This window comes from Vulpes vulpes, chromosome 12 (assembly GCF_048418805.1).
Source record: "Vulpes vulpes isolate BD-2025 chromosome 12, VulVul3, whole genome shotgun sequence".
Classification (NCBI taxonomy): Eukaryota; Metazoa; Chordata; class Mammalia; order Carnivora; family Canidae; genus Vulpes; species Vulpes vulpes.
In genome coordinates, this window is record NC_132791.1 from 169,130,209 (window position 1) to 169,359,360 (window position 229,152).

The following is a 229,152-nucleotide window of genomic DNA, read 5'->3' on the forward strand; positions in this document are numbered from 1 at the left end:
ACTTCAGGGGTCTGCAGCCTTTGCTCTCATCTCTCAGATCCATGGACAGCTGTGCCCTATAGAAGCCCAGTCCAGCCTCCTGGAGGATGAGAGGCCACATGGAGGCAAAGCCGGGCACCTGCGCTGACAGCCAGCACCAACTGCCTGGCTTTCGTATGAGTGACCTTGGACTTTCAGCCCTACTCAAGCTGTCAGCCACTTGTAGCTGCAGGAGTAAGCCCAGCAAGAGCACAGAAGCACCATCAGATTGCCACCCTACAGAACGTGAGAATAATACACTGTCACTGTTTGAAGCCCCTACAGTTTGGGGCACTCTGTTATGCAGCCAACACTAACAGATCATGTCCTGGAATGACAAACATTGTCAAGGAGATTATTCTGAAGGTCAAACATTTCCCCTCCAAAATAGCCACTTGTCCAGTAAAAAAAAAAAAAAAAAAAAAACCCAGGGAATATTCTGTATTTCTGACATAGTCCAAATTGTGCCCCCCCACCCTCAAATTCACATGTTGAAGTCCTAGCCCCTAGTACCTGAGATTGACATTGTATTTGGAGATAGGTCTTTAAAAAGGTAATTAAGGAGGGGCGTCTGGCTGGCTCAGTTGGTGGAGCGTCCATCTCTTGATCTCAGGGTTCCAGGTTCAAGCCCTGCATTGGGTGTAGAGATTACACAAAAATTATGATTTTTTAAAAAAAGGTAATTAAAGTAAAATGAGGTCATTCCCATGACTGGCCTCAGATAAATTTCTGTTGTCTAAGCCCCCAGTCGGCCATACTTTGTTATGGCAACAAACCAATACAAGTTGCTATGCAGCTCAGGCCGAGGTCCTGCCTCCCTGCTGACCTTTGAGTTGGAAATTTGCGTTGCCCTTGGCTCGGTCGCTGCTGGGTCATCACTGGACAGGAAACCGTTACCTTTCTCCAAGGGCCCAACTGCCTTCAGCCCTGAGCCCCAATCAAATGCTCAGGTGCCCCACTCCATACTTGTGGAATAAAATTTTTTAATACGGCCCACGGAGCCTGTTGGCAGTCCTCATGCTTACTGCAAGGCATGTGCTGCTATCTCCTCTCTCACGTAAAGGAACTGAGGCCTAGAGGGGCTGCCCAACCTGCCCATGTGTGCACAGCTGAGGCTGTGAACCCCAGAACCTCCAGGCCAGTCTCCAGCACTGCTAAATAATGACCCCCAAAGATGTCCCCTCCTACTCTGGGCCCCCATGAATGTTATGTCACATGAATGAATATATGTTATGTATACATGTTATCCCCTTGCCCCTTGTGATGAAAAGCCACAAACGGGGAGCGCATAAAGGCAGTAAAGCAACAGAAACATGTGCTCCCCCAGTTCTGGAGGCCAGAAGTCCAAAATCAAGGAGTCAATGTCCCTTGCTCTCAGCTCCCGCTGGTCGTGGGCAACCACTGGCTTTCCAAGTCTCCTCTGCCTCCATTTCTGCCTCCGTCTTCACGTGGCCGTGTTTCCTGTGCATCCTGGTCACCTTCCCCTTCCCTTCCCAAGACGCCGGTGCCTGGATCGGGGCATGTCCTAATCCAGTCTGACCTCATACGTGTGCAGAACCTACTTTCCAATAAGGTCACATTTGGAGGGTCCAAGTAGACAGGAATGTTGTGGGGAGGGGGATACTGCTCTACCCACCATGCAGGGTGAAAGGGATTTTGCAGATGTGATTAAGGATCTTGAAGCGAGGACGCTATCCTGCATTCCCTCAAGGGTCCAATGTGATCACAGAGGTCCTTATAAGAGGGAAGCAGGGGAGTCAGAGGTCAGAGAAGCTGATGGGGTGACAGGAGCAGAGGTGGGAATGACATGCGCTGAAGGTGGAGAAGGGGCCACGGGCCAAGGGACATGGGTGCCTCTGGAAGCCCCGGAAGGCCAGGAAGCAGATTCTCCCCAGGAGTCCCCAGAAGGAACCAGCCCTGGACACACCTAGACTTGAGACCTGTGAGACCCATTTTGGACTTTAGACCTGCAGAACTTGAGATGGTAAATTTATGTTGTTTTTGGCCTCTAAGGTTGGGGTCACTCGTCACAGCAGCCATGGGACACTGGCACAGACCCATGATCGGCTGTATCTGTAAAGGGCCTCGGGTGGCTGCTGAGCTGGGCCAGGGGCTCCTGTGCCACCCCTCGAGGGGAAACCACCATGAATCAGCAGAGCGCAGCAAAGCCGCTTCCCAGGCGAGCGCTGCGGCAGGCAAGGCTGCTGGGCTTGCAGACCACACAGCGCTCGGCATAGCCCTGAGTCATCGGGCTCCAACAGGCGCCTCCTTACAGCCTCTTTACCAGAAATGCCCTGGGTTTGCCCTGATTATTTTTCTAGTGATCAGAGTTAACACTTTCCAGATGCAAACTGGACAGTGACCAGTCTTAGATTGTGCGTGGCCTGGGAGGTGCGCACAAGCCACTCCCGGGGGCTCGTTAGCCCTTATGGCTGCACGGCACCCCCACGGCCCTTGAGCGCCTGCACTGTCCGGGGGCAGTAGCCAGCTTGCCACCCGCGGGGATCCTGGACGCGCCTGCAGAAGCCCTGACCTGGCTGGACTGGCAAGAGGCCGAGGCCGTGGGCAGAGAGCCCAGCACACCCTCGGTGTCTCCCCGAGCTGCCATCCTCCACATGTTTCCCACCTCCCCAGGATGGGGCAGATGCTCAGAAGCAAAGGGTGAGGAAGGTAGTGCGGGGAGCAGTACTTAAACTGGAAATTTAGCACATCTCAGTTTCTCATTTGATCTCCTCTTGGTTCATTTGAAAGGCTCTGGTCACAGGTCCACGGATGTGCCATCTGGAGCCTCTCACTGCTGTGTCTCCCTCAGCTTTCCCCTTCCTGAGATGCCCTTCCTGGGACAGGGTTTGGGGTCCTTGTGCTTTTGATGGGGGACCGCCCACCCCCAACCCTCCAGACCCATTTACAAGACATAGGAGGCAAGATTAGTTTCCTGGGGCTGCCATAACGAATGACCACAAACTGAGGGTGCTTAAGACAACTGGAATTTACTCTCTCCCAGTTCTGGAGGCCAGAAGTCCAAAATCCAAGTGTCAGAAGGGCCATGCACTCTCCAAAGGACCTAGGGGAAAATCCTTCCTGCCTTCTCCAGCTTCTGGTGGCTCCAGATGTCCCCTGTGGCGACATCACCCCAACCGCTGCTCCCTGTCCTCACGTAGCCTTCTCTTCCTACAACAACGTTCAACATTGCCACCCAGGTGATCCAGGACGAACTCAGCTTGGGAGCTGCTGCTTGCTCACATCTGCAGACTCTTCCCAAACATGGTCCCATTTGCAGGTTCTGGGAATTAGCACTTGGATATATCTTATCAGTGGCCCCACTCAATCCACTATAGCAAGCCTGGGCTCACCTCTGGCTGGTCACCGTTAACCAGGCCACACCAGCAGCTGCAGCTTGCTTGCAACACCCATCCCCTTGCCTCGTTGGAGCTGGGCCACGGCGCACAGAGGTCTCCCCTCCACATCACACTTCGAGGTGGCTCTTACCTCCACTGCCTCCATCTCTTAATCATCTTCCCTCTCCCTAGCTGGAACCTGGAGGGAAGGATTTCCCACCTTGTGCCACAAGGATGCCTCTTTCATGAAGCCCTGGATTTTATCTTCCCTCTTGGTAATTAGCTTGTCAGTCAAGTTCAACAGGCCTGACTCCTGATGCCTAAGTGGGAAGGGAGCCAAAGGGACTTAGGAAACTCTTTTGTCTTCTACCCACTTTAGCTTTCAGGGCTACCATCTCGATAAGGACATAAAAGCAAGAGCCACACTCCTCCTCTCTTGCTGAGCTCCTGCTAAGCAAGCCCAGTCGTCTCTCCCCACCCCCAAGGCAGACGGGAGCCTCAGCTGGGAGGGGAAAGGGCCATGTACCCTGAGATACAAGAGGAAGGCACAATCCATGTGTTCTGAAGACCTGATCCCCTTCTTCTGACCCCCCTTCTCACCAGCAGGAGGCCTCAGACGTGAGTTTTAAATCACCCCTACAAGAGAGGTCAACCCCCACGAGAGGTCACCTCTACAGTACAGCGCACACCGCCTAAGGAGTTCTGACAAACCTCTCCACCCACGTAACTACAACACAACACTGGATGTATCCACTGCCTCGTGGCCCTCCCGAGTCGACCTCCCCCAACCTCCCACCCGCCCTGGCTCTGCCAGGTGTAGAATGTCAAATAAATGGAATCATATGGCATGTTAAGAGCTGCTCTTGACCTTTCCCTTCCCCTACAAGAGAGCACATTCAAGCCTCCAGCTCAGCAAGCTTGTCCAATGAGGAAAGACTTTAACGTAAGTAAAGATTCATTGATTTGTATGTTAAAAAAAAAACACACAAAACTATTTCACTAGGTTGTTTATAAGATTCAGATGTGAATGAGGTGTATGAAGTACCTGACATTTAAAAGCTCATAAATGAGTCATTATTGTGCCCACTCTCTGCCCACTTTGCAGCCAGAAGCCTCATGGGCAAACCCACGCCTGACTGAGACACCTCCAGCGCTTACAGATCCCAATTGGCTCCATTACTGGCAGCTTTCTGGGGTCATCCCCCTTTCCTGCACCCGACCCCGTGCCCCACCTGCAGATGCTTACACCCAACTTTCTCCTGCCCTCTGAACCCACAGGGGCCTTTTGTGTCCCTGGGCCTTTGCATGTGCTCTACCCCTCTCCCTGAGGAATGCCATCCCCACCTGGGAAGACCCAGCATAAACACGACCTGCCCTGTGAAGGTATGTGGCTGGGGTGGCAGCTGCTGACAACTGTGTTCCTCAGCATGGAGAGCTTCCTCCCTTTCCCCATTTATCATGCAAATTACTTTACAGAGGTGTATAAGGTAAACTGAGTTACCGGGCCCAATTCTTTACCCTGCTAGAAGACTGTTCTATGGCCCCATCGCCTTGGAGCTTACCACGGCCTTCTGGAGTGCAGAGAGCACTCCTCACCTCTTGACTTTGAGTTTGGCTGTGTGACTTGTTTTGACCAATGGGTTTCTCCCATGGCCACAAGGGGACAGTGCCAGGTGACCCTTGGAGAACCAAGCACAGAACAAAGATGTATGGAGTAGAATTGGATCAAATCTACAGCTTGGAGGCAAGCCCAGCTGAGTCCGGCCTAGACCAGGTGACTCCACTGCCCTTGCTCTCCGTTGACCTGCAGATATGGGAGCAGGACAGAGGCACAGAGTTACAGGTGCCTCATTACACAGCATCACTGTGCAATAGCTACCTGTTCTCTCACCTCTTTTTATGACAAGCACGTGTAGGACAGAGACTGTGTTTCACTCCCTCTGCCTACCCAGCACAGCACAGGGCTCACAGTTGAAGATGGCAGCTGTTTTAGAAGGCTTTGTGAAGTTACGTATGGCTCATTTCAGCCACTGGGAAGGAAAGACAGAACTAGGAGATCTAAGCAAGATGGAACCCTCCCTGGGAAAGCTAGGGGCTAAGACCATGGGTTCTGATCAGTGGACAACCCAGGCTTAAATCCCAGTAGCTTCCCTAAAGGCTTGGATCTCATCAAGTAGAGCTGATAACAGTGTGAACCCAGGACTGTTGTTGGGAGATGGAGATGAATTAGTGCAGGTAAAACTCTGGATATAGTGCCTAGTACATCACCAGCCCCCCAAATGCTCCCTAAAATTGATATGGCAGAGACATGCAAACTAACCCAAGAACTGCACTTAATGATAGTAAGAACTGGAAAATACTAGTTAAGAGAAATATCCTTTGGCCAGGGCAGTTTTGGAACATGGACTATGCAGCTTCCTGCCTTAGCACGAGGGAAGGAAGGAGAACGGCAAGGAAGGGGAACAGTGGTGAGCATGGTATTCATGATGGCTGGGCTTTGGGCCCATTATCTAGTCTCTCCCAAATTTCCAGAACTCTCCACTTTGCTCCTTTGATGATTCCAACCACAGATACCACAACTGTGAGCTTAAGGAATAAAATGCTTCTGGTGTTAGATGTATTCTGTGTCCTCATGTAACCAGAGGCAGCAAATCCAAATGTGCATCCTTACTGTTGACCTTTTCCTTAGCCAATGGTCTTGAAATTGGTCTCATTATTGTAGGGAAAACCTCTACTTTCTATATGCCCCTAATGAACTTTCAACTTTTTAAATTTTTGTAAGCAAATAATAAAGGTAAATTGGAATCAGATAAGCCATGCAATTGATCTAAAAGAAGGCAGGAAAGATGAGGCAAAAGTAACAAAGAAGAGATGAAACAAATTGAAAACAAGGAGCAAGATGGCAGGTTTCACTTCAACTTTGCTAAAGTTTATATTAAATGTAAGTGGTCTAAACAATTGAAGTGCAGAGGTTATCAGATTGTACAAAAAGGCAGGGCACAACATATGTTGCCTGTAAGAAACCAACTTTAGATACAAAGCTACAAACAGGTGAAAGGGATAGAAAGATGTAAACCCACCGAAATAAACTGGCTGAAAGAAAGCAGAGTGGTGGTATTAGTATCGAAGCAGACCTCGGAACAAGGAGTATTTCCAGGGATGAAGAGAAACTCATTACAATGATTAATAAGGCCAATTCATTAAAAATAAAATCCCTGTTCTATAATAGAGCTTAAAATACAAAAGCAGAAACTTATAGAACTGAAAGGAACAGACAAATCAAATCACAGTTGGAAACAGAAATTTCCAAATTATCATTTATTATATTTTATGAAATACAAAACACTTAGGTCTAAATCCCACAAAAGATGATCAGATCTATATACTAGGGCAGCCTGGGTGGCTCAGCAGTTTAGCACCGCCTTCAGCCCAGGGCCTGATCCTGGAGACCCGGGATCGAGTCCCATGTCGGGCTCCCTGTGTGGAGCCTGCTTCTCCCTCTGCCTGTGTCTCTGCCTCGCTCTCTGTGTGTCTCTCATGAATAAATAAATAAAATCTTAAAAAAAAAAAAAAGACCTATATACCAAAACCTGAGCTAAGAGAAATTAATGACCTAAATAAATGGAGAAATACACTATGCTCGCTCAGAATTTGAGGAACTTGAATTGATCTATACATTATATGCAATTCCAATCAAAATCCCAGCAAGTTGTTTTTTGGTAGAAATTAATGAGCAAAAAAAAAATTTTTTTTAAAGAAAAAAGAAATTAATGAGCACATCCTAAAGTACATATGGAAATACAATGAACATAAAGTAGTCAAAACAACTTTGAGAAAAGCCCAAAGTTAGATTTACACTGCTGCTCTAGACTCTGATATATATAGGACAGAAAGCAAGGCTGTGTGGTACTGGCATCAAGAGAGATAAAGAGGTCAACAGAACAGAACAGAGAGTCTAGAAACAGACCCACACATAAATGGTCAAGTTTTTGCAAAGGTGAAAGACACATTTGATAGGGGAAGAAGAGTATTTTTAACAAAAGGTGCTGGAAAAACTGCCACATGCAGAAAATTAACCTTGATCAACACCTCATACCACATGCAAAAGTTAACTCTATCCAATCTTAGGCCTAAATGTAAAACCTAAAACAATTAAACTTCTAGGAGAAGAAAACACAGGAGAAAGTCTTTGTGATCTTGTGGTTAGGCAAGGATGTCTTAGATACAGTATCAAAAACACAATAAATAAAAGAACAGATTGATAAACTGGATTTTTTTAGAAGATTTTATTTATTCATTCATGAAAGACACAGAGAGGGGCAGAGACACAGGCAGAGGGAGAAAGCAGGCTCCATGCGGGGAGACTGATGTGGGACTCGATCCCAGGACCCCAGGATTACACCTCGAGCCGAAGGCAGATGCTCAACCACTGAGCCACCCAAGCATCTCGATAAACTGGATTGTTTAAATCAAGTACTGTAATACTGCCTTGCTGGGCTAACAGTGTGCAGACTACAAGAGCCCAAAGTCAGGGGGAGGGATAAATGGAAATACACTATTGCCAGGGTCCTGCATCTTTCTGGAGTAATTCAATAGTAACCTTAACTAGGTTGCAAAAAAGTTAAAGATGCACACCAGGATCCCTAGAACAACCAGAAAAAATGATGGCTCTTTCCATGGCCCCAGGGGAAAAGTTTATGAAATACACTAGGCAAAAATACAGGACAGCAGCGTCATACCAAGGGTATAATCCTAAATATATAAATTCTTAATGTAGGGGTGCTCTGGGTGGCTCAGTTGGTTAAGCAGCCAACTCTTGATTTTGGCTCAGGTCATGATCTCAGGGGTTCTGAGATCAAGCCCCACCTCGGTCTCCTTGCTTAGTGGGGAGACTGCTTGAGGATTCTCTCTCCTTCTCTTTCTGCCCCTCCCCCTGCTCACACACTCTAATAAATCTGAAAGGAAAGGAAAGGAAAGGAAAGGAAAGGAAAGGAAAGGAAAGGAAAGGAAAGGAAAGGAAAGGAAAGGAAAGAAAAGAAAAGAAAAGAAAGAAGAAAGAAAGAAAGAAAGAAAGAAAGAAAGAAAGAAAGAAAGAAAGAAAGAAAGAAAGAAATCCTAAATATATAAAAGGAATAGGGGTGCCTGGGTGGCTCAGTGGTTGAGCGTCTGCCTTCGGTTCAGGGCGTGATCCTGGGGTCCTGGATCGAATCCCCCATAGGTCTCCTTGCATGGAGCCTGCTTCTCCCTCTGCTTATGTCTCTCATGAATAAATAAATCTTTTTTAAAAAAAAAGGAATATAAGAAGGCCAAAAAAAAATATGCACTCAGGGGTGCCTAGGGAATTCGGTCAGTTGGGCATCCAACTCTTGGTTTCAGATTGGGTCATGATTTGGGGGTCCTGAGACTGGCTCCGTGCTCAGTGGGAGTATGCTTGAGGGTTCACCCTCTCCTTCTGCCCCTCCTTCTCCCCCCCTCATGTGCTCTCACTGTGTCTAAAAAATAAATCTTAAAAAAAAAATCACTCATGTGGATGATGAGATTATGGGGTAGTTCTTTTTTTTTCATTCCATGCCTAGCAAAAATGTTCACAGTGAGCACGTGTTACTTCAGAGGGAAACATGCAAAACCAGAAAATGAAAGAAAAGTGAGTGGGAGGGAAGAGGAGGAAAAAAAAAAAGCACAAGAAGGAAAAGAGGAAGAGAGAGGGAACAAAGAAAAACACATGGTGGGGAATCTCACGGGGTGGACAGAGGAGGGAATGGTTAGCGGGGCACTTGCAAGCCAGGAGGCACCCCCCCAACACCCCGTCAGGACGTTGTTAAACATAGGGTGATGGCTGCCAGGTGACTTGCCAGGACAAGGCAGCCTGTGAGCCTGGAGCAGACGAAACCTACTCGCTCAACAGCCCGACCTATAGCTGCAGAGTCCCTGCTCGTTGTGAACCGAGGGCAGACGGAAGCACGCTAACTACGAACAGCAATCAAGTCTACCTCCTGCAGCCGTGCAAGTGTGTGAGCAGCAGATGAAGCACCTCTGGTGCACACCCACAGCCTCAGCAAGGTCTCGGGGTAGCCCCCCTATTTCCCCAGACCTGTTCCAGAGATTCATCAATAATGACGGAGTCGGGGAAATTTCTGGCTCCAACTCCTTAGAATCGGACCTCTCTGAGTCAGTGCTGCTGACCAAGACTGGACGGGTCAGCGGAAGGGAAGGTTAAGAAGTTCCCATGAATGACGTGAGCTTGCTCCATCTGTAGAAAGAGCCAACACTGGTGGGGAAATGGCAGCTTTCTACACAGAAAGAGGTCTCTAGCTTCCCAGAAACCTTCATCAAAACAGAAAGCCATAAATGTACAAACTTTCCGAAGTTAACTGTTCTTTATGACATTTCCCACCAGTAAACTGAAGTCATCTGAGAGAGCACTGGCTACTTGGCTTCCACCCGAGGTCTCTGTGGAGCACCTGCTGATAGGGAGGCTGATGGGTCGATTATTCAGGAGAGGAGGGGAGATCAGTCACATATTGAAATTCTGCAACTCATCAGCAGAAGGTAAGCTATACCTGGAAGGCTTCAGAACTTTATTTTTTAATTTATCCTGGCTACAAGGCACCATAAAAAAAGGGAGTGTGTTTGAATCTTTACCAGAACACTTCCTTGCTGTGGGTCCTCGAGAAAATCACTTCCCTCCTCTGGGCTGTAAATGAGGATAGTAACCCTGACTCACCTCCAGGGATGCTGGGCAGATAAATGAGAGAATTATGAAGTGTTTAGTAACTGCTAAGTGCATAAGGGTCAGTGTGCAAGTACGTGTTTAATGAGTGATAGCGCTTACTATTAATATTAAAAATAGAGATTCCCGGCTGTGCGTGCTTGACCAAAGTGCATTTGCTCCCTGGATGACTCAGACTCTGTTAGCAAGCAGAAGGAAGGAAATAATAAAGATGAAAGGCAAAAATCAATGACACTGAAAGCAGAAAAATAGAAGAAAGCAATGAAACCAGAAACTGGTACTTCAAAAAGACCAGTAAAATTTGACAGACTTCTAGCACAACTGACCATAAAATAAAATTAAAAATAAAGAAAAGAGAGAGAAAGAGAAGAGGGAAAGAAACAGGACCAACATCCAGAATAAAAAGGAGCTATCACTAGACCACACAGACACTAAAAGGCTAATGAAATAATAGTTTCAGCACCTCTGTGCTTAAGCACCTCTTAAACTCAACAACACAGACGAATGGGAAAGATTCCTGACAAACCACAGATTACCAGAACTCTTCCAAGGTGAAACAGACCATTGGAGAGTCCCTACATCTATTAAAGAAATTGAACTCATAGTTAAAAACCTTCCATGGGTGCCTGGAGGCTCAGTCGGTTAGGCATCTGACTCTTGATCTCAGCTCAAGGTCTCAAACTCAGGGTCATGAGTTCATGCCATCCCGAGTTGAAAAATAAAAAATTAAAATTAAAAAACATTCCAAACAAGAAATCCTTAGGCCCAGATGGTTTTACTGGTGAATCCTACGAAATGTTTCAAGAAGAAACAACACAGTGTCTCCCTGAAAATAAAAGAGGAAGGACTCTTTATCAACTCATTTTCTGAGAGCAGTACTATTCTGATACCCAAGCCATACGAAGACATACAAGAAATGCAAAGTGGCCAGTGTGCATCAGGAACACAGACACAAAAATCTTCAACAGATAGTAGGAAATTGAATCCAGCAATATATAAAAAATACAACACACCATGACCAAATGATGTTTATCCCAGGATTGCATGGCTGGTGAAGTATTTAAATTTTATTTTTAAAAAAGTATTTATCAATCAGCATCCTCCATCATATTAATAAACTAAAGAAGAAATCACTATCAAAATTGGTGCAGAAAAAAATGTGACATCCTTTCATGATAAAAAAAAAAAAACAAACCTCAACATCCTTTCATGATAAAAATGCTCAGAAACCTGAGAGAGAAGGGAACTTCGTCAATCTGACAATGGACATTTTAAAAATTCCTTGCCTAGCCTTATAACTGATGAGGAAAGGTCAAATGACCTCCCTTAAGATTGGAAACAAAGCAAGTACATATATCCTTGCCATATTACTATGCTACATTTTACTGGAAGGTCTAACCAGAGAGAGATTGCAAGAAATAGAAATCACTGGCATACAGATTAGAAAAGAAGAAACATAACTATCCCAATTTGCATACATCATCGTCTATATAGGGACTTTTATGGAACCTATGAAAGAACGATAGAAATAATGAGTTTAGCAAGGTCACAGGATATGAGGTCAACAAACAAAATTCAATTATATTTCTATATCCTAGCAATAGGCAATAACAGAAATCCTGAAAATAATACCATTTTCAATTATTCCTCAAAATGAAACACTTAAGTATAAATCTAACTAAACTTGTATATTACTTGTAGGTCTCATCAAAGCGCCAATGAAAGAAAAAAAAAAAAAAGGCCTAAGTAAAATGAGAGGGATACTGTGTTTTATGGATTAAGAAGACTCAATGTGGGGCAGCCCCGGTGGCGCAGTGGTTTAGCACCGCCTGCAGCCCGGGGCGTGATCCTGGAGACCCTGGATTGAGTCCCAGGTCGGGCTCCCTGCATGGAGCCTGTTCTCCCTCGGCCTGTGTCTCTGCGCCTCTCTCTCTCTGTCTCTATGAATAAATAAATAAAATCTTAAAAAAAAAAAAAAAAAAAGAAGACTCAATGTAATTAAGTTGAACATTCTCCCCAAGTTGATTTCTAGGTCTTGATACATTTCCAAACAAAATTCCAGCACACTGGGGATCCCATGGGTGGCTCAGCAGCTTAGTGACTGCCTTCAGTCCAGGGCCTGATCCTGGAGACCCGGGATCCAGTCCCACATCAGGCTCCCTGCATGGAACCGGCTTCTCCCTCTACCTGTGTCTCTGCCTCTCTCTCTCTCTCTCTCTCTCTTTCTGTGTATCTTTCATGAATAAATAAAATCTTAAAAAAAAAAAAAAATTCCAGCACACTATTTGTAGACAGAAGCAAGCTAAAAGTAAAATCAACGTAGAAAGCAAAGAAAGACAGAAAATAATTTTGAGAAAGAAGAAGACTGAACTCACCCCGCCCAGTCTGCCCTTCCTCTGGGCTCCCCCACCCACAGGTCTTGTTCTGTAACCCAAGCACTCACACTACATCCCTCCTATTCCCTGGGCCCAGCTTCCTATCACTGACTGTGAACTCATCAAAATGGTCAAAATTCAGAGTTGGTTCAAATCCTCACCTCCTTTCACTTCTGATCTCCCCGTAACTACAAATCAAACCTGGCACTGAATTGGTGCCTCAACTGATGGTCTGAAGAGTGAATAAATACACTTGAAACTGATTCAAGATCTGATTCTGATAATGGTTAATGGTGGCCGTGGGGCAAGTATTTAGGGTGGGGGGAGAGGAGGGGAAGAAAACAGGTTTGTGATGGTGGAGAGACTGGTCAGAGCAGCACGACCCCCAGACCTCATCTGCACCAGTACAAATTCTCAGTACAGATGACTCCTTAGCCATTTACGGTACTAAGAATAGACTGGCGAAGCCCCTATAGTTATTAAGTATCAATTAGGATTCAGGCTGGAACCATCCAGGGTTTGGAAAATTTTTCAGATTATTTTCCAAGTGTTTGATGAAACCTCAAAGATATTTTTCCCAGGCATACTTTCCCTAGAAGTTGGAAACCCCTAAGTATTTAAAGGAGAATTTAATCCTTAGGTTTAGTCTTTGTTTGTGCTGAGCTCATCCCAATGGAACGGCACACGATGCCCAAAAGGCTCGCACACCCCATATTTGAAACGTGCAATTAGACACTTGCGCTTCAGACACACGCAGTGAATCCCATGGTCCTTCACAAACCAGTACATGAATTCCAAGAGGGTGTAGACTTGGCAGATGTGTTCCCGAATTACTGGAATCAAAATAAGCCCCTTGGGTTGCAACAAAACCAAACTGCAGGTCTTGGGGAACCAGGACCCTTGGTCTTCAGGAAGTGGAGGACAGGAGGGGCTCCAGCCATCCTGGGCTGGCAACTCAAGCTTGGAGACACAGGAGCACAAAGTATTTTTAAACTTAGAAAGTAAAAAAGACCCATTGTAGAAAACTCCGAATACATATACAGATAGATTTTTAAAAGCAACCTACAAAGACAACCACTGGTGATGCTTTTAGATGAGGGTATTTGCTTTCAGGGTTTTGCCCCAGGCTTTGGGAATTGGCTCTCAAGGTGGCAAATGTGTCACTGAAAGGTGTGGCGGAGCTGTAAGGGCAGGAGCTGTAAGGGCAGTAAGGAGATGTAAGCTGTAAGTGGTGGCCCCTCCGGGAAAGCTGCAGGCACAGGACGCGGGTGGGGCTGCCCTCCTGGTGGGCAGCGGGATGGAGAGGGGACCAGCCTTGTCACTCAGGCGAACTTCATCCACAAGAAGTGGACATCATCTGCCCGTTCCACAGAGGCTGTGACATCAGAGTAGGAGGAAACCAGACAAGAGAGGACTTACGCCACGGTGGGCACAATGTGAGGCTCTGCAAAGCAGCACTAGCTAAGCTTCACTTTCCTTGTTTTCAAACAGGACTAATCCTGCCCCACCGCCCCCTCGGATTAGGAAGATGTGCGTGAAGACTCGGTGTTACCTGTTTAGCCTAGCATCGGATTACGTAGCATGCCTTCAATAAATGGCCAACAGGAAGAAAAGGGTTTTATATTGTTCTGAACTATGAGAGTTTATCGTTTTGAGAATAAGCCAGTGGCAGATACAGCATTATTAAAACTGGCGCACTCTGGTCGATTTCTGTGAGCTTAACTCCTCCTACCATGAATTTCAACACAATGTGACTTGGAGCATATCAAAAGGATTGCACTGGCCCTGCAGTGCATTTAAAATCATGACCAGAGGGGATCCCTGGGTGGCTCAGTGGTTTGGCGCCTGCCTTTGTCCCAGGGTGTGATCCTGGAGTCCCGCTATCAGTCCCACGTTGGGCTCCCAGCATGGAGCCTGCTTCTCCCTCCTCCTGTGTCTCTGCCTCTCTCTCTCTCTCTCTCTCTGTGTGTCTATCATAAATAAAAATAAATAAATAAATCTTTAAAAAAAAAATTGTGACCAGAGCCCCATGACTGGCATCCTCTCTCACAGCTGGTAGGTGTGGAAATCGGTACAAGTGTTTTGGAAAACTGTGTGGCACTGTCCACTAATGCTCAACACTGGCCCACGCCAGTACCCTGCACTTCCCCTCCTGAGTGTGCACCCCAGAGAAACAAGCACACGCGTGTACCAAAGACAAACAGGAGAATCTGCAGAGCTTTATTCAGCCCCTCCATCTACAGCAGATGCAGCAATACACTGAGGTCCGGTCATACAGTGGACTACTACTCAGCAGTGCAAAGGGGCAAGCTACTAGAATAAATGTGGGTTAACTTTTTTTAAAAAAATTTTTTATTTGTTTATGATAGTCACACAGAGAAAGAGAGAGAGAGAGGCAGAGACAAGGCAGAGGGAGAAGCAGGCTCCATGCACCGGGAGCCCGACGTGGGATTCGATCCCGGGTCTCCAGGATCGCGCCCTGGGCCAAAGGCAGGCGCCAAACCGCTGCACCACCCAGGGATCCCAAATGTGGGTTAACTTTAGAGAAGTAACACCAAGTAAAAGCAGACATGAAGAGTGCATGCTACATAATGGCATTTGTATGAAGTCCCAAGCAGACAAAATGGTCTCTGGCAGCAGTCCTCAACCAGGGGTGACTTGGGCCATGCAGGGGGACATACTGGGTTGTCACACCTGGGGGAGGGGGTGTGGAAGCCAGAATGCTAAGCCCCCTGCAATGCATGGAATGGGCCAACCACAGAATGACCACAGTGCCATGAAGTGTCAGAAACCCAGGGGCCCTGGGAAGCTGGGAAACTCTACATAGTCACATGGGTGTGTAAATTCGCAACAAGCCACCAAGCGGCACATTTCTAAGCGATGCGCTTGCTTGCTTGCTCGCTTGCTCGGGTGTTTGTGAGCCCTGCCTCCCTCCCTCTCCAGCGCAGCACAGCCTGGCTGTCGCCCCCACTTAAGTAGGACGGGACATTTCAGTCAATGTATCACTTTTACTCAAGTGAAATTAAAGGGCTGGGTTTTGGGGTATTCCAAGGCAAACACGAACCATATGAACATGCAGACTCACGGTAGCCACTTCGTTCTGTTTCTCAATACTTTCCAAACCACCGCCGTCGCAACAAGTAAAGCACAGAAGCGTCTGGAGTTGACGCTCCCCCCTCCCCCCTCCCCAAGATTTTATTGCTCTGGCACCATTGCCTGAGAGAGCTCATCATTTCCGTGAAAGGAAGGCCTGCCTCTCTCCATTTCTGCTGAAACAGACGCAAACCTGCTCAGGGGTGTCCACGCTTGGGGGGGTGGGTGGTGTTGAAAGACCCAGTGTGGGTCATTTGCTCCATGGGCTGGGGAGGGGTCACTTCAGAAGAGCCAGCTTGCAGCTCCGAGTTCTGAGCCAGGACTTAATCCCATCCAGTCCTGGGCAAAAGGGGGCCAGCGATGTGCCTGCCAGACCCGACAAGGAGGTCCTGCTGTGGCCACTGCTCCAGGAAGAGAGTGCTGAGGCACTGACCCAAAAGGCAGAGGAGCCATTGGTCCCATTTATTCATATTTTTCCCCAATGAATTTTATTTTCCCTTTGATTCATGCTCTACACTTTCACCATTAAGACTAACAGTACCACGCGGAGAAAGGTTTGGTGGTGGGAGAAAAACACTCAGGACTCAAGAGGACACGTGGGTTTCTTTGGGCACCATGGACATAAACCACCCAATGCCCCAATAAGAGAAAACCAACAACCACTTTCTTGTGAACAAGGAACGTGCTTTCAGGCCAAGTAGATGGCCTCCAAATTGCTAAAATGAGTTTCTAAAATGCAAAGCATACTTCAGATACGGAGATTTTCAGAATTCACAGAAGCTACCTCCAGGAGAAATAGTGATGAGGCTCTTCCCTGCAGAGATTAGGGGGTTAGGGTTAACGAAGCTGGTTTTTGTGGCTGGTGGCAACCATTAACAGGCCAGAGCTCTGACCTGCGGGCCATGGTCAACACTGCCTCACAGAGGACCCGGCCACCCCAGGGCCCCCTGGGCCCATGCCCCTCCCAGCCTCCTTGCTCGTATTCCTCTCCTCTCCTGCATCTCCTCCTCCCCTCCCACAGCCTCAGCCTTTCTGTGCCCATAATTGGTCCCAACACAGAGTTAAAGCACATTTTAAAGTGTGTGCTTTGTTTATAGAGTGAAATGCGTGCTTTCTTCTTGTAAGCATAAGTTGAAGATCTTTGTTTATTTGAAAACAAATCTTTGGTTGCCCCACATCTTAGGTTGGACTAGTCTTTGGTTTATTTTTCCTGTGCTCTAGTGACTTGTTTTTTTTAAAGTCCCATTAAAACTTTAAAGAAGACTAGACATAAAAAAAAGAAAAAAAAAAAAAAAAAAAAAACACGAGGCGTGTGTGCAGCCAGCCCTTGCCTCTGCATCTGAACCCAAGGAAGGCAGTGGGAACGATAAACTGTCTTCGGAGCTGTTCAGGATGACTTCCCCGAGGCAGCCTGTGATGCGGTTGCCCACCACCCACTCACACTATTTTTTAGTGGAAATCTAGCCAGCAGCAAACGTCTCTCTATCCTGGTGGGCTCTGACCAGGCAGGAGACACTGCCCAGCTGTCTGAGCTGGAACAGAACAGAAGCACCCAAAACTGACAAGATAGCAGAACTCAAATGAGGGAACGAGGAAAGAGTCAAAGCTGGAGGCAGGTCAAAGGCAGAAGTTCAAAGGTGAGTTGTGAGCCACAAGATCCTGGCCACAAGCCCTGCAGTGACCCTAGGAGGGCCGCCAGTGTCCCGAGCTCACTGAGCCCCAAGTGCCACCCCTGGCCATTTCACAGACCAGATGCTGGGCCACCACCCCAAGATCCCGTAAGTGGTTAGTACAGGGGTAGTTTGGAAAGCAGGCTGGGCAGCTTCGGTAATCATTATTCTTTTTTTTTTAATGCTACAAGCATTGAGAGCTCAGGCACGTGTTCCCTTCCATTTCAAGGCCATATATATCCACTGGCCTCTGCCATTCCTGCTTACTCCCCAGGGCTGAGCTCAGTAAAGCAGGGCATGCCGAAGTGGGGAGCACCCACGCACAGCAGACTCTGGAGCCAGCCCAGCTGGTGCCAACTCCCTGGCTGCATGATATAGATACAAAAAGCACTTGAGGGGTCCCCAGGGGGCCAAAATGTCTGTAAGAGCTCAGAAGCAGGCCTGGTCCCTAACAAGTCTAAGCTACCACGAACATCTTAAAAAGAAACAAAACCAAGCCCCAAGCCATAAGAGAATCAATGCCTGAGAGGGGAGGGGAGGCGGGGTAGCTGCAGAGAGGTGCTGAGGGGGCAGTAAGCAGGAGCACCCCAGGGTGACCACAGAGGACACTCCAGGGATTTGCTAGTCCTGGTACCCAGGGGTCACTATCAGCAGCCCAGGTGGGCGGCTCCATCTGACTGTGCTTCCTGTACTAGGAGGTGTGACCCAGTTGGCAGAGTGGATTTGAAGCCACAGGAAATAGGATATCATCCTAGAAAGCAAATGTCACTCATTTGCCAAGGTAATTTACACCTTTCCAAAATTAGAACACATTTCTTGTCACTGCATCACCTGCTAGGAGGACTCACCTGCTGGCCTCAGATGTAAGGGTGGGTATCTGCTGGGAAGTTAAGCCACCAACTTGTTTACCAGTGCACACAGGAGTATGCCACTTTAAGCTGCATGAGGCAAAATAAGCAGAAAAGCAAGTTCAGCTCTGAAAGTGTCAGAAGCTACTCAGACAGCCATCAAGGACTGATTACCTGTGCAAAGACAGACAAGCAGATCAAATGGTGCGGAGGTCCAGCGCCAGGCTCCATGGATGTAAACGAGGACTGACTGAGGACAGAGTCAATTCTCAGATCAGCAGTGAATCCACATCTTACATGAGAGGCTTTCAATCTTTTTTTTTTTAAAGAGCAGAGGAATAATCACTAAAAATCCCCAAATTCTCAGAAAATATGTAAAGTGGTTTGCTTTCTTTAAAGGACAAGTAAGAAACCCAAGATCAGTTCACCAGACCCAATCCCATAATCCCTGGGTGACCCCGGACCCTGAAAACCTCACAGAAGGCCGACAGCGGAGACTAAGACACCTTCCAGGGATCCCTGGGTGGCGCAGCGGTTTGGCGCCTGCCTTTGGCCCAGGGCGCGATCCTGGAGACCCGGGATGGAATCCCACATCGGGCTCCCGGTGCATGGAGCCTGCTTCTTCCTCCGCCTGTGTCTCTGCCTCTCTCTCTCTCTCTGTGACTATCATAAATAAATAAAAATTAAAAAAAAAAAAAAGACACCTTCCAGATGCATTAAAATGCTAAAACAAAACAAAACAAAACAAAACACACACACACAAAACCCTTGTTAAAAAAAAAAAAAAAAAGACAAAACAAAAAAACAATGTTGAGGCTTCTCTAGTTCCCAAATGTGCCAAGAGCAATGTGGGCATTCCTCAAAGTCTGTCCGGGAACTCTTCAGATGCATACACGTTTATTTAGTGTGTTTCATACAGAATAAATGAAGCTCCCCTAATATTTTACTTGTTAGAAAATAAACAGTAAACTTTTCCAACAAATGACAAACAAGACAAAGGGCAAGCACTTAAACGGGAATCTCAGAGAAAAGTGGAGTTTATAAACAAACAAGAATATCTTTAGTACCCTCTGTCGTTGTAGAGTCCTGGTGTGGAGTCCTGGAGTCCACGAAACAAAGGCACTTCACAAATACCACAGCCGCCAAGACTGAGAACATTTCCTTTAATGCAAACACAGGGATTTAAAAGCTTGCATGCCAGTTGTTTCCAAGGAAAGATCACTTGACAAAATGTTCTTGTGTTCAGCAAATCAGCAAATGATCCCAATTATGATCAGTGTACAGCAAGAGACGCAACCAGGTCTGCGAAGCAGAAGGTGTATGCAACTGGGGGAGAACCATGTGTAACAACCTCTGGAAGTGAGGAAGCCCCCCACTCACCACCTACGACAGGGTGCCCTTCCCATGGGGGCAGAGAGCAGACAAGTACATGAAGGGGATGGAGCGCTTGTGAACTGGTTCATTGTTTACTCCTCAAAATTCAGAACAAACATTACCACAGAGTGAAGCCAGGCTAGAAGGTCAATTTCATTTTCCAAGCAAATAAACTTTTCCCCAAAAGATATAAATAAGATGGGAATGGTCAGTCCAGAAGATGAATAGCAACACTTAACACACACATACACACACACACACACCCTAGGAAGCAAGAGAAAAGGCTTGCTGAAGGAAAGCCACACCTGCTTAGCAATGTACTGGACTGGTTTTTTTTTTTTTTTTTTTCTGGACTGGTTTTAAATGAAAAACACGTCACATGTACAGTTGGCTGTAAACAGGTGATCTTGCTGGTCATCAGCTATTTTTAAAAGTCTCATTTTTTTTAATGTTTTCCAACTCCAATGACAGTCAAGAAACTGGTGAAACGGGCATGGTCTTCACTGAGGACAAAGAGCCAGAACAGTTAACAGAAAAGCCTTGGCTCTTCCATCCATCCCGAGGGACTGGACAGACCATCAGATCGGTGTACCCAAGCTGGCACACCTTACTGATAATGCACATTTGTTTGACAGCGGTGCAGTAGTAAACCCACTGGTTTATTTGCTTAATCCGAAGCATCCCATTTCGATTGCCATCTTAGCTTCCTAACTAGTTGGCTTTGTCAAGTCAAGCAGCCTATGAGAGCAATAAATAGAAACTTCCACTGAGGGAGGGAAAGACAGAAGATGGCACATCTGCCAATCACAAAGTTTTTGCTTGTGTTGCCCATGAATCAGACCATGAGGATGTGACTGAATGTGCTGAGAAATTAAAGCAGAATGCTTCTGTGAGCCACTCGGGCAACCGAACTGTTTGTTACAAATAGGACAATGAGATGAACGCCATGTCTCATTCTGAATGGAACTCACAGTACATGGTGCACTCTCTTGGCTACTGGGCAAACATACCAACCAGATAAGCTTCATGACATCCTTCCCTGTAGGAGAACTTCCAAGTCTTGTTAGTCATCATTGACACACTAAGGAAAAACCTCCCTGTCATTCACTTTCAACAGTCCCCTAGCATTCGTACTGGTTTCAAAGATGCCTATAAAGATGTGTCAGGGTCTACTGAAGGGAAATCATTGAATCTGTATCCCCAACACCAAATTTAACAGTCCAAGTGCTCAGTGTAAATGACCCAACTATGAAACTTACAAAAATACTAAATATTGCAGCATAAAATACGGAGTTCAAACCCTCAAGAGCAGATAATACATAAATAACAATTCACTTGGTACCCTAGGAAATGTTGGATTCACTAGAATGACCTTATTCTCTCTCCAGGGGTCCATTACTCACTCCAGGGACAAAATGAGAACTCTTGATTCCAGGCTGGCAGGCTTCCCCTTGCTACACATATCCTGTCCCTTTGCAAGTTTGCCCTTCTGTCTGCGGCTGGGTGTGCTGATCTGGCTGGGTGTGCTGATCTGAGGAAACACAATAGGGAATCTCCACCTCTGTCACATACACACACGATTGGAGGTAGGTGGTGGAGGGTTCCACACGCCTCCTCTTTCAAGCAAAGCTGCCCTCATCTTCCAAACCAATGACATACACACACAAAGGGTAACAGAGGAGCCCTTCACTGGCAACCAAATGGCTGAAAAGTCCACTGTCCCACAGCAGATAGCAACCTCAAGAGTGGATGCAGTACTGCTATACACTGTACACTGACCAAGACGCCTAAGGCCCCACTGGACTGACTCATCTCTACAACTCGAGAGACTGGAGATCTTTCACAATTTCTCAATACCTCAGTCATTTCCAAGGGATTTTGCCCTAGATGAAATACATACCTTAGGAGCCTAAAGATTACATACCCATGAATGATACCTGAAGGGACATTTTCTCAGCTAAACAGACAGGATGTGTTCTGAGACTTGGAAGCAGGTACCAACAAAAATGTTCTTTCACCTCTTGTTCCCGATTCCTGGGAAAAGGCATTCTCAGGTCAGAGGGCCTTATTCTGGAGAGGGCACTAGTCTGCCTTACAGGGGACAGGCCAGCAACAGAGCCTCTTACCTGCTAGGGGTGAATGACCAGCACAGGTTACAGAGGCTAGATGTATTTCTGGACAGCTAAGCCATTCGCACAGCCAGGAACATGCCCTGGATCCCAGTATCACAACCCAGAACTTCATTAAGTACTCTACAACAGGGCTTTCTTCCATTTTCGCAGGTGAGGGGTTGCTTACCCCAGAGTGAATTTGGACTCCACACACCACGTGTTCCTAAGAACTGTACGTTATTTTAATGAGAACCTAACTATAACTTGGCAAGTCAGCCAAGCAAATCAGAGTAGGATGACCAGTAGATGATAGCACTGTGATTTGAGTGATCTCTCAATGTGTGTGGCACAAGGCTATGATTAAGAACACAAGCTACTAAAAGAGCTTAGTGAAAAGGCTCCAAACAGGTAAACTTGCTTCTCTGGGGATCCCAGTACGTTACCATGAACTGTCTGCATAGGCTGGAGGCAGGGGCACCATGGCAACCCGCACATGGCCTCTCTCCTCTCTGGGAAGGCTTCCTTTCTACAACCCAAGGGTGGCATCCGAGTCGCTGCTAAGGTGCCCCAGCAGCACAATGTTCAGCTACAATCGAAAGCCACTACTCTGGTGATGCTGACCGCACTGGGAACAGAACAGCACAGGGACACTTTACCTCCCCTGTTCTGCTACTGGAAGATTAAAAAACCCCATTTCCCCAAATGACTAGTAATTAATGTTACTATACTAATGTTAGTATAGTATACTATACTAGTATACTATACTATATATAGTATATATAGTTAGTATACTAATGTTACTATACTAATGTTACTATACTAATTTAGTAATGATACTAAACAAGCACACAACCCAAGTCTTGGTTCATGTGGCCGGAGGGCTTGCTGTAATTCTGGAGGTGTCCTGGTGCTTACCGAAACTCCAGTGACTGGAAGAGGCATCTACAGTCAAAGAAACACCACGCACAGCTTTAAACCAACTTTGTGATTTTTATTGATGGGCGACAACTTCTGTACTCCTAGAGATCACTAAACTGTGTACAATTAGAGACGCAGCATTATAGAAGAGTAGACAGCAGAATTAAACAGAGCGACTTAGGGAAATATCAATCTTCATTATTTTGCCCATTTTTCATTACGTGTACACAGAAGCATGAATGCAATTTGAAATCTTTTAATGGCAATAAAGTTTACAATCACCCATCTATGTGGACTAACATCTTAACTCCAAATATCTGATCTGCAATGTGTACGTAAGCAGCTTCTCATCGCACAATTATTAAAATGTATTTTTCCTGTTAGGAACCAGCAACTTATTTTTTGTATTTATGTTTCTTTTGAAGTAAGAACTATTTCTTCTTTGATAACTGGCTCATTTTTATCATTATCAAAAACTAAAGGGTGGGAAGGAAAGTGTGATGGATTAAAAAATTTATTTTTTAAGGAAAGATAAAATTCATTTTCACAAATTTACAAGTGTTGCTGGTGCAGGATTTATTCTACTAAGCAATTAGACTGGGAATCAAATGCAAGTCCCCCTTCTTACTCAGGAATCAGCATTATTTCAGAAACATGGGTTTTGTGTATTTTCTTAAATCAAGCGACAGTCTGTTTGAACCGAATGATTTTGATTTGGAAGGTAGACGTCAATGTGAACTGTTGCGCACAAACCTCGAGGCGTCTGCTTTCCATTCTAGCCCATTTCTGCAAAGGAGAAAGAGTTTCTCTCTAGAGAGCCGCTAAAGAGAGGGAGGAAGTCAGAGGGAGTCAGTGTCTGCAAGCGGGCATTGGGCACACAGCGCACAGGCGGCTACAGCAGGTCCACACGGCGGTAATACAGGAGGTAGGCTGTGCGCTCTGCAGTGGGCTTCACCACTTGGTACTGGTTGATCACCTTGACCGCCTGGTCATCGATGCGCAGCCAGCCGTTGAGGCCAATCTGGAAGACGTCTGTGGTGTAGTGGCCACCCGTCGCACTGCTGCCATGGTGGTAGACCACTGCAAGAGAGGGCCCACAGGCGCCCTGGTGAGAGAACTCACACCAGCAGCTGGGAGCACCCACCTGACAACCTCCCCTCCACTCCGCCAAAGCCATTGTATGTGACACACTTTATTGAGGCAGGTGGGACAGAGATGGCACTACACAAGGGAATGTCATATAATCAAAAATCCTGCACAATTTACAAAAGTCACATGTGTGTATTAATGACATGTTTAAAATGTTTAATGCCTCACAAACAAAAGAGATGCCACTTCATTGGGGCTGTCCTACATGCCAGCCTCTCAGGTGAGGGGCTGCCCACCATTTCATATCCATCGCTGAAGAGAGTACATGGGGACGTAGTGCAAAAGACCCACAAAGCTGCCAGCAACGCACACTGACTAACCTCCAGAAACATCACCCAGAGAGCTAAAAGGCTCATGCCTTTGATCTAGCCAATCCCACTTCTATACTGCTCTTAAAAGATCATGTAAATCTCAGACAAAGATGTCATACTGGTGAAAAAACAGAAAAACCTAAACACTCGCACTAGAAGGAATAATTAGTGGGTCATATCACAGTAAGATGGGCAGAGCAAAAAGAGTAGGGAATGTGGGAATAGGCTTGTGAAAAAAACATGAAAACACAAGAACTCTAGGTTTTCTGTGACTCTCATCACAATGAGTGACCACACTGGCCACAGGAGGGATAAATAGCAGGGCTGTGATGTGGGCAGTGTGTGCAGCAGTCCCACTGACAAGGATCTAGTCATCACCCCTTTTCCTTTTTTTTTTTTTAAGTTTTTCTTTTTTTTTAATTTTTATTCACTTATGATAGTCACACAGAGAGAGAGAGAGAGAGGCAGAGACATAGGCAGAGGGAGAAACAGGCTCCATGCACCGGGAGCCCGACGTGGGATTCGATCCCGGGTCTCCAGGATCGCGCCCTGGGCCAAAGGCAGGCGCCAAACTGCTGCACCACCCAGGGATCCCCCCATCACCCCTTTTCCATTTGAAAAAAGTGCTAATTTTCTATGTTTTAACAAATAATGCCAGAATAATAATAAAAAATGTCACCTGTTATTTACTTAAAAAAAATTCTGGGGCAGCCCGGGTGGCTCATCAGTTTAGCGCCGCCTTCAGCCCAGGGCCTGATCCTGGAAACCCAGGATCGAGTCCCATGTTGGGCTCTCTGCATGGAGCCTGCTTCTCCCTCTGCCTGTGTCTCTGCCTCTCTCCCTCTCTGTCTCTCTCATGAATAAATAAAATCTTTAAGAAACAAATAAATAAAAATTTTAAAAATTCTGTAATTCAATCAAGAAGCCTTAGGCAAAGGCCTAAAACAATCATTGGAAAATCCAGTGAAGTCATCTAAAGACACCAAAGGCTGTGTCTTCCCCTCTGTGAGGAGGAGGGCTGAGAGACGCAGGCAGCAGACAGGAGCTTGGGTGAGGGAAACATCCGGGGGCCGGCAATGTGGCCAGGCAAACTATGGGCCACCACCATAGGCAAAAAAGACAGTTGACTGGAGAGCCACAATACTTGGCTGGTGGGAATGTCACTGGGCTCTGGTGCCTGGGGTAGCCCCTCGGGAGGGGCCAGCCCACTCCAGGCCTGTGGCCACAGCTAGTAGAAAGTTTCAATAAATGTGTGAGGGTCAATAAACGGTAATGTTATTTTAAATTACAAACAGGCTCACCAAAGCCAACACAAAAGAAGCTAGAAAATTCTAAAAGAATAGAAAGCACATGCGATTGTTACAAGCAATGACTACCAAGAGATACAAAACCTCAAAGGCCCAGAAGACTCAGGCTATAAAAGAGGAAGGAGGATGGAGGAAAGGACAGAAGGTGCCAGGGGAAGTGCTGGGCCAAGAGATAAGGGGTGTCAGGGTCCTGTCCTGGGGCTGGGGGTGCCATCGTCCCCCTCAGAGGGCTCCAAGCCAGTGTGCAGCAGCCCAGGAGTCGGGGCAAGCCAGCGCAGTGTGGAAAGCCATGCAGCGGAGCAACAGCACAGACTCGCTCACCATCCCTCACAGGGAGAATGACTGAGGCAGGAAGGGTCACACCTCCAACCACCCAGCACAGAGGCCTCACATTCACACGTCTAACTCAAAGACAGTAATGATGCCAAATGAGGACTGGATCCTGAGAGCCAAAAATTCTGTCCTATTCCAAACATCGAATGTCAAGACAAACACATATTTTCCAAAGATTTACTGAATTATCAAGTCCATGGGGACACCAGTAGAGGAGTCTATTCTCTCGGTTAGGTGGTATTTTATCACTACTTTAATAAGGAAATAATATACAAATTTACTTACCTGCAAATAGCCTATAGGTTCTGTGGCATTTAAAATTCTTATTTTTAACCCCTGGAGAAAGCAGTTCTGAAAAACAAAATACCAACAGCTGCAATCTATAAAAGTACTTAAAGAAAGTCTCAGAATGACAGAGCAAAGAGATGACAATGGTCCCCATTCACATCCACCACCTGGCAGACCAGGAAAACAAACCCCACTGTATCCCCTCACGTGCACAAGCCCTGCCCGTGGTGGTGGGGGGGAACCAGCCTCATGGTACAGCAATGCACATAACCAGCAACCGGTCCGTTCAGAAAGAATATACCGGTCCCAAGGAGCTCATGCTAGAAACCCCTTAAAAGCAGATATTTGGAAAAGAAGAAAGCTGCCCGCTTAGAAATAAAACAGCCCCAGGAAACCGAAGAACGAAATGTTTTACACATAAGACCACAAAACTTGCACTGTGTGACAGTCCGACGATCTCACCAGAGAGGCAATGGCCCATCAGCTGGGCAGGTGGGCAGCCCTGTCCTCGGGGGCCCCCAGTCCCTCTGCAGATGGACCCTTGTCACAGCCATGAGTGGCTGGTCCCTCCCATCCCCCACCCACAACCCACACCAGGGTCTCTGGTTCTCCCTTAACTCATTTCTCTTTCTAGAAAGCATTTAAGGTAGCAGATGATCTAAAAATACATCTAACAAGCAAGAAAAGATATAAACATAAAATCCGTCTAGTCAGTCCAGACAGGTAATCTGGGCGTGAGGGAAGCTGCAAGAGTACAGGGCACAGGCTGCCCTGCTGGGCTCAGCCTGTGCTCCTCATTTCCTGACAGCCAAGGCACAACAGCATGGACGACCCAGTATATGATTCTCAGCTGGCATTCCTTCTCCTTTGGTTCTCAAATGGGTTCAGGAAAATGTGCTACCTTTGAATGAAGCAGTTCAAAGCGTGAAGGTGGATGGGACAATACCCTGGGACAGGAGTCAGAGCTAGCAGCTGAAGACTGGCTATGGAAATGCAGCGCCCCTGTCTGGGATTCTGGTCAGCAGGCTTGGGAAGGAGTGGAATGTGGCCATACTGTGTGGCAGGGATGGAAGACGAGGGGAAGGCAACAGCTTTGTTCCTCTGCAAAACCCAGAGATGACATCCCACAATCTCTTTCCTGTTTCCCAGTTGACTAGAACAAGCCTCTAGCTTGTTCCCAATCAAGCCCAGGACCACACAGCATCTTCTCCACAAATCCTGAAGCTTTCAAGGAAAGTTTTCCTCTTTAAACTGTGCTTTCACCAAGACAACCTGAACTTGAGGCTTTGGTGAAAATCATTGATGCTGCTGAGCCCCCGAGTACCTGACAGATGCTTGTGGCAGAGAGAATGCCACTGATCTGACCCAGTGTCACTGCAATGTGAGGTCGGAGGGACCCCCAGTGGCCTATGGGCAACATTCTCTCACTTCACTGAAAAAGTTCATTTCACCAGGCTGTTCTAGGCAGTTAACACTTAGTAAAAAGAAAATTGTTTTGTACCACTAACCCATAAAACATTTCTAGGAAAATGATGCTCACTTGATGAACAAAAATCTCCTTTTTCTAACTTAGTAGGATTATATGGTTTATTCATTTTTGCCTTTATTTTTCAAGAGCTACTTTGGTGCCGATTTTAATACCAAGGTCTGTTGTAAGTTGAGAAATTTAAAACCAACAAGTCATGACAGAGAACTTCCTTACTCTCGACATTACAGAGAAACGCTAAGAGCCATGCTCACTGATTCCCAGGAGAACTGTCACCATGAATGCTTTCGTTCCCCACGTGTGTTACCTTTACTGATTTCCAAGTCCACAGGATATTCAATATTTTTTATGAGCTTCTGGCATCCACCAGTCTTCTCGTAAACAAACCGTTTCAGGTGCAGCACAAGAACAGGAGGGAGCTTCTCCAGAGTTACTCGTCGGCTTATCTCCACCTGAGGCACAAGGCAGAGCAGGACAGGACACACCTCACTTTACACTTCATGCAGCAGATGCATGCCTGTCACACAAGGCCCCCCTCTGAGGGCTCATGGCCTGAGGTTCCAGGGCAGCACTGCTCAACCCTTACTGGGTTCAGGGAGCTTCTGATAATCTAACATTCTGCTCAAGGGCCTTTTGAGAGCTACTGACATTCCTCTGAGAAAAAAGGATACATCCCTATAAACACAATTGCAGAAGATCCCATGGATCCCTGAGCCTGTGGGTGAACTCCACGTTCAGAACCTTTGTTCTAGGGATCCCTGGGTGGCGCAGCGGTTTGGCGCCTGCCTTTGGCCCAGGGCGCGATCCTGGAGACCCGGGATCGAATCCCACATCGGGCTCCCGGTGCATGGAGCCTGCTTCTCCCTCTGCCTGTGTCTCTGCCTCTCTCTCTCTCTGTGACTATCATAAATAAATAAAAATTTAAAAAAAAAAATACTCTTAAAAAAAAAAAAAAGAACCTTTGTTCTATGACATTCATGAACTGGCACAAAATTTAAAAGCGAACTTAGCAGCAGTATTTTGCATTATGTATGTATTAACGTGCTTTCTTTAGTAAGTCCCATAGCATTAATCAAACTAAGGCCAGAGCTCGAAATGGGTGTTCTTAATTACCAAAAAGCTATCAATTCTAGCCATTAGTTTTTATAAGTTTCAGTTTTATCAACTTATATGCTCCTTACATGTTTTCACAGGTCTAATGAATGCTGCTTTTCATTAAAATACATCCTCACAAACAATTCTTATTCCCCTTGTTTACTATCCTACTGTACTTATTTTTTTTTTAAGATTTTATTTATTTATTCATGACAGACAGACAGAGAGGCTGAGACACAGGCAGAGGGAGAAGCAGGCTCCATGCAGGAAGCCCGACGTGGGACTCGATCTCAGGTCTCCAGGATCACACCCCGGGCTGAAGGTGGCGCTAAACCATTGAGCCATCAGGGCTGCCCATGCTCCTTGTACTTATAAACACTTTGATGCTTCCTGTATTTATATGAAGGATACTTTTGGTAGAAATATTTGTTTCAGTCACAATCCAAAAGAGATAAGAAACCAAGAAAACTTTCAGAAGACCACATACACATCTGGATGGAGGGATCTTAATGGGCACCTGGCTTCCCACCCAGATTCCGATCCCAGGGGTGGGACGACCCAACATGCCTCCAGATTCCTATCCTGTGTCTGCATCCTGGGGTCTCCATAGCCAACAAGAACATGTGAACAATGAAGAAGTGTGGCTACAGCTCAACAGTTAAAAACCGGGATTCTGACAAGTGATCTCCAGCTCCCTCATTTGTGAATCGAGAGTTGGACACACGTGTCTCTAGGATGCTTCTCAGGACTGGCAACCCAAGATTCTGACCTCAAGCTTTCAGGCAATTAATTAAGTGGCTAATCTGAAATTCTTCTGTGTGTTTTCGGTTTCCAGACAAACTGAGACACTTTTCTTCGCCCAAGAAAACCAGACCTTTTCTATACAGCAAGTATTTTATATAATCATATTTTCCCATGCACCTTCATCATTCTCCCACAGCAAAAAAAAACCTTATTGACCTTAAAATACAGGAACATTAAACTCAGTATTCTAGAAAGTAAATTTAAAAGAAATCACATTCCAGAAAACGTGATACTTGCTCTTTCCAGATATTCCCACCCCATACAAGCTGTCCAAAATCTTCCTCTCTCAAACATCTGCTTTTCTGAGTGTTTTCGCTCTTAATCTGGTAACACACCACCCTCATCATGGAGTGTTTCATTTTCTTCAAGGCTCCACCAAAATGCTTCTTCTCTCCTGCATCCTTCCTCCACCTGCTATCCAAAACGAGCCACTTAATCCACATCCTCATCTTCACACTCTCCCCAGCTATCTGATCTGTGCCCTCCCCAGAGTCCACAGCTAACTGCAGCAGGAGCAAGAAAGAAAAACTGGCATGTGAGCTGGCCTTCTCACAGCCTGGAGAAAGGTGGAGAGCTGCCCTGCAAGGTTAAGTGCTTACCAACCCCTATGAGTGGCCACAGGAGAGCGAGCAAGGAGAGTGGCACAGGGGCCAGGACAACGACTCCACCTTCAGAGCCACTGCTGCCACAGAATGAGCCAAGTACACAACTCAGCCACACCAACCAACCTCCCCGAAAACAAATACCCACTTTCTCGCTCATTAAGTTCCACCACCAGACTGCGCTTATTCCCTTAAGCACAGTGCCAAGAATCTGTCTCTCACTCCTACCACTTTTATGTTTTAAACAAAATTGCCCATGGGGAGCAAGTCAGAAAACACGGTGAAGGACTGGGCGTAATTATGTGTGGATCTCCCAAGAGGGAGATCAGTCCATGCAGGAGGCCCCAGATGAACTGAACGTCTCCACCTCCTCCTCTGCTCTGCTCTCCTGGCACGAGCTGCCCAACCAGGGTAGCTCACACCGTAAGGTGCTGGCACTCTCTACTCCTCGTGCCCCTTCAGCTGCCACACCTGCCTATTCACATCAGGCTCCCCAGGGATGCTAGAACTGTTCAAACAAGTGCTACCCATACCTTAGCCTGCATTCGCCCGCACAGTCTTGACAAAGGAGAAGACCCCTTCGACCATGGAGTGGAAAACGGGTGTCAGTTGGCACGTCTGGATCCCAGGAACCAGGAAGCTCTCCAAAAGCAGTGTTCTCCCTCTCTCCTGACTCAGCTGACAAGCACACCCCATGAAGCTATCTGCTTCCCCTCACTCCTGAACACTAAAAGACTCTAAGACTTTTATCTTTTTCAGATCAAATTAAAGACTAACAGGCATGAAAACAGCTTTCTATTTTTCGATGTCCCTGAAAACCCATAATCAAATGCAAAATAGATATATTTGGAATCTCTTTTCTATCCCAACTAATCTCATCAAACTGTGCTCTGACATCAGGGCTGTAAAGAGAAGCTATGTGGCCTCGGTCAGGGGTAGTACTGATGCTATCACATCATGATTAGACTACCAGAAAATTAAATGCAGCTCAGGATAAATAATCCAAGCGATCGTTGTCTTGGGTTACATGATTTAGAGGTAAAGGAGGTTGGCTGGGAGCATCCGCTTCAACCATTTCATTCTAAAAACATGGAAACCCTCTGTCTAAAACAGGCAACAGGCTTAAGAGGCAGACCAACACACTTCTCGCCCCTGCTTCTGTACGCTTCCCACCAGGCCGTGGTGCATCAGCACAAATGCTCACGATCAGCTATGAGTGTACCTCTTGTTTGGTTTTCGTGGTATAACCCTGGACAGATTCTCTTGCCACCAAGCTCTCCAATGCATCCTGGACCGTACGGATCCTGTCAGACTGGATGTCCAGCTGCAAGGTGAAGAATGGCTGCAAAGTGGCCGACTCCTTTGAACTCTGCTGGTAAACCACAGACCTGAGAGGCAGAGACAAAAACAGACAACCGTCAGAGACCACTCCTTCCCACTCTCCCTTAAGATGATCCAGCAGCAGAAGAGGCATTAACACTGAAAATGAGATTGCTCAGAATCATTTTCAGAAGACCAGAGAGAACAGAAAAGCCAAAAATATACTGAACTTAAAAATAATCCTGCCAAATACCACCTCCTAAGTATTTCTAGCAACTATCCACCAGTTGATAGTTTTCCCAGCATAAGCACACTAGAATAAAACAGACTTCATCTTCCAGATTCCTTCACTTCCACTCCACACTTTTAACACACCAGTTAATAAATGCACCTATCCTGCCATGGCCTCAAAATGCTGACACTCCACTTTCTTAGAGTATCAGAGCCTGTTCTAATAAAACAGAGGAAACCCCAAGGTAAACAGAGTATTTTTAACGGCATTTTCCCCCCTACAAAAAATGACTTACAAAAGAAGAGGAGCAGGATGTGTAATAAAAAATAAGTTAACATTCCAGGAAACAAGGCTACCTACCACCCTCAAGAAGAAGGATGCCAATTCAACCTTGTTTTCTTAGCTGGTTTTTCATTTCATTTTTCTTTTTCTAAGTTTTTCTGAGCAAAACTTGTGTGCTCGGCCCATCTTTCATTTAGGCCCAGCAAGGAAACATTCCAGGAGCTCAACAAGGAATTCCATTTCTGCAGTCTGAGTGACCTAGTTTACGAGTGGAATCAATGGACGTGCATCGGTATCCACAGCCTTTATAGAGAAGATGCCGTGAAGAGCAAACTAAAAGCTTTCTGCCTAGGGCTTTGTGTCCACATGCTGCTTTCCTAAAACGTGGTATAAAGACCCATCTTCATGTTCCCTTCCTTTGAGTGTACAAACTTGGGAGCAACGGCCATTCCCCAGGTGCCAAGAATAGCAGTGCCAGCAGCAGTGATTAAAACTGGTAATGGAATCAAGAAGTGTCCTCTTGGCTCCAATAGCCTTTTATTCACCTGGCCTGAGGGGAAAGGTGAAGAAAGGTGCTGGTTTTTCTGGGGGAAGTGAAAACCCAGCCAATGCAATAAGGGTGAATTTTAAAAAGAAAAACCTTCTGGCCGTCTGAATAAGGATATGTGCTTAATGATGGCTACTGCACACAGGAAAGAAGTTTCTTAAATCATAAAAAATAATTCCTATCTTTGCTTTATCATTTCTCAAAAATATCAACAATCAATTTCAAAATAAAAAGCCCACCGAGGCTAGAGACCTGGCAGAGCCATGCAAGCCAAGCTAGAAATTTCTCCCAAGTGGATTCTGGTTTTCCCCCACTGGTTATTCACAAACTAAGTGTGGACTCTTTGGGAATGCTGGCCTCAGGGGCCTTGCAATTTTGATATTCCACCTATGCACAGGTATGGCGCTGCTGTTATACCCATATATATATTCCTTCATCCGCTCTCCTGTCCCTAAGGGGTTGGCTCAAGAATGCTAACATCAGAGGTCTAATGCAGAGCTAAAGGTGTAAGACAGCCTTCTCTCCCTGCTGTCGCCTGACCTAGATCTCTCTTCCCTTCCCAAAACAGCCCAGCCCAAGGAATTGCATCTGGCAAAAACAAGTTACAGAGGCCGCGGTCTGGGGCTGGGTGTTCCCCAGAGCACACCTGACCACAGGGCTGGTGTGGAAAGACTCCAGAATAGAAAGGGGCCCACAGGCTCTAGCTCACAGTGAAGAGCACAGAAATGACTTGTTCAAGGTAGCACGACTGGCTTCTGAATCCTGTCCAACAGAGCAGTGCTGATGGCTTGTGGAGGAGCTAGTGGACGTCCTGAGGTTTATTTACCTACTGAACGGGGCTCAACCTAAGCTGTATCAGAGCAGAGAGGCCGAATTTTCCATGCCTGGAAAAGGGTGTTACTCCTGCACACACAGCACTTGGGATAAGCAAAGGCCGTCTCACCAGAACACCACCTTTGTAGGATACAACGCAAGGCCTTCTGAGAGGAAATCCTGCTCTAATGAGGCCCTCTGGGTGACTGAACATCCTTGGAGACGGCCCCAGGGCTCCTGAGTCCCACATCACAGTGGTCCTGAATAGCGCTAATGCAATAAAATAAAATCCTTCTAGAAGGACATCATGAAGAAGAAATGAGCAGCTGGCTGACAGGAATGAGAGCAGAGAAGAGCTCCAGGAGGCCCCATGTACCCCTTTATTCAAAAGGATCCACTTCCACACTGCCTTACCTTTCTGGCTCACTCGGTTCTGGCCCCTAATATTTTTCTAGCCAGACACAAGACTTTCTTCTCTTAACAAAACATGGATTTCAATTTAACAAGTCCTTTTCTTCCTACCTAGCTATAAGCTGACCTGAGGGGATGGTGCCGATGCAGTGAGGGTGAGATGGGCTGAGGAAGCGGGGTTCACCGTGGCCGCCCAGCCCTGGGGGTGCAGCACCCTGCGCTAAGGGGCCATGCAGGGTGGGCTGGGAGTAGTCAAAGCACTAGGCAGGAGCAACACAGGGAAGCCCAGGGACAAAGTGGGCACAAATGCGTGAAGGCTAGCCATCAGGTCCGAAATTTCTCAGACACGCCTTCCCCCTTCTGCAAAACAGCAAAATCCTGAAAAAGGCAAACACTAAAGTATTCCAGAAAAGCATAAACCTGATGTGTCCACCAAAAATGCCAGTGATTGGGGTCTGAACAAACTCCGCCTGGCGAGTGACTGAAGTCTTATTTCTGGGGCCCACTTGCTCCCATTCGTCCTCACTTCCTTCGCCTGGTTCTTCCTGGTCGTCTTCAGTCACCGAGTGACTTTTGGGTCCATTGGAAATAGTGAGTTCTGAAAAGGAGACAGTCTGCTTAGGCTTGCCATTGGCAACAACAGCAGCAAAAGAAATTTTTAAAGAAAGGTTCTACATAAACAACCTGCAGAGTCAGCTTTTAAAACTGAAGTCAGGATGCATCCTGCATTAAGAACAAATGCAACATGTACGTCCACCGGAGCCCTACTTGCATGAACCACCAAAGACGGTGTGTTTGGGGCAACTGAGAAATCTGAAGGTGGACGGCAAAGGGGGCGGTACTGTGCAACCACAGCCAGTTTTCCTAATTCGAGAAAGGGCTCTGGTCCTGCATGACAGCATCTTCATCCTCAGGAAACGCAGGCCTTGGCATTTAGGGGTGAGCTAAACTATTATCTGCAACTTAATTTGTGTCACTCAGGAAACTGCGCGTGGGAACAGAAAGAAACAGCATGGCAACAAGTGAGCTGCTGCAGAATCCAGTACTGATACAGGTTTCACCAAACTATTCTCTCAGCTTTTCAGGATGTTTGATCATTTTTCTAATTAAAAGCTGAAGGGGAAAAAAAAAGGCAGAGGTTCTGGATATATTTTGATTTATCCAAGTAGAACATTCTCAATGGTCTATAAAATAAGCAATACAAAGATATCCAGAGTCGCCCTAGTGAGGAAGGGACACAAAGAGTCAATGACCTGGGAAAAAGCAACATACTACGTGAGCAGGTGACATCGGTTCAAAAGTAATTCCGAAGGAAAGGTCCTCACACAGTGTGGCAAATAGAGTACAACCTACTTTCATTGTTCGGTGACAGGAGCTTCTTTAGGCTGAGCATTTCCTCATGAAGTCCATTTAGAATGAAGCCTAAGTACTCCTCAGCATCTTCTTGTCGACCCTGAAAAGGCCAGATGCAAGCATGTTAATTGTAGTGATCACCATGCGAGGCCTGCAGGGAATGAATGCTGTACCTGCATATTCAGACTAGGTCTCCCTTAAACTTTCAACAAGATTTAATGTAAAATGTTTCTGGAAATCACATGAGCTCTCCTTTGATCACTGAAATGGGTGGCTTGAGGCGGGAGGAGTATGGGGGAGGGACCCATTACACCTTTATGTAGGAAGGTAGAGTAGGAATTTTTATTTTTTTCTGGATTTTTGAGATTTTCTACAATATATATACATACATTACTTTTATGATAAAAAAGTTAACAGTTGTTCTCTTGTTGACACGAAAAAGAACAGGAACTAAAGGTCGAGGCCCTCACCGCACAACCCCAGGGGTAATGGTCACCCTGGGAGTTGTGAACAGCAGCCCTGTGTGCCTCCTATTTTGGATGATGGGCAACTATTATAGGGGATGGGGGAAGGACCTAAATTATAAGTGAAAAGCTCTACTGATTCATAGATTTAGCTAACAGTTTGATATACACACACATTAGCAAAATCATTTACAGATCAATTATTTGTCTCATAATCAGTTATTTGTCTCATAATCTCGGGATTAGTTCCTATTTCATTCTTTGGAGAATAACCATATGTTCCAAGGATTTTCAAATTCTTCTTGAAGTCTCCAGGTATGTCTGTTTGCTCCACACAGAACTGCAGCTCCACACAGCAGCTGTTTGGTGCCGAGCATGATCTGCATGTGTGGAAAACAGCAGAAACTGGCTCAAGAAGCATGAAGAGTGCTACTGTTCTTGGAAAGGCCTACTTGCTGGGCTGGTCCCTGGTTGGCATCTGGGAACTTGGCTTTGGGGAGGGTTCCCCCCATTCCAAGAAGTGAAAAGGGACTGTGCTGAAATCATGCAGTGTGGTTTATGGTGCACATCTGCTTTCCCTCTGCAAGTCTGGAATTTTGGTTTGCGCCAGGCAGAGGATGCCTGTATGACCAGCCCTTGGTAAATCCCCTGGGCACTGAGTCTTCAATGTGCTTCTGTAGCGGACAGCATCTTCACATGTGCTGTCACATGCTGATGATACTGAGGAATTAATGTGTTCTCTGTGGTGTACTGGGAGAGGAGCTTCAAGGTTCCCAGTGGACGTCTGAGCTCGCTTCGCATCCCTGCACTGTACTAAATCCTAACTGTGAGGATAACAGCTTCTGTGTCCTGTGAGTCCTTCTACTGAATTACCAAACCTGAAGGTGGTGTGGGGGACCCAACACAGCCAATATTCACGTAACTTTGAAAGACACCTCTGTCCATGAACATAACTACTAGGCAGGATCTCAGTGGGGTTCAACCACAGGATGCCCCCTGACCTTCACTCCTTTACCTCTGCCTCCACCTGAGCTGGGTGACCCTTCTCTAGCTTCTAAAGCATCGGTGTACACATCTATTTTAGTACTTCTCTTACTGTCTGTCTTCTTAGATTAGATATCTAATTCCCCTATTGGACAAGTGAGCTTTTTGAGGGCAGAATGCATTCTTAACATTCTCTACATTACTTATTACCTGCGAAATGTAAATTTTGAGCTAAGCACTGACAGCTACAACATGCCCAGTAAAGCATCCCTGGTGGTATCTTACTACACTGCCCTGGCCTTTTACCCTTCTTCAAAACAAGGAGCTTCAATATTACTTTATTTAGCTTCAGCGGGATTGTTTTTATGATTTCTAAATCATCTCTAAGTAATTTCCCTAAGCACCATTCAATTGCTTATACTGACTCATCATAAAGTCTGCAGAAGACCCTCCTTAGCCCTTGGTCCCATGCCTTCAGAGGCAAAATGTATGACCAAAGGTACATAGAAGAAAGCCAAGGAGGGCAGCCTGGGTGGCTCAGCGGTTTAACCTTTCAGCCCAGGTTGTGATCCTGGAGACTCGGGATCGAGTCCCACGTCAGGATCCCTGCATGGAGCCTGCTTCTCCCTCTGCCTGTGTCTCTGTCTCTCTCTCACATGCTCTGTGTCTCTCGTGAATAAATAAATTAAATTAAATTAAAAAAAAAAAAGAAAAGAAAGCCAAGGAACTGCTAAAACATGTGAGCACAATGAAGACCTAGCTTTCCTGAATGCTGACATGACCCAGGCCCCATGACCATGCTCTAAGATGCAGTGCAGTGCACTGGTTAGGGGGCTGTCATGCCAGGCCTTGCACTTATGAGCTGTGTGACCCTGGACAAGGATCTCACTTTTCTTAAAGGTAACAAGGAGACAATCATACCTTAATCACAGGGTTAAGTAAACTAATGGATGGAAAGCACTTTTATAAGAGTACTTGCTGTTGCACAGTAAATGAGGAATGAACTGGCTCTGATTATAATTATCATATTTTTAATATTCATTCAAGCAATTGACTCCATAACAAGCCTAGATCTACTGAACGCCCAGCAAATCCCAGGCCTGAAAGTGCAGGATGAGCGCTGATCAAGCAACAGCGCAGGCAGAAATTGGAGCGAGAGGCGAATTTTCTACTGGCTGCATGAGAGCAGTGCCAAACCTTTTCCGACAGGCTCGACTTGATAACTGTCAGAAGTCTGTAAATATACGTAGGTTCAAAAGCAGCTCCAGGGCGGATATCTCTCACGATTTTATCCCCAAGAGCTGCAATGGAAACAGAACACAGATTTTCATAAAATGAAGTCTTAAAACAAAAAGCAGCAGAATTGGGACTCCCCCTCCACCCCCACACAATCTGAGAATAGTGTAGCACCTTGCATTTTAGAAACATTTTTTTCCAACAAGACTGAATTCATGACATTCAGTCACCTGACCCCCTGCTGTCCATATGTAATGGGCATCAGAAGACCTCATTTTCACTCACCTTGTCTGGGTTTTGGAGGTACTGGCATATTAGTAAACTCATTCATTAGCCGAACACTATAAATACGGGGGGAAAAAAAGTTTAGTACATTCTTTTAAAAAGATCTTTTACTAAAGAGCCTTGATAGCTAAGTAGACTGTTAGTATGAGAAGATGGAGAATTTTAAGTAACCGATGCTATAATACTGAGTTCTTAAATCTTTTCTACATAAGGTTTTGGTATATTGTGAGTAATATACACTGGTAAACACTACATTTATGTAACTAAATTTGAAGAATACAAATAAACAATGCTCCAGTTCCATTTCTGGTTAACCTCCAATAAAAACATGAACAGTACGTTTAAAAAAAAAATAAAATTATAGGACCCATTTGTTTAACTATTTGAATTCAAATTATCAGAGGCAAAAAAAACCCCAGCCCCCTAATACATTTGGAAGCACCTTACTTACAAGCTATCTATCATGGGTGTCGATGTACAAGGCCTTTGCACTTTTGAATACAGAGGAATGAACTTCATCAGGTGATACATCGGAGGGCAAGCAACCAGTGCCTGCAGCGTCTAAGTATTGGCAGTAAGGAAGTGTAAAGGAAATGAAACACACTCCAAATTTCTGAAAGACGCATTAAACCCAATGCATATAAAACTACATAAACCAAAGACACTGAAAGACTGACAGATGTAAACATAGAAAGGAATAAACCTAACAACCACGAGGATAACTGTCTTGTGATTTCGACATAGGGGTTTACTCTGCAATCAGCATTTACATACGGAAACTTGATTGGACCAAGATAAATCAATTAAAGTATTTCCAACTGTAAATGGACATGCTGCCCTACTAGTCAGGGCCATTCTAATGCAAATAAAAGTCACCTGATTCTGTCACTCACCAGTCAACAATTCATCTTTATTTGGGTCAGGAATAACTCTGTTTATAAGGTAGGCAGACTAAATAAGGAAGCAAGTCTTTGGACTCAAACTCCAGGGCAGCTGAATGAAGTCAAAGGCACTGGAGGAAGGGGAAGGTGCAGCCAGCCGGCCTTGGGGACAGCACTTGAGAAGGATACAGCATTAATGTAGCACCAGTTTCCTTTATTGATCAGCCCACGGGGTTGCAATGACACTGGTTTATGTATTAGGGTTACATTCTCCAGTAACTCTGAAAGAGTGAAGAAGAATATTTAAGAAGTTAATGACATCTAGTGAATAACATGGAAGTAAACTCTTATACTGTGGGAGTGTTAAAAAAAAAAACAAAACCCTTTGAGAGAGCACATATTCAAAGAAAAGGCACACTGTTTTGAAGCTGCGTGCTGTCCAACACTGTGTACAATATTTAAGGATTAAAAATGTTTTAATGTTCTGTCCCCCCACCATCCCCCCAAACATCAACATTTACTTATCTTTCCATAGGAATGTAACTGGGGAGCACAAGAACTACTTTAACAAGAAACAGAAAAGGCTGAGATATGTTGGTAACACAGGTGACAGAGACATGAGAGACACAGGCTTCCCCCCTGCACACTGCTGGTGAGGCAGGCCTTGCAAACAGCGCAGGTCATCAGACACCAGCTATGGAGGAAGGAGTTCACAGGCAGGACCCGAGCCCTCAACCAGTGCGTACTCCCAGCACCCACCATGGCACCTAACATATCACAGTGATCTCTGTGCAGTGAGGGACAATACACCTTTCTGGGACAACTGTCTCATACTAACTAAATTGTATTTTTCATTAGAATTCCAATTTGTGGAATGTTTTGTGTGCCAGAATGCCCTTACTCCATTGAGAAATACATTTATCCTCAGATGCATCCTCTGACATCCCTCTTCTCTACAGTCTTCTCTACATTCAGATGTGAATGCGATCTTCATATAATGCTTTAATACTTTAATTAGATGCTTTAAATATTTTTGTTCAGAAGTGCTTTAAAACAAGGCAAAGCTTCCCTGTGTCCCATTATGAGTCTTGTACCAGTGACAGCCACAACTTATGAACATCTTCCACATTCAGCAAGTGCTTTACAACTTATACTTGCTATGTGGCTACACCTAATCCCTACTAATCCAGAAGAACTACCATTAAGGAAACAGAATCTCTGAAATGTTAACTAGCTTGCCTGGGATCACTCAGGAGATATGCAGCACAGCCAGCACCTGAAATCTGTGATCTGTGGCCATTCCACACTGCTTCCCTTTACTTTTAAATTGTGTACCAGAAAAGAAAAAGTAAGTGTATATATAATGCCAGCATCCATTCAAGGCACAACTGAAACAAAAGCAGTTTTTCATTTATAAAATACAGCTGGGGGATCCCTGGGTGGCGCAGCGGTTTGGCGCCTGCCTTTGGCCCGGGGCGCGATCCTGGAGACCCGGGCTCGAATCCCACGTCGGGCTCCCTGCATGGAGCCTGCTTCTCCCTCTGCCTGTGTCTCTGCCTCTCTGCCTCTCTCTGTGTGACTATCATGAATAAATAAAATCTTTAAAAAAAAAAAATAAATAAAATAAAATAAAATACAGCTGGACTGGCAGGTCTCAGACTTCAGCGTTAACTCAAGGAATTACTTTGCAAAATTCTAATATCCACATGCACACACTCCCTGAGAGTAATGCCCTCTGAGAGTAAATGCCCCCTTTCCTCTAAGGAAGCACAGAAAATAATTTTCCCATTTATAAAAAGTAAAGCATTACAGGCTCAAGAAAACCCAATGGGATCTATTCAGTCAGTCTGGGCTTATAAAGCTCTTGTCATCTCTCTCCTACTACGGGGCACAGTAGTCGGCCTCAGGGAGGACCACGTCACTTACAGAAGTGAACTATAAGCTCCATTTGAGAGCCCCCAGTGCAGACAGCACCAGGTATGTGGTGGACACTGTGCTGGGGGCATCATCTGCACTGTTCATAATCATCCTCACAACCCTGTTAAGGAGACACTGTTACCCTCCTCACTTTACAAGAGGTGAGAAAACACAGGTCCAGAGAGTTATGGAACTGGTACAGGTTGTGCACCTGAGCAGACATGTGACCTGGTTTGCTTTTCCTCTCAATAGTTAACAGGCTCCACTCTACAACCCTTTCACTCAAAGGTTTCCGTACTAACATGCCCCGTGAACTTGAGACCTCCTACTTACAATGGAGTGGTACATTTGTCTTTGGGGCATGTTGTCACAACAGTCCATACTCTCCAGTGTGTGCCACAGATTGGTAATTATTCTGAATAAAAAATTCTGTGCATTTTCAAATAAGCACCAATCCCAAAACTCTAGCATGACCCCATGAATCTTTGCCATAGCACTTTTATAGGTACAGACAGCAATATCAAGTTTTCACATAACTGTTAAGACTCAAAATCAACTGCCCTCCTACCACAAGGACATGCTGCCATTCGCTGAGCCCTGCCTGGGCACCAGGTCCTAGAAGCACAGAGGTGGCTAAGAGATGGCCCTGCTGCAGGAGAGCCTATAGAGGGGTGAAGAAGGGTAAACCCAGTGCATGCTAAGCTGAAGGGGGATCAGTGGGGAAGATGCTCTCAGCCAAATGCACAGACTGGAGAAACCCTGAGGCAGCCAGGACCCAATGACAGCAAACCGTAGCTGATACCATAAGGTCCCTGGCTGGGGTGATAGTGTCTTCCACGCAGTGGAGTAGGTTTCTTTTTGTTTTCGTACAATGGTGAGATCACAAGTTCAGTTTGGGAGGCACTGATAAGAGGTACCCAGATTATACACACTCACACACAGAGTCCCACAGCTGGAGGCTGGCAGTGTACATCCTGACAACCCATACACCTCAAGAGGAGTGATGTGTCAGGAGTGGAGCACTAAGCACTAAGTGGCAAGCCACGAAGCAGCTGTAACCATCATCTAGAAGGACAGGGCAGTTTGTGTTCACAGTGGAGGCAGAAGCAGGTTCTCGGGCCCCAAGGAGGGAAGTTGCCACCTGAAGCCTGCCTGAGGCAGGATGGGGTCACTAAGAGGCTCACAGGATTGTGGGAAGGAGAGAGCTAGGGAAGGGCAGACTCACCACAGTTTATGTTGGGGAAAGACAGGAAACAGCAACCTCCATTTCAGATGAAATGGAAGGAGGCAACATCTCTTAAGGTGGGTACAGGGGCAAAGAAAGATGTGGGGGTGGCTTAGTGACAGTAATCCCTGTTCAGTACAGACACTGATGGAAAATGGAAAGAAAATGACCAGGGACTGAAATAAAAGATCGGAAACTTCCGTCTCTTGTTAACTGTCTCAACAGACTCAAAACCATGTTTTTTGACTAACCATAGTTAGTCAAAAGTACTTTGAATCTTGTTAAATTTTTAAAAAAATCACTTATGACAAGGCCAATTCCACTCTCAAGAGGGAAACAGGTGCAAAAATATCCAGAACTGCTCTAAGCTCCACTGGAAAACGCATGTCCTCTTAGGTTTGTACTGAGCTACATGCCCAGAATAATGTGCACACCTGCAGGCTGAGATACTCGAGCCCTACAGAATCAGAGAAGATACCCAATTTAAAGTTGACTATTAGCTGACTTCTTTCCAACGCTGAACTGAGAAGCAGTGTGTATTGGTTGGACAGAAAGCTTTAGTTTCTACATCGACCCTTCCCTTGAAGCAATGCCAGCTTCTGGCCATTGATTTCGGTTCACTTATTTTAAGGAACAGGCAGGAAAAAAGCCATTTCAGATTAGCTTCTACAATCTTAAACTCAAGTCTCTCAGCATCACCCAGTGGTTTGTTCAGTAACTACAAGTAACAGAACATTCCAAATAGCCATCCATCCACAAAATGAACATAGCAAAAATTCACTTAATGTAGAACAAAAGGACACTCGGGACATTTACTAGAGAATGTACTGAACTAGCTTTAAGTCTTTAACATAAAGAGCCTCTGGTACAGGGGTGCCTGGTGGCACAGTCAGTTGAGCAGCCAACTCGATTTTAGCTCAAGTCATGATCTTGGGGTCCCAGGATCGAGCCCCTCTTGACTTTGCACTTGGTGAGGAGTCTGCTTGAGATGCTCTCTCTCCCTCTGCTCCTTCCCCTGCTCTCTCTCTCTCACATAAATAAATCTTAAAAAAAAAAAAAAAAAAAGAAGAAGAGTTTCTGGTACAATATTTATAAGTTTGTAGATTAGTATCTTTATAGACTCAGAACATATGAAGAAACACTGAACAATCTAAATTTTCCTTAATCATTATGCTGCTATTCTAGAAAACCTTTCTCTACACTGGCATAAGCTAAAATAGAGATAGAGTATTGCTCTGTCATTAGGGTCTTGCAAGGAGCCTCAACACTACTCTCAAGGTTAAGACGGACTGGCTGGAATGGAACAACCTTCCCTGAAGGCACCTAGAGCAGGACATGGCATCTCTCTGTGGCAGCAGGCACCATGGACTCCACCCTCTATCAGAGGCATCTCCTCCTTCCAAACAACTCCCTCACACTGCTCACTGCTCTGCCGAGTCCTCTCTGTCCAAGTAACAAACTTCCAGGTCTTCTTTGTCCCAGCTTCATCCTGCCATCCCTATTGGTTCTAGTGGCTCTCCTACTGGCCCCTGGCCCACAACTCCCTCTGCAAAAATCACTGCTCTTTCTGCAGACATCTGTTCCTTTTCTATCTTATTCCTTAGACAACACTCATAACAAGGCCAATCATTACTCACTGACTGAGACAGTGGGTGGCCTACACAAAGAATTTATTAAGAGCACTGGGGATGAATTAAACATCTGGAGACTAAAGTTGTTGGTTATGGTAAATGACCCAGTGGACTCTGACGGTCATTCTATCACATTGTTCAGAGAGCCTCCAGGTGCCCCTGTGAAGGAGACTCAAGGCAGGAGCCCAGGAAGACAAACCAGACAATCAGGGTTCAAAGCCTGGCTCTGCCACTTCATTCATTTTGCAACCTGGAACAGAAGATGTGGCTCCTCCCTTGTAACAGAGCCAACAAGCTGTACCATGCATGGCTGCAGCAAAGACACAAGATAATGCAACAAGTGTACAGAGAACACCGAGCAGGATGGCCAGCTTGTTATAGGTGCTGATAATCCTTATTAGAAAATGAAGAACTGGGACACCTGGTGGCTCAGTTAAGTGTCCAGTTCTCGATTTCAGTTCCGGTCTTAATCTCAGGGTCCTAGGATGAAGCCCCACATCAAACCCCCCGTTGGGCATTGCATCAGCACAGAGTCTGCTTAAGGGTTTCTCTCCCTCCCCCTCTACTCCCCCCCCCCCACTACTGCTTGCTGTCTAAACAAATCTTTCTTTTAGAAGATTTTATTTATTCACGAGACACAGAGAGAGGCAGAGACATAGGTAGAAGGCGAAGTAGGTTCTCTACGGGAAGCCCGATGTGGGACTCGATCCCAGGACCCCAGGCATCCCAATAAATAAATTTTTAAAAAAGAACTGATGCAGATAGGAAGAGAAGGAAAAAAAAAATTATGGAAAACTTTGAGTGAATCAACAACTTTCAGTACTCTAAGAAGTTAAATTACTTAAAATTAAGTATTGAACATTTTGTGAATATATACCGTTCCATTTCAAAAGATACAAAAGCTTGAAAGGGACGCCTGGGTGGCTCAGTGGTTGAGCGTCTACCTTGGCTCAGGTCGTGATTCCGGGGTCCTGGGATTGAGTTCTGCATCAGGCTCCCTATAGGGAGCCTGCTTCTCCCTCTGCCTATGTCTCTGCCCCTCTCTCTCACTCATGAATAAATAAATAAAATCTTAAAAAAAAAAAAAAAGATTAAATATCTTGTCTAGGATTTTCTCTTAAGAAACAAATATCCAAACAATGTAAAGTTTTGGTTTTGTAACATAGTATACATTATAGGCCTTTCCTCCTAAAGAATTTCAATAACCATAAACTGAGCCAGACATCAATACTCGACAAAATCTGTCAGCGTGTTCCTCTTTTCCCACCTAGTGAAACACGCACACACACAGATAATCCTAATCCTTTTCCATAATCACTTGTCACTATTACTGAACCCTGATAAAATGAATGAATCCTTTTTTTTTTTTTTTAATGAATGAATCCTGATACTATAATTCAAGTTGATCATTCTGGACTTGCAGACAAGCCAATATGAAAACTTAATGTTTTGGTAAACTCTTGCCTCCGGTTCCATCTACCATTGTATTCCTATCTTAAAGTTCAATAAGCATTGTAATTACTGAGGTCAAAAGAATTTAAAGTGAGCAGGGTGATGCCAAAGGAGAAAAGACAAGGTACATCCTGAGCTTGAAGTCTGAAGACAGATCTGTGCTGCAGTCATCACTGCTGGTTCTCTATTTTACTTTCTTTTAGGGCAAATATTCAGAAGTTGATTGCAACAACAGACTTCTCCTCCAGAGACCTTCTTTCCAATTCATTACTGTCAGTGTAATTTACCACTCAGACCCACTGAGACAGCAACCTCAGGAGGATGGCCTCCTCAATCCACCCTTCTCATAACAATATAACTGGAAAGGCACGGTAAGCCAGAATGACTCCATATCACATGAAAGGTACAAAACTGATACTGCTGTCTTCACTTTTGAAACAGCTTACGCATTAAGTGGCTGAGTTAAAATTCAACTTTCTTATGAAATCTGCCAGTGTACAAAAAAACCTGAGTTGGTTAACAGTCTTTCTTGTATTTCAAGACATACTCATGTTGCTAACATATATTGCCACAAATCATTCCACTGAAATGATTTACAAACTCAGTGGAACTTTTAAGTCAATATAAGGTAAGAGTATTTTATGCATCAAATTTTGTTTTCCTAAAATTAGGATATAGAGGTTGTATTACCATTTAAAATGTATGAAAATACAAGGTACAGAACTTTCCTTAATTCTTAAGGCCCAAGAACTGGCGTGTAATTGACATTCTGATGCTGCTGACTTGCTCTTCCAGCATCTTCCTCAACTATCCACAACATCCTGAGTTTTTGTTTTCCTTGTTATATTACTTTGAAAGAACTCGTGCTAGCTTGGTTACCTAGTCAAGTGGAGGACAGCAAAGTGACCAAAATGTACCACTGTCCACTGGCTGTAGATCAACATATGCTCTATAGGTGGAAGGTTCTCAATTAGTTCTAGAAGTAGAGACACTAGAAATACTAATAAGAACATATACACACTGAGTCAGATATGGACTGAACTCCCCACCCACAGGCATGGATTCCTACAAACAGGTGCTGTGTCTTTTCAGCTTACGGTATGCTACACTATCACTACCATTGCTACTTTGGACATTCTGAAAAAAAAGGAAATGCAAAAGATTTAAAAAGTCATCTCCCAAGAAAGAGGGAAGTATAAATATGATTTATAAGCTACCAAAAAGTGATCAATCACAAGGTATATATTTCTTTACATTTAAAATAAATATGGATACGGGAATTCATTTTTCTGAGCAGATCCAACTCGTAATAATTTTGTTGCTCTCTCCAGGAACAAATGTTAGGTATGTAACTACAGTGCAAAATCATGTATCAAATAGGTTTTGACTAAAATCCAACCATAATAAATGGTATGAGCAAGTACTTTAATTTCCTCACAGATTTTCTCAGAGCTGTCAAAGACCTGTTTACTTCATCTCTTTCCACTGGAATTTTAATTCATTTTATTTGGGCTTTTAGCTCAGTCCTTCTCCTTGCCCACCATTGATTAATATTCCTTTAAAACAAAATATATTGATGCAACATATTAAAAGAAAAACATAAAATACAAAACAGCTCTATTTGTAATTCAAAAGCATTTGATACAATTTAAGTTTGGGATATGACAAATGTTTCTCAGTAAAAACCCAGGAAAAGTTAAACGTTCACCACAAGGATGCAAACGCTGTATTGTGAAGATCACATGGGCCAAAAGAGCGTGGGCACCAATGACCCCCAGGCTATTTGTGTTCATCACACTTGCTCTTGAATATGGCCACATCTAATCTTTTGCAACCACTTTCAAACATAAGCTACTAAGATTTTCAAATTTCTTTTTCTTACCTCCTGGTCCAGCTGTTCCTACTACAAAGTGGCAAATACTTCCTCTCAGGCTAACAATAACTACTCATTGAAACCCAGACCCCTCCGCACGCCAGGTAGGCTTCTGTGTAGGTGCCCATCTCCTGCATGGCTGTGGAAGGCACACAGTGTGTTGGGATAAGTGCTCTTCCCTTCCAATCCCTTAAATCAGAGTTCACACTTAAGAAGAAACAGCCAAGGGAACGAAATGTTGACAATCTACACCAGGAAGGTGAAAGTAGAACCTGCTAAAGTAATGGATAAAGTTACAAGTTACAAGTAATCATGAGATGGCTTATTTCTGTTCAAAATGCCTTATATGGTGTTCTCATCTTTATTTATAGCTGGTCTGTCCCCCAAATTTGTATTTCACTGGTGGTTATACAAAAATTAGTTGGCATTTATGAAGCACAGACTTAATGATAGGGCAAAGAATCCAGAAATATGGATGTCCAAATTAAATGAACCTGGGCTTCAAAAAAAAAAAATGGATCAACTGTGGATACTGACATTATTCTAAAAATTCAAAAAAGAATAAACGATGTCTAAACTGCCCCCTCTGCCTCTTTCCCCAAAGTTAATAAATGTAATAATAAACATAAAAATTACTCTTCTAGTAGAACCAGTTAGGTCCTAAGGCTAATTCTAGGATAACAAATGTCAATCAACAGATCTTTTAATGGAACTAGAATCTCACACAGTTAAATGTTGTTTAAAACAAGTGGGCCTATGCTTACAAGCATGCTCATTCAAGGGAAGTTTAAGTGAATCTTATTTATAACAAACTGAATACTATTCATCACTTTTATAAATTAAACCTCTATGTAGGAGAATATGACAAAGAGGAAAAATCCCAAGCAGTACTACTTCACCTAAGCTGTGTGTGATCCCAAAAGGCATTTAGCCAGGGCCTCTGGTGCGTGGTTTTACAGGAAGCAACACTCAAAACTGTCAGCAGTTACGTTCCATATTCCTAAGCTTCCATAAAAAGGCTCAAAAGAATGAAGTATTTTTTAAAAACTACACTTTTGCTCAGATAATTAAAACATCTTCTTAACTGGACCAATCAAACTAGGATTAAGGAAATCAACCTGCTGGGAGGACCATCTCAATTCAAAAATACTTGAGACTATGCCTGGTGGTGCTCTCCCCCAATACAATTAACTGAGAGCCCTCCAGAGCAGTTTACCTGCACGTTAACAGATTTCAGCAGGTTAGATTTTAACAAACATACAAGATAGCAGACTAGGCGTCAAACCACATTTAAAGTTACAGGACTAAAAATATTTCAAAACATTTAAAATGAATTTTTTCTTATTTTAAATGAAGACTGAGAAAATTTCCCAGAAATCGGAGGTTTTTTTTCCTTTGTGAAATAATTTTTAGGAACAAAAGTATAACACCTTCATAACTTTGACCTTAGAAGGCAAATTTTTAAAGGCATCCCACAAATGCATTTCTCATATTGAGGTTAAAATATTGGCCCAGGTTGTTGCAGTTTTTCTTCTCCTGTCAAGGGCTGACCTTGGTGTTCTACAACTGAGTAATAAAATCCATTAACTCAATCCAAAATAGACAATAATAAGCAAAAAGCCCGAATGCTTTCTTACATCTAAGAAATACAGAAAAGAAACAGTGCAAAAGGAGTCTAAATCAAGGATTACATAGCAAATGTACACGAAGGTGTTAACACAGGACAAGTACATTCAGTCACCTGCTGGAGCAAAATTACTGGACCAAAAGCACTCTGTCAACAGAGAAGGACTGATGGTAATAGACATGGACTGTTCACCTAACATAAAGGTAGGAACTGCACCCCACCCCACCCCAACCCACACTATACTTAGACATCCTTTTCCTTCTAGACAGATAGCATTTAAGATACAGACATTCTTGAGAAATTCCTATGAACACACAGGTCACCGACTGCTGCTCTGGGTAACAATCTAACACAAGTTTATCAGCCCAGACAGCCTCAGATCTGCGCCCATCTTCACTTCTGACCTGTATCTTTTGAACTATACCTGCAATCTTTATGGCTACAGGATCCTCTGAAACTGGAACAAGCCCTTCTTTGACTTCAATCTGCTTTTCAGAGACCAGGGGAGATGTGGCAGGAGGGGAATACTTAGTTTCCACAGAAGCCACAGGTGAAGAGGAAGAGGGCTTAGAATCGTGAAAAAGGCTGGCCCATGACTTAGGCTGGCTGGTGGGAGCAGTGCCCGCCACAGAGGCCGGGGTGTCGGCAGCAGGGGAAGCGCTCTCGGCCTTAGCTGGGTCCGAGTCCGTGCTCTCCACAGTGTGCAACTCGACTCCGTTGGCAGCTGAGCCCTCACCGGAGGATTCAAGTATTTGTCCGTTAGCAACTCCAAGGTTTTCAGTAGTATGAGTTCCCATGTAAGGCTGAGCCACAGCTGTCCTCAACAGGCTGTCCCTGCCAGCCTCCGTAGAGAGGCAGGACTGTTCCAAGTCAGCCCTGTGGCAGCCCTCAGGCTGCCCTGCAGTCCTGGTATCACCATCGAGGGCTCCAGGGAAAGGCCCACCAGGCACAGCGTCACTGACGAAGTCCGTGGAATCCTGAGGGCTGCTACAAGTCCTGGGCGTCCCCGATGGGGGCACCTCACCCACTAACTCTGCATCCTCTGAGCCTACGATGTTTGGGACTGCCGAATTGGCGTGGCCATTGACCAGGGCTTCCGTGGGAATACTACCCTCACCACCATCTTTCAAGTAACTGTAATATCCTGGGGGACGTTTTTTCTTCTTTTTACGCTCCCTTTGTCCAAGACCACCTGAAACACCATCACTTTCTAAAACTTCAACCTCTGTGCTAGAACTGCCATCCAGGGCAAGGGCAGAGCCTGGGTACTGGCAGTCAACTGAGCTGTAGGTAGCTTCTTTATCTAGGTCATCAGGGGGTTTTTTGGAAGTTGTGCAACTGAGAATAAATTCAGGGGCCTGAGGATTCAATGTGCTTGAAATACTGTAGTTGGGAGTTCTCGGCAAAGTGTCATTGGGTTCAATTACTTCATTAACACCAAATTCAATTCTCTGATATTCTTGTCCTGTTTAGAAAAAAAAAATGATCAGTCAATATGCCATTAGTTACAAACACAGCTACACAAACTATAAAAGTCTCAATAATTATTTTCTTTCTGAAACTAAACCCTTAAAGTCTTCTAATTAACACAGCTAGGACAGTTCATTTCTGTGGCAAATAATTTGCCAAAAATAAACAGTAACTATAAAACCATATTTAATTTTAGAGCTAGAAAACCAGAAGACTGTATTCATTTTTCGCTCTTAGAGTGGCTAAAGGAGACTTTCAAGAGGTCAAAACATAAATGAAATAATAAAAAGCACGTCATATTCTGCCTAAAAACACCCCTCAATGAAATCTGATTTTATTGGCTTACTTTCTGACTGAAACTAGGGTATATGTATTTTGGACAATTTAAAAAGAAAATCATTACTAGTACCTTAGGCATTTAAAGCTATTACTCTATTTATGGCTTCCCTAACTAGTGATTGAGTAATGCAGAAAGTATGCATTACACCAAGAATTCCCCTCTCTATAAAGGTGTTCTTCAGAGGCACTCTCTGGAACCCTCCATCTCCTGATCTTCTCCACTGACAACCCTCCCTAAAGTCTGAAGAGGGCCTGACATAAGTGCATGTCAGTGTGCATTAATGAGTTCACAGTGGGTCAATTCCATGGGTAGTGGAAATACTTTCAAAAATACAAAGACAAGACAATTAGGACTGCAAACTCTGAAAATTCTCTTTGGAATACTTCAGTACTGGATACTGCCAACTGGCTATTGGGAGTACAGACAATCTACACATTCCACCCGTTACAAAATGTACATTTTTTTCCTAGTTCACATTTCTGAAATTTGATTAAGTTATAGAATCAGCTGCATCTTTCAACAGACGTCAAGCATCAGTGTCATCAGATATCTGATGAAACAGTTAAAATTCTGAAGCAAAGGACACATGCCTTTTTATTATCTGTAATGCATAACTGAAGATCTCCCTGAGTCTAGCACAAGAGGCTGACTTCTTTTAATGGCAAATACTTAAGAGGAAAAAAAAATTCATACTACCAAAAGAACTGTGCTCTATTACAAATAACTGAGTATTTTTCACTTTGGAAGTCTTTTAAAAAGCAGCCCCCTAGAGGGGACCATTATGTGCAAGGTAGCTGCGGAAGGGATGCCATCAGTCTCCCAATTCTTCATCTGTTTTGTGATCATACGGGGGGGGGGGGGCCGCAATAGGACACCTTCCCAACCACAAGAAGTTCCTGAAAAAGGAATACTAATGATGGCTATATCTTAAAGCACATTTTCATATAAAATCACCAATATGACTATTTGAATCCTTTGGCCTCTGAGCACTGTTTTTTTTTCTTCTTATTTTGAAGAGTCACCAAAGAGAAATGAATTTCTCTATCATTATACCTAAAAGTAAACTGTCCATTGTGCTTTCAGGCATCACCTATCTCACGATGCTTCGAGGGTGCAATGCTGCTACATGGACTACGTGGACGTACTTGAGGAAATGAATAACACTCCACATGGGGAGGCGACCTTCTGGAGACTACGGTGTGCATTGTGAAACCAAAACAGACATTAGTATGCGTTGTGGCATGCAGCTTGTACAAGATTTTAATTATTTCAATAGACACAGTGCCTCCCACATCTCAATCCTTAATCTTATCGTATCACAGAATATTGTAGAACGTGATAGGACATGGTTCCATTTCAATATGCTACAGTTATTACCAAAATATTTACCCTGTATAGAGTGTGACTGTACCACTGAAAGGCAGAGTATCCTACCCAGAACAGTTCTTCTCCACAACACGTTTCATGGACACACGTGTGCACTGCACTGCACGGCAGAGGAGTCAGCACGAAGCCCAATCTGTGTGGGCTGAAGGAGTGGTGAAAGCCTGCAAACCTGGGCTTTAAACAACACAGTCGATGTACGGGGTAAATGGGGACTCCGTGCTCAGGCCACGCAGACAGTGGGTGGTTGGGGGAAGGAAAACCAGCTCAAATAAAATAACACCATCCTTACACATCATTCTGCCAAGTGTGCTCCTTGCGGTGCCCAGAGTGCTGCATGGGCCCCATAGTTTGCAATGCTCAGGGGCCCCCAAAGACTGTGATGCCCACCATGCCTAAGAACTGCTGCTTCAGTGGCTTCCTCAGCTGATTTCTCCAATTAATAGAGTACCTAGCTATATAGTAAAGTGCTTATTACCACAGAGACTAGTAAGGCAAAGTCCCTGCCTCAGGCAGTGACATTCGCTGGTAGAAAAACACCTTGGACTAAAGCTGACAGTGCAGAGGAAGGGCAAGATAAGGCCTCAACAGCTTTACAGAAAGAATGTTTCTAGATACAGGAAGGAGTGACCAAGCTCAATTAGAAGCTACGGAGAAGTCAGGAGAAGTGGCAGGATAGCTGGGTGGGGGGGTGGGAAGAGTAGAGGCTATTTCCAGCTGTAGGATCAGACTAAAAAAAAGCAGAGGTATAAAAGGCACATGGTGATAAGGAGACCCTGCAAAGAGCTTGCTGTAGCTGCATATGCTGGGAGGTAGAACAAATCATCCTAAATCATTCATCCAGAAACATACTGAAAGTCTACACCATTCCAGATACTACAGTGCATAGTTGCTGAGCACACAGATATGGATGATTATGATCCCTGAGACCCACAGCCTAACTCAGTCTAAAGAAGGAGGCAGATTCATTACTGGACAGCGGGACAGGCATCATAAAACAAATAAATGTCATAAAAGAAATAATGTCAATCTCATGTCACAAGAGAACAGAAAAGACCCCAGAGGAACAGGGGCCGTTAAGCTGTCCTGTCACTAACAGCGTGAGCAGGTGGCAAGATCCCATGTGGTGTTTTTGTCAAATTAAAAGATAGACTTGAGAGAAGAGACAATGGAGAAAAGGAGCCAAGAAGCAGGAACTGAGCAGGGAGGACAGCCTGGAAGCAGGGGTGTGGTGTGAGGGACAAGAGCTGGTGGAGCCTCCTATCTACAGCCTGGGCCCCCCGGGGGCCATGTGCTGATCAGGAAAGGAGTAACACAGAAGGGAAAAGAACGATGAAACACTTGAAAGCACTGAGTAGACATCTGCAGCATGCTTTCTATGTGCATAGTGCGTGGAGACAGAAATCTGACAGATTCAGCAAACAGCCACTCCGGAGGCTGGGCAGGGCATGTCCCCCCAGCTCCACTTCACTTTCATCCTGAGCCGCGACTAGAAGAGCTCTTTCCCTCAGTCTCCCGGATCACAGTTTCTTACAAAACTGCTAAAAATATTAGAAACTAGTGCTCTGATTTTACTGTACATAAAAAATCTAGACAGGCTCTTCAAGGTTTATGTTTAAATTATAACGAAAACCCCATTCACAGGTCTGACCATGCTAAAGAAACACGGAACTAGACCCCTGGCTCTCAGAGCAAAGGCTCCATGTTCACTTCTCCAAGGCCAGCAAGGGCCTTCGGGGAGTCAAACTGTACACTAGTCCACACAGACTGGACCTACACACTGGGAGCCCACAGCAACCGAACCATCTGCTATTACTCCAGCACACAGAATCACCACCTCTCAAGAAGCACTGTCTCCAGTAATTAGCTCTGTATCTGTGACAGAGACCAAAAAAGGAACAGACCAGGAGGTGCAAAGGTCATCTGAATTCCCAAAAGCGTTAAGTGACAAACAGGGATGTAAATGTAACCCACAGAACAGATCTGAGCCATCAGTGAGCCATGCAAAGAGTACATTCTTAGATAATCACCAGATCTGGCCCATCAGCCTCTACAACCAGACGGAAGGCCACCTAAGAACTTTTACAAAAAGCTCTGGCTATAAAGAACATATGTGGGTCACTGAGAATGATCAAGGAAAAACAGAAACAACTATTTCCTTACCTAAACCTTGAACTGCCACTCAGAAGCACAGACTATACTTTACCTCACTAATGAAAATGGTTCAGAGATGAAATATGCTATAGTTTACAACAAACACATCAAGCTGTAAGGGAATGTTTATTTGAAAGTATGAACCTGCAGGAAAACATGATTTCCAAATAGCCTGCCCACCCAGCACAGATGGCCAGAATGCACGTCAGGGAGATAAAAGAGAGAACCAACTTACCATCAGGTAGCTCATCTGTAGCTTGTGTGCCACACAGCACTGCTCCATTGTATGGGGGAAGCTGCAAAGGGAATTGGAAAACAAATTTTAATTCAATGAAATGTTAATACCCAACATGTTTTTTTCATTAAAACTCTTTATCTGTTCAACTTCTCATAATATTTTTTCTTTACCAAATAACATACACTGAGACAGTAAAATTAAATCACCTTCATTTAAGAAAAAAAAAACACCGTAGAAATGGTCTTAAATATTGTCATTAAGATCCAGAAATGAGGCAAAAAATAAATAAAAATGGATTCCAATGGACATGAAAGTCGACTATAATAAAATGCCATGACAAACCCTTCATTTCATAGGATGTTAGAGATTACCCACAGATACCACAGCCACTTGTCTTGGGCCACTAGCAAAGATGACTGCTAGTGACCATGTGGCTTTCATGCTCGCCATCCCTGCATGTCCACACAGCCAGGGCAGGTCGGGCCCAGACCCCCAGGCAGAGTCCAGAGAGCCCACAGAGAAGTCTGGGAACCACGGCTCCCTTTTTAACACAGTGTCTTAAGTAACTCAATTAATGACTGGAAACCACATTTCTTGTTTGGAAGACAGCAAAATGGCAAGTATCTGACCTCTTTGTAAAAAAATTCCAAATATTTCTTCTTTTTAGCCATCTCATAATAATAAAGAATTTGAAATGTTTCAAACGGATACATTCAGGATAAGAAAGTTAGGACGGAAGGACTAAGGTAAGTGGACTTATAGAACAAAAGAACAAGGAATGACACCCTAACACAACACCTCTCCAAGTGCACCCCCCCTTCCCCGGGATGCCCAGGGTTCCTGAATGGGCCCCAGAGAGTCTCCTGCCTGCCCCTGCCTGAGAACTGCTGTGCAAGGGTCCTCCTCAGCAGATTTCTCCAATTAACTCTGAGCACGTGGATTCAGTGATCATGGTAACCAAGCTGTCTCCACCAGGGAGTGAATGAATCTAAGGAAACAAAGGAACTGAATTGAACAGAACGCAGGCAGGGCCTGAGAGCTGCATGTACTTCCACTGGGGGGCGCCCGGTGTTCATACGGCCGACACAAGAGAAGAACCCGTTCGGGGACTACCAAGGATGACACTTGGCCTTGGACCTGCAGCACAAAGAGCAGACACTTGCACGCAGTGCTCCAGCATTTACCGCTGGCACGGATACACGGAGCAAGAAAGGTGCATCTAACAAGCAAGCAGGTTCATGTTCCCCTGCAGTCACAAAAGAAGTTTAGCAAAGTCCCAGATGCAGAATGCCTCCCCTTGTTCTAACAGTGACACAAGGGTGCCCCCTGCTGATGGAAACATATACAATTGTGAGGGACTAAGTGCTTGTTTTTTTTTTAATCATGCTACATTCACACAAAAATATATTAAGTGGTAGACGCCAGACCTGAAAACAGACTCCAGGGTAATACTGAAATTTTCTTTTTAAGATTTTCTTTATTCAGGGGATCCCTGGGTGGCTCAGTGGTTTAGCACCTGCCTTCGGCCCAGGGTGTGATCCTGAAGTCCCAGGACTGAATCCCGCATCGGGCTCCCTGCATGGAGCCTGCTTCTCTCTCTGCCTGTGTCTCTTGCGGATCACTTGCAGCTTGATCGCAGGACCCAGGATCATGACCTGAACTGAAGGCAGACGCTTCACTGACTGAGCCACTCAGGCATCCCTTGACATTTTGCTAATGTTTACAAGACTTATTCTAAGTTACTAAGGCTGGTAAGAGTCCAACTGTGGCAATTGGTGCTGGAATGAGTTCAGATATAGGCCTATATCTTAAACTTGCCCAATTTAATATGTCAGTTAGATTTCATAAAATAAAATGTTTTAAAATCTTTTGGGCACTACCAACTATTTATTCTGCTGTCTTAAAGACCCTCATGAACCTTAAATCTCTCCTCTGAAATCCCACAGATACATCAAACCACTGAGAATAATGGGCACCTGCTGCTGAACTATGCTCTCCTGGGCTTGTCATGGTTCAGTAGCACATTCAAGTGTGTATGTGTTGCCTCAAATGTTGAAATGCTGGAAGTCTGAAGAACAATGAGCATGCTGTTCATTTCTGAATACTAATGATGTGATTATGACTAGGGTTCAAATCATGCTTATTCAATAAATTACATTTTTTCCAGTTAGAGAAACTCATTTTTAAAAAAAATTTTTAAAGATTTTATTTATTTGACAGAGAGAGAGAGACAGAGCGCGCGCGAGCGTGTGCGCAGGGGGAAGGGGAGAGGCAGAGAGAGAAGCAAGCTCCTGGCTGAGCAAGGAGCATGATGATGTAGGGCTCCATCCCAGGACCCTGAGATCATGACACGAGCTGAAGGCAGACACCTAACTGACTGAGCCACCCAGGCGCCCTGAGAAATTCATTTTTAAATCATGATGGCTTATAAATTAGAGCACAGCTTTAGAAAAGACATGTTACCTTTAAATTTATACTAATATTTAGGATCCCATTACAGGAGTCAGTTGTTTGTGTCTTCAGATTCTATTAAGCTGATGGCCAATGAGTGGCAAGCTTTCAAACAGGCAAACTAAAACAGAGTCCAAAACTCAGCTGAAAGGATCAGTGCTTTAGCAGAAAGGTAGAATGTTTTTACATTTTAACACCTTCTGTTTCTCAAATTTTGTTTTATCGGTTCTTGGCCCCAAGTAGACAGCAATGTTTTATCAAGTTCCTAATAGCCAAAGAAGTATATGAAAACCAGGGTGGGGTTTTAGTTCCCTCCAAAGGCACAGCGCAGGAGCAGTGCTGATAGGGGCTGCAGTGGTTCTCAGCACAAGATAAAAGCCCCAGCCAGCAACATCGCAGTGCCAGGAAGAGAACATCACTCCCGCACCCACTAATCCAGCCACACATCACCCCATGAAACAGTCTGTCCCCCATGTGATTATATTATTAGTATATTCCAGACTCCTGAATTATAATTAAAATAGTGAGAAAGATAGCTTGGCCCAGTCATGTTAATTAGCCTGCATTTCCCTTTTGCTGGTTACTGGATTGACTAGATGTGATTTTGACAGACAACATCTGTTAATGCATACTCAAAAGCAGAAACACAGAAGATCCCCAAATAAGCCAGACTTACTAAGATTTCTGGTTATAATTCATTCTGATAAGACAGAGCCATTATTTCTGCAATTAGAAGTTTGACATAATTTTACCACCAACATCCTTATCTGCTAACATTTGTTACCCACTAGGTATTTCACCACATACTAACGATTTCCCAATATTTTTATGAGGTAAGTAGACATTCTCCATTTCCCCATTTAAGAAAGCACAATGATATGGAAGAAACTGTCCAAGACTGGTCAGCCTGCTTACATAGCAAAGGGAGGGTGGAGCCCAGCTTCTTCAGCCCTGAAATATGGTACAGTTTCCACTTTCACATCACGTGAAAACCCAAGTTTTTATTCTGACCCTTACTTGCAAACAAGCCCTCACAAACCCACATAAATGCACATACTTGAAAAAAGCTTTTGTAAAACACATGTCAGGCTTTATTGTTTTTTAAAACCGTAACTGCAAAGAGCACAGACAGTCCTATTCCTGGCAGGTGCCCCAAATCTTAGCATGATTCAAAGACAAAAAATGATTTAAAATTCAAACCATTAACAAAGTATATAGAGTAGAACCTCAGTTAATACTAATGTTTGGGAAATATGGGATCTGGTTATGTTTTGCCTAATTAACTATTATCTTTTTTGTCAGGAAACACTAAACTTAAAGTCTTATTCTATAGAATCTAAAATGCACAGATACATTTTACTGACTTAGGAAATACAATTTAGTTTCACTAAATTGTATCCTTATGTTCCTTAAAATCCTATTACCATCAATGAACACAAAGCAGACAGAGATGGCAGGGAATTGGATTTATTCATGTTCTAAAATAAAACCTGATATAAGCGTTGTCTTCTTTGATTTCTTCCCTTTTCCTAAAATGAAAGAGGAGAAACCAATAAATCTTTCTCTCATCTGTGCAGCTGAAATAACACTTTCAACATGCTGTCATTTAATCCTTCTCTATAGCTCCAGAAAGAGCTTAGAGTTCCAGAAGCCAAGGTGAAGAAGCGGGAAGGACCAGCCAAGGCCACATGCAACACTGGTCTGTGGCTCCAATTCTAAGGAGTCAGCCTCCCCTGCTGCACTTTGCCAAATAAAAGAACTCCATGCAAAAACACTTCACATGTGTGCAAACCTACCATGGATGTTTATTAAGGAATCTAAGTGGCTGGCTAGGTCTCATTAAAGTTAAGTAGTTCTACTTGACTCCTACCTACTCCCCGCCCCCCCCTTTCTCCTCTTCAATGGAATTTCAACAGTTTTTATATTTACAATATGAATATGAACAAATGTTCCCAGTAAGCTTTTATTAAACTAAAACAGACACCATTACTCACATTAAGAATGGACATAAAAGACGACCTGAATGGAGAAATACACCAAAAATGTGTTTAGGAAAACTATCATAAAGATGTTAATTCTTATATAAGTTAACCCACAATTTTAACACAATTCCAACAGAAATTTCAATAGGATTTTTTTTATGGAGCTTGACATGCTGCTCATAAATTCCTAAGGAAGAGTAAGGATGAAGGAGAATCAAATACTTCTAAATAAATATAAGAGGGTGTGTACCCTCCCAGAATATGGATTATACAGTCGCAGCAATTAAAACGAATGGTAATGATACAGAGATAAAAGGAATGACATTGGGACAACTCACTACTGCCATGGGAGAAGACGAATTACAGTCCCACTTCACATGCACAGCAAAGTCCATTTCAACTGTAGTATACGCTACAGTGAAAACAAAACCTTAAAACTTTTAGAAGAAAACCAGTATCTTTATTACCTCAGGGAAGGGAAGTATTTTTTGTTTTTTTAAAGATTTTATTCATAAAGACACAGAGAGAGAGGCAGAGACACAGGCAGAGGGAGAAGCAGGCTCCATACAGGAAGCCTGACGTGGGACTCGATCCCAGGTCTCCAGGATCACACCCCAAGCTGCAGGTGGCGCTAAACTGCTGCGACACGGGGGCTGCCCCGGAAGTATTTCTTAAAGACACTTACAAACCATGAGGAAAAAAACCCAATACATTCGACATTGGAGTTAAAAACCTACTTCCCCTGTATAACAAAACAAAACAAAACAAAACAAAACAAAACAAAACAAAACAGTGCATCATATATGAAGTTTAAAAGCCCTCATGCTAGAAAAGATACCTGTAACATGCAAAGCCAGGGATTCTTAATCCTATAAGCAATAAAAAAAGACAAGCCACTTAACAAAAAACGTGGACAAGGGATATAGGGTTAATTCACAGAAGTGGAAATCTGTGTTGTCAATAGGCACATGAAAATGATGCAGCAGTTTTTGACTGTCATCCGGGAATTATAAATTAAAACAATGAGAATCCATTCATACCCATCAGATTAACAAAAATTTTAAGTATGCCTATACTAAGAATAAGCAAGAATTTTTTCTTTAAATGAGATGGTAAGAATGCTCATGCACTGCTGATGGGGATCCATCCAGACTGCTAAACTACTTCGAAAGCAGATCAGCAGTCTCCAGTAAAAGTACAGCCAATTACTCATTGCAGACTGACCTATTCCATTCCTAGGACCTGTATCCTGGAGAAACCCCACCAAGAAGCATGAGGGGACATGTAAAATATGTTTACTGCAACATTTTTGTAACAATGTAAGAACAGAAGACCTAAATGGTCCTCAAAAGGAAAAAGGTTAGTGAGCTGTGAGAGCTGTTGAATCTATGGTAATTAGCAATTAAAATTAAAAAAAAAAATCCAGCAGATATAAATATAAAGAATATGTTAGTTTAAAATAAACAAACCTCAAAATGATGAATATACAGTTGACCCTTGTACAACATGGGTTTGAACTGTGCAGGTCCACTTTACAGGCAGATTATTTTCTACAAATACAGTACAGTACTATAAATGTATTTTCCTTATTTTCCTAACATTTTCTTTTCTCTAGCTTATTTTATTCTAAGAATAAATACGTAATACTTATAACACAAAATGTGTTAATTATTAATGTTAGCATGAAGGTTTCTGTTCATCAGTAGGCTATGAGTAGTTAAGTTTTGGGGGAATCACAAGGTATACACAGATTTTCAAATCAACTAGGGCTGGTGCTCCTAACCCCTGTGTTGTTCAAGAGTCAACTGCAGTATGACACCACTTACCATTTAAACCACATAAATCAATAAGATATTACTATCTGTTGATACCCATGTATGTAGTAAAAGCTGAAAATCAGAGTAAACAATACCAATTCAGCAGAGCTGTTACTTCTGGCGGAGGGGAGGGGGTACAGGGAGGCTTCAACTGTATCTGTGTTTTGCTATTTGTAAGTATTAATGTTATTAATATCAGTAAAATCTGGCTGGTGGGTTTGGGCATTTCTCCTACTAGTCTCTGTCCTTTTCTGTACATTGGATTTATCAAAAGAGCATAAATTTAAAAATCAAAACTAAAACATAACCATTAATTAGACTTACATATATAGTCAAGAAAATGTTTGGTCTTACCTCAACTGAAGAGCGAGGAGTCACAAAGAACTGATTGAATTCATCAGGGCTAAAATCTCCAAAAATATACTGGAAAAGAGAAAACAGGCCCTGATCACATAAAATATACAACTTACACACTTTCAGAAAAAACGCTACATATTATACAATCCTAAGATTGTATAATCATAGTCCAGGAGCCCCAAGATTCTTTCTTGAGCTCTACAAATCAAGGGCCTGCAAAGCAGAGATTTCCAATTAACAAGAAAATATTTAGCCTTTTCCATAAATTGTCAAAGAACACTCTGAAATCGATAAAGCTCATTTAGAAAGAGGCCAACTGTGTACACCAAACGTGGAAGCAGAGTCCTGCCTGAAAGAGAACTTTCTGGCTCACAGACACTTCCAGGTATACCCCCTTCACCTTTCTGCTGACTCATTTCACTACCTCCACATCAGTGTTCTGGGCCATGAGCTAATGAAGAATAGAAAACTTGGTTCTCAGAGGAAGATAAGGAAATTAAAAAAAAAAAAAAAAAAAAGGAAAATGGTAATGATCCTGATGAATGATCTTTAAGATATATATATGTACCTCTTCATCCTGGAATTTCATTTAAATGTGATGAATAAATTACTGAACAGATGCAAGTCTAGTTGTGAACCCTCACTTCACAGAATTCTGAGTGTAACTTTCTGGAAAAACAACTGGTTCAAATGAATGGAAGCAAGTTTGGTAAGTGCCTAGCAGTTCATATTCTCCCTGGAGCTTTAAAACTAAGTCACTGACAAGAATCAGAATGACTTGATTTCTACAACAAAGAACCAATCACTCACTAAATTATTCATTCATCTAATCAATGATTATTTAGAGCCTACTAACGCCATGCATGATGATCAGTATTGGGGATAAAATGGTAAGCAGAATTGTGGTTCCTCTGCTCTAATGGAGCTGAGTAACCTGCAGGGAAATTTCCAAGCATGTGATTCAAAAATAACTAATAACTACATATTATGTAAATGGATAATGCCATTATCATAAATGTGAGTAAATGACAACTAACTCTCATTGCCTGTTAATAAGATTGCACCAAGGTGCACCTGGGTGGTATAGTCAGTTAAATGGCCAGCTCCTGATTTCAGCTCAGGTCATGATCTCAGGTCCTAAGATCCAGCCCCATACAGAGCTCCAAGTTCAGAGGGAAGTCAGCTTGGGAGTCTCAATTCTCCCTCTCCCTCTGCACCTCCTGCTCCTCTGCACACGCAAGCACACATGCTCTCTTTCTCTCAAATAAATAAATCTTTTTTTTTTTTTAAAAAAAAGAATGCTCTGATATTTAAGATTTTTAAAATTTATTTATTTTAGAAAGACTGTGTGAGTGTCAGCTGGGTGGAGGAGCAGAGAGGGGAAGGAAAGAATCTCAAGCCAACTCCCCAGTGAGCGCAGAGTTGATGGGTGTAGAGCCTGACAGGGGCTCTATCTCACAACCCTCAGGTCATGAGCCAAAGCCAAGAGTCAGACCCTCAACTGACACAGCTGCCCAGGCGCCCAAGTGTACCGATATTTCTCAGGAGAATACTTCTGGAGGGCTCTTTGGCAATAGCTACCAAAACCATAAATACGTATTAAAAACAAGAACATCATCACATAATATTCACACATACTCAAAAAAGATCCACAAAGAAATTGTGCATTGATAGTTATGGTAAAAATAAGCAGAGTCCCAAAACAATTTAGAAATCATCATCTGCAATACTTTCACTGTGAACTCAGACCCCCTTATCATCTCAAACACCAGGGGAAAAAAGCGTGTATTAATTGCAGCCAGGTGTAAAGCAAGCAATGGAAGGGAAAGGTATCTTCCAAGAGAAAAGGAAGTGGCAGAAAGGGTGGAGGTGAAGAAATGACACTGCTGACTGGCATTCCTTTACAGGCCCACTCCAGATAGAGATCTTTAAGTCTAGATATAAAACCTCAAAATTTACTCAGCAGGAAATGAAAAGGCAAGCCATAAACTGGGAAAAGATAGTCCCCAAAATACCAAATGCTGATGAGGATAAGGAATGACTGGAACTTTCTACATGGCTGACACGGACTCAGAATGATACAGCCGCTCTGGAAAAGAGTTTGGAAGTTTCTTACCAAGTTATCCCACACCTACTCACTTACCCCAGGGAAATGAAGACCTCTGTCCACCAAAAAAGAAAAAAATAAAATAAAAAAGTATGCTGATGTTTCCAGCAGCTCTATTCATCATCACTAAAAAAACCCAAATGTCCATCAAGAGGTGAACGTGGTACATCTATAAAATGAAAAGCTATTCAAAACAGCTCTCAAAAGCATCATGCTAAGGGAAAGAAGTCCAACTTAAAAAGCTACATGTGATATGATTACATTTATGTAACATTCTAAGGCAAAAGTATAAGGCCAGAAAACAGATCAGTGGCTGTAAAGGGCTGATTACAAAGAGGCACACAGGAACTTTTGGGGGTAAGGAAATTTTCACAGGAGAGCCTGCTGGAAAAGCAGTAACCATCCTAATTGCCAAGGAAACACACAATCCACTAAAACATTAATGATTTCAGTCTCCATACAGAAGTGGACAACAAAGAATCACAGGACATGTGAGGACAATAATGAAGAGAAAGCAAAGAAATTCTCATCTGTATCCTTACAGAGATTCTGACAGATGAAAGAAATCCAGACAGTCATCACAAAGGAGCAAGTAGAGGGGATCCCTGGGTGGCGCAGTGGTTTGGCGCCTGCCTTTGGCCCAGGGCGCGATCCTGGAGACCGGGGATCGAATCCCACATCAGGCTCCCGGTGCATGGAGCCTGCTTCTCCCTCTGCCTCTCTCTCTCTCTCTCTCTCTCTCTGTGACTATCATAAATAAATAAAAATTTTAAAAAAAATTAAAAAAAAAAAAAAAACAAAGGCGCAAGTAGAGGCACCTGGCTGCCTCAGTCAGAAGAGCATGCTACCTTGACCTCAGGGTTGTGAGTTCAGGTCATGAGCCTGTGTTGGGCACAGAGCCTACTTAATTAAAAAGGGGAGAGGGGTGTGCCATCAGAGAACAATGTCGTGTTCATGCACATCAGAAAGTTATTCAACTTAAATTACTACACATTTAAAAACTCAGCAGAAGGTCGTAATATCAGAATCATCAATAAGACTATAAAGCAATGAAGTAATGGTTTTAAATTTCCAAGAAAAAGGTATTATGTCTCTAGAATTCCAAGGCATTTTGTTTTCATAGAATTCTATTCTACAATTTAAGATTACTCCTCAAATGCAAAAAAAGAAAAAAATTATCTTACATCCACACACCCCTCTGTTGAGGAAGGGGTCTTTAAGAATTCCAAAAAATGAATTCAAGAGATACAAGAGTTGTAAACAAAGAAGCAAGACCCAAGAAACTGCTGATACAGCAGCTGTGAAGTCTGATGCAGAAACCGGATTCCTGGTGCTTAATTTAATATAAATAGCAAAAACATCCATTCTACCTTCTCTTACAAGAAAGAAAGAAGGACTCCTATTTTATTTCAGAATGTGGAGAGGACATATAAAGATGAGAACTGGAAGGCTCGACAGGATTGTTAGGTTATTTTCTTGAGTCAGATTTTCTTCCTGGGTCTGCATCAGGAATCACATTTCTAAGCAGGCATTTTTACTTTGGTTTACATACAATCTAAAGTCTTAAAAAGATATGGGTAGTGCAATAAAAGAGCTAAAATCCCGGACAATTTATTAATGCCATGTCAGTAAAGAGGGAGAGGGAGTGACCAGCAAGTGCCATGTTCCTAGGCCAGGCGGCTGGGAGCAGCCTCATTGCCAGCCATGGCAGTGCTTAGAAAGGTTCCAAGGAAAAATTTTCTCTTCTGTTTCTTTCAATTTAACCATTTTTACTGATTTATTTTACAAGAGGGAGAGAGAATCCCAAGCAGGCTCCATGCCCAGCACAAAGCCCAATTAATGCAGGGCTCGATCTGACCTGAGCCAAAATCAAGTCAGACACTCAACGGACTGAGCCACCACCCACGTACCCCTAATTTCTTTATTTTTAAAGTATTATTTGAGGAGCAGCTGGGTGGCTCAGATGTTTAAGCATGTGCTTTCAGCTGAGGTCATGATCTCAAGGGTCCTAGGACAGAGCCTCAGTTTTGGGCTCCCAGCTCAGCGAGGACTCGGCTTCTCCCTCTCCCCCTGCGCTCCCTCTTGCGTGTGCCCACACACTCTCTCTCTGTCTCAAGTAAATACATAAAATCTTAAAATAATAATAATTATTTGAAAAACTTTCTTATAGATTTTTAAACTTTTTTTTCTTAAGATTTATTTATTTTAGAAAGCGCAGGGGGAGGGCAGAGAGAATCCTCAAGCGGACTCCCCACTGTGAGGAGCCTGTCAGAGAGGCTCAATCCTGGGACCCTGAGATCATGACCTGAGCCAAAACCAAGAGCCAGATGCTCAACCAAAAGAGCTACCCAGATGCCCCTAAATGCATTTTTATTACAACTTCATGCTACTAATTTCTCTACCAGATACATACCTTCGACCTGGTCACAAATCTAAATGGGGAGAAATGAGGAAGAGCTTGCTGTACAGGTGGGGAGAAAATCTCCAAGATACTGTTAAAGGAAGAGAACACTGGGAACAAAAGGGAAGAAAAGCCGGAGCCAAGGGAAAGCCATGTACAAGCAGTGCAGCCGTACCAGACTCCTAATGTGTCTTGTGTCAGAATTCTTAGTTCTGAATTCTTTATTCAAAAAATTACTTGCAAAAAGTCAATATGAACAATTCAGAAATCACCATACAATTAAAGATACACTCATTTTGCAAAGAAATTACAAGTTTGCACCTAAATTTGCGCTTGTGTTCAAGATTTTACTGACAACAGATTAGAACTTGATGAGAACATTTAATCCAAAAAAGCCGTCATAAGCAACTGCTAACTATCAACTATGCAACACTAAAATATCACTTAGCACTCAACAAATGGCTAGCTGGAGCTGTGTGACTCCACTGTGATTTCCTGAACACAGGCTCACATGCGTCAACAAACGCCATCAAAGTACCCGTGAATCACATCCTCCTGTCACAATCAGACCAATTTTCAACCTTTCAAATGCACCAGTCTGAAAGTGAGCAGTTACACCTCCACAATATAAAGAATGGTCGTTTCAGTTCTGTGACTGAGATGACAGAGGGGACTGCTAGGAAGCTGGTGCCAAAAATGGCAGCGCTTGTGCACAGTGCTCACCTCCCCCAAGGAGTCTGGTTAGGATTCGTTTCCTCCAGAGTGAGTATTCCCCATATGCCCACAGCACATAAACGACACAGATCTTTTTCCTCTGTGCCTGTACACATACTGCTTATGCTTAACCAGAAATGCAAATGTAATGAAGGACTGCAGTAGAGGAGGGAGTTCATTCTCAGATCAGCAGAGTTCAAGCCACTGGGGTCTCAGGCAAGGGAAAGTTTCCCAAAAGAGAATCCCCACCCTTCACAGTGCATGCAACAAAAAGGACAAATCTTCCTTTCTAGGTACAGTAACAAATACCTCTTTGGTAACCATTCAAATGTTCACTTGGAACGATATAACAAAATATCCCATAAAAACTCTGAGGCTATGACATCATTTCAGAGTTTAACAAAATCACCTGCATCATTAAAAACTTACCACAAGAAGCATTACCAAGAATAAGTATTTATTATTCACACTGTTCCAGAAAGGCAAATAGGAGAGTTGCTTATAAAAGTTAGCTTATGGGGATCCCTGGGTGGCTCAGCGGTTTGGCGCCTGCCTTTGGCCCAGGGCGTGATCCTGGAGTCCCGGAATCGAATCCCACGTCGGGTTCTGGCATGGAGCCTGCTTCTCCCTCTGCCTGTGCCTCTGCCTCTCTCTCTCTCTCTCATGAATAAATAAATAAATCTTTAAAAAAAAAAAAAAGCTGTTTATGTACAACAGCTTACATAAATCATTGGGAGGAAGAAAGGTAATTTTTAAATGTCCTGTTAAAATCTACAAAAACAAAGGTCAAATATTTATTCGAGAGCAATCCCAGTGCGTGGACAGAGAACACTGTCCTGCATTTTATTGACAAGTTTTTAACTTCATATGCTTGACAAAAGGTCGAAGCCACACAGCGTTGTGATGCTGAAGAGTCTGTCATAGAAATTCATGATGGCCAAATGCCACTACATGTTCAGGTTCTGTATCTTCTCCAAAGGCCTTCCTAATTTTCAGTCACAAATTATTCTACGTGTTTGGCAAAATGAGGAATGTGGTCAGAGAAGGGCAGGATTGTTTTCTTAAAAAAAAAAAAAAAAAATCAGTGTTGTGAAAGGTTGTGGAAAAGTCCTGAATGACAGAAGCTAAAGAGACATGACAAGTAAATGCAGTGCCTGACCCCAGACTGGATCCCATCCTGGAGGGAAATGCTATAAAGATTATTAGGTCAACTGACAAAATTAGAATATGGACAGGTTATAAAAAGTATTGCACCAGTGTAGACTTATGAAAGCAGTAAACTATCTTACTGGTTATGTAAGACAATATTCCTATTCTTAGGAAACACATTCAAGCATATGGGGGTAAAAGATCATGGTGCATAATCTCTCAAATCTGAGGGTAGAGGGAAAAGTGTGTGTCTGCATGTGTGCATGAGTTTGAGAGTATGTGTGTATGTTAAGAGAGAACTCAAGCACATGCCAATGATCGAGCAAAGGGCGTTAAATCTTAACTGGTCAATCTGGGTAAAGGAGTAAATGGGGGGGGGTTCTTCATACTACTTTTAGTTTCACAACTTCTGTAAATCTGAAACTATTTCCGAGTATAAGACATTCTCCTTCCTCTGGAGGGTTTTTTAATTGTTTATTTATTTATTCATGAGAGAGGGAGAGACATAGGCAGAGGGAGAAGCAAGGCTCCCTGTGAGGAGCCTGATGTGGGACTCGATCCTAGGATCCCAGGATCACGACCTGAGCCAAAGGCAGACACTCAACCACTGAGCCACCCAGGCATCCCAAGACTTTACATGTATTAATAATCCTCCAGAGGGGAATGACTGAGTGGCTTGGGATGCCTGGGTGGCCCATTGGTTGAGCATCTGCCTTCGGCTCAGGGCGTGATCCCAGGATCCCAGGATCGAGTCCCACATCAGGCTCTCTGCATGGAGCCTGCTTCTCCCTCTACCTGTGTCTCTGTCTGTGTCTCCCATGAATAAATAAATTGTTTTTAAAAAATGTAAAGTCTTTTTAGGGAAAAAATATTATAGGAGCCTGAGTTAAAAAAGATAAAAATGATTCTGCCTGATTTCACATTATTTATAATTTAGTGGGGAAGAAAATGTCACAGACTGCATGAATTAGTTTTGTCCTATTAGAGCAAAAAAAAAAGATAAAACAGGGCAACTGAGTCTGCGTGGGAGAAGAAACAGTAGGAACAAGTGCATTATTTCTTGCATTTCCAAAGCCCAGTGCAGGGCCCAGCATAGATGCTCAGTTCACGGGTTTGGGGAGGATAAAACATAAGAAGATGCCTGAAGGCCCTCTTTCGGCCCAAATGCATTACAAAAACATTTATTTATTTATTTATTTATTTATTTATTTATTTATTTATTTATTTATTTATTTTTACAAAAACATTTATATTGTCATTTAGAATTTCACTCTTCTAATAGCTATCACAAATACTATAAGGCAAAACTGGAAACTCCCTCTAGGTTTTAAGCAAACCCCACCAGAGTTGCATGAATAATGGAGTCATAAGGAACAAGAAAGCAAAATGGGATGCTCCCTTCCCAGCTGCCATGATGCCCAGAGGAAAGGCATGTGGTCAGAGGGCACGCCCCAAGGGCTTTTTTAGCCTCTCCATTCCCGTCTTACAGAGACAAGCCTGTGAGGTATAGAGGCTCTTGCCCACTACCAGGGACACAGCTGACTTCCCCTTATTTCCAACTAACCCCAGCTCAGGCTTTCAGAACTCCTAGTGTTCACATGTCTGATTATTTTTTTATCCTTTCAGAGACGATATGATAAAAATAGAAGTTCTGCAAGAAAAGGGGGCAAGCCCACAACACAGGATGAACACAAGACACCTTACTGAAGTGCAGCACCAGGATGTGGCTACTCTGGGTCTCATCATTTGGAGACCCAAAGCCATGGCCCTTAGAGGGTCTTGCTCCGTAAACCCTGGGGAAAGGGTTGGGCAAACCTGGAAACACCATGTTCACGCTACAGGAAAAGCAAAGGTGCAATGTCAGGGCAAGGAAGGCCCCACCGCCGCCCCACCTACAGCTGGCTGTGCACAGATCTCCAGAAGCGGCAGCCAGGAGAAACGGGGCACCAGCACTCCAGTGCGGCACTAGGGGGCGCGGGAACACAGCATGTCATTCCTCCAGTCCAACTTTCAAAACCTCATCTCTAAAAGCACAAAGACGTATGTAGGGTGCCACCGAAGCATATTCTCTGCCTTCAAAGGGACTCATGGAAATAGGAGATCGGCCTCAGAGGAAAAATCTCAGATAAAGGCAGCACAGTGAACGTGTGGCTGCACACCCACGGACCCCCTCAGTCTCCCGAGGCCGGCGATGAGGCTGGCAACTGGAGCCCAGCTCCCAGAAGCATCTCCTGCGCCCAGGCATCAGCTGAGCCTCGCAGGGACAGAAGCAGGCACCGCAAACGAGAGGCTAAGAGGCGCAAAGCCTCCTCCTCCCTCATTTCCCAACCCAAGAAAGATGAATTAGGGAGAGATGATGAAACAGGAAGGACTAACAAACTGTTCCGACAGTGAAGTGAGCCTTAAGTTAGTTCATCTTTAACGTGAGGGTGTGCTGAACTAGAAACCTCCAGAGCTCTCCCTGGCTCCAAAAGTAGATCTTGGATCTAAGAAGGACAAAAAAAAAACAAGGGTCTGGAAACATCCTCAGCATTCAAATCCATACTACACATGGATGAAGCCTGAAAACATCATGCTGAGTAAAAGAACGAAGGGCCACAAGTTGTAGCATCCATTCATGTGAAATATCTAGAAGAGGCAAATCTCTAGAGGTGTAAAGTAGATTGTAGTTGTTAGGGGTTCAGGGAAAGGGGAAATGGGAAATCACAGCTATTGGACCTAGGGGTTCTTTTTAGAGTGACGAAATGTTCTAAAATTGACTTGGTGATGGTTGTATAACTCTGTGACCACACTAAAAATCAATGAAATGTACTCTTATCAAATAGGTGAATTCTAAATATGCAAATTTTATCTCAACAAAGTAAAAGAAGAAAAGTGCTTGCATAAAAAGTCTAATTTCTTCACTATACTTTTTTCTTAAGATTTTTTGAGAGAGAGAGAGAAAAAATGGGTGGGGCAAGGGGCAGAGCAAAAGGACTCCCCACTGAGCAGGGAGCCTGACATGAGGCTCAATCCCAGGACGTGGGGATCTCATGACCTGAATTGAAGGCGGATGCTTAACCAACTGAGCCACCCAGGCACCCCTTTACTAAACTTTATTGATCATGCCTGCTACTTGATGGATACTAACTGACATCTACTGAAAGTTCATAGCACACTTTCAACTCTACAAAGTGCTGTAGGTGGTTTGGGGACATGTGGTGGTAACACTGTACAGGCAGTTGATGCACAGCAGGAACTGCGTTGATTTAACCATACGTACTGAGCACCAACTATCCACACTGAGCTGTGCTAGATTATAAGAAAAAACTAAATAAAACAGACACTGGGTTCAGAACACCACGACATTTACAGTTTTGTCACAGCATGAGTGGAGTGCAAGCTGCAGTGAGTTTTACAAAGGGCAAAGCAAAGACGGAGGCAGAGGAAGGCCTGCTCCTCAATGGACTGGGTTGGAGCAGAATTCTGTTTTACTTTCTTGGGGCAGAGAGGTCCTGAGAAGGGGACAGAATGGACAAACTGTGTTACAAAGCCACTCCCAAAGGCATAACCCTCTTCTTACAATTCAACCATCAAAACAGTGCGGTGTACTGTCTAATTTTGTGTATTTTATGTGACTACTAAAGTTCTTTTTTTTTTTTTTTTTTTTTTTTTTGTGACTACTAAAGTTCTATCAGAAGATTGCCTCTCACCTTCCTAAGCAGGATCTGTAACAGACTGGCTGTATATAAAGTGCTGTAATGGAGATTCTCAGCTAAAACCTGTCCCCACCAAATGTATTTCCAAATTAGAAAACATGATTCATCTAATAGAAATCCATTTTTTACCAACTTTCCAGTCCTATGTCTACATTGGAATTAGTTACCTTCCACAAAGGCAGTTAAACTTTAACTTGCTTTGCTCTCAACTAATACTAAACAGCAAGATCAAAGAGTCCTCACTATACACTAATGTGCTATCTAGAACTTTTATCACATGGAAAAGAGATGATAAATTATTAGGGAATAAATTTAGTGTATATAATCTGGGATAGCTCTAGAGGAAGTTCAAGATTCCACCTACTTTAATATTCATTACAATCACCTATGTGCTAATCTAGGAAGGAAGGTTTGGTGAGAGAGAGGGAGGGAAGGAAGGAAAAAAAAAAGATAAGGGAGGGATCCCTGGGTGGCGCAGTGGTTTGGCACCTGCCTTTGGCCCAGGGCGTGATCCTGGAGACCTGGGATCGAATCCCACGTCAGGCTCCCGGTGCATGGAGCCTGCTTCTTCCTCCGCCTGTGTCTCTGCCTCTCTCTCTCTCTCTCTGTGACTATCATAAATAAATAAATTAATTAAAAAAAAAAAAGATAAGGGAAAACACGCAGAACTCCAATAAACAAAATTAACAGTAGCTCTACTTTTGCTGGAGCCAAGGGTGAATAAGAGTACAGGCTGCAGGAGACAGAATATCCCCAGCCAGGGATATTCTGAGAACCACAGGAAGGGCTGAAAGGTATATTACCTATGGAGGTGATTACACAAATGTGTGCATTTGTCAAGATTCATCATATATACTTTAAAAGGGTGAAATTCAGTGCACATATATTATGCCCCCATAAAGGTCTTTTTTAAAAGAACAAAACCAAGTTAAATTCATCTTTGTATCGCCAGCAGTTAATGCAGTACTTGGCATAATAGCAGGTGCTCAAAAAAGCTTTGTTGAACCAAAAGGAAGAGGAAGATAAAGGGAAAACCCTATCACAAATGTAAATTCTAGGGATAAAGAATGAGAGCCTCTCCATCCTCCACATCAGGGAACTTCCCACATGTCAGTGCTAACAAATCATCTTGGCTGCTCTGACTGGTTTTTATTCTCCTGTTTTTAAGATCATCAGAGATGCTCCACCCAGAAGTGCAATTTTCACTTTTAAATATAACCAAGGTGTAACTTTTAATTTAAAAATACATTTTAAAAAAATACAACATTTAAACAACCAAAACAATCTGAATTAAGCTTTAAAGAAAACTTATTAAGAGCATGTATTTTAGGACCCCTGGGTGGCACAGGGGTTGGGCATCTGCCTTTGGCTCAGGGTGTGATCCAGGGATTGAGTCCCGCATCAGGCTCCCTATAGGGACCCTGCTTCTCCTCTGCTTATGTCTCTGTCTCTGCCTCTCTCTCTCTCTCTGTCTCTGATGAATAAATGAATAAATCTTTTTTTTTTAAGGCATATATTTTAACCTAGAGGAAAATCATTCACAATTATTATGTGGCCTCTCCAACTAAAGAAAAATGAACGTTCCCATTTTAAATCCAGAAAGAAAAAAAGGGTAAAACACCAAAACACACCATGGACGTGATCAGAAAGGATTAGGGTAGTATTACACTATCCTTGCCTACCAAATAAATCACTTGTGTCCAGTGTGAACAGGGCACTCTCAGTCTTTACTGTCCCTCTCTCTTTCTGGCTTAAATCCATTCCTCTTAAATTCCTCTCTCTTTCCATGTCCATCAAAGACTTGCATATGACCGAAGACCACAGCTTCAATCTCACAAACACCCAAACAGCAAACATTCATCAAGAGCTAAAGAGAGAACTTGGCACACCCATATAATGAAATACTACTCCGTACCAAAAGGGAGAGAATTCTTTCAGGACGGATGAATCTCAAAATGTTATGCAGAGTGAGAGAAGCCAGAGAGAAGAGTACACCCCGTATAACTGCACCTAAATAAAATTCTAGAAAGGGAGAATAGCCTCGACTGACAGGAAGCAGATCAGTAATGCCTCGGTTCACCCTCAGACAGGGTGAAGACTCCTGGCAGGGGGTACGAGGGAGCTTTCTGGGCAACAGTTTGTGCTGGTAGTTCCCTCAGCAGGTGTTTATCAAAACTTAAAATGAGTACACTTATTGTATTAAACTACACCTCAAAATGATTTTTTAAAATCAATGCACAATCAGCGCACATCTACAACTAAGGAGGATAAGGCAGCTGTACTATAAAAGCAGCTCCTGAAGACCAGGGACCACAGTATTAATCTTTCACTTACATAAGCAGAATTCTTAAACACTCCTTTTGTAAACATCCACACATCAGGATTTTTTTTTAAAGATTTCATGTTCCTTGGTCCAAAGACTCTTACTGGGAGAATATACCATCACCCATGATTTGGTTCAGGACATCTGTATTTTGCTGCCCACTCTTGTAGTTCCTCCATCACTATACCTCAGATTGTTCTGGTCTAGCTTGGCCGTTCTACTGCCTAGATCCCCCAGCCACCTACTCAAACCCCACACCATACACAGACAATTACTGCCAATAACACTGAGTCAAACCTGGAGTGTTTCATTAAACAGAGTGCTACATGGGCAGAAACTTGTAAGTGCATCTGTTCTACAGGATTTTTTTACTTAATGAAATATGCTGGAACTAAACCAACAGAAGCTCGGCTACTGAAGGCCACCTGCCAGAAAGGAAAGTACATCACTAAACCAGAGCTTCAAGTTTAAACACATTTGGGAAAAAGTAGTGTTACTACATAAATGATTTTCTTCTAATTTGCTAGCCATTGCCAATGGTTTCTTAAGCATTTTGTAAGATCTAGGACTGCCTAACGTATCCCCCTGTATCCCATACATCCAGAGGGAGGAAATACAGAATGCTCCCCTTAATGAGTTGTTTTGGTTGTGTTAATGACAACCAAGTTACTTAGAAGAGTTGGTCCAAGCAGTAAAAGCTGCTAAATTATGATCTGCTGAAAATACAAGAACACAATAGGTGCTGACAGCTAAGGCCAGCCGAGTCCACTGCTTGCTTTTTCGGCTTTACTTCCACCTAATGATCTGCTGAAAACAAGATTGCAACTATGCAGAAATGGTTTACTTTACCAACCGAAACAACAGACCGAATTATGTATTTAAGTTCATGATTTATGATTTATCTTTTTTAAAAGATTTATTTATTTGAGAGAGAGAGACAGAGCACATATGAGTGGGAGTGGAAGAAAAAAATCACAGACTCTGCACTGAGCATAGTGCCCAAAGTGGGGCTTGATCTCATGACCCTGGAATCACGACCTGAGCCAAAACCAAGAGCTGGACACTTAACTGAACAAGCCACCCAGCAGCCCCTAAAGATCTTTTATTAGAGAAAACTAAACTTGAGGCTTCAGCAAGTCCCTCTTGTTGTAAATATGTGCAGCTTAAAACTTGAGTATCCTGGAAAAGAGGTATTTCACCCAATGAGCTCACAATACTCTGTTCTCCATACAGAAGCAGAAAACCAACCGTTGGTGGGGCTCATCTAACAGGGAAGCAGAGTCAGTGAGGCAGGTTAATGGTCTATGGCAGTGGCTCTCAGCCCCTGCTACCCCTAGAACCACCCGAGGATCCTCAGGCTATACCTGAAAATTTTCAGGGTTCATGGGGGTAAGGGGATCCCAAGGCTTCAGGCAACATTTTAAATGCTTCCTGTGTAATTCTGATGAGCACTTAGGGTTCAGAATCACTGTGTAGGGGTGTTCCCTTGACCTAAGAAAAAGCTCTACCACTACAGGCAATCGAGAGGTGGGAGAGAAAAGCAAACAGGAGGATAGGTGAGCAGAACTGCTTCGTACTCAGTTCTGCTCCCAAGCCAGGCAGAAGCAACTATGAAATCATTTGAGACTATTATTCACTTTATAAAAGGACCTACTGCTTGATGAACAACATTCAGGGCAGATATTTTTAAAGTGGGAACTCTTGGGGAGCCTCGAGGGCTTAGTAGGTTAAGCGTCTCCCTTCTGCTCAGGTCATGATCCCAGGGTCCTGGGATGGAGGCCTGCACCAGGCTCCCTGCTCAGGAGAGTATGCTTCTCTCTCTCCCTCTGCCCACCTCCCTGCTCGTGCTCTCTCACACAAAACATTTTTAAAAATTAAGTAAGCTTTGCGCAGTGGCAGTATCATAGCCAATGAGGTTTATCCGAGCAATTATTGCTAATTAATAAATTAAATAATAAAATGGGGACACTTTTAGTGCTTATAAAGGTTTACTAACCACAGACAACTTAAAGGTAACAAAACTAAATGTCAATCAGAAGAAAACTATCATGCAACTGGAAATAATTTGGTAAAAAAATTCCACTCTCATGCAACTTCCTAAAGATTTTTATTTATTTATCTGAGAGAGAGAGAGAACATGCGCGCACAGAAGTGCACACACGATAAGGGTAAGGGAGGGGGAAGAATCAAGCAGACTCCTTGTCAAGTGCAGTGCCCTACATGGGGCTTGATCTCAAGAACCCGAGATCAAGACCTGAACTGAAACTAAGAGATGAATGCTCAACCAACTGACCCACCCAGGAGCACCCCCCATGCAACTTTTTAGACATGTCTTTTCCACAAAAACAATTCTTCATAACTGAGCTCATTTCCCATTTGCTCTAAACTAACCGAAATCTAACACTCACCTCCAACACCACTCACCTCCAACACTTTTTCAGAAATAACCTCCCATCCAATTCAGCATCCTTTTATACATCCAGCTAGATCAACCATCAATCTGTTAAAATCAAGAGCTCTCTCACACACACGTTTTCTGTCAGTGGATCCTGCACCCTGCAAGACTGGACTCTGCTTCAAACCCCTTCCTCCTTTCCTTTGGGGTGGCCCATCAATATCCCCCACAAGAAGCTCTCGTGCTCTCTCAGCTTCAACTGTTTTGAAGTCCAAATTCACATCTTCAATGTGAATTGTTCAATCATATTCCAGCTCCATTTTTTCAGGCTGCTAACCCCACAATACTTTCACTCTTATATTCTTGTTTAACCTTAAACTCAAAAGGTCCATTATTTTCTCAAAACCAGCTTCTATGCTTATGCCAAAAAACACACTTCATTGTTCTGCCAACCTCCTAGATGAGAAACTTTGAAGATTATCTTAAATTACGTACGGTTTCCATCCCAAATTTCTGGGACCCATCAACAAAATATCAAATGTTCAGAAAGCTCTGTTTGGCAAAAACATGGCAACTACATAAAGTGAAAGCAGCATTCTAATTGATGGATGCCTACTGACATCCCACACGACTGAGTCGCAGAGAACAGTATCTCAATGAATCAAACGCAAGAGAACTTTTTAAACATACATTATATCTCAATAATATTATAAAAATAGATTCATCTTTTCAATCCTGCTGTTTCTCTCTTTTTTTTTAAGATTTTATCTATTTATTTGACAGAGAGAGCACGACAGTGTACAAGCAGGGGGAGTAGCAGAAGGAGAGGGAGAAGCAGACTCCCCACAGAGCAGGGAGTCCAATGTAGGGCTTGATCCCAGGACCCCAGGACCATGACTTGACCTGAAGGCAGATGCTTTACTGACTGAGCCACCCTCAATCCTGCCGTTTTCTTTTACTATCCACCCTAAGCCCTGATGACCCTCCCTCCGAGCCTGGCTATCTGCAAGAGTAAACGGCAACCTCTAAATACCTAATAAAATACTTGACACATAAGAGGACCCTCAAATGCTGTCAGAATGGCTAACGGTCCTAAAAGAGTTCGTCACCAAACCAAATAGATGTCTCTTGAACGCTAATAGTATAATAAATATCAAAAAGTTGCTTTAAATGTTTAAGCAACATTTCCTGCCTCAAAGAACTTGGCCGGGGGAGAAGTGGGAGGGAAGGAAGAATGCATTCTGAATTACTCTCACGAGGTAGGCACTTCATTAAAGACATCTAATATATAGATGTCATTTCATCATTACATTATTTCTAAAAGGCAGTGACTTCTAACTGTTTTATGGTGGTAGCAGATTCCCTGAGAATCTGATGTAAGCAAATTAGGCCCACAGCCTGAAGAAGGCACACAACCACATCTTGGCGTATGATTCTAAGGACCTCAGAGACCCTCTGACACTCCTAATGTCCTATACTACCCTCCTACTCAAAGGGTGATCCCCAGGCCAGCAACAATGGCACCACTCAAGGGCTTATGCAGCTCTCAAACCCCACCCCAGACCTACTGCAGCTAAATGTGCCATCAAAAAGATCCCCAGCTGATTCTTTCTGTAATTTAGGTTTGAGAAGTATGCTATATTTCATGTAATCCCAGGGAAGTACTGCATCCTGTACACTGCTATTACATGGCTCTGAACAACTGCTTTAAGTCAGGTGACCATTTATCATCCAAACTGGAGGCACAGTTCAAGTAAAACAATCACATTAATTGGGATGCCTGGTGGCTCAGCGGTTGAGCGTCTGCCTTTGGCTCAGGACGTGATCCCAGAGTACTGGGACTGAGTCCCACATCAGGCTTCCTGGATGGAGCCTGATTCTCCCTCTGCCTATGTCTCTACCTCTCTCTGTGTATCTCTTGTGAATAAATAAATAAAATATTTGTTAAAAATCACATTAATTATTCTGGAACAACAGGTGTAAAACCAGGATGTATGGTCAATTTCTAATTGTACAGAATATAGAGATGGAATCTAAACTCTTTAGCCTGGTATAATGGCCATCCTTGCCTAAACAATCTAGCCTCATCTTGTTGTGCATCTAAAACCCCAGTTATTCTCCTGGCCTGATGCCTTCACGCAAGCAGCTTCCTCTTCCCCCACTGCTGTGACTACTGCTTGCCTGTCAAGGGTCAACACAGGCAACACCTCCTCAGGGAAGTATTCCCAACTCCTTATTTCTGTCAAAGCAACATCACATCTCATGGTAATTGCTCATTCACCTCTATGTCTCTGTAAATGAATTGTGATCTCCTTGTGTCTTTCAAGCTCTGGATCCTAACCACTTAAGTGCTTAAGCACAATACTTAGAATCTGGCAAATATATATTGATATTTACCTAAACAGTTATGGTACAATAAAAATTAAAGGAAGACTGAAATACAGTAGAATGCCATTAGACTGTACAGGATGACTTGCCAAGAAAAAAGTCACAGAAGCCCAGGAAGAGGAGGAACTGACAAACCTGGAAAAAGAGAGTGGGAAAGAATGATGCTCCCAGATGGGACTGTAAAGGACTCTGCAGCCATCCTCTGAAAGTTCATTTTCCTCCTCCCCTGTTGGTGAGTGGTTACCCAGCTCAGAAAACTGACACACACCCACTCCCAGCTCTAAAGAGGAGCCCCACCTGGCATGCCACCCACCCCTGCCCCCAGTGCTTGGTTCAAGGGTGGATCGAAAGGGCACCAACCCCAAGACACAAAAACTCTGGAACATACACACACTCTCTTGTTCTGGTTGACATGGTGCAGGCTGGACACTACTGTGAAGCCTGCAACTGCTGTGACCATTGTGTCATTTGGAGGAGAACCAGCCTTAGGAAAATGCTGACACAAGTGAGAAGAAACCAGGTCCTCAAAGACACTGATTCAGCAGACCATCCCTAAAGCCTGGCCTCCTTCTGGGATTTCCAGTTCCATGAGCCACTACTTATCTCTCGTGTATGGTATAAGCCAGTCAGGGCTGGCCTTTCTTTTACGTGTTATCAAAGGCATCCTAAGACACGAATGAAGTGAGCAATGAAGGAGATAAAAGTCTTGTTCCAAGTTCAGTAGCTGCAACCAGGGGATTCACAGAAAGTAAGATCACTCCCACTTGACCCTGATCAAATCAGTATGCAGTTTTAAAATCCAAACATTAGAGGTGCCTGGGTGGCTAAGTTGTGAAGCATCTGCCTTCACCTCAGATCAAGATCCTGGAGCCCTGGGATAGAGCCCTGCCTCGGGCTCTCTGCTCAGCGAGCAATCTGCTTCTCCCTCTTCCTCTGCCACTACCCCCAACTTGGGCGTGTGCACCCACACACTCTCTAATGAATAAATAAAATCTTTTTAAAAATTGAAATTAAAATTAAATGGGAATGTGATTTTGGTCCTTAGGAACAGCCTTCCACAACTCTTCAGAAGAAAAGGCTCCAGCAGAGCATATAAGAGCTCAGGGTTTTGCACTTACCTATCTTTCCAGACTCATCAGACAAGACCTCCCATCAACAGCCCAGGCCACAGCGCTCTCTGCGCACTTCTGCACAGCTGTGCACACTGGGTCTCTTGCACCAACGGCCTTCTCTTTGGCTGGCTGATTTCTCAAACCCTAGAACTCAATCACTTTACCATTTTCCCAACAAACCTGCAGAATTATTTACTCTGGGATCCCTGGGTGGCGCAGCAGTTTGGCGCCTTCCTTTGGCCCAGGGCGCGATCCTGGAGACCCGGGATCGAATCTCACATCGGGCTCCCGGTGCATGGAGCCTGCTTCTCCCTCTGCCTATGTCTCTGCCTGCCTCTCTCTCTCTCTCTCTCTCTCTCTCTCTCTGTGTGTGTGACTATCATAAATAAATAAAAATTTAAAAAAAAAAAGAACTATTTACTCTGGATTTTAACAGTTGATTAGTCTCTCCCATGTTCAACTGTGAACTTGCTCAATAAATGGACTGTCCTACATCTTTCACCAATTTTTTCATCAATACATACTTATTGAGCACTGATCATGCTCTAGGCCCTAGGGGTGTATCAGTGAACAAAACAAAGAAATCCCTGTTCTCATCAAACTTATCCTCATCTCTTACATACAATTAGGCTCTACCTGGGAAGGCTGACAGCTCTTTAGCTCTTGAGAATTGGGGGAATTAAAGGCATTTGCTCTGACCAGGTCAACAAGTGATGGCTGCCATGGCCTATTAACAGGGCATGGGAGAGGAAGGCTGAAAGCACTGTATTGGAGTCAATAACTGTCCTCTGATCTCAGGATTACATTTATTGAGAAACAACCCAGAAAATGAAACCTTATTATCTGACACAAAGGTCAGTTACCTGGATTTAAGAAACTATATACAACAGAGATAAAGAGAACAGAGAACATGAAAAACCTTAAAAGAAGCTTAGAGGTCACCCATGCATTCTTTTTTTGTTTTGTTTTAAAGTAAACTCTATACCCAATATGAGGCTTGAATTCACAGCCCTGAGGTTGAGTCAGAGGCTCCACCAATGAGACAGCCAGGTGCTCCACCAACTCATTCGTTTTCTTTCTTTCTTTCTTTTTTTAAGATTTTATTTACTTGACAGAGAGAGTGTGTGTGTGTGCACACAAGCAGGGGGAGCAACAGAGGCAAAGTCAGGCTCCCTGCTGAGCAAAAAGCCCAATGCAGAGGCACTCGATCCCATGACCCTGGGATCACCTGAGCCAAAGGCAGATGCTCAACCGACTGAGCCACCCAGGGGCCCCTCACCCACTCATTCTTAATGAAGAAATTATAATCAATCTGAATACTTCATGGGCAGCCTATCTTTCTTATTCAGATCTCATTACTACAAGGTATTTCTACAGAGGATGAATCTGTCCCTCAGCGTTCTGCATGCTGTGATCCTAATCTTCATTTCCAGAATGAGAAACACCAAAACAAACCCATATGCGAGTCCTGAACAAACTGAATGACAAGTATTTTCTTTATTGTTTCCTCCAACAGGTCCCTCCCTCAAGTAACTTATTCACTGCACACACTGTGGAAGCAAGATGCTGTGCTGACAATGGAGGTGCTGGAGAAGACCAGACCTCAAGAAAGACTTCCTGGGCCACCAGGTCACCCCCAGGGTCCTTATGCTTACTTCAAAAACACCCACCAGGGCTCTAGTTAGACAACCATGGGTGTGGTGTTCACTCCACCAGGCAGGGCCCTCTCTGGGCACAGCGCCCATGGAGGGCCCAGAAGGCTACAGGCTTCCTTCCATCAATAGCTGACTCTCAGAGGAAAGACAGGGAGGGCATCTACAGAATCAAAGTTCACAGGGGCCCCAAAGCTCACTGCGCACATTACACACAGGGCATTCCTTTCCTTTTTCATAGGAAAGTGAAGGACTAATTAACAAAACTAATTCAGATCTATGTTGCAGCCAAAAGAATCAATATCAAAGAGATAAAATGACAATGTATTTTACTTTCTGTCTACCTTAGAAAGCAAGCCTATTTGTTCAACATGTGCTATGGGATAAGAGGCCAACTCTTTCCGAACTCAGCTGTGGTAATTCTGCGTCCAAGACTAGTCACTGCTAGGATATTGCTACAGTGTCATTGTTATGAAGTACAAGTTATAGTCAGCTAAGCTTTCAGCCATAGCTATACAGAATGCTTCTTGATCCAAACAAAACAACACCTTTATCTTATCTCTTTCTCACTGAACACTAGTCAAGTTAAATTTTAAAATTTAAAATTTGTGTTCCTGGCACTTAACCCATAATGTACAGTTGCTGCACAGGAAAACCAAGTGTTCAATAAGAAGGCCGAACCAAGAGTAATTACTTCAGGGATGTCTGGGTGGCTCAGTCGGTTGAGTATCTGTCTTGATTTTGGCCCAGGTCATGATCTTGGGGTCCTGCAATCAAGTCCTGCTTTGGGCTCCAACATCTGTGTGTAGTCTGCTTGAGATTCTTTCCCTTGCTCTCTCTGTCCCTTCCTCAGCCAGTCTGTCTGTCTCTCTCTAAAATAAGTGAATAAATAAAATCTTTTTTTAAAAAAAGTAATTATTGGGACGCCTGGGTGGCTCAGTGGTCGAGCGTCTGCCTCTGGCTCGGGGCATGGTCCTGAGCCCCACATCAGGCTTCCCTCAAAGAGCTCCCCACCCAGGCCGTCTTCCCCTCCATTGTGGGGCGCCCCTAGCACTAGGGCATGATGGTCGGCATGGGCCAGAAGGACTCCTACGTGGGCGATGAGGCCCAGAGCAAGAGGGGCATCCTAACCCTGAGTATCCCATCGAGCACAGCATCATCACCAACTGGGACGACGACATGGAGAAGATCTGGCACCACACCTTCTACAACGAGCTGCACATGGCCCCCAAGGAGCATCCGGTGCTGCTGACTGAGGCCCCCGTGAACCCTCAGAGCAACTGTGAGAAGATGGCCCAGATCATGTTCAAGACTTTCAACACCCCAGCCATGTACGTGGCCATCCAGACTGTGCTGTCCCTGTATGCCTCTGGCCACACCACTGGCATCATGATGGACTCCAGTGACGGGGTCACCCACACAGTGCCCATCTATGAGGGGTATGCCCTCCCCCATGCCATCTTGCATCTGGACCTGGCTGGCCGGGACCTGACCGACTACCTCATGAAGATCCTCATGGAGTGTGGCTACAGCTTCACCACCACTGCCGAGCGGAAATCATGCGTGACATCAAGGAGAAGCTGTGTTATGTGGCCCTGGACTTTGAGCAGGAGATGGCCACCGCAGCCTCCAGCTCCTCCCTGGAGAAGAGCTATGAGCTGCCCGACAGGCAGGTCATCACTATTGGCAACGAGCGGTTCCGCTGCCCAGAGGCTCTCTTCCAGCCTTCCTTCCTGGGCATGGAATCCTGTGGCATCCATGAAACTACCTTCAACTCCATCATGAAGTGTGACATCGACATCCACAAGGACCTCTATGCCAACACAGTGCTGTCTGGTGGGACCACCATGTACCCCAGCATCGCTGACAGGATGCAGATCACTGCCCTGGCACCCAGCACGACGAAGATCAAGATCATCGCACCCCCTGAGCACAAGTACTCTGTGTGGATTGGGGGCTCCATCCTGGCTCACTGGCCACCTTCCAACAGACGTGGATCAGCAAGCAGGAATACGACGAGTTACTTTAGTTGTGTTACACCCTTTCTTGACAAAACCTAACTTGCGCAGAAACCAAGATGAGATTGGCATGGCTTTTTTTTTTTTAATTTTTGTTTTTGGATTTATTTTTATTTTTATTTGTTTTGTTTTGGCACTTGACTCAGGATTTCAAAACTGGAATGGTGAAGGTGACAGCAGTGGGTTGGAGCGAGCATCCCCAAAGTTCTACAATGTGGCAAGGACATTGATTGTACATTGTTCTTTTTTTTTTTTTTTTTTTAATAGTCATTCCAAATATCTGAGATGTTTTGTTACAGGAAGTCCTTTGCCTTCCCAAAAGCCACTCCATTTCTCCCTGCAGGGAATGGCCTGTGCTCACCTGAGTCCACACAGGGGAGGGTGATAGAATTCCTTTTGTGTAAATGATGTAGTCCAATTTTTTTTTTTAATTTTCGCCTTAATAGTTGTTCTTTTTGCTTTATTTTGAATGGTCTGCCATCAGGGCCCCGTTTTTTGTCCCCCCAATTTATGAAGGCTTTTGGTCTCCCTGGGAGTGGGGCTGAGGCATGGAGGCATCCAGGGCTTACCAGTACACTGACTTGAGGCCAGTTTAATAAAGTGCACACCTTAAAGGGAGAAAAAAAAAAAAAAAAAGGAGCCTGCTTCTCCTTCTGCCTATGTCTCTGCCTCTCTCTCTGGGTCTCTCATGAATAAACAAAATCCTTTTAAAAAATAAATTAAATACATAAATAAATAAATAATTATTTGAACATGTTTGTGAAAACTGGGGTCAAGGATTTCCTAAACTGACAAACCTATGACCAGCAACAAAAAAGGGCAAGAATTTTAAAAAACAAATTGATTTAATACTGTACCTCATTTCTCTGACTACATTCAGGCTTCAGGATGAATTAGAAAGTTCATCCCAGGGGCGCCTGGGTGGCTCAGTGAGTTAAGCGTCTGCCTCCAGCTGAGGTCATGATCCCACGGTTCTGGCATCAAGCTCCCTGTTCAACGGGGAGTCTGTTTCTCCCTCTCTCTCTGCCCCTCCACCCACTTTTGTGCACATTCTCTATATACATAAATAAATAAAATCTGTTTTTAAAAAAAGAAAAAAAAAGTTTCATCCCAGCTCTCTGGGACATCAGATGGTCATGTCACATTCGAATGAGCCATGCTGAAGTCTGGGCCGCTCCCACACTGTCCACCACTAGGTCCTACCTGCAACACAAGAGTAGAGTGGCCACACACAGGGCATCTCTATGGCTCTGGGGAATGTATCTGTACTTAGATATTTTTTGTAATTGTGTCTTATAATGTACAAACCCCAATACAGGCACCGGCATACAGCAAGAGCTGGACAAATGCTGCTGAAATGGAATTAATCAGAAATCTCAGTCTGAACACCCAATGTGACAGATCTTCTAAAGGGCAAAATTTTCAGGCTTCTCATGCTGGTTCTTTTCCCACAACTCATTCCACTCAGTGCTAAAATTAAGTAATAGCACCTCTCACAGCAGGGTACATACATGTATCTTTGTTAATGTTCACATCTAACCTAGACAAGTTAAAAATTTGTATCCAAAATATGATTTAGTTAATCCTCATCATGGTTAAAGTGCTCAACAGGTTAAGTGAAACAAGCTGGAAATAAAGCCATGTGGTGGCTCTGAAACCTGAGGGTAGCTGCAGTATCCAGGGAGAACTGCCTAAAACCCAGATCTAGGGGCCTACCCACAAGAAGCCCTATACCCAGGAGGTCTTGATGGCCATCAAGGTGCAAGATGATTCCCACATGACAAAACTATGATCAAGGGTCACAACCTAAGAAAATACTGTAAAATAAAATGATTCCAAATTTCTAACATCTGTGATAAAAAGGACCAAAGAGAAGCTTTTCAAATTATTAACCTCAGAAGTCACCTCGGGGTTGTGGGACACCATGGGTGACATGTCTTTCTTCTATTTTATTTCCTAGGATTTAACAAAGGAACAAATACTTGTTCTTATAGGTGCCTGCCCCCCCCCCAAAAAAAATAAAGGGACTAGTGTCCCCAAATAGCCTTTTCTAACAAATCTATCCAATTATCACTAAAGACAGTCAAGAGCTACTTGCCTTGCATTAATCCACCTCAGATGTCCCCAAAAGAATCCCCTACTTTTTTTCCCCTCAAAGTTTTGGGGTTTAAGATGCCTGGGGTGCTGAAGTGAACAGAGAATACATTCCCATACCTGGAGGACAGCCAAAAGAGTTATATAGTCCTTTGACAGCCCATGAAGTACCTCAACTAGCCCCCTGGAAACCAGCTCCACCAAGCAATGCTAACACAACCTGGTACTACCACTTTTTAAAACCTGTGGTTTTATTACAAAAAAACTGTGGGCTCCCAAAGACCTCCAGCTGCTTACAAGATTAAAGGCAGTCTTCACCTTGGACTCTCTCAGGGCCCTTCACCTCTTCTGACTCCTGCCCCACCACTTCACCCTACACATCACTCCAGCCACAAACCTCTCCTGGGTCCCCAAATGTGCCTCAGATTTTGAGACTTCTTCCTCTGCACGCTCACTCTCCCATAGGCCTTTGTCCTTGTGCTTCTCTGCCCAAATGTCACCCTTTAAGAAGAGACATCTTCCCAGCTTCCCCTGACACTCAGTTACATTCTCCTGTTCAATCCATCTTACATCTAAACATCTCTTGAATCATGCACTCTCTCCACTGCACTCTCCTCTAAACCAAAATCCAGAAACCCTCCTACGTGATCTTCCAATGGCCACTGTGACCCCATTACTAACAAATCTCTTCTGCACAGGGCGGTCAAAGAGTGAGCACACACTGCAACGTGATTACATACTGCATGATTCCCTCCTTCTATGTTTTTCTCAAGATAAAGACATTATCACCTAAGAAAGCCTACCAGGCTGGACAGACCCAGGTGTGCCTCTCCTCTCCAGCACTAAGCTCTGCATATATAGGCTTTCTTGGAGTTCTCTTAAGTGCTCTGAACTCACTGAAGTCACAGGGCCAGTGCACAGGCCGTCTGCACTGTCTCACACTGTCCATCTCTGCTAAGGCACCACTTCCAGGGAAATACTTTCTTGACTTCCCCAGGCCATGCCAACACACCGTGTCCCCTTCCTTTGGGACGTGCTTCTCAGCTTGGAACGACACATGCATTACTGTGATTATCTGATCAGCAACTCTCCCTCGCCAGACAGTAAGCTCCCTGGTAGGAGGGACAATGCCTGTTTTTGCTTGTCACCCCGTCCTCTGTGCCTGGTACACAGAAGCCACTAAATAACTATTTGCTGAATGAATGAAAGTTCTTGACAATGTTCTTCACACTTGTTACAGGAACTACCCCCCTAAATCAGGATTCACCAATTAGCCTCTCTCCCCTCTACTACTCTGTGAACTTTTTCTAAAGCACAGCAACTCCCTTCAGCTCTATATTCCTAATGCCCAGGCACCAAAAATTTTTGTTTGAACAATCACAAAAGATACAAAGACCTTTATATGTGGTTCTGAATAAAAGTGTCTGATAGCCTACAAATTAATTCCAAATGAAACAGAGTGCTACCCTTGGAAGACCTGATTCTGCATTTTATTAGTCAGAAGTGGTTGAATGTGGTTGTCTCTGGGGAGAGGGACCTGAGGTGGGCAATGGGAGTGTTTTACTTTCTGCCATTGTAGTGCTTTGATTAAAACAAAGGGAAAGAGAAGAAAACCTGATTTTAGTAGAAGATAGGGGAAAACCCAAGTTAACCAATCCCCCCACTATTCACTCATCCTCTCAATTTACTATATAAAAACTAGATGGCATGGCTGCTGTAACTGAGGGTTTGAATTCTTCAAACTAACTTTTTTTTTTTTTTTAAAGTGTTTGGGGCATCTGGGTGGCTGAGTGGGTTAAGCGTCTGCCTTTGGCTCAGGTCATGATCCCAGAGTCCTGCCCACATCAGACTCCCTATGCAGCAGGGAGCCTGCTTCTCCCTCTCCCTCTGTTGTTCCCCCTGTTTGTGCTCTCTGCCAAACAAACAAACAAGTAAATAATCTTTTTTTTTCTTAAGTGGGCATTTTATTACTCAGAAATTTCTAGGGCACTTCCACAATTCTCAGTATATTTTAACCTCCAAAATATGTTTCATTAATCTCAGTATGCTTGAAGAGATGCCTTCAATAATTTTAAAACAAGATTTGCTCCAAAGGTTCAGCTCAGTGACCTGAGCGAGCTGATTAAAACAGATCATACAATGGAACAACAACAACAAAAACACACAGCAGAAAAAAGCATGAAAGACATGTATCAAACTGAGCATTAAGGGCCATAAAGAATATGACTTCTACTTTTTACTTTCAATACTTCTGGGTTGTTCATATGTTTTAGAAAGAGCACATCTGTAGTTTGTGTCTTTTTTTTTTTTTTTAAGATTTTATTTGGGACACCTGGGTGGCTCAGTGATTGAGCGTGTCTTCAACTCAAGGCACCATCCCAGAGTCACAGGACTGAGTCCCACATCGGGCTTCCTACATGAAGCCTTCGTCTCCCTCTGCCTATGCCTGTGACTCTCTGTCTCTTAAATAAATAAATAAATAAAATAAAATAAAATAAAATAAATAAATAAATAAATAAATAAATAAAATCCTAAAAAAAAAAAAAGATTATTTACTCAAGAGAGAAATAGAGGCAGAGAGAGAAGCAGGCTCCCTGCAGAGAGCCTGATGCAGGACTCAACCGGAGCTAAAGGCAGATGCTCAACCACTGAGCCTCCTATAGTTTGTGCTTATTTTTATTTATTTATTTGAGAGATAGAGGAAGAGTGCATGAATGAAGATTAAGGCAGAGTGACAGGGAGAGGCAGACTCCATACTGAGTGCAGAGAACAACAAGCAGCTCAAACCCAGGACCCTGGGATCATGACCTGAGCCAAAATCAAGCCATCAGATGCTTACCTGACTTCACCATCCAAACACCCCTGTAGTTTGTGTTTAAAAAAAAAAAAAAAATCAACAAGGCCATGCCACACACACAATTTAGTAATGAGTAACATATTTTTAACTCTTAGTAAGATTACGATCTTTAAATGTTTCAATGGGGGGTGGGGGGGCACGCGTCTGGGTGGCTCAGTCTTTTGAACATCAGCTCTTGATTTCAACTCAGGTCATGATTTCAGGGTCCTGGTATCAAACCTGGCATTGGGCTCCATGCTAAGCATGAAGTCTGTTTCTTCCACTACCACTCGCCCGACTCGTGTGCATACATCCTCTCTCTTTCTCTCAAATTAATAAAGAACATCTTTAAACATTTCAATTTTTATTTCATGCATTCACTCATTCCGTAAACTTTCATTGAGGAAGTGTTACGGCAAAGTCACCATGTGAAGCACCACGCCTTTACCAGTCTCTTGTAGAAAAGCAGTTTGGCAAAGCAGAAAAAAAACAAAGCATCCGGCCTGCAAGCCCCTGATCACGCACTTAACAGCCATGGGACTTCAAGTCACAAGCTGCCAGGGTGTCACTTCACTCATTCGTAAAATGGTGATGACAATAACATACTGCATAGTAGCCATAAGGATCAAACAAGCTACGGCACTTTATAAACCATGAAGCTTATGCACTGCACAACATTTCTCAAATGTTGTCTATTGCAATATTTAATGTTTTATTATTATGTTCTTCCTTGTCCAACTATGGGATCTACTTAGAAAGCCTAATTTCAGGTCTCAAATAAGTATACCCATCTTGGCAGCCATCTAAAGAGGAATTACTACTTAAACTATCAAGAGACATACTTTACAACACTGGGCAAGATTCTCAAAAAACTCCAGAATAGGGATGCCCGGGTGGCTCAGTCAGTTAAGCAACTGCCTTTGGCTCAGGTCATGAACCGTCTTGGGATCAAACCCCATGTAGCTCCCTGCTCAGCAGGGAGTTTTCTTCTCCCTGCCCCTGCTCTTGTGCTCTCCCACACACACTCGCTCTGGCTCTCTCCCTCTGAAATAAATAAAATCTTTTTTTTTAAAGATTTTATTTATTTATTCATGAGAGACATGGAGACAGAGAGAGAGAGAGAGAGGCAGAGACACAGGCAAAGGGAGAAGCAGGCTCCATGCAGGGAGCCCGACGTGGGACTCGATCTTGGGTCTCCAGGATCACACCCCGGGCTGAAGGCGGCGCTAAACCGCTAAGCCACCGGGGCTGCCCTGAAATAAATAAAATCTTAAAAAAAAAAAAAAACAAAAAAAACTCTAGAATTAATTTTTACCGTCAAATACTCTTCTATTTCCTTTAAAGCTTCAACGTGTCCTATCAAAAGGAAAAAAAAAAAAAAAGACTTTCAGAAAGAACAAGGAGAGTACTTTAATGACATAAAAGTCTCTCAAGAGAAGCGCTGCTTCACTCCTCCAGTTATAAAATGTCTCAAATAAGAAAACCCCCCCAAAAAACACACTAGAAATCCTAACAGTTATTAGAATACCAAATAAATTCACACGTTATATGGTCCTAACTAAACTTAAATGAATATAATAAAACTTAAAATGCACTCCTTATATCCAGGGCAAAAGACGTCATCATGTTTATGTGAGAACAAGTAAACAATGTAGACTGTAACCCATCAGACCAAAAGGTAAATCAAAATTTTCTACACAGTCATCTTAAATGCTCTTGAGCAGTTTCATTTCACAAGGTCTATGGCTTGCAAATGTAACTTATAAAGATATCTAGCTTTATTTGATACATTTTACAAACCAGTATTTTTGACATGTACTCAGATTAATGCAAAACAACTGTTTTTGTGGATAGTGAGGAGAACTAAATAGAGAAAATGGTCTGGAAAGCTGTCACTACCAATTCTAGCACAACCAGCAGGTTTCATCTCAAAAGGACAGCTCCAGAAGGTGCACCATTCAAGGCATTTCACCCTTCCCACCCCAATCTGCAATTTGTCTGCACACAGTACAGAGAGACGAAAAATTTTTCTTTTTTAAAGATTCTGAAAGACAGAGACAGAGACACAGCATGAGTGGGAGAGGGAGAGAGAGAATTTCCAGCAGACTCCACGCGGAAAGAGGAAATGCAGGACACGCTCTCATGATCCTGAGATCATGACCTGAGCTGAAATCAAAAGTCAGACATCTAACCAACTGCACCAAGCACCCCAAAAAACTTTTTCTCAAAAAACAGGGACAAATGCGGAAACAAAATCTGCTACCATCATAGATGATAAGAAAGAAAGGGTGAAAGAAAGAGGGAGGAAACTGCGTGACGGGCACTGAGGAGGGCACTTGATGTTATACTATATGTTGGCAAATCAAACTTAAATAAAAACAAATGAAGAAAGAAAGAAAGAAAGAAAGAAAGAAAGAAAGAAAGAAAGAAAGAAAGAAAGAAAGAAAGAAAAGAAAGAAAAGGAAAGAAAAGAAGCCAAAAAAAAAAAAAAAAGATGGAGGGAGGGGAAAAAGGCAACTAGATGTAAAAACCAAGTACCAAATGTACAAGAGTGGGGTTACCCGGCCTTTCTACTAGGACATACTTTCACCTGTAGCACACCAGTTAAGAGACTCTTGAATCAGACAGGGTAGGTTTAGGTAATGTCCCTCAGGCCGATCCAAAAAAACATAAATTAAGAATCTGAAGAATGACAACCAATAAAACTGCAGACAACCAAAAGTGAGGGGCCAATGGATCACAAGAGTAGTCAGCATGAGAGTGGACACTTGGTGGCAGGCACTGGGTTAACACTATATGCACACTACCATCTAACAATTTTCCAGTAAGACAGAAAAGGAAACTCTGGGAAAATATGCTCTAATCCTCTCTGCACTACATTACTCTCCCCCAGCCTTAACCCATACCTCTATCTTCTCTGCACCTCACCTACTCTATTCCCAGGAGAGGACAACAGGAGAACCGTATGTCAAGACAGAGGGCAGAATGGAGTTACTGGCCAACAGCTTCTGATTTCTAAGGTCTTCTGCTGGAATGGGGTCACGACCGAGGAGCTTCCAAATAGAAAAATCACCAGCTCATGAAAAGTCTACATTTTGAAGATACACATTCAGGTTTATGATAGGCTCTACAATGTCTGATCCTGGAAACAAATATTATGAACATACCCCACGGGCTACCTTTATGTTGCCTATACTAGTTCTTAATCCAGCCTGTAGTGACAGAAATGGTCACATAAAGACCTCTGGGGGAGATCGCTTCAATAAACAGGCAAACTGCAATCCAAGCACATGTAAGTCTTTGGAAATGAACATCTACACTGCTGAAGTAGCATGAAAGTGACAAATGACAGTAATCCAATGGCCCAAGGCCAATAAATTCCATTGCAAACAGATTTATCTGTTTTGTGCCACTGTGATTCTTGCATGGGAGGCAGTAAATAGAAATGTAACAGTCTAATTACAAATCCAAAAGCAAGCTCTTCCTACAATTTCTCATATTGTAGTATATTGTCAGTAAGAAGTGTCCTCAGCTACCACCTTTAATAATCCACTTGAAAAACCAGATCCACTAAGAGCAAATACTCACACGTTTGAAATCAGTAAAAACACAAAAATGAACAAAAATGATCTTTGATGTAACTAATAATTCAAGTAGAGATGATACCATCTTTCACATTTACCTGAATATTACACTGTGAACATGGCACAAAGTAAATGTGCCACTAGGTTTGTCCTTAAATAATAACTAAACCTTGTCATCCTTTCCTCCTTTCAGTTTTCGTACATGAACACTATTGAAATCACACAGGTTCCAAATAAAAGTGCACTGGAATGGATGTCCTAACTTTTGCTCTGGAGATGAATTTGGAGTGAGGCAGGTCCGCTCAGCATTCACTGTCATTTCGGTAAACAGTGGTCCCAACAAGATGGGATCAAGAGCATGAGCAGGGCCCTAGATACACCTCATCTGCACTACCCTCTATAAACACTGTGGTGACCATCAACTCAAAACTTTAAATGGCATATCTAGTCTTAGGACATGTTTCGAATTTTGCTGTCACTATGCAAAGGAAAATCAAGATCTCCAAATATCCTGCATTTCAAATAATCTTATTTACTTCAGCTGCTTCCTATGTGAGACTCCGATAAAAATGTATCTTTTGAGAATTACTAATATAGCTGTCAGTTATAAACAGATATTCAACGACACAGTAACACTTTGCCATATGCTGTAAATTGGATCCAAGAAATTCCATAGTATAAAATGTAGGAGCCCCACTACTGCGAGGTAATGAAGACTGAAGTGAGCCAGCTTCAGAGGACCAGGACAGGAGCAGCCACCTGAGAGCCAAATGGCGGGTAGGAGGCGCTGTTGGGGAAATTTCACTATACAAACAACTTCAATGACTACAAAAATCTCTTCTGGTTTAAGGAAGAACCGTTCAGTTCAAACTAATTATCCCAAATCATTTCATCAGACAACATATATTCATAAATTAGAGATGTACTTACTTCAATTGTCAAAGTTCATCCTTTGTTAAAATGTTGAAAGCTATCAGCATTAGAAATGTTTCCAAGTTCTGCACTGGTTCACTTCAATCCAGGGAACTGAGTTCAATCAATAATATGGAAACTGAATATACTCTATATAAATTCTCAAAATTATAACCGTAACAAATCAATTTTAATATAAAATCCTTACTGTTAATTTGTGGTTGTTACTCCCAATTGTAAACAAGTATACCTGTAACACTGTGCTTTAGCAGGTGGTAAGTGATCACTATTTGTTGAATTAATGAATGAATGACTACTTATGCTGCAGGACCCTTAGGACAGAAGGTAACTGAATGACGCAAATTTCTTAAAATGCTCAGCCTGACTCAAGGAGGACAAAGCCTGTCACATGATTTCATTACTTGTTTTCATTACTATTCTTTTAAAAACAAACTTATGAGAAATCAAACTAATCCTCTGCCACGTTCTCCATGCTAAAACTTAAAAGCAGTTAAATCATTCTTAAAAAACAAACCCAACAAAAGAATACACTCAAAGAGTTGCTAAAATTTATGTTTGGCTGACTTCTGCCACTGAACTTCTAAAGACTTGTGTAGGCAATATCGTAGTATAAAACGTTAAGTACCAGGACAATGAACAAAAACGAAATTACAAATAAATTTACGTATTATCGGTGCTAATTATCATTTCAATCAATTGGCATTGTTACGGGTGCTTATAACAACGCGCTGAATTGGGGGCGCCTGGCGGGCTCAGGCAGTGGAGCCTGCAACTCTTGATCCCAGGGTTGTGAGCTCGAGCCCCACGGTGGGTGCAGACGCTACTTACAAAAATAAAATCTTGGGGGGGGGGGACAATGGACTGAATGAGTTATCCCTAAACATGCTTTCTCCGTTTCCCAAAATCACTATGAATATATTACACGTTAGTCCACAATGAATCTTGTAGCCGTTCTCACTAATTTTAACAAACTATTCACGTTAATACTTAAACGGCAAATACTAAGTCTCTTAAGAAGAGAAACTCGATTATACATGTGTAGAGATCATTCAAACACGAAGCCCCTTTCTGCGTGTGCAAAGAACCATACTAAACACTCACAAAAGTAGATGCACAAGAGCGAACGGAAAGTTAAAGGGGGAAACTTCTACTGCGGAATGCAGTATCAATATCTCACAAAATTCCAGCCTCCTGTAGAATCTCATTTAAAGAAAAGAAAAAAACAAAAAACGGTTTTCGCGTGCTACCATTTCCCGACACATGAATTACATACAGCAGCTATTAAAAGCGACTTCGTTTCCAAAAGAGCGAGGAAAACCAACAGCTTACGGAGGGTTAGTATGTATCCGCCACCAGGTTTCCCGGGAGCTACTTTGTTTCACTTTGCCATGTTTAACACGAAAGCTCTCCAGGAGAGCAAGAAGTGCAGTCATTTCCAGGGATTAGCGGTCAAAAAAAAAAAAAAAAAAAAAAAACCAGGGGTGTAGTGCAAACTAGAAAGATAATAACCGCCTGAGTAATTGTACCGGGGGGTGGGGGTGAGGGTGGGGGTGAGGGCGGGGGCGGGGGCTCAGGTCCGCACGGGCAGCGCTCCCCCCACGGCGTGATTAGAATCGGCCCCTAAACTTTAGCTGCGGCTGTGACTCGGCGCCTCGGTGTCAGCCGGGCTGAAATGGATTCGTGCAAAAGATGTCAGTCCGACGCGAGTCAAAGTACGGTCCCGGGGACTCGATTTCCAGGTCTCTCTGCAGCAGTGACCGAAGGCTGCTGTTCGGCGAGTGGGGCGCACACGCCAGGGCCGCCAGGCAGCCCCCCGCGGCCGCTCGGGCCGAGGAGGCAGCCCCCGGGGGCGCGGGGCGGGGGCGGGGGCCGGGGCGGGGGCCGGGGCCGGGGCCGCCCACGCCTCGGGGTCCCGCCGCGCGCCCGCACGGCCCTGCCGCCCGCCCCCGCCCCCCCCCGCCGCCGCCGCCTCCCTGGGGGCGCCCGGGGACCCCTCCGCGCCCCCGGCTCCCGCGCGGTCCCCCGGGGGTCAACCCCTTGGCGCCCCCCGCGGGCGGCCCGGCGCCCAGCCCCGCCGCTCCCCCCGGCCCGGGCGCCCGGGGCTCCGCGCGGGGCGGCGGCGGCGGCGGCGGCGGCGGGCGGCCGGGGCCTAGTCCGGGGCAGCGTGTCCCGGCGCCCTCCCCCACTCCCACACGCTCGCTCCGGGCAGGGCGCGCCCGCCCGCCCCCGCGCCGCCCGCCGACGCCCGGGGCTGCTCCCGCCCGGGCCGCGGGCCGCCGGCTACCTGCGGGTTGCGGAGGGCCATGGCGGCCCGTTTCAATGAGCCTCGGCGCTCGTCCGACTCCTCACGCTGCTTCCCCCGCCGCCGCCATCTTCTCGCCCGCACATACACACTCGCATCGGCCGCCGCGCCTGCGCACTGGCCGCGCGCCGCGGGGCGCGGGGAGGCCGGGCGCGCCGGGCGCGTGCTGCGCATGCGCGGCCGACAGGTGGGCGTGCGCGGCGGGAGCCGGCCTGGAGGACCGAGCCCGCGCCCCGCGGCGGAGCGGGCGGGGCGCTGGGGGCCTCGGGCCCGGGGCCGCGGGAGGCGGAGGGGCTGGGACGGCGCTGATAACCGCGCAGCGCCCGGCCGGCCGGGGTTCTCACCTGCCGGGAGGCCCCCCGGGTGCTGGGCGAGACGCGAGACGCGGGACGCGGGACCGTCCGGAGCCCGGAGGCGCGACCTGAGCTCGCCCGGGGCCGGAGCCGCAGGGTCTCTCTGCACCCGGGTCTCCCGGGAGAGCGCCGGAGGCCACCGGGGCGCGCTCCCCTGTGGGCGCCGAACACCCTTCCGTCCATTCATTCCTTTAGTCACTCCTCATTCCACAAACATTGCGCGCCCACTCTGCGCCACGCCTATCGCCAGGCGGTGCAGAAAATTCCAATAAAACACGCGTCGAGCGCTCGGCGTGGGGGGCCTGGCAAATAGCAAGCGCTCAGGAAGGGCCACCTATTGCACACCCACCTGCGCATATGCAGGCAGGTCAACTTTGGGGTCGCTGACCCCAGAAACACGGAGCTCCCTCCTTGACCACGCAGGTTGCCTTCTGATTGGGTGCCCTTTCCTGGTGAGTGACTTCAGGCATGTTCCTTCTCTTTCTTCAGCTTTCTTGTCCTCACCTGCGAATGAGACTAATGCGATGTATCAGCTCAAAGGATTGCTGTGGGGATGTTAGATGAGTGTGAACAAATTGGCCAAAAGAGCCAGCCCTCAAAAAAAGGAAGGAAGGAAGGAAGGAAGGAAAAAATGTAGCTACTGTGATTATTAGTCACACCCCTTATCATTGGTTTCACTTGTTCAAAAAACCTACACAGAGAGCCTACTATTGCCAGACCCTGTGCTAAGCAGCAAAGATCAACAGTAAGATCCATTGCTACATTCTGTAAGACAGAGGGCCTGGTCTTTTCAAAAATAGGACACCATGAAAAAAATATCAGGGGGAGGGAGGAAATTGCTCTAAAATAAAAGAGCTAAAAACGTAACCAAATACAATGGCGAATCTTGATGGGATCTTGGTGTGTTTTTGACAATCAGAGAAATCTCCAAGCCATAGGTGAGTTCAGTGAGTTATTGGTCATTGTAATGGTACGCAACGGTCATTGTAATGATAGTGTGCACATGTGAGAGAATGTTCTTATTGTTAGAATGTGTCTGAAGAATTTAGGAATGAATGTCATAATGCCTGTGAAACTTTTTTTTAATGGTTCAACAAAAAAGTGTTTAAAGACAGGCAATTCTACATAGAAAGTAAATGAGGCAAATGTTAACAATTGAATCAAAGTGATACTCTCAACTTTTCTGTATGTTTAAAAACTATATAACAAAAAGCTGGGGAAACAGTATAATATTGTATCCATGCTATGGTTACAACAACAGAAAAATTGTATCTGCATGTGGATGAAGACAAAGGCATATGAAAACCCACTGGTGTTGGGGACGCCTGGGTGGCTCAGTGGTTGAGCACCTGCCTTTGGCCCAGGGAGTGACCCTGGAGACCTGGGATCGAGTCTCACATCAGGCTCCCTGCATGGAGCCTGCTTCTCTCTCTGCCTGTGTCTCTGCCCCTCTCTGTGTTTCTCATGAATAAATAAAATCTTAAAAAGAAAGAAAAGAAAAGAAAACCCACTGGTGTCTTATGGTGGTTGATGTCTAATTTTTATCATAATGGTGCTTGAACAAAAAATTAAAATTAAATAGGACCTAGTTTTTCAAATTTTCAATCACTTACAGAGATATTTATACATGATTTCAATACAAGGAGATAGATGGTAAAGGGAAAAGATCAGTAAGTACTACAGGCCCCACAGTGCTGAGCAGGCCCTGCTATATTTAGGGGCATTTGAAGAACCCAGAGTCAACATGGGCCTGAATTAAAATCTTGACTCCTTCACACATCGGTTATATAATGTCGGCAGGTTACTTAACCTTTCGGTGAATCTTTTGTAAAAAGAGGCATGGCAGGCAGAGTAATGCCAGCCCTCCTCCCATCCCAAAAATATCCATGTCCTAATGCCTGGAATCTATGAATACCTGACCTCATATGACAGGACTTTGCAGAGGGGATTACATTAAAGAACTCAAGATGAAGAGACCATTCTAGATTACCTGGGTGGGCCCATGTAAACACAAGGATCCTTATAAGGGAGAGAGGGAGGAGGTCAGAGAGGCAAACAATCAGACAAGGACATGTGGCAACAGAAGCAGAGGCGGGGGGGGGGCGGGGGAATTGACCTGAAGATGCTGTGCTGCTGACTTTGAAAGTGGAGAGTGGATGGGGCCAGGAGCCAAGGAATGCAGGCAGTCTCTAGAAGCTCAAAAACACAAGGAAACAGATTTCCTCCTACTTCTTCCAGAGGGAACATGCCTTGCCCACACTTTGACTTTAGTAAAACTTCTGACATGCAAAGTTGTAAAATAATCATTTGCAAATCAGTAAATTTGAGGTCATTTGTTACAGCAATAATAGGAAATTAACACAGGACATAATATCCCCTATTTTGCAAGCATGCTGTCAGGAAGAAATAAAGTAACGCTTCAGGACATGGAATATGGTGCCTGGCAAATTTTAACTGCCTTTCCTAACCACAAAGCTGGATTTTCTTCATATACCTCAATCAAAGCAACACATCGCTACAGACTGAATTTAGTGACAGATGTGAGATGTGAGAACCCGGCTGTTTTCCTTTAAGCCAGACATTAGAGAGCTTTATAAAAATCCACCATATGGGGTGTCTGGGTGGTTCAGTCTATTAAGCATCCAACTCTTAATCTCAGCCCTGGTCTTGATCTCAGGGTCACACGTTCAAGCCCTGCATTGGGCTCCATGTTGAGTGTGGAATCTACTTAAGAAAAAAAAAAAATCTACCATAATGCCACTCTTCTCACCGAAATTACTTGCTTTGGAAAATAGTTATTTTTCATTAAAAAAAAATGTTATGGGTCACCTGGGTGGCTCAGGCAGTTAAGCATCTGACTTCGGCTTAGATCATGATCTCGAGGTCCTGGGATTGAGCCCAAGTCAGGCTCCCTGCACAGTGGAGGGTCTGCTTGTCTCTCTGCCTCTCCTATTTCTGCTCTCTCTCTTTCTCAAATAAATAAAAATCTTTTTTTAATGTTATGTTGATGTGCAATGTCTCAAAATCTCTTAAAAATGTTATTTTTATGTTGACATACAATGTGTTTGTGATTAATACATTACTATACTTATTTTTAAATGTCTCAGGGTTCATTCCTAAGTGGTAAATAAGACATAACATACAAAAGAAAGGCTTTCTGAGGTCAGCAATAATTCTGAAGAATGCAAGGAAGTGTGAGAGTGACAGCTCCCAAACACTAGGCAGGCTGCCTCTTTGCTTTGCTCATCTAGCTGGAACTTTCTTTCCTCTTGCTCACTCAGGTCTCTGAAGGCCACCATTTCTGAAAGGAGGTCTCTGGCCACTCTGGTCCTAATAGCCCTCTCTCCACCTTCCCACCTGTTATCCTGCTTTATTTTTCTCCAAAGCACTTACCACTAGCTGCCAGTCTTTGGGATCTTTTCTTTATGTGTGATCGTCTGTTTCTTCCCCTAGGACCCTAAGCTCCAAGAAGCCCAGTGCTTGGTCCCATTCCCTGATGTTTTCCCAGCATCTATAACAGTTCCAGACATTTTCCATCCTCTCAATAAATATTTGTTGAACGAATGAATAAATGGTCTCATTTAATTCTCACAAGCCCCAGTGAGGTGGATGCTGTTGGCTTCCCCGTGTTAGGGCTGGGGAAACTGAAAAGAAGTGACCTGCCTAAACTTGCACCTCTAAGAAGTGGGGCAGAATGAGATGAAAAACATGGGTGTGTCAAATGCAGAATTGGGATGTTATTTGGAAATTGAGTCAAGCCAAGTACCATAAAGAGACATTTGGGGGGCAATGTGAGAATATAAGGAAAGCCTGGAGGATACCATGGAATTACTTATTGATAAATGTGTTAGATGTGCTAGTGGCATCATGGTTATGTTCGAAAATACCCCTTCTGGGACACCTGGGTGGCTCGGTAGTTGAGGGTCTCCCTTCGACTCAGAGTGTGATCCCCACATCCTGGGATCGAGTCCCACATTAGGCTCCCTACAAGGAGCCTGCTTCTCCCTCTGCCTATGTCTCTGCCTCTCTTTCTGTGTCTCTCGTGAATAAATAAATAAAATCTTAAGAAAGAAAGAAAGAAAGAAAGAAAGAAAGAAAGAAAGAAAGAAAGAAAGAAAGAAAGAAAGAAAGAAGAAAGAAAGAAAATACCCCTTCTGATTTCAAGGGATGTATGCTCAAGTATGTAGAGGTGCAATATGCAATGTATGATGCTTTAAAATATTTGAGGAAAACACAGAAAGAAGAAAGGGAAGGATGAGGCAAACATGCCAAACTTTTGGTAGCTGTTGATTGTGAGACGTGGGAGTGTCCGTTCAGGTCCTCTGAGAAGCTAGAATGAAGATGTGCTGGAGGGAACCTCCTGCCCAGGGAATGGGAGGGAGCTGGCCTAGGCGGGAGAACCATCAGACTGGGCTGTGGGGCTGTCCCCTGGGAGCAGAGGGGGACCAACCAGGACTGGGTAGGAGTAGTCTTTGACTACCTCACCATCTTTGAAAGTTTCTGTGGGGCAATCCAGGAGCCCCTAAGCCACATTTCCCATCAGAGGGGTCCCCTGTCTCTCGGGAAAGAACCTGCCTAGTAGGAGCATCCTAGGGCTGCTGTAACAAAGTATCACAGACCAGGGGCTTAAGGCATGAATTTGCCCTCTCACAACTCTGGAGGCCAGAGTCTGAAATCAAGGTGTCAGCAGCCGGTGGGGGCTGCTTCTGGAAACTCTGGGAAGAATCTGCCCCAGGCGTCTCTCCGGCCTCTGCTGTTGGCACGCCTCGGCTTGGGGCTGCATGGTGTCTGCCTCTGCTGTCACGTGGCCTTCTGCTCTGGGACTCTGTCTCTGAGTCCCTTAATAAAACCAACAAGGAGGGGCAGCCCTGGTGGCTCAGCAGTTTAGCGCCACTTTCGGCTCTGGGCCTGATCCTGGAGACCCAGGATCAAGTCCCACATCGGGCTCCTTGCATGGAGCCTGCTTCTCCCTTGTCCTGTGTCTCTGCCTCTGTGTGTGTGTGTCTCTCATGAACTTAAAAAAAAAAATCTAAACAACAACAACAAGGAGGACTTTTCATCCTGAGCCCCATGAAACCTCAGAGTGTGCACTTGTGCCCGATTGCAGCTTACTCAGCAGGACACATTATGTGAAACCTGCTTGGTGCTAAACAGGCCACACTCCGCCACAGGCCCTGGGAGCACACGGGGACCCAGACTGCCACCTCCCACCCCGTGCACTGGCGGTGACATCCTGATCGAGTCCACTCACCTTTTTATTGCTCCTCATTCTCTTGCTCTCCCTCTTGTGTTTGGTGGCAGGACTCCTAAGTTGAAGTGTCTTAGGTATCCATCCAACGCAGCTCCTCGCTCACACCTTGTCCGTATGTCCTCATCCCTGACCTCCCCGCCGGGGTCTGACACAGCTCCAGACAAGGACGCCCCCACAGCCAGGGGAGTGACAGTGAAGACGGGCTGAGAAGCACCGCTGGTCTCGACTGCATCTTCTGGGCTGAGCACAAGCCACGCTGAGACCGCGGCGGAACCGCTGACTTTCTCGAGCTCGGGTCCCGGGTAAGGAGGGAAGGCCGCGTGTCCAGCGGCCTCAGAGGATGGATCCCATGACCAGCCGAGACACGAACACGACTCCAGCTCGTAAAATGAGTCATTAACTGCAGTGCACTCGCATCAGTAATAAGTTGAAGTGGAGACTTTGCAATTTGATGCCTTTCATTTGTCTCGGTCCAGTCCCCCTTACAAGCTTTCCCTTCCTTTTCCCACTCAGCCAAGAATTGCTTATTTTTCATGGACTTTCAGCTAACTTAGGTTTTTCTTATCTGCCAGACAGACAGCTCAGAGAGAAAAAACTACATTCTTCCAATCTCCCGTAGCCTATAAAAATAAGTATCTTTTCTACTCTAAAGGCGAGGTTAATTATTACAGCAAAATCGAGAGATTTGGGGCAGGGGGGAATAATCCATGACCCCAGCACTCTGACACAAAGATATTTTTTCTCTTTTCTTCCTAAATCTGTGGCTAACATGTGTGGAGCGGGATTCTCCAGAGTGGATTTGGAGTCCCCCAGGTCTAAGCTCAGCTCCCAGCTATCTGCTCGGCCAGCCAGCTGCTGGAAGCCTCTATTTCCTTTCTCGCATGGTCAGTGGGATTCAATGAAATCATATAAATTGGCTATAGTAGGGTAAGCTGAGGATCCGAGAGAGGACCACCCAAGCAGCCGATACCAACTGACCCTGTAAGGGTTGTTCTAGGGCGTAAGCAGGTGCGGAGGAGTTCGGGCCAGGAAAAACTAAAGGAGTCTACACAGTACCTGGAAAACGGAGCTGGACTGTCAGAGAGTCTTGGCAGAGGAAATGTCAGAGAAAAACAGGAAGGGGGTGGTATATAATGCCATATGATGACATGTGCTAGGCACTCGGATTAAATTTTTTATGTGCATCAGCTCATCATTTATTCATGTATTTATGCATTTGGCAAGAGTGCATTGAGCGGCTACCATTTGCAAGTATTAATTTAGATGCTAGAGATGGAGGGAAGGTGACAATAATGTATCCATTTACCAACTCTATATACAGGTACATGCAAGTTCTTTTTTTTTTTTTTAAGACTTTATTTATTTATTCATGAAAGACACAGAGAGAGGCAGAGACATAGGCAGAGGGAGAAGCAGGCTCCCTCCAGGGAGACTGATGTGGGACTCGATCCCTGGGATCACACCCTGAGTCGAAGGCAGACACTCAACCGCTGAGCCGCCCAGATGTCCCAATACACCCATGTTCTCATCTCATATGGTCCCTGTAGGCTGTTCCCAGCGTTTCACTGTCACTGAGAACCCTGCCATGAAATGTGGGTTTCTTAACACATTTCCTTCTGATTTTATTTTTGATTATTAATTGAATAAGCAATCACTTGGTGGCTGGTGAATATATTCCAGCTGGGGATCACCCAAGGGTTTCCTGGCAGGTGTGACACCCTATAAAGGAGGCCACTTCCTGACACTGAGCTGATGACACTGAGCAGGAGCTGGATTGTTTTTGCCCTATTGCACACTGATCAGCCAAAGCCACAAGGTTTCCCCATTCTGCCCCAATGATTATGAGTCTGCTCTGGGGAAGTGAGATCCACACACGCCTTGCTTCCCATTAGAACCTCAACACTAGGCATAATCCCTGACACGTGGTGAGTGTTCCACTAATATTTAGTGAATTAATGAACAAATGGAGCCCTAAGAATATTCGAACCATACATAGCTAGAGTCTCCAGATAGGGAGGCAACAGCTTCGAACTTTCAACCCACCCTCACGTTTTCTCCAGAGTAGAGATTCTCTTTCTTCTGATTCATGATCAACTAGGTCTTCTAAACATAACAAGGTGACCCAGCTAGTTAGAAACAGAAAAATTAGCGCCTCACACCTTGCCTGGATGATAGCAATGCCCGACTAATGCAACATCCTCCCGCTCCACCCTGCCACCTCAGTCCACTGTCCACACAGCAGCCATAGAGCCTGTTAAAACTCACACTTAATCCTGTCCCTCCACTGGCCCCCATCACTCTGAGTACAAGTCCATACAGTGACCTACAAGGCCCTCTACGATCTGGTCCTGCCTTCCCCCATCTTCTCCTCCTTTCCCTGAAAACCTCTCTGCTCCAGCACACTGGCCTCCCTTCTGTTCCTCCTACCCCAGGACATTAGCACTTGCTCAGCCATCTGCCTGGAATATCCTCCCCACATGCCCATGGCTACTCCCTCACTCTCTCACAAGGACTTCTCTGGTTGCCCTCAATAAAGTGGAAACCCCCCCCCCAAAAAAACTGCTTATTTTCTTTTTTGTTTCTTTTTTCTCTCTAGGTCATATCACTCACATGGCTATATTTAATAGGTTTTCTTTAATGTATGTCTTGACCCCTAAACTGGAAGCTCCATGAATGCAGAGATACTTATATTTTGTTCATTCCAATATATTTAGAGCCTAGGACAAGCACCTGTCATGTAAGCATTCCGTAAATATGTGCTGATTTAATTAAGTGCTTGATAATGAACCCAAATGGGGTCTCCTGAGAGCTGCAACAAGTCACTTTCTTCATCTGGGGTCTTCTCTAGGGACATATGGAAGATGTCCCCGAAGCTCTAAGATTTTGACTACTCATCTGTTGGTTCCAAGACATTTTTTTTTTCATTTGAAATGTGCTCCAAAGCATGCTGGCCTTTGGTTCCACCACACTCAAAGTCACCCTGGGGATTTCTTCCTGAGCTAACACCCCCAGAGCCATCTGTGTGGAAGATTACAGACGCCTGCCAATTCTTTGACACTCTGCATTGAGAGATGGAGCCTGCTTCCCTCCCCTTGAATTTTTGACCATGTGACTTGATTTGACCAACAGAATATAGTGGAAGTGACACTGTCTTAGTTCTAAGGCTGAGCCTTTCTCTCCAGTACTTGGAGTGTTACCTCCGGTGGTGTAGAAAGCCCAAGTGACATGGAGAGGCTAAGTGGGGGACGATGAGATATTCCTGCCCCCACCCTGAGCTGGGCTTCCAGCCGACAGCCACATCTACTGGCAGCCACGTGTGTGAGCCACCTGGGATGTCCCCCAACCTGGTTGAGACCCCAGATGCCTGCAATCCCAGCTGTTGCCACACATAGAAAAGAATGGCCCAGCTGAGCCCACAACATTGTGAGAGATAATTCGTGGTGGTTGTTTTAAGCCACTGTATTTCAGGTGATCTGTTACACAGTCATAAATAATAAAATGCCCTGCTTTGTTGGGGCTGCTATACCAGAATACCATAATCTGGATGGCTTATAAAAAAATGGAAATGCATTTCTTACAGTGCTGGAGTCTGAGAAGTCCAATATTAAGACACTGACAGATTCAGTATCCCAGGAGGATCTGCTTCCCAGCTCATAGATGGCATCTTTACTCTGGGTCTTCACAGATGGAGCGGGAGGGATCTCTCTTATGGGGGGAGGTCTCTCTGCTAAGGGCACTGCTGCCACTCATCAGGCTCCACTCTCATGATGCAATCACCTCTTGAAGGGCCCAACTCCTAGCACAACCCTGTTGGGGGTTAGGATTTCAACATAGAGGTTTGGGGTAGGGAGTGGGACACAATCAGTCCATAGCATCAAATAATCTTTAAAATGCATACATATTCCTGGGGTGTTGGGGTGGCTCAGTCAGTTGAGTGTCTGACTTTTGGTTTCTGCTGGGGTCATGATCTTAGTTAGGGTCAGGATCTCAGGGTCCTGAGACAGAGCCCCAAGTTGTGCTCCACACCCAGCTCACAATCTGCTTGAGATTCCCTCCCCACTCATGCTTGCACTCTTTCTCAAATAAATAAATACATAAATAAATAAATACATAAATAAATAGAATCTTAAAAACAAAAACAGGTACCTGGGTGGTTCAGGTAGGTTAAACGTCCAACTGGCTCAGGTCATGATCTCAGGGTCATGGGATCGAGCCCCATGTCAGGCTTTGCACTCAGCGGGCAATCAATCTGCTTCTCTCCCTCTCCTTCCACCCTTCCCACTCACACACTCTATCTCTCTCTCTCTCTCTAAATAAAACAAATAAATAAAATCTTAAAAAAAAAACTTCTGAGAATATAAATAAATAAATAAATAAATAAATAAATAAATAAATAACATCCTAAGGAGTTTTGCCTTTTGTTTTTACTTTATTTTTATTTTTAAAACGCTGATGCCAGACTCAATCCTAGATGGATCGAAGTCCCCAGGTATGGGCCTGGGCAGAGGTGTTTTATGAACCCCATCCTACCCCACACTGTGCTAACAGGTAGCCTGAATGGAGAACCACTGCCTGGGCCCTCTGGCCTTGCCATGCTGCCTCACCAGATGGCTGGGCCCTAGATGCAATGTGATCTCTCACGGCTCTATAGCTTAGCAGTGCCCTTCTCTCTGTCTAAAACACCCTTCCCTAATCCCTCCAGGCTAGCAAACTCCTACTGACTCACCACATGCATCCTAGCATCCGCATTGCTGGAAGCCACACAAGCTCTGGATTCAGGTAGATGAGAGTCACAGCCCTGCCACTTATTCACTGCGTGAACTTGGGTAAAGTATTTCACTTTTCCAAACCTCAGTGTCTCCATCCACAAAATGGAGCTAATGCCAGGGGGTATTATGTGGAGCTGTTTGTGTTGAGCATTTGGCACAGTGCTGGGTCCTTAGCATAAGCTCAATCAACACAAGAGAGAAGTAGTGCCAGGGAGGAGTACTTGTCGCTGTGGTGGACATAGTAGTAACATGAGTAATAGTCTGTCACAGCAGAAGGAAGATGCTGGTCTGCCCTGCACCCCATCCCCTTTCCAGAATAATCTTGCTCCTTCCAGTGGGTGGTTTCCACTGACATGGGCCCCCGCTCATCAGAGGATGATTCTCATCAGCTGGGCTCCACGCTCAGTGCATGGAGGCCCTTGGTCCAAACTGGTCAGTCAAACTCCTCCCAGGATGTACCAGAGCCATTGAGAGAGGTGAGCACTCTAATGGGGTCACATGCTCAATGCTAAGGCTTCTAGTGTGGTCGTGTTAGGTACCTGCTTTAGAAGAAGCCAAGCAGGTGTCAGCAGAGGCAAAAGATGTGGAGAGGCAGAGAGATAGACGGAAGGGAGGGAGGGAAAGAGAAGGAGGGGAGGGAGGGAAGAGGCCGAGGCAAAGAGAGGCCTGATGATGTTACCAGAGCCCCCGCGTACGCCGGCCTGAAACTGGAGACAACTCACATTCCCATATCAACTGAGACCCTCCACCCCATATCTTTAAACTTTTGCTACTTTGGATCAGGATCTTGTCACTTGCCACTAAGTGAATGCCCTAAATATGCTGTTACTATTGTGCAAGTATCATTTCTGGAAAGTTAAAGCTGTGACCTCATGCAAATACATGGTGAGCAGGGTCAGAGGTTCATTTAGCCTGTGAGTGAGGGAAGCAGTAGAATGGGACGTGGGTTCAGGGTAGGACACAAGAAAGTGTAGTAGATAAAGTTTATGAAAGGAAGGAAAATGGTAACGGCCAGTGCAAAAGGGTCAGCGCCCCATGAGACAGTAAGATGCAAACAGGTGGGGCTACATATTCTTCCAGATGTAAATCATTCTCATCTCTACGGGACAAAAGTCATTGGTAACCTACTAATGCTCTACAAGTTAACATCTCACCCAAAGAGTCGAGGCCCTAAGAGTAAATAGTAAGTCAAACAGAGTCTAGTGTATTTCCCTAGAGCAATAAACTGCCATCGCTTATATGGACTGAATAGGCCCCTGCTTGTTTTTGTAAATAAACTTTTATTAGAACACAGTCATGCCCACGCATTTGCATAGTATATGTGGCTGCTTTCCCATTGGAACAGCAGAATTGAGTAGTTGCAACAGAGACTCTGGCCCACAACATCTAAAATCATAAAATCACTACCTTTTTTTTTTTTTTAAGATTTTACTTATTTGAGAGAGAGCGAGCGAGCATGCATGCCTGTGCAAGAGCAGGAGCAGGAGCCAGGGGCGGGAGCGGGGGCAGAGGGAAAAACAGATTCTTCCCTCTAAGCAGTGAGCCCGATGCGGGGCTCCATCCCAGAATCCTGAGATCATGGCCTGAGCTGAAGGCACTTAACCGACTGAGCCACCCAGGCACCCCAAGTCTAAAGTCATTACTATCTGATCTTTTCCAGGAAAGTTTCCTGACCCTTGGCCTAGAACTATGGTTGTCAAAGTGTGGTCCCTGAACTACTAGCAACAATAGTGGGGTACTATTAGAAATGTAAATACTCGAGCTTCATCCAGATACAGACCCACTGAGTCAAAAACTCTAGAAGCAGACACTCCAGATTTTTTTTTAAAGATTTTATTTATTTATTCATGAGAGACACAGAGAGAGAGAGGGGCAGAAACACAGGCAGAGGGAGAAGCAGGCTCTCGGCAGGGAGCCCGACATGGGACTCGATCCCGGGACTCCAGGATCACGCCCTGGGCCGAAGGCAGGTGCCAAACCGCTGAGCCACCCAGGGATCCCTGACTCTCCAGATTCTAATACCTTTGAGAATCAGGTGACCTTTGGGTAGAACTAAGGATGTTGCTTTAGTAGTCTGACATGACATCTAAAGGGCATTCAGTGTTCCAAGTTTAGAATAATATTTTTTAAGATTTAGGCTTATTTATTTATGTATTTAAGAGAGAAAGAACAATAGCACAAAGTGGGAGGATCAGAAGGAGAGGGAGAGAGAATCTCAAGCAGACTCTGCTGAGCCCAGAGCCTGAGGCAGGGCTCAATCCCAGGACCCTGAGATCATGACCTGAGCTGATGCCAAGAGTCAGACATTTAACTGACTGTGCCACCCAGGTGCCCCAGGAATAATTTTTCTTTAAATAGCATATGGGGAAAAATGGTGGAAGATAAGATTGGGGAGCTAGGCAGATGGCAGATTGTGCCAAGGTAGGAAGTTAAGCTATTACCCTGCATTGAAGGCTTTTGACATAGGAATAGTGACTAAATTTTCATTTTAGAAACTCAGGCATTAGCATATAAATCAGTGGGGGTAGGGGTGGGAAGGGGGTGAGAGTAGATGAACACAAAAAGGTGAGAGGACTTGTAGCTAGTTAAGAGCCTGTAACTAAATCCCAGGCTGGAGTCACTTTGTGAACTCCTGGATACAGCCATACCTGAAGCTAGGGAAAATTCATAGACTTCCCAATTAAACCATCTTGGATAGGATGCTGGGGAGAAACTGGGGAATAGGGGACAGAATTGGAAGATACTAAGGTAATAGTGTCCAACGACTGGTGTGCAAGGTGAGAGGCACTGGTATCCAAATACCATATTTTTGATTTGTTGGAGTGGGTATATGGGGCAGCCCAGGAAGAGGTGTTTAACTGCATATAGAACCTCTCTAGTTGCTTTCAAAATGGTGAGAGAGAGACATAAGCCAGGGGAATGACAGTGTTCCTCTCAAAGTCACTGTATACACGTCTTGTCTTACTTTTCATTTCCATCAACAAGCTTTGTGAACATTGCAGCAGAAGTTAAGAATACACGGCTACTGGCAACAGCATGGTGGCTGAGAGTGCCTCGCTTCTGAGTTAAATGCTCCTGGGCTTAAATTCTAGCTCTGCCCCCACAACAAGCAATTTGACTTACTCAGGCCCTACTTCTTCATCTATAATCTTGAGGTAACAAGATCAATCTCCAGCAGTGAGGAACACATATTGAGGCATTGAATGCAAACAGCTTTGCACGGTGCCTGGTATGCAGTAAGTGTCTCCTCAGAGGCTGGGTGTTATGATGATCATTCCAGGAATTGCAGATAGACATTTAAAAATATATATTTTATTTATTTATTTGAGAGAGAGAGCAAGCATGAGTGAGGTAAGGGGCAGAGGGAGAAGCAGACTCCCCACCGAGCAGGGAGCCTGATGAGGGACTCGATCCCAGGACCCAGGATTGTGACCTGAGCCAAAGGCAGATGCTTAGCCGACCGAGCCACCCAGGCGCTCCAGACAAACATTTTTTGACTAACCGGCTTCTGACATGGATTGTTCCTTTCCAATTTAAGATGCTTTTTTTTTTTTTCTTAAATGGAAGTTTAAAAAATAATAAAAGCATAATTACCATTTAATGGGTAATTACTATGCTGTGCTTGCTAATAGGATTAAATAAAAGTGATTTGCATATAAGATAATATTGCTCCTGTTAGCGCTGATACATTAGTTATACAATAATTTTGATTTAACTTCATAGGTAGATTCTGGGGATGGTAGCCTCCCAGAAGAGGGAGAGGGGTCCCTGCGACTTGCCGTTGCTGTGCCGTGACCTCAAATTAACAGGAAGAAGAACCAGAGCCGAGAGACTGAGACTCCATCCTACCTTTAAAAATCCAGTGTGAAAATAAAAATAAAAATAAAAATAAAAATAAAAATAAAAATAGTGTGTTCTACTTCTTTCCAATCATAAAGGCAATTCAAGCTCAGTGTGATAAGCAGGGTAAAGCTAAGTAGAAAAATAAACGCTATTGGCTTTTTGGTGTATAACCTCCAAACCTCTTAAAAAATATTTATATTTTTTAACATAATAGTGAGAATTTCATTGAGTTCAAAGGTGTATAGAAAACATCCAAGATAGTGCCTGACACTTAGGACTGTTCGGGAAATAAATGTTAACATTATTATTATTGGATATCTGATTTTGTATCCTGGCTGTTCCCATGCAACTCTTTCCCCATTGTATTAAAAGGGAAAAAAAACCCCATAAACATTAAGTGATTGTACAGTATTATGTCCTGTGCTCATTTCCTGTATACGTATTGCTTTAATCGTTCATGCTTATGAATATTAGTGAATGTCTTCACACTTAAGTTCATCTCTATGTTTCAAGTTATCACATTGTATTAGGGTTTTCCAGAGAAAAGGAGACAATAGGGTGTGTATATACAGAGATAGAATTTCTTTTTTTTCTTTCCATGCCCCGAGACAGACATTTATTTGAAGGAATGGGTTCACATGATTATGGAGGCTGGCAAGTCCCAAATCCGCAGGATGGCTGGCAGGCTGGGAACCCTGGGGATGGGCTGGTGTCACACAATTCAAGCCTGAAGACAATCTCCTGGAGAATTCCTTCTTGCTCTAGGAAGTTCAGTCTTTGTTCTATTAAGGCATTAACTTGATTGGACAAAGACCATGCACACAATGGACAATCTGCTTTACTTACTGCTCACCAATTTAAGTGTTAATCTCATCCAAAAACACACCTGTGGAAACTCTCAGTAGCATTTGACCAAATACGTGGACACCGTGGCTCAGCCAAGTTTACATATAAAAATTAACTGGCACAGATGCGTTAACTAAATCAAGATTCTAGACCTGCAAAATTGAAAGCCAGACCTTAAAACATAGTAACCACACCAAACCCCTGTCCCCCGTGGAGGAGTATGTCTTACAAAGTCAGCTGACCATCTCTTTGATATCTTCGTGGCATCTTTCCAACGTGGGTGACGAAACAATCACTTGATCTTTGACTGTCAGAGTTAATTAATGGGACACAGAAATCTTTCAGTTTCCCATTTCCCAAACGGTGACGTGCTGACACACAGTCCCTGCCATTATTAGTAGAGGGGGCCAGGGGCAACCAAGCTTGGAAAATACTGGTTTGAGCAAAGTTAGATGGGCATCTGATGGGACTTTCAGAGGCTGTGATATACAAATGCAGACCCTGGTGTGAATCTCCAAGAGGTGGGTATCATCTCCAGGATTTCCCAAACTTTTCCTTTCCAGAACTCATTCATTCATTCATTCATTTTAAAAACCCATGAGTAACTTTAGTCACCTTCATATATCTGACCTTTTCATGGAGCATTAGCAAAATTCAAAATTGTGCAAACAGAGCTCCTTTAGGGAGTTGCAGGTCGCACCAGAGAGACACAAATTGCCTCCAACCATCTCCTCTCATGGCCCAAGAAGATTTAAGATGAGGTGCCTTGTCCTGGGGCTATGTGACAAACCTAAGGCTCAAATCCTTGTTCCTGACTCATAGCCCATGCTCTGTGGACATCAAGGAGATGTGATCTAGCCCCATTTTACAAACAGGAGATTCTGAGCAGAGCCTTGGTTGAGGTGCGTTTGTTATGGACACTGGAGTAGAATCCAGACCTCTTGAACCTCGGCCTGAGACAAAAAAGGCCTAGAGCTTAGAAGTTTGGAGCTGCGTATGCGAGTTCTGTATTTTTAGCGCCTTTAGATGGCTGCAGGAGTGAGACCGTGGCCCCCGGGGAGGATGAGTCACTCCTGTGGCGTGCCTGGTCAAATGATTCCGTTGAGCCAGAAGAGGCTGGAGATCATTCAAAGGGTTGGGCCACAGCAGAGCTTCCTGCCCACGTCAGCAGGAAGCCCAAAGACGAGGTCCCCTTCTCTGGGATGCAGCAGGTGTGGGACCCTGCAGAAAGTTTGCTCTAAGATCTTTCCCAGGCTTTGAAGCTGGAAGCTCAGCTACCCCTAGACAGGGTTGTGCTTAACCAGAGAGAAGCCCCATGGTTCGGGTTTTGGCCAGAGCCAACTGGGCACAACTGTCACTGATTTGGCAGGGCGTCACAGCCAAGGAAGGCCTGGGGCAGGAGACAGGAGACAGGAGACAGGCACCTCTAGAGAGCAGTGATCCTCAAAGTAGCACGCATTACACTCACTAGGAGGGCTTGCAAGAACATGTATCGCCAGGCCCCATGCCCGAAGTAGCTGATTCAGCAGATCTGCGGTGGGGCCTGAGAATCTGAATGCTGAGCAAGTGTCCTGGGATGGTGATGGAGATCACAGTCTGAGGACTATGCTCTAGGGTACTTTTGGAGGCTGCCCTGAGGCCCCCCTCCCATGCAGAGTGGCTGTCCCACAGGCCTAGGATGAATGCTGCCTCTATTCTCATCATTTTGTCCCCTATTTTAGAACCCAAGGAGGGAAAAGCTCTCAGCCTGTAGCTATCTTGGAGATAAAACTCAGTCTCAGAAAATGGGCTGAATTATTGCTTTAACATTTTAACCAGCTCTATCAAGATATAATTCACATTCCATACAATTTGCCCCATTAAAGTGTACAATTCAATGATTTTTCATGGTCATAGGTATGCACAGCCATGATCACAATAGATTTTAGGACATTTTCATCATGCAAAGAGGAAGCCAGTACCTGTTAGCTACAGCTCCCTATCCCTGTCATCCCCACCCCAGCCCTAAGCAACCTTAAATCTACCTCCTGGCTCTCTAAATTTGCCTATTCTGGCCCTTGTGTGTAAATGGGACCCTACAGGATGGGGTCCCTTGTGTCTGCCTTCTGTGACTCAGTGGGGTGGTGGCCAGGTTCATCTGTGTTGTGGCCTGGATCAGAGCTTCATTCCTGCATACAGCCGAGTAACATTTCATCGCATGGTTAGAGCCCATTTTGTTTATTGCTGCATCCAGGGCTGGGCTTTCATTTCTGCAGGAAATAATTGATTGGTTTTAAAGTTCATGGAACTGTATACACAGAGTACATCTTACTGTATGTTAGTTTTTACCTTTTTTTTTTTTTAAGTTTTATTTATTTATTCATTCAGAGAGAGCGAGAGAGAGGCAGAGACACAGGCAGAGGGAGAAGCAGGCTCCATGCAGGAAGCCCGATGTGGGACTCGATCCTGGGTCTCCAGGATCACACCCCGGGCTGCAGGCGGCGCTAAACCGCTGCGCCACTGGGGCTGCCCTGTAGGTTAGTTTTTAGAAAACAGAGGCACCTTCCACTGGGTTGGCCTGAGCCACCAGGTGAAACCTCTGAGTGGGAAAGGGCAGGGGTGTGGTAGGCAGGCCCCACAGAGGCCAGCCTCCCATCCAGAGCAGGTGTGGAGTGAGGCCGTGTCCCCAAGAGTCCCTGGCCAAGGCCACGCAGCTGCAGGGAGCAGTAGAACCTCCTCGGTGGGCCTTGGCCACCCTCCTGCCCTGCAGGGCTGTAGGGTACAACTAAGTTGTCCTCATGAGCCACCACGTCCATGTGCCGTTTGTTTCAGGGTGTGAGGTGACAGGGCAGCCGCAGTGCTTCCCTAGGGCAGACTGGGGTGGAGGTAAGGGGGGCAGGTCTGTCAGGGAAGTCTCCCCAGCCAGCACTGCCCACACACAGGCAGACAGCTGGCTCCTCCTCCTCCCCTTCCCCCTGTGGCCCTGCTCTCCACCACATCCAGGCTTTGCTTGGAAAACAGAGGGGTCAGGTCACTTCCCTCCTCTGTCCAAGCCCTCTGGACAGGCCCCAGCTCCCAAACCTCACCTCCTACCTCACTCAGGGCCTTGGTTTCCGTCGCCTGCCATGCACACTCCCCATGCAGAGCTCAAAACATGCAGAGCTCTGCTGACATAGAATTCGTCTCTCCTAAAACTGACCCCTTTAAAGAGTAGAGTTCAATTAGTACATTCGGATCGTGTGTCCCTACCTGACCCGCGTTTGTTGGTCCTTGTTTCCCCACTAGGATGTAAGCCCTTGGGGTTTGAGCACCACCGTGTTCCCGGCCCCTGCAGTGGTGCCTGGCGGGCTCAGGGCAGAAGCCTCGTGAATATGTGTCACCTTCATCAACACAGACTTGCTTATTATCGTTTACAGCCACTGCTTGGGAGTGGTTTCTTACTCAGCTGTAGATAAAGCTCCTTCTCATCAGCCTTTCCTCCTTCCTGTCTCACTCCAGCTTCCTGGGGACCACCTCCCCATATAAATCACCTGCCTTGTCTAAAGCCCTGGGTTTGAGAGAACCCAAGGCAAGACAAGCACTGACCAGCTGGGTAGGTAGGTAGGGTAATTCAACTTAGGGAAGATAATGTAACCCAAGCCTTGGATGCCTCACTCAGAAAATGGGAAGACTGCCAATTCTAACCCAAGATGCTTCTAGAGTTGAAAGAAAGAATCCTGTTGTATTTAGCGTCTGGTAGCCAGGGTCCTGTTTGTGGTAGCTATTGGCTCAGAGGCAAATTCTGGTCCAGGTTCCAGGCACAATGGGCATGCCAGGAACTGCCCATCGTACTCCCAATGCTGATCTGCTAAAGGTATAGGGAAAAGGTGTCCCAACTGTGACTGGGCTTGTCTGCTGGGGTCGCTGTGAAACCCCTACAGGGCACAGTGGGGCCATATGTACTTCTTTGCCCCCATGGGACATGGAGCCAACCTTGTTCTTATAGAAATGTTATGCTGTTTCTCTGATAAATATCATAAACTGCTTGTCATAAGCTAAGTTTCCCCTGGTTTCTGTTTTTCTTCTCTAATCAAATTACCCCAACTGACACAAATTTAAGCAAATAGCTTCATTTCAGGTCACAGGACTTTGTGCTGCAATCAAGGATTTGAATGAAATTCCTGGCAAAATATAGTAATTAGAAGCACAATGAAAGCAGCCTCGAAATGTCCCAGCCTCCCACAGCACTAAGAGGCAGTCTGGTTAATTTCCAAAATTATATTTGGGCTCAACATGCAAAGGGTTCTTTTTCATTCGGGCAGAGAAAACAGGCCTGAAGATCATTACAATAACCACACAAGACTAGGAATGTAATTATAAAATAAACCATACCCTAGCAGGCAAATCATTTTAATGTGTTTTGAGGATTGAATATTCTGTATGGAATTAAAAACAAAGAAAAAAAAATCAACGTGCAGAAAATTAATTAAAAAGAGGTAAGACACAGAAAACCTTCGAGTGTCATAAAATTACAAATACAAAAGCAACAAATTAAAACACATACACACACACAATTACAGGTTTTGGTAACATTAGTAGCCAGAACATACTCAGTGAATTGCATACTCGTCAAATATCTTACTGATTTTGAAAGGGGGGTGGGGACTGGGTGTGATGATTAACTGACCCCAAAGGATCTGAGTCTTCCTTCCGCTGCTAGCAAACCTGTAAAGGTGGCATCAAGTCACTTTGCAAAGTGTTCCTTTGCTCAAAGAAAACTGACCCGGAAGGTTGATTCCCTCAGCCCTGCCCCACCACCACATCTGCACATTCGTTTACCTCTTTTAACTAAGGCAACCAAAAGACAATTTCTTGAGACCCCAACACACCCTCAGAAGCCATAAATTCCATTCCTGTTAAAAAAGAGAGGAATTAACGTCCAAGCTGAGGGCAGGAATTCTGTAAAGTGTGGGATGGTTCACTGTTACAGAGTGTGTGTTGAAATGTCTCTAAAAGGGGTGGATGGCAGTGGATGAAGACCCCGGCAAGCCCTGGGTTGAGCAGTGACCTGTATGAGAAAGGTGACACACGGGTCAGTCCTCAGGGATGGTTTCACCTCTGTACACACCGCTGAGGTAGGAGCTTCGGGAGAAAAGCAGAGTATCTTAAGGGAATGAGAACGTCATCTTGGCAAATCAGTGGCCTCTTGCTCAGTTGGGGGCCTAAGGCGGTCAGAGTCACAGGCCACGCGGGGCCATGCATGACCTTACAAAATTCAAGAGTTGTATCAGAACACAGCCACAGAAGGGAGTGAGATCCAAGACAAAGCCACTGGAGGTGGGCGAGACCCACAGGGTATCTGCTGTCTAGTGCAAGTTCAAGGGGGTAGAGTGGGGAACAGGGGGGTGAAGTGGAAAACCCTGGCAGCAACCTACAAAACTGTTATTAGCAAATGGTATCAAAAAGTATCAAAACATTTCAAAAAACTTTAAAAACTGCCAGGCTTGGCAGACGTACAGGGAGGGATCTCCAAGTGCCTAGGGAGCTGCCCTGCACTCCAGAGGTTTATTCTGGAGGCCAGAACGCGGCCCCCTCTGCTCCCCACTCCACTGAAGACACTCGGAATCCATGGAGATGCCAAGGATGGAGCTGGCCCTCCAGAGGTGGGGGTGGTGGTCTGAGATTCCAGCCAAAAGCTTTGAGACACAGAAAGCCCGTGAGGTACTCCTTAGGCAGGTGCTGGCTAAGCCACATGCCATGGAGAACCAGAAAAGATGAAGGCTGATAACTCTACAAGGGGGTGGGGGTGGAGGTCTTTCACTTCCCACGTTGCTGCAAACCATTGAAAGGTCACCCTGGCTTTGGGGCCAGGTATTGTGAACCGCAGGTTAATACACCTGAGCTCACAGCGTGGGACCTGGGACCTTGGACCTCAGAGCAGGGACTGGGACCCCATTCCCTTTGGCATTTGGGCTTCCACCCCAAACTGAAAACCCCTTAGGGTTAGCTTCTGGAGTTTCTACTAAGTCACCGTGAGGTCACCTTATCGTTAAAGAGCAAGGGGAAGGGGCATTTAGAACATAATTACACACACAAGCCTTTCTGCTCAGATCAAGATCTGAAAGTCCTACCTGGCAGTCTTTCTAAAATGCTAAAATGTTAACACTCAACATCTAAGATGTTAAAAATGCCGATTGAGCCATACGCACAAACAAGTTGCTAAGACAACCTCTGTATATTTAGCAGGAAGACCACTCTAAGTAACAAGGACTCCCCAGCTTTCTAGTCTCCTCCCTTCTGGTATTACATTTATGTCTTAAGCAAACAGGGCTCCAACTTGGGTGACGATCAAACTCCAAGCATACAATGGATGCGAAGCTACAACTCTAGTTCTTTAAAAGTGAGAGAAAAATAAATCCTGAATGAAAGCCCACTCTGCTTATTCTGAAAGATCAAAAGACACGATTTGGGTGTTCTCAAAGTTCTCAAAGGCAGCAAATGGTGCTGTTGCGTCTCAAGATGATGGCCCGTAAGAATCCAATCTTTGTCACTGGGCTTGGAAACCACTACCAGGATTCTTCAGTTCAAATGGCCACCTCCAAGAGTACACCCCCAAGTTCTGCCCATCTGGGTTAAGAAGCATTTCCTTCCATCCTCAGTTGGACAGCACAGCAGAGTGATTGCCATCTTAACAACATGGGCAGCAGATACCCATCATGGGTCCCATCACGGTGCAAATGCTGCTCACCAGTCACAATGTTCCTTTCCATCAACACAGATAAGCTCAAAAACCTTTCTTAGCATGGGGAAACCACCTCCAATTATGTGAAGCTCATCCATGAGAAGAAACTCATCAACCTTACCTTTAAAAGAGCCCTAACGATATTAGATTCCAAGCCACATAAATGACAAACTGCCTTCACAGTGGCAGGAGTGACACCACAAAATATGAGGAGCAGGACATGGTATGGAATCCACAAGGCACAAGAAAATTTGAATAGCGACCAGCACTGCACCCGTATCTGGGGATAGGTCACGCTAGTCAAAAATACAATGGCTGGCTTCAGCTAAAAACTGAAGGCTCTCCTCTTCCCGAGGTCAAAGCCATCCTGCTCCCCAAAGCACACATGGAATCTGTGTGCTTTTCCCCACCTGCCCCCAGACTCTGATTCAACAACCACCTCTTTGTGACTTAGACCACAGGTACCATGTCTTCTAATGGGTCCTCTAATAATAAAATCTTTCCTGGAATAGGAAGAGGGTAAGCTATACCAAAGTTGGCAGAAGTTCTGCAAAATGTGGTTTGTGGAGAGCTGGACAAGGTATGAGACCAAAAAAAAAAAAAAAAAGTTGCAGGCTCAATGAAGTTTGGAAATGCTGGATTGATAGAAGGTAAACTGTTAAGTTACCGCAGGACTTCTCAGAGCCTTTAATACTCTCAAGTATTGTAGAGCTCCAAGAGTATTTTTGGTTTGATTGTTGGCATGCCTTGCAGAACCTCTAGGGACTTCCATGTGCACAAGCAGGCTCAGTCAGCAGAACCCTTGCTCCGCTGACAACAGAGGGCAAGGATTTAGGTACTGAAGCTTTCAACACCCCCTCCACTCAAAATCACTATAATCCCTTAAAGGAAAGAAAAAGAAGTACAGTAAAGAGATAGTTTAAAAAAAAAAAAAAGTAAATAAGTTAACTGGGATTCATAGTCTAACATCAAGGTTAACAAGAGATCTTGAAGTGTTCTCTGCTATGTGATCTTTGTCAAAATGGAGATCACGAACACCTCCCTCGTCCCTGTGTCCACAGCAGCTGGGGCAGGAGTCCCCAGCTGGCCTCTGAGGGCACATGCTACTAGGGGTTCCTACAGAGATCAGCGCACGGTGCTCACACATGGCAAAAGGAGGTGCCAAACACACGTTAATAGCTTATATGTACTGAATTAGCTCACTGAGCCCTGGGAGGCAGTGGCTTTGACCAACTGCTCGATGAGTGAGGAACAGCTAGGACTTGGTGAAGAATTTGCTCAGCAGACGACAAAACGACTTAGCAGCAGATGGCTGAGTTGGGCGGTGGGGGGGGGCGGTACCTGACATCCTCCTTCAGGAGCACATTGTGTGCTCGGCTTGCTCATGGAGGTGCTCTTGAGGGCTTCGTGGAGCCAAGCCAGAGAAAACAATGGCAAATTCTAGGATGACCACTTTTTCTTTCCTGAGAAACAAACATAGATTTTGGGGGCTCAGTATGTCGGTAACATAAGGAAGTGAGTTCGGGGGAAAAAAACAACAACAAAAGGGCACAAATAACAGAAAAATGTAAGAGCTTCATGCCCCCCCCCCCTTTTTTTAAGTTCCTTGATTACCTAGACCCTTTCAGAACTCAGGAAAATAACCAATCAGGAAAATGGGACTACTCAGAAACAACAGTCACTGTTTCAGGAAATCCTGGTGGGAACATCTTCTGGTGAGAAGTTTCAGGTCTTGCCTGACTGTCCAGGGAGTGGGCAACCCACTCACCTTGCCGGGGTCTCTGTGTCCCCAAACATAAACACAAAAGCACATGACGTTGCCCAGGATTGCCAAAGGTGGCTCATGCTGTCATCCTGGGAACTGGTTATAGTTTCCAGGCACCACCCCCTCTGCCCCTGCTCCTGGTAGTTTTAGGACGGATAATTCTGAGGTGGGGCCCAGGAATCTGTATGTTTAAAAGATCAGCCAAGTTGAGGGAGGTGGAGACTGGGGATGGGAACTGTCCCACCAAGCCCCCTCATTTTACTTACAAAACTTTCTGCATATCCTCTGCCCTTGGAGACTCTCAGGGGGACGGCTGCAGGGGCACCCTCAGGGACTCATAATGAGGGAGGAAGCCTCACACAGATACAAGGGGATATTTCCTGCCTGGGCCCGGGTTTAATTATTCAAGCAAGATGATATGTAAAATTATATAGAATATTTAATCAGTTACTGTGATATCATAGAAAGACCAAGAATCATAAAAGTAAAAAAAAAGCTGCTAAGAAGTCCATCATGGTTCCGGGATGCTGCGAAGTCGTGGCTGGTGGAGACGCTCCGGCGGGTGGGGGCAGGGAGCGGAGCCCAGCCAGGCGCAGGTGCAGGCGGGACGGGGTTGTGGGGAAGGGGGGGAGAAGGGCGGTCACTGGCCCCGGTCCTGGTGCCTCTTGCCCTTGCCCTTCTTCTTCTTGTCCTCCAGCCGTGGCCTCAGGGCACACACGCAGGCGGACACACCAGCAATGGCCTTGGGCAGGTCGACGCCCTTGCTCCACTTGTCTTTCTCACGGTCGTACACCTGCACCGTCTTGGAGAAGGCTGTGTTCTCCCAGCTGTAGCCGCCCAGGATGTAGATGCGGCCCTCCCACACGGCCACTCCTGACTCGCTGTTGGCATGCAGCAGCGGTGCCACGCGGGTCCACTGGTTGCACTGCGGGCTGTAGGCCTCGACACCCAGCACGTCGAAGCGCTCCATGGACTCGATGCTGTCGTCGCTGCCGCCGATGGAGTAGATGCTGTCTTCCAGGCTGCACATGCTGTGCCAGCCGCGCGCCGTGGTCATGGGCCGCCGCTCCTCCCACACGTCTGTTCGGTGGTCGTAGCATAGCAGGTTCTTGCGGTAGGGGCCAATCTGGTAGTCGTGGCCTCCCGAGATGTACACGAAGTCTTTGTAGATGGTGCCTGCATGGCCGTAGGTGAACCTGCGGGGAGACGGCGGGACAGAGACAGGGAGCTCAGGGCCGTGCCAGGCTGGCGCCGAGGCTTTGTGCTTCTCCCCTGTGAAAGGGGGACAACCTGCAATCTTGGGGGCTGTGGGCTGTGGGGATCTGATGAGACCACATGCACACTGGTCAGCAGCTGTCGCTGGTAAGAATGGCAGAGTCGGGGTTGGGGTGGGGGGGTGCAGTAAACGTGTATGCAGCTCAGCAGTCACACCGCCGGGGCCCAGCCCCACCTCCGCTCTCCCCCAGTTCGGGAGTGGCAGTGACTGTGGGGCTGATCCTTCCTATAAGAGCTGAAAACAAGGACACTGTGGGATTGAGGCACACACAGGCACCTGATCCAATTATAAAGCAAAGGGAAGGAAACAAAGTACAATGCCAACTCCGTGACATTCTGGAAAAGACTACAGGAATGGTGAAATGTTCAAGGGTGCAGGATGGGGGGAGCTTGTGGTGAGGGTGGGATGAACAGGAGGAGTACAAGGGATTCTTAGGGCCGTGGAACTACTCTGACACTGTAAGGAAGGGTGGATGAGCGTCCCCACACATCTGTCCCGAACCACGGAACATACAGCACGGACAGCGAGCCCTCAGCGTGGGCCTCCGTTAGGGCAACGTGGCCACTTGGGTGCATCAGTTGTAACAAACATAGCGTGGCTACGTCGAGATGTTAACAATGGGGGGAAATACCCTCTGAGAAGGTCTACAGGAACAATTTATACTTTCTGCTCGATTTTCAATTTTCTCTGAAAAGTGCAGTTTGTATAAATACAAAAAAGAAAATTACAAAACCTAAGTGCAGAGCAGGTCACAGGGGAGGTGGGTAGTGGCTGCAGGTGGGGAATGTCTGGGAGGGCAGCCCCAGGGAGCCAGGAGGCACCGCGTAGCGCCTCTGCTCTCAGGTCAGGCTGCAGGCTCATGCACCCACTGGTGATCACAGCATTTCGGGCTATGTTTACTCCAACCTTGTACACCTCAGGCTCGTTGAGAAAGATAAAACCAGGGTTGTTAGGAGTACTTAGGGATGGAAGTCCCACCAGCTGGCCCAGAGAAAGAGCAGCAGATACTCTTACCACTACTGTTAAGGCTCCCTTCTCCATCTGCGAAATGGGAGGATAAAAAACACTACTAAACCCAGGGAGATCAAAGGTCTTGGTCTGCCTATGAAATGGTCAGTATTTACACTGTTAACCTTCCCTGTTCACTGCCATCCGGGTTTGGGAGACAAACTATATGGGCACCTACCTCCACCCCACCAGGTCACCGTGAGCCTCAAGGGACTCGTCACTCCTGGCCCAGGGATGGTGCGTGCCATTTGGGAACCACTATGCCTATTGTCAGAGATGTTACTCCATCCACTTCCTGGAACCTCTACTCGAAGAGGGTAGCAACAGGACCGGAATTCACAATCTAATGCTTATATCACATGCCCTTCTAGCTCCTGGGGACACATGCAAGACAGCTGCCTGCATTCCACCATAAGACTGGTTCATGAAGCGTGCTTGCAGGTTCAACTATCGAGGGACTAGCAAAATAAACAGCGAGCACCTTCTGCTAGATCCAGGATGATGAGCAGTGGTCCCAAGTGCATACCTCAATGCAGGGAGACTGAGGAGCTCCGAGCCCCAGGGCACTCCCCAGGTGCTGGGTGCTGTGGGTGGGAGGGTGCTCCTAAGGAACATATCACACTGACAGCCCTATGCGGCAAGTGTTACCATGTCTGCTATACAGATGAAGTAAGAGAGCAGAGTGAAAATGCTGGCTCGGCTCACAGATCCATCATCTCTTAAACCCAGGCCCACACTCAGAGACATTTCTAGGGAAAGCCTTACTATCTGCTGAATACTCTCTCCCTGAAACTCTGGAAGTAAACAGGCTCAGAAACTGGGGGACATTTGCCTTAGCAGCAGAGCTGACTCTTGTGCCTGGATGGTCTAAAACCAGAGCCCTGACTTGTCACCACCACGCCCTCTGCCCCCACGGTCTACCCTTGGTTATTTAAAAGCCAGGAGATTTTCTTCCCCCTGGAATTGGAGACCAAAATATCTAGAAAATGAGGTGGACAAAGTCATCACATTTGAGGAGTCCATCACAAACCACCCCCAATCACCTTGGCAAGCCGGCCACATAGGACCAGGAGTCGGTCTTGGGGCTGTAAGTCTCCACCGAAGAAAGAGCTCCATTCTCATTCCGGCCACCAACGGCCACCAGCATGTCTTCAATGGAAGCCAGGTAGAAATCCACACGGCGCTGGTTCATGGAGGCCACCTGTGGAGGCGGGACACCTGTACCTTCCCTTCTCAATACTCAGACAACATCAACATCTAGCACTGAGTTCCCAAATGCATCCTCCGGAACACACAGCCCAGGAAGGTCAAGCAGCGGCCAAGTGTGTTTGGGAGAAGGAAGTCAAACTCAGAGAAAGAGGGGCTCTTGAGATGAGACTTCTCAGAGCTTGCAAGACCCTTGAGGTGTTGCAAGTCCCCAAGAAGGGGATCAAGAACATAGTTCCCCTAACTTGTTTGGCCACATGGCTGGCCATGTGGCTGACCTCGTGGACTCGAGTTCCACAGTACAGTTCAGAATTGCCAGTTTAGTGGTTTCCCGGAATAAAAATCCATCTTCCTTTCGCTCCTCTCCACATCAGACCCTATTAACACTATCGTGTGGACAGCAATCAATGGGAAACTAAAAACCAGAAGACCCCCCAGTTTTTAAAAAATAATTCAGGCAGAACACAGAAATGAACACAGTCCCAGAGGAGACCATACCTTTAGCTGCCACGGCCACAAAGCTCCAAAGCTGGGAGCCTCTTTCTAGTGGTGGGACTTACACTTTAGAGGGCGCTTTTTAGTTTTTGAGAATAAAACAGAAAGGTCATCGGAGTCCATTCTGAGTTTTGTGCTCAAAAAAATAAAGCCTGATCAAGTTAAGTAAAAACACTGAGGTGTGAGTATAAAGACAGACCGGTTTTTTAGGGTGGTGGCCTGGGGAGGCTTTTGTGAGGAAAAGAGCCACCTTGTCTATGCCAGGTGTTGGCCAACTACCATGAGCTACAGCCCCTCACTTCAGAATGTCAATACCCCCCCCCCCCCATTTCTAGAGGCAGGAGCCAAAACTTGGAGAGTGAGGAAGCAGTCTGAAATCCCCAGCTCCAACCTAGCCAAGCTCGGGTGTGGACTCGGGTCTGGCGCCAAGACTCATGCTTCCCAGAATTTGCCACACCTGCCAAAGGGCCACAGCTACCACCAGGTGTGAGCCTTTGTGACCTCCGTAAACGAGCTCCAAACCCTTCCAAAAAAGAGAGCTCCAGGGAGACTCTGAGACAGGGGAACAGCGTTTGAACCCTGGGTCAAATCTCTAGGTCGGCACCACCCAGCAGCAGCCATTAGCTCATGTGGCCATTTACACTTGGACATAAATTAGTAAAGATGAAATAATATCGAGAACTCAGTGTTTCAGTGCCACTGGCCACATTTCAAGTGCTTGATCACCACACGTGGCTGGAGGCTAGGATGGCGGACAGCACAGGTGTACAACATTTCTACTGCCGTGGAAAGTTCTATTGCACTCACTCCGGTCAGGGTGCAGGCATGAACCACGTGGCTCATAACTTTATCGTCACACCTTGGGCAGAAGCAAGACAGCGGCCGAGGCCTGAGAGAAGGGGGGCAGTCGGGGCTAGGCTAAGAGACCAAAAGTCCTCAAGAATAAAGAAATAATCTGGCTTTAATCTCACCTTGATCCACTGTTTACAGCGGGGGTCATACCTATAAAGAAGATTGGACGCTGCATCCCCTCCATTGTCCCGTGAGAAGCTGCCACCAGCGATGAAGATGAAGCCCCCCAGCACAGCGACACAGTGGTGGCTCCGCCGGGCTGGCAGGGGCGTCTCCTTGACCCACTGCTCGCTCTTGGCGTCCAGGTAGCAGGTGTCATCGCTAAGCTCCAGACACCGCTCGGAGACTTCGCCACCCACGAACAGCAGGCGCTCCTCGTTGGTGCGCAGCGCCGTGCGCTTGGTCTGCATGACTGGCTGGGCTGCCAGGCTGTTGTGGTAGCGCACGGCCTCCTCGATGAAGCCCTCGCAGTTGGCCTCCCGCGGCAGCAGTGAGCACACGGCCGGTTTGACACGGTGCAGCAGGTCATTCTTGGGGATGAGCGGGAAGTGGATGTTCTCCAGCACCTGGTAGGCATGGGCCTCGCGCTCGGGCTGCTGCGTCAGCCACTGCAGAGCCGCCTGCAGAAGGTCATGCTCACATTCCCGCTGCACCTCACTGCTGCTCAGGTAGACGCAGAGCTTCTGCATGGAGATGTTCTGCAGGAAGTCGGGCGTGAAGGACAGCGTGCCAAAGCGGCTCAGGATGAAACCATCGATGAAGGCGTCGAGCCGCTTGAGGCTGTAGATGGAGGCCAGCTCCTGCAGGTACAGGTAGTTGTCCTCGCTCACCTCCTGCTCCAGGTACTCACAGCAGAAGTCCACCGCCGTCCAGATCTGCAGCAGGTGGGCCGTCTCCAGGATGTAGTCAATGTTGCCGCCGTCCAGCGCCAGCTCCCCGCCGTACAGGAAGTCCACCACGGCCTTGAGCCCGATGTAAGAGGCGCCAATTAGCTCCACCTCCTTCTGGAAGGCCTCACGCATGCCGATGGTGAACATGGAGTTGAAGTAGTCGCTGCACACGGCCAGTAGGTTGCGGTGGGCTGGCACGCGCTGCTCGTCTGCCACCAGGACAATGTCACAGAAAAGCCCGCGGAGGCGCTGCTCATTCAGCCGCTGCAGCACCGTGGTAGAGTGGTCGGCCCAGCGGTACACCTGTGGCAGAGAACATGGCTCAGGGGTTGGCTCACAGAGGGCTGGGGGGGGGGGGGGCAAGGGCTGCTGAAGCATGCCAACCCCCTCCCCCACCCAGCCCTTTGCCCCACAGCAGGGTCCTGGGGTCAATCTCCTGCCCCAGCACCAGCACATAAATACAATACAACCGAAAGAGAACAGAGGATAGCAGGGGATAGTGGTTCAGATGGCAGTGGAGGAAATAAGGGTGTTCCTGTGTGTATTGTAGGCTTCCTTCTTTCTTTTCTCATGCAAATCCTAAAGCAGCGCCTGGCTGGCTCAGATGGAGGAGCCTGAGACTCTTGATCTCAGGGTTGTGGGTTCGAGCCCCAAGGTAGGTGTAGAGATTACTTTAAAAAAAAAAAAAAAAAGCCTTTAAAAAGAAAATCTAACCTACCATCTCCCTTCCTACCTACCCCTACTTTCCTTCTTTATAAATACAATTCCTAAAGACTTACTTTCTCTTCCTCTCATCCTTCCTTCCTCTATTCTTTCTAGAATAGAATTGCTCAAAGTTTTCTTTCTCCTCTCCCTGCTCCCTTTCCTTCTTACTGTGGGTCCTGAGCAAATAGGTTTAAAAACTGCCATCCTTTCAGGACGGTGAAGTTGCTCAGGTGCAGCCTCTACACTCACAGGATCTGGTTTGAATTCCAGCTCTGCTACTCACTAGCTGTGTGACCTTGGGAAAGCCACAAGAAGCCTCTCAGCCCCCTTTCTCTGGCCTCATGAATGAGGATGCGGGCATTTACCACTGAGGAAGGGGGTTAAGGAGACAGAATGTGGCACGGAGCTGGCCCCAGGAGAGCTGGAGTTCCAAGGCCTCACACTGCTCTCTCTGGGTCTCAGAAAGTGCTCAGCCCCCAGCCATGCTACAGAGGATCCCATTTCTACCAATGGGTCCAGGGATGTGGCAGGTCCCAGACACTCTGCAATGCATCTAGACAAAGGTGCTCTGGGGCTCCTACTTTCAGAAACAGGGCCTCCCTAGTCATTGCTGAGATTAAGAGAAAGATATCACGAAATGCGCAGGAACATGATCTTTTTCCCAGGGCAGGGCTTACATGCATGCTGCACTGTGCACTGGATATGCGCTCTCATTCAAGGGTTACAATGACTCTTCAAGGGAAGGTCTGTTACCATGCCCATTTCCCAGATGACAAATACTGAGGTTTGGAGACTAGGAAACTTGCCCAAAGTCCCACAGTGACTGAGTGGCAGGCCTGGAGTTTATTTATTTTTTATTTTTTTAAATGTAATGCTTATATATTTTTTAAAAGATTTTATTTATTCATGAGAGGCAGAGAGAGAGAGAGAGTGAGAAAGGCAGAGACACAGGCAGAGGGAGAAGCAGGCTCCATGCAGGGAGCCCGATGTGGGACTCGATCCCAGGCCTCCAGGATCACTCCCTGGGCCGAAGACAGGCACTAAACCACTGAGCCACCCAGGGATCCCCAGGCCTGGAATTTAAAGCTAGGTCTGATTCCAGAACTGAAACTTTTAATCGCCATACAGCACTGGAATTAACAAATCAATTAATATGAAAAATTAGGGATCCCTGGGTGGCGCAGTGGTTTGGCGCCTGCCTTTGGCCCAGGGCGCGATCCTGGAGACCCGGGATCGAATCCCACATCGGGCTCCTGGTGCATGGAGCCTGCTTCTCCCTCCGCCTGTGTCTCTGCCTCTCTCTCTCTCTCTGTGACTATCATAAATAAATTAAAAAAAAAAAAATTAAAAAAATATTTAAAAAAAAAAATATGAAAAATTAAAAGGGTCAACTCAAGCAATTCAGGCTGGGTGAGACATTTATTGAGGGCTGTACACCTGTCGTGTGTTTTGGAGAATGCAAAGACCTGCCAGACCAAGACACCAGCTCCTCCATCCTTGGAAGACAGATTAGGCTCTGGGTGTTGAGGATCTGCATGCTGCTTGATTTATCTGCCTTGGAAACACCACAAAATTCAGCACAGGGAGACAGAGACTGTCCAAACACAACCACGAGGTTGTTGGCCTACTTGAAGACGTCTGAGGAAAGGGCTGGCTGGGCTCTAAGCCTGCAAGGAGAAGTGGTGCAGGTAGGGGGAGATGGGCTGAGGGCCCAGTAGGTCCCCGGGTTCCTGCAGGTCACTTCTCCACCTGTGCCCTATTGCATGGGTTACATCACCTTCTTTGCTTTCTGCCTCCAACACATTTGTGATTGTGGTATTTATTTCCCTCTGGTCCCCCCTGGTCTGGCCACTTCCAACACCAATCACCTCATCTAGATCACAAGTGCAGGCAACGTTCTCACACTCTGATGAGGACACCAGACAGATAGTGCCCAAAGCTTCCTTCCCTTCCAAGTGCCGAGACCCAGGCTCTTCAGCTCTTATGTTACAGGATGGTTTCTCAGAGGTCCCTGACATGGATCTCTCCATCTATTCTGGTTACTGGCAGCGAGAGCCAGGCTGGCCTGGTTTGGGCTTCTAATTAAGCAGAAATGGTCTGGGCTCCAGTACACTCTGGCTTGGGGCCCCTCACTCTGGCATGTGGACTGAAGGGAGGGAGTATAAGAGCACTACGGCAGCCGGCTACCTTATGATAGCAAAGGTTCAAAGTCCTGAGAAGTGAGGGGCACCTAGTGTGTGATCTGCCCGTCCTGGGCCCCTGGCTGGCTCTAAGCTGGGGGGAATGTGGAACCACCGCACTTAAATGGGTGTACACAGGACCCTCATCTGCAGTGTAAAAAGAGAAACAGACCCCTGGGGGGGGGTGAGGGGTGGGGACAGCCCCAGATGACAGCTGCAGAGGGGACCATCTGCTCCAGCGAGCCAGGGCAGGGAGAAGGGCAGCCACTCTTTCTAAAACTGGGTCTCCATGCTAAGTACGCATGCTTCAGTCTTCACCTGGGTCTCTAATTACAACCCTTTGCTGGTTATTTCAGTGTAGCTGCAAAGGTGAAAACTTAGACAAACATGATTTCTCAAAGGGACATTAGTAACAGTCTCACAGCATTTCCCATAATTTAGAAGCCCCAACCCCAACGTTCTTTGATGGTATTAAACCTATTCATTCATTTATTTCCTACTTTAGTGCCTTCATCAGAGGCGAGGCAAGGTGGGTGAAGGAACACAGGCACTTAGCAGCTAACCTTAGCCAGAATACAGCAGTTATGGCATATTTCATTAAAAAAAAAAAAATTCACCATAAAAATGGATGAAGACATTTCAGAGCAGATAAACAAAGAGTGGCCATTACACGATAGAAGACTCTAGTGCACTGAGAAGGAACTACTTCCCACTACACACAACAACAGGAGTGAACACCAACCATACTAATCGGTGAGAGGAGCCAGGCACATGGGTGTATCCACCTCTGGTCCCATACATTAAGTTCAAGGGCAGGCAAAACTCCAGTCCTGAAGCTGGAGCCTGGGACCAGGGTTCTGGTAATATTCTTTTGTAATCTTGGTACTGGCTATATGGATGTATTTAACAGCTAGGAAATCGAGGATACGCTTACCATTTGGGCTTTTAAAAGGTAAAAAAGTGGAGACATAAATACAATCTAACCAAGGGCTAGGTCCAGACAGAAACAAACTCAGAGTGCGGCTGCTGTAAGGGACAAAGATTTCTAGCGCTATCACACTGAGAAAGCTACACTGTCTCTGCAGCCAGGGTCCAAAACAAAGCCTCTTTGAGACAGCCGCTAGACCTCTCTGGGTTTTCACAGCAGATAAAGCTGGGCTTGGCAAGCGCCTTCTCTGTAACTCAGATGGAAACAGGAGCCCGTTTCTCTGGAGAACCAACCTCTCTTGCAAACTATACCCCAGTTTCCTTTATGCACATCTGTAGAACCTCTGTTCCTCCTCTCCCCTCAAATCTACAGGCTGCTCACAACTCCCCTTATCTACAGTGGTATTCCTTAATCTTTTTTTTTTCAATCTTCTCTTAAAATATTTTTTCCTAAGAGTTCCCATGAAATTTTAACACCACGTATATTCCGTATATCTGTGCATGAACTGTAGGTATAGCCATGCTCTCATCACAAAAAAGGGCTTTCTGTACCCCCAAGACCAGTTTTACCCCCAAGGGGGCAATACTGGCTCCATTGAAAATGCATAAAATTTCATCTCCAAAAGGGCCACTTTTAAGGAAAACAGGCTGTTATTAGTATTTATTTACATTTATAGATGGACAGGTGTAAACAGGGCCTGTCCTGCAAATTGGTTCCCCGGTCCTTATTTCCAGTAGCTTGGGCGACAGGCTGCTCTGAGTCCCCTGAAGAGTCTGCTGAAGGTATAGATTCCCAGGTCCTGCTCTCAGATTTTAATTTAGCAGGTCTGGGGCTGGGCGGAGCATATGCATTTCTAATTAGGAACCTCCCCCTCGCCGGGGTGATCCCGATGTGACCAGTGAGGCACAGTTTGGCAGCCTAGCCCTGGGGAACCCACCCTCACTTGCTCCTAGGGTCCCAGAAAGTCACGACTAGGGGATGACTCTGGGTCCTTAAACAACCAGGTATGCAACACGTTGCTCCCACCATGAGGTCAGCCACTGGCTTGTCAACGGACGTGTCCCCAAGTGGGGACAGAAATCCCGTGGTTTTTTTTCCATCCTATCCACCTCCTCAAGTTGAGGGCAGAGAACAAATGAGCCAAGGTGTTGCCCCTCCCTCTGAGTTGAGGATGTCTTCCATTCCATGCCCGTGTTACCTCTCCGTTCATCAAGGAGGTTAACACTACCGCCAAGAACAGAAAAGCAGTCTGTACGTTAGGAAAACAACTCATCAGAAAAACAGCACACTCCCAGGCAACCTACACAGGTGGCGAGTGACCGACCACTCACTGACCTTGGATGATTCGCTGATCTTGTACGGCCGTGACACTCGCGTCTGTCGGCTTCCCTCCATCATAAGAGAGACCGCAGCCCTAAGACAAGAACAGGATCTCTGAGTGTGTGAATAATAAACCCTAGACCATTCATGAATCACAGCTCTGCTGGCAGACATCAATGACAACCAGCATGCAAACAGTCACGTGAAGGAAAGAGGGAGAAAAGACTGTATACTGTCAAGAACTCTCGTATGTGGATTTTAAAAATCAGCTTAGAATCAGAACACCTAACGCTGTTCATTTGTGAACTAAAACCTGACATCATGTCTTTCAGTCCACCTCCTATAAATATCTGCCTTTTGATGTTTGATCCCAAGGAAGTCTTCTTCTTTGAAGCCTTTGGCTAGATCAAAATTACAACAGTTATTTCCAAGCCCAGACTATGACCCAGGAGTCTGGCTGAGGGATTCACATATGCGATCTCATCTCAGCCCCGCAACTGCTCAGCCAGGCTAAGGTCACATCCCACTGTACAGACGAGGATGCTGGGATCCAGGTCACAGAGCTAGTTAATGGCTGGGAATCAAACCTGAGCCCATCCAGCTTCAAAGAGGCAGATGCTGGCCCTTTACCAGGAAGCTCTGCTGAATGTAGCTCAGTATGTAAAGGTTTCTTACTTTTAAAATATCATGATGAAGGCAAGGAAGTGATGCAGGGATAAACTGCCACGTATAAAATACAGTACCGTTCCAGACACGGCTTTCCTTTAAGTGCGTTCCTATGTCTTCACTGATTTAGTCTCCACAAAACCCCCAGGAGGCCAGCATTGTCTTTCTGCTCAGTTTATAGAGGAGGAAGCAGATAGAGATGTGGTCACTTGCCCAGCGTCACACAATCAGGAAGGAGCAGCAGAGTTGGGACTGCAACCCAGGAAGGCTTCCTTGCTTTCAACTCCTAAACTACCATGCCTGGTCATTAAAAATAAAAATAAAAATAAAAATAAAAATAAAATAATAATAATAATAAAAAAAAAAATAATAATAGGAATGTCTGGGTGGCTCAGTGGTTGAGCCTCTGCCTTTGGCTCAGGTTGTGATCCCGGGGTCCTGGGATCGAGTCCTGCATCAGGCTCCGGGCTCTCAGGGAGCCTGCTTATTCTCTGCCTATGTGTCTGCCTCTTTCTCTGTGTCTCTCATGAGTAAATAAAATCTTAAAAACAAACAAACAAACAAACAAACAAATGCTTATGTTCACCTCCCTAGACCTTGTAATCACATCTATGGGATGGGCTGGTGTATCAGGCAATGTTAAAGTTTCTTCCAGCTTTGAAATGCCAACTAACTCACTAATAATAGCACAGAGCCAGGCTTTAGGGAACCTGGGAGGATGGGAGCACCGAGGAACCACCACACTAGCTAGCTATGGGGGCACCAGTCACATACTGGGTTTCAGGAGGAACTTTCCTCCCCTGCTGAGTTGAGAAGAGTCAATTTGTTACCCACTGAACAAACATCCCAGGCTAATAAAGAGCAGTATCACAAGAAATAAGCACTGTGTCAAAGATACGGGGTGTCACACGGGGGTGGGGGGGTGCCTCCAATGTTCCCACGGGAGTACCCAGCTGGGCGGATGGGGGAAAGGAAAGAACATCACCGAGATTTCTGACAAACTAGCAACTTTGTGACAAAGACCAGCTGGAGCTACCCCTGTTCCTTCTGACTGTCCTGGGGGCTGCTAGGGGGTTCAGGAGGGAAGGGCAGGAGACCCATATTCATGCAGTGCCTGAGACAGGTGCCACCATCCTCCCTGATGCCCAGGCTCAGGTGGTAGACAGGCCTGCCCAAGGTCACACTCCAGAAACAGCATGTCCCCCTCTCTCCACCATCCCTGCAGCCAGTCAGGGCTCAGGTCCGCTCTCAGCGCTGAAAAGCTTTCTTTTCTAGGCCAAGATTTCTTGAGAGAGTTTCCCCCTGGTGGAAGCTCCCTTTTGTCTCAGGGCAAGTGGTCTGTGGCCAAGGTGCACAGGAGCGCTGGGTGTCAGCCGCCTCCTGCGCTTCCTGGGGGCGGACGCAGGGGTCAGGGCCATCTCTGCACGGGCAGGGGCGATCCCCAGCCCTGCGTTAAGGGTCTTTTAGTAAACAGGGGAACAGAGGAGACGTCCGGACGGAGGGTCCCCAGGGAGCCTGTTCCCGGAGCTGCTTCCCGATTTCTACCCTGAACCCAGGGGACCTCAGCGGCCGGGAAAGGGACTCGGACGCCCGCCGCCACTCACCAGCCGCGGGTCTCGCGGCCGCCGCGCCCGCCCGCGCCCGCGCCCGCACCCGCGCCCGCACCCCGGGCCGAACCGCCCGCACAACGGCCGCCGGGCAGGCTCGAGCCGGCAGCGAGGAGGCGGAGGGAGGCGGAGGCGGAGGCGGAGGCGGAGGGAGGCGGAGGCGGGTCGCGGCCGGGCCGGCGTCCGCGGCGGGACGCGGGGACACTCACCTGGGCCGCGCGGGCCGGGCCGCGCAGGCCGCACCTGGCTCACCTGCGGTCCCCCTCCCGCCGCGCGCCCCCAGCACCCAGGGGCGCGGAGGGGGTACGGGTGGCGCGGCCGGGGTCGCCGCTCGCGGGGTTGGGGGCCCCCCGGGCGCCCGCCCAGCCCCCGGCCCCGACCCGACGGCGCGCGGAGGCCCACCTGCAGGGCGCGCTACGGGAGCGGCGCGGGGAGCCCCGGCGGCGGCGGCGGCACCGGGCGGGCGCGGCGGCGGGGCCGGGTCGCCGGAGCCCCGGGACCGGCCGGCTGCGCAGCCATGGCTTCGCCAGGAAGTGCGAGGCCGAGGGCGGAGGCGGCGCGCGCGGCCAATGGCGGCTGCCGCGAGGAGGTGGGCTCAAGGCGGCGCCGAGGCGGGGCCTGCGCTCCCGAGGTGGGGGCCGCGCAGGGGGAGGCGGCGGGGAGTCGGCCGGGAGCCGGCGCGGGGGGAGGGGCGGGGGCGGCGGGAGTGCGCCGGGGGCGGGCCCGGGGAGCGGGGGGAGGGGGGAGGGGAGGGCGCAGGGGGTGGGGGCCCGAGCGGTGCGTGGGGAGGGGGGAGGGGAGGGCGCAGGGGGTGGGGGCCCGGAGCGGTGCGTGCGAGGGAGGGGAGTGCGCGGTGGGAGGGGGCCGGGGAGCCGTGCGTGGGGAGGGGAGTGCGCGGTGGGAGAGGGCCGGGGAGCCGTGCGTGGGGAGGGGAGTGCGCGGTGGGAGGGGGCCGGGAGCGGTGCGTGGGGAGGGGAGTGCGCGGTGGGAGGGGGCCGGGAGCGGTGCGTGGGGAGGGAGGGAGGGGAGTGCGCGGTGGGAGAGGGCCGGGGAGCCGTGCGTGGGGAGGGGAGTGCGCGGTGGGAGGGGGCCGGGAGCCGTGCGTGGGGAGGGGAGTGCGCGGTGGGAGGGGGCCGGGAGCGGTGCGTGGGGAGGGGAGTGCGCGGTGGGAGGGGGCCCGGAGCGGTGCGTGGGGAGGGAGGGAGAGGAGTGCGCGGTGGGAGGGGGCGGCGCGCGCGGCCGGGAGCGGGGAGCGGCGAGCGGCGAGCCGGCGGGAAGCTGGGGATCGGCCCGCGGTGGTGGGGGGCGGCGCGCGGGGGGGGAGAGGCAGCGCGGGAGGGGGCGGTGCGCGGGGTCGGCAGGACTCCCACCCTGGGCCGCAGCCCCCCTCTGTCACCCAGCTGGCTCCCCGGTACGCGGGGCCCCCCAGGCTTGCACCTGGAAACGCCCGCTGGTACTGACCCGAGTGCTGAGAGGGGTCTCGCGGCGGCCTCCAGGCTCCCTCCCGCTCCCAGTCTTAGCCCAGCCGAACGCTGCGCTCACGCTCAGGTGAGGCGTCCGCAGACCCCTCCAGGTAGGGTCACGCCACCCCCCCTCCCGCTCTGCCCACCTCCAGCTTTGCGCTTCTGTACCTCTTACTCTTAGCACCCTCGAATATTACAAACCACTTTCTTATTCATTTGGCTTATTGTCTGTCTCCCCCGCTAGAAACCCTCCAGGACAGAGTTTACAGTCGGTTTAATTCCCGGCTGGGCCCCGGACTGGCACATAGTAGGTGCTCAGTATTGAGTAAATATTTGTGGAACAAATGAATTTAATCCCCTGGCAATCTGTGAATTGTCAGATTTATCTCATGCTACAGCATGGATGAACCTGGGAAGCATTAGGCTAAGTGAAAGTAGTCAGACACAAAAAGGACACATATTGTATGACTTTAGGTATACAAAGTGTCCAAAACAGGCAGGTCCACGGAGACAAAGTAGACTGGTGGTTGCCTAGGTCTGGGGAGTTGGGGGGATACAGGGTGACTCTTAAAGTATAAGGGTTTTCTTCTTGGGTGATAAAAATGGTCTGAAATTAGATGATATTGCTGGTTGCACAACTCAGTACACCAAAAACCACTGGATTTTATATTTTAATAGGGCAAATTTACGGTATGTGAATTATATCTCAATAAAACTGTTACAAAAAACAAAACCAACCAAAAAGGGGGGGAAAAAAACCCTGTCCTTGTTTTTCTATTCCTTGCCTTCTCTGGAAAGGATTCAGAGCATCTTTTGGGGCCGCATAAAGCATGGGTACATACAGCCACTGAAGGTGGGCCAGGAAAGAAAAGAAAAATAGGGATGGGGAGTGTGACCAGGCAAATACTCAGGGCTTGTCTTTGTTCTTTTTGTGCTAGACGCAACAATGACTGGGGCCCCTTCCATCAGATAATTCCCAGCAAGGTATCCTGTGGCCCCTGAGCAGCCTGGGCCAGGGTGCTGTCCCACCCCCATCATGCACCTTTCCCCAGAGGCTACCTGCCCTTGGGTGGGGGTGTGTGGCCCTCACTCGCCTCTGGTGCAAAGTAAGGGTGCAGCAGTGATAGGAGCACTGCAGGAATCATGCCTACAGGAGGGGCAGAATGGACTGGGTAAACTCTCACTTTCTCCTGAGTCTGTTTCCTCACTTGTGAATGGGGTCAAGTGAGAGCAGAGCCAGCCTGCCCTTCCCTCTCTGGTTCAGCCCACTGCACATTCACACCCTGCTTCTTTCTGAAAAGCATTAAATATGGGACTTTTTAAAAAATTGCTTTTGGAGGCGCCTGGGTGGCTCAATTGGTTGAGCATCTGACTTCTACTCAGGTCATGATCTCCTCTGGGTCCTGGGATGAATCCCTAGTCCTGCATTGGGCTCCCTGCTCAGTGGGGAGCCTGCTTCTCCCTCTCCTCTCCCATTCCTGCTCTATGTAGCTGTCTCTGTCTCAATCAAAGAAATAAATACAATCTTTTTAAAAATTACTTTTGGTAATTGGGATTTGTATTAAATGTCACTAGTTTGTTAAGAAACAAAAGTACAGAAAGTATCTTTTTTAATTTAAAGAGAATGAGGGTAAAACTAACCCTGGAACCACCTGGAGGATCCTTTGAGTGCTATGCTCACTGTCTCTTCACCTTTCTCCCCTCTTCTGTGGGGACAAGCACCGGTCACCTTTCAATACTTTATTCAGGCATCATCTTTACTCTAGAGCCTTCCTTGCTCATTTTTGATCCTCCCTTGACCCATCTCCACCCCCCAAAAAGCTAATCCCAAATCTCATTCTATGTCTGTATCTTGACTTGTGAATCTCTGTTATTACTTGAACTCATTCATTCAACAGACTTTTAGGGAACTTCTACTATGTGCCAGACACCATGGTATGTGCTATGGAGAGAAAGAAGACATTTTCAGGAGTTTCAGGGAGGGAGGCAAATAAGTAAATGAGTAATTACCATATGACGGCCAGTCTTGTGTTAGGGTTATATTTGGGGACTGTGAGTGGGAACTACTCTTTTTTTATAGCTGTAAAGATTCCTTCTCTATATATACACATAAATATAGTAGATGGATGGACAGATATAATACAGATAGTGAACAACATTGTACGTATCTCTATGTGTATATGGATATATTTCTGAGAGATTTAGCCATAGCTATTTCATTGTGAGAGCCTATACTTTGGCATTGACATCTGTCCATCAGGTGTTGGATCCTTTATGAATGAGAAGGTACACAACCTGATGGTAGGCCTGGAATAAGGGCCTGGAACAAGCCCTGGAATCCACCTTTGACCTTGGCCTGAAAAGTATGCAGATATGGCTCACCTGACTTCATCCTGTTTTCCCCAACACTTAGTATACCACCTTTTCAGGTTTTTTCCCCCTCTAATATTTCCTCTCAAATCATAAACGTTCATGCTTCACTTGGGAAAGACAGAAAAGTCTGAAAGGAAAAACAAGCCACTCATTTCAGCATCATCCCACAATAATCACTGTTAATATTGTTGCGTCTCCAGATTTTTCTCATTTAATTTCTTTACAATGCTAACAACACCACATACAGCTTGCTGTGTGCTAGGCATTGCTGAGCTCTCTGCACTAATTCATCTCCCTTCCTTGTCTCTTTGAGGGAGGCAGTATTACTTTCTCTGCTTACAGATGGGGAAGCTGAGGCCCAGGGAAGATACATCACTTGCCCAAGGTCACAGAGCTTGTAGGGAGCAGAGCTGGGTTTTGAACCCAGGCAGTCAGGTTCCATGGTCTGGTCCATAGGCCTAAACTAACTTTGCCCTCTGCACCCTCATGCCTCTGTGCAATGGTAAAAATGAATTGGAAGTTGGAGACACAGACACCCACGAAAGGGAAAAAAATTGCCCACCCAAGGAGAACAGCTGTCAGTACTTAAGTGTAAATCGGCCCAGTATGTTCCCCATGTATATATTCCCCACGCTTCTATGCAAATGAAGTCACACGGTACAGGCCCTTCCCTAACTGCCTTTTTCCCTCTTTTGCAAATATCATGAGTTCTCATGCCAGTGAATTTTCTATGATATGCTCCTCCAGTGGCGTCTGATCCCTCCATCCTGATTGTGTGCTTGACCCTCCCTCACTGCTGGGCGTCTGCCTGTTTCTGCTGTTATAAATAATGCCAGGTGAACATTCTTGCACACACACTTTTGTGCACGTCTCTAACAATAAAGCAGAGTTGCTGCACCAACTTATTTGTTAGGCTCTAATCAACCCCTCAAAGGCTTTCCTAGTGGGTGCCCCCTGGCAGTGACTCGGCACGCTGACACTTCTGAGACTTGGGCACCAGATGGAATCTTGGCCAGCTACATCATTTGCAGGGTCTAGGGCAGAATGAAAACATGGGGCTCCCTGTTCAAAAAGGAAAAAAAGCAATTTCCTTTCTTTGCAGTTTCTCTTGATCTGTCCTGGTGCTTTTTATGTGCTGTGTGCCCTGAGCCCTTCTGGGGCATGTGCAGAGCCTCGCTGCCCCTGGGATCATGTAATTTGGTGGGCAGAGCCCAGAGGTTTGGCTCTAAGCCTTCCTGCACCTGTGCCCAGGCCCCTACTGAGTAAAAGTGTTGTAAACCTGTGAACCAAGCCCACTAGCACATGCTCCATTGTCCCACTCAGCCTTGCTTGCATAATCCAAATCCAAAAAATAGTTATTAAGGATTTTAAGACAACCATCTCAGGGCATTAAACCCCCAAGTGGGAGGCCTGAGCATGGAGCTCTGTGAGACTGCTGGCCAGATGGGGCAGGTGGAATTGTCACCGAGGAGGGACATGCAAGACCCATGTTATTTCTATTCTCAATGCTTCATTACAAAAACACGTCACAGCAGAGTGCCCTTGTAAAGAACATGTCATCTGAATACACAAAATGGCAAAAAATGGGGTGGGTGTGGGTGAGTGGGGAGGGGCATAGGTAAGTGAGGCACAAGTGAATGGCAGGTGATGCACAGGCCCTGCACCACACACTCGCAGTGGACTGTGTAATCCTCATGGTAGCCTTCAGGGTCCGTGCTAGTGTTATGCCCACTTTACAGATGAAGAAGCAGAGGCTCTGAAGGAGCTCATGCTCATCTCACACTATGTGGATAGTAAGTGCACGACGTAGGTCGAGGCACCTGTGCCTCCCGTGTGCCAGCGCCTGACGTTAACCAGCACATTAGAAGGTTCGCTGGAAGGGCTGCAAGCTGCTTTCCTTTCGAGCTGCTGAGTTGGCTCTGACCTTCTGGTGCCCAGGAGCTCACAGCGAGTAAGAAGGAGAGGCAGGGAAAGGTGTCCGTGAGGTGCCAGCCAGGCTCCCCAAGAACAGCTGCACTTGGCAGTGGCAGACTGGGGGAGGGGGCGACGCTGGTTGCCACCAGGCCTGCCCCCTGCAGGGGGTTTGCAAGGCTTCTGGCCTCCTGGAGGAGGAGAGAGGCGGGAGGAGGTGGGCCTGTTCCCTAAACAGTCTGTTCTTCTCACCAAGGGTTTGTCCTTGGCCCAGCTTCCCTCCCAAAGGCTGAGTAATCTCAAAAAATCGCAGGCCAGCATAAAAGAGCAGGCCCAGGGGCCGACCTGGATCACATCCTCAAGCAGAATTCTTGGCTAGATCACTCTTGTAAGTTTGTAACTATTTAGACCAGAGAGAGGACCAGAAGCAACAGATGCCTCTGGAGGATCAGGCCAGCCAATGGGTAGAGTGCAGCAGGAGCCTGGGCCCAGCCCATGGGTCGTCACAACCTAATCTCAGATTGCAGAAAAAAAGGCCTCCCTACAATTGGTGCTTGCTGCTTCCTCCTTCCCTCTCATTCCCAGTGCTTTTCTCCCCAGCTCTGCCTGGGTTTGAACCTGGCCTGGCTATTCCCCCTCGCCTTCCCCACCACCCGCCAGCTGTGAACTGGACAGCTACTTAACTTCAGCGTGCCTCAGTTTCCCCATCTACAAATGGGGTGGCACATGTTCCTTTCGCATGGCGAAGCAGAGTTAAACGACTTCATACATGACCACCACTTCCTCTGCTGCCTGCCACATAAAGCTGCATACTTAGAGCTTTTGCTGATGATGCCGGACACTCTGCTGGCCCCTGCTTCCTGTCAAAATAGAAATTGTCGGGAAGTGGACACTTCCTATTAGTCATGTACACTTTAGTGTTCATCAGCTTCGGGCACTTTCTCAAGATCATGCTGTGACTACAGGGGAAGAAAGATACGAGCCCCTGGACAGAGGTAGGGACAAGGCCACAGGGGAAGCAGGTGCCACGGGTAAGATGGACAGGAAGCTCCCCCTGTGTCACGGTTTTACCTAGAGTCAACTGTCGTGGGTCTTGTCGCTGACCACTGAGGCCCCTAACTAAGCTGACTGCCCACAGCCTGACTCCTCGATGGCATGCCAGACTGACCACGTCCTTCTCATTCTGCCAACCATTGAAATGAAATGCTAGGGATTTGGGGTTTGTGAACCTGGTTTGGGTCCAAGGCCAGCAGGTAACCCTGAGTGTGCCGTGTCCTCCTCTGGAATCTTCAGACTTTTCTCATGTGTAAAACTGGACAACACAGGAAAAAAAGCCTTCCCGGAATTGTTGTTGCTGGTAGAGCACAAATGTAGCTGCTTGGAGGTCCACTCATTGGTTACACTCCTGCCCTCCCTGATGGAATTATAGCTGAAACTGTCCCAGTGTATTTCTGCACATCTGTGGAGAACCTGGACCGTGTTCTGAATATGGCATCTGGTATCATTCCAGGGCAGTCGAGCAAGCCCTCAAGCTCTAGAGCATTGTTGTGCAAAAATGGTCACCGACAGCCACATGTGGCCATTTCGATTTCAATTAGCTATGATTACATAAAATTAAAAATTCCGTTTCTTAGTTGCTTGAGCCTCATTTGAAGTACCTCGCAGCCACACACCCTCGTGGCTGTTGTTTCAGACTGCAGAGGTTATAGGACATTTCCATCATCGCAGAAAGTTCTACAAGAGACGCACACTGTCCTAGCCACATGACTAACTAGGTTATACTTACTAGCTGCATGACTTTGAGCAAGTTACTTACCACTCTGGCCTCAGTCTTCTCATCTGCAAAGAGAGTTAATCCACTTAACAGCAAATGCTTAATTGAGTGCCTGCCTGGTATTCTTCGAGAGGCTGGGGATATAGCACTAAACAACACAGATAAATAAAATTATGGCCCTCATGGAACTTTTTTTTTTTTTTTTTTTTTTTGAGAGAGAGAAAGAGGAAGAGAGTGGGGGAGAGGCAGAGGGAGAGAGACTCTCAAGCAGGCTCCATGCCCAGCAGCAAAGCCTGATGTAGATGTGGCACTCAATCCCATGACCCCAAGATCATGACCTGAGCAGAAACCAAGAGTCAGACGCCCAACCAACTGAGCCTCCCAGGTGCCCCTTGCAACTGACCGTCTAAAAGAAGAGCAAAACAACACTTAGCTCCTGGAGTTCGTTTGAGAGTCAGCAGGAAAAACACTTTCCCTGGTTCCTGGCACATTCTAAGCACTTAATAGATGGAAGTTGCTCCTATTACTAGTAATCTGCTCAGCTCCCTTCTCCCACAGCCCTGCTAACGGGGATGGTAAATACATAGCAGTCACACCTCCACCTCCTATCCTATACCCATGGCAGACATTGCTAATTGATCGCAGCACACTTTCCACTGAGCCCAGACTTTCCTACGGGATTCCTAGGAATAGCACATCAGGGAGTACTCTCAGACACATTCTCTCCGAACTAACATCACCCTGTTCAAAAATCGTCTCTGCATTTTTCTACAGGCCTTTTGGCCTCCCACAATCCTGGGACCCCTTATGTCCTGTGGAAGCTTAGACTCCAGGCCCAGGCCTGCCCCTACTTAGGAGAAAGAGCAGGTGCCCGGTTGTTACCTTGTCAGCTGAGCAGCTGGTCCTCTGACCTCCTGCCAGTAATGGGCCTCTTGCTTCACTGCCTCCCCGAATGGGGTCTGGCCTTGTTCTCACAGGGCTCCTGGGGTCTCGAATCCTGTTCCTCTTTATTGTTCAAGAAAAGTGGATTGTTTCTAGGCAAGGCAAATAAGTCCTGGCCAAAAAAGGTCTGAGTGAAACCCAGTCCGCATCTGAAGTGGGAGAGACAGACATGTGAGTGAGCAACTGCAATGTGGATAAGATAAGGGGAGGGTGGAGGTGGCCCTGTGCTGTGGGACCCAGGGGAGGAAGGAATGCTGGGTTCCTTCATGGCAGGGATGCACATCCTGGACTGCAGCCTCCAGCCAGACCCTCTGAACAGCATGTCCTTGTCCCTCCGTCCTCCCCTGCATGTACTGACCTGGATGGTCCTGCCTGCGTCAGCAGGGCTGTTCTCTCTCTGGATCTTATGCCGTTTTGGTTTTGTTGATCCATTCAATCATTCGTTCAGCATAGCATGTAGTAATGATACCTGGCGTAAGCCTTGGAGTTCAACTCTTGTGTCTACCATTTGCCAGCTGTGTGACCTTGGGCAAATTACCAAGACTCTCTGTGCCTTGCTTTTCTCCTCTGTGAAATGGGGTTGACAACAGAGCCTAGGATTTAGTGGGTTATTGCATGCAGAGGGCTGAGCATGATGCCTGGGGTGCTGTAGTAAGTGTGTGACACTGGTTCACAGCTACTGTCACTCACACGTACATCATCAAAGGATCCCCGGAGATTTTTCTTTTTCACTCTGTTGGCATGGTAAATTTCAGGAACTAAAAAAAAAGTTTTTTTTCAAATACTAAGTACAAATACAAAAACTTTCCTGGCCCCCTGAGATAAAACTTACCTGCTCAGGACGCATAGCAATTGGGGATTGACACATAGCAAACTGAGGTATTTGCAAGGATAAGTGGGGGCTCAGTAGGCAGGTGATGGAGGAGAGGGGACCCCAGGCAGGGGAAACAGCTGGTACAAAGGCTGGGGGTGAGGAGGGAGCGGGTGAGTCCAGGAAGAACCCAACCTGGTTTGAACAATGGGCTTCTAATGGAGAACACAGTAACCCGTGAGCATTGAGCTGAGTGTCTGGCACCAGGTGACTGAGACAGCTTTATTTTAAATTCTACACATGCACCATAAACTTTGAGAAGGCAAACTCATGTATCCTATTTTTTGGGTCACACTCAGTATATATTTGTTATCTGTGTCAAGTTTTAGCAATGTTGAGGCTCCTTTTCCTTTTAGCCGAGATCCACAATAGAAGATGCTTCCCCGGGGCAGCCCGGGTGGCTCAGCGGTTTGCTGTTGCCTTTGGCCCAAGGTGTGATCCTGGAGACTCGGGATCGAATCCCACGTCGGGCTCCCTGCATGGAGCCTGCTTCTCTCTCTGCCTGTGCCTCTGCCTCTCTCTCTCTGTCTCTCATGAATAAATAAATAAAATCTTTAAAAAAAACAAAAACAAGAAGATGCTTCCCCATCCTGCCCGTTGTGAGTATCTGAGGGCTCCCACCCTAGAATGCCTGGAGCCCTTCAACTTCTCTCCTTGAGGGCAGCCTGCAGCCCCTGGCTGATTGGTATCAGTGTACAGTGGTGTGGCCCTCTTGCTTCCAGGTGGAAGGGACAAGTCTGTGGTTCTATTCAAGCTCCAGAGCTCTTTCTGGGATTGAGCCGAGATCACCCTTTGCTGGGCTTTCTTCTGCCCTGTCTTACTTCCTCTGTTCCCTATAGATTTCTCCTGGGAGCTCTCCCTTCATACACCACTACAGAGAATCCAGATCTCAAGATCTGCTTGTTAGATGCCTGACCAGATGCACAAGTGAATGAGGGAGTGGGGCTGTAGGTGACAACTGTTGTTTTGTCCTTCCTGGAGAGTGACAGACCTGCCCCTACCAATCCTTTCCCCCTCAGTCTGGGTTTCCTCAGATGCAGACCTTGAGGCTAGGATTCAAGTTCAAATCGGTAATTTGGAAAGAGCAGAAATAATGATTGGGCAGAGGAAGCAAGGCAGCACAGGGAAGGGGTCCTGATGGCACAAATGAAGCCAGCCGCTTCCCAGGGTGGCCGGAGCTTCATACAAAGGGAACTCTCCGAAATAGGGGAGAACACACCCTTTAGAGCTTTCCCACCCCAGGGGTGGGGCAGACTGGGTGCTTACACAACATTCCTGGCGTGTATTGGCTGACAGCTGCTTGCAGGGCTAATCAGCACGCACTTCCAGCCTGCTGAGCCGCGGACAGAACACCTCCTGTCAATCTAAGGCAAAACCCTCAGACCCAAGGCTGCAGAGACCAGCAGCTGGAGAAGTGAGGCCTGAGGAATATGGGTGGGACCCCAACAGCAAGGGCTGCACCTTCCTTTAGAAAGCTATTCCTCCCCAAAGTCCTTTCCAGAAGCTTCTACTGAAATTGCCAGTCTGAGAAACCCACCCACCTGCATAGGCAGCTAACCCATATTTAGCCAATCATGTAGCTGATGGCTTGGCTCCAGTGATTGGCTGAAAGGGTGGGTGTGTCTTCCCAGCAGGGCCAATCAGATTCGTTCCCTGGCATTTTTATACTGTTGTGAGGAGCGAGAAGTCCTCTCTTTGTTGCTAACTGAGGGAGGATGTAAACTCAAAGTTCTCTGCGTGAGGTGGTTACACTGTGCCAGTATATTCCCCATCTTTTTTCTTCCCAAACTATTGGCTTAAGTCAATGTGATTTCTGTTTCTCTCACTTGTAATAACTGAGTCCTAACTAATATGGAGTCTATCCTGATTTTAATCCCTCAGATTCAAGAGCAGCATCAATAAAGACATATTTGTTGATGGAGAATCTTGGATTATGAAGTCTGTGCACTCAAGGCCACGCCATTCCCATGTGGTTGGTTCCCGGAAGGCTGAGCTCAACTGGAAAGCTTGGTGTTTTTCTCTTCCAAGTTACATAATACATGTGATTCCAGGAAGCAAGAATGCAGGATGGGGTGTGGAACAGGGAATCAGAGGGATAATACCCTCATGTTGTCCAACGCTGGGGTGACTGCGTGGTTGATCCTGTGGGACCTCTGGGGAGCCCATGTAATGCATCTCAGAACTATTCACCCAGGAGACAAAAGGGGGACACATTTTTGCATGGGTTCCTGCACCCCACTGGTCAAGGGTAGCCCAGGGGGGTTAACCCCTTTGCCAACTTCTGGGTGGTGCATGTGTGAGTTCCCCAAGGGCTCTGCAGTATTGTACACCATGGTGTCTGAGAAGTCTGGGGCTGAACGCAAGCAGCCATGGCCTGTGCAGAACTGCCAGTGACATGATAAAAAGTAGGGAGAGAGGATGTGAAGAGTGTGTACCTCCCCAAGTGACCTTTCCTCATCTAGTACATTAAGGGCCAGAGTCGACCCTTGCTGGGATTTTCTTGAATGAGGGAACGAGAGCAGTAGAGTCATGTCTGTTTGCCACACCTCTCAGCTGCCTTGTTGACCTTCAATCTCATGCAAAGTCCTTCTGCTCACCTCCTGGGCATCAAGAGATTTGGTGGGCCTGGTCTGTGTGTCGATTCCCTGTCCCCTGCCCACCTTTGGCAGGCTGGCACCAATACTGCCCTGGCTGCTATGTCCTCCTCCTACCCCTGCCACTTCCTCTTGCATTAATCCTGGAAATTTCTTTCTTTTAATAACTTTTTAAAAAACTTTTAAGAATATTTTGTTTATTCATTTGAGATAGAAAGCATGAGTGGGGTGGGGGGCAGGAGACTGAGGGAGAAGCAGGCTTTCACCTGAGCAGGGAGCCTGACTCAGGGCTTGATCCCAGGACCATGGGATCATGACCTGAGCCAAAGGCAGACGTTTCACTGACTGAGCCACCCAGGTGCCCCACATTTATGTCAGAGATTTCTTAACCTTGTAAAGGAAAAAAGAATTCTAACCTCATCAATTATACCACCCCTTGGCAAGCAGGGTGGGCTGATTATTCCCCATTTGCTCACCCCCCAGGTCCATTCTGCAGGCTCTCTAGATCCCAGAAGTTTGACATCAGCAGCCATCACCTGGGCTCCCTCCCCTAGGACTTCTTGCAGGCTTCAGCCAATGTGAGACACCAGGAGATTGGAGGGTGGGAGTCTAGAGGTTGAGACATTTCTTCTCCTCCACATTCTGTGCTCTGGGGGGGACAGTTATCAGTGGCTGCTCCCTTCCATGACCACAGCTCATGCCAGGCCATCCTATTGAAAATTTATTCTGACACTAGTTAAAGATGCAAGGTAAGCTTGTTTAAAGACTCTGGCCATAGGAGAGGTGCTTGGGCGACTCAGTCAAGCGTCTGATTCTTGCTTTTGGTTCAGGTCATGATCTCGGGGTGGTGAGACTCAGCCCTGTGTGAGAGCCTGTTTAGGATTCTCTCTCTCCCTCTGCCCCTCCCCTGCCACTCTCTCTCTCTAAAATAATAATAATAATAATTTAAAATACAAATCACAACTTTACCCAATGTCTAAAAAAAAAAAAAAAAAGACTGGGTGCCTGAGTGGTTCAGTTGACCATCTGACTGTGGCTCAGGTCATGCTCAGCGGGAAGTCTGCTTCTCTCTCTACCCTTCTCCCCTGCTTGTGCTCTCTCTCTCACTCGTGCACTCTCTCTTTCTCTGTCTCAAATAAAATCTTTATTAAAAAAAAAAAATAAAAGACTATGGCAATAGCAAAGAGACCGTGAGCTCACCTCCAAATATAGCAGAGACAGCTGGGTGTGTAGACCTGGATGGGGACAGGGCACTGGATGGAAACTTATCAGAGGAGACTTCAGGGTGGGAGGTTCTGGCTGCAGAACTCAAGGTGTGGGATGAACTTGATCAGACACCAAGGATCATGGGATTCTCCCCAAACTGACTTAGCAGGTCTCTTTGCTAAAACTGGGCTTGCCAAAGACAGGATGGGAGCCAAGGTCAAGGCCACATCAAGAAGAGGGCTCCAAGAAGTGTGACTACCATTGGGTCAAGGAGGAGCATTAGCAATGCCTACTCCTGCCTGCATCCCCATCTCCAGGCTGGGGTTAGGGGGCAGGTGACAGCTCCATTCTTGTTAGCTCTGGGTGCCTCAAGAGCCTTGTTGGTTCTAACATAGTTCCCCCTGATTGAAATTCTCTTCAGAATTCCACCTGATGTGCCTTCTGCTTGGTGTCATCACTCTGGCTCCCTACCCTGGGCAAATTTCCTTTCTGTCCATTTATCTGTCATTTGCCCAAGTGGCTTGCAGAGTTGTCCGTTTGCTGCCTCATACCATCAACACCCCTGGTCTAAGGGGAAGATGATCTGAACCCACAGCATTACATAGCAGGAAGCCCATGGGGATCTGGGTTCGAGGCCTGGCCTGGCACTTTGTACTGGCCGTGGGTGTGACCAAGGACAAATGGCAGCTGACCCTGCCAATCAGCCTGTGGTAAGCACTGGGTCTGGTATCATCAACTCACAGAAGGAATATGTTTTGAATGAAAAGAAATGAATGGATGACCAAAAAAAAAAAAAAAAAAAGCTAATGCATAAAAAGCACCCCCTCGTTTCTTATGTCTAATCAAATTTTAATTTTTAATCATTTATCTTATTTTAAGATACTCTCCCAACCAGCGTCCACACACCTGACTCACTAGGTGAGCAGATGTGCCCTGTTTTGGGTGTGGAACATGTTAGCACCCACTGCCCTGCACCTATGCCCTCTGTCCCCCACAGCTGGCCTACATGCTTATCTAGGGCCTGGTGTCTTTGTGCCTAGACTTGCTCCTGACGGTTGTGTTTATTATTGTCATTAATTGATTGAATTACGTGTCACATGCACTGTGTGAATATGAGGGGAACCAGAGGGAATGGATGATGTCTCTATGAAATCTGGGACGGCCCGGACTCTGAGGCTGGGTTGGTAGTGAACTAGCTGTGGAACCCCAGATGCCCAGGTTGGAGGGACTGTGAGCCCCAGGAAGAAGGAATGATTCTCGAACAGGTTGCCCGGAATGCATCCTTAGTTTCTCCAGCCACAGCAGAGAACAGGAAACCTAAAACTGTAGTGGATGGATGGTGATGTGGTCTGTGCAGGGAGAAGGGGAAAGCCACACAGGTCTGGGGACCAGCCCGTGGCCCAGGAAAGGATGTCCGCTCACACATCTGGAGGTGCATGAAATCCACGCGGAAGGGATGCCTTGAAGGGCACTCCTGTTAGCTTCCAACTGGCTGATTGACCAGAGTCCTTATTTATAGGAGCAGGAAGTCGCTTTGTCTTCCTGAAGTTCTCTATCTTCTCTTTTTCCTATTCTCTTTTGTTTCTTTTAAAGATTTTAAAAATTTATTCATGAGAGACACAGAAAGAGGCAGAGAGAGAAGCAGGTTCCATGCAGGGAGCCTGATGCAGGACTCGATCCTGGGACCCTGGGCTCCTGACCTGAGCCAAAGGCAGATGCCCAATTGCTGAGCCCCCCGGGCGTCCCTCCTTTTTCTCTTTCCTCTGCTATTTTGTCTGCCTTTTTCTCTGTTTACTAAGTGTCCACACAGGGAACTGGTTTTTAAATGTATTTAATTTTAATCCTATTTAATATTTAACTTTTGACATATTATACCTGTTGAATACAATGGGATATTTGCTGCTAATTAACTTACACAATATTTCTTTACTCGCCACAGGCTGCTGTGACAGGCTGCTTCATGCCAAAGGGAGGCTCACTTGAGCTGCATGAGGCAGACAATTGTGGCTTTTTATTTGCATATTGTCCACATTAATTTCTTCCTCCCTGTGGGCCCCCTCAGTGTAATGGTTTCCCTCTCCAGCCCGAAATAAATGGTTCAGAAAACAGCTTATATGATCCTGAAAGTAATCAAAGTTCCAGAGAAAATTATTGCTTGAAAAACCTCTGTGGTAGATATGTTTGCTTATTTTTAGTAAAACCAAAACCCAAGATTTTCATATACTGCGTTGCCTTAAAGTCAGGCAGCTCTATCTACAAACATGCTTCTGCCTCTGAGGGATTTATGCCCTGTTTCTGGGAGAGAAGACAGAAAATGCAAAAATTTAGCCGATGATATAAGATCCTCTGCGTTACTGAAACTTCTTTGATGTGGCAAAAGTAGAAACTAGTCTGAATAGCAACAGTCACCAGATCAAGAATGAACTCTCGTGATTATTTTGCTGTGACGGGGAACTCACTACCTCACAGAGGAGCCCATTCCATTTGCATTGGAAAGAACTTCTTTATGCTGACTTCAAATCTGTCTTCCTATAACTGATTTTGATCTGCTTTCAGGAGGTTCGATCATCTGCTGAATGGAGAGGTGGATCTCATGTCGTCCACAGGGCTGTTCTCCTGCAGGATAAACTGCATCTGTGGCTCCTCATCCCCTCCATCCTAAGCATTGAGCACTGCCCTGTGGCAGCCTGGGTCCTCCTTTAAGCCCAAATCAGAACACGATTCTCCAAGTGTGGTCTGACAGCTCACAGAAAAGCGTATCTTCCCTGGGTCTGGGCACTGGCGCTGCTGCAGAACCAGTGTCTGCCCCTCCCTCTTGCCCTGCTCTGCTCTGCACCACTCTGGGTGGGGGGGAGGGGGGAGGAGGGCCTCCCTGACAGCCTGCATTACACAGGCTCCCTGGTCAGTGGCTTCCCACTGGGTCTGGCCATGGGTGGGAGGCAGTAGAGACTGGAGGGTAGGAGGGAAGAAAAGGCTGGGGTATTTCTACTCCTCTCTGGAGCAAATCTCCAGTAGCTACACCTCCTCCATGCTCCAGCTTTCCCTGGGTGACCCCAGCCCCAGAACCCTGGTATCTTTCTGCCCCTCTCTATCCCTCCAGCTCATGGCTGGATGCCAGTCTCTGTGCTGTGCTTGATCTCTGGGGTGCTTAAACCTGCCTGACTTCTCAGCTACCCCTGGTGTACCAATACCTTGCATTCAATTCTTCATGCTTATATACTTGATATTTATATGGAAAGAGAGAATGTATATGCGCTTGAGCCTTGAGCAATGAGGGCTGCTGAACCCACGCACAGTTGAAAATCTGCAGGTACCTTTTGACTCCCCCAAATCTTAACTAATAGCCAACTGTTGGCTGGATAATACTTACTAATGATATAAACAGTCCATTAGCACATATTTTGTATGATACACTGTATTCCTGCAATAGAATAAGCTAGAGAAAAGAAAATGTTATTAAGAAAATCACAAGGAGGGCAGCCCCGGTGGCTCAGCGGTTTAGTGCCGCCTTCAGCCCAGGGCCTGATCCTGGAGACCCAGGATCGAGTCCCACGTCGGGCTTCCTGCATGGAGCCTGCTTCTCCCTCTGCCTGTGTCTCTGCCTCTCTCTCTCTGTCTCTGTCTCTCTCTCTCTCTCTCTGTGTCTCTCATGAATAAATAAATAAAAATCTTTAAATAAAAAAAAGAAAGAAATCACAAGGAGGAACGCCTGGGGGTGTAAGTTGGTTAAGCGTCTGCCTTTGGCTCAGGTCATGATCCTGGGGCCCTGGGATGGAGCCCTGCACCAGGCTGGGGAGTCTGCTTTTTCCTCTCCCTCTGCCCCTCCCCCCTGCTCATGCTCTCTCTCTCTCTCTCAAATAAATAAAATCTCAAAGAAAGAAAATCATAAGGAAGAGAAAATACATTTCTAGTACTGCACTGTAAAAAAAAACCCCACACGGCCTCACACAGTTTAAACCCACGTTGTTGAAGGGTCAGCTGTATGTATATATATAGTTTATGTTTCCCTGTGGACTCCAGTGCGGTGTCCTGCTTCTAGTAATGCAGTTTAAGATTACAAACAGATGTAGGGGCTGGCACTTAAAATACCAGCTGCTCTTATATCTTATTACATGTATTGTCCACTTGTGATGCTCAGGCAATTCCTCTGTGGGAGGTGCCCATTTTGTGCAAGAGGAAACTGAGGCTGAGGAGGGATTTGGTAGAGCCCAGATTTGGGTGAACGGCTGCCCTAACCCTTGACCATTAGACCCCTGGCCTACTCCCCGGCAGCTAAGACCCCAGGTCACGTTGCCTTTCCAGCATTTTCCTGCTGGGCTTCTGGGACCTGAGTGGAGTTCTCTCTGAGCGACTCCTAGTTCCTGAAAAAGACCATTCAGGAGCTTCGTTTTTTACACCCAGTCACTGGCTCAGCATCTTTATTTTTTTCAAACGTTCCTGGGAACCTCTTTTCAGAGATTTGACAATGGATGAGCTCAGCACTGATTCCATAAATATCATTTTCTATAAATACACATTCTGTGAAGGCACCTGCTTCAGAATGACAAGCACCTTGCTGAGAACAGCAAGTTTCAGGGTTATGTTTTATTCCTGGCTCTAATTACAGCTGAGGTGGGGTTTCTTTCTTTCTTTTCCTTTATATTTGTAGCCCCAAGGAAAACGTGGAAACCAGGATGCTGACCCTACAAAGTCTGCAAGGTTTTTGCAGTGAAAGAAATAAAACCCATGCAAAAGCGATGGTCTTAAAAAGCCCTCACAGATTTTTCTAGTTGTCCCAGGACACATGCAGCTGAGCTACCCTGGGGTCAATGTCAAGGTCCCCAAACCCTGCTTCTTGATGGGGAGGCTCAGATCCCTAAGGTCAGACTGCCTGGGTTCAACTGGTATCTCTGCAATATTGTAGCTGTGCAACTGTGGGGATGAATTCAGTTCCCTCGTTCATGTTGCGGGGTTAGTGACAGTGTCGCTCTGGCTGACATGAGAATTAGCTGAGAAAATCATTATATGGGCACCTGGGTGGCTCAGTGGTAGAGCGTCTGCCTTCGACTTAGGGCATGATCCTGGCGTCCTGGAATCAAGTCCTGCATCAGGCTCCCCGCAGGGAGCCTGCTTCTCCCTCTGCCTGTGTCTCTCTCTCTCTGTCTCTCTGTGTCTCTCATGAAATAAATAAATAAAATCTTAAAAAAAAAAGAAACCTCATTAAACATTTTTTAAATGTATAATTCAGTGATTTTTTTGAATAGTCACAGATTGTGCAACCAAGAAGTGAATGTCCATGAACTGGTTGGCAGATACCCGAAATGTGGTCTTTCCATACAGTGAAATAGTATTCGGCCATAAAAAGGAATGAGGTACAGATTCATTCTACAACACGGAGGAGCCTTGAAAATATCACACAAAAAAAAAAAAAAAAAAAAAGAAAATATCACACGAGATGAAAGAAGCCAGCCAGGATCTGTAGGAAACATCCAGAAGAGGCAAATCCATTAGACACAGGAGTTAGATTCGTGACTGCTAGGGGCTGCGGAAGGTGACAGAGGTTGGAGAGAGTGACTGCTGGTGAAAATTCTGGAACATTGGCTGTTAGGACCAATATGCTGTGATCATTCACATGCTAGTTTTTATGTAGACGTAAGTTTTCATTTCCCTTGGGTGTATTCCCAGGAGTGGAACTGCTGGGTCATGTGCCAACTCTATGTTTAACATTTTAAGGAAGTGCCAAATTGTTTCTCCAGGTAGATACAGTATTTCACATTCCCACCAGCAGGGTATGACGGTTCCAGTGTCTCCATAGCCTCAGCAGCACTTGTGACCGCTATTTTACTGAATGTGGAGTGGTATCTCCTTGCGGTTTTGATTTGCATTTCCACAATGATTAATCTTATTGAACATCTTTTTATGTGTTATTGGTCATTTGTATATCTTCTTTAGAAAGATGTGTATTCAGGGGATCCTTGGGTGGCTCAGTGGTTTAGCGCCTGCCTTCAGCCCAGGGTGTGATCCTGGAGTCCAGGGATCGAATCCCACATCAGGCTCCCTGCATGGAGCCTGCTTCTCCCTCTGCCTGTGCCTCTGCCTCTCTCTCTCTGTGAGTCTCTCATGAATAAATCAATAAAATCTTTGGGAAAAAAATCATTAAAAAAAAAGAAAGATGTGTATTCAAATGCTTTGCCTATTTTTAAATTGGGCTAAGGGCGCCTGGGTGGCTCAGTAAGTTAAGTGTCCGACTCTTGATTTTAGTTCAGATCATAATCTCAGGGTCATGAGATCAAGCCCTGTGTCTAGCCCCACGCGGAGCTCCCTGCTGAGCCCAGGCTTAGGCTCCGTGCTGAGCAGGGAGCCTGCTTGGGATTCTCTCTCTCCTTCTCCCTCTGACTTCTCCCTGATGGGGTGGAGGCTTTCCCCCCAAAAATAAAAAAATGAATTGGGTTACCTGCTTTTTTTTTTTTTTTTTAATTGTAAAAGTTCTTTATATATCCTGGATACTAGATCCTTATCTGATATATGATTTGCAAGTACTTTGTCCCACTCTGTGCATTGTCTTCTCACTTTTTTAAAAAAGCATTTTATTTATTTATTTGAGATCGAGACCCAACATGAGCGGGAGGATGGGAGGGTGCAGAGGGAGAGGGAGAAGCAGACTCCCCACTGAGCAGGGAGCCTGATGCGGGGCTCCCATCCCAGGGCTGCAGGATCATGACCTGAGGCAAAGATGCTTAACTCACTGAGCTGCCCCTGTCTTTTCACTTTCTTGATGGTGCCTCTGAATCACAAAGTTTTTTAATTTGGCAAATCCAATTTGTCTAATTTTTTCTTTTGTTGCTTCAGCTTTTTGCATCAAAGCTAAGAAATAATTGCTTAATCCAAGGTCATGAGGATTTATTTCTATGTTTATTTCCAAGAGCAGTTCTTAGAAGATCCATTTTAAGTCATTTTTTTTTCTTAAAGATTTTATTTATTCATAAGAGACACAGAGAAAGAGGCAGAGACATAGGCAGAGAAGAAGCAGGCCCCCTACAGGGGGCCTGATAGGAGACTTAATCCCAGGACCCTGGGATCATGACCTGAGCCAAAGGCAGACATTCAACCACTGAGCCACCACTTAGGTGGTGCCCCTTGAGTCAATTTTTGTATATGGGGTGAGGTAGGGGTCTGACTTCATTCTTTCGCATCTGCTCTTCAGTCATTCCAGCACCAGTTGTTCAAAGGGCCATTCTCTCCCCATGGAAGCTGTTGGCAGTTGAAAATCAATTGACCATAAATGTAAGAGTTTATTTCTGGACTCAGTGGTATTCTCTTGATCTGTATCTTTATCTTTCTGCAAGTATCCCCTTCCTTGACCCTTCTCTCTCCTTCATCCTACATCCATCCACTCAACGACAGTAAACTCTGAGTCTGCCTGGGATTGGCACTGTGCTTGGACCCAACCCTACAATGATGTCCCTGCCCTCACAGACCCGACATTCTTCTAGGAGCAGATATATAGTATGCAGGTAGAGAGAGAGATGAAAAAGATGATTTTGGATAGTGATTAGTGCCATGGAAACCAAAAGGGGGTTACATGATAGAGAGTGACTGGGGGACATTACAGAGGGGGCTCTTTATATCGGGGTGCTGGGGAAAGCTTCTCTGAGGGTAACCCTGGAGGTCTGAAGCCGAGGTCGGCTCTGCAGGGCTTGGGTGGGCTGTGCCAGGCAGAGGGACAGAATTCACCTGAAGCTGAAACTGATGCACATAGAAGGCTAAACAGAAACATTCAGAAAGAGATAACACCTTGATCATGACACACCTGAAGCCCCCTTGGCTGTGGGTTTCTCAGTCTCTGAGCCATTACCTGCCCTCCACCTTGGAAGCCTATCTGAACAGAATTTTCTGTTGTTAACAAACAACAACAGTGTTCACGCTGCTTGCTCTGCTCCTAGACTATAAGTCCCGTGAGGGCCACGGGAGTCTTGTCTAGCTTGAATTTGCACAAAGGTAGCTCTTGTACGTAACATCTTTATTGCCAAAGTTTAAGAATCAAGAGCTTTCTTTTTTTTAAATTTTTTAAAAATTTATTTATGATAGTCACAATGAGAGAGAGAGAGAGAGAGAGAGAGAGAGGCAGAGGGGGAAGCAGTCTCCGTGCACCGGGAGCCCGATGTGGGATTCAATCCTGGGTCTCCAGGATCACGCCCTGGGCCAAAGGCAGGCGCCAAACCGCTGCGCCACCCAGGGATCCTGAATCAAGAGCTTTCACAAAGAGGTCCAGATGTTTTTCTTTTCTTTTAAAAATACTTACTTATTTATTTGAGAGTGACAGCAACCATGAGCAGGGGTAGGGGCAGAGGCAGAGGGAGAGACAGTGTCTCAAGCCGACTCTGTGCTGACCATGGAGCCCCACACAGGGCTCCAACCCACAACCCTGAGATCACAACTCCGGGCAAAAATCAAGAGTCCAACACCCAACCCACTGTGCCACCTAGGCACCCTGTTTTGCTTTTCTGAGACAACCAGAGGGCTTGGCACTGCCGAGCTAGGATTCCTGCCTGGCAATGAGGGCAGAGCTGAGGACCAGTCTGTTCTGAAGATGAAACTCACAGCCCGGGGGTGGGGGGTGGGGGGTGCCGTATGGATGGGATCACCTCCAGAAAAATTTTTCCGTATTTATTGCGTCTTATCTCACATAAATTACGTGTCTGCCCTCTACAGGCAAGTGAGTTTGTGATTCCCCTTGGACACATAATAGGCCCAGTGCCAGGAATAAATGAATGAATGGATACCATTTCCTCAATTCTTGACACAGTTCATTACACAAAGTGTCAAATGTTTTTATTGATTGCTAAGGAAACTTGAATTAGATTGCTTTATGTATTGTGTGGATTTCGATTTAAACCAATATTGACACTGCATTTAGTTCCGGTGTCTTTTTCTGCCTTAGCTGGGCAAGTTGACCTCAGGGTGCTCAGAATCACCCTTCCCTTGAAAACCAGCCCTTTACATTTTCTGTCCAGTAGGGGGCGAGAGCAGCAACGAATAGAAAGAACAGCCGCTAGAGGCGAAATCCAGGCAAGGTGCTCCCTCCAGTGATGCTGAGCTGTGGAGTCGTATTCAGGATGGGAGCCACTTTCCTGGGGCGTTGGGGGGTGGTGGTGGTGGTTTACTCAATATGTTCTGAATAGATAATGCATTCACATGGTTCAGGAACAGGATGGAATAAATAGGATGGCATTTGGTGAAATCTCCCTTCTATCCCCTTCCTTGTGCCTGGTTTCCAGCCTCACCTCCATCACAGGTGTGGCTGTTACTTTTGTGTGCATTTCCAAAGGTTTTTATGCATGTATAAACAAAGAGAAATATCTATTCACACCCCCAATTTTACCCAAAAGGTAGCAACATCAAAAGGTATGCTGAACATTTTGTTCTGTGCGTTGCTTTGCGTGCTCATGATGTATTTGATAGAATGTTCCACATTAGTCCACAGAAAAGCCACCCCCAGCCTCCCCTCCCCCATCTCTCTTTCACAGGTACCTTGATTCTCCTTGGCAGGCCTGTGTCATCATCTATTTCTCTAGTCCTCCTATTGATGGGCACTCAGGTTGCTCCTAATCTCCTGCTACTGGAAATAAAGCTCAGTGAATAACCTTGAAAAGAATTACACACATGTGAGCCTGAGTATAGCAGTGGTTGCAGCCCCAGCTGGCAGCAGAACCACCTAGGGGGACCTTTAAATATTCCAACCCCCAGGCCACACCTCAGCTCAATTACATCAGAATCTCTGAGTGTGAGGCCAGGGCATCGAGGTAAATCCAGTGTTCAGCCAGCCTGGGCACCACTGACCTCCAGGGGAACTTGACAGGTCAAGAGCACAGAGACTCATAAATTCGCTGGATATCACCAGTTGCCCACTTGCACTCTCCCACCGGCATGAGAGACCCTGGTCTTCCTAATCTCACTGTAAAGTAGGCTTGTCAAACTTTGATCTTTGCCGACCTACTAATTTAATTTGAAGGTATCTCAGTCCTGCCTTATTTTGGGCTGAGAGTGAACATATGTTTAAGAGCCATTTGGTCTGTCCGGTGGTGGCCCTTACCCATTTTGTTTTTGTTTTTGTTTCAGATTGGCTTCTTTATATATAGGCAACATGAATTCTTTGTGATTTGGGTTACAAATACTTTGTACTGCTTAGTGTTTTGTTTTTATACTTTGCATGAGATCCTTTTTAAATTTTTTCTTAAAGAAGACTTCTTACATGTTGGAATGTATCCATTTCTTGTTCTAACTCCTGGACTTTGAGTCATGGCTAAAGGACCTTTCCCACTCCAGACTTGTGAAAAGAGCTTCCCATGTTTTTCTTCCATAACTTCTGTGGTTTCCTTTATTCCCATTTAAATCTTTGATGCTTTTTTTTTTTTTTTTGATGCTTTTGGATTTATCCTGATTAATGGGTGTGAGGTACGAATCCACTCTTGCTTTTCATTCCAATGGCCAGTTGTATCATTACCTTTATCAAGGGGTAAGATAAGAGCTGCTTTGGGCTGCTTCAAACCAGAATTTTTGTGTTTTTATTTATAGCAACACCTGCTCCTATTTTTCTCAGAATGTGATCGAATCCACCTACCCATTTATGCACCCACTGGTTGATTGATTCTTTGTTTGCCACTGCGAATTTTATTATTAATTGAACACGTTCCTGACTTTTTGGATTTCTGTTTAGGATTTATCTTAATTACTTAATAACCAACAATGATCTTTTACTGAATATCCAATATATTTTTTCTATGTATGTTTCAGTTAAACCATAGATAAACCCATGATGATAGTACTAGTTTTATCACATTTGAGGAAAGTAGTGTCAGAGTATTCGAGGCTTGCTCAAGGGCTCACAGTTAGGAACTGGTGGGGCTGGGTGTAGTTCCGGTCTAGCCTTTTTACCTGCCTTAACACTGTAAGTGGTCTTTGTGGAATGGCAGGATAAAGAATGAAGAAGTGAGTCAGTGAGGGAGGAAGACAGTGAGTCAGCCCTTGCACTCAGAGGAACCCAAAGGGGGAGATAAGACGTGAATGCAAATAACCAGAATACAAAGTAAACAGTGATCCCACCAGCCTTTTGGAAGCCATCCACTTTGTATCCCCTCCTATTTGAAATGCTTAATTCTTTCCAATTCCTCCCCACCTAGAAACCAGAGTCAAACGCTGGGGTGGGGGCAGTCTCCTTTGGTTGACTGCATGAAGTCACCCACTTGGAGGTCCCCCCTCTTTTGTTGGAGGCATAGAGCTCTGCAGTTCCACAGATTGGGCTGTGGGGGGAGGGAGGAGGAGGAATAAGGAGGATGGAGAGGCAAGGAGGGAGGAGGGGGAAAAGAAGAGGGGGAGAGGAGGAGGGGGAGGGAAGGAGAGGAAGGAAGAGGAAAAGAAGAGGGGGAGAGGAGGAGGAAGGGGGAGACAAGAAGGGGGAGGGAAGAGGGGGAGGGAGGAGGAATAAGGAGGAGGGAGAGGCAAGGAGGGAAGAGGGGGAAAAGAAGACGGGGAGAGGAGGAGGGGGAGGGAAGGAGAGGAAGGGAGGAAGAGGAAAAGAGGAAGGGGAGAGGAGGAGGGGGAGGGAGACAATGAAAGGAAGGAAGGAGGGGGAGGGAAGAGGAGGGAGGGAGGAGGGGGAAGGGAGGAGGAATAAGGAGAAAGGAGAGGCAAGGAGTGGGAGAGAAGTGGAGGGGGAAGAAGGGAGGAAGGGGGAGAAAGGGAGGAGGGGAGGAGGGGGAAGGGATGCTCAAGAACTGAGCTTGAGGAGGAAGGGACAGGAAGGAAGGAGATGCGGTTGGTGTTGGAGATGATGGGGAGAGGAAAAAAGGAAGAGTGAAGGGTAAGAGAGGAAGGGAGGGAGGTAAGGGAAGAGGAGGCAGAGGGGTTAGGGAAGTGGGAGGAGCAAGGAGGGGGAGGGAAGGGGAGGTGGAGGGAGGGATAAAGAGGGGGAGACGCAAGGAAGGGGAGGAGGGAGAGGGAGTAGAGAAGGGTGAGGGAAAGGAGAAAGAGGGCTTGGGGAGGAGGAAATGGGGGGAGGGGAGCCCGAGCAGGGGGCCCGGGAGGGAGGAGGGGAGGGAGGAGCCGAAAGCCCCGCCTCCAGCCCCCGCCGCGAAGTTGCGCAACCTCCTCGGGCTGGGATTGGTCGTCGGCGAGCCGGGACGCCCCGCCCCCGCGGCCCGGCGGCCAATGGGCAGAGGGGGGCGTGGCGGAGCCGCCTGGGTCCGGGCGCGCGGTCGGTGCGCCCTCGGAGCAGCCGCCGCGCCCGCCGCCGCCGCCGCCGCCCGCTCCCCGCTCCCCGCTCCCGGCTCCCCGCTCCCGGCTCCCGCTCCCCGCTCCCCGCGCCGCCCTCCGCGTCCCCGCCGCGCTCCGATCCCTGCGGCCGGCCCGGGGCGCGCTCGGTCGCTCGGGGCAGGGTGTCCCCGCTGCGGGCCTGCGGCGATGGCCACCAAGATCGACAAGGAGGCTTGCCGGGAGGCGTACAACCTGGTGCGCGACGACGGCTCGGCCGTCATCTGGTGAGAGCTGCCCCCGGTGCCGCCCGCCCCGCCGCCGTCCTCGGACGGCCCGGCCCTAACCCGGGACCGCGCGGCGAGCCCGAGCATCCTCTGGGCTGTCCTGCGGGGGCTCGGCCCCGTGCCGCCACCTTCCCTGATCTGTGTGTGTTCTCCTCCCAATCCAAAGGGTGACTTTTAAGTATGACGGCTCCACCATCGTCCCCGGGGACCAGGGAGCGGACTATCAGGACTTCATCCAACAGTGCACAGGTAGGGAAACGCGCCTTGTGCGGGGGATTCCTGATCTTTTGGGAAATCGTCTACGCAAGGGGCGGGCGGGGGTGGTGAGGAGCTGCAGAGGCCAGACTGGGAGGAGCCTGGACACCCCCGGTGCCTCTGGCGCTGGAGGGGCCAGACTTGAGGTTTTGAAGGGCTCACAAAGTGTGGCCCTCTCTGGACATCCAGAGCCACCAGAGGTGACCACTTGACTCCGGTGCTCCACGCTGCGCTCTCCAGAAGAGACAGCTCCTCTGCTCACCCCCGCCCCCCCCGCTCCGCCCCGCGGGTCACTGGGGTTTTTTTTTCCCCAAGGGTCAACTCAGTGTAGTTCCAACTTAGTGTTCAGCGTCCCCCCCCCCCCACCCCCTTTCATCTGCCAGTGAGCCGAAATAAAAACAATGCTGGTGCTTATTGCAGGAGAAAGAAACTGTCAGCTGTATCCTCCCTTCTCCCAAGATCATTGTCAGTGTGCTGGTTATATGTGTGTTGTTGGGTTTTTTTTTGTTTTTTTGTTTTTTTGATTTGTAGAACATAGAGCCAGGTGATAGACAACACTCCCTCTGATGCCACTTATGTGAAACTGTAGAAAAGGCAAAGCTGATCTGTGGTGTGAAAAGTCAGAATGGTGATCCCATTTCGGAGTAGATAGCCGCTGGCTGGGAGGGGCCGCAGAAGGCGGAGGGGTGCGGGAAACGTCTCGTGTTTCCATCTGGGAGGTGGGTACATACACGTGTCCATATGTAAGAAATCATCAAGCAAGATATTTAGGATTTGTAAACTAACTGCACTTCCCCGGGGTGTGTGGAGCCATCGAAAGAAAAGAACACATGGCGTATGTAACCACAGACCCCTTAGTACAGGCAAAAGGCTCAGCCTCCGTGGTAATAGGACCCTTCAGAGCCAAGACTGGAGAATGAACTCTCTCCAGGTCCCTAGTTTTAAAACAGATGTGCAGACAAAGGCAGCAGAGCCTTGAGGATAGGGCAGGGACCCTGCCTGAGTCAGCAAGGTGGGTTTGAATCACCGAGTGGCCACTTCCTAGCTGTGTAGTTTGGGGCAAGTTACCTAACCTCTCAGGGTCTTGGTTTCCTTACCTGTAATCTTGGAAGGCTTTTGGAGGACGACGGGTGACTCAGTGCATGGAGAACGCTCAGGACAGTACCAATGCGAAACTACATGGTCGGTCATTTGTGAAATAACTAAAAAGGTACGAAATTGTGCCACGGCTTATGTGACTGCTCCTTTCCCTGTTTCCTTAACCAAGTGATTTTTATGCATTTAGACTAATTGAAAGAATATTTATGAAGTGTCTACTGTGGGCTGGGTGGTACGAAGGTTTGGTTTTGTTTTTTAATGTTCTCCCAATTAAAATGTGTCCCTGACAGCTGCCTCTCAATAGGCAGTCACTCATTGCTTTTGTAAAGGGTTGGCTTAAAATATCAGATGTGTAAAGTACGATAAGAACTCACACGTAAGTGTGGAGAGTCGATGGCTTGGATTTGAACTCAGGCCCCTGACTCAGGAGCCCTGCATCTCGGCCATCCCTACCCTTCCTCCGCTTGTGGCGAATGCTTCTGCAAGTAGAGTAAATGCAGACTCTTGGCTTTTCCCCTAGATGGTGCACATCTAGGAGTTTCAGCAGTATTTTTTGCCTTGTCGGATCTGAGGCTTTGTCTCACAGGCCAGCTTCCCTCCTTGCTGAACTCAAGGACAGAAAACTAGCAGTTTCTTTCCTCCTCCTGACCATCCATCACACACCCCCTCCCCCTACCAGACTGGGTTTTGCTTCTAAAGCTATTGTTCTCACTACCAAGTAGAAGAAGGTGACCCAGGGATGAAAGAGCATCCTGTCAATAGAATAGATTCTGAACAGATGCTCTTGGCCATTGGGCGAAGCTGGAAGGGCTTGGTGCGGTCAGAGAAGACTTCCTTCCTCCCTTGGGCTTTGCAGGGGGTGGGGAGGGGGGTGTTCCTCTGACCCTCCCCCCAACAGGCAGGGATGGGAGTGCCTGGCAGGGGAACTAAAAATGCTTTCCCTGCTGTGTGTTGATCTTATGAATGGGCTGTGGGATCTGAAGGCTCCGTCTGTTTTGGCTGGAAATCTGCCTGCCTTCCCCGGCCATCTGTTGGACAAATGTATAGACGAGTTATGGCTGCTGGGTCTGTTCTTGTTCCTCTTGGAAAAACTCCTTGTTCCTTCCCCCAGCTATGTCCTCATAACCCAGTGACAAAGGACTCAGCATGCGACTAGCAGCTTGATACACATAAGTCTCTGAGCTTGACGTGCCTTGTCTCCATCACTGAGATCGTTCCCCTTCCACAGATGAGTGCACCGAGGCCCAGAGAAGTTAAGTGAGGTGCCTGCAACCACACAGCTAGGACGCAGCAGAGCTGGGGCTTGGATCCAGGCAGGGCGGCTCAAAGGCCCGTATCCTCAGCCTCCTCTCTCTCGGAAAGTGGGCTTAGATTATTAATTTTTTAAGTTTTATTTACTTAAGTAATCTCGATACCCCATGGGGGGCTCAAACTCACGATCCCGAGATCAAGAGTTGCTCGCTCTTCCGACCCAGCCAGCCAGGCGCCCCGGAAGTGGTTTACGTTCTCATGCCCACGCCATGAGGCTTCTGCAGTGGTGCAGCAGGTTCTGGTCAGGCCACAGGAAGTTGCCTGCAGGTTACAGAAGACATGCTCGCCCACTTAGGGAGGGCTCATTCCCAGGCAGGTGTCCTGACCAGCCTGTGGGGCCCATGCCATGAGGACAGGCTCCCACTGTGGCCCAGACCTCCTGTTTCCAAACATCTAATAAGGTGTGCGGGGGACTGGAAGCCAGAACCAGCACCTGGTCTCTCCCTCCCTTGGCACTGGGGGCGGGAAGTTGCTTCTGGGCTTTCTCTCTTCCCTGACAGCCCCTCTTCTGGCCTTCTCTCTGACACACCCTGGTTTCCCACGCCTGTGCGCTGCCTAAGCTTCTCCCGCTCGTCTCTCTCCTCGCCCCCGGGCCTGGCCTCTCCTTGTCCACTGCAGCTGCTTTCTGGAAGGTCACTCATCTTCCTGTTTCTCCTGGCAGGATTTGGAGCTCTCTGTGCTCTGCGCTGGCTCTTCTGGCGCTGGATGCACCTGGCCCCCTCCTTCTGCACTCCCTGCTCCATCACCACCTCCACACTTGGCTTCTTGCCCCACACCTCAGTCCGTGGGAGATGGTCAGAGAGCTTGCAGGTGCAGAGGGAGAAACAACCTCATGCAGATTAGCTTGAGCAAAATGGCAGTCTGTAGCTTCCATGGTTAGAAAGCCCAGGGGAAGTACTAGCTGCAGGTGAGGCTGCCCAAAGCTCTGCCTTCGTCCTTTATTGCTCTTCTTGGGGACATGGGCATGTTCTCCCCAAGTGATGATGCGGATGGCCATCAGCCAGCCCAGCTTCCCCCTCCCTGGTGGGGAGAGGGAGACCCTTTGCCAATGACTTCAGCAGAAGTTTCCAGACTGACACTTTTTGCTTGCCCTGGCTGGGTTCATGTGCCCGTCCTGGACCAGGGAGTGGGACTCTGGTTGGCTAGGCCTGAATCAGTGCCCACCCCTGGGAGTGCGGGAGGGACAGCCCCACCCAAACCAGGAGACAAAGTTGGGGACAGTGGCTTCTTAAGGGAAGAGCAGCAGTGCGCATGTCGGGAGGCAGGCATGCTACTTCCAGAAGAGGCGCAAACCTGTAACACAGGTCCGTTGCCCTTTACTTCCTGCCCCTTCCTGCAGCAATCTCTTAGCCCTTGGTCTTTCTTGTCTTATATCCACTCTAGTTCCATCCTGGAGTAACTCTGCCTAAGGCCATCTCTAACTGAGTCACTCCACTGTTCCTTAACCTTCTCTGGCTCCCCTCTGCCCATGGAATTTGTCACAGGCTGTCCGCTTGGCATTCCAGGCAGTTTGTCCCCACCTGCACACTTCCTGGCCACACCTTTCTCCATGCACCTGCAGGCTGATACCTTTGGGCCTTTGGTTTTGGAAGTTCCCTTCAGGTAGAGTTCCTCCTCCCTATCTCTGCCCCCAACCAGCCCGGTGAAATAACAGCCCGGCTGTTATTTCAACAGCCCAGAGTTAGAAAAGCTCTTGAGTCACATCCCAACTATGTCTCTTGGGTGCTTTGTGACCTTGGGCAAGAACATCCCTTTCTCTATGCCTCAGTTTTCTAATCTGTAAAATGGGGATCCTGGCAGTGCCTACCTCTGACAGTGACTGGGAGTGTTAGCTGAAATACCACATTTAAAATGAGAGCATAGGTCCCTGATGCACAGGGCTGTGGTTACTGTTACTTTTCATTATTTTTGCTCCTTTTTTTTTTTTTTAAGATTTTTATTTATTTATTCATGAGAGACACAGAGAGAGGCAGAGACACAGGCAGAGGGAGAAGCAGGCTCCATGCAGGGAGCCGGACATGGGACTCGATCTCGGGTCTCCAGGATCACACCCTGAGCTGAAGGCGGTGCTAAACTGCTGAGCCAACCAGGCATCCCTATTTTTTCTCTTGTAGCTCTTAGGATGATATTGTGCTTTCTGTTCTAAGCTCTCCCTGCACACCCTGGCCCAGTGCTCAGTAGGCAGACAGCTCCTGATTAGCCCCAGGAGGTGCCCAACCCCAGGTTGGCAAGCAGTAGGTGTTCAGCTCCATGTGGGTGTGCGTTAGACCTTTGGCCTGGACCTGCATGCAGTAGGTGCTCAGTACATAAACACATACTCAACAAGAGGTGGTCAACACAGTGGTTAAAGGTTTAGGCTGTGTTGGATGGCCTGGGTTCCAAGTCTAGTCAGTCGTGTGACCTGGAGCAGGTGAATGAGCACCTGCTCATCCTTTGCTATAACATGGTCATTTGGAGGGTTAAGGAAGCAATTCCACGGTGCCGAGGATATAGTAAGTGCTCCTTAAGTGTTAGTTACAGTGGTTGTCATCTCACTGGTGGAATTTAATTGATGTGGAAGTAGAGTGTGTGGGCTGAGAGCACCAGAAAGGTGGTAGGGTAAAAAAAAATGATGGGGAGGAAACGGGTATGGAGCTGTGCCAGGGGGCCACTGGTGCCCCCAGCAGAGCCTTCAGGAGTCAGGAGGAGCCGTTTGCCAGGCCGACTGGACCCCTGATCGCTCGGATTGCAGCAGAAAGAGCTTACAAGTCATGTATATGTGACTGGCAGTGGCTCGCACTGTCTCTGAAATCGCGTTGGTTTTTGCACTTTACAAATAATACGTGTTCCTAGTAGAATATTAAGACGAAATGAAAAGAGAATAGAAACTGGATATAGTTCAGATAAAGTTTTTCCTCTAAGAAATTGGTTCACTAATTCATTTGCTCAGTTTTTTCATTCATCCACCCTTCCTCCCTTGCTTCCTCCTTCTTTCCTTCCCTCCTCTCCTTCCTCTTGTCATATATATGTACGTGCTCCTCTGCAAGGTACCATTCTAGGCACTGAGGATAAATAGAGAAGCAGAGAAAGCCCCTGTCCTCAGGGAGCTGATGTTTTATTGTCATTGCCCTGCCTCTCAAATGGCTACATAGTGTTCTCTCATACAAATGTAACATTGTTTAGCCAATTTTTTGTTGATGGACCCCAAAGCTCTCTGTTGCAAGAAGTTCTGTTTTGGAAAGAATCCAAGCACCTGGGAATGAATCCAGTTTTCTGTTGGTGTATATTTTAGAGCCAATCGGAGCATCCGTGGTAGAGCCAGGGTGTCTTGCCTTGACTCAGAGCCTTGATGCACTGTGTGACCTTGGGCAAGTCTCCCAGATTTTGTTTCCTCCTCTGTAAGATGGGGGTAATGATTGCACGTAATGCACAGCATTGTTGTGAGGATAAGTTGACATGATACGTATAAAGCTTGTAGGGCAGCTCCTGGTATAAAGTCATTGATCAAAACTATGGTTATTGTTAACATATCACCTTCTTTTTTTTTTTTTAAGATTTTATTTATTCATGAGAATACACACACACAGAGAGAGAGAGAGAGAGAGAGAGAGGAAGAGAGAGAGAGAGAGAGAGAGAGAGGCAGAGACACAGGCAGAAGCAGGCTCCATGCAGGGAGCCCAACGTGGGACTCGATCCTGGGTCTCGAGGATCACGCCCTGGGCTGAAGGTGGCGCTAAACCGCTGAGCCACCCGGGCTGCCCAACATATCACCTTCTTGAGAGGGTGTTGATGTTGCACTTCAGTGGCTATGTTGAAATAGACTTGGTGTGTGAAGTGGTTACCAAAAATGTGCGTTCATGGAGGGCAGTGTCAGCACGAAGCTTGGTTGGCATGGATGCCCTGTGATGTTGACTAGATGGTGCTCTGGGTGCAGATGATATTCTCATGATGCTTTCTTGAGCCTGGGGTCTTCAGCTCAAAACATCGCTCACAGAGAAAAGTGGGCTTTGATATTTTTGTCTGTCTAGCATCCTATCTTTGGCGTGGGGGTGGGGGGCCTTTCTTATTTTGTTATAATTCTGCTCAGCCAGTGTAGTTCCAGTAAAGCTGACTTGACTCCACACTGCCCTAGAAGGCATACAACCGAGACCTGGCCAGTCAGAGTGAGCCATGCCCTCTGTTGACTGATTGGTTCTGGGTTGGGCCCTTGTGACTCAAGTCAAGCCAATCAGCTCTAGCCTGGATACTTTGGACAGAGTTGCTGGGAGAACCCTTCCCTAGGATTAAGACCTGTAAGTGTAAGGAAGGGCTGCAGCTTACAGGATGCATGTACCACGTGGAGAGAGAATCTGTGTGAGAACTCAGGGACAGAGCTAGAGATGGGGAGTGGGGCCCGGAGGGTGTGGCTTAAACTTGGGTCTACCCATTCCTGGAGCTCTGTCCTGAGGCCATTTGCTTTCAGAACCAGTTAAAATTTCCTTTAAAAAAAAAAAAAAGAAATTAAAAAAAATTATTTAAATTCAATTTGCCAGCATAGAGTAAAATTTCTTTTTCTCAAGCCAGTTTGAGTAGGTTCTTTATCATTTTCATCTAAAGGAGCTGCAGCCTGTAGCTCCCCAGGGGAGATGAGATGCTGGAAGAATTTAAGGGAGAAGAATCCAGGTTGAGCAAGGAATTCAAAAGCTCTCATAGGAGAATTGGATGGGGAATCTGGAGATGTGTCTTAGGGGACCTGAGTGTTGTCTTTGGTGTTTGAGGGGCTGCTTTGTAAAAAGCGTGCATGCCTTCCATGTTTCTACACCCACCCCGACCCCATGTGGTAGAATAAGAGCAAACGGTAGAAATTTCAGGAATTGGTTTTGGGTTCACTTGAGAAAGAACTGTCCTCAAGTTAGAATTAGGAGGTATGTCAGGAGAAGTCAAGTTAGAATGGGAGGTATGTCAGGAGAAGCTGCCCGGCCACTTGACATAGATGTTAAAGAAAGGGGCCATCTTTGACCTTCCACTCTCCTCCTCTCTCACAGCTCCCTTCTCTGGTCTGTTCTACTCTCAGGGGAGAGAAAAAGAATGCAGTGTTTACTATTAAAGAAAATATGATTTGGGGCGCCTGGGTGGCCCAGTCAGTTAAGCATCTGACTCTCTATTTCGGCTCAGGTCATGATCTCAGGACCCTGAGATTAAGTCTTGCATTGGGCTCCACTCTCAGCAGGGAGTCTGCTTGAGGATTCTCTCTCCCTCACCTGCTGTCCCTCCCTATCCCCCGTTCATGCACTCTCTCTCAAATAAATAAATCTTAAAAAAAAAAAAAAAAAAAAAGGAAAGGAAAGATGATTTACTCTGACCCTTGCTCAAGAATAGTAAGGCAGACTTTATTTAGGGAGACTGTGTGAGGGTCCACTACAGTGGAGGTGTGCCATAGGGGAGAGGGATCTGAATACCTAGGAGAAGAAGTATGAATTTATAGACCAGGAGCCAGGGAGCAAGATGGTGGTCAGTGGATGAGGAGTCACCGAGAGGAAATGTCCAGACTGAGGGGAGATTTCTAGCTGAACTGACCTAACAGAATTCTTGTTGCAGGTGGGCCTGGTGATCACACATCACCTGGGGGGCGATGGAAGATAAGGAACCTGATTCGATATAAAGGTTGATCAGATAGGGAGGATGGGGTATCTGGTTGAACCAATTTAGTGGGATTCTTGTTGAAACTGGATAATGCCCAGATAAATGCAGAAGTCCAAAAGTTTAGACCTTGTTGGAAAAACTCAGAAGACCACATGAAAATTGGTCAAGGACAGACTCTTGGCTTGCCAAAAGAAGAGGGATGAGGATGCAAATAGAGAAATCCACGTGTCCATGGCCTCTGCACGTGTAGCTGTACAACACACATACAATTGGCGGTTGATTTATCATGTTGTTCTGTCCTTGGATTTTTTTTCACCCTAGTGGTGAAAAACACATATAGATTTTGGGAATTTGAGAGAGAAGGTCAGGAGAGATACTGTCTAAGGAGTCTAAGGAAATATGAGGTCAAAGGAAGCTTGAAATCTGTGACAGTGTTTTGAACGTTGTCAAGTGCTAAGCAGTTTGTCAGTCCATGCTTTCAACATACCTTGATTGAGCACCTTCTCCATCCCAGGGACAATGCTGAGTTACAATTTTTAAGTAGCACCCTAAGGCTCTGGAGCCATTACCTTCATAGTTTTCTGCAACATTCAGTGTCCCATTGCCTTCTTTTCCCACACATCTGTTGCTGGGAGGTCTCAAGCTGCATTGCATTGCTTTGCTTCTTTGTGTCATAAGATGCATGCGCTTTGTGAGAGCTCATTTGGATTGCCTCCTGGGTGATATTGGTACTTGCTTCTGAGTTTGTGGTCTTTCCCTTCCATGGGGAAGGCTGCTACTTGTCCATCTTCCTGGTAAGAGTGTGTCCCTGGTTCAGAAAGAGTGTTCAGTTACGTGAATTAAATTGAGTTTTTGCTTCTTGAATATCCTTGGGAGTTAATGCAAACTCTTTGAAAGTATTGCATGTGGATTGAATCCAGTGTTCCCTCCCCTAGCCCCAACTCCTATCATTCCTTCACCTTGTTACATTCTGGTGCCCCCACCCCACCCCCCACACACACCTAAAGCATGAAACTCTACGTGTGGGTCTTTGGTAATTTTGTTTACCAAAATTAGTGGTCATTTCTTTGCCTTTTTTCCACTTTACATCCCTCCAGCATTTGTTGATAAGCACAAGTCATTGAAAACACACTTTTCCTTCCCTCTGCTTCCCCTGCAAACTCACATACTTCTCCTTTTACGCCCCTCGACTCTCTCATTCTCACTTCCTGCTGCCACTTCTCCTTTCTGTTCCTGCTGCATAAGTGTGGGTGTTTCCCATGGCTCTGCCCTTGATAGTGGATTTTCCTTCTCCAGGAAATTTGTTGAGCACCTGCTATGTGCCGAGTATTGAATGAGCTTGTGGCCCAGGCCAGAGGCAGCTTTCTAAATCTCACATCAGTTGGTATCAGCTCTTCTCCCTTTAGAACATTTGGTGGGTTTTGCCCATAAGGTCCAAATGCCTAGAGATGACACAGAGTGCCCCATGAGCCCTCTGCCTTATGTCCCCGATACACAGGGTTCTGACCTCATGGATGCTCAGATGCCCATGTAGGTACTTTGCATGTATTAGCACATCTAGTGTTTTTTTTTTTTTTTTTTTTATCCATGAGGATAAAATGTGTAAGGAGTTTAAGTAGTAGTTATTCTATTTTACTGATGAGGAATCTGACTATTTCCTTGGAGAGTCAAAGTGGCTTGCTTGAGATGGTATAGTAAGTGGATAAACTGGACTTTGAATCCAGATCTGTGTCCAAGGTGCCCAGCTTCCCCTCTGTACTCTGCTGCCCTGCCCTCCTCTTTCCTTATGGCTTGGGGACCATCTTCCCTGTCTCTGCACTGTCCTCCTCCACTTTGCCCTCCTGGAGGACTTCTATACATCCATCAAGGCCCAGTGTAAAGGTCCCCTCCATTCAGATGCCCTCCTTGCCTTTGTGATACTCACCACATCATACTGTGGTCCTGTGTATCTGTTTCTTCAGCTCCAGGGCAAGGCCCTGGAGAGAGGAACTCTGGCTCTGGTGGTAGCATCCTTGGTGGTGAACCCCCACCCATCATGGTTAACCAGCCCCAATCTCTTTTCCCCCAGGGTGTGTCACTCCCTTATGTGGGCCCAAGTTATGGGCTCCAGTGCTTAACAACTCCTCAAGTCATGCCTGTTGTCTGACTCTCCTGCTGGAGTCTGAGCTCCTCTGATAGAACCCTTGTCTGTTCGATGCTGTGTGGTACCCTCAGCACCTGGCACAGCACCTGGCATCCTCCCCCAGATGCTTGTCCAGTAGATGAATGAATGACAGTCCCTGAGACATTTGAGAGCTGAGCTTTCCCCTGGAAGGCATGCTGTCCCCCTGCCGACAGAGTAGCCTGGTGGCCTGAATGGACGTCTGCGGGTACCAAGGCCCCCTGGCCCCTGCCTCTGCCCCCACTAGCCTCTGGTCAGGATTTCCTGCCCCAGGGCCGCTGTAGGACTGCATTCCTCACCCACCTAATTTTGTGTCTAATTTTTGTGTGAAGATGCAGCTTGGAGGTAATTTTTCTGCCTTCCTGGAAGTGGTAAATCTGGGGTGACCTCTGATGAGCAAGCCCATAATTCAAATGTCTCTATCCTTCCCAGGGTGCAATTCTGACTTTACTACTTTTGTCTGAAAGGATGTGTCTGGGAGGTCATCTGATCTGACCTGGAAATAGTTTTCATTCCTTTTTTGGCTATAGTTCTACTCTGACTATAGACTGGAATGTATTGTTCACAGTTTGCAAGTAAAGGAAGGTGCCACCTCAGGCAGGCCAGCAGGGTCCCCTCTGGGTCATGCTGGGCTTTTGGGGAGGGACGAGAAGAGCCAGGCTCTGAGCAACCCCTGTGTGAGCCCCCTTGTCCAACAGAGGAGGGTCTGTGTTCACTCCCGTGAGTCACGCAGCCCTGAACGGGAAGCCACTTGCTCTGTTGTCGATTTTGCAGAACCTACTGCCATGTGTCTGAGTCTGAGAAAGTAGCTTACTCTTCTTTGGTGACTTGCCAGTATCTATCCAACAAATGTAAATCGAAGACCTACTAAGTGACAGCCTCTCCGGGTGCTGGTGATCTAAGCCACCGAGCTTGCATTGTTTTGGGGGTGCAGGGACAGACAATAGACAAGCTGGAAAATTAGATAACTCAGGGACAAGTGCCATAAAGAAAATAAAATGAAACAATGGCCTGGACATAGACTGCAGGGGGGCCACCATCGCCCAGGGTGGCCATAGGAGGCCTAAAGAAGAAGTGACACTGAGATAAGACCTGTCCAAGAAGGAGGTGGACACTCGGGTACCTGGGTGAAGAGTGGGCTCAGCAAAAGGTAAGGCCCTCCATTCATACATCTGGTAACAGCCTCATGTCCAGAATATATAAAGAGCTCTTATAACACAATAATAACAAGACAACTCAATTAAAAAATGGGAAAGTGAATTTGAACAGACTTTCTCCCAAGAAGATGTACAGATGGCTAATGAACAAATGAAAAGATGTTCAGTGGGGTGCCTGGGTGGCTCAGTTGGTTAAGCATCTGCCTTTGGCTTGGGTCATGATCCTGGGGTTGTGGGATCGAGTTTTGCCTCAGGCTCCCTGCCCAGTGGGGATTCTGCTTCTCTCTCTCCCTCTTTTCCTCCCCCTGCTTGTACTCTCTTTCACACACACACACTGTCTCTCTCAAATACATAAATAAAACCTTAAAAAAAAAAAAAGATACTCAACATCATTATCAGGGAGATGCAAATCAAACAGTTAAGAGATATCACTTCACACACGGGAGGAGGCTATGTTGAGGATGTAGAGAATTGGAATCCTCATGCATTGCTGATGGGGAAGGAAAATGTTGGCACCACTGTGGAGGACAGTTTGGCAGTTCCTAAAAAGTTTAAGCCTAGCAAGTTCACTCTGTAATGTTTACCCAAGAGAAATGAAAACATGTGTCTGCACGAAAACCTGTATATGAACGTTCACAGCAGCATTATTCACAATAGACAAAAAAGTGGAAACCACCCAAATGACCATCATCCAAATGATGGAGGACAGGCTTCACGGGTCTGGACCATCACTGGATAGAGGACAGACTAAATGTGTCTCTCCATATGCTGGGATATTATTCAGCCACAAAAGGAATGCAGTACTGATCCATGCTATGGCCTGGATGATCCATGAAGACATAGGCCAGGTGAAAGAAGCTGGACACCAAAGGCACATATTGTATGACTCCATGTATTCATAGTTCCAGAACAAGTCTGTGGAGATAGAAAGCAGAATGGTTTCCAGGGTGGGGACAGGGGAGGAAGAGTGACCACTAGTAGGTATCAGGTCTCCTTTTGGGGATGATGAAACGTTTTGGAATTAGACCTTGTGATGATATTAAAAACCAATTTATTGTACACCTAACAAGGTGCGTACCTTTTTATGGTCTGTAGACGATGTCTCAGTTTTTATAATGCATGGAGGAAAGCGGGTGGGTGGGGCAACAGAAATCCGTCAGAAATGGGTACTTGGGAAACGTGGGGGTTCTGTGTTGAATATTCATACGGGTTAATAAGTAAGTGAATGAATAAAAGCAAAACGAGTCAGTTGCAACTGCACTGGAAGACTTGAAGACTGCAGCATACAGCCGGGGGCTGAAAACCATGTGTGGGGGATCCCTGGGTGGCTCAGCGGTTTGGCGCCTGCCTTTGGCCCAGGTCGTGATCCTGGAGTCCTGGGATTGAGTCCCACGTCGGGCTCCCTGCGTGGAGCCTGCTTCTCCCTTTGCCTGTGTCTCTGCCCCTCTCTCTCTCTCTGTTGATTATCATAAAAAAAAAAAAATTAAACACTTACTTTACACACAGTAATAGTAAGCTGGTTATATGCTCCTCTAGCCTGTGGCAAGTCAGAAATAGAGAGAAGGGCTGGTAAAGGAAGGCATTCGGACTTGCCCCCCAGGAACTATTGGAGTTCTGTCAGAATCTGTCCCCTAAGTTGTTAGCATGAGCCCCTTTGTCCTTATCCTATTAGCTGGGTGAACTCTAAGTCATCCTTCAAGACCCAGATCAAACATCACCTCCTCTGTGAAGCCTCCTTGATCACCACTCCCAGGAGGAATGAATTTCCTTCTCTCTTTGATGTTCCCATTTGCCCTGCGATAACTTGTTGCTCTGGTGCTAACTACAGTGTAATAGCTCAAGCGTAATTGCACTTGGTTTTTAAAACATTTTTTTTAAAGATTTATTTATTTATTCATGAGAGACACAGACTGAGAGAGAGGCAGAGACACAGGCAGAGAGAGAAGCAGGCTCCATGCAGGGAGCCCAACGTGGAACTCGATCCCGGATCCCAGGATCACGACCTGAGCCGAAGGCAGGTGCTCAACCGCTGAGCCACTGAGGTGTCCCTACTCTTCATTTTTGTTTGCCAGGCTAGATTGTGTACCTTTTGAGGGTAGGGATTGTGTCTTATCCAGCAGAGCCCCCACGGCACAGACTGTTACTAAGTGTTTGTCAAATGACAGTCTGATGGCAGTGGAAGACGCCACAACACGAACGCAGGGCCGCACATGACAGGGGAGTTTTGGGCTTGGAAAGTTAGACGCTTCAGCGTCCCCAGGGTGTCCCACTATGGGTGCCTGAGTCCTGGACTCTACCTGGGGGACTGGCTGTGGCCTCTGTTCTCTAAGCAGAAGGTAGAGGCAGGTGTAATATGCTGACTTCCATTTAAGGAAGTAAAAGTCACCATCAAAAAAAAAAAAAAAAAAAAAGAGTTCTGGTGCTTTGTCACTGGGGGAGAGCCTTCAGCTACCCGGATAATTTGGGTATCCAGATCAGTCCAGTCCCTGAGGGTCCTCCTGAACTAATCATCTTGCTTTTCCTCTGGCTATCCTGTACTCCATTTTCTCGTGTTCTCTGTCAAAGTAGGAAGCTGGGTCATTCGCATTTAATGAAAGTGCAGCGAGTAAGGAATCGCTGGAGAAGTCCACCGCGTGGAGGGACCGGGCCACACACATCCACCTGCACGCGTACTGTGGCCTCAGAAGCGGGAGGAACTGGCTCCTGGCAGCCGCAGGTCTCCGTCCCTTCCCCGGGGTGCCCAACGAGCCCCCTCTGTCCTCGGAGTCCCAGGGAGAACCCTTTCCACTTCCCAGGCCCTGGTCTGCAGCTGCCTGGCTCCCCCCACCATGAGCAGCCCACTGGAAGGGAGGGCTGCTGTGGCTCCGGTCCACTGTCTAGTTGTCCCCTTGCTCTGGGGCAGCAGGATGTCAGAATTCTTTCTCATTTCCTGTCATATCCGCTCCAGGGAGCTCACTTGGTAGAAGCTGACAGCTCAGCTTTTTGGTGTGTGTGGGTTGTTTTCTTCCTTACTGAACCTTGTTTGCATAACTTCTTAGGGAGTCTATATAAGGTAAGGTCAGCTTTAGAGCAAGCTGCAATCATGTCGTGCTCTGGGGCAATTTCCTCCCTGATTCTCCTTCTCCTTTCTTTTTTCTTGCTCTGAAGTTCACTACTGGGGGGAAGTTATGAAATGATATGCCCTCTCTGGCTCTGTGTTGGCCAGCAGATATGTAGTGGTGCCTACTATGGGCCTGGTGCTGTGGGATATAACAATGACCAAATGGATGTGAAAGTAGCTAAATAGACCAATAGGACATGCAGCAGAATGGGTACTTGGGTGGTTAACTAGGTGCTGGGACCCTCATTTTTGCTTCTTTATACTTCTGATTATTCTTCACTTTGTGTTTTGGTGTGAAATGAGAAAAAAAAATTGTTCGAAGCATTTATAAAGAATTGAGTCTTCTCTGGATTTTGTCCTTTTCCGGCCAGGGCTGGCTTCAAGGAGAGTTGGATGGGAAGACTAGGGTCCCTTTTGGGAGAAGATGGGGCCCTTGGTCAGTGTGGACCTTGTGTTGAGGTCATTCTGGTGAGAATGTTGGGTAGGGTGGTCAGAATCTGCCCCTCGGTGTTTACCTGAGCCGAGGGGGATTTCAAGTTGGCTGGGAGGGCCGGGAGAGTCCTTGGGAACTTGGTGGAGATTCTGTGCCATTCGCAGTTTTTGGGAAAATACGGAGTGACTCATTCTGGTGGCCGTGGGGATCCCAGTGAGGTCTGACTTCTTTCCTTCCTCTGTGTCCATGCTCTGTGTGGTCCTCTCCTCTCTTCATGTTTCCCCCACACCCGCCTTGTCCTAAGTGCTTAGCATCAACTCCTGATCCTCCTGTCATTCCCTGTCTTGCTTCTGAATCCCTCCTGCCAGGCCAGCCCTTCACAGAGCTCAGGAGGAGGTGGTGAGGGGTACAGGTGGTCAATGGGAGAGAAAGGAGGGAAACGCAGGGTGGAGTACAGGGTGAGAGGAGAGCCCAAGGCAGGGAGGGGTTATGAAGGGAACAGTGCAAAGTGACCACAGTGACTTTCTGGGTGCTTCCTTTGCACTGGGCCACGCCCACAGACTTGGCAATGGCAGCTCATGTTGTGTATTAACTTGCTTAGTAAATGAAGGCAAAGACCTTGAAGAGAGAAATAGGACATGGAACTGGGTAGACCGGAACTGGGTAGACCTTGCCTGGTGCTCAGTCCTGAGCTGGCCGGGCTGTAGGGCTGTGGGGGCTATTGCACACCACAAGGCCTCACAGACTGCCTAGAGGGTCAAGGTCTTTTGAGAGTGGGGTGGATTCATGCCGTGTGAGGGCCATCTTTTAATGACTAAGACTCTTGCTGGGTGGGAAGGGGCAGGTGTTTACAGGCCCAACTTGGGGACGAGGCCTGATGTGTGTGGTTGGCCTGGACTCTGAGCTCATGCAATGGGGAATGGCACTGACAGTCCTCACGGGTGGGGCTCTGGCCTTGCTTTGTTTCAGGTTGACGTCTCCTCTGAGATGGGGGCCTATGTGATCTCATCCTGCATTTGGGAATCCTTTTCAGTAATGCATCATGTCTGATGGCTGATCTGGAGGTGACAGAAAGGACCCCTTCTACCCAGGGCCATGGCTCAGTGGCTCTGTCCTCTTCCTTGGGCCTTGGGATTTGAGTGGAGGGAGAGTCTTGGGGGGACAGTCCTGATGGTCTTTGGTGCTGAGATTCTCAGGGGTCATGTCTGGATGCCTCTGAGTCTGTAAATTCTTATGTTTGAGAAGCCAGGCCATACAGGAAACTCCTTTTCATGATCACTTCCTCAAAATAAAAGAAGCATGGGTGGGAAGGAAGGGGGTGGGCTGAACTTGTGGCACTTCAGCTTTTCTGCCTTGGAGACCTTCATCTTACCCCTCTCCTGCTGAGGCGAGTGCGAGTTCTCCTCCTTCACCCTCCGCCTCCCTGGTGGTTCTCAAGCTTTAGAGGCACCCGAATCCCCCAGGGGTGAGGCTTCCCAGAGCTTGTGAATCAGCAGGTCTGGGGTGGATCCCAAGCAGCCACATTCCCGTGGTTTCCTGGGGGATGCTGATGCTGCTGGTCCCAGGCTCTGCTCTGGGAACGGCTCTCAACTCACCCAGTGCTCCAGTGGGCAGGGAAAGTTTTGTCTGGCTGCCTTACCCCTTTAGCTCTCTGAGCGTCGGTTCCTTTGGCTGTGAAATGGGCCTAGGAGCAGCACCAACCTCATAGAGAGCTTGGGATGCAGAAATGTGCCAATACGTGTATGCACATAGAGCAGTGCCCAGCATATCATAGATGCTCAGTAAACGGCTTCAGTTATCCTTAGCACCCTTGCTTGTCTAATCTGCATGCCCCAGTGCTTAGCACTGCACTTGGCACACAGTAGGTCCTCGAGCAATGCTCTGGAAGCAGTGGCGGGAAGACTGTGTGTCTGGGAACGGCCCTGCTTTGAAATGCCGAGGAGTGAATGTTAAGTGTGGTCAGTGCAGAAAGCCAGCCAAGAGGGAGACGCAGGGAGGCCAGGGAGGCTGTGGTTGGGTATGCCAGGTGGGTGGCACTGGGGTCCCCAGGGCAGTTTTATTGGAGAGGTGGGGACAGAAAGAGCAGTCTCCCCGGGAGCCAAGCCCCACCACATGCCTGTTTTCTGTCATCCTCACAGCCACCTCAGGGCTGTGTAGATGGGGACACTGGGGTGTAGAGCCATGAGTGCACCTGGTCCAGGCCACAGAGCTGGCATGAAGCTGGAAGGCTTCTAGCGGATTCCAGACCTTAGACTGTTAACTTGGATGCTGTGGAGCAGAAGGTTGAAGATGTACGGCTGAGGGAGCAGCCGGTGTGGCCACCTGTGCAGAGGCCTCTATAGGAGACAGAGCGCTCAGGGGTCTGTCTGCTATGGGGAGTCTGGGCCCGGCTTCCCCCACCGGGTTTCCCCAGAGCCTCACCCTCAGTTCCCAAGCCTCAGGCTGCAAACATGTGCCATTGGCCCTTGGGACCAAGTGGCACCATGGGGATGATGGCAATGTCAAGTACCCACGTCCTCCTGGCCAGTTTCCATTGTAGTGCACGCATACACACACACACACCCCACGTGTGCAAGTGCACACACAGGCACACGTGCACACACAAGCACGCACATATGTGCAAGCACACACATGCGTGCACACACACGTTATACACGTACAGTGAGGCTCCGCTCTGCCTTTCTATGGGCACACCCACATTTTCCTGTGTGTGAAGCGAGTTCCCACAGAAGAGGGAGGGATGTGGTGCTGCGGCCACACGGGTGTGTTTTGTCAGCCCCCGTTTGTCCAGAAGAGGGAAGGTGGCCCAACTCATCACTTCGAGCTCCAGCTCCGCCCTGCACCAACCGGTGTGAGGCCACCATGGGCTAAGAGCCCCCTCCGCGGCGAGTGGCGGGGAGAAGCTCCAGGTCCGCGTGGGCAGCTACGAAATGTCGCTCCCGCAGCCCGGCTTTCCCCGGCAGACTCAGCTGACTTCTTGGTGGCCTGCCAAATCGGGAGCCACAAACATTTGTAAGCATAACGTGACTCTTAGATTTTCAAAAACGTCAGCAATCTAGTTGGCCAAACCGTTGCCCAGATAAGCGCCCAGCTGCCACCCAGGAAAACAGTCCCTCCTGCCATGATAATGTAAATGACATTGGCCTGCGGCTCTGGAAGGTCCCTAAGGGCCAGGTTCCCCATGTCCTGGGGGTGTGTGTGTGTGTGTGACTCACTTATTGTGTGTCAAGGTCCTTGGGCTGGGTCTTGGGCTGGTACTTGGGACACATGGTGTACACCCTTCCCGCGTGGAGGCTCAGGCCAGTGATGGGGTGCTCAGGAGCCAGCTGCCATCCCATCCCGGGGACCCAAGCATCCAGCCACCGCGGTGAGGAGGGGGAGGGAATGGAGTGGTTCCCATGGAAACAGGCTGCTGTGCTTTTGCTTGTGTCGCCTTGGTACGAACAAGTCGGGAGATACCCGATGTGCGGCCCTGCCTCCCCCTCACATCAAGGCAGCAATTTAATTAAACACCCTGCCGTGGCTCTCAGTTTCCGCCGTGCTGGCTTCTCGCATGCAGCCGCGAGGCCGGGCTCCCCCCACGCTGTCTGCAGCGGCCAGGCGTGGCTGTGTACATTCGGTTCCTCTGACCTGCCGCCTCGTTTCCTGTGCTCACTGCCCACCTGGCAGCTCCATCCTGTGGTCACGACTTTGGGGAGAAGTTCCCACGGTGGCAGGCCAGGCGGGTCGCACAGCGATCACATTTCATCCTTGTGGTCGACCAATGAGGGAGGTGGAAAGTCACCCCCAGCTTGGAAGCATCCCAAATGTGCATCAGCAGGTGAATGGATGAGCAGAGCGTGGCCCATCCAGACCCTAGAATATTATTTGGCCAGAAGGGGAATGAGGGGCCAATCATGCCGCGGTGTAGATGAACCTTGACAGCGTGTCGAGCAAAAGAAGCCAGTCACAAAAGGCCACAGATTGTGTTCTCCCATCTGTGTGAAATGTCTAGAATAGGGAGATCCAGAGACACAAAACAGATTAGTGTTGCTAGGGCCGGGCAGAGGGACCTGCAGCATCAGCCTCACAGGGGAGCCACTTAGAAATGCAGGCCCTCAGGGCCCCATCTGGGATCTGCGCACCCTGAATCTGCATTCTAGCCAGATCCCCCCGTGATTCAGATACACGCGAACATTTGAGCAGCACAGCTCTCAGGGGACCTGAGAAATCCTGAAGCCAGTGGCCAAAAGCCCTTTGAGAATGGAAGAGCTGCGCCAAGCAGCTAGCACAAGGTGAGCACCCCACAGCCTTACTGGGCGGCCGTCTTCACTTAGGGATGGTAAGGAGCTCTCCCCAATAATTGCAATTAAAATATGAACTATTTAGGAATTAAGCTGAGTAAGGACATATGATTTCCTCGAAGGAAAGCATAGCATTCTGGTGGAATACAGGAGAGGAGGGAGTTGGGCTCCTGCCCTGCTGCTCTGGGTATATTCCGGCTCATGGCTCCTCATTGGGAACAAAGTTTTGGGATGTTTTAACTGAGCACCATGCCCTCTTTTTGCTGTTGACGACAGATGACATCCGGTTGTTTGCCTTTGTACGCTTCACCACCGGGGATGCCATGAGCAAGAGGTCCAAGTTTGCCCTCATCACGTGGATTGGCGAGAATGTCAGCGGGCTGCAGCGAGCCAAAACTGGCACGGACAAGACCCTGGTGAAGGAGGTTGTGCAGGTAATCGGCCTCGTGTTCTTTCTGGGTTGGGGTGGGTCACGTCCCACAAAGGGTCGCTGTCCCCAGGGACAGAGTAGGCTGGGGTTGGCTCCTATGATTTAAGCTGTGTCACATCTCTGGACCACATCTCAGAGCCACTGGTGCAATGTTAACCAGAGTTGTTTGCAGGATGCGGGCTGGGGGCAGGTAGCCAAGTTTGTCATCCCAACCACCACATAATGGAAACATGGCAGCTGGGGGTTTACCTTTGAGATGGGACAAGTGGTTCACAAAGAAGAGGGCTGGAAGGGTGACCAAAATGGTGGCCACTACTTACTTGGATCATGGATGATCATGGTTGACTTCCAATGTTGGCCATGAGGATGCAGTGGGAGACTTCATGCATGGCCTCTCTGTACAGTGCCTGGCACATGGTAGATGCTCAATAGCACTCATTCTCTCTTGCTAGATTAGTAGGAAGAGGGGTTTTGTCTCTGAGCTCCTAAAGTTTTACTTAGAGGGCTCTCAATTTCCAAGTGTTTTTCTGGCCTGGGTGTAATAAAAATTGGTACTGTCGGAAACTTCCAATGTGGTTCATTTGGGACTGATGCTTGGGGGTCACGCTGAGAAAAGAAAATCTGAATTCCAGAGAGATAAATCAGGGGAAAATGGAGATGAGGGAGAGTTCTCTCCTTACCACAGGGTTCTCTGTTTTGCAAAAGGGTTCCTCCAAGCCCACAATCAAGAGATGTTTGCCAACAGGTATGGGCTTTCTTTCTGAGAGGATGAACATATTCTTGAATTGACTATGGTGGTGGTTGCTCATATCTGTGACTATGTGAAAAGCCATTGAATTGTAAAAAGCAAAAAGAAAACAAACACAAAAATAGACTGTATGGAACGTGGTATCGTGAATTGGATCCTGGAACAGAAAAACTGGTGAAATTGGATCGAGGTCTGGAGTCTAGTTGACGGTAATGTTTCGATGTTGACTTCTCCATCATGACAAATGTTTTGCAGTAACGTAAGATGTTACCCCTCATGAGCACAGCGTGTGGGGTATGTGGGAACTCTCATCCTGTCTCTCCTGCAGCTTTTCTGTAAATCTAAAATTATCCCTCAAATAAAAGTCTGACTTACACAATAATGTTAGGAAAGAAAAAAAAGAATTCCCATCCTCACATTATTGTGGCCTGTCTTTTCCATCCTCCCTGCCAGCTCCGGGGGCGAGCTCCCCCAGTCCGGCGCATCACAGTCTGCAAATCACACTCTATATGGGCTTCTTGTCCTACCCCACCCACCTAATTTCATAAATGATGTGGCTGCAGTCTTTGTAGTGAGCGCTTCTCTGGTGGTGGAGTGTGCTGTTTTACAAGTGCACCGTAATGTACTAAGTGTTCCCGTTGGCCTCCTGAGTTGTTTCCAGTTTATATTTATATAAATAACATTCCATCCAATATTTTATTTATTTATTATTTTTATTTTTTAAGATTTTATTTATTTGAGAGAGAGCAGGAGCAGGGCAAGGGGCAAAGAGAGAGGGAGAAGCAGACTCCCCACTGAGCAGGGAGCCGGACAGGGATCCAATCCCCAGACCCTGGGATCATGACCTGAGACACCCAGGCAGATGCTTCACCAACTGAGACACCCAGGGGCCCCCAGTCAACATTTTAATACATGCAACTCCTTTGCTCCCTGACTGAATGAACTATTTCTTTAGGATATGTTTTCTGGAGGTGGGGTTCCAGAGTTAACAGACGTGAAAATCATTTTTAAAAGGTCTGAGTTGTCAGATTACCTTCCATAAGCAGGTTAGTACCCTATCTAGGACATAGTAAGTGTTTACTTAGTAAATGTCATTGGTTTCACATCTGACATTACTGGCTAATGCTGCTGTTTGCACCCTGCCCAGCATGGATGCCCTTGCTCTGGAAAGCCACCTACTTAACCCCACGGGCTATTTTTCGCCAGGTCCATTTGGGTTTTAATGGTTAACCAACTTTCAGGGGTCCCCTTTGTGGCAGCAGAGTGAAAAAATGCCAGAGTGCCCGTTCCGTGGTCAAAGGTCTCCTGCTGAATTCCACCTTCCAGGCTCTTCCTTTGGCCAGCCTGGACGTGCGTGGCCAGCAGGAGAGGGCGTGTGGGGAGAGGATGCTTGCCAGTGGGGGGGAGTCTTGTAGGGTTCCTTCTTTTTCTTTCCATTTTAAAAATTGTGATAAAATGCAGTAACATAAAATTGCTCATTTTATCCATTTTAAAGCTTGTGACTCAGTGGTGTTAAAACACATTCACAGTGTTGGGGGAACCATCATTCCTGTCTAGTTGTAGAACTTTGCCATCACCCTCAAAGGAAACCCCGTCCCCATGAGCGGCTGCAGAGTTCCTTTTTGATCTAGAACTCACTCGGAGCGAGCCAGTGGCCCAGGGTGATTTGAGGAAATAGAATTCTTGGGTGGGAAGTTTCACTTAGGACTGTCGGTTATAATCCATTTGTTTGCAAGCTCAAAGACGTTGAAGCAGAAAGGGGAATTGCCTGGCTTTCTAAACTGGGAAGTGTGGGGTTGCCGCCTTTAGGTGTGGCTGGATCCAGGGCTCAAGCAGTAGCTTCCTCTCCTTTCTCCTTTCTCGGTCTGGCCTTAGGTGGCCTCTGTACAGCAGAAACAGTCCAGGCTATGGTGGTTCTTCTGGGGAGGCAGAGCTTCATGATTGGCAGCTTGGGCATGTTCCCAGGTGTTGTTAAAGGGAGGCTGGTAGATGGAAAAGCCCAGATGTCCACTCCGGCGTGGAAGCTGGGATACCGTCTTGCACTGCAGGCATGGTGTGACATTTTGACCATTACCTTTTGCATTTTTCACTTCTGCATTTAAAATGGTTTATTATCTGAAGCTGTTATAATACCTCACATTTATACTACAGTTGTAAATACAGCCATTTAAGTTACAAAGGGTCCATTATGACGGCATAATGGTGTCTTTCCACAGTCACTAAAATTGTGCTAATCCTGGCACACATGCCAGTTTCCTCTCTGTTTAATAGGGAGTCAGAACAGATGTTCTCTAAGGGACCTTCCAGATGGGCTATTCTGGATTCTGTGTCTTGTGGACTGTGGCACTTCCTCAACTGCCTCTTGCCATGATTTCCATGTGAATAAGTGGATTGACTATTAGTTTAAGATTATTGATAAGCCCTTGGTTTTTATTGTCATAAAAATGATGATATACCCACATCCTTGTACTTGCCTGAAATGTAGACAATGTAAACTGACATAGAGACACTAGAATCAAGAAAAATGGGTCTTCATTGCCCCCTGCCTGGCCGTGGGCAAGTCTCACTCCCTTCCTGGGCTATAGTTTCCTTATTTATAAAAGGAAGAGTTAGGTGGGTTGACTTGCTATGTCGTATTCCGTTTTGACGTAGTCTGAAAAATTTTCATTAAAAAAGTGTGGTACTTTGTTCATGGATCAGACCTTTAAAGGAATCTCATTTTATTTTGTTGGACAAAGGGGCATTGTGGTGCTGTGGTCTGGAGTGGAGCTTTTTGGGGTTCAGATTTCAGCTCCAGTGCTTGCTGTGCAGCCTTGGGCACATTGCTTACCTTCTCTGGACCTCAGTAAAGACATGGAAGTAGTTGCTGCTATTATTCCCAACTTTCTCTTTTAGACGACACCGTGACACTCAGCTTTCGACATTGTGCATTATTTCCTTAGGAGATGCTAGGTCCGTGGTTGAGCCACATTGCCCCAATGTCCTACAAATGGCTTGGGCCAGAGTCCCCACCATCAACAACACCAGGGGTCCTGGCCTTGTCCAGCCTTGCCAGTGCTGACTTCAGACAATTCATCCCTCACCTGCCTGCTGCAGAGGTGCTTTAACAGATGGGGAAACTGAGTCCCAGAGCAGGGCTTGGACTTGCCCCAGAGCCATGGCTAACAAGCAGCAGATCTAGGCCGGAGCCCAGAGGAGTTAAAAGTCAGGAGGTTTGATTGTGGGTCTCTAGTCTGTGCTGCCAGGCTGAGAACCTGAGATATGTCTGTGACTGGGGATGGGAGAAAACAAGACAAAACCAGACAGGCTGCTGGGCAGGTTGGGCTGGACAGTGGTGATACCCAGACTTGAGTCCGGGGACTGTGCTGGGTGGACAGCATGCGTGGCTGCCTCGCCGCAGCTGTCGTCTGCTGCACAGAAGTGCCTGGCTCATGCCGGGGACAAAACACCCGGCCCATTGTCCTGGCGTCTGTGCGGGATTAGAGGGACAATGCAGTCCCCACTGTCAGGTCCTGCTGTCCATGCCGGGACAGGCTGTCTTGATTTAGAGCAGACTCTGTCAGTGATGCTTGCCTTGCAGAATGGCTTTATTCATGTGATCCTTTTATTTATTTTTTCAACATCCTATGAATGTCCACAGAGTGGAGTGACCAGAGGGTACAGCATGGGGAAAAGAGAGCAAGCGTTTCCCCCAGGGAGTCGGAGGGATGGTGTTTCAGTGATCGTGTGGAACTATCAGCTTAATGTACATGTTGACGGCTTTTACACCCCGGGAGCACGGTGGGCTTAGATTCTGGACCTCCTCTCACCACACAGGGCCAAGACCTACTAACACGCCAGCAGGAGGGCCACATGTGGGTACCACTGTGCTCAGAACGCTCGTAACAATGGTTTTACTGTGCCCACCCACCATGTGCTTGGCACTTTGAAGGACTTGCCCCATATTGAAATCATTTATTCTTCACCACAAGGCCAGTTCTATCCCTAGCCCCATTTCATAGATCGAGGGGTCTAGGGTGCTGGGAAGCCAAGTAACTTCTCCGGGTTCCGGTGCTTAGATGTGGCGGGGCATTGCGTGGCACCCAGACCGCCTGGCCACAGAGCCCAGACGCAGTCACCTGGTCCTGCTGCACATTTGCAAAGTCCTCAGCGCCAAGAAGATGTTCTGAGGCCACATGCAGTTTGGAAACTCTACATCTGTAGATTCACTTGGCACATTAAAGAGTCTGAGAAGTTGTGCGGGAAATAAACCTCTTAGATTTATTTTTAAACTTACACAATCTTCTTGGTCGGTAGAGCCTTTAAAATAAAAACTGGGAACGGAATATCATTGCTCAGCACTTGTTTAAAAAAAAAAAAAAAAAAAGAATGCTGCTGTGTCAAATGGAAAAGATCATGAGCTTTAGTGGGTAGGAGACCCAAGTTGAGATTCTAGCTCTGTCAACTTTTTGCTTTGGGACCTCAGGCAAGTAACTTTATCTTCCGAATCTGTGAAAAGGATGTTATGGAAAAGAGAATGTGAGATTTCCATGGAGCTGTTGGAAGGATTAAAGAAATGCAAAGGATGGACAAAGGGATTCTCTATTTTGGTGAATGGTGAACTTTTATTCATCCTTCAAAACTTTCATTTTTTACACCATTCTCCTACCTGCCTCAATCAGAATTAATGGCTCCTTTATCTGTGTTTCTACTACGAACTTATGAATTAGAGATTCCATGAATTGTAAATAGATGACCCTAGGAGGCAATCTTGAGGGCAGAGACCATGGCTGCTGTACTACAGAGCACTCCTTGAGTCTAGAAGCGTGCAAAAGACAGGTGCTAAAAAGTGAAGAAACGAATCTGTTCCCATAGGCGTCAGATTGTGTCTTTTTGCGTAGTCCTAGGACAGAAGAAGAACATCCCTAAATGTCCACTAATTAGTCTCAGGATGGCATGAAACTGTGGAAGCCAGTTACACTCAGGGACGGATTTGAGGGTGGACTGGAACTTCCAAGGGCTCTGCTTTTATTTCAGTTGCACGCAGAGGGCAGAGCTGGCCTGGTCGGCCGGGAGAACCCGCACTCCTGAGATTGTGGTGTCATGAGATTTATGGGGCTGCTGTTCTGCCTTCAGAGCATTCGCTGCCGCTCAGCACTCTGGGGACCCAGCACTCTGGGAACTGGCTGTGGCTGCTTCGTGGGTCTCCAGAGGGTGTCAGCTGTTTGTTTTCACCAGGAATGTTTACGAGGCGGTTTATGGAAAGGCTCTTTATTCTCAGAGCCAGAAAGGGCCTTTTGTGCTCATGCATTTCACCTGGGCCTGGGCAGGGGGGCTTTTTGTTGCTTGTTTAAGACACAAACAACCTGATAGGAAATACGATGCTCCCAGCAGCCTGTGAAGGGCCATGCGGGTATCAGGATGGGAGCCAGGATCCGTCATTGTGGGCCAGCTGCTGTTATTACACCCAATATTCAGATGTGGAGGCTGAGTCCTTGAGTCAAGGCAGAAGCAGAGGGTGGGGGATCAGAGGCCACCTGTACGGTGGGGAGCCATGTGGCTCACTCTGGGCTCCTGCTAACCAGAAGTTACAAGCTCTTAGGAGAGAGAGGTAGACACCCCACACTCTGAGCCTGACACATAAATGGAAGCCACTTTCACAAGCAAAGAGTTCTGCCCACAGGCTGGGGCCTGCGTACCTCTCACGAAGACCCAGATGGGTCCCAGGGCCCTGGCAGCCAGTGGTGGCCTGGCCCATGCCTGCTCCCGGCCAGCAGCTGGCCCCCCATGCCCCATGCAGCGATTCCTGACACGGTCACCAGCATACAGTTTCCCCACTGTGGGGACACAGCTAGGAAACTGGCAGGTCCTCACCAAAGGAGCCAGGGCACTGCATCCAGATAGCTCCTCTTCGATGGGGGACATGTGTACCCCATGTTCCTGTTGGGTTGGCGCTGCCTGTACTCTGTGCAGCTGTGTCCTTTGGTTTTTCCCCCGTATCTCGGCTCTTCCATGCACCATGCCTCATTTTTGTACTTCTCTTGTCATTATTTTTTCCTGGATATGCTGCCTTTGAGAGTCCCTCCTGGAACAAGCCCCAGGCACCCTGTTTTCTCCCCCAGGGCATTGTGGTTTTTAAAACTGGTTCAGACAAAGAGAAGGAGGGAAATAATGATCAACCACCCCCGCCTCACACAGCGATTTCTGATTCCTGCTGACTCCCATAGAGCCCTTGCCACATGGATCGTGTTTTCCAAATGTGATTAATCACAGCAGAGGCACAGCCTGTGTCTTCTCACTTAACACTCCATAAGTGTGTTTTTGGATTGATAATTTTAATGTCTGAATACTTTTCTGGTCAGTGACTATAGCACATGTGTGCATACTCTTCTGGTAAAGACCTTGGCACAGGCTTAATTGTAGGTTCCAAGCCCAGCCCTCACTCGGCAGGTGTGACCTTTTGCTGGCTACTTCACTTCCCTGCATTTGGGAGGATAACATTAACTCGTAGGATCATAAAAATTAAATAAAATCTCGTATAAAAGTCTCTGATGTCTATGAAGTATTCGATGTAGATACTATTTACTTATTTAGGTTTTGTTGAAAAGTGAAAACAGTCTGGTGTTTACTGACAACGAACATCTGTGAGTATATGTTATAATTACCAAAAAAAAAAAAAAACTGTTGAATTATTTCCTGGGGAAAACTCCCCCAAAGTGGGTGTGGCTGAGGAACAAGAAATGCTGGGCACAATTTTGACCAGGCGGAAATTGAAAACGTAAACCTTGATTTAACTGTGCTTGTCAATCGATCAATCGGTAGCAGGGCTCTGGGGTAAGAAGGCTTCTGATGCTAAGTCTGGACTCGTGAGAAAAGTGTCCTGATTATGATGTCTGCCGTGGATGCAGGAGTGAAGTATGTCTCCCACATTCCTGCCATTACCGATCTAGACGTAGCCACAGTCAGCCATCAGGCAGAGGGGAGTCGGGACTTATGTAAACGTCCGTGGTCAGGAGAGCAGGGCTCAGAATCCAGGTGGTCCCCCAAATGCTAAAGAGGTGGGTGACCCCCCCTGGGGTCAGGATTTGAGGAGTATGGGCAATTGCCCCTGTTTGGTTTTGGCCCAGCCCTCCGCCCAGCATGCACTAGAATGTCACGCCCCCTTGCCATCCGTCTTGGAGATGGGACCGTTCCCCGGGTGACCACCTGAAATGTGACCGAATGAATGCCTCTCTCTTATCCTCTGTTTTCTCCCTACCAAGTAGGGTAATGTCATTTGCGACTTGGCCACGTGACGCAGGTGCCTCTGTTCCCAAATCTGCCAAACGCTAGACTGTACCATTTTGCTGTTTGTTTTTTCCCTTTTCTATGATGACTCATGCCTGTTACAAGAACCTGTTCTTTTTGAGTAAATTACACCTTGCTGGAAGGATTTTGAAAACCTTGGCTTTTGAAGCTCATTAGAATGGTTGTAGGAGGGCAAGTGTGGGGGACCCAGAGGGGTTGGCAGCTGAACACTCAGCGGGTTTGATGCTGTGCATTTTCATGCAGCACATGTTCCTAGGAGGTGTCCTTTCTCCTAGCAAGATGCAGGCTGCGGGGCACCGACTTCTTTCCCTCAGCACACTGAGGTCTTTGGTTTATAATTAATCTTTATCCACTTGGGGAAACGATACATTATTGCAGCCAGCATGTGTCTTGTCCACCCCCATACCATCTCACACCCTGGGAGGAGAGCTTATATCCCCCCCCCCGCCCCCCCAACTTCTCTGCAGGGGTTTGGGATGGGCCTGAAACTAGCGCACATCTTCCTGTTGAAAGCCAGCCTCTGATCTATCTCATAGTTGACTTTTCTGTGCCAGTTTTCCCCACTGCTCCTCAGATTCTGGCCTCTGAGGTGGGATTTTGTCCCATGTGCCAAGGGCCTTAGGTGGAAAGCCTTGGATGGCTGGTGGGAAAGTGTCAGGAGAACCTGTTGTCTAGCCCTCTTCTTTCACAGATATAGAGATCAGGGCCCAGAGCCATTGACTGCTTCCCTCAGGGTGTTTTAGGACCCCCTGGGTCTCTTCACATGCTCTCAGGCTCTCAGAGAGAGCCCTAAGCACCAGACTTGTGCCTTCCCAGGACCTAGGAGAATGTCTGGTATAGAACAGGTGCTTAGCACATATTTGTTAGAAGAATGAATGTCATTAGCTCTCGTTATCTTTAGGTGCAATGAAGGTCCCCTCTCTTCCCTTGCCCCACTTTGTAGAAATGCGGATTGCTGACATCACAAGCTTAGCTGTCAAAGACTCCACACTCATTTTCTCTTCCCACACCTTTCTCTGCACCCACATTCTCTGCAGAGGTTAGCAACTCACCCCAGTCCTGGTGTTCTGGGTAGGAGGCGACATTTCTACCCCAACAGGCTTCCTGCCAGCCCTCCCAGGGCTAACCCTATGCCCAGCTTTTAGGTGTGCAGCTGGATTTGCTGTCTTCTCTCTGCAAGGGCGAGGAGATGCCTGTGTCACTGCCTTGGTTATTCTGAGGAATTGCCTGGACTTTCCTTCGTTAAAATAAATGGTGGGGTTGAAGAAACCATTGTGAGTGAAGAGGAACCTGCCACTCCCTGTGCTTTCACTTGCAAGTGTTTCAGGAAATTTTCCATCTCAGATTCCCCTGACAATCTTGAGAACAAAGATGAACCCAGGATCACTTAAACTATCATCTAGTCATTTTTGGGGAGCTCTCCTCGAGTGTCCAAGCCTTCTGCACACTCATCAGACCCTTTGCAGGGCACCAGAATGCAGGTCTTATTGTCTGCCTTTGCACATGAGGAGACTGAGTGAGGGGCATGAAGTGGAGGGGTTGTGGTAAGTTCCAGGGTACAGGGGTAAGTCCCTGGGGAGTGCTGGCTGCTAGAGATGCAAATGGACAACTGTTCCTGTTTGTGCGTGGTCCAAATCCGCACCCAGCACACTTTAGCACTGAAGTTGGTGTTTAAACCCAGGCAATTGTTTAAAAGTGAGATGGTTGAGGGGGACCTGGGCTCAGTTGGTTAAGTGTGTAAGTCTTGATCTCAGCTCAAGGCTTGATCTCAGGGTTGGGAATTCAAGCCCCACATTGGGCTCCACACTGGGTGTGGAGACTACTTAAAAAAAAAAAAAAAGTTAGGAAAAAAGTGAGATGGTTTAAAACCAAATATAGGAAAATAAATTTACTTCTTAAAACCAGCTTTACAAACAGATTCTTGACTATGTACAGAGCCTCTGATCTGTCCTAGAGTTGCCTTCTGTGGAAGAGACCACTGGAAGCTTTCACTGGAAGCAATGTCTGTCTTACATCTTTGAAATATGAACATATGTGCACTTGAGAAAAGTCACAGGGACAAATGTGTCCTAAGTTTGGTTACTGCATGTTTGCAGGCCATCCTGGAGTCAGATTTAGCTGGATGAGCCTCTTCCTTAGAAAAGTCTTCCATGGCAAAAAAAAAAAAAAAAAAAAAAAAAAAAAAAAAAGGAAAGGGGATAGTGACCCTTTCTGGAAGCTATCAGCCAGGGACAGAGTGTTCCCACATATGACAAACATCTTTCTAGAACCACAGGTGACCATGCCTCCTCCAGACCGGCACCTTTTGCTTTGAAATCTTTGACATGTGGCCTTCAGGGTATAACAGAGGCTGTGGTGGGAAGGATGGACAGTCTAGAGTAGTGGAAAGGAGGGCAGGACAGACCAGGGCCAGAACCTGCCCCCAAGGCCCCTGCCATGAGGCTGCTGTGTGTTCTGGGATGAATTGCTTCCCCTTTCTGCATTTCTTGGTACTTTTCAACCAAATGATGGGGTGAATGTCAGAGTTTTAAGAGCTCTCACTCTCTTTTTTTTTTTTCCTTCAATTCCAGATCAGGACATAGAACATTTCCAGGCTTCTAAAAGCTCCCCCTCCTCCACTCATATCAGCTCAGCTCTTTTATGATTAATGATTCTCCTTGACTGAGCACATTATTCTTTTGGACTCTTTCCTGTTCTATCTGGACCCGCCCTATCAGCAGTTGTATGTGTAAAATGCACGCTGGGTTTCTTCTAAAACTTCCTACGGAGAAAAGAATGTAGAAGCTCCCATTAATGATTGTGTGTGTTGGTTACATGTTAGAATGGCAGTATTTTGGATATATAAGGTTAGATTAAAAAAATCCTATGAAAATTATTAGTCACCTGGTTCTTTTTACTTTTTTCACCATGGCTACTAGAAAATGAAAAGCTCCCTATGTGTGAGCATTGCTCTGGGCTCTGTCTCCTTCGAAGTCAGGAATTGCCTCTGACTCCTGCAGCCTTCGCTGTCATGTACCTCTGCCCTGTAGGTGTTTGGTGTCATGCAGAGGGTGCTAGGGACAGTGGCTGACAGTGGAGGTGTGAGCAAAGCGGGGAGGTGGTGGCCGTGCTTTGCTCAGACTTGCCTTTTGTGGTTCTCAGCTGGGGACGGGTCCTTACAGAGACTCCTTCCCATCTGGTGTGTTGCTCCCAGGTCGGGGTCTGGCCACCTACAGAACTGGTTTTGCTGTTTCTGCCTCTTTTTGAAATGTCACAATGAAGCCCACTCCCTGGGAGTGCTGCTGTCCACCCGACCAAGTGGAAGGCCTGTTCCAAGGACTGCTTGCTGGAAGAAACAGAGGGGGTCAATGTGGGTTGGGTTTTAGGCTGACTCAGGCCTTTTGGGGACTTTTTGTAGCATCCACACCCTGAGGGGAAGTGTCAGTTCACCTTTGAAGCTTCTGGGGGTGCCAAGCATCCTGTGTGGGGGAGGCCTGCTGGGGCCCTCTCCACGTGGCTCCACCCCTCCCACTCTTTTGGCCCCCTGGAGGGCAGGTGCTATGCCCAAGTGGGAGTGGGTAAGGTTGCTTCTCTATGTACGTTTTTTGATATAATCATTTTTTTGCCTATCCTTTTTATTTTTTATTTTATTTTTTTAAAAGATTTTATTTATTCATTCATGAGAGATGCACACACACAGAGAGAGAGGCAGAGACACAGGCAGAGGGAGAAGCAGGCTCCATGCAAGGAGCCTGATGTGGGACTCGATTCTGGGTCCCCAGGATCACACCCTGGGCTGCAGGCAGCGCTAAACTGCTGCACCACCGGGGCTACCCTCCTTTTGATTTTTAAATCATGTCTCAGTATGTAGCATAAAATTTAGGGGGGTATTTTTGGGTAGCCTGAGACATAGCTGTTTTGGGGGGGATAATTTTGTTCATTTACGTTTATTGTTATGTTTGTTTTTACTAGATTCTGTTCTTCTGGGTTGCTCCTTATTTTTGTTGTGATTTGATTTCTCATATACTCATGGTTTTAAGTTTGATTCTGCATAGCTCCATGTACAGTTTTACTGTAGATTTCTTAGTGCCTTATCAAACTTCTTCTTAATCTAAATCTTCTAATGGCTAACAGACATGAACCGGAGTGTTCTTACTTCTTTAGATTGCCATATATAGCTATCAGAAAGCAGGGGAACTTTGGACTTCCTGCTAGAGGCATCTCGAGCTGTTGGCTTCCTCCTCCTCTACTCTCTGCCTCTCCCCCCCCCCCCATACCCCTGGGGCTCAGGTTGAGAAACACGTTAATTCTCAGTTCCTCTTCCCAGCCCATACATCCAACTTGTGTTTGGTCACTGTCTGAAGGCAGACACCAATGCTGAGCAGCACAGTATGATGGAATGGGAATAGAAAGAGTCAGAAGGATGTTTAGTCATTCTAGGCTAGTTACACAATCTCTTCAAGCCCAACCCATGGATCTTATCTTAAAAAAAAAAAAAAAAAAGCTAATATGCTGAAGGGGAGGATTAAGTGAGAAGATGTGTGAGGCTGCACCTGGCACATATTAGTTGCTTGATAAATATTAATTAACCTTCCCCTCTCTGTTGGTATCTTAGTGGTTTGGCATGGTAAATGGTTTGTCTTTATATGCAAAACATGACCTTGAGTGTTCTCTTGGTTTACTCATTCTTCTAGAAGGCATGGTGACTTATTTTTTTTTAAGATTTTATTCATGTATTCAGACAGAGGCAGAGACACAGGCAGAGGGAGAAGCAGCCTCCCTGCGGGGAGCCCAATTTGGGACCTGATCCCAGGACCCTGGGATCACCCCTTGAGCCAAAGGCAGATGCCCAACCACTACAGGTGTCCCTGTAGTCTTTTTTTTTTAAATTAAGGTAAAATTCACATAACATAAAACTAGCTATTTTAAACTATACAATTCATTGGCATTTAGTACACTCACAGTGTTGTGCAACCACTATCCTATCTAGTACCCAAACATTTTCCTCTCCTCAGAAGAAACCATGTCCCTGTTAGTACTCGCTCCCCATACCCTCTCCAGTCCCTGAAAGCCACAAATCTACTTCTGTCTCTGTGGATTGCCTTTTTTTTTTTTTAAGATTTTATTTATTTATTCATAGAGACAGAGAGAGAGAGAGGCAGAGACACAGGCAGAGGGAGAAGCAGGCATCATACAGAGAGCCTGACGTGGGACTCGATCCAGGGTCTCCAGGATCACGCCCTGGGCTGCAGGCGGTGCTAAACCACTGCGCCACCGGGGCTGCCCTGTGGATTGCCTTTTCTGGATATTTTATATAAATGGAATCCTACAAGACGTGGTCCTTTGTGTCTGGCTTCTTTCACTCAGCATGATAGTTTTGCAACTCATCCATGATGTTGTGTAGCAGCACCTCATTCCTTTTTGTGACTGAATAATGTTCCATCATATGGACAGACTATAATTTGTCTACCCACTCTTCTGTTGACAGACATCTGGGTGGTTTCTACTTTTTGGGCTGTTATCAATAATGCTGCTGTGAATATTTGTGTCCAAGTGTTTGTGGGGATATGTGCTTTCATTTCCCTTGTCTCGAGACAAGGGTAGAACAAGGGGTAGAATTGCTGGGTCATATTAAAGGGTGTTAAGAATTATGTTTGCCAGCGTGTGACCATGTCTGGTATCCATAGGTTCTTAATAAACGGTGTTGATTGCTTACACTATTTCCTTAGTGGCTTGGCATGGCAAATGGCAAGCCATTTTTGGGGGAAGGGGGGATGATTTTCTGACCTTTAGATTTGTTGTTTGTATTTTGGTAAATTTCTTTGTATTCTTACCTTTCACCATCCTGAAATTTTCCTAGTTTTTTGAAGTCTCATGATCTGCATACCAAAATAACTGTTGATTCTTCATGGCTTGGAGTTCTTGAATAAAGCCAGATCACCTGCTTCACATATTCAGGTTTTATGGTTGAAGCCCGTGCACTCCCAGGGGAGACAGTGGCTCTTTCCGTTCAGCTTATCACGGTGGCTGAAACCAATTATGGTAGGAGATAGGCCTGAGCTATAGTTCAGGGCTTTTCTCTCTTCCTTTCGTTTTGGATAGCCAGCCTGACGTTAAACACTTACCAGCACACCAGCCTGCCTTCCGACCTCCTCTCCTATTCTTCTCCGGACAGATTGGTCTTTCACAGACAAGGAAACTGAAGCAAGAGAGTTGAAGGGACTTGCCCAAGGTCACACAGCCAGAAAAATAGACAGTGCCAGCATTCAAGCCTGGTCTGACCTTGGCCCATCTCCTTGGTCTTGGGACTAGACTACATCCCAACCTCACCCATTTCCTGATCTCCAGTCACGGTTTCTCCTCTTCTTGCCAAACCACGCTGCCACCACATTTTCATTTTGATCATTTCTTAGTATTTTAGGTGCCAGGACTTCCTGGCTTGTTGGCTCAGCCACACTTTGATCCTGTCCCTTCTTAACGGGAACTCTGTGTTTCATTTTGTTCTTGCAGAATTTTGCTAAAGAGTTTGTGATCAGTGATCGGAAGGAGTTGGAAGAAGATTTCATCAAGAGCGAGCTCAAGAAGGCGGGGGGAGCCAATTACGACGCCCAGACGGAGTAACCCCAGCCCTTCCCCTGCCCCTTGCAAAGTCATCTGTCTGCTCCCCGGGGGAGGGGACCGCGACCCCAGCCACCAGCCCACCAGCCCACCAGGGACCGGAGACACCGTGAGAGGCAGTGCGCGCCCCCCGTCTGCAGCCTACTTCCCCTTCCCCGTTCCCCGACCCTGAGCCCTGCTGCGCCCTATCTCCTGAAGCTCATGGAACATCTTTCTTTTATCTCCTTTTTTTTGCACCCTCTTGCTTGTTCTAAGGAAAATCATTTTGATGCCACACCACGCACATCATCAGATCCGAGGCGCCTCCTGTGGTGACCCCTTTTCCTGGCACTCTCTTACCCTGTAGCCTGCCTGGCCTCCCTCGCCACCAGCTCGCATCGCTTGGGGCCCGGGCCGCCGTCTAGTGTCCCGTGGCGCCCACCTGCTTGGCCGACGTGCCTGTCGGGGGCCGTCTTCGCCAGCACACACGTCGATCCCACGCGTCCGGCTCAGACCCCCACCCTGAGCGTGCTCCAGGGTCCCTCACCCCCCATTCAGAGTTGCCTAAGCCACGCATCTGTCCCAATAGGGACGGTGCTCGGCAGTGAGACGTTCAGGCCCGACAGCCATCGCACAGAAGAGAGAAATTTTGCCTTAACAGTTGCCCGGCAGCGGCTTTGGCACGCAGTCTGGAGCAGCTCATTCCTCCCCTTTGGCTTGAAGTCTTGTCGTGGCACAGGGTGGGGGTCGCAGGTCCATGGCCAGCTGTGACCAAGAGTCTTTCAGGGTTCCCTCGGGGGCTCCCAAAGTGACAAGGATGCTTGGGAGGGAGGCCAGGCCACGCAGTTGGAATTCAGGTACAGCGGGGGGCTGGTCCCCCATTTTCGGGGAGGCCCTCTGTGCCGACAGGGACAGCAGGGGCAGGGGCAAGGGCTGGCTCTGCCACTGAGCCATTGGGGGGAGCGGGTCCCTGCCCTTGTGGCACCAAAGCTGTGGTGTTCACCTTGGCTCTGCACCACGCCTTCAAAAGGATTTTTTTTTTTTTTCAAAGAAAGATGAGATTGGCTTGGTTCTTCATGAGCACAGTTTGTGTTGTTCTTTCTTCTTTTCCTTGCTCATTTCATTTGGGGGTAGGAAATCTGCTGTATTGGGGTTGTGAAGAACATCTGCCCTCAAGCAGTTTACAGAAATAAACATGTTTTTTTTTTGTTTTTCAAAAAACAAGTTTGTCTGATTTGTCTTATAAAGCTGCTTTCTCTACTGTACCAACAAAGACAGTCATTGTGTTCAGATCTAACAGGAATTCCTGGAGCTCTTGGGGACAAGGCACATTCATATTCAGTAGCTCATTTAATTTTTTTTTAAGATTTTATTTATTTATTCATTCATGAGAGACAGAGAGAGAGAGGCAGAGACACAGGCAGAGGGAGAAGCAGGCTCCATATGGGGAGCCCAGTGTGGGACTCCATCCCAGGTCTCCAGGATCATGCCCTGGGCCAAAGGCAGATGCTCAACCACTGAGCCACCCAGGAGTCCCTAGCTTATTTAATTTTTTTTTTTTTTTAGCTTATTTAATTTTTAATGACAACCTGAAGAAACAAGTACTGTTTATATTCCTGTTTTATGGAAACTGAGGCTCAGGGAGTCGGAGTGAGTCACCTGAGGCCACCCAGCTAGCAGGTGGCAGAGCTGGGATTGGAACCCAGGTCTCCCAGTGCCCCTGGCGCCGTGCCCGGGAGGGCAGTGGAGAGGCCCTGCCGGAGGGACAGGGACAGGCACGTGGCAGCAGAACAGAGGCACCCCCTGAGTGGCCAGAACCCTCCACTCTGTCTTTTCAGGAAAAGCTGAGAGAAAGCGCCCTCCTTGGCTGGGCTACCACGGCCTTTCTGCGGCTGTCCTAGAGCTCAAAAACTCGATTTCCAGCACGCCAGCCCCGGTGGGGACCCAGAATGAGGCCGGAGGAGCCTCAGACACACAGACAACCCGATGTGGAGGAGCTAATTGCGGGGCGGGGACAGGGCTGAACCCAAATCAGAGTGGGAAGGGCCCTGGCAGGTGTGGGCAAGGCTGCCCCCAGCCCACCCTGGCCATGATGGGTGCTAATACCTGCCCTCTGCCTGCAGCTCTGTGGCTTAAGGCAAGTTAGTTAACCTCTCTGGGCCTCTGGTTCCCCGTCTGCAACATCAGCAGCAGTGTTACCTGCTGGGATGGGTTGGAAGGCAAAGGGGCTGAAAGGATTATGAAGGCGTCCCTTAGGGGCTCAGCTCTCATTACATCATGCCCACCACTAGGTCTGGTTAGCTCTGCATGCCCCAGATTTTTCCTACACCCGGAACAGAGGGAGCCAAACTAGGTCTCTGGCTTTGCGGCGTGTGGGTTTTAGCTCTGGTCGGAGAACTTGGGACAATTACAGGGAAGGATGAGCCCCTTCTGGAAGAAAAGCCAGGCTCTCTGAGGGAAAATTATAAAGGCACTGGGCTTGGTCCAAGGCATCAAGGAGGGCTTCCTTGGGGAGGTGACACTGAGAACTGAAGGGGAGGAGCAGTGGGGTAAGCAAAGAGGCAGGAGGTGGACAAGGGGATTGTGGACAAAGGTCCTTGGGGATGTTTGCTCTGGGGAAAAGCAAACAGGGTGCAGCTGGGTTTATATGTCACGGAGCTTGGTTTTAATCTAAAGTGGCAGCTCGGGCTGTTGCTGGGATTTCAGAGGGTGCCTGATGGGATTGTAAGGTCCTTGAGGGCAGAGAGAGGCCTTGTCTCTACTCATCTTTATCCCCTGGAACCAGCACCTAGCAGGTGTCAGCTAATGTTGCCTGGAACTACCTCCAGCAGCTCCTGTCTCTTCCTGAGGCCTGGGCCGGCCCTGATCCCCCGATGGATGGGTCAGGGATGGAGCTCTGGGGGTTCCAGTGTCTGCTCTCAATCACTTAACTTGGTCCTACAACAATTGCTCCAGATTACCCAAAATCGAATGGTGTAAAATAACCACCACATTATCTTGCCCTTGATTTTGTGGGGCAGGGGATTTAGGAAGGGCTCAGCAAGGTTGTTCTCGCTGGCAGGGGTGTCATCTGGCTGAGATCACATCACTGGCCGACTGTCTCATGTGGCCGGCAGCTGATGCAGGCGGTTGTCCTGAAGCTCAGCTGGGTGTGGGTCTGGGCACCCAGCATGGCCTTCCACTCTGGCCTGGCCCCAGGGGATGTCCCCGAGGACCAGGGGCAGGTTGCATGGCCTTTAAGCCTTGGAAGTCATGTGGCAGCATGTCCACTGGACCCTATTAGGGAAGTCATGAGCTCCTCAAATTCAAGGGGAGGGGACACCGACCTCACCTTTCAGTAGGAGGATTGCCAGGGCATGTGTGTCCTTGGTTATGTCCGGGCACACTGCCAGGGTGGGGGCACCCTCCTGCTCAGGGGCTGGCATGGGTGTGGGTGGGGCCAAGGTGATCCACAGTAAAACCAGCCAACTATGACCTTGGTGTCTCCGTGCCCTCCGGGGCACTCACTGCTCCTGGCCAATTGATCCTTGGGGGAGGCTTCTGTTTCTCTGCTTTACCCTGGAGCTCCTGATGGGATGTCAACTCTCCGGGATTCTGTGAGGTTGGAAGGAGCTCCACCCCGGGATGCCACCCTGTTGGGGGCAGGCCCCCTGCTGTCCCATCCCAGGACATGTTGTCCTTACATAGTCCCTCCACTGCTTTCTGGTCCCCTTTGTCAGGGAACTGCAAAAGAGAGGCAAAAACAACCCAAAGGTCCACTGTGAAGGTGACCACCTGGGGCAGGAGGCAGCTCTATGCTCAGGCCGAGTCAGGCTGGAGGTGGACGGTTCCTTCACCCTTCTGAGCGTCAGTGCCCTCCTCTCTAAGTCAGGACCGTGACAAAAGTACGTGTCTGTCTTCTCTGGACTGCTACACAAAATACCATGGACGGGGGGAGGGGGCTTATAAATAGCAAGAAATTTATTTCTTATAGTCTGGAGGCTGCAAGTCCAAGGCCAGGACACCAGCATGGTCAGATGAGGGCCCTGTCCTGGTTCTCACTGTGTCCTCACATGAAAGGAGTGAGGGAGCCCTATGGGATCTCCTTTATAAAACCAATCCCATTCCTGAGGGCTCCACCCTTATGACCCTATCACTCCCCAAAGACCTTGCCTCCTAACACCATCGCACTGGGCATTAGGATTCCAACATGTGGATTTGGGGGACACACCCATTCAGACCACGGTGTTCCCTCTCACATTTTTTAAAAAATATTTTATTTATTTATTTATAAGAGACATTGAGAGAGAGTCAGAGACACAGGCAGAAAGAGAAGCAGGCTTCCTGCTAGGAGCCCAACGTGGGACTCAACCCCAGGACCCCCAGATCATGTCCTGGGCCCTAGGCAGATGCCCAACCGCTGAGCCACCTAGGCGTCCCCCATCACACGTTTATATGACAACCAGATGAGATGGACCATGCTACCTCAGCACGACAACATCATCTTGGTATTATGTGGCTACTCTCTAAGGGGTCCCAGGAGACCATCCTTGCTCTGGGGAAGGGTTGGCCTGTGAGCAGCTTCCAGCCTGACACCAAGGCAGTGACAGAGCATCTAGATCCTTCTATCCCTGCTGGTCAGTGCCACTGCCCACGGGCTTGCCTTTATAGCTCTGGGTTTGGCAGATGAGAACACAAATGCCTCCTGCGGTGTGTTCTGCCAGAGCAGGCCCACAGCTGGACGGGGCTTGGGAGGGGCTCTCAGACACCCTGATGGTAGGAGGGGCTGGTGCTGGGAGGCAGCGCATGGTGACTGGAAGGGTGCCAATCCCAGCTCCGCCACTTACAGGCTGTGTGATCTTAGGCAGGACCCTTCACTTCCTTCTGGAGTAGCCAGGGCAAGGCATACGGCCAGGCTAAAGTTCAGGGGGGCAGGGATGTATCACCAAATAGTTGTGAACAGAAATACAGTCTTCCACACACGCCTGGTAAGTGAGGCAGGACTTGAACCCAGGTAGTCCTTTTTTTTTTTTTTTAAAGCTGTATTTATTTATTTGAGAAAGAGAGAGCGCTCGAGAGTGAGCAGGAGAAGAGGGAGAGACTCCCAAGCAGGCTCCATGTCCAGCTCAGAGACTGACGCAGGGCTCGATCTCACAACCCTGAGATCATGCATGACCTGAACCAAAATCAGGAGTTGGACACTTAACCGACTGAGCCACCCAGGTGCCCCTGCACCCAGGTAGTCCTAAGCAGCTTGTCACTAGTCCCTGCTGGAGGTCTGCCACGGGAATGAAGGAGTGAGTGCCAACATTCTGCCCAATAGAAAGTGACTGGTTGGCTTCACCTGGGTCCCCAGCTGCCCCATTGGCCAGGACAGGGCCCCTTGGCAGGGGGTCCTTCTGGGCTGTAGTAGGGTGCCACAGGAGTTCTGGCAGCTAGGCTCCTATTTAAAGAAAGAGGGACAAGTGTTAGGCAGCTGAACCCTGCCACCGCCATGGTGCCATGACAGTGTGAAGACCATTGCCACTTTTTCCTCTAGTTCAGGACAAGAGCAGAGGAGAACTGCAGGTATCTTAAGGGGGAGCACATGATGCTCTATCTGGGGGCCTCTTTGATGTGCCAACCACCCTTAAAGGCAGACCCATAAGCATCTTCCTATGGGGAAAAGAGCCCAAGCTTTGATTCATTCTGCGGGTCTTGGTCAGAAAGTGTTGAGTCACAATCTTAAAACCATAACCTTGGAGACAGAGAAGTCAAGGATTTGACTGGACACACAAAGAGCAGGTATAGGGCTGCCCCGCACAGGAACGGCTGGGGTATGGTTGGCGGAGTCTGCACACAGGACAGGCCGTGTCCACACTCAGAGGGCTCCTCCAAGAACTCTGCTCTGAACCAGGGGCAAAGCTGAGCCGGCCCGCGGTGCATCCCCTCCCTGCTCCTCTGTGCATGGATGCCGTCCTAATAGTCCCCCAGAAACTCACAGGACAGAGGCTGCAGGACACGAAGTGCCAGGGAAGGAATCCTGTCACACCCGTGCTCGCTCAAGACTTGGAGGAATAATCTCGACAACCACAGCATGTGTGAGCCTGCCGGGCCCCTGACATGCTCCTGGTACTCTCATGTCTCCCAGCCTGAAGCTGCCTGGAAGCCTGGGGCAGCCCGGGGGCCTACAAGACTCCCTTGATGCTTGAATGTAAGGTCTTAAGCCTTAAAACTAAGAGAAAAACATTTTTAGAACTCCTTTCTTTCCACCATTAGGCTTTAATTTCAGGTCTTTTCTTGCCCATCAAAAGAGCTCATGCTAAACTTAGAAGAGAATCTCGCTCCCCCAACTGCAGTCCTATGAGCCCTTTGCTAATACCTGCTCCGCCCCCCTCCCCGCCCAGGAGTGCCTCCTTGCCCTGGGATCAGGTCTAAACTTCCCACAGTGGGGCCAGGAGGCCTTGTTGCTCTCTCCAGGCAGGTTCTGTGCACTTCCCTCCCTGGACCTCTGATCCTGTTGTCCTTCCTTCACTCCCTCCCTCTAGACAGAGACTGGTCTCTGCTCTGATCTGCTCCTAGGAGGTCCCCACCGCTCTCTGTGTAGCGGGCTGAATGGTGGTCCCCGAGGGATACATCCATGCCCTGGAACCTATGCTCCTGACCCTATTTGGCTCTCAGGCCTTTGGAGATGTGATTAAGCTAAAGGACCTTCAGATGAGATCATTCTGGATGTAGGATGGGCCCTGGATCCAATGACAGGTGGTCCTTATAGGAGAAAGTGGAGGCAGGTTTGAGATAGAGACATGGAGGAGGAGGCCAGGTGAAGACAGAGGCAGGGACTGGAGTTACATAGTTATGGCCGAGGGACGCCTGAAGCCACAGCAGCTGGGGGAGGCAGGCAGTGTCCTCCCCAGAGCCACCAGCATCCGGAAGTTGTGCCACCCTGCCGCACCTTGATGTCAGACCTCTGGCCTCCAGCACTGTAAGAGTAGACATTTCTGTTGTTCTAAACCATGCCCCACGTGGAGGTCCCCCAAACTCCCCGTCAGCGGTCAGAGTTACAGGAGCCCTAGGACACTTCCTGAACTCATTTGCTTCTCCCCCTTCCCTGCCCTAACCGTGAACCTCTCCAGGGCACGGTCAGTGTCCCCAGTGCCTCTCACATAGCAGATGCTCAGCTAACAATCTGGAGCCCCGCCCAGCTTTCCCAGCCTGACTCGGTCATATCTGTCCTGAACTAAGCAGAGGCAGGGAGTGGGGGAGGGGGGCTGTTCACCTGGGACCAGGCTCCCACCGATGGCTGTCCCTAGTCGGCCCCTGGAGGATGAGCACACAGCTTACGTATCTACCTATCTGGTGCACCTGTACAGCTCTTCCACCTCCTTGGGCTTCCAACCATTACCCTACTGCTCTCCCCTCTTCACTGTCTCTGCAGGGGCCTTAAGATACCACTAGGGAGGCTGCTGCAGGGGCTGGAGTGTGCCCCAGAGCTGGGGCAGTGTGGGACCTTGGCTCCGTCCGGGTGGGGCAGGAGGGGCAGGTGGAGCAGGTGTGGCCTTGAGGAGACCTGCAAACTATGAGCGGGGTGTGGCGGGGTGGGGGGTGGCTGGCTGCCCACCTCTCCCTGGGAGCTGGAGCAGCGAGCTCCATCCGGGTCTCGGGTCTCGGGGAGCTGCCCTGCACCTGAGGAATAAGGGCGCAAAGAGGCCCCTTCCAACTGAGAGCTAACTCTGCCGTGGGTTATTTCGGTAAATCCAAGAGAGCTAGGGCAGACCTCAACATGTTCTTGGGTTGGCTTATCCACAACAGCTCCCGAGTCTGATGTCACTGCTGAGGACATGCCAAGCTGTGGTGGCGTGCACAGGCAAGACATAAGTAATTCTACCGATAAATCCCAAAGCATAAAGGTGAGTGTAGAAGGCAGCTTGCAAAATGATAAGGCTGTAGAATGATGACACCATAGCTAAATTTTTAAACAAAATAATATGGTATATTGGTTGTGAATATATAGATACGAGCAGAAGTACATCAAGTGCTAGGAAATGAGTGGTGAGTCCCAGGGAGGGAGGGAGGTGGTGTCAGAGTGAGACTCTAGCTGCCTTTCTTTGGTTTCATTTATTTTTATTTATTTTTTAAAAAGATTTTATTTATTCATTCATTAGAGACAGAGAGAGAGAGAGAGGCAGAGACAGGCAGAGGGAGAAGCAGGCTACACACAGGGAGCCCGATGTGGGACTCGATCCCTGGTCTCCAAGATCACACCCTGGGCCGAAGGTGGCACTAAACCGCTGAGCCACCTAGGGATCCCCTCATTTATTTTTAAAAAAACTGAAGAAAAGATGATAAAAGGTAGGCATCTGTCTAATGGGCGGGTGGGGATTTGTTAGATTATTTTTTCTGTTTTCCTGTCTGTGTGGAATACAGAAATTTAGACAAATTTTCAAACAAAGAATTCACAGAGGGCACCCAGCCAGGCGAGGAGGAAATCTTTTTTCAGACTGCTCACCTGGAACAGGTGGCTTTGTCTGAAGTAGAACTGCCGGCACAATCAGGGGAAGCTATGGGCCCCGGTGGTAAACCTGCTTATGGAGCTCTAACCAGGAGCTGAGCAGGTGCATCGCTGCCCCGTGGCATGAGTTTTGAATTTGGAGATTCAAACGCCAGCTGAAAGGAGGCTGATTGCAGTTGGGACACACATGGGTGGTCTGAAAGATCAAGAGGAAAAATATCTCCAGAGGTTCCAATCCCTCTGCCCGGCTGCCTCCCTCAACTCTGGGGGTGCTTGCTGCTTCTGTCTCGGCCCCGTGTCACCCCCAGAAGGCAGAGGCAAATCTTCCGATCTGCCAACTCCTGGCATGGTGCCTGGCATACAGTCGAAGCCCAGTGAATACTCAGCAAACGGGAACTGCCTCAAAAGGCTTGCACTTCAAAGGGTGTCCCCAGAAAGTCACAGCAAAACTACCCGGCATATTTGCTAAAATGCAGATCTGCGTACCACACTCACCCACCCAGTGGGCCACGATTTGGGGGATTGTCTAGGATCTGCATTTTTAGCAAGTTTGCCAAGTGATTCTTAGCTACTCTAATGAAAAAGTCTTTGCTGAGTTGGAGCCTAATGAAGGATTTTCCCAGTGGTTCATGTGTATGGTCCGGGACTGCATTAGCATCACCCGGGAACACGGTGAAGGTAAATTCCACAAGCCTGGCCCGTGGAGTCAGAAACTGGGGGTGGGCAGGAAGTCTGCATCCAAACATGCCTCAGGGCAATGCTGATGCACATTTGGGTGTGGAGACCACAATTTTTGACCACAGCCCTGCTTTCTCCCCTTTTGCTCAAAAAGAAGCAAATTGGGATTCCATTTCAGAAGAATTTTTGAAATCAACTTAAAATTTTCCTTTATGTGAGTATTACTTGCCATCATAAAAGTATTTAGAGAATGGAGATTATAAGAAGACAAAGATCAGGGCAGCCCGAGTGGCTCAGGGATTTAGCACCGTGTTCAGCCCAGGGTGTGATCCTGGAGACCTGGGATAGAGTCCTGCGTCGGGCTCCCTGCATGGAGCCTGCTTCTCCCTCTGCCTGTGTCTCTGCTTCTCTCTCTCTCTCTCTGTCTCTCATGAATAAATAAATAAAAACTTAAAAAAAAAAGAAGACAAAGATCAAAATGATCTGCTCTCCCACCTCACAGAGGTAACTATTGTCACATTTACAGGTATAGATTTACAGACTTTTTAACTCAGAAGATAGATTTTTATTTTCAAAAACCGAGACCAAACTCTGTTTATGGTTTTGTGACCTGCTCTTTGCACTTACTAATCATTAGGTGAGTGCTTTTTCCCATCAGTGAACACTACTAGAGTCATGGTGTTTGTCTTCCACTGGATGGTCGTACGACCATTAGTTTAGTTGAACGTCTACGGCCAGATGGGTCGACTTGGAACTGGCAAGCTGGCGACTCATAAGCTGGATTTGGCCTCCTGTCGTGATTGGACTGCACATCCATAGCTGCACAGATTGCCAATGCACAACTGCGGAGAGCACCATTCACTTGAATTTACACGAGACATGTGACCCGAGAGTAGTGCAGTGCACAACCTGCACAATAGTCCTCAGAAGCCCCACTCCAAATCTTGAATTGGTCTCCAATGTTTAAAAATGGAAAGATTTTGCATAAAAACCCGGCTCTCAATGGTTCTTGACACATCCAAAAAAAGATTTGTAACACTGGGATCACAAGGCAGGGAGGGTGGGACTGACCTGAGTGCATAAAGATTGGGGGAGTGCACTTTCCAGGGTCCTATAGCCCCCAAAGCTTGGTTAATCCCCTGTACCCTTTTACAAACACTCCTTGATGTTAACAGTCTGATTTGTATAAGCATCTGAGTTTGCCATCCCTGGGTGACACTTTTAAATATCTGTTGAATGAATGAAGGGATCCCTCTTCAAAGCCACAGCAGGCTGGAAGCAGAAGATGCTTCCTATATTTCATCGAAATAGCCCAGTTGGGGAGTTGCTATGGCAACTCTGGGACCATATTGCGGGCTGCTTCAAGAGTGATCACAGAGTATCCTCCCAGAAGCAACCCTTCCCACCTCCCCAGCCCCGTGGGTAGTCACTTCTAGCACCACGAAGGTTCCAGATGCTGTGTATAATAGGGGGAGCAGGCTTGCTTTTAGAACAGAATGTGAGCTCTGAAAGGGAGCCCCAGGGATCATTTAGTTCTATAGACTCTAGCTCTTCCCCGAACAAAGGATTCCTTTTATTATTTACGGCCCCATGCATCCCATATTTTGGAACAATTGTCTGCCCAACACACTGCATTTAGAAAGCACAGATTTGTTTTCTCATTTAAAAAGAAAATCAGGGACGCCTGGGTGGCTCAGTGGTTGAGCACCTGCCTTTGGCTCAGGGTGTGATCCCAGGGTCATGGGATCAAGTTCCGCATCGGGCTCTCCGCAGGGAGCCTGCTTCTCCCTCTGCCTGTGTCTCTGCCCCTTTCTCTGTGTCTCTCATGAGTAAATAAAATCTTTAAATAAATAAAAAGAAAAAAATCAAAGATGAACTGTGGTAGCCAATGTCACATCGTTAATGAAATGTCATATAGTTAGATAAATGGGTTCTAATCTTGGCTCTGCCATTCACTTGCTGTGTGACCTTGGGCAAATTACAAAACTCCTCTGGGCCTCAGTGTCATCACCTAAATAATAACACAGTCCCCATTCTATAAGTTTGCTGTAAAATGTCTGATACATGGTAGCGCATGAAGCACTCAGCACAGTGCTTAGCTAACGATGGTGGCCACTGGGTATAGAATGGCCACTACAACTTTGATGATCAACAATAATTAGAGTGTGAGCTTAGCAGGAGCTATACTTAGTGTGAACTTAGCTGGTTAATCTGTGTAGCCACACCAAGGCTAAAGCAGAGAAAGCTGACCCCCATCACTATAGTTAAGGACCACTGGGGTCGTTTAGAAACCTCAAGTAGGGGTCATGGTGACATGCCTGCTGCTAGGGATGTGAATGAGGTATTGGGCCTTGGAGCTGGATTCTTCCCTGACTCCCAGGGCCTTGTCTGGCTCCTTGACCTTCTGTGGCATGCTGCCCCTCCTGGGTAATAATTCAGCACAGGTTCTTCTTTATTTTTTAATAAATTTTTTCTTAAAGATTTTATTTATTTATTCATGAGAGACACATATAGAGAGGCAGAGACAGAGGCAGAGGGAGAAGCAGGTTCCCTCTCGATCCCAGGACTCCAGGACCATGCCTTGAGCCAAAGGCAGATGCTCAATCACTCAGCCACCCAGGCGTCCCTCTCAGCACAGGTTCTAACTTCTTTGAAAAGTTAAAAATGAATTCCCCAAGCTCTTTTGCCATAGGGTTCGGGGTGTGAATCTGCTATGCCGTTTGAACACGCTCATAGGAGATTTAGAAGGTGGGGGGAGATGGAAGCTCTGTCTCTATGGCCGGTTCCCTCTCGGCCAACAAGGATGTCAGGATGCTGGCGTCCAGGCTCTAGCTCTGTGGGTGTCTCAGGTGCAGGGCAGCCATGTGGGCTCTCACCCTGGGACTGCAGCTCTGAGCGTGTGTCCTTGACTCCATGGTCTCTTCCACAGCTTTCTGATTCTCTGCCCTCCTGAGTGTGGCAGCCCCCCAGTGGGTCAGTTCTGTGGCACCCCGGGGTCATGACTGCCGTTGAGTTTGGAGCGGCTCCTCCAGCCAGCCATCCCCTCTGTAAGCACCTAATACCTGTTACTAACTTTCTTCCAGAAGTACTTAGAATCTTTCCTGCTTTCTGCACTGAGCCTGACTCATGTCCCTGGGCCTCCCATCCCTGTGGGTTCTCCATCCCTGCTGGCTACCTGGTGTGTGTGCTTGCCTGGACCTTCCGTCAGTAGCTGGGTCTTGACTCTCAGCCTGACTCAGATCTTGGGCTGCTGCTCCCCTTCATTGTAGACAACCCACTTCAGACCACCACCTGCCTGCAAAGAGGCATTTGGTCCCCACTCCTCGAGAACGACGCTGTCTAGGGAGAGTAGTAGTTCCAGGTTCTCACTATGCTCCGACTTCTGGAATCTCCCATGTAGCAATGAATAATTTCAAGAGTCACTAAGGAATATTTCAAAGCTAAAAAGAACGAGCCTGGCTTGAAAATGATGCCCAGCATCATTGTATCAAAGGGCCTGTGGGAGTGGACCAGTTTTCCTTTATGTGCCTTAAAAATGTGGAGGTGAAGCTATTGACTACGTCGTGAGCTTTTTCATAATAATCTTTTTAAACTACACAAGTAACAGATAGCCAATGTAACCAATTCTAATAGTTCAGAAGTATATAAAATAAAGTCTAGAACAATACAGAAGCAACCTAGAAATAGTGAGCACCTCAACACTTGTATTCTTCCAAAATTTATACACACACACAGACACACACACACACGTGTGTGGGCATGCCTAGATATATTTTTGATAAAATGAAATTATGTGTAAGTGAAATTGTACACATCAGTGACATTTTATTTTTATGTACATATGTGTAGTGCTGCAATATGCTCTTTTTTAAAAAAAGATTTTATGTATATATTCACGAGAGACAGAGAGAGGCAGAGACACAGGCTGAGGGAGAAGCAGGCTCCACGCAGGGAGCCCGATGCAGGACTTGTTCCTGGACCGTGGGATCATGACCTGAGCCAGGGGCGATGCCCAACGGCTGAGCCAGCCAGGGGCACCCCTGCAATGTGCTCTTTTCACTTAACAATGCATCAAGGAAACTGCCATCAGCTTGCATAGATAGATCTCGTTTTATTTAAATTCTCCTTCGTGTTGGAGATCGTGGAGGAATCCTATTTGATGGCCTGGTCCCCCATCGATGGACACTGTGGTAGGGAGAATTTTCTGCCGAGCCCCAGTGACCCACATCCTTGGGTATCCCCTGCCCAAGTTGAACGTGGGTGAACGTAACTTTGAAGGGGTGTCGCCCTTAGGGCCTGGGCATGTTCCGCAGCACTGTTGATTTTAAGAAGGGGGTGTTATTCCCCATCCCTTACCTGAAAGGGATGGGGCCTCCCTGGTGGGGACATTTGAAGTGGGAGAGGGTTTGGTGTGAGGGAGATGCTCCATGGTGGGAGGCCGGTGGCTGAAAGAGGCTCCAGGCCGATGGTCAACAAGAAGTCGGGGTTCTCGGTTATAAAGCCATAGGAAGCACGCCCTGCTGCAGGACTGACGGGGTTTGGTAGAGGGCCGGGAGCCCCAGGGGAGTACTGGGTGCTCACCTCCCGATTTTTGCTCTGGAAGCTGAGAACCCCACCTGTTGCCCAGGGCTCCTGGCCTCCAGAGCTGTGGGGTCATCTGTGGGCTTAGGGGGCTCTTGTTTGGAGCCCATGGAAATTTGTTACACAACAATAGAAAATAGGTTGTTTCCAGCTTTTCTTTGTTTTAATTAGCATCTCTGTCTTGACTTCTTTGCACACACATTTTTACTCCAGGGAGTTTCTGAAAGATTTTTAGGTGAACCCTTTAAATTATGACACGAACTGGGGCACCTGGGTGGCTCAGTCAGTGAAGCATCTGCCTTCAGGTCAGGTCATGATCCCCCGCAGGGGGTGGTCCTGGGATCGAGTCCCGCTTTGGGCTCCCTGCTCAGCAAGGAGCCAGCTTCTACCTCTCCCTCTGCAGCTTGCTCTCTCTCAGATAAATAGATAAAATCTTAAAAAGAAATGATGACATGAACGACCAACCTGCCCTTGGGAAGTCCTGCGCTTGCTGCACGCCGCCTGTTTCAGCACATCCCCACCAGCCCTGGATAGGATGCCCCCCTTTTTTTTTTTATGGTAAACACGTAACATAAAAGCTGCCATTTTAACCATTTTAAAGTGAACAATTCAATGGCATTTTGCATATTCACAACATGGGGCAAGCGCCACCACCGTCTAGTTCTAGAACTTTCCATCACTCCAATAGAACATCTCCTATCCATTAAGCAGCCTCTCTCTACCCCCACTCCCCCATCCCCAGCCCAGGGCAGGGAACTCTGCTTTGTCTCTTATGCGTCTTTTTGCTTTTTTGCAGGTCAGATATGCAGACAGGGGTATTTATTTCAATGGCTTTGAGGCAGGATAGTGCATGTGGAAGAAAGCACATGCTCTCTCCTCCTCAAGCTCAGACCCGTGTGAGGGGCTCAACAAACAGCGAATGACAACATCCCTGCCTGCCCCCACCCGGTCCTCCCTGCCTTCCTGGTCTGCAGCCTGTTGATCTAACTGGGAGAGCAGCCTGCATCCTGTCTGGCCCCGGCCTGGCCTCCCCAGGCCCTCCTGTGTCCTCTCGGGGCAGAGTTGCAGGGAGTGCCAAGGGGATAGCACGGAGAGGTGGGGCCTGTGGCCAGGGAAGAGGTCGTGCCCTGCTTCAGAGGGCAGTTCTTACCCCCACATTGTGGTGGCTGTGTGCTCTCAGATCTTTTGATTTTCAAAAGAGGCCCCAGATTTGGGTATTTAAGGAAAAGGCACTGGCATCTTTTTCAGAATACACGTTCTAGTTGTTCTGGACAGCGTGGAGAAGTGGGGGCGGTGGGGAGCAGGAGCCGTTTTGCCCTCCAGGCTGGCTCCTCTGCCAAGGGAACGAGGGGTGCGGGAACAGCAGGTTCCACACACGTCGAGGGAGGCTTGAAAACCCCAGACAGACACCCCCAGCTCCGTCTCTAGGCCCGGCTCGTTCTTCTTGCCAGGCTCTCTTTAAAGATTCTAGAACATTCTCTTCAGCTGCCTCTGTGACTGGCTGTTTCCATAGCACTGCAGAGCATCTAAGGAAAAGCCAGCCTGAGTGTGCTGCTTTCCTGGAGCATCTCGAGGCCTCCTTTGGGCTGAGCACCCCCACCCTGAGTGACATGGAGATGCCCCCTGGAGGGGATTGTTCACTGGATTTATGCTCACCAAGAGCAGATGCTGTGGGAGGGCTCTGACCTCCCCAGCCTGGTGCATTGTGCTGAGTTGGCCTTGGGGGTTGGGGCTGTTCCTGGGCTGAAAGGGGGAGAGAGTGAAACCCCACCCACCCGGCCAGGCCTTTGGGAGCAGGCTGGGGGCACGCCAGCTGCCAGGGAGCAAGGAGGGGGCCACCCGCTAGGGGAGTGCTGGGAGGGAGTGCTGCCTGGCTGTGGGGGAAATGCTGGCTTTAACAAGCCCACAGGGGCCTTGAAACCTGGCTCGGGCTTGGAAGTTTTTCTAAAAGGCTCTTCTTTGACAATGGCCATTAGGCTTGAAGGTCTGCAGTCACATTAACTTAGGATCTCAGGGTTCATCTCTGTGTGGGAAAGCGCCAGCTCCGGGCCTCCCATGCAGCAGCCAAAGCCTCTGCGCTGGGAGAAGCTGGGGGGCGGTTTGGGGAAGGGGACAGAGAACCCTTCCCATGCAGGAGTGGCTCCCATTTTAATGGAAGGCCTATGATGGATGTGACAAGCATGCACCGCACTCATCGTGAGGCTGCAGGATTGGGAAATACGGAGGCACAGGGGCTCCTTAGGATCACAAAGCCCGGGGCTGAAGTCTGGACTTGAACCCAGGTTCTTTCAGCAAAAGGCCTTCATCAGAGAGGCCGGCCTGACTGTGTTCTGAGACGGCGCCCTGGGCCCTTCTCTAGCCACCGAGCACAGCTTATCTCCTAGCCCGTGTCACCTCCTGAGAACGGGTGTTTGCCTGCCCCTCTGGGCACTGCTGGCTTCCCTGCTCTGTTCCCAGCACCAGGGAGGCCACCTGGGCCATCGTGGGAGCCCGGTAAGCCGGGGCTACTGTCTTTGTCCTAAAATGCTGGCAGTGTGACAAGGACTAAGAGGGAATGTGGGAAAATATTCAAACCTTGTGTTGATTACACCTGTGACATGAAAACTGGGGAAAATTGAGATGGGTTGTACACAGACTCTCCAGAGGTCCCTGGGGCAACATCAGTTGTGTGCACCGCAGTGAGAAGAATCTTCGAGAGGCTGGGGGATGGCAGGGGAGCTGGTGCCGGGGCAGGAGGCAGATGATGCTGATAAAAGTCCCCCTCACCCCGGGATCCCTGGTGATGAAAACCCACTCTTGAGAACCCCTGGCAGTGAGGACCTGCTCTTGGGGACCCCTGGCAGTGATGATCCACATCTGCACACACCCAATGCTTTGGGAACCCATTATGAAGACAGGGCAAGATAGCTAGTTAATTATTTATGATACGTACTTCCAGTTAGAAAAAAAACAACCCACTCTGGAGACCATTTTCGCGGTGAACTGGGGTTCCACTCTGAACGCTGCCTCTGGGCTCCTGTTTTGGGGTTTCTGATTTCCACCCTGGGATGACCTGAAGGCCCCTTATGCTCAGGGGAAAGGAGGAGGGCCACGTGCAGGGGACGGCCAGCCCGCCTGACTGCTCAGGTCATGCTGTCAGAAGGGCAGAACCGGCATTTGAAAAGCCATCTGACCCCATAAACGTATGCTTTCTCCTGCAAAATTGTGTTCCCTTCATCCAGGGGGCTTTGAGAACCACCAAGCCCTGCCAAGCAAGAAAAATCAGAATGTGATCACTGGACAGGAGGTCCCTAAGCAGAGACAGCAGGCTGGGAGTGGAGGACCCGGCTCCTGGTTCTGCCCGGGACAAGCCGTGTGGTCCTGGGGTTGTCCCTTTGCTTCTCTGGGATTAAGTCAATCTTTCTAAATGTGATGGCTGTGAGATTGGCAATTTGGGGCAGTAAGGTTAGAGCACAGGGAGGAATGGTTATGTTCATTGCTATGTAATTGCTAGAATGTATTACCAGGAGCTCATGCGTCCCTCAGCAGTCCTCACCCCTGATTGTGCACGGGACCATCGGCAGGGCACGTTAAAATGCAGATTGCTGGGCCCACTCCTAAGATTTCTGATCCACTAGGTCTGGGTGGGGAATCTGCATTGCTAATGAAACCTCAGGCCAGGCGGTAGTGATGCTGCTAGTCTGGGACCCCACTTTACACCCCAGCAGGGGGGCGCTCCATACTCAGTGGTATGCTGGAGCCAGCTAGAATCAGTTTACAGGGTTCCATGGTGCTCATCCCCTCCCAATGCCACGTTTGTTGACCTCACATTGGTAGCTTGCCATCAGCCACAGGGGAGGTATTTGCACCAGGGAAACTGGACATTGGCAAACAGGGCTCCCCTCACAGTCAGCTCTGAAGCACGTTGGCCAGCCCAGCTCTGTGTGCCTGGAACTATTCCAAGCTCTTCCCAGGGACTGACTCATTTAATCCTTCCAACCACCCTCTGCAATACCTGCTATGATGGCTTGTTCCCATTCTACAGGTGTGGAAACAGAGATCAAGAAAGTGTAAGGAACTTGCCCCAAATCACGCAGCTGTATCAGACCCAGGCTTTCAACCTAGACATTCTGAATCCACTGTTGGCCTTGGTAATCAGGCTTGTCCAAACCCTAATGTTGTGGATATTTCCTAAAGCTAAAAAGAGAAAAGCCACAAGAAGTTGATTTTTAAAAATACGAATGAAATAATAGTACTGCTATGTTGCGGACAACAGAGTTAGCTTATTTGCTATGGTAAGGCTAAGAACAAAAAAACCCATAGGAGGTTGATTTTGAAAAATATGAACTAAGAAATAGTACTCACTGCTGTGTTGCAGACACCAGAGGTAGCTCAGAGGGGCTCTCCTGGGTTACTCACACGGGAAGGGTATGCCCTCCTTTGGAGAAAAGATTCCAAAGCACTTCACAGTGTGGAGGTTCATCCTGGTGGGGAAGCTGGGGCTGGTGTCCACAAGCGGGGGATTCTGGGAGATCAGCATGTCCACATGGTGTTTCTAGATGTCTTGAGTTGCACATTATGGCTGGCTTTGACTTTTAAACAATGATACTAGTTCAAATTTATCCTCAAATTTGGATCTGTGCACATGCCTTCAAGATCTTATTGATAGGTAAATAGAAAACAAGGAGATTTAATAATCTACCCTTGGCAGTGCCTGGAAATGAGAAAATCTGTCAGGGTGGCCTTGAATGAGGATGTCTTTGAGATGCATGGGCTCACTGGGCCTTCTAGCTCTGCTAGTGTGCAAAGCTCTGGCTGCAGCTTCCTTATGGTTGCCTGGGGTGGGGGGCGGGTGGTGAAGTAAAGGCAGGCCCAGAATCAGGGTTGATTGCACCCCTCAGACATGCTGGGCTTCACTGCTGACAGCCCACTGCAAGAATGCCTGTTGACTGGGGCTCAGGGAAGTTGACAATAGAGGAATAACAGGGAAATCCTCAAACTCAAGACCCTGATGTCAAATTCCTGAAAAGCCCCCTATGGAGGATAAAATTTAGGCTGAAATCACCAGGCTGAAGGGGTGGAGTATGTGGCCACAAGCCAAGGAATGCCAAGGAATGCCGAGGAATGCCGAGGAATGCTGGCACTCGTGGAAGTCAGAAAGGCCAGAGTGGATTTTCCCCTGGAGCCTTGGAAGGAACCCCACCAACACCTTAATTCTAGCCCCATAAGATTCATTCCAAATTTCTGATTCCAGGGCGTTAGAGTAAAGTTTAAGCCACTGTGTTTGTGGTTAAATGTTAGAGCAGCGTAAAGGATTATCTTTGACCATTTTGGCTTCTGTCCTGTGAGGTGACCTTAAAAGCTCTCAGAATGTCTTGCTTGATAAGAGTCTTGACTGGGAGCCTTGGGCCACATTGTATAATTTATGCTAAAAATGTAATTTATGGTAGAGGTGGAGGGACAGTATCAACTCGACCCCTGGAGGGGCTGGAGAGTTAGCTGTGTGGGGGGTCAGCCAGGCCTGAAATCACCAAGCCCCAGTAAAGCTGGGCATCAGGGCTCAGGTGAGCTGCTCTGTCTGGCAATACTGCAAGTGTGTTTTTGCACATCAGTGCTGGGAGAAATAAGTGCTGTTCACACAACTCCTTTGAGAGGGGACAATGGGATGCTCATGTCCCATCTTTCTGGGACTCTGCCCAATGCACCTCTTCCCTTTGCAGATTTTAGTTTATATCTTTTCACAGTAGTAAACTGTGATGATATGAGTATAATGGCTTTTCTGAGTCCTTCCAGCAAATTATCAAATCTGAGGGTGGATCTTGGGTGCCCCCAAACTTGCAGTTGGTATCAGAAGAGAGGAGGTCTTGGGATTCCCAAACTTTGCAGGCAGCAATGGGAAGCCACTATGATATGCAAAGGCCCTGTAGTACAAAGGCACACCATGCCCTGGGGGCTTTCAGTAAGCTGGTGTAGCCAGGATAGAGAGTGATGGAGGATGGGGTGGAGTGCCAGCCACGGAGACACACACAGTGCCTCCACCAGTGACCATATGAGGCTTGTCACCCCTCTCTGATGTCTAGTTTCCCCAGCAGCTATTCCCCGCTAGAGATGGTGAACTCAGGCCTCCAGAGCCGAGCTATTCAACACAGATCCCATGCCTCTTCCTGGCTCTTTTCCTGAGATCCAGGAACTATTCCAGGATGTTCCCTGGACTCCCGTCAGAACTCTGCTTCTGCAGTGGTTGTCGGAAAATATCCCCCCAGAGTCAACTTCAGACAGCTTGTCCACCGGGTCTTTCTCACTCTGCAGCAACTGGCTCTGTCTGGCGGGTGTGTCCCCCTCATGGTGCTGGCAGTCTCACGGTGAGACTGGGAGGGGGTCCTCGGGTCTGGGTAGAGATGTCAGTAACCAGCAGGGGCCACACACAGTGACATGTCCGGGGAGCGCTCACCTACGCGAGACCTGCCTTGCCCACCTCTTCGGCCTCCCAACCACTCTGTAGGGCGAGTGAAGATTGTTCCAATTTCACAGATGAGGGGCCTGCCCCTCAGAGGGGCAGGAACAGACTCTGGTGAGTGACACAGGTGTGCTAGAATCCAGGTCTGGCTCAGAGCCCGGCTCCACGTCCACGAGGGGCTGCCTCCCAGCCATCAGGGAGACTGCACATACCCCAGGAAACCCACCACTTCACTGATTTGCTCAAAAATGCTTCCCTGAGTGCCCCTGCATGCCAGACTCGGCGTGCTGGGGACTGCATGGCTGGCTTAATTTGGGTTCCCAAATCCATTCTGAATTACCTGGGATGTGGGTCTTTCAGTTGTAAAACCGGACACTTCTAAGGGTGATCCTGGGCAGTTGGTGACTCTGTCCCCACCCAGACCATTTGCTGGTTTGTGGTCCCTGTCTGGCTCTGAAATTGGAGTTTGGGGCCCCTTGTTAATGATGTGTTAATCATACCACACCTCCCCCATTCTTTTGCCACACTAGCCCTTTGTAGCCAGGAGGCAGGGAGGACCCCCTCATTTCTCTGTATCCTAAACCAGGTGGGGGGGTGCAGGGAGGGAATCTGGCAATACTGCAGGGGCCAGGGAGGCAATAGGAAGAATGGCCTCCCCTGAGGCCACAAGGCAGAGGCCCAGTGTGTGGCTCTGCCAGCAGAGGAGGAGAAAACCCTGCTCCTGCCCTCCAAGCACTCAGGAGGGACACAGTTCCAGAACCCAGGGAGGAGGTGCCATGTGAGCTGGCCTTGCAAGATGCAGGTGTTCAGTCACCAAATATGTTCACGTCACTGCTGCAGCTGCAGACCTTCTCAGTACTGGGGACCCACCGGGGTGGGGGGGTCAACAGCAGGGTGCTGCCTTCCTGGAGCCCAGGGCTAGGGACTCAGTTCCCTAGGGAGGGATGAAGGGGAGCACCTGCCAGCATCTGGGCCAATGACACTCAGCTGTTAAGACTGGCTGGGAACTGCCAGGCCAGGGCCAGCCCCATGGGTGATGGTGAGACTTCCTCCCCCCTGGCATTTATTGACCACCTGTTGCATGGCCAGCACCGTGCTTGGTGCTTTACCTGATTTTCTTATCTGGTCTCTGTAACAGTCTTCCTGACTGGCATGCCTATCACCCACACTGTGCAGATAAGGAAACTGAGGCTGGCCAGATGAAGGGACTTGAACACTCATCCAGTCTGTGTAGCTTGCTCTGTCTCCTGGGTGCCCAGGACATGTGGGTGCCACTCGATTATGGTTCTTGGTCCGTCTCTGGAGGGCAAGAATTGCATCTGGACACAGAAAGTGCACAACACATGTTCGTGGAGGGAAGGGGCACCTTCCCTGCTCCCCACTCTCCTGCCCATCCCCGACCCTCATATCTCAGGCATCCAGCCGTCCTCCTCCCCCTTGGAGATCCTACTGCTGCCTCCTCTTCCACAGTGAGGTGCCAAGGACCGGGAATAGCAAAGCAGTGCCCTCCCAGGGCAAGAGTGATGGCAGGAGGGATGGGAACTTCCATGGTGGGATTTCAGGCATCAGGTAGGGGAGCATGCTTGAAGCCCCCTCTTGCTTGCACCCAGGAGTCACCCCGGTAGAGCTGGCTACAGTAAGAGGACACAGGTTGCAGAGGGAGCTAAAGCCCAGATTTTCCATTTCTGTGCTGCTGTGATTTCCCAGCCCAGCAGACACCGGCCTGCATGAATGACCCCCGGTCTCCTGGATCTTGGGAAGGGTACCCAGCACTTCTGCTCTCAGCCACCATCACCTTTCAGCTTGGGACTCGCCAGGGGTTCAGTAGGCCTTTCCCGGTGGGTCCCAGTTACTTTAAAAATGAGAGAAAAATCGAGAGTATCATGATGTGACATGATGCCCCATCCATGGCCACCAACAGAATTAGTGCCCAGAGGCCAAGGGCCAGCTGGCAGCTGGCCCCCTTCCCTGTGGTCCTAGAAAGACTTCAGTGTTGATGTCGGGGTGAAGGTGACATTTCCTCCCTCCAGCCCAAAATAAATTAACCTGCATGGGAAGATGGCCTGAGGCCCTAAAATTGGGTTTCCAGCCCCTGCTCTGCCCACCACGTGGCCATGTGGCCTCAGGCACCCGCTTCTTCTCTTGAGTGTCTGATTTTTCGAAAGAAACCACGCCTTCGGATTTTTTTTTTAATGTTAAGATTTTTATCATACTTTTGTCATTCTGAGGTTTTGAAAAAAAAAGTTTCACATTCATGCCCAAAAAAGGTGTTTAAGTGCACCTTAACCCCGCCCCCCCTACCATCACTGCCTCTCAGTCATCCCCCACTCACCGGGTCCTGACCTCTAGCACCCTCGGTGGCTTTGACAGTTGTCCTGACACCTGGTACACACAGGGTGTATTCTTGTGTCTGGTTTCTTGCCCCCACCCCCACATCATATCTGAAATTCTATACGTTTGGGGCGTAGTTGTAAAACGTTTGCGTTCGGCTTCTGTACTGTAGTCCGTGGTGTGAATATACCACACGCCTTCATTCTTTCTACCGCAATGGGTGTTGGGTGGTTCCTTGGGGTGAGTGCTGGGACGGGTAGAGCTGCCCTGAGGACTCACACCTTTTGCAGGTACATGTGCACATTTCTACTGGATCTATCCCAGCAGTGGAACTATGGGGTCAGAGAGCGAGGCAAATAATCCGAGAAAGATGGATTTTATCTGAAATCTCCCTGTTACTAGGACTTATGTGGGGTGCCTGGCTGGCTCTGTCCGTAGAATATGTGACTCTTGATCTTGGGGCTGTGAGTTCGAGCCCCATGTCAGGTAGAGAAATGACTTAAAAATTAAACCTTATGGGATCCCTGGGTGGCGCAGTGGTTTGGCGCCTGCCTTTGGCCCAGGGCGCGATCTTGGAGACCTGGGATCGAATCCCACGTCGGGCTCCCGGTGCATGGAGCCTGCTTCTCCCTCTACCTATGTCTCTGCCTCTCTCTCTCTCTCTCTCTCTCTGTGTAACTATCATAAATAAATAAAAATAAAAAAAATTAAACCTTATGGGGTGCCTGGGTGGCTCCATCAGTTAAGCATCTGACGCTTAATTTCGGCTCAGGTCATGGTCTTGGGGTCCTGGGATCAAGCCCTGCATCAGGCTCTGCACTCAGTGGGGAGTCAGCTTGAAATTCTCTCCCTCTCCCCCTCCCCTGACTCCTGTATGTGTGCACTCTCTCTCTCCCTCTAAAATAAAGATATTTTTTAAAAATAATAAAATCTTAATAAATTAATAAATATACAAGGGCTCAGCCAAGTGGAACAGTCCCCAGGCAGATCAGGCCCGCTGGTGGCCAGCACACTGCCTCAGGGTTGGGCTGCCCTTGACCTTCCTCATCCCTCATAGCTTCCAATCAGCCTGATTTATGCTTTATCTTCTTAAATGTTTATGACTTATTTTCATTATAAAAGAATTATGACTGTATTATAGAAAATTCAGGAAACACAGAATAGTATCTTTGTTTTGTAAAGATTTTATTTATTTATTTGAGAGAAAGAACACGAGCAGGGAGGAGGGGCAGAGGGAGGAGAAGCAGATCCCCCTCAGGCCCCTCGGAGCAGGGAACCCCACGGGGGGCTCAATCCCAGGACCCTAGGACCATGACACAAGCTGAAGGCAGACACCTAACCGACTGAGCCACTGGGCACCCCAGAACAGTATCTTTGTATACCATGTGCTAGTGCTCCCCTGTCCTGTGTGTACATGTTTTTCCTTGTATAATTGTGATACTGCTGTACATAAATTACATATACTGCCCCCCTTTTTGAAAAGATTTTATTTATTCATGAGAGACAGAGAGAGAGAGAGGCAGAGAGACACAGGCAGAGGGAGAAGCAGACTCCATGCAGGGAGCCCGGCGTGGGACTCGACCCTGGGACTCCAGGGTCACGCCCTGAGCCGAAGGCAGATGCTGAACTGCTAAGCCGTCCAGGCATCCCCATATCCTGCTTTTTTGAGTTACTCATGAGCATTTGAATGTTTTTACACAGTCTTCCTACCCAGCTATGGTTGGTTTTAGCTTCATTTGATTTGCTGGGGGAGGGGCTTTGTGTCTCGTAATAATAAGGCAGAGAGGAAAGTGGGTTTAAGAGCAGGAAGTCTGCAGTCTCTCGTGGGTCGAGAATCCAGCTGTGTTGATTGCCCACCACCGGACCTCTCTAGGCCTCAGTTAGTTTCACCTGGAAAATGGGGATGAGAAACCGCACCTGCCTCAGAGGGTGTGCGAGGCTTAGTGCTTATATAATAGGCCCGGAACTCAAGGTCACATGACGTGTGGACTATTTTATAAACTATTTCTCAGTGACGCCCCAGTTTCTCTGTGTCATTTTTGGGGCACAATTCTCCATGGTGCTCTCGGTGGTCTGGAGGTCTTGAAAGCAGAAGCATGGACTCTCTTTTTAAGGGTGTTTATGTAGCAAAAGGCCTTGCTGGTTAGACAGTGTCTTCCTCTGAGCGAAAGGCAACGTGGTTTTCTGCCCACTGTGACAGTCTCACTCCAGGACGAAGGTCAGGCAGGCTTTCTGCCCAGCAGAAGAGGTTGGGGGTTCCTGAGCTCAGGGTTTCTCAGTGGGAAAGAGCAGGCTGGGCCACTTCTCATCGCTCCCACCCCCAGGGTCCTGGGGCAAAGGGAACAGATGCAGACCTGAAGCTCAGATTGCTGCAGGACTGAGAGAGAATGAAGTCCTCCTCTGGGTCAGAGGGATCACACCTTCTGCAGCAGACTTGGATTTACTGGCTGGCACACAGGGTCGTCTCTGCTTGTCACGAACACTGGGTCATCAGTGGTGCTCCCCCGTGTAGGTCCTGCTCACCCACACTCCCTGGGCCACTCGGTGGTCCTCCCCAGTGTACGTCCTCTTACCCACAGCCCCTGGGCCACTCAGTGGTCCTCCCCAGTGTATGTCCTCCTCACCAACAGCCCCTGGGTCATCGATGATCCTCCCCCCTGTGCGTCCTGTTCACCCACAGCCTCTGACACATTGGTGGTCCTCCCTAGTGTACATCCTCTTCACCCACAACCCCTGGGCCACTTGGTGGTCATCCCCAGTGTATGTCCTGCTCTCCAGCAGCCCCTGGGCCTCTTATTGGTCCTCCCCAGTGTACGTCCTGCTCACCCACCATCCCTGGGTCGCATGATGGTCTTCCCCTGTGTATGTACTGCTCGTCCCTGGCCCTGGACCCTTTGGTTGTCCTCCCGAGCATTATTCCAGTAGCTGTACAACATTCTCTCATTTTGCTTTTCTGTCCCAGTTTGCACCAATCGTCCATTTTCAGAGACATAGGTCATTTATGATGTTCTCACTATCTGTGCAATACTGTAGGGAGCAGTCTCATAGCTAGGCTTTGCTCTCCTGTGACTCCTCCCATGCCATAAGTCAGAAAGAATTAGTGTGTCAAGACGCCTGTTACTGGCACGTCATGGCTCTTGATCCCATCGTAGATTGAGGCCTTGCTGATCTGAGCTGCTAGGGTCCTGCCCACCCCATTCCCACTGGCCCCGCCCCTTGGGCCTGTAGAACCATGCCAGCCTTCCCATCTTCCTGAATCCCTCCTGGGAGCACTTAACACACTGAACTCTAAAGGAAGAGCCATCCCTCCTACTCTGTCACCAGACCCTGAGTTCTTCAAGGCCAGAGACATCCTTATCTTGTGTCCCTAGTACCTGGAACATAGTAGATGCTCATCCAATGTTGGCTGAATAAATAAAACCAAGACTAAGCTCAGACACTGCACTTCACAGTATTGAACCTGCTGGCTCTCTCTCACCGTTATTGCATGCTAAGAGATGTTCTGGGTGTCACGAAATCCCATCTAGTGTGAGGAGCCAAACAGAAGCCAAACAGAAGCCAAAGGAAAGCTAGGACTTGGGAGGGCTGCCCCGAACCAGCTCCTTAACCCCCTAAATCATCCCCACAGTGAGTCTCTGGGAATAGCTATTAGAACATTTGGCTTTACTTTCTGTTGAAATAGAACAGACACTTAGAGCACACATATCTGAGGTGTGCAGCTCGCACTGAACACAACTATGTTGTTGGCATCAAGATCAACATTACCAGCCCCTGACCCCACCTCATGCCCTACCACCAAGCACCCGATCCCTGCAATGGTAAGCATTCTCCTGACTTCTAACAGCGTAGATTCATTGTCCTGCTTTTGTACACAAACCACACACACACACACACACACAGCCCACGTGCTCTTTCCTGTCTGGTTCCTCTGACGCGGCATTAACGTTCGTGGGATCCAGCCCTGCTGCTGTGTGCACTTGTCAGCCATTCTTTGTTCTGTGTGGTTTTCTTTCCTATGGGTAGACCACGTGTTGTTTTTTTTTTTTCCTGAGGGGCATTGGGGTCATTTGTAGGTTGAGTAGTGCTGCTAAGAACGTTCTAGTGCAAGTTCTTACACTTGTGCAAGTCCTGCTGGATGCAAACTGAGGAGTAGTATTGCTGGTGTGCATCTAAGTTCAGCTTTAGTAGATATTCCCAAATGGTTAAGAACTGTTTGTCCAATGAATGACTTTCTGGAATCAAAGAATCAGGGTGATGGATAAATCGAAAGCATGGCTACGGTCAGGGCTGGTGGACTGGGTAGTTGGCCAGTGAAGTCACACAAGGCCTCCTGCTCAGGCAGGCCTGTACTTGGGATTTAATTCTCTGTGGTGGCTGTCTTGAAATTCTTGATAAAATTTTTTAAGGATTTTATTTGTTTATTTGAGAAAGAGAGTATGAGCAAGCTCAAGTGAGGGGCAGAGGGAGAGGGAGAAGCAGACTCCCCACAGAGCAGGGAGCCTGACGTGTGGATCTATCCCAGGATCCTAAGATCATGACCTGAGTTGAAGGCAGATGTTTAACTGACTTTGCCATCCAGGCGCCCTGAAATTCTTGATAATTTTATCTTTGCATTTGCATTTTATAAGTGAAGTGTGATGGGACAGAGGAGCACACATGGGGTGCTTGGTGGCCATGCCTGCCGCCACCTCCCTGCCTCCGGGAACATGCTGCAGCCCCAGCTCCCAGCCCCCCCCCCCCCCCCCCCCACCGCATAACCACTGCTGTTCTCCAACCACTCTTCTGAGAGCATCTTGTTCCAGAGGGAGCACGACATTAAGTAATACATTAAAAACACCACCCCAGGTGGGGGCAGGGGGATTGCAGAAGAAGGAAGGTTTTTCCTGACTTTTGAACGAGGAGGCACACAGTTTCACTTTGCTCTGGCGACTGCTGGCCAGAGTTCATCCCGCACTTGCTGTGGCCCGGGCCCTCCGCCAAGCACTCCACACATGTGACCACGTTTAGCCTTGCAGCAACCCTGTGAACTCAGCTTTACTGTCATCATCCCCCTTCTGCAGACAAGGAGGCAGAGGCAGGGAGCTTGGAAGTCACCCTCCCGGGTAGTAGCTGGGAAGTGGGCACTGAGCGGATTTGAAAGCCTGTGCTCATTATCCGCTTAGGGTAGCTGGCCTTCCTGCAGGCCAGGGTCCCATCACACAGCGTGATCATCGAGGGGAAGCCGAAGAGCCTCATGAAGAAGGCCTGCCCCACCCCCCAGCCTGGATGACAGCCAGGGTGGCATCAGCAGCAGGCCTGACTGGATTTATGGCAGGGGGGTTGGCAGTTCCCTGGGGGCGGAGAGGCTACAGCGGGGAGGACGGCAGTGTGGAGGCGCCCTGGGGGTCTCCTGTGGCATACACCCTGGGGATGGGCAGTGGCCATTGCAGAGTCTGGAAAGCTTTGTGCAATGATGGTGAGGTCACGACTCAATGCAGAAGAGGTCGGGTGGAGGCGCCTCTCTGGACACTGGGCCTTTGTTCCGGCAAGGACTGCTGGAGCACTTTGCTGGTAATCATCTCCGAGAGGAAGGAAGCGAAGACCATTTATCTCCCAGAGGCCAATCAACTTCCTTTGGAGAGGAACACAGAACTCTGAATGCCCCCCAGGGAATGCTTTGCAATGAGTTAGGATCAGACATTGAAGGACCAAAGATCTATAGCTTGCTCAGCGAGTCTGCGGAAATGTGTGTGTGCGCGTGTGTGTGCACATACATGAATGTGTGTGAGATTTCTTTCCAAAAAGCCATTTTCACAGATACCTCACCCTCCCAGCCTGCTTGTGAAGTTTTGTTTGTTCATTTTGGTTGGTTTGGTTTTATTTTTTATTAAAGATTTTATTTATTCACTTGATAGAGAGAGAGAAAGAGTATGAGCGGGGCGGGGGGGGGGGGGAGAGGCAGAGGGAAAGGGAGAAGCAGGCTCCTCGCTTAGCAGGGCACCCGATGCTGGGCTCCATCTAAAAACCTTGAACTGTGTGATCATGACCTGAGCCCAAGGCAGATGCTTTAAGACTGAGCCACCCAAGTGCCCAATGGTTGTTTTTTTAAACAAGAGAAAGAAAATGACAAGAGGCCATAGGATTTTCCTTAAATGGGTAGCTCAGGCTGGAAACAGACTGAAGGCCTTTTGAGGACCCCCTCCTGGAAAGGAGGCTCAGGGGGGTGTGGGTAGGAAATGGTTAAGCAGGGCACCACCACCACCACCACCACCACCACCACCACCCCCAGAGGGGGAGGCTGCTGCAGCCAGGGGACTATGGAATGTGTCTCCCTGCAAGTTTCAAGGCAGGCTTGTTCTTTGACAATTGCTGACTCTGGCTTCTGCTTCCACTCGGAAGCTGTGTTGGTGCTGCGGGACCCTGACCCCTCGGCCAGAACCGGTCGCACCAGGACTGGATGCCAGACCCACGCTGGGCCAGTCAGCGTCCCTGTTCCCTGAAATTGCTTTTGGGATGCATCCTGGAACAGAGGCGATGAAATCCTGGGTGTGGCCGGCACCCATGTGTCTCCCTCCAGGAGGGGGTAGGGGCATCCTGGGCTCCTCTTGACCTTCCAGACCCTGCTTCCAGCCTGGTGAGGCCCCACCATGGTCTTACCTTTGGGTTTCCTGAGACACCCCCTTGTCCTTCCAATAGGTCTTTGGTAATTCGAATTTCCTGAATGGCTTCATGCAGGACCAGCTACATCATGTGTGGGGTTCAGTGTAAAAGGAAACCATGGATCCTCCTGTTCAAACATTTTTAAGAACTCCAAGGTGGCGACAGCTGAGCCGCAGCCCCATGTGACTGACCATTCAGGCTAGGCGCTCCTGGTGGAGCCGGGGCTAGGTTTGTGTTACCTGCAAATCAAAGGGCCTTGAGCAAGACAAACCTGGAAAGTCAGAAAGGTGGTCTCCCATGTCTTCAAAGGATAGAGGCTTCAGAATCCTCCTAGAACTTCATTCAAGGGAGGCAGCCATTGACAGGGGGACCATAGAGGACAGCAAAAGTCTAGGGCGATTACATGAGAGGAAAGGCATCCCTGGGGCAGCTGTCTGGCAGAGAGCCCCTGGGGTGGGAACTGGGAGTGAAGTCCCTTAAATTCCATGGTGCTTACAAGACCACATGCAGACAGAGCCCAAGGTCCAGGGAGAGTGCTCCAGGGCAGGGCACTACAGCCCAAGAACCCCAAAGGGGTCTGCTATACGTGCCCGACAGGGAAGAGCGGGGTCTAGACCAGAGCAGAGAAGCTTCTCTTTGCCCAATGCAGCCCAGAGGCCCCATCAATGACATAGACAGGAGGGCCCGCAGGCCCCCTTGGTGTCCCTCAGTAACCTACCTGCACGGCTGCCCTTGGGTGCCAGTTGCTGTATTTGATAAACCGAGGAACCAACTGAACCCTTGTTCTCTTTCTCCATCATGAGATCTATACTCCTGTCCCACCTGAACCCTCTCGAAGGCCCTCATCTCCAAATGCCATCACATTTTTTTGGGGGGGGGGGAGGGCTTTAATATATGAACTTTTTTAAAAAAAGATTTATTTGAGTTAGAAGGACAAAGATAGCGACCAAGATAGCAGGGAGGAGAGGGAGAAGCAGGCTCCCGCTGAGCAAGGAGCCTGACACGGAATTCGATCCCAGGACCCTGGAATCATGACACAAGCTTAAGGCAGACGCCTGACTGACTGAGCCACCCAGGCACCCCCAACATATGAGCTTTGAGAGGACACACACGTTCGGTTGGAAACACTCTTATCTGTGGGTTTTTCCTTAGGATCTGGCTGCATGTCCTGGCCCTGTTGATGTAAATAAATTTTTGTGGTGATTACAACCACATGCTGAAAATGGGAGTCCTTTTAGTGAATCTTTGATGGTGGCATGTTCCCGGGGATCCTCAACACAATGCATGTGGTTGATTTCTTACTTTTTGTTTCTGGAAGGTAGTCATATCACTTTTATAAGGAAGAGATAAATGTGCATTAAAGGTTGGTTGAATGAACATGCAGCCACGATGTCGTGTTAACAATGACCTTGGGTTCTTGTTGCAGCATCCACAGCGAAATTTCCGGCAGCCGCTCTGCTGTGTGGCCTCCTGCCCACTCCTGGTCCTCGGCTCCAAGATCCTTCCCGGAGATGAGAGTGGCCAAACCCTGCCCGCCTCTCTCCAGCAGCCAGGACACGGCTGGGTGTCCCTGGGAGGGGACTGAATGTGTGCGCAACGAGAAACCAAGATTCCCAGATGCATAGATGAGATTTTGAGCAGTTGAGGAAGGTGTTTCCAGAGATGCTAGCTACCAAGGTCCTCGGGCGTGTCTGGGGGACTTCCTCTCAAGAATGTGGAGGCAACTGGCCTTTCTATTCCGGAAGGGTCACCGTGTGCGTCACATTCACTGTCCCAGTGACCACCCTGGTTACACTCATGAGCGAGAGACTCAGAAGGAAGTGATTTCCAGAAACAAGAGTGAGCAAAAGGACACTTTGCTAAAAATGCAAATCTGGCAGCCCCAACTGCCCATGAATTTGCAAGTCGGTAACATTTTTGTGATTTCTTTGTTCATGCTCCGGATTGTCCGCGTGGAGGGCGTGTTTGTCTGGACTTCCCAGGGGCACCCGGTTCACACATGACGATGCCACCTCCCCAGCCCATGGAAATCGTGGGGAGATGAGCCCATGGTGGAGAGCAGGAGCGGACACACACCAAAGCTAGGCCGCCAAAGGGCGCAGGCTGAGAGATGCAGGAAGGAGCGCACGGTGGTCAGAATGAGGGCTCCGGCGTCAGACAGTGTCCTCCCGCCTGTCTCCAGCTTGGAATTGGCAAGCCCCAGGACCTCTCTGAGCATCTTTTCTCATCTGTAACATGGGGACAAAGGCTTCTCCTTCAGAGGGGTGTGAGGATGACACACGAGGCATCTAAAGTGCAGGCACTGTCTTTGACACACTCCTCAGCCCAGGGGCACCGCGAGCGCAGGCTACAGAGAAGGTGGAGTTTCTACCTCCCCGTGGGCAGAAAAGAAGGTCAGGGGAAGGAGCTAGCCTTTCTGTAAGTCAGTAATGTCCTGGGAACTTCACATTTTATTTACCCCAAGAATCCTAGGAGGTAGAGCAGGATTTTTCAAAATTTAACATGCCTGGAAATTTCCTGGAGGATCTTGTCAAAATGTAGGTTCTGACTCAGCAGGTGTGTGTGTGCGTGTGTGGGGGTGGCCGAGATTCTGCGTTTCTTAGACGGCCAGCCCATGCTGGTGCCGCTGGTCCATGACCACACGCTGAATGACAAGAAGGCCGGCAGCTCTGACTGTGCCCATTTCACAGATGAGGAAACAGGTTGAGTGAGGCCACCTGTCATGTTTTCCACTTGACAGAATTCATGGCCAGGGCTTTGGTGTTGAAATGAGAGAAATTACCTGCAGATGCAGCTGCAACCCCGTTGTGACCTTTGAAAAAGTCGTAGTCATAAATCACAAGCCGCTGTGGTCCACACGTGGTTGTCACTAAGTCAGCCTGGGCAGCCTCTGGGGCAGAGGGCTGCATTGTCCCTGCAGAGTCATGCCAACGTTCAGACAGTGGGGAGGGGAGGGCGGTGGTGGTTTGCTGGGTGTGTCGAATTGACCAGAAAAGCAGGGGTAGCAAAGCCTAACCTCTGCTGAGCGTTGAGAGCCAGGTGTCATTTTCAGAACTGAACTTAATGCCTAGAGTATGAGGTAGGTGCAGCCACCCCCTTTTACAGATGGGGAAACTGAGCCAGTTAGAGAAGTAGCCTGGTCACACCAGTGGGTCTGCAGAGCGGGGCTCCGTGCCTTCTCTCTTCACCTAGAGGCTCTGCTGTCTCGGGTTGATGGTGCCTGTGTCACAACCAGTGGTCTGATGCTGCAGGCGGAGGGCCTTTTTTTTCCTTAAATCCATTGAGTTTTGACCCCGTTCATGAGCTGGACCAGCTTCTCCTTTCTTTAAAAAATATTTCATTTATTTAGTTGACACAGAGGAGAGATCACAGCAGGCAGAGGGAGAGGGAGAAGCAGGCTCTTCACCGAGCAGAGAGCCCGATACGGGGCTTGATCCCAGAACCCAGAATCATGACCCGAGCTGAAGGCAGACGCTTAACCAACTGAGCCACCCTGGCAACCTCCCCCGCCCCCCCTCCCCCGCTTCTTTCTTTGTGTGATCTTTCTTTTCTTTGCAGCAGAGGGCAGTGGTTAAGTTCACAGATTCCAGAAGCAAATCCCAGCTCAGACGTTCTCATGTGATTTGGAGCAGGTCCATTAGACTTTCTCTGCCTCGATGTCCTCGGCAATAAGAAGACTTGGATAAGGCCTGAACCACCTCATGGAGCTGGGGGCTGATGAACGATCCAGTGCTGGTGAAGGGCTCAGAACAGGGCTTGGCACATAGTGAGCACCATGTGTGTGCTTGGTCTGATTACATCTTAAAATAGCAGCATCCATATTTGCTCAAGGAACAGATTTTGGTTGGAAATTTCTTTTAATTGGTTCCTGGGTGACCAGATGGGCGGTGTGCTCTGCTTAGAACGAGGAGACCCAGGCTCCTGCCTTGGCCCTGCCCTTCCCAGCTGTGTGACTTTGCACCAGTCACTAGCTCTTCCAGAGCAGTGATTCAGACGTCTGTGAAATCGGGTGCCCTTCTACACAGGACCCCTATGAGCGTCCCAAGAAACACTGGCTCAAAAGCAATGGCTGAATCTGAGCCTCTTATTTTTAACCAATCTAAGGTTCACACAGCCAAGGGAACATCAGAGTGGTAATGTGTTTCTCTGAGATTTTTGCAGGCCGCCAAGCCCTTGGGGTCACCAATAGCACAGCCTCAAAAGTCACTGCCGCTGGCCTGGCCTGTTTTCCACCTCCTGGGCTGCCGAGGGGCTGGAGCCGACGTCTCCATGGTGGGGTTGGTGGCGGTGTCGCCAGGGCGTCAGCAACTCTCAGCCCTGACAAAGACGACACTGTGCCCATGGCTCTCCGGGGGCCTGGTCCCTGCGGCCAGTGCAGGAGGGCTTGGCCCCCTGTCCCCACTCGGGGCATCACGTGACTGCTGAGCTGGAGGCTCTGAGCAGTCTGGCTGAGCCGCGGAGGGCAGACTGTGCTCTCTAAGGGGCATTTGCTCAGAATCTGCTTATGCTCTTAGCTCGGCCGGCAGAGATGAACAAAGATGGAAGCAGGGCCATGAGGCCCACGTGGCTGCAGGGAAGGAGGAAGGAGGTTGGGGGGGAGCAGGGGGGGATGCCCACTCCACCCCACTCCACCCCCAAGGCCCACGTGGGATTGAGACACTTCCTGCACAGGCAGGCCACTGGAGGCTCCACTCCCTGCTCTTGCCTGGGGCAGGGGAGATGGGGGGGCAGGGCTGGTCAGCCACTGGGGCGCCTCCAAGGCAGAGCTCCTGCTTGGGGAAGCTGGGGCTCACCCCATCAGGGACCTTCCTGAGGTGCTTCTGGGCAAATGTTCAGCAATCCCTAGGACCTTCATTTTTCCCTACAAGTAAGGGATGTTTAGTAGTAATACAGAAAGTGAGTCATTAAGGTAAAGATTCTAATTATTAAGTTGGTGTCCATGGGACAGGGGAAAAATATTAGCAGAAACGTATGCATCAGCTGCCTGGCTGGCTTAGCCAGAGGAGCTGTGACTCTTAATCTTGGGGTCATGAGTTCAAGCCCTATGTCAGGTGTGGAGATTACATAAATAAGTGAATTTTTTTTTTAATTTTTAAAGATTGTGTTTATTCATGAGAGACACAGAGAGAGAGGCAGAGACATAGGCAGAGGGAGAAGCAGGCTCCCCATGGGGAGCCCGAAGTGGGACTTGATCCCAGGACCCTGCCCTGAGCCAAAAGCAGATGTTCAACCACTGAGCCACCCTGGTGCCCCAAATAAATGAAACTTAAAAAAAAAAGTGTGTATGCCCCCCTCCACAAGGCCCCGTGTCTTCCCACTGCGGTTCTCAGTGCTGTTGTGCGTGGATGCCCAACACCTGAGCCCCGCCTCCCCTGGACCCTGGAGACCCAGGCTTGTGTGAGCTCCCTGCAGGATTCCAGCATGCAGCCAGGCTGAGAGAGCCGCATCGATCTTTCCTCTCAACTCCCTCTCAGATCCCACAGACACTATGTGCTGTCCCAGACTGTTTACCGGCTCAGATGACCTCTGGCACATGACCACAGAGGACTGGGGACACTCATTCTGGGGGTCTCATCAAACCAACTCCCGATCCCTTAGCACTGGCTGTTAGATGTTTCCCAAAGCACCACCAGATGAACATCCTTTTATTTGGGCCTGGTCATTCCCGGTGGCCTCCTTGGGGTGTTTGAGCCCCAGTTTATTCCCTGAGATTCATGGTCTGCTGAGTGGGGCTGGCCTGACAGCCACCTGGCTGCCACTCTCTGGCCCTCAGTGTCCTGGTGTGTGTGAAAGCTGCTGGTGGTGCTCTGACCGGGCTGTCTGCAATGTGGGGGGAATAATCGCAGCCCCCACTGGCTTACGGAGGACTGAGATCTCTTAGAGGACACAGCCTTTCTTCCGCCCAGAGGAGAGGAGATGTGACAAGCATAAGCGCCTCAGAGAAGAGCCAACTGCAGGTAGGCCCACGGCAGGTTGAATGGTGGCTTGAATGGTGGCCCCCTCAAGAAGACATGTCCAAGCCCTAACCCCCTACCCTACCCTGGACTTGTCCACTTGATCTTATCTGGAAATAGGGGTTTTGCAGATGTAATTAGGGATCTCAGGATGAGCACATCCTGGATCAGGACAGGCTCTGAATCCAATGTTTAGTGTGTCCTTACAGGACACAGAAGAGAAGTCACAGACATGGGTGAGGCCACGACTATGGCGGCAGAGGCAAGTGACACATCCATGGGTTCTGTGGCACCAAGGACCACTGGCAGCCACCAGGAGCCAGGAGAGGCCAGGAGTAGACTCTCCCCCAAAGCCCCCACAGGGAACCGACCCTGGCACCACCTTGATTTTGGACACTGTCCTCTGGAAAGCAAGAGAATATATTTCTGGAGTCCAAAGCCACCCGGTTTGTAGTACTTTGTCACAGCAGAGTTGGCAAGCGGCATAAGACCCAGTCCAGAAAAATCAAACTTCAGCCCTGGAGGATGATCATTAACATTCGCCTTCTGAGAAGGGGGAAGGCAAGTAGAAGGCTGGGAGACACCAAACCCTGGAGCCAAACCACCTACTGCATGCCCGCATTTTTCCTGTTGGCGAACCGGAGGTTGAGGGACGGCCTAGGAGAATCTTTGTTTTCCCTAGGATCTTGTTAAAATGCAGGGTCTAAGTCACTATTCTGGGGCAGACCTGAGATCCTGCATTTCTTTTTTTTTTTTTTTTAAGATTTTATTTATTTATTCATGAGAGACACAGGGGGGGGGGGCAGAGACACAGGCAGAGGGAGAAGCAGGCTCCATGCAGGGAGCCCGAGCATGGGACTCAATCCTGGGTCTCCAGGATCACACCCTGGCTGAAGGCAGGTGCTAAACCGCTAAGCCATCCCGGGAATCCCCAGATCCTGCATTTCCAAGGGGCTCCAGAGATGCAGCGGATCCTGGCCCCACACTCTGAGGACAGAGGTCTTGTGATGGTGCATATCTGAGTGCTCCTCAGATGCTGGCTGAAGAATGAAAAGGCTCAAGGCACCACGCCTGGCAGATTCAGACTTTCTGGGACCAATCCCTGGAATCCACATGTTTAACTACCTTTCCCAGGACACTGGATTTTAGGTGTGTGGGACTGGGGCACCTGGGTGGTTCATTCAGTTAAGCGTCTGCTTTGGGTTCAGGTCCTGATCTCAGGGTCTTGGGATAGAGCCCTACATTGGGCTCTGCTCAGCAGGGAACCTGCTTCTCCCTCGGCCTCTGCCTGTGGCTCCCCCTGCTTGTGCTTTCTTTCTTCAACAAATAAATAAAATCTTCAAAAAAAAAAAAAAAAGAAAGAAAGAAAGAAAGAAAAAGAAAGTATGTGGGACTATGGGTTTCTGGGATGGTCAGAGTTGGGAAGACAGGGGTCTCTGAGGGAGTCTGAGTCCCCTCCTGATTGAGGCAAGGAAAAAAGTATCCACATTTTTTGAGCACCTATTCTGTGCCAAGTCCTGGGGTAGAAAGCCTGACATTCGTGAGAGTATATAATCCTCAGAACAGCTCCCAGGAGACAGCTCTTGTTCTTGCCCCATTATACAGATGGGGTGAACGAGGCTCAGGAAGATGAAGCATCTGACTGCACCCCTCCCTGGGTCTTGGTGTGTGTTGGCCAAGCTCTATTTAGGCTGGTGCTTCTCGAACTTTAATGCCTGTGAATCACCTGGTTCAAAGGCAGGTTCTGGCTCCTGATGATGCGGACGCTGTCGCCCTCAGTTGTGCAGGCGTTAGGAGCCATCTGCAGGGTCCATCTGCAATTACACATAAGGGAGGAGAGGCCAGGGGTCCCTGGGGAGGTGGGGAAGGGCCAGACCACAGGCAAGCCCATTCTGTTTTCCAGCCATTTTAGCACCTGGATAACAGAGACCATGCAATCGAATTACTGAGCAACTGGCGTTTAAGGGAGCTGAGTCGATAAGCACCTGCTAACGGATTTCTTTGAAAATGAAACAGCTGTCCAGTTGCCTCGTTAATCTCATTAGGCCCCTGCTTAGAATTACGGTCTCCAGCAATTCAGTCTGCCTCCCTAATGAGGATGGAAGGGCTCCGTCCACATTAGCAGCGGGTCTCGTGGATGAGAACAGAATGGGGGAAACCTGGCGGGGGCCCCTTTTTATGAAACCATGCCCTTGGGGGATGTCGGTGTGTGAGCAGCTGGGACTGGCCGGGAGAGTCCCCCCCCCCCCATGTGATCCCGGCCCCCTTCTGCCCTGGGAGAAGGTGTGGAGAACCAGCCAGTCCAGGGTGAAGTCGTCCCAGGTCTGTAGTTACACAAAAACCGTGAGCATTCTGCAATATCATGCACTCCATTTATCCCTTCTTAAAAATCACATTTTTCTAAGACTTAGCTGTTGAAATGATTTTACTTGATGACACAGAAGCCCGAGAGACAGAATGATTATTTTTAAACATCCTTTTAACATTGTGCCCGCCGCTCAATGTTTTGACTGGCCTGTGAAATCCGCAAGTCTAGAAACTCCACGTGGGGCCGTCGGTATAAAGGTGTGCGTACAAGAATGCTAAATGCATAGCTGTGCCGAAAAGATGGGGAGCAACCAAAATGCTCGTCCATAAGGGTTTGGCTCAATTATGTATTTTCAGATGGCAGCCGGTTCTAAAAATAGAGGGTTGTGTGTGCTCCAGGGTGTATTGTTATGTGGAGGAAAGAGGCAAGGTGTGACGCTGGTTGTGGTTGGCTCCTGGTGTGTGTGTGCTTCAGGGCTGTGGATGCATTCGGGTGTGCATTCACAGAAGTCTCTGGGAAAAGCTTCTGGTCGTGGCTGCCTTTGGGGAGTAGGACTAGGAAGGGGTGTCCATGCTGAGATTTCTCTTTTATCATATCCTCTCTTAGGACTGTTTGAAATTATTACTATGTTGGTGTGTCAATGTTTCAATGCGCAAGTTAACAGAGCGAGCCTTCTGGGAGCCCTGGCTGGCTGGAGATGCTAGTTTGAGGTCCAGGAAGGAAAT

The 229,152-nt window shown here is 47.6% G+C and overlaps 3 protein-coding genes and 2 pseudogenes across 4 annotated transcripts; 3 read left to right on the forward strand and 2 right to left on the reverse strand.

Moving 5' to 3' along the window:
• Positions 1 to 22,527: 22,527 nt before the first annotated feature.
• On the reverse strand, positions 22,528 to 94,453 carry USP10 (ubiquitin specific peptidase 10). The gene is made up of 14 exons (XM_026004924.2): positions 94,264 to 94,453; positions 60,573 to 60,641; positions 53,966 to 54,026; positions 48,808 to 49,848; positions 38,848 to 38,939; positions 38,229 to 38,338; positions 37,778 to 37,833; positions 37,454 to 37,557; positions 34,809 to 34,908; positions 33,876 to 34,053; positions 31,073 to 31,238; positions 27,657 to 27,801; positions 25,861 to 25,926; positions 22,528 to 23,555 (listed from the first exon to the last, which is right to left on the reverse strand). The coding sequence occupies exons 1-14, from the start codon at positions 94,282 to 94,284 to the stop codon at positions 23,368 to 23,370; spliced, it is 2,397 nt and encodes a 798-aa protein (XP_025860709.1). The 5' UTR covers positions 94,285 to 94,453; the 3' UTR covers positions 22,528 to 23,367.
• Positions 74,849 to 74,964, forward strand: LOC140594939 (U4 spliceosomal RNA; annotated as a pseudogene).
• LOC112924596 (actin, cytoplasmic 2-like) lies at positions 81,563 to 82,663 on the forward strand (annotated as a pseudogene).
• A 19,217-nt stretch (positions 94,454 to 113,670) lies between the features above and the next one.
• On the reverse strand, positions 113,671 to 131,577 carry KLHL36 (kelch like family member 36). 2 transcript variants are annotated; one of them, XM_072731404.1, is made up of 5 exons: positions 131,344 to 131,577; positions 128,684 to 128,762; positions 122,765 to 123,838; positions 121,136 to 121,293; positions 113,671 to 119,004 (listed from the first exon to the last, which is right to left on the reverse strand). In XM_072731404.1, the coding sequence occupies exons 2-5, from the start codon at positions 128,744 to 128,746 to the stop codon at positions 118,449 to 118,451; spliced, it is 1,851 nt and encodes a 616-aa protein (XP_072587505.1). In that variant the 5' UTR covers positions 128,747 to 128,762; positions 131,344 to 131,577; the 3' UTR covers positions 113,671 to 118,448. The 2 variants fall into 2 exon arrangements, with proteins under 2 accessions (XP_072587505.1, XP_072587506.1); XM_072731405.1 differs by lacking the exon at positions 131,344 to 131,577 and adding an exon at positions 131,151 to 131,293.
• Positions 131,578 to 156,293: 24,716 nt separating this feature from the next.
• COTL1 (coactosin like F-actin binding protein 1) lies at positions 156,294 to 192,251 on the forward strand. Its single transcript, XM_026004922.2, has 4 exons — positions 156,294 to 156,590; positions 156,757 to 156,839; positions 176,266 to 176,423; positions 190,944 to 192,251. Exons 1-4 carry the CDS (start codon positions 156,514 to 156,516, stop codon positions 191,052 to 191,054), a joined length of 429 nt encoding a protein of 142 aa, XP_025860707.1. The 5' UTR covers positions 156,294 to 156,513; the 3' UTR covers positions 191,055 to 192,251.
• The last annotated feature ends 36,901 nt before the right edge of the window (positions 192,252 to 229,152 follow it).

Bases quoted from the DNA above. Each gene is read 5' to 3' on its own strand.
- USP10 (XM_026004924.2), bottom strand. From the start codon at position 94,284: ATGGCCCTCCGCAACCCGCAG. The intron at 37,558-37,777 runs GTGAGTGAAAAT...TTTCCATTGCAG, and splicing joins ACCTCCAAAACCCAGACAAG to CTCTTGGGGATAAAATCGTG. The intron at 34,054-34,808 runs GTAGGTTGTACT...TCTCCTTTTCAG, and splicing joins CCTGTCACCGAACAATGAAA to AACTCACTATTTCCAATGGA.
- KLHL36 (XM_072731404.1), bottom strand. From the start codon at position 128,746: ATGATGGAGGGAAGCCGACAGACGCGAGTGTCACGGCCGTACAAGATC. The intron at 123,839-128,683 runs GTCAGTGAGTGG...TCTCTGCCACAG, and splicing joins AGATCAGCGAATCATCCAAG to GTGTACCGCTGGGCCGACCA. The intron at 119,005-121,135 runs GTGATTGGGGGT...GTCTCCCCGCAG, and splicing joins TATGTGGCCGGCTTGCCAAG to GTTCACCTACGGCCATGCAG.
- COTL1 (XM_026004922.2), top strand. From the start codon at position 156,514: ATGGCCACCAAGATCGACAAGGAGGCTTGCCGGGAGGCGTACAACCTG. The intron at 156,591-156,756 runs GTGAGAGCTGCC...CCCAATCCAAAG, and splicing joins GACGGCTCGGCCGTCATCTG to GGTGACTTTTAAGTATGACG. The intron at 176,424-190,943 runs GTAATCGGCCTC...TTGTTCTTGCAG, and splicing joins TGGTGAAGGAGGTTGTGCAG to AATTTTGCTAAAGAGTTTGT.